Source organism: Hippopotamus amphibius, chromosome 6 (genome assembly GCF_030028045.1).
Source record: "Hippopotamus amphibius kiboko isolate mHipAmp2 chromosome 6, mHipAmp2.hap2, whole genome shotgun sequence".
Lineage (NCBI taxonomy): Eukaryota > Metazoa > Chordata > Mammalia > Artiodactyla > Hippopotamidae > Hippopotamus > Hippopotamus amphibius.
In genome coordinates this window covers 119,619,989-119,863,781 of record NC_080191.1, presented here as the reverse complement: position 1 = coordinate 119,863,781, position 243,793 = coordinate 119,619,989, and the positions used below count along the sequence as shown (strand labels likewise).

The 243,793-nt window shown below is 45.9% G+C and overlaps 2 protein-coding genes and 1 non-coding gene across 3 annotated transcripts; 2 read left to right on the top strand and 1 right to left on the bottom strand.

Moving 5' to 3' along the window:
- The first annotated feature begins 224 nt into the window (after nt 1–224).
- Nucleotides 225–129,280, top strand: NMNAT3 (nicotinamide nucleotide adenylyltransferase 3). Its single transcript, XM_057737788.1, has 6 exons — nt 225–362; nt 17,417–18,059; nt 66,799–66,948; nt 115,469–115,652; nt 120,327–120,409; nt 127,043–129,280. The coding sequence occupies exons 1-6, from the start codon at nt 225–227 to the stop codon at nt 127,393–127,395; spliced, it is 1,551 nt and encodes a 516-aa protein (XP_057593771.1). The 3' UTR covers nt 127,396–129,280.
- A 20,891-nt stretch (nt 129,281–150,171) lies between these two features.
- RBP1 (retinol binding protein 1) lies at nt 150,172–229,617 on the top strand. Its single transcript, XM_057739731.1, is given in 6 exon segments — nt 150,172–150,294; nt 150,297–150,417; nt 150,951–151,129; nt 172,939–173,040; nt 227,749–227,850; nt 229,376–229,617. Coding segments are annotated over 6 exon segments (678 nt in total). The 3' UTR covers nt 229,427–229,617.
- LOC130856227 (small nucleolar RNA SNORA33) lies at nt 224,399–224,528 on the bottom strand. The gene has a single exon (XR_009054518.1). It is a non-coding gene; the product is annotated as a small nucleolar RNA SNORA33 (small nucleolar RNA).
- Nucleotides 229,618–243,793: the final 14,176 nt, after the last annotated feature.

Below are 243,793 nucleotides of genomic sequence, written 5' to 3'. Positions count from 1 at the left end.
GTGTTTTCAAGTTTACCTTAAATACCACTGAACTGTTTCATTTTTCACAACTGGAAGCCAGCCTTCCCTTCGTGTTAGAAACTGTGCACACACGGCACGCCTTGCTAGCCACAGATACCATTATGTGTTTAATAATTGACTATTCAATGGAGCATTGATGCATTTTTGTCTGGAACTAACTCACCTTTGTCTGTGCCTTGGCACGAATGTTCGGGGAATCGCAGATGGGATCGCAGAAGTGCTTCGAGTGCCGCTGCCCGACACACAGCCACAGCTCGGGGCTCGTTCCTGCCAGGCCCTGCGTTCACCAATGTTCCAGCACGCTAACGCCACCCGAAAGTGTGATTTATGAAAGCCGCCAAGTGCGGGACTACACCTCTTCCCTTCTAATGAGGACTAACAAATCACAGTCTGCAGGCCGCTTAAACCAGGGAAGAAATGGTCGGCTGCAAAATTAACAGAAATGAACGCCCTTACAGCCCATTATGGCCATGGAGCTACCCAGTTGGACACCGGGCTGAGACGTGTTTGTTGGGGAAGCGAAGTATCAGCAAATGCATACGTCTGGACTTCTCTGTAGTGGAAGGTCCCCGCCCTCCCCTAAAGAATTTCCAGCTTGCTTTTATCAGATGCGATTTATGAATTTGGGCAGCATCGCGAACAGCACAAACAAAGGTGTGTAACTTTGTGATGAACTGGGCACGCCAGCCTGCAGGGCTCTTCCCTGGGAAGGACCAGCTCTGTGTCTGGGTTGGGACGTTGATCGGGGTTAGCATGGCATGAATGCAACAGATTTGAAAGGAGGAAGCGAAGAACTTATTCCAAAACCGTTCTTATCCATTGCAATTATCTTGGCTATTTTTGTGCCAGAAGCAGAGCACTGGCTGGAGTGGAAGTGCCCTCCAGCAGGAGAAGGCCCGCTTGCTTCTGCCCAGTCATGAAATAGTATTCTAGTATGGGGGAAACATTTCTTTTTAGTCTTTTGTAAAAGCTGGGTATATGATGTGATAACTAGCATATTGTTTCATAAAATTATCCATTTATTTAAAAAACCCAGCCACAGCACTTGACGTCAAGACTGCTTTCTTGCTGTAGCTTGTATTTATCAATGGAATTTCCATTGCTTGGGGATGTGAGATCTACTCTTTTGTTTTAGTGGTTGTCCTAAAGTAATGGATGATTAAATTCACTTATTCCATTAAGGGACTCGACTGTTAATCTCAGGGCAGGAAAAATATTGCGTGACTTCCTCTGCCATCCTGGTTGCTTTGACTTGTTCCATTTTGTTGACTTTAGTGCAGACCTGCACATCAGCATGGCCCAGAGTTCTGAGGACCACCTGTGCTTCCTGGGGCAGCCAAAGCCTGTGATTTAAGCTGCAGTTATAATCAGGTCTGAACCTGGGCCAAGATCAGAAAAGTCTGGCCTGCTGATCAATTCTTTTTTCTCATTAATCAGCAGAGTTGTTAAAATACCCTCAAAACCATTGCCCAGACCTCAAAGCCTCTTGAATGAACAAGACCCAGCTACGATTTTCCCTTTATTATCCTTTTTCAGAATAGTCTAGCTAGAGAATGAGCCCCTAATATATTTAGCTACAGTGACAACTTAAACTTGTAGAGCCCTTACTCAAATGCGGGCTCTGTTGTGTTTGTACCTTTTAACTTATTTAATGACAATAATCACATAAGGTAATTATCTCAAAATTACAAATATGGAAACTGAGGCACAGAGAGGTTAACAATTTGCTCAAGGTCACACAGCCCATAGTGGAACCAGGCTGGGAACACAGGCCATCATTCGGTGCCATAGTCTACGCACTAAATCACTGTGTTTGTTGCCTCACATGGGATAGAAATGAAACATGTGATTGTATCACTAATGACTAAAGGCTTGTGATCTTTCTTGCCATGAATTCCTTCATTTAGACTCCAGAATGTGCACAGCATTGTGATCAACCTTAAAGGAATAATAAACTATAAATATAGAGTCCTTCCCTCCTGCAATCAAAATAGAACAGAAAGCTGAGTATTATGCGACGGTGCAGGGAGGAGGCATGGAGGAGCAGGATTGCCAGCTGTGTCTCTCGGTAGCTGTGAGAACTTGGTGGTTTAACTCACCTCTCAGAGCCCATTTGCCCATGTGTATAATGCAACTGGCAAGCAGCGCCTCATGGCACCCAGCCACCTGGCAGGAAGGGTGTGCTTACACAGGTGACTGTAGTGGTTGCGTGGGATGATGGAGGCCCAAGGTTTGAGGCAGGGACATGCTCTGATGTTGCTTCAGTCTGCAGTTCTGACTTCTAGATTACACAAAGTCCCAGCATAAGTGTGATCTGGAGACCATGCTGCAAAAAGTGAGAAAGAGGCCAGGGCAGTTTTCCTGAAAAGGAAGCAGAACTGGTTGGAAGCGTGAAAGTAAAGATGGTTTTCACACGTTAGGAGCCATAGCTGTATCATGTGACCTCTGGCGGCTCTTGGAAGCCCTTATCCCACCACGTCTGTTCCGGGCCTCAGTGGTATAATAAGACACTACCCAGAGTGTGGAAAGGGGCCCTTCTCAGAAGACAGAGCAAACTCCCACACGCTTGGCCAAGCCTATCATCTTCTCTGGGTGCAAATGGGAGTAGGGCATTGAAGGGCAAGGGGACACCTACTTCCCAGGATAACCTCCCTGGACCTCATGACCTAGGGCTTCCTACAGTACTGAATGGGGCAGGCATGACTCCAGGCGGAAGAGAAAAGGAGGAGAAGCAGACAGCTTGTGCATTCATTGAACCAACATGCACAGGGCTCTGTGCCAGGTTCTGCTGGGTGCCGTAGTGCACCCTGTGTGCCCCTTCAAAAAGCTTTCGCTCTAGTAAGAGGATACAAAGAAAACCCATATACACTCACTCAGCCTGTTAACATCCCTTCCACCTAAGGGCCTCAGCCACGTGGCACACACACCACTTTGGCTGCTGACTGTCACTGCCTCCGGGCTGCACAAACACAGAGGGGCTCCCCTGCAACCTCACACCCCAACAGAGGGGCTAGGACCTGGAACCCACTGGGGGACTCTGGGTTCTAGGCTTCCGGCTACTGTATGCATTTCAAGGGGCTTGGTAATAGGTGATCCTACCAGAGAGGAAAAGGTCACTGGCCAGACCCTGGCCTGCCTGGTTTCCTGCCCCACATTCTCTCCGATCCCCACTCCTGGGGAAAAGAATGAGGTACCATTTGCTGACTGTCCAAATGGGCCAGGCACTGACTTGGAGATTTACCCCTATGAGGTAGGTGTTAGAATTCCTGTTTACATAGATGAGAAACAGCCCGGAGCATGAGAAACTGGCCCATAGCTACACAGTTGCTAAATGGCAGAATTAGGATTTGAGACGGTCAGACATGCCACGGGCCTGTCCGATTCACTCTTCTCGCTGCAGCCTGGCTTGCAGGATGCTTCGCGCCCAGCCTGCCTCTCCAGCCTCACCCCCATTCTTGCTCTCCCTGAGTTACTTGCACCAGTGCCCAGGCTCTTCAAAGTTCCACCTCTGTCTCTCCAGCACTCCTCAAAGCTTAGCTTAGAAGCCATCTCTTCTAGAAGAAGACACCCTGGTTACCCCCAACCCCCTACCACCACCACCAAGGCTGAGGTCTCTCTGGGCTCCCATGGCACCTGCGCTTACCTCTATCATGACTGACCAATCAGTGTCATTGTCCTGGACTTCTGCATCCTTGAGGCCAAGGCCTGGTCAGGTTCATTCTCTAGCTCAGAGCCTAGACCATGACCTGGCTCAACTGGGACTCAAGAGTTATTTGTGGGAAGGAAGGCAGGGAGGGAGGGAGGAAGAGAGGGAGGAAGGGAGGGAGGGAGGAATCCTGGCCCCCACAGGTCTGTCATACCTCCCTTCCAGTCCTATCTGGTCTGACCTCCCACTGCCACCTGATCCAACAAAGACACTGATTCTCGATCCCCAGATCAGGGGACAGATTCCCAGGCTAGGGCAGTAAACTGACCCTGCAGTCAATTTTTAGTCTTCCCAAAGGGCACAATTTGTAGGCTGGTGACCTGCAGTGAATTTTTAATCACAGACCAGCCACTCCCCCTTCCCTCCCCGCTGCCCATGACAAGTCTCAGTGCTGCCTGTGCTGAGGGACCGGGGACTCTGTTTGCCTAGGATCTGCAGTGAAACTAATCAGGAAGGAGGATTGTCACTTAAGCCTCTGCACTGGCTGCTGAGCCTCCTGCAAACATTTTCACATGGTAACTGTCCCCTCAGTCCCGGGGATAGTTCAGAGCTGAGAGCACTGAGTTGTAGGGATAGTTTTCTCGTACTGGGTTACAAGGGCCATTATTACCAGGCAGGGCATGCAAGTTAATGAAATAAAATTTGTAATAAGGGCCAATGTGGATCTAGGCTTCCCAAGGTATAAAGCCTTTTGTGTGTGTGTGTGTGTGACCTCAGTGAATCTTTACAACAACACAGGAGGAGAGATCATTAAAGCTATTATTTTACTGGGTGCTTACGAGACGCCAGGCCCTGCACACTCCAGCTTTATAAACTATCTCATTTGTGTTCTCAGCATCTATGAGCCAGGTTCCATTAGGATTCTTATGTTACAGATGGAACCCAGGAATGTTAAGTTTCTTTCCTGAAGTCATATAGCTGGGGGATGGGAGGTCTGGAGCTTGACTTCAGGTCTGTCTGATAACAAAGGCCAAGCATGTGACCGCTTTCACAAGCAGCATGCCCATTTTGCAGATGAAAGATTAGTACACAGTAGAACCAGGACAGGATCTGCGCAACGCTGCAGAGAAATGAGCCCAGGCTCTGGAGTCAGATAGAATGGGGTGGACTCCTTGGCTCTGCCACTTACAAGATGTGTGGCCTTGGGCGAGTTGCTGAGTCTCTGTCTTCTCAAGTGTAAAACAGCACCTGTCTTGCAAGATTGTTTGCTGCAAAACTCCTCAAAGTGCTGCTTTGAGAAAATCAAAAGATTTTCTCTTTGGCCATCTTCTAGACTCCTGAAGCAGTAAGTCTTCTAAAGGCAATGAGTCATCACCAGCTCAGGCTCTCTCTCTCTCTGTTAAATGTTCATTTACTCAATGGCCACAGGCTAAAATCAATCGTTACTATTGTACGGCCCTGACTGTGATTCAGGCACCGTGCTAGGCCTTTCACATGCTTGCCACAGGCCTGCAAGACAGGGATTTTTAGGCATCTTACTGGTGAGGAACCTGAAGCACAGAGAGGTGAGGTGAGGGTCTCTAGGTCTGGTCCCACCATCCTTCGTGCCTCATCCTGCCTGTGATTTGTCACAGCTGTCAGTCACCTCCAGGAAACCGCCTTTCTTTGTTCAGGACACCTGCTCTTGGATGGAGAAATAAGACCAAGTCTCACCTGTACATAGGTTTGGCTGAATTTTAGACAGCACAGCTCTACTAGGTTAAGGAAATTATTTGGCCTTCTATTTTTTACTTTTCAAAATAAAATGCATTCATCACGTGGGGGAAGAGCTTTTTCCTCCTGTTTGCAAATAATTTTATTTAGTCTTCTTGGTACCAAAGGGAATTTACTTAGAAGTGAAAAAAAAGGGGGGGGGGGAGGGAAAAGAGAGGAAAAGAAAGGAAGAAATTACTATGAATAGAAGACCTAGGGGACATAATTACAGAAATACTGCAGGTTCTGCATTAGCTAGAAAATTGCAGCCATTTCATTGTGGGAGTAAAGCTATTTTCTTTTATTTTAAAATGGATCCTTCACCTTGCAAAGGGCTAATTATGGTGCTGCCTACATGTTGTGCTCATAGGCTCCAATTTCATCTTTTCATTAACCACAATGGCAAATAACAAAATCGTGCCTGCGCTCTGGAAGCATCTCTGTGATAGCTCCCGTAACATGCAGGAGGGACACGGCAATCACTCATCTCATGACTCAGGCCATGTTTTCCATAATTGAGCCCACCACGGACCTTGTCAGAGGCCCCTCCTCTAGCTCAGCCAAGAAGAATTCATAAAACAAAGCACGTGGGCGGCAGGAGCTGGGAAGAGGTCCAGGGAGGGTGAGCAGAAGGGAGGGTAACACAATAGCTGTTAAAAAGTAAATGCCCTAAAATGATGTTTATAGAGAGTTTTTAATGATGCGGGGGAATGTTTGAAATATAATGCTTAGGAGAAAAAGCAGGATATACAATATGTGGACAGTATGATTTCAACTATGTGAAATATCTATATCTCCATATATAGCTATCATTATGATAGTTAACTATATTTGATATTTAATACATCTCGATCACCAGACTTTTTAAATACCCAAATATAACTCAATCTTACAGAAAGGCAGGGATCCAAAGCCTCCTCCTTGAGATGTCAAGGATCTCCTGAGAAAGGGGGATTTCCTTTTCCTAGGGGTTGCCCCTCACCTCTTATTCTAAACCCTCCTCTGTCTCCGTTGTCAATACCCTCAAGAGATCTCAGCACCATTCCACTGGACCCTGCTCCTCTCCCTAAGCCACTTCATCCCTCTCAGGACGAGGAGGCATCATCTGCATTCCCCAAGGCACCAGCACCATCACACTGTTTTGTGAAACAGACTTTTAGTCTAAAGGTTTGAGGATGGGGCAGTGGTAGGAGGTGGGGGTGTGAGTGTACAGCAGACGGCGGGAACATGCTGAGAGCTAAAAAAGGCTTTAGTCTCTGAAGTTCCCTGGACACACTGGGCCCCGACCAAGCAAAATCAGCTTGGCTTCTTGTCTGACAAAGCAGGCTGGGGCTGGTGTGTATCAGTTTCACGCTCTGCCTGTGTGTGTGTGTGCGTGTGTGTGTTCCTGTTCCTCTCTGGTTTTCTGCGTGTCCCTCTCTGTGTCTCTCTGTGTCCGCTGTTCTCCATTCCATCCCTCTTTGTCTTCCTCTCTCTCTGGGCATCCCTCACTTTCTCCCTACATGTATCTCTGGCTCAGATAACCTTGTGGGCTTCCACTCTGTTCACATCCTTTCTTTCCAGAGTCCCCAAAACGCAACCCCCTGCCTCTCTGCTTTCAACAGGGGGCTAAGAAACTTCTGTCTGATTTGCATGCAGAGCATTCAGAAAACCTTTCTTTCAATGTTTCCCATCCATACCAGCCAGGGAGAACAAGGGAGGGGAGCTAAAAAGCCCATTAAGGTGTCTTCCCAAACAAATGTCTTCCTTGTCCTTCTGTCCAAATGCAGAAACAGCTGCAGCTTTAAAAAGAGCTTGCTTTCATCTTTTGAAGGAAATATGCCAAAATTTTAACACTGGCTGTCTTTGGGTGGCAAGAAATTCTTCAGTGTTATTTATTTCTTCCTATTTTTCTGAATTTTTCAACTTGTCCAAGGCAAGCCTGAACTACTTTATCATAATAAAATCTCCCATGTATTATGCACCTGCCAGATACCTGATTTAATCTTCACAACAGCCTTAATAGGTAGATGTTAATATCCCCATTTATAGGTTCAGAAGGGTTAGGCAATTTGCTCAAGGTCACACAAGCAGAGGTGGAGATCCAACTAGACGTTAGGCCCTCAGCCACTAAATCATGCTGCTTGGAGAGGCCCATCCTCTGCTTCATCTGCAGGTACAGAGGCTTTCCTACACCTGAAAGCTCACTAGATCATCTGAGCTGCCTCGCTTCACTCCTCCCTGTAAATGCAAGCAGTTCTGGATGTTATGATTCACGGTACTAGTCTTCCCCCAGGGGAGGATTCTACTTTCCTGCATCAGGCCTGTGACCTGTGGGAGGACTATACAGCCTGATCCTGTTGAACTCGGAAGTAGCATATGACTTGCTCCAGTTAATAAAACATGGATGGAAAGGCCATGTCACTTCTGCACCAAAGCAGTAAGAGCCAGCTTATGGTTCTCCGTGTCTTTCTCCCCTCTGCCACAAGGCAATGTCCCCATGAAGGTCCAAGTGTAAACATGGAGCATGGCTGTAATTGACCCATGATGGGCGTGTACCCTGAGCAAGAAATAGTTCTTTGTTTTTGTAAGCCATTGAGATGTGGGGGTTGTTTGTTACCGCAGCATAGCTTAGCCTAAGCTGACTAACTCCATATATGCAAAACTTCAGATGCATAGGGGGTCACTAATGTGTTTCATACTTCCTTCTCTTGGAAAGGAAAAATAGGGGAAGTCTTGCCCAAAGCATCAGTGTGAAGTTCCATTTGTCCCTTTCAAAAATGATCTTGGGAAAATGATCTCCTCCCCTAGGGTGTATTTCTGCAGCACATTCTCCTGATGGGGCCAGGCTGTCAGAATCAGTCCCAGTTACAGGCTCTGGAACTGCCCAAGGAGACACAGGCCTGTTAGTGCACGGTTTTAAGTCTTAGAGGGTCATATGGAAGGGAGCACGCTGCCCACTCTCCTCCCCTCAAGCGGCAATAAGTCCACACTGACGGAGGCCACAACTGAAGGCTCGAGGCTCAGGTGCCACCTGTGCAAACAGAGAGCAATAAAGAAGGATGGAAGGAAGACTCGGGTGGTGCAATCAGTTACCATCTTTGGTCTGAGATATGAGAGCACCACAGCCTTCACAGACAATCTGCTCTCCGTGCCTCTATCAAAGCTGCCTTCGAGGGAAGAATGGAGACTTAATCTAAAAGCTGAAGGTTCAGAGGAAAAAGAATTGCTGTCATCACTGAGGAATAGGCAGGAGAGAAAGAAGACCCTACTTCTGCCCCTGGACAAAACAGTGAAGTGATTTTTCAAAGAATCCCTGGGGGGATGGACGTGATCATCTCGCCCCTAAGTAACTCTGTTGGTAGTTCTATTGCTGAAGTATCTTTATTCAATTTGCTCTTTTCTCTGGCTGTTTCATCATTCCTGCATGTTTTTATCTGGACCATCCTTCTTTCCTTCACTCATGTCATAATTAACTCACTCTTTCATTTGTTCATTCATTCATTCAGCCAGTGGGACTTCTGAGCACAGCGCTGCTCCAGACGTTAGCAGCCTGAGCAGCACACAGAGGAGGTGTGGACGAGAGGGACAGGGCAGGGTCCAGCAGCGGAGGGAAAGATGTGGAGCCAAGATTCACAGCTGAGCTTTTGCTCCTCAGTTACAAGAACTCAGTGGTGAGGATTTCAGTCTGAGCTATTATTTCAGAGTCTGAGATAGAAACAAAACCTCTCTCACTACAGACACAGCCCTAAACCCTGCCTCATTTTGCCAAAAACTTTGGTATGGAGCCGTGAACTGTGTGGGGACCTAGACCAGTCCTTGAGCTCCCGTAGACAGAGACTGGCTGATGGAAGTTGTGGCAGACACAGAGATCCACTGCTCAGATCCACCTTCAGATAAGACTGGCTTCCCTAGCGGGAGGGGAGTGGCTTCCTGACAGCTTCCAGCTGGTACCCCCAATTTTCAAGCCAAGGTTGAGCTATTCTCAGGACAAACCCCAGCCAGTGACTAAGCGAAGTGGGGGTACAGGGATCTGTACCCAACACAGGACACCTCCAGTGGGCAATCGGAGCTCCAGAGCTCCACCAGCTGGCAAAGATCGTGGGGTCTGCATCCTGGTCAGCCAGCTGCCCCTGCTAATCGCGCTCCTGCCCCTTCTCTTTCACAGCTGTCATTCCCCTGTAAACCTTTTGCACCTTTAACTCCATCTCAGTGTCTGCTTCGTGGAAAACCACACAAGCACAGAAGAGGAAAGATGGCGTGAGGGAAAGCATGGGTTCCTCTCACACCAGGACCTCTGTAGTCTGAGACTGAGCAGTGTTTCTCGCCAGCTCCTTCTAAGAAGACAAATTAAAGTTGAGGATGACTATGCCATAAGGAGCCCTGTCATCTCTTTCTAAAGCTGTCCCATTTAGGAGACACTAGGTTAGTGGGGAGGGCCAGAACTTAGCCCTGTGGCCCTACAGACCAGCTGGGCAGACTGGCACTGGACAGACTACTCTGAATGTGAGCATCAGTGTTGACTGTGAAAGGGCCATGGAGCACTCCAGGCTCTGAGGGGCCACTGGAGGTCAGGGCCTTGCTGAGGCAGTAAAGTGGTTGGAGCAACATGCTTTGACTGCAAGGACATGGATCATGGAGGGCTGCATGGAGGAGGAGGGATATTTGATCTGAGCCTTAAAGAGCAAGCTTCCTGAGGACACAGGTACAAACCAGGGCCCATAGCCTGTTCTGCACACATGTGTTTAGAAATCAGAGAAAGAACAAGGTATCACTCAGGCCTCTTTCAATGCCAGCAACAGAAACTGACTCTGGTTAATGTAAAGGATTTGCAGGGAGGCCATGGGAGAGCTAAAGAGCCAGGCAGGAAGCAGAAAGAAACCTGGCAGCTCTGGGGCCCCACATAGCAGGAGCTCTTGGCAATTCGACCAGGGCACTACTGTGAAAATGGGAGAATGCCACCATTTTTAGTGTCTTAGTTTCTCTGCTCACTATTCAATTCCTAGGGAGAGGCAGAGTGTCCTCCCCTTAGCTATGATATGATCTGGTGCCTTAATCAGTAATCCTAGCAAGGCAGGATACACACTCCAAGAGGTAAGAAGAGATCCAGGAAAGTGTGAGCTCACAGAGCCAAGGGAGAAGTTTCTACAAAGGCAGTGGCGACCATTATCAGAGGCAGCATGCAGGGCCAGTCAGATGAGGACCAAGATTTACCCACAGGAATTCGCAATCAGCAGAAAGTTTTTAGTGTGGAGGCAGGGACAGAAGCTAGATGCTCTGGGTCGAGGACTCAGCGGGAGGAGAGTAGATGTGGACGGACCACTCCTTTGAGAAATTTGGATAGAAGAGAAAGCAAGAGATTGGTTGTTAGAGAGGCCATTGTGTAAAGGGTGGATTCATTTTAGGACGGGAGAGACTTGAGCCTCTTATAAGCTAAGACAAAGGAGCAGAGACGAGGCAGAGGTGAAAAGACAGAAAAGCATGGTAGCAGTCAGAGCCCGGGATGGGGGTGGCAGGAGGATGGCTCGAGGGCCTGGGCAGAAGGGCTGGTCTTTGAATTCCATCTTTGTCACTGTCGTCTGTTCCTCACTGCTCAGAATGTATTATACATTACAGGTTCTTGCTCTCTACTTGCTTAAAAGGATTATTTTAATCTCAATTTGGTCATTAGCTTTTTGAAGGCAGGAATTGTGTCTCTGTAAGAAGAACAGGAAGGGTGCTGCATAAAGAATGGAGAGGCCAGAGTTCTAGGACCAATTTGTATTATCCGATTGTGTGAAGTTATGTGTTTCTCATACCCAGCTATCGTGGCCTGGCCAAATCGGTTTTTAATTTTTTTACAAGATAAGAAGACTGCAGGTAGGCAATTCAGAACTGGTACAGCAGCCCCACAGCGCATTTCACATATCAGACACCTTCTATTCATCCACACAGCCAGTGGCTAAATAGCCTTAGCAAGTGACTTTGTCATGCTTGTCACCTCATAAGCTCAAGATGGCTGCTTGGCCTCCAGGCTCATATTCATACTCTAAGACAGAAGAAGGAAGGAGGAGAAGTGGGGGGAGCTCCTGCGTTTGGAAAGCAAAACCTTCCTGCTAATCCCACGCAAACTCCTGTTTGCTTCGCATGGCCATCTCTAGCTGCACAGGAGTCTCCTGCTTTAAACTAAATTGGTGTTTCATTGTACCCTGGCTTCCCTGAATCCCTGCCTTCCTCCTAACAGCATCTTTGGGGAGGGGGTCCTTTTGGGGATTGGCCTCTCTCCACCATGAGAGGCTTAGCTGAAGAGTAAAGTCAGGCACCTTCCTCTCAATGACCAAAGTCGAGGGGTTTGCCAACACCTGCCCCAGAACCCCAGGGAAGCATGTCTTACTCTTGGCCAACGAGAAGGTCTCTCCCAGGACCTTGGCTCCTGCATGAGTGAAATAAAGACAGAAGTGGCTAAAACGTAATCCTCTATCCCTGCAGTGGCATCCTCACTAGACCATTTCCGCTAAGAGATTATTCCAAGGGTTTTCACTTTCTAGGTTTTCAGAACTGCTTTATTCCTGCCCCTTTCTAGGCCTGGATTTTCCACCTTCCTGTAAATCCTGAAGGCCCAATCCTACCAATAAATTCCCTTCTACTCAGCAGAGACTGTTTCTGTTGCTTATAACAATGACAGCAACAAAACTTCTGACTGATACTCCAACCCCATCTTTGACCAGCTACATGTGATCTTGAAAAAAACCACCTAATCTCTTTGGGTCCTCTCTCCTTATCAAAAAACAATGGTTTATTACAAAAGTGCTTTCCAATGTGAACGATACATCACGACTTTGACCTCTTTCAAAAGGCCTGCTTTGTACCAAGTGGGCCCAGATGGGCAGCACAGCCTGGATTAGAGTTTTAGTAACAGGGGTAGCATATAAAAGCTCCATCAAGAAAGATAATTTACAACATTGAGTTGCTGCTACTGGAACATTCCTTAGACAATTAAGTCTGGTGGATGCTCACCAAAACCAGGCCACTGCTGGTGGCACCAGTGAGCAATGTTTTCATTAGCAGACAGGCACTATTTGGTGTCCTCTTGCCATGATGTCAAGGGCCCACTTACCAATTCTAAGGTCTCGACTGCTCTCGATTCCAAGACTGCTTCATTGCACCACTGTAAAACCTGTTTTTTAGGGAGTCTTTGTTTTCACCTTAAAGTCCTTTCTGCAGCAGACATGCATCTGCCTTACAAAACTTCAGAATATAGGGCAGAGGACTCTGTAAAATCGTAGTCCATACCTGCAAGGAAAAATTACTTTGTTAGAACAGCAAAGTGGCCCCAGTTTGGCCTTATGTTCTAGTAAAAGCTCATTGCTTAGCTGCATTTAATAATCCATGAAACATTTCTATTAACTTTAGTGTGTGAATTGTGTGGCTGCAAAATGAGTAAAAAAAAAAAAGTGGGAAACAGGAATAAAAAATATGCAGAAAATAAAAATAAGTGAGATCTTAAATATTCGATCAAGGCCTCTATTTCCAGGTAAGCCGTTATCATCTTGGGCCCTCAGATACCAGCAGAAGCTACAGAACACTATTCTCAATTATTAAAATGACTAGGGGAAATTTTTTTCTTCTTACTACTTTTAATGAGTAGTTACTACTTTTAAATGAGTACGTAGCCTTTCAAGCTAACCTTTGCTTAAATATTTAACACAGACATTGGGTCAAATGTAAAAGAGCCAAAGTTCTCAGTCTAATACCCACCTGTAATTATGAATCAGATTATATAATGCATCTCAACAACTTCATTTTATTTTATTTTTTCTCTCTCTGCTCCCAGAATTCTTCCCAACTTGAAAGGAATCCAATTTGGATGAGTTGAAATTCTGCATTCACAAATACTTTCGAACTGTATGCTTACTGATTTTGCTTTTATTTTTCATTGGTTCAGTGCATTCATTCATCAACAAATACTTCTTGACTACCTAGCAGGTGCCAGGCACTGTTCTAAGTGTGGGGATAGGGACTTCCCTGGCAGTCCAGTGGTTGGGACTCTACACTTCCACTGCAGGGGCCATGGGTTTGATCCCTGGTCAGGGAACTAAGATCCCACATGCTGCACGGCGTGGCTGGAAAAAAAGTGTGTGGATATATCAAGGAACAAAATATATAAAGACTCAGCCCTTTTGGGACCTTAAACTTAAGCGAGCTTACACTTAAGTAAGGGAGACAAATAATAAAGAAATATACGTTCTGATGACAGATAATAAGTGCTACGAACAGGATGGTATGGGAGTGTTTGTAGTTTATGTCTGAGGTAGGGTGGTCTGCTAGAAAGCTAAGGAATTGGGCACATTACCTCGGGAGTGGGTGGAGTGGACCATCTCAGTCAGCGAGAATAGCAATGCAGGGACTGGGGTGCAAACAGGCCCAGTGTGTTCCAGGGACAGCAGCACAGCCAAGGACACTGGGGGTGAGGAGGGGTCACTGTCAGGAGACCATGCCAGGGAGAGCTTGTCAGGGCAGGTCTTGCGAGGGCCTTGGAGGCCACTGGAGAGAACTTGGTGTTTTATGCTAATGGTGGTAGAAGCCGCTGAGGACTTCTGAGCAGGGGAGTGCTGTGGACGGACTCACATTTCAAAAGGATCACTTTAGCTCGATACCAAGCATGGCCAATGGAGCCAGGTTGACAAAACGATAGCTTCTAGTGGGGCCCTGCTTTCAGCGGCCGAAAGACTCGGCGTTGGCTTTATCTGTTCATTGTCTATAAGAAAACACCAACCTTTTGAAGTCCTTCAAGCAATTGAAAAGGTTGCCCTCTTAGATCATTTTAAAAGTCTACCAGTCTCCTTTTTTTACATTTTACGTTCACCAGCCAAAGCATGCCCTTTCTGAGAACTCAGAAGTTAAGGTTACAGGCTCACCCAAACACAGAGGCTGACCCAGCTTGCAGTCCCATCATGATCTGTCCAAAAGCAAGTTTTCCAGAATGTCCTCAGGTCACACCTGTAGGCCTGAGATGATATGCAGAAGGTGCTTCATCAGGACGCTATTAGGGGACAGGAGGAAACTGCAGAATATTTTTAGCTTGATCTCCTTTGGTAACCACATTTACAAGCCTAGAAATAATTTGTAAAATGTTCAAAATGAGCTAACCTGTTAGTTCCAGTTTTTTCTCTTGTGAGACCTCCCTCCTTCAGCCCTTTCTTCGGTGGGATACTTCTAAGCCACATTCTTCATATGTTCTTTGCTTTCTAGAGTTTTCCTGCAGGATCAAGCTCCAATTATTCGTAATAGTAGCTGGCTTAACCATGCATCTTTTTTTGGACTTGAATCCTTGTCTCAGGGTCTGCTTCTAAGGGATCCAAGCTGAGATTTCCTCTTGGTAAAATCCTCCTCCTTCCTGAGGTGGCATTACCTGGCCACTTCCTTGGCTCATAATAGCAAATAGGATTCAGGAGAAATAAAATTTACCCATAAGAGAGAGAGAAAAAAAATATTTTCCCTGTTTTACCTATGATCCAGTAGCCCTTTGTATCCTGAAGCAAAGGGCATGACTCCCATCTAGATAGTCCCCTATGTAGAGTATTAGGAGCTAGTTGCCTCTCTCGAGTGGATTTCTCAACCACAGCCTCTTGTCCCTCCTTGACTTGGGATAAGTGAAGCTATTATGGTTATTATGTGAGGTTCTTACCTCCCACCACTAGGAGGCACTACTTCACACCTGGGAAGCTAGGCTTCCTCCTAGACCAAGCCTTAATCTTCATTACCCCAGGAAAAGAAGCATGCCTTGTATGGAGACATCATTGCCCATCCCCCTCTTGCTCTCTGTGTCCAGCCTCTCCTTCCCTGGGTCAGGGCCCTGACTCAGAATGATTAAGTCCTTGATTTTAACCCAACCTATGGTACCAGCATGCTACACACAGATTTTAAGTCCCTAACCTTTCTCACAAGCATCCCTCTCTGCTGGGGCACAAACCATGTTAACAATAAGAGAACGTCCAAAGATCATTATCCTCGAATTTTTTTAAATCTCAGAGTGGGAATGGCCTTTATGATACAAAATCCAGAAGCAATAAAAAGAAGAGCTATCAATTTGACCAATATTTAAAATTTCTGAGTTGTTAAAAAAAAATAGGGTTTTAAAAAAGGGGGAAAAATCCTCATGCATATACATATGAAGCCACTTAAGCCTCCCCCAAAAGTTGTTAACCTCCAATTTCAGAGAAGGATCCTGAGGCTTGGAGAGGTAAAGTGACTTTGCCCGAGGTCACCTTGTAGAGGCACATTTCACACCCTAAGGGAGTCACTTCTGATTCTTGGGAGCTGAACAAGGAAGGAGGAGAGTGAGCAGGAGAGACGGGAGGCAGAGCAGAGGAAGCGGAAGGGTTGAAGTCTCAGGAGAGAAGCGGTGTCAGGGAGCGCATGGACACTGCTTCTTCAGTCTGAGTAAGGAGGGGTGGACCAGCCCCTTCACCTGTGCACTTACTGGGTGCTACCCATGTGCCCCCTGTGCTGATTCAGGGGGGACAAGTACAGGTCCTCCTAAAAGTGGGGACAGTATGCCTGTCCAGTCAACCTCATGGGAGCACTGTGAGGATCTGGTGACCAGGAAGGGGCCCAGAGCCAGCTTTACAATACACTGTGTACGAAGAACCTGTCATGGATACTAGGAAAAGCTGGGAGTGAGGTTTGCAGTGGTCATAAAACCTTGACATCTCCCTTGATGTCTCTTTTTCGCACACTTCAGTTCACCCCATTAGGAAATCCTATTGGCAGAAACATGCATCTTGACCTTTAGCACCCCTGTAAGGACTGGGAGTTATGGGGGGTTCTGGGTGGGCAGAGGAGGCCAGGACACACTGGGGAAGCAAATTCAGGAAATAAATTGCCTACGAAGATCTCAGAGGATATGGACCTGAATCTCCAAGACCCCACCATTTTGCTGTGATTGCTTTCCTCATTGTAAATAAATTTTCACTCACAAGCCTTGATTCTGTAGGGCTTTCTAAAACAGCCCTCCTTCTGCCCTCCCCCCACCCCCATTGTATAAGCTTCAGGCCCCAGAAAATCTTCAACCACTCCTGGTTTGAGGTCTCAGAGCTCACCAGGGCAGGACTTGAGAATAGAGGTGTAAATTTGTCAGGAGAGGGGCGGCAGGGGCACAGGAAGAGAGTAAATCCTCATCTAACATGGCAGAAAGTCAATAGATAAATCAAGAAACCGCTATGTAAGCTTATTTTTCAGCGACAAGGGGGTAACCGCTAGAAGAACTCAACTGAGGAACTGATATAAAGGACCATGTGGGGGGCTCAAGGGAGAAGGCCCTGTTGCTTTCATTATAACAACATGTAGGTAATTTTATTTTGCAAAAAGTACTCATGCACTACTTTGATATATTTTTAAATTTGATCTTTAAGAAAAGAAAGTACAGAGTGAAGTGAGAGAAAAACAAATATCGTATATGAACATATATATGCGGAATATAGAAAAACGGTACAAATCAACCAGTTTGCAAGGCAGAAATAGAGACACAGATGCACAGAAAAAACATGGACACCAAGTGGCGAAAGCTGGGGGCGGGGTGAAGGGGGTGTGTGTGTGTGTGTGTGTGTGTGTGTGTGTGTGTGTGTGTGTGTGTGTATGTGATGAACTGGGAGATTGGGATTGCTATATATACATTATTAATAAGAAAAAATATCAAATTGTACACTTTAAATATATGTTGTTTAATGGATGTCAATTGTATCTCAACAAAAGTTCTTAAAAAATAACATAAAATAAAATAAAATAAATAACCAACAGGGACCTACTGTAAAAAAATAAAATAAAATAATACAGAAAAAAAGAAATAAAACGGAATGCAAAACATAGAAAAATAAAATGCAAACGTGCGCACGAAAAGGCCCGTGAGTTGGACCGTGGGGTGAGTGGGCGGGGCCTGCAGCAAAGGGGCGGTGCATGGGACCAGGTCTCTTTAGGGCCCGCCCCCAGTGAGGAAGTCTGGCGCCGGCCGTTTCACTCTGACTCCGCCCACCTCGGGAGCCCGAGTGGCGCAAGGTCAAGTTCGCCTTAGACCCTCCCCCCAGTGCGGGGGCGGGGCGGGCAGGTCCCGCGGTGCCCCACCGTAAAGGCGCCGTGCGTGCGGAGGCCTGGCGCGGGCCTCGCCGGGCCTGGGGTGCGGGGCCGCACGCTGGCCGAGAGCCACAGTTCGGCTCCGCCGGGCCCCCGGTCCCCGGCAGTCCCCCGAGGTTCGCCGAGTACCCTGCGGAGCCCCGCGACGCGCAGGTAAGCGCAGCCGGGGCCGGGCCTGTTCAGCCCCCTTTGGCCCTGGCGGGCGCCCGCCAACACCTGGCCCTCGCCGGGGGCGACCGGTGCCGGCGGGGAGCGGAGCCCGGTGGCCAGTCCGGGTGGGAGGACCTCCAGAACACCGCCTCTCTACCGCCGGCTCCGCCCATTCTCTCCACCGCGTTACCAACCTCCCCCCAGCACCCCTATGGCTCAGCCCCCGGAGCCCACCTTTGGCGTTCGTGCACTCAACAAATACAAATAAGGACCTGCCAAATCCTGCATACCATTGAGTGCCCGCCACTGGGCTCAGGCCTGAGGGTACAGTGCGGGCCAACGAACTTGGTTCCCCCGCCTCCGCGGAGCTCGCAGTCTGATAGAAGAGACCCACAGCAAATAGGTAATCTCCACACGTGAATGTAAACGTTAACACTGGGAAAGATCTGTGAAGCGAGGAAGTGCAGGGTGCAGGGAGAGCATTTAGCCGGTGGTCCCATCTCGGAAGGATGCTGGAGCTCACACTTCACTATGATGGCAGGGTTCCAAGGTGGAGAACCGCGGAGCAAACACACTTGTTGGGAGAGTGTGGCTTTTTTGGAGAAAAGGAAGGTCAGTGGGGCTGGCCCGCTAAGAGCTGGGAGAAAAGCAAGTTCCTTCATTTCCTTCTCTGTAAAATGGGACTGTTCCTCCCCGTTGGCGATTGAGACGTTGCATTTAAGTGACAGTGCTGTTCCAAGCGTGCAGTAAGTGAAGTAGAGGTGAGGATCTTTGTGGATGGAGTAGAGTGGTGATCTGGGCTGAAGACAGTGTGCTGCCTGTGAGCAAACTCACTTCCCCTCTCCTGGGGTCCTGTTTCCCTGTCTGAGTAGAATCTCTCAAACAGCTTGTTCTCTAAAATGATGACTGCTTTAGTCATTCATTCTTAAAATATTTAACTGGTGCCCACTTTACACTGGCCTTGTCCTCCTGGAGCTCGTGTGGGGTGGGCCAGGTGAAGTACACTGGTAGTCCCAGCCTGGTGAGCGTCCCTGGCAGCCCAAAGGAGAGAGCCTGACCCACTGGCCTTGCCAGGGAAAGCCCTCTGCTTCCAGCCAGGGCCAGGTATACATTTCCCAGACAGCCTCACCTGTTAGTGCCAGCAGCATGAGGCCCCTGAGAACCTAAGGCTCACACTCCTCTACTGAGTATCAGTTACTTCCTTATTTTCATTGATGGCATCACCCCACCCCCCACCCCTCACCCCCAAAACTGGCCAGAAAGAGGCAGCAACCCTGCTGGTCCCTCGCTGAAGATCCCCAGGGATTTAGGAGAGGTTTGGAAGCTTTAGAAAACACCTGGCTGGCGACTGCTTGATATATTTTCTTGGCTTAGATGATGCCAGTTCCTTCTTTGGCTCGGTTTATACTGTTGGTGGAGACTGGGGATTTGCTCCATGAAAACAGGCCGCGAGGCCCAGAGAGTGGAGAACACAGTTGAGAGAGAAATCTGGCACTGTTTATGAGTAGAGGTAAAAAAAAAAACAAAACAGAGGACAGGTGTTAACAGAAGGGTGCTGGAGAAAGGGGGGGGAGAGGGCAGGCTTTGTGCAGCCACTCTGTTTCCCCTCACAGACCGTGGCATTGCCATGTGTGGAGAGCAAAAGGGAAGCACTGGGTTAGGCCGTCACAGACCTGGGTTCAGATTCTTATCTGTTACTTCCCAGCCCTGTGCCTGACCCAGGGCAGGTCACCTGTTGTCTGATTGTGCAAGCTTAAGACAGTGCTTGGCATCTAGCTGGTGCTGAAGAAATGAAACCTCCCTCCCTCTTCCCCTGAATGAACTAAGATAGGAGTAATAATAGTGCTACCTCAGAGGGTTATTATGGGGATTTAATGAGTTAATGTACCTAAAATACACAAAGCAGTGCCTGACATGTAGAAGTTACTGCCGCTGCTGCTATTGTCATTAATTCTTATTCTGGGCAAAAATTTGTGAAACAAGGCAGGCAGAAGATGGGGGGGGGGGAGGTGAGAGGTTGGTTCTGAGGAACTGTGCAGGGTGATTAGCAGGGGAGTTGGGTTATCTGTTGCAGTGGTTTTACCAGAAAGCATCAGCCCTGGCAGGAGAAAGGGATGTTCTGGGTGATAAAGGGCCTCTTGGGCAGCTGGGCTGTCAGAAAGCCTGAAGACTCAAGCCAAAGAAAACAGCAAAAGCATGGGGGGAAAACTCGGGTTGGAAAAGATCTAAAGTTGTCTTGTTCGGGTTGTCTCTAACCCACAGCTGGGTGTTGGTCACTGGTGCGGGGCTGCCTCTGCTCTGTGTTGAGCCCTGCCCTTGTATGGCTTTGGTAATTGCCTGAGCCTGGTCCAGAGGCTGTGGAGTCCAATTCTGTATGCCCTGTACCCAGCAGAGTACTGGGCCCATAATGAATGAATAAATGAATGAGCGAGCCAGTGAAAGAATGAAGGAACCTGAACCCACAGGGCGAATTTCCCAGTGCATAAGTGTGCTGTTCAAAGAGAGGAGTGTGACGGGGGAGAGTGTAGCGGGAGGGAACTAATGTTTTTAGGCCCTTGCTAAGGACCAAGCAGTTTCATGTGTGTGGCAGCTTAGTAATGAACACTGTAGCTTTGGAGTCAGATGAAATTGTCTGTGTGACCTCACATGCATCACAGAAGCTCTTTAAAGTGCAGTTTTCCACCTGTAACATGGGAATCGTTGTCTCTAATCCATAGGGCTGTTAGGAGCAGTCGGTAATGCTCACATGAAAGTGTATGGTGTGCACAGCGTGAGGTTTGGGAAGTACTCAGTCAATAATAGCTGCTGTTATTATTATTATATTGATTAATCCTCCCAGTGAGCTCCACTGTGATGAGGAAACAGAAGGCCATAGACACAAATGGGTGGTGTTGATTCTGAGCTCAGTCCCGTCTGGAAACAGAGGCTCTCTGCAGACACTAACCAGACAGCTTTATGTGCATTTCATTCGTTACTTAAAGCACTTGACTAGGCGAAATCTTAAAAGGAAAAAAAGCTGCAAAATTATAATTTATGTGCCTTTCAAGTTCAGGTATTTTATCATCTAGATAAATCTTTCATGCATCTATGTTAAACCACTTTGGGCTGTCGAAGCTTTTAAATAAAGTGGCTCATCCTGACCAGTGTCTGTCTTTGCTCATTTATCATAGTTCCCTGGTAAAGACAGATCCCATTTTGCAGGGCAGGCCTCAGGACAGCAGCTTCTGCCCCACTCTTTTAGCCGTTCGGTTCTAGATAGTGTGTTTAACAAACCATGGTAGACTCGTGATTCCCTCATCATTGTCTCTCTCAGCTACTCAGAGACCCACAGCGCCAATCTAGGAACTAGGGATAGAAACGCATTCTGTGGCTAGTGTGAATCTCAGGAAGTCAGCTCTGGGGAAATCTCAGGTTCTCAGTGATGGGTTTGGGGGTGAAAATGCCTTGGATGAAGGTGGCAGCATCTTCCAGAAATCAGGGCAGTTTGCCTTTTCCACCTAGGGGTGCCATCTCTGGGTCTGGCCTCCAGCCCAGTAAAGCTGTGATCTGTATCCCTGTGCCTCCCTGCTGTGCCTGCCTCTGGCCAGAGCTGCCCCAAAAGCTGGAACCCCTGGGGTACCTGCTGGGGGGCACAGCCTACTGCAGGGAAGCCTTTCCGAAACGACCCTGCACTCCCATCATCCCAGAGGCACCTCTGCCGGGCATCCCTTCTCCAGCTGCCCTGGAATTACCTCCTCTGTGGTCTATGAGCACTTCCACAGCTATTGGACTGAGCATCCCTGGTACCCAGCACCATATCTTGCTCGTTGTCCTCCCTCCTTCTCCCCCTTTCTTCCTTCTTTACATTCTGCAGGCAGCGTTCTGGGGGTGAGAATGCTGAGACAAAGTGACACAGTCTCCACCCTCTTGCACCCCAAAGACACCATGAGACAAATTATGGATAAAGACAGAATTAAGCACATGACCACACACACAACATCAAATTATAAACTGGATTGACTGCCATGAAGGAGAAGCCCGGCATGCCACGAGAATGTTTAAAGGTGGGATAAATACAGAAATGTAGTCAGTATAAATAGAGATGGAGGGGGCCCGTAAATGTTGGTTGGAGGCTGGTACTCAATTATTGATATACCTTTGAAGACCGTTGGATGGTATTTTTCTATAAATTCTGGTAAACAATATTTTATGCGGCCAAGGTAATCTTATAAGAATGTGTGCTTTGGCTTCAAAATAGAAAAATAACGCTAGTGCTCCAGTTTCTTTAACCTTGCAGAGTTACAGAGCCCCTCCTTGGATGCTGTCCCATTGGGCGCACTAGTCCTCAGCACACGGGTGTCCAGCTCACCTGGGGCAGATCGGGCATGATGGGCATTGAGGCCCTCTCCCTTCAGAGAGGCAGGGACCACCAAGAGCCTATCTTTTTCTCCTTCTCTGACGTCTCTGAGCACATCAGGCTGAAGTTCCAGCATAGATGTTATGGCATTGCACCTGGAGACCTGCCATCTGAGGGGACAAAAGGGCAAAGCTGACTCCTCGCGTCCAGGTGGAGGCTGGGGGCCCCCGGTCTGCATGCAGCTGAGGGAGGGTGGATGCGCTAGCAGCGACCTCCCCCTGCCGAGCCCTGCCATCCCAGCGTGGTCCCTCGTGAGGAACCAGCATCCTCCAGAGGGACACCACGCCCGCCTTCAAGCCCAGTCAGTTCCTCTGAGAACAGAGAAAATCGTACTAAAAGTCCAGGTTTGAATAAGACATGATCCAAACAGCCCCAAGAAACATTCCGTCTCCATGACTGAATGTTATTAGAGAGTTATTTTATGTGTTTGGCCAGTGCTGATGACAGAATACATCGTCAATCCCCACCTGTCTCAGAGGTAGACCTTTTTACAGGACATGAGCTGCCGTCCTCCCCAAAGCAAAGGAAGGAAAGTCACGTTGCTGTGCAGAAATTGAGCAGGCCTCCACTCCAGTCTTGGTGGGGTTGGGGTTGACTGCTGTATTCTCAGGATAAAGCTCTAATAGGATTGTAATCGTGTGGCTCTGAGCCATGGAGAGAGGAAGTGGCTCTGGAAATCTGCCTTCCATGAGGCGGACACACAGTGATGGTATTTATACCTCTTGGAAGTGCTTGTTAAGTGGTAGGTATTTATGAAAAGGGTTCTAAGGAGTAAATGTGCCCATCGGTCAGCCTGGAACTTTTTAGAGCTCCTAAGATGGTTTTAAATTACAGCCAGTCTTCCTTCCTGCCTTCCCCCTTCCGTCAGCACCCGCCTCCCTTGCTTCCTGTTATAAAAATGAATTGTCAAGGCAGGACACAGCCCAGGTAGGAGTGTGGGAACCGACTTGCAGAGTTAACAGGTTCAAGGCAGACGTGTGAGGGGTTAGCGCCTTGATTCTGGTCCTTCCCACCTAGTCACCGCGTTGGGAAGAGAGGAGTGTGGAGCAAGGCTGACCAACAAGATCAGCCTAATTGCCCGTAAGCACAGCCACCAGCTGCTCCGCTGTCAGCCGGTCTGCCCTCTGAAAAGTGTTGGCAACTGGGGGTGGGTGGGGGGAGAATTTTGAAAACAAGTGATGCAAACTAAGCTGAATTTGGGCTCAGTAAGTGGCATGTGGGAGGATGAATGTCCGTCAGGGAATCCCACCCGGCCAGGTAAAGAGCAGGCTTTAAAAGGCTTGAAGTTTCTCTTTGAGCAGGTGATCATTAGAACAGAATGCCTGGTACATGAATTAGTGTGTAAGAGTCTAACTTGAAATTATTATTGACCTTCAAATGTTCATTTTAAAGGTCAGAAGTTGCTGTTTATTGCACGAACCCTATACATAGTATCAGAGACTGCTTTGCTTTTTAATTCTCCCATCTGGCCTTCTATGTAACTTTTATGATGCTATTGGTCAACCTTGTCTTAATATTTTGTGTGTGTGAGAAAGAGGATGCCAATGTCTGTTACCCAGTTTATATTTTATGACTAATCCAAGGATTATAGATGATTAAAGTGGGGGGGGGGGGGCTGCCTGTTTCAGATGTCACTGAATTGCTACCTTTTGGCTTCTGGAATTCTGTCTTAAGAAAATAATTGAAAAATTGGAAAATGCCACTGTGTGAAGATGCGTCATTATTTATAATGGTGAAAACTTAGAAGTGACTTGAATATCCAGTATAGGAGGGTAGGCAACCTACAGAACACTAGGTTGGTGGAATATTTAAAAATAGGAAGGTTAGTAATAAGAGAAGTCATTACCTGCTCAGCGAACAGAATACTCTTACATGAAAGATGTATTCAGGAAAACGGTCTATAAGGGATGCCTCAAGGGGACAAGAATTCCATTTGAACAGTGGAACAGTGGATAACTCTTTTTCATATTTTAAACTTTCTATATTGTTTTATTACTCCTATAATAACTTTTTTTTAAAATCCTAAAACAAGCCAAGTTAAATAATGGTCTTTATGCTGTTTGCAGTTTTAAGGTCACTGCATTTGTGGCCTTATCCTGATTAAATCTTTTTTTTTTTTTTTAAGGTTTATTTATTTATTTTTGGCTGCATTGGGTCTTTGTTGCTGTGCGTGGGCTTTCTCTAGTTGTGGCAAGCAGGGGCTACTCTTCGTTGTGGTGCACAGGCTCCTCATTGCAGTGGCTTCTCTTGTTGCAGAACACGGGCTCTAGGTGCTCGGGCTTCAGTAGTTGCAGCACACAGGCTCAGTAGTTGTGGCACATGGGCTTAGCTGCTCCACGGCATGTGGGATTCTCCCGGACCAGGGCTTGAACCCATGTCCCCTGCATTGGCAGGAGGACTCCCAACCACTGCAACACCAGGGAAGTCCCCTGGTTAAATCTTTCACTCAACAATTTCTAAGGCCAGGCTAGGCTCCCTGCCTCCGTGTCTCTGGTTGAGGGACATACTGTGGGTCCACTGACTGAGTGGCCAGGAGATGTGCTCCCTCTGTAGGGAGTCTGTGTAGACTCAGGTTCTTAGGGTTTTTTAAGTTGAAGGAGGCTACAGCCCATCTCTCTCCCTGCAGCCTCATAACCCTCTGCCAGTCTCTCTCATCCCTGTTCCCCACCTAGTCCCCAGTGGTGGGTGGGGATGGGGGGTTTGGGTTTGCATCCTTTGGGGGCTTTGTTGGTTTGGTAAAGTTTCAGCAAACTCAGCCCCCAACACACACACACACACACACACACACACACACACACACTCACTCACTCCCTAGGTCAGCAGTTACCTGGGGCAGTCCTACATCATTCTGGCTTCTTGTCCTGCTCAGGCCTTGGTACTCCCGTGTCTCAGGGTCTGGATTTTACGTTCTTGATGCCAGCTCTCCCAGTGTCTTCCCTGTCCCCCTGCATCCTCTGCTGCCCAGTGCTGGCATGGGCCTAGTGCTTGGCCAGTGGTACGTCCTAAAGCAGCAGTTCTCGAACTCAACTGGTTATACATTGGGAAATCATGATACATGTCCTTATTTGAGACAAGGATTTTAGTCTGCATGGTTTATTTGAGAGGAGATCCCAAATAAAGAAGGGAAATATGGAAGTAGGGAAGTGAACCAGAGAGGCTCACCATAGAGCAGGTCACCAGCGTGGACCACTGGGGTTTAAACCTGCTGGGAGTCTCCGGCAGCCAGTGTAGAGCACCCATCCCAGAAGTAGCCTCTCCTGGGAATTGACAGCTGGATGTATATACACCATTATGGTCCATCATTGGTTGAGCATTGCTCCTTAGGGGAAGTGAATTCTCTGGGACTTCTGGCAGCTTCCAGTCACCAGGTAAAGCACCAGGGCAAAGGGATGCAGATGCTGACACACAACAGATGCTGGCTTGCTCTAAAACGACTAGTCCTGAGAGCTCAGGGCACAACATGGACAGTGTCTGCTGTGCTGTTCTTCCCTAAACACCATGAACATGGTCAGTGCACTAAACTGAAAATAACCAAATCCATAATTCTGTGCTGAATCAGACCTGTTTATACTCAATTGAAGACTATCTTAAGAGTAGCCAACCCTCAAAATTTATGAAAAATCATGGGAAGAAAACTTTAAATAAGAAGAATATTACCGGGGCTTCCCTGGTAGCATAGTGGTTAAGAATCCGCCTGCCAGTGCAGAGGACATGGGTTTGATCCCTGGTCTGGGAAGATCCCACGTGCCATGGAGCAACTAAGCCTGTGTGCCACAACTACTGAGCCTGCACTCTAGAGCCTGCAAGCCACGACTATTGAGCCCTCGAGCCACAACTACTGAGCCTGTGTGCCACAACTACTGAAACCAGTGCACCTAGAGCCCATGCTCCTCAACAAGAGAAGCCACCACAATGAGAAGCCCATGCACTGCAACAAAGAGTAGCCCCTACTCACCACAACTAGAGAAAAGCCCATGCACAGCAAGGAAGACCAAACACAGCCAAAAAAATAAATAAAATAATAATAAAAAGGAAGAATATTACCATATTTCCCCTATGCGTTGGGCTAGACTACCCATATTTGATTTAAGTGGCAGAACACTAGTATTCTGCAGCCATGCACTTTGAGACCCAACACTTAAAAAGAGGGCCTGAGTCTATAATAAGATTTATCTTTATCTTGGCAATGTTTCCCCCTCTGTTGTAGCTCAATTTGTTTTCTGTTATTTCTCAAGTATAATACATTAAGATGACCCAAAAAAAAAAATTCATTGGAAGGAAACGTTGAACCTCATTTGTATCAACCCATAATTATATCTCCAGTGCTGTGTTTTAATATTAATATTGGATTCACCATACTGACACTGATACCAGAGGATGGGAGAGAATGTCTGTAGTTATGGCTTTAGGCACTGTGATAAATGTTTTGTAGTCATTGCCTTTAGATAGAAACACTCCATCTCCAATTAAAGATTTAGTAAGCTCTTCATCAAAATATCTGTTAACCGTTGAGGCGTACAATATGGTTGTGCTGACATTTCAACTTAATTCACTCTGTAGTTTGAGTCCCAATCCATTTTACATGCCTGTTTTTTTCTACGCCTGGAAGAGGAATAATGGCAGAAATTTGGGGGCATATTGCCGAGTCTAGAAACATTTCCATGTATTTATTATTATTGTCTATTGGCATATTTGTCGCTACAAATGAAGGCCTAACTCCAAGAGAAGATTTTAAATTGTTCACGTAGCAAGCTCAATAGGATTTAGTGGCTAAAGCTCAAATGCTTTGAGTTATGGGCATTTTAGTATTTGCATAGAAAGGATTCAAGATCCCAGCATTTTGGAGAAATGGGGCCATTTCCCTTTAAGGTATGGTTCAATATGCATTCCATAAAGACCAAGATGGCGAATGTTTGGTGCTCCTGCCCTGTTCCTGGGTCCTGGGCACACAGCAGACATCACTCCCTGGTACCGGAGCCTGCATCCTCCTCTATAAAGTGCTCCCTGCAGCCACTCCAGCTCATCAGTACTGGCTCACTAGATGAAGTCTGTGGACTCCCCCATGCTATTGCACAGCTTTTTACTCGGCCTTGCCATTGCAGTGTGCGGTCAACAAAGGAACGTTTCACAATCTCTCTACAAAAAAAAAAAAAAGGAACTCAAGAGGCAGTTGGTTTCCTCACCATGTGCTTTTTCAGTCACCTCTTTGTTGTGCAGACGGTAGCTCTTCAATTGGCTAATGTTTGTCTCCCTTGTTTCCTTCCATTATATGCATTTTAATTTTTCCCTTTCTGCCATTTTGCCTCTAATGTTGCTCAGAAAATAAAGCAGGGAGCCCCCAAATCATTTGCTATTTGCTCTCATCAAGTTTGGTTGCAGTGGTTTGTATCAAGGGGAATTCACTGAGATTTTCCTTTTTTTCCCACCACTTCAGGAAGACCGCTCTCCTATAGAGAGGTCACCAGTGACCTCTGCGTTGCCAGATCTTCAGAGCTTTCTCTGTATCTTCAGTGAAACATTTGACACCAGTGACCGTACCCACCTCCTGAGCTCTTCATTCTTGCATTTTCCTCCTTCCTGCCTGATGATGGTTCTTTGACTTCTCCCCGCTCGCTTTCCTCCACTGGCATTTTCAGTGGGGCATCCTCAGGGCTCTTCTCCTCTTGTCCGTGCACTCTACCTGGATGATTTCATCCCTGCCCCTGGTTTTTAATGACCACCTTTACCTAGACGCCTCCTGCATCCTCAGCTCCATCACATCCTCTCTCTGGAGCTCAGAGCTTGGTACCCAGCAGCCTGCTGGAAGGTGCCTCTTGTGGTCCCATGGGCATTCACAGTCATACGTTTCATTTGTTTAGACTATTCCTACTTTCACAGGGCCAGCTAAATACTTGCCCCCAGGGTGGTTTCTGCTACCTCCTTGAGGTTATAAGGAAACTGTTCTAAGCATGTCAGAAAGCTTCTAACAAGTGTAAGACAAAATCAAGTGTAAGACAAAGGCACAAACCAAGAACTGCTCCTCAAAACTGAAGGACTTGAGGGAAAACCATCATTTGGTTCTTGTCTCTACAGTTCCGGGGATTGACTGGGCCCAGCGGCCGGGACCTGGGCCAGGCTGCTGGCCTTGATTCCTCCCTGCAGGACAGCTGGGTTCTAAGAACGGGCATCCCAAGAAGACCAGGTGGAAGCTCCGTCACCTCTCATGACACACCCTCAGAAGTCTCAGAGCATCATTTCTGCCATATTTGCCGACCTGACCAGCTGCAGGGCGACAGGACATAGACCTGCTTCTCAGCAGGAGACACATCAGTGTCACACTGTGACTGTGTTGGAAATGCACCTAGCCACAGTCCCCAAATGTGTCTGACTATCCCTTTGAGAACTACCCTAAATGCCACAGAAGCTTTACGTTATATTTAAAAAATATTTTTGAATAAGTAACATATTTACAATTGAAAAGTTAAGAAAAAATAAATATAAATGTATACAATGAAAATGGTCTTTCTCATCCCATATTCCATACCCCTACCTCCCCATAGACAACCACTGTTATGTTTCTTTATGTTCTTTGAGAGTTTATAGATATTTTTTACATTTCACGCTTATACAAAACACTGTATTCTATACTCACCGTTTTGCACTTTGCTTTTTTTCTTTTCTTGACAACGTGTCTGGGAGAGATTTCCTTATCAGTACATAAAGCATTCTCTCCTTCCCTTTCTTCTTTCCTCCCTCCCTCCCCCCCCCCCCCATAGATGCACAGTATTCCACTGAGAGGCTTTACCCCAGTTTATGTAACCAGTTCTCTGTGGGTGCGCCCTGAGCTGTTTGCAGGCTGTCTGCTATGACAGGTGCTACTGCAGTGCATAACATACATATGCCATCCTTCACATGAGACGATAAACTAGGAAATTTTCCTCGAGAGCTCCAGCCGGTTATATGCATCCTCTTCCCATGGTGCCTTGCAGCTCCTTCCATCATGCACTTACCTGCCTCCTCTCACTGGACACTGGGCTCCCACAGGTCATGGGCTGTAGCTGTTGGAGCTCGTTTCCCCACTGCCTGGCATGGGGAGCTCTGTGTCCACGTTGTGCAGAGGAGGCCTGCGCTAAGGAGTGGGGAGGAAGGAAGAGCAGGGAAAGGTGGCTGAGTACAGGTTTTTGGATGGCCTGTGGTCTACCTCCTTTAATTCCATTTGGAACCTTATCTCTTAGTGGCAGGGCAGCTGCCACTTGAGGCCTAAGTGGGTCCTCCCTCAGTCACTGAAACTGGAACCTGGTCCTACACTATCCTGCCTGGCTTCGTGGCTGTACCCCAGGAGGCTCAGACCCATAGCTCAGTTTTTGTACAGTCTCCCTGTTCAGCTCAGGACCACTCTCTGACATCTTGTCCTTTCCTGATTGAGGGAGTATCCTTAAACCACATATTTTCACTCTTTCTCTGTTAGGAATGTATCCCCTAAGGACTACAGATTGTTTTTGTTAAATTAAGGAGGCCAGTCTCTAACCCCACAAGAAAAACTGACATTTGTGCTAGTTGTTTTAAAGAAGACTTTCTGGGAATGGTCAAGATTCTTTCTGTTATAAGGCATAGAAACTTCACTCAAACTAAGTCAAGCAAAACTAGGAATATGGCTATTAGAGTAAAAAAGTTGCAGGGTATCAGGCACAGCTGGATCCAGGTACTCAGATGATGGCACCAGGAATTGCACCTTCTCTGTCTTTTAACAGTTCCTACCACTGTGTTGGCTTCACTCTCTAAGGTAGGGAGAATGACAGATCCAGGCTTATGTGGAGTTTACAGCTCCTGATTTCAGAAGAAGATACTCTTTTTCTAGCGTCCATATTGAAAAGGGGCTCTGCTATGTCCTATAGTTAAAGTTTTCTGGCCATCTTGATTGACAGACCTTCTAGATTCATAAAGAGTGGTAGCAGAACAGTTTTTGAAAAAAAGGGACACAGGACCAGCACATGGAGTGGCCCACTGCAGATGGTGATTCAAAATTCAAATTTCAGGCTGTGAGAAGTACCTGAACTGTGGTAGTAGGCCTAGGAGTGAGTTAGAAAAAATTCATTGTGCTAATCTCTCTATTTTTGTATATTTGAAATTTTCTGTAATAAAAAATGCTTTTTTAAAAAATGCATTATAGGACTTCCTAGGTGGTGCAGTGGTTAAGAATCCATCTGCCAATGCAGGGGACACGGGTTCAGTCCCTGCTCCAGGAAGATCCCACATGCCGCAGAGCAACTAAGTCTGTGCACCACAGCTATAGAGCCTTTGCTCTAGAGCCCGTGAGCCACAACTGTTGAGCCCTCATGCCACAACTACTGAAGCCCACATGCCTAGAGCCCACACTCCACAACAAGAGAAGCCACCACAATGAGGAGCCCGCGCACCACAACGAAGAGTAGCCCCCCCCCCACTGCAACTAGAGAAAGCCCGTGTGCAGCAATGAAGACCCAATGCAGCCAGTAAAGTAATTAATTAATTAAATATTTTTGAAAAGTGCATTATAAAAAAGAAAGGAAGAGGAGCTTTTTTCCGCCTGGATATCCCCGTATGTTGATTATCTGGTTTTCTCAACAAAAAGCCTGCACATCCTTGTATGTTTACTATCTGATTTTCTCACTCTCTTGTTTTCTTTTCATTGTGTAAAGAAACCTTAATCCTTACTGTCCTCTAAGCTGGGGATAGGGAGGAAAACACATAATTGCTGACTTAAGGTTTGTGTGGTGTGCTGGGAGGGGCACGGGAGTAAGCCAGTCAGGTGCCCTTAAGTCCCTATCTCCATGGTTCGCAGGACAAAGGCTTAGAAAATTCCAGCCAGGCCAAAGAAGGAAGTCCATGCCATCTCCCTCTCATGATCAGTACTAGAGCCTCAGTTAATGTGGACAAGACTAGATGAGAGTTTCATGGGGTCCTGGACTTTCTCACATATGTTGTTAGGGGAAGGCCGAGATCCTTAGATGGTCACAGACTGGCTGCTAGAAGAGTGCTTAGAAAGCCTTTTCATTTTGTAGGTGAGGAAACTGAGGCCAGAGGGGTTAAGGGACTTACCCAAGGTCACACGGTGAAGTAGCAGGAGCAGAGCTAGATTAGGGTCCCCATAACCTGACATCTGATTCTAGTGCCACTTAATCGCCGTGTGACCTTGAGTAAGCCCCATTACCTCTCTGAGTTTCAGTCTCTCTCACCTGCTGTGGTGGACAGAATAATGGTCCACGTCCCAATCTGGAACTGTGACTCGTTTTGGTTCTGTGGCATGAGGGAATTAATGTTGCAGAAGAAATTAAGGTTGCTAATCAGCTGTCTCTAAAATTATCTTGAATCATCCAGGTGGGCTCGATGTAACCCAGGAGTCCTTATAAATGAAAGAGGAAGGCAGGAGAGGCAGTCAGGGTGACGCAGTGTGAGAAAGACCGGGCCGGCCACCGCTGGCTGGGAAGGTGGAAGGGACAGGAGCCGAGGAGTATGGCGGCCTCCGGAAGCTGGAAAAGGCGAGAAATGGACTCTCCGTTAGAGCCTCCAGGGAGGAATGCAGTCCCTTTGGACTTCTGACTTCCAGAACTGTGAGATAATAAGATGTACATTCAGTCGCTAAGTAAAAGGGGAGCGTGATCCTGTCTTTCTCAAAAGGTTGGAGGGTGGAGTCAGGGAGATAATGTCCAAAAGGTACACAGCAAACCCCTGGATCATAGTAGATGCTTAATAAACAGTGGTGTTGATGGTGGGCACTGGTGGTGGTGGGCAGTGGTGGTGGGCGGCGGTGGTGGTGGGCACTGGTGGTGGTGGGCACTGGTGGTAGTGGTGGGCACTGGTAGTGGTGGGCGGCGGTGGTGGTGGGCGGCTGTGGTGGGCACTGGTGGTGGTGGGTGGCGGTTGTCATTAATGCAGAGTAAACAGAGAGGAGCTGCTGGCAGGTGGTTTTGAAGAACCAGGGTCGGTGTCTTGAGGTGCAGTTCAGGGCTAGCAGGAGGCCAGTAGGAGACACCAGATGGCCCAGGTGGGTGGCCAGAGGCCCCGTGCGGGGGAACCCTTCTGCTCTGATGGTCCACACGGTCTTCCTCCTCCGACTCTTCAGCACTTGCATCTGGTGACACCATCCTACCTGGAGGACATAGGAGCTGGGAAGGGCTGGCCATAGGACCTCTTCCATCAGGCGAGCCCTGCCTTAGAGATCTGTGGGGTGCAGGCCTCTCTCTGCCTGGCCCTTGTTCAGCCTCATGCCTTTGGCTGCCCGTGTGGCCTTTAAGGTGATCCCTGCCACCCCCAGTGACAGCAGCAGAACTTCAAGGGGCTCGTTGCGGCTCAGGCAGCGTGCTAGGCGCTCCACGACAGAGCCTGTGTCACTGTCTCCTTCAATCTTCGTGACCGCCCTCTGAGGCAGGCCTCACGTCCCGCATTCTAGGGGAGCAAACGGAGGCTCCGATAGCTCAGGCCAGCCTGTCGGTGGCAAAGCTGGGCCTACAGCCGGTTCATCTGACCAGATCCCGCCTCCTGGCCAAGACTGGTCACTGAGTGGGAGACAGCTGCCTGGAGGGCCCTGGGAGTCTTTTCTGATGCCGGATCATAGAGAGAGTCCCTGCGGTGTTTGACCGTCTTTCCCAAGACGTCCTGATTTATCCTTCGTTGTGGCATTGCTATGTTATGCCTTTGCTGTGTTATGCTAAGAGAAAAGGACCGTGGTGTTTTGTCCAACATCTTCTCATGATCCATACGCTTAAGACAAATTCCATTTGCCGCTGCTAATTCCCTAGCACATTTTCTTTGGCAAATTCTGTAATCTTTTGGGTTGTACATGAAAGTTCATTTTTCAAGCTTAGCGTTGGAAGAGATAATCAGATTCCCCGATCGCCCGTTAGCCTCCTCTTTCTTTGCATTTTTCCTTATCAAAATAGCCAGCCGGTGAGGAAGAGCAGCCCTTCAGAGTGTTTATTCTTACCTTATCTTCTCAATATTTCCAAGGACTTTGCCAAATCTATAGAACTGTGTTGAGCATCTTTTAATACAGATGTCACTGCCAACCAAGAGGCCAGACTCGGCTAAGTACTGGTTTCACTCTCTAAATACCGTGTTATTCTTCCACTAACACTCCATTTCTTCCCTATAAGCCTTTGGACATAGGAACACATAATAGGTGACCTCTGAGCGGTAATTTCATAAATTCTGGGTGAAGTGAATTGTATCAGATCGATATATCCGTAGACTCATCACATTTTCTGAGCTGTGAGGGACTCTGAGATGAATCTGGTACAGCTCTGTTAGTGGGGGAAACATTCATTTTAACTGCATAGTCAATTCCCAATTAACAAGGGTAATGGAGTGGAAGGAGGTCAGTGTTAATCAAGAATCATAGTGAAAATAAAATTATAGTCAACAGTGGATTTTCTGGGGGCTGATTAACTGGTCTGTGAATTAATTGAGGTTCAGACACAGTGGACCCCAGGTTGTCATCGCCTTGGTAATTGGTCAGCAGCTGCTCACCACCTGGCCTCCACCCACTGTCTCTGTCCCAGGGAGAAGAAAGGGCTTCCTGGGGGCTGCTTCAGGCAGAGCTGGCTGACCTTGGCCAGATTGGTACCATGGTGGTGCAGACTTCAGTACTGGGAGCTAGATGAAGGCTGCTGTAAGGGCTTGTCGCCCCTGCCCCTTGAGAAGTGGTTCTCAAACCTGAGCTGCATCAGGCCCACCTGGAGGGCTCGTGGAGCCCCAGATTTCTGGGCTCCAGTGCCAATTTCTGATTCTGTAGGTCTGGAGTGGGGCCTGAGAATTTGCATACCTAATAAGTGCCCAGGTGGTGTGATACCTACCAGCCCAGGAACCACACTTGGAGAACCGTGGCTTTCCAAACCATTCTTGTCATCCCAGCTACACATGAGAATCACTTGGGGAGCTTTTTAAACCTACTGATGCCCGGATGCACCTTGGTCAATTATATGAGAGGCTCTGGAGATGGGACCCAGGCATGGGTGATTTCGAAGCTCCAGGTGACCTGAAATGTGCACCCAGGGTTGATGACCACTGCTCTAGGGAATGCTTCCCAACACCTCAGTCATCTGCATACAAGTCTCATGAACTTTTTCCCCTATTTTTACTCCCTGTATATTTGCTTAATATTTCTTTAAAGTTTTTTTATGTAAATAAACTTACTTTAAAAGCAAACTGTCTATCCCCTTCATGTAGGAAACTGGTTTCACAGGCCAGCTATAGGACATACCTGTAACAACAGACATTCTAAAGTTCTGGCCTAGAATCATCTTGCATCCCATCACGCTTTGGGAGCCTCTACTCTAGAACTGGCTTTTCACATTTTCACAAAGGTGATGGAATATACTATTCCTGCCCTACATCCCCTCCCATGGGTCAGTCAGGCCTCCACAAACTCTGAGCATACCTGGTCTTCTCCCCACAAGAGAGACAGGTTGGAATGCTAGTGAATGTGACTTTATTACACAACAACCTTGATTAGGTGATAATCTTTACTTTTAAAAAAGGAATTCCCCAGTGGGAACATTGTCTCGATAAACTGTGGTACGGCCAGAGAATGGAATACTGCTTGGTGATGAAAAGGACCAGCTGCTGATGGACACAGCCCCTGGGTAACTCACAGACAGTATGCTGCAGGAAAGCCAGACACGGAGACTGGACACTGTAATTTAGAACAATGGTTGCCTGGGGGGAGGCGGACTGGGAGCTTGAGTGGGAAGGGGCACAAGAGGACTTTCTGGGGCGAGAGGATGTTCTGTCCCTTGACAGGGGTTGGGGTTCCATGGGTGCATGCATTTGTCAAACTTGTTAAACGGCACCCTCAAGATCTGTGCATTTCATTCTGTGTTCAAACAATGGGGAAAAGAATGCTAAACCAATACCGAACTCCAGTCAGTGATATGCTTGCTGAAGTGTTCAGGGAGAAGGGTACTGCTGTCTGCAGCTTACTGTAAAAGACAGCCAGAAAATAAGCTGGATTGATGAACGGATGGAGGGATAGATATATTACCAAAAAAACATAATAAAATATGAATGGTAGAGTCTAGGTGGGGGATATCTAGGTGTTCATTTTTAAGTTCTTTCAATTTGGCAGGATGTTTGAAAATCTTTCCTATTAAAGATGAGGAAAATTTGACACATACTTTCAGAATAACAAACAAGTGCTTCCCCCCCGCATGCCTGGGCTCTCCGGCAGCTGCCACTCCAGCGGCTCCCTCGGAGGACAGGGTGGAGGGTCAGGGGGTGAACCAGGTGTGGAAAGGCAGGGCCCTTCAGAGAGGGTGTTGCGCTGGGAGAGAGGTCTGCGGCTCCCTGTGCTGGGCCCCCTGCTAGAGGAGAAAGTCAAGGGCACTCCCTCCCTTCACCTAGGCTGTGTCCTGGGTGTTCCCTGGGAGGGGCTGTGCAGAGGCTATGTCAGATGTGACCTGCAAAGACCACCTGGACCCTGGCACAGAAAGGCAGGTACGAGTAGGTGAGGAAGAGAGGGGCTTCCCAGGCCTCTGCAACCAGCAGAACACCAGCACATGCCACCGCAGTGTCTCCTTGGCTGTGCTGAGCCCAGGGATGTGGCTGGGGGAGAGTGGGGGTGCTGAGGCATGAGCTTTCCGTCATGGGGATCAGGCAGGTGCAGCGGGCAAGGGCAGCCTTGCCAGGCCTGGTAGCGGGCTGTCTGGGGTGCCCCACAGCACTGACCGGGGACCGGAAGCACCTCTCTGGACTGCAGGGTCCCCCCACCCTCCACACCCCCCCACTGCACACCCCTGTGATACAGCACAGCATAGCCGAGACACACCCCCACAGCACAACCCCACAAGACATCTGCCAGCGTGGAACAAAATGCACAACCTAAAAAGCGCTGTGCGCTGTTTGTTCAGTGTCTTACCAAGGACTGTAGCCCAGGGGACAGTCTCTCAGGAGCTCTGAGGATCTGTTCCAAAGAGATAAGGGAGGACGTCAGCATACATGTGATTTTGGCAAAAGGTAGGTGTAATCAAACACACAGCTCAGTGGAAGGTTGCTGCCAGTCACAAGGATCAGACGTCTTAGTTAATGGTTTTAGTGCTTTTCTAAGTATGGAAAGATGCAAGAATTGGGGTTGTATGGTCAGGCCACTCCAGATGGCTGTCCTCGTGCTCTCCGGACATCCCCTGCTTCACCAGTGCCTGCTTTACCTACACCATACGCACAGGACTGACTTTTCTACATACTTGTCTCCATCCCAGCTAGTGACTGTTCTTATCAAAAGGGATGTTGAGGGGTGTGTCCCTCTGCTGGTTTCCATGGTAACCAAAGAGCCAACTCGAAGTAATTCCTCCTATAATTGGCAACCTCTCCCTGCCCTCAGGAGCAAAGACTGCCTCCACCTCCTGCCCACAGGTGGGGTGTCCCTCCAGGACTCTGCTCCAGACATGTAAGCGCCCCCATCCGTTAAACCATCGATGTCTCTGCCACTGACTCTGGGCACTTTCTTCAGTCTTCAAGCTGAGCAAGCCCAGAGCTTGTAGGCCTGCAGGGTGTGGCCCAATAGGGGTTCATAAAAACTTCTCCTGAAAATATCTAACTCTCTGAAGGCCTGTTCTGCCAGTGTTTCCCAGAGCACAGAGTGCCTCATTCCTGATCTCCAGCTTGAACTCCTTTCAGGGTGTATTAAAGGTCAGAGACTGCAGTGGCTAAGGACTTCATTCTTGCAGAACCAGGTGGTGAGCAACATTCTTTAGTCAGCACATCCCACCTGCAACCCCACAACATCCTCTATGTCACCCCCCCACAGCGACACCCCCACAGCACCGCCCCCATGAGACATCCCCTGCCACACACACAGCACAGCTTAGCCCCTGTCACCTGCCCTTGACCTGCCCACATCCACTGCACACCGCCCCATGAGATACCCCATAGACCCCGTCCTCCATCAAACCCCCACACCGCCCCATGAGATACCCCATAGACCCCGTCCTCCATCAAACCCCCACGCCGCCCCATGAGATACCCCATAGACCCCGTCCTCCATCAAACCCCCACACCGCCCCATGAGATACCCCATAGACCCCGTCCTCCATCAAACCCCCACGCCACCCCATGAGATACCCCATAGACCCCGTCCTCCATCAAACCCCCACGCCGCCCCATGAGATACCCCATAGACCCTGTCCTCCATCAAACCCCTCCATGATACCCCTTGCAACATACGCCCAACACAGCCACAGCACACTCCCCACTGCACACCCACACACCACACACACCACACACCCTGCTGAGTTTTTAGTAGAGGCCCGCTTGCCTTCGCTGTTGAGGGTAGAGTATGCATGTTAACCTGCTCTTACCTTCCCTTACTCATGCAAGGATCTTGAGATACACAGAAAGGAGAACAATTTACTCTAGAGAGAAGGATTTGATTGATGTCTAAAGGATGGTTAATACGCTAATTGTACCTATTGTTTCCTGCAAAAATAAATGAGCCCACCTTGAATACCAAAGAGCCTGGGGCCTGGATGGAGTGGCAGTCTGGGCCCCTCTTAGTTTCTGTGCCTTCGAGGCAGTGGGGAGTGACCTGGCCTTTGTGATCAGACAGGAGCTTGTCCTTACTCGGTGTTTCCTGGTACTGCATCTTTGGATGAGTCCCGAGCTTCAGGGGACCATCAGAAACAAGATGATAATATGTACTTCTCTGCATAGTGTTTGCAAAGATTAAAGATAACACAAAAGACAGTGTAGTAACAGCCTTGGTATAGGTGCTGCCAAAATGTTGGACCTAAAATGTGCCTAGTACACAGTACACTAAATAATGTTTAGCTCTTGTCATTGTTCCTACTGATTATTGATTTAATATGATTATGATTTACTACTGTCACCCTCATGGATTGAAAATGTGAAGAGGGCAGCGTTTAGAACTGCATCACAGCTATGATGATACTAGCTTTTGCTTTGACCACCAATGGCGTTTTGAACATTTAAGTGGCTGCTTGTCGTTGTTTCTCTATCTGACCCTGGCTCAAGAGCAAGGACTGGGTCCTGTGTACCCTGGTCCCCAGGACTGAGCATAGTTCCACAAGGAAGATGTTAGGAATTTGGGTGGTTGGCGTGGTTTCTTGATGAGCAAGTTATCCCAATAATGAAACTGTGTAGCTCATCAGAGCTGGGCTTTTGAAACAAAGCCGCCAACAGCACCTTTTAAAGCCACAAAGCCACGGTCATGTTCTCATTTACATGCTACTCTGTCAATTATCATTACATGCCAATTAAATGGGACATTAAGCTGCCAGTAGGCACGCAACTGTGCACGCTAGCATCCTCTCCACTTCACTTAGTGACCTGAATTCCTTGCCTCCCATCCACTCCCAAGGCTCTTCCTCACCCACATCCTAGCCCCCGCTGGGACAGGAAGACTACCAGACATGACTCTGGCTAGGTCTCCTTTGGGAGAGGGGTTCACAGCACCAATGAGTGTGGCTGGATTCCTGTGGAATTCCAATCAGAATATGACCAAACGTTTCAATTGCTTGGATGCATCTGAGTTAGCGACAATCCCATCTTTAAAAATCCCTCCTAGATGCAGAAAAGGCAGGAATAAATGCCCAAGAGCGTGAGGGACCCACCTGCTACCTAAAGCAGCCAGTTTTCAGGGAGCTGTTCTGAGAGCTCTCTAGCAGTCCTGCCACCAGCCCAGCTTTTCCTGGTTTCACGGTGAGCAAAGGCACCTGTCCAGAGAGCCTGGTCTGACACAGCCCACGAGCTTGCATTTCATTTTTCAAACCTTGCTTTCATATTGCCATTGGCAAAAGATGCAGCAGTGCTTAATTCTTCCCTCCCTTTGTGGCTCGGGCACTTTAGTAATTTAAAAGCGCTTCTTTTCCTTCTTCATCTAGAGAAGTAAAAATAATTATAATAGAAAATGGGTAATCTGCAGCTACAATGCCAGGTTGATAAGCAAAAACTTGTAAATGGAAACATGAGCATATGTTTCTCACTTCTTGAAATTAGAATGCAATGGAGAGTAGCTGTGGCCTCAAAGAGAGGGCATTATGGAAGGGAGAGCAGGCTGAGCTGTTCATTGGAGACCTGCCTGCTAATGAGGCTTGTAAGTTGCTGTTGCCTCAGGAGCGGTGAATAAAGGAAGGTGTCCCTGGGGGCTGCTTTGCCGTTTAGGAGACCCTCAGGTAATCACTTGTGGATTGATCATCCCCTGTGTAACCATGCAGGGGCTCACCAGCCACCACCATCAGGATCAAGTTTGACCTTGCCAACATGAACACAAGGTCCTTGGCAACCAGGCCCTAGAGAACCCTGTCATTTCCTCCACCCTAATCCCCCACCAGCAACCTTAGCTACTCTGTTGACCCTCTTGCATCCCTGAACCTGACATACCCCATGGCCTCCCACTTCCCCAGGTTTGCAAACACTGTTTTCCCAACTCATTCCCCTTGCCTAACTCCTATTCATCCTTCAAAACCCCAAACACCTGTTACTTCCTCTTGGAATCCTTTCATACCCCTTTTGCACAGTCTCAGCCTGGCTGGGCTGGGAACCGTCTTCTGTGCACTCAGGCTCCCTCTGTTTGCATTTATGCCGGTTCCAGTATGCCTTGTGAACATCAGGTAGCCCATCTGCCCCCCACCAGCACAGCCAGGAGAGCCCTGTAGGCAGGAGCGTGGCTTACCCTTCTGTCTTCCTGGTGCCTGGCATACTGCCTGGCACATAGTAGATGGTAATTGATGTTTGCTGAATGAAGGGATTATTAGTGGCAGTGAAGGAGTTTGAAACAATTTTAAAATTTGTCTTTAAAACACAGTTATCACACTGATCAAATGAATCCATAATGCATTCTACAGCCGGCTGGGAGGTTTGGATCTTCTCGTTCATTTTTGTGATGAACTGACAGGTGGATCATGAGGTAGGTCTGCCCAGTTTTCAAGTCAAAAGCAAAATCAGCCTGAGAGACATCATGGTCTTGCTTCTGTCTTCAGTTCTATGTGCCTCTGTATCGTAATCAGGACAGCAATGTGCTTACTGCTTTGCATCTTATTTTTGTGATATTATTGGAAGTATGGAAGGGCACACAAATGCTTTCAGCTTGAAAAGGAAGTCAGTCTTATTAATGAAGCATTCGTGAACCCAGAAGCAAGTTTATCTCTATTTATGCCCTTCCTCTGTAACCCGGAGTCCAGCTGTCTCTCTGCCTGCCTCTGAGTAGACACGTCCGCCAATGGTTGACTTTCTCATCACTGCCCTTATTCTGAGCTGATTCCAGGCTCATGGGCACTAGGGCTGCAACATTTGCATTTAAGTCAGCCCCCTGGTTTGAAGTTGATTTTATTTCTATCTGCAGGTTAACTTGCTGGAGGCTTGCGTTCCAGCTAGTCAGTTACCTCTCATGCCCCAAGTCACGGGGAGGAAGGGAGGAAGGTGCGATTCCTGCCCAAAGGGTCTCACCTGTAAGACACTCCCGTAGAGTGGGGTTGTTCCAGAGCATCCTCGGCCCAGGGCTGTGCCATCTCGGGCTCTATATGTGCTGTGTGCTCTGCCAGCTCCTGGGACCCAGGGACCAGAGAGGAGAGGAGTCTGATCTGGGAGGTGGGAGGCACCTCATGCCCCAACCACATCCCTCAGCTTCTCTCCATCCTCCTGACCTGTGAACCATGCAGCTGCTCTAGCCAGGATCTCAGGTCCCTCATATCTGCATCCAGCTCTGAGATGCGGTCACGCCCTGGATCTGAGTTAGAACGTGTTGTCCACTATGTGACTGGCAGTGAGTGAGTCCAAGTAGGGAGGGGAGGGGGGTGTCTCGGCCACCTGGATTTGCTAGAGGAGGTTCTGGAGCTGGGGTAGGGCTGGTCTGTGGGGAAGCTCATTTCTCTGTTCAGCCAGTGTTTCCTAAGCCCAGATTATGTTCCGGTCCCAAGTCAGACACAGAGATCCTCAAGGCAGCGAGCTGAGCCAGGCTCTCCTGGTCTGGCGCGCATAACCTGGTGGGGGAAGCAGGCTACCCGCACACACTGTCTCCCACCCCCAGGCCTGGCCGAGCCCCCCACCCCCCTTCTCCTGCCCAAACGCGGCACGCACCAGTCAGTTGCGTTTGTTTCCAAATGTGTTGGTGCCCATTGTACCTGTAATAAGTCGCATCATGTTATTAACTGTTACACAAGCTGACGGATTATGAGTATAAAGGGAAAGAGTAGGGTTTTTTTGAGGAATGAGCTGAATGCTTTGAAAAGACAAAAAAGTGAGAGGGGCGCCCCTCCCCCACCCCTCCAGGTGCTGGTGAAAGAACTGGCCTGTGAAAGATTGGTGGTGGTGGAGGCCGGACCATCAGAAAAATCGAGACAGATCCTTGCCCTCAGGTTCTTCTGATGCGTCTTTAGGTACCCTCTCCACGTAAAAGAAGCTGGCGTGGGGAACTGTCACTGACGGATGGGGTTTGTGAAAGCTCCAAGCCCTGCTCCAAAAACAAAGTCTTGGCCCTGCCTCAGACCGCTCCCTTATATAGGTTTAATTTAAGCTAAAGTTCACCTAGACTTTTTTGGAATGATTCTTGCCTTGACCGTTTGTTTTGCTTTACCAGTCAGAAACGAGGGTAAGAGGGCTTCTGGGGTGGGGCTGAGAGCTGACTGCTAGGAGCTGAGACTTACGCAGCCACGGCACGTGACGGATCACCCCTCTGCTTTGTCAACAAGCTTCGGCTCCATCCTGAGGACGGAGGGGAGGGCCGGGCTCAGTGTATATCCAGGAGAGGCTGCGCAGAGGAGTGGGGAGCGGGGAAGCCGTGGGGTGGCCCCATGGATGCAAGGAAGGCTGAGGCCAGGCATTACGGGGGATGGAGAAGAAAGGAGGCCAGAGAGGGATCTAGGACATGGAGTGTACAGGATTCGGTGATGGGTGAATTGAGAGGAGGGTGGTGGTGGGAGGAAAAGAGGGGCCCAGAATCCCTCCCACACACGACTTCCTGGATGATGGTGCTGTTGGTTTATAGCAAATTGGAGAAGGTGGTATAGATAAAGTGAGGGGAGGGGGCAGTCCAGGTGGAGAGAAGAGCTCCAAGGAAAGGGAGGAAGCAAGAGGCTCCTGGCCAGGTGCCTGCATCATTTATTCCATGAGCATTTATTAAACACCATCTGTGTACCAGGTTGAAGGCCAGGAATGCTAGGACAAGCATGTTGGTCTCAGACACAGAGGAGGAAGGGCCAGCCTGGGAGAAGTGCTTGGTTGCTAGGTGGGCAGTGAGGCCTGGGGTTTCCACCCCACAGTGCCATCCCCAGGGCTAATGATGTGGGGTGAGGAGCCACTCTTGTGGGGAAACAGTGAGTCATGACCAGTTGAGTTCCAGGAGGTGGTAAACGGAGGCAGGGTGGGGGGTGGGGGTACGATAAGTGCTAGGCCTTGGACAGAGGCCAGAAACTCACCTTAGGAAGTGGAGCAGGGGGAAAGGTCAGCATTTTATAGTTTTCTATTATACTTTTTTATTAAACCAGTTTTTTTTTGTTTAAAAAAAAAACCCTTTTTTATGAGGTTTTTAACAATATCCCTTACCTTTTGCATCATTCCATGACACACTGAGAGGTGTGAGGTTTTTTGCATCAGAATTTTTTTTAAAAAACCATCTCTGAGTCTGATTTTATTTGCAGAATGACCTCTTAGGAAGCTTTTAACCCAAGCATAAGTGTTTTTATAAACTGGAGTAGACACAGGAAATGACAGAATAACACCAATAAGATGGACATTTATGAAGCAGGGATTCCTTAAACTGGAACGTCTGGCCTTTTTTATCGCCCTGTAACCATCTGTTCCTTTAACATTTTAACTCTATTATTTCAATAAAATAGGGGTAGGATGCTTGTCATGAAACCCATTTTGTACTTGGAATCTGAATGTTTTTAATCTTCTCTTGAGTGGTTGTACGTCTCCTTGGTTAAGGGCCTCAAGTTTAGGTTTTTCTCCTCTTGCCTTTGCTTCTGGACTTCTAGAGTTACAACCAACGCTTATTCATTCTCAGAGAAGCAGAGCTGCACTTGGTTCTGCAGTGATTCCCGGCTTCTCTCGGGTGAGAGAAGGGATGGAGGTTTACTGGTTCTGCATCCCCTCTCCTAGGGAAAGAGGCTGCAGGGCATCTGTTCGCTCTTGCTTCCAAAATTAGAGTGAGTTGAATTTAGTTTTGAGAATTTTGCAGTTCATCTTAAACATTGTGCTGTTGGGGACCTGGGAATCCAGGCTGTGAAGTCCCCCCAAGCGTGTGCTCACAGGTCCATGCTATTGTTTTCTGATTCACACCCAGGCCTTGGGAGACAGCTGGAAAGCCTGCGGTGTGGGGTCAGATCCCAGCTCACTCCTCCTGCGTCTGTAAACTTGAACAAAGTAGTTGACTTCCCCGAGCCCCAGTTTCCTCATCTGCAAAGGGGGAATAATAGCATATAATTGAAATAATATGTGTAAGCAGTTAGCAGCAGTGCCACATAATTAGTAATGATATGATCCAGCTCAAACGCCAATGCTGTGGCTTTCCTCAGCTCATCCCCTCTGAGCCACGTGGCCTCGTTTCTTGCATTTTGTGGGTACCCACACTTAATTGGATTATGGCTGTTGACTCATGGGGCTCTTCCACCAGCCGTGGGCCACCTTCGGGCTGAGATGCGGCTGAATCTCCTCTGGGAGCCCACGCCTGGCCCGGGCCCTGGCTCGCTCAGGGCAGACCCCAGAGTGCAAGTCTTCCCCAGGTACCTGTCCTCCCACTGTCACCTCCAGCCTGGGCTCTAGGTGAGGACCTAGACCTTTCCCTCTCAGGTCTGAAGCTGGGTGGAAGATGAGGGCCGGACACAGGTCAAGCAGTGGGCCCCAGATATTCCATTAGCGGATGGGCAATTCCTGAACACCTGAGGGAGGGGTGGGGGGCATTCAGAGACATACTTGCTTTGGAATGACAGAGGAGAGATGGCTGGAGCAGAGCCCCGAGTCATGGCTGCAGAAGCTCTGACAGGTCATTAAAGGGATGGTTGGGGTGGGCGGGGCGTGAAGCTAAAGAAGGTCGTTTCACACCCTCGCCCAGGACCCTGGGGCCAAGACTCTGGCATTTGCTCTGTCCTCAGACCTGCCAGCTCCCCTCACAGGTCATCTGCACTGTGCCACTGGCCTGGACCACCTTAACTCCAGCAGCTGCCTTTGAGACGTACCCCTGGATGCTCAGGAGCCCGCAATCTCATCATCTGATGAAAAAGCAGTTCCAAGCCGTTGGCGGTGGGTCAGCAGTATCGCCTTAGATAAAGTGCCACACATTATGAGCTTCCGCTCTCTTAATATCACGGGTGTTAGGCAGACTTCCTCCTCTCAATCACCTCTGGCTTTTGATGCGTTTGGCATGAATATATGTAGAATCATTGATGGAGTTTTTAATCAAATTTCTTCCCCTTCAGATTACTTAGAAATGTACTTTCTCCAGCTAAGGCCTGCTACAAAATCTGCTGTGCAAAAAACGGGACTTCTTAGAAAACTTAGAGATAAAAATCATACCATGGGAACCGCTGTATAGTTTCTAACTCGGGAGTTTTCATGTTACAAATGTTTTATGCTCTGCAGGTCTCTATTATCCTTTCTGTCAAAGTTCTTCATGTAATCGGGCCTGAGTGAGTCTCCTACATTCTTACAGTTTATTACAGAAATCATAGTTAAGGTGTCATGACAACTCTGCACTTCGTATTTTCCAGAATGTTTTCCTTTTACGGTAGAAATGTCCACATTGGATTCAATTAGGAGGTAATCTAAAATAATCTCTTCTGAGGTATCGGGTGAGGAAGACTTTCTATTTTTTGTGTAAAAGACTATGCGTTGGTTTTCTCTGCTTATTTCTTGGAACCTATTGTTGAGAGAAAATCAGATATTCCTTTTTGTAAGTGAAGTTATGAAATCTTCCCTGAAGGGTTTTAGAAATAAGATAGCTCCTTCTCCCCTGGAATGACGTCCGTGACTTCTGCCTCCAGGAAAGGAAAGAGAGTAGAGAATCCCTCCGGGTCCTTTCCAACCTCATATCTCTGAATGTATTACCTGCACAGAAGCAGTCTTCTGCATCCCTCGCTTTTGTTCCAGACTGCCCGTCTCATTAGGCCTGGTGATGAGGATTGTGTGTCATGATGCAGTCCTTGGATAGAACTTAAAAATCTCCATAACCAAAGAGCTCGGCTCAGAAGGCAGTGCCGCCGTGTGATAGAAGTCTTAGCCCAAGCTCTGATTCTCGCTCTGTTACTACCTTCCTGTGTGGCCTCGGATCAGCATCTTCACCTCTCTGGTCCTCAGTTTCCTCAACTATAAAACAGGGGGTTTGGACCAGATGTTCAGATTCTGTGAATGGAAACACAAAACCAGGAGGGTTCAATATTTGGATTAAGCATAAGTCTTGTAGATACAGCTGTCCCTCTGCTTAAAGACAAATCCAGCTCCCAGTCTTTGTTTTTGTGACTATTTCTTTAAAATACAGGAGATGGAAGTCTTTTTTGAAATTTGTAATAAGGAATCATGAAATGTCATGGCTTTTTTGTGATTTGCAGCAAATCCTGGAGAAATATACTTGGAAAAATAAACACTTCATATTATATAAGGGAGAGAGAGGACTGGTTCCTTTCCTTGCACAAAAAGCAGTAATTTCCCTGAGCGCTATCACTGCCGAAGTATTTGCAGAGACCTGTTAGCTTCAAAGCCCTGGGCTCATGTGGCACATGTTTGAGATGGAAGTGATCCACACCCCTGCTTTTACCCAAAAGGGAACTGCACTTCATGGTTTCTTATCATCCAGAAGTCTCTGCTTTGCTTTGACTTCCCAAGACACACTCCCATCACATCTTCAGTGCCCCTGAACTGAATGGTGGGAGGGTATTGCATCTTTCCCCCACTGTATGAACGCCTTTTTGGTGCACATTTGACCAGCCTGATTGTACGTTAATCCAGAAGAGCACTTCCAGTGGGCAAGTAACTGGGGGACTCTCTCAGTCCGAGAGCCCTGGCTTCCTATGTGGAGCGTGGTTGAGGGGCACTTGGGGGTGTACTCCAAGGAGAGAGGCTGGGGGGTCCTTTTCCAAGGCATAGGCTCCTGTCCTGCTGGGCAGCTCACCAACAGAAGGAGGGCTGTGTTCAGACAGTTCCTCTCACCGGCGAGAAAAACACCCTTCCAGGGGGCAAAACAACCTTTCGAAACATCCTCATGTAGGATTTCTCTAGAAGCGCTGCAAAGACAGATTCCCCTTGGCTTTGATGCGAAATGGATGAGCCAGGAATAGTGGCTTTGCCCCACTCCTCTGGAAGAGACAATAGACACACTTGCCTGGGACTTTGATCTACTGACCATGCCACTTTTTCTTTTACAAATAAAAACATGGCAGCACCGCTAGGGAGCTTGGTGTAAAAGCCAACATTTTTGCCTCCAGCCCTGCTACATTAGCTGTCTTCCAGGCAACCTCAAGAAGCCACAGCCAATCTCTAAAGACCACCGGCTGCCCAGTCCTCCCTCAGGCCACAGTGTGCCTGGCACCTACTAGACAACGTTCTCACAGCGTGTCTTCATTGCATGTTCATCTTTTCTTGCTTAAAACTGCAAAAAGAGTACACAATAAAGGAAAGAGTGCATTCTTGTAAAGTAAGAAGTTCAAATCTGTCCCCTCCTCGTGCCATCCCCCCAACAGCCCTCGCCTTTCCTGAGAGGTGATGACTTCCATCTGATGAGCACCCATCCGGCGGATCTGTACACATGCGTAGATGTGCATGTCATGTATTATTCCTGTGCATCACAGCATAGACGGCTTCATTCAACCAAAATGAGATAATACTAGAATACTGCCTGTAACAGGTTTTTTTTTCCCCTCAACATTTACTCATTAATAACATCCCATGTCAGTATATGCATAGAAATATGTCACTTTTTCTGGTATAATATGGGGTTTAACCATTCCCCTGTTGGTAGACATTTGGGTCTCTAATATTTCACTCTTCCAAATAAACCTTCAGAGAATAGCCTTGTAACGTGTTCACAGGCATCTGGCCATGTTTATTAATAACTACAATGAATTTATTTGAAGATATGCTCCCCCAACACACACACACACACACACACACACACACACACACACACACACACAATGAGCCCTCTCTGAGCTATGAGGTTAATTTATGGGAAGTTTCTTAAATCCTTGGTACCCCCTTCACACTTACATATTCAGATATTTGCTTTTTTTTAATTTTTTTAACATTCTTGGTATTTTTATTTATTTATTTTCCAATAGAGTTTTTTTTTTTATGTTTTTATTTATTTATTGGCTGCATTGGGTCTTCGTTGCTGCACACAGGCTTTCTCTAGTTGCAGCGAGCAGGGGCTACTCTTCTGCAGGCTCCTCTGTGCAGTGGCTTCTCTCTTGTTGCAGAGCACGGGCTCTAGGCACATGGGCTTCAGTAGTTGTGGCACATGGGTTCAATAGTTGTGGCTCAGGCTGTAGAATGCAGGCTCAATTGTTGTGGCTCACGGGCTTAGTTGCTCCGTGGCATGTGGGATCTTCCTGGAGCAGGGATCGAACCCGTGTCCCCTGCTTGGCAGGTGGATTTTTAACCACTGCGCCACCTAGGAAGTCCCCAGGTATTTGCTTTAAGAACTAGACATGTTTTCTTCATGTCTAGTTCTGCTTCAGGAGGGGAATTGCCCAGAGCTGTTCCCAAGGACCCAGGAGTATGGTTGCCTGCTTTTCTTACCCTATGGTTCATGGACCTGGCTGCCCTACATTCAGCCCTCTCATTTTCCACTTGCTTGGAGGCAGGAAGTTAAATTCTGCCAAATACCATCAAAGGAACCATAAAGTGTTTGGGATGGGTTTGTACAAACTGAAACCCTCCCCTACAGCACCTCTAGGGGCGTATTAGTTTCCTAGGGCTGCTGTAACAAAAGATCACAAACTTGGTGGTTGAAAACAACAGAAATTTATTCTCTCAGAGTTCTGGAGGCCACAAGTCTGAAATTAGCATCTCTGAGCCAAAATCAAGGTGTCAGCAGACCCACATGCCCTTTGGATGTTCTGGGAGTATGTGTGAGGGGGAAGGGGCCTGTTTCTTGCCTCTTCCAGCTTCTGGTAGCTGCTGGCATTCCTTGGCTTGTGGCTGCATCACTCCTTGTCTTCAAGACCAGCATCTCCACATTTCTCTCTGTTCCATCTTCCCATGGCCTTTCTTCTCTGTGTGTGTCAAATCTCCTTTTCTCTCCTCCTTACAAGGATACTTGTGACTGCATTGAGGGCCTTCTGAGTAATCCAGGATAACCCCCTCATCTCAAGATCTTTAACTTAATCAAATATGCAAAGACCCTTTTCCAAATAAGGTCACATTGACAGGTTCCAGGGATTAGGACCTGATACATTTGGGGACATCATTCAGCCACTACTATGGAATTTTCCAACCACTTTTCCAGCATACTTTAACTTATTGCTGGGGCACACTTGATATTTCCTTTGAAAATACATGGAAGAATGTATTTTCATTGATAAGGCAGACAGAAAGATGTTATTTCACCCTGTGCATTGAAAAATGGGCTAGAAAGTCAAGGTCTGACAAAATCTCTGGCTGACAAGCTCTTTAAACTGGAGACTGTGTGGCATTAACCACATGTACAGCTGCTATGAGTTAAATTCCAAACACCTCTGTCTTCCCTTTTTAATTTGGAAATATTTAGCCATATAATAGTTTGCATGCACTCGCTAGAAGAAGTTGAGAAGCTGTCTGTTCTACCTTCCCTCCTGCAGATCCAACCACATCCCTACCATGAAATTCAACTTTTAAACCTTCCCAGAAGATGTACATACACATGTTTTACTGTTGTGAAAACAATGGGGGGCGTTAGAAAATATTAAGGGCACAAGGCCAGGAGCAGCGCGTACCTCTCAGGTGCTTGGTGCTATTAAAATACAAGGATGAGGTTCGTGAGCACACATTTAACCGACAGACTGTCGGCTCCTTCACACTCGCCAGTGCGAAAGGCCTGCTACAGTTTTGGACGTGGCCCTGCCCTTGCCTTGTGAATGCTAATGTCTCGTACTTCCATTTCCCAATTTCACAGCAGACCTGCACGCTCATAAATTAAACTGCATCGCTCAGCATTATCGTGTGTGTTGGACTAGGATTTAGTCCAAAATGGCCCCAACTACTGCCTATTTCAGCAGAACTCCCTTTGGCCACTGCCTGTTCATATATTATAAAGGTATTAGGACAGCGATTTGGGAGCGCCGACCAGGCAGGTAGAGAACGCACTTCCCTGCCCAGAGGTCCGCCAGCAGACAGGAGTGACCCCGGGGGATGACATGGGGAGCTGCTGGCTGCCGCCTTTCAGACAGAGGGTGGAGCCTAGGCGGACCTGCCCCCCCAGCAACACAAGAGGTGGTGTGTCTGCCAATCCTTCCTTCCTCTCATAAAGAATCTTGAATGTGAATGGCTAGAGTTTAAAAAATAACAAATCAATTGAAAGAAGTGAAGAAAGAAAGCCCAGAATAAGGCTGGTTTATGTCACTTTCTAAGCCAGTAAGGGGAATTAAAAAACATACTAAAATGCCCACCACTGAACCAGGTTGTGAAGGGTAAAGAAAGTATAGCGACACTTTGTTTCCCAATATAATAAACACTGATACTTTTGTAATCAAAATAATGCAACTAATTCAGAAGGGCTTTTGAATAAAAAGTTACAGCTTCATCCCTACCCCCTTGTCTGCCTCCCAAAGGTAGCCTCTTGAGTCTTTTTAAATTATTTTGGCGGGGGTGGGGGGGGTGGGGGGGTGGGGGGTGGGGGGGTGAGGGGGTGGGGTTAAATGCACAACTCTAAGTTGTATCCTGATAAGATAACCACTGAGTCCCATTCAGAAGGACTGATTTAACTCATTTATGCTCTTCACCCTACCCTTCCTCCTTCCTCTCATTTTTGATGGTTCTGTTATTTTTTATTATCTTATTGGTTACCTTTTTACTTTAAAGAATATACTTTTATTTCTTGAGACACACATGATGAACTGCTTTCTCAATATCTATCTCCCCTTCTTTCTTACAAACAAACTCAGGTTTATTGAGAGCAGGAATGTGCCATATGAAAGAACTACACGTCTCAGTTTTCCTTGTGGTAGGGACAGTCATGTCATTGTGTTCTGGCCAGTGAGATATAAGCAGTTGCTGGTTGGGGCTTCAGCAAAGCTCTTTATAAGGGGACTGACTCAGCAGGTTGGCCTCATTTGCCCTTCTTCCCACTTTCTTCTTCTTACTTGGAACACAGGTATGATGGCTAGAGCTGCAGCAGCCATCTCGTGACCATGAGAGAAGATGAGGCATAGTCTCAGAATGACAGAGAAATCTAGAGGGACCCTGGGATACTGGTGATATCAGAGCTACTGCAGTGTCCCTGAACCACCTACCTTCCAGCTTCATTTTATGGGAGAGAAGTTTATGCCCTGTCTTGTTTGAAGTGCTACTTTACCCATATCTGTTATTCATAATCAAATCTCTGTCTCTTATTCCTAAACTGTAATCAGTATCTAGACTCTCTATGAGGTAAGAGAAGAATACTGGAGCTTCTCCTCTTGGTCCCATTATTCTTTCCCTAACCACTTCCCTTCTGGTAGTTGTATTTTTACATTGCCAAGGGTGTTGACATTATCTTTCTATTATGTATTCACAATTTAGTCTTCTGTGCCTTTCACTAGATTGACTCTAAAAGTAGAACACCATTAAATAACATTTAAGTCATTTGACTACATGAATGTTCTCTCCAGGGTCAAGTAGCCCTGGACCACTCAAAGGAAAATATCAGAGTCAAAGAAATTTTCTTTTCTCATATTCCATCAGGGCTTAAAATTGTGTCACATTGTAATTTACATTATATTATTATATAGCTTTTTGTTTTCCTCGGACTTTTTTTCTGGTTACAGTTGAGAGAGAAAGCTTTCATTGTGACCTCAGTTTACCCAGCCTCTCAGTGTGCACCTTTTTCTCAGAGGCCCACCTTTTCCTTTCCTCCCCGGGCCACGCTCTGCAGCCTGCACAACTCATCCTAGCTTCACCAGCCTCCAAGGTTGGGTCCCTTGCTTTCTACTTTGTTAGTTTTTCTTCCTGGTTTTATTGGAACACACGCTCAATGAACTTCTTAAGAAAGAGTGCCTCAGAGGTAAACTTTGAGTCCATTCATGTCTAAAAATGTTTTTACTCTGTCTTTATACTTAAATGATATTCTAGCCGGATTGAGAATTCCAGATTCAAAGTCAGCTTCTCTCAGAAGTGTGCAGCCATTGCTCATTATCTTGGCATCTCATGTTGCAAAGCAGAGGTCAGATGCCAGTCTTATTTTCATTCCTTTGTCTATGAACTTTCTTATTCCCTAGACATCCTTAGCATCGTTTCTTTATCCTTAGTGTTCTGATATTTCAGATCAAGTGTATTAGCAATTAGGTTGATTTTGGTTGCAAGTCACAGGACACCAACTCAAAGCTGCTAAATGTTAAAAAAATTTACTGGCTCACATAATTGAGATGCGTAGTTAAGACTGACTTTAGGAGCAGTTCAGTAAGGGCTCTGGCTCTATTCCTCTGTGATTCTCTTGATTTAGGCACCTGGTAGGTCTCAAAATAATCCTGATAGAACAGAAAACAGGGAAGCAAGGCAGAGGTTAATGAGCAGCCAGTTGGACCCTGGATTCAGAGAAGGCTTGCCAAAGGAGACCTTTTATTTTTAAATTTTAATTGTGGTAAAATACACATAACATAAAGTTTATCATCTTAACCATTTTTAAGTATACAGTTCACTAGGGTTAAGTACAGTCACTATTGCACAACCATATCCCAAACGGTCACATCTTGCAAAACTGAAACTACCCAACTCCCGGTTCCCTCCTCCATCCAGCCCCTGGCAACCACCATTCTATTCCCTGTCTCTATGAGTTTGACTGCTCTAGGTACTTCATGTCAATGGAATTTGTCTTTTTCTGATGCTTATTTCAGTTAGCAGTGTCCTCACTTTCATGCATGTTGAAGCATTTTTATAATTTCCTTTTTTGAAAGCCAAATAACAGTCCATTGTATGTAAATACCACATTTTGCTTATCTGTTTATTTGTCAATGGACACTTGGGTTGCTTCCACATTTTAACTATTGTGGATAATGCTGCTCTGAACATGGGTATCAAATATCTCTTTGAGACTTTGCCTTAAATACTTTTGGGAATATACCCAGAAGTGGAATTGATGAATCATATGGAAATTATATTTTTAATTTTTTGAGGAACCTCGGTACTGTTTTCCACAGTAGCTGCACCATTGTACATTCCTACCAATAGTGCACCAGTTTCTCCATATCCTCATCAACATTTGTTGCTTTCTGTATTTTTTATAGTAGCCATGCAGATGGGTATGAGGTGGAATCTTATTGGAGTTTTGATTTGCATTTCCCTGATGGTTAGAGATGTTGAGCATCTTTTCGTGTGCTTGTTGGCCATTTGTATATCTTCTTTGGAGAAATGTATATTCAAGTCCTTTTTTAATTGGGTTATTTGTTTCTGTTGTTGTTGAGTTAAGGAGACCTTTTATGTTGCCCTAGTATATGCTGAGTGCTAGGGGAGCAAAGTTAAATAGGTACAAAATGGGTAGAAAGGGCATTGTAGGCAGAGGGACCAGCAGCAGCAAAGGCACAGATGATGGTGTGGATGTGTTCAGGCTTCCTCAAGTCACCAGGCTGTGTTGGGCCAAAGGCACAGACAGGCAGGCAGCCAGCACTGAAGCAGGAAAGGCACAGCTGTCCCCGCCTATGCAGAGCTGGAGCGAGGAGCATGTCCTCCTGGGGAGCCATCGAAGATGTGAGGACAGTCCCACCAGATACAGTGCTGCCCTCAGAGAGGTCCCTGTGGGGACGTGAGGACAGTGAATACAGTCGAGAGGGGTCTGTTAAGAGGCTCAGGAGGCAGCTTCCCCTGTGATTAGGTTCTGAGGGCCCAGTGTCAACCAAAAATCATGTTTGTTCAAAGTAGTCCCTGGAAAATTCCCAGTACAGTGGCTACAGTGAGGTCCAACATACCGCCCCTCCCTGGGGCCCACACAGCGGGATTCCCTCAAGCACAGGTGCAGTGTCGCTCTCTAGCTTGCAGCCAGGATGGAGTGGCAGCCTTGAATTTAGGGACCACGTCACGCAGAAAGTCCCTGTCTTTTCACACTGGAGTCACACTTGGCCTGTGGAAGTGCGCACACTGTGAGGCGGCGGCCAGAACCAAGACCTCCTGAGGTATATCTGTTTGGATGCTTTGAGCCACAAGTAACCAAATACCTGACCAACAGTAGCTGTAGCAGTAAAGGTATTTTAGCAGGTCAGTAATAAAGTCTAGAGAGAGGTATTAAAAGGTTAAATCAGTGACTCGATGAGACCGTGTCTCTGGGTGGTCCCTCATCTCTGCAGCTGTCTAGGCCTTCCCTTCTTGGTGTTAGGAGGGCCGTGGCAATCCCAGTGGCACATCCTACACCACAGTGTCAGGGTAGGGAGGGGCAGAGAAAGGGCCGCCCATTGCTGCTCTTTCAGCAGGTTTGAGTGTCTTTCCCAGAGGCCTCCAGGCTCCTCCTCTTACATATCATTGGCCAGGACTGAGTCACATGCCCACACCCAACCAATCACGACAAAGGGGCCAGACTGCCATGGCTGATGTGGTGCCATGGTTGCTGTCTGGGTCTGTGCCCCTTGTCCCTGAACAAAACCAGGCTTGTTAGCAAGGAGAACTGCCGATCACTGTGGTGCAGTAGGAACCAGCAGAATCTCTGCCACGTCACGCTCCCTCTGGAACATCTGCTTATGGAAGACAGTGAGTTTCAATCATTTCATTCTGGCTACATTTTCTCTTACACTTAAGTTATTATTTTGTTGATCTAGCAAGGCCACATGCAAGAGAATTCACATGAGCCAGAGGCTGATGGGATGCAGCTTCCCTGTCTTCATTTTGGAGTGATAACTCCAGATGTCTGTCTGGCTTTGCCCCAGCTTCTGGGCATAAGATGCTCTGTAATTCTTACAGCCTGACTGGATTCTAGCTCTACCCATTGACCTTGAGGCCCCGGGCTTTGCCCGTTCTGCTGGGGCCAGGGTCCTCCTTGCCTGGGCCTCTGGGCAGCCTCTGCTCCAACTCACAGGAACCCCATGCTCGTGGCATGTACACTCATAGATTACCATGTGTCACAATGTCCTGCAAAGCACCAACAGCCAAAGGGTACCAGATATATACATTTGGTTCTTCAGAAATCATAGGAGCAAATTAACGTCTTTGCTGGTTTTTTAATTCATGCGTAGGAAAGAAAGTCACCAATTCCTGACTTTGTGGGAGGATGCCTGGTTCAGGGCACCTGGAGTGTTGTGTATGACCTGCTGGTAGGTATATTGGGCCTCTTTGATTCTCCCAGCCCAGGCCCAAGTCGGCTGGAACACTGGCTTCATTAAATCCCTGATTCTGTGTGTGAATGGCTAATGCTCTGAGACAGTGGCCTCATTTGGCCTGCTGTGGCAGGAACGGGTTGAGTCTGTCATGGACAGTGGTGTCTTTACACAGAGTTGGCACACATGAATCCTGTTTCCTAACATTGTAATGGAAGGCTTCCTCCTCCTCTTAAAACCACGTAGGAGGTGTAGTCCTAGTGTGTCTCTTTTGTTCATCTTCACAGCACCCCCGTGGATGGGTGTTGGGTTATCCTCATTTTATAGAGAATTGGAGGACTTGTTCAAGCTCATAGAGCTTGAAACAAAAAGCCAAGCATTTTCCATTCCAGAGGTCCCCAAGTGCAAGCACAGGCAACCTCAGTTCAAGGCCAGAAGAAGTGCCCCGTGGGCGTCACTGTTTGAGCGCACCTGGCCTTGCATGCGTGAGCAGTGTGGGCCTGTGCTTGAGCTTCAGTGAGGATGTGGGCAGGGCCTGTGCTGCCTGTCCTGCTAATGGATTTGAAGCAGTAACTGAGGGAAGAAACAAAATAAGGTTTGTCTGTTAAAGACTCATAGAGACTGCAGTCATTCCTATGAACAGCCCACCATTTGGGCCTCATCTCTGGCCAACACAAAAGTGATTGTGCATGACATTAAATATATGTTGGATGAACTCGGTTGAAAATTTTAATTAGCCACAGCCCCAAACCTGGCTCAGGTCTGCTCTGACTTCATGGATCACTGCACAGATTTGCAGTTACCTGCTCATGACCATCGCGTTCTGCTTATCACTCAGTAACGAAGGGAAGATGGGTTGCTTGGCTTATAATTTCTGGAGGAAATTATATTACATGAGATGGAAAAGGATTGCTCTGGACTTGGTTACATTGTGCCCAGTGGAAGTCTCAAGTGAACACCTATCTTTCAAGCAGGAAGACCTGCCTGCATCTCCCCTGCTGTGGTTCCCTGGGCCTCCTTCTGATGCCTGCAGGAGCTTGACCACAGCGGCAACTTTTCTTTAGTGAATGAATGAACAAGCAAACAAAGTTGGCTTCTTTGTTAGAATTTTTACATTTAATTGTAAGGCTGGTCCTAAAATTCAGTCCAGGGGGACTTGGGATAGCAGTTTGATGAAGCAGACATAGGGAGAAGTTGGAAGGTAAGTGACGCGGCTGATGAAGCACATCAGGACCGGATTATAAGGGCCTATGGACGCCACGCTGAAGAGTTTCAGCATGATCCAGAGTGTGATTGGGTGGCGGGGGATCACACATGTGAAAAGATCCCTTGGGCAACTGAGCCGAAGATGGATCAGAGGTGAGACTAGAGACAGGAGACAGGCTCAGAGTGCACTCAGGTCCAATTGAGAAATAGTGAGCCCCAACCCAAGGCAGCGACTGTGAACCTGAGAGAGGGCTGGATCATAAAGATATTACAGAGCTGGACCTGACAGGCTGTCAAGGCCAGGGAGGGGGAAGAGCCCAGGTGGCTGCCAGTTTTGTGGCTTGGGCACGAGAAGGGCCCCGGTGCCTTGGCCTGCCATCATCGTGAACAGTTCTGCATTTTGCTGCCCTAGAGCTGTGGAGGGTGTGGGACTGCTCTCCCGACACTAACGGTGGCCCCTTGCCCCCTACTGGACTGGAGCGGAGCCCTGGGCACGCACCCTGGACAAGGCACGGGCGGAGGCAAGGAGGGGACGGGGGAGTCAAATGATGCCTTTGAGGGGGAATCAGGAGTCAGGGTCCTGGGTGGGGTCCAGCCAAGGCAGCAGACGCAGTTCACGGGGTGAGAGCAAAATTCGAGTCCGGAAGGGAGCTGACACCCTAGATTGTGAGACGGAAGTTTGCGTGGGGTAAAAGAAAGCAGACTGGAGACCAGGAAGATTTGGGTGTTGAAAATGAGAGGGGGACAGTGGGAGAGTGGACAAATCTGAGGTTCTGCTGTTCTGGTTTGGGGGATGTTTCCTCCTCAGTTGCTTTTCTACCTGCTTCAGCCTAGATCAAACCCTGAAGTGGCTGGTGCTCCCTGGCTTTCATTTTGATCTACTTTTCACTTTTACCTGGTCCCCCAAAGAATAAAGTGAATATTCCTTATCCGCCTTCCACTCTGCATTCAAACCCCCCCCCCAGGATCCCTGCCATCAGGGCTCTACAGTCGGCTAGGCAAGAAAAGTGTGGGGGCGCAATGATTTAGACAGTGTCACCTTGCAGAGGTCAGAGGAGGGAACACTGACTTCCAGGTGGGTCACCGGGGGAGCTCCGTGGGAGGGGTGGCCTGGAAGAGATTCTGGCTCTAGGACGTGGAGACCCCAGATTAATAAACGGAGACCCCAGAAGCAGAAAGACTCAGAAGACAGGTCAGAGCATGGCAGGTGGTCCCAGTTTGGTGAGGAGATGGAGCACACACAGGGAACAGAGGGGGCGGTCAGGAGACAGGAGAGCTGGAATGAGGCCAAGGTCTCCAAAGTTCTGAAGTCAGATGAAGGACGTGACATGGCACATAAATGCCAGTGGAGAACAAAATGCTGAAGACTTTCTCACTGGCTTGGGCTAAAGGCCCAGATTTTATACAGTGCTTGGTGCGTAGTAAACACTCAATAGTTTATCACATTGGTCTGAGTGATTGAACCCAAACTTTAGAACTAGTTAATCTGCTCAGCATATTGAGAAAAGATTGGATTGGGGCCAGACTGGTGGTGGCGAGGGGATTGCAGAGTTTCCTTCATCTTACCAAGTGTGGAAGCCCTCACTGGGGGCGGGAATGGGACTGTCCAGTCCACATCAACTGCCCCTCTCTGGGAATAGCGTCGTACACTGTGTGAGCCCCTGTGACCGTGTCTGTACCGCGGGACTCCATGCAGGCCGGTGCTATGACACTGCGCCGTCCTCTGTCCACTCTGAGACCTCGTGTTCGGCTCTTCCCTTATTCTGTGTGGTGGCCTGGTGGTCTTCTTATCAGTCCATGCTCCTTTGCTGCTTCGCCTTTGGCGGGGAGGGGAAGGAAGATAACCAGAGCTCATTTCTCTTGTTTGCATTTTCCCTAATGGATACAAGAAAGTGATGAAATCCTACAGTAGGGCTGGTCTCAGTCGTGATGGAAGGTGACCTTTTGCAGAGAATATTGGCCACACTTGGAAGCTAATTGGATTGGGTAATGTGAGGAAGGATGGAGCGGTGTCATAGCTAACCAGCAGGTTTTGATCCTGGGTGACTGGAAACACAGCTAAGGGGTACGGGCAGCCAGCAACAAGTGTGGGAGGTGGTGAATTCCTGCTTTGAACATGAGAAAGAGTTAGAACTTCCAGAGACCCTCTTGTGGGTCAGGCACTGTTCTAAGTGCCCTACATGATCAGCCTGAGGAGGTATGTATAATTGTCTCCATTTTTTGTGTGGGTCCCTGAGGCTTAGCATGGCTGATTACAGGCACAGGGCTATTCACCACATATTTCTGGCTCTCCACCTTCAGAACAGAGTCAGGTTGTATTTTCCAACTCACTGAAGGTGGGTGGAGGTTGGAAGTGACACATGCCCATCTGAAGCCAAGTGAACGTCCAGAGCCTTCTTTTTCTTGGCTACAGTGAATGACTGTATTCCAGGTAGAGACTCCCCCATCGGCTTGAGTCCTGGATTGAGAGACAAAGATAATGCAGAGCGGAGCCGCAGCTGGCATGGTCTGGGCATCTATAGAACATGAAATAAACCTTCCTTGTTTTAAGCTACTGAGATGTGGGGGTTGTTTGTTAATGCACCCCACCTGGCCTCTCCAGACTGATACACTCAAGGTCAAGCAGTTAGGAAGTGCTAGTTGGCTTTGAATCCACGTCTGTCTGGCTTGTTATCAAGCCAGTGCCAGGTAGCCACCCTTGGACCTTAGGGGCCCATAAGTAGGGTCAGGACTTGAGCAGTAGATTTGGGTGTCATCTCCACAAGTGGGGTAGGGCGTGGAGAGGAAGGGACAGGGAGTTAGTCTGTGGACTTTGGCATGAGGCTTCTCTCTCTCCCTCGTGTTCTTTCTCTCCCATGGGGTTTGTGGTTGGCTCCACGTGCCTGCTAAGTAGGACAGCACTGCTGCCTGCCAGGTCTGGTGGTTCAGAGACGTTGGCTTGAGCTTGTCGACAGCTGCACACTCATAACATTGCTAAAAACTTCATAAACTCTGAAGCCTGGAAATAGCCCAAGTGATTGGAGGTTTCGCTCACTTGTAAATGTTTGAGTATTGTGTCCACAAATTGCAAATTGAGTAACTCAATTTTGAGGCACAGCTGTTATTTGGAAAAGACTCATCTAGGAACGCAAACTCCTTGCAAAATGATTGTGCTTCATTTTTGTCAAGCATCAGAAAACTATTAAACTGCCAAGCCATATGGCAAATGCCCACTCAAAGCAGAGTGCGACCGCGTACCATAATGAATCTGTTTTAGGGGGAAAGAGATAGGACAGAGTCTGGCTTCTGTGATCTACAGAAAAGCAGATTCACTGATGCATAGTTCAGCCTTCCAGAGTCCTGAGTAAGGATTTTTCCTCCCATGAAAAATTCATATAAAAAATTAAGTGATAGTAGAATTTTTTTTTAGGTGTATTCTCCCTTTCAAACAATATCCATTTGAGCTTCTGCATATAAAATAGGTTTAACTGAGACAATAGAAACTTCTAAACGTTTACATACCTTTCATTCTTATATATTCAAATTCAATAAACATTCATTGGGTATCAGTGTATCAGTTAGAATTAGGTTTAGCTGCATATAACAGAAAATGGAAAATAATAGTGGCTTAGAAGATTATTTCTTTCCCCAATAAAAAAACAACAACAGCAACAACAAAAACTGGTGGTCTTCAGGGTCCTGGCTTTCTCTTGGCTTCTTCTCTGCCAAACCTGGAGTTGACCCTCATCCTCAGCATCCAGTCTAGCTGCCATACTCCAGCCATCACATCCTAGACAGCAGGAGGGGAGAAGAGGAGAAGAGGAGAAAGGCGTATCTTTCCCTTTTAAAAAGAGTTTCTGTAACAACAGTAAAGCCCAATACTTCTATTCATAGACCACTGGCCAGGCCTCAGTCACATGGCCTCACCCTGCTGCAAAGGAGACTGGGGAATGTAGTGGCATGCCCAGCCAAAGACCCAAAGACCGGGAGAGTGAATGCTCGGAGCTCACCAGCAGACTCTGCCGCACCTGATGTCTTCAATATCTGTTCTTCCTGCAAGATTGGGAGGAAGGGGCCAGATTTCATTTATCCTTGTACCTCTAAGGCACCAGCACAACACCTGGCATGTTATCTGCTACTTTGTACTCCTCACAGCAGACCCCAGGCACCTCTTCTCACCATCTACCTCCTCTTATATCTTCTTTGTTTAAAGTTGGCAAGTTGACTGTGATTTGGGGCATGTTTCTTTTTTTTTTTTTCAGAAGATGTTATTTCTACCTGAGTGACATTAAACTATTCATTACTCCGTTTCTCAATATCGACTCTTACCTCAATTCCAGGGATAAGGGATGCTTCGATTTGATTCCTGTGGTTGGAGCTAGACAGAAACCACAGCAGTGGTATGTGGGAGTGGCCTTTTTTGGGAGCACTCTGCTGTGGCGACGACTCAAGCTGGTCTGAGCGAGCTGCCTCCCAGCTGGGGGGTGCTGACACGTTCCTAAAGCCTGCCAGGTTTTGATCAATGGGTGACTACAAAATGGTAGGCTCTTTTTCACATGAGGTAAATAGGTGTATGGAAGCAGGTGTGGGGATGATGAACTCTGTTTTAAGTATAAGGAAAGGAAAGAGAAAGGAGCTAATATTTCTGGAGAACCCCCTAAGGGCCAGGGACTGTGCTAAGTGGGTCAACTCCGATAACCTTCCAGACAGCCCTAGGAGGTATGTGTAATTATCTCCTTTTTCCATGTGACTGAGACTCGGAGAAGTTGATTAGACTCTTCATCAGTACGCAAGCACCAACCCTTCCCTTCCAGGAGTGTTGAAAGAATCAGCACTGATGTGTATGAGGTTTTCCACCCAGCGCCCAGCCTGTCACTCAATAATCCCAGTGGCTGTTACTCAGTTCCTGCCTCCTCTGACAGTCAAAATCAGTCCCAGCTCCTGAGTGTGGGGTTGCAAGAGACCGCATTCCATTCCTTGGGCTCCTCCAAATCTTTTGAAAGTTCTCAAAACTGAAGCAGGCTGCCTGCTTTCCTGCGAGTCTCATAATTAGGACGAGTGCTTAATTGGCATGTTTGTTTCCTCCAAGGGGTGGCTGGCGGAGGATCCTCACACAACAGAGGAGGCTGGCTCTGCTTTTGTTCTCAGCAGCACTGTGTGCCCCTAGCAACAGCGAGTGAACCCTGCAAAGCTGAAAAGAAAAAGTGCCCGGAGTTTGCATGAAGGTTGATTGCCCCAGAGAAGTTGACACACTCACACAGATAGAAATGATCTCCCCTGGTCCTGAAAAATGTGCTCGTCAACCCCACAAATCCAAAACGCCTCTCTTGTTTTCTTTAAGACGAGGAGTCCGGTCAAGAGGTCTGTGTAATGAAAGATGTTTGTAGAATCCATTTCCATTCTGCCCGAAGCCATCTGCTTTATGTCTATAATAAACAGGGATGTTTTTCGGCCACTTTCCCCGGCCAGGACCCGTTAGAGGCACTCACAGCAGGGGAAGGTAAATTGACTGCCTCCCAAGCGGTGAGCATTAGTACATTACACCTGCAGTGACGGCACTTAACCTTCCTGGCTCGCCTTTCCTTTCTATGTTTCTGAGACAGCCTGTGACACATGGGCTGAGGGGCACACACTTAGTTAGAATTTAGTGTGTGTGGGGTGCTGGCCAGCATCACATTACCTGGTGATTGAGGTGAAATGTAGGCAGCAAGAAAGGCCATCCTCTGGGAAGCTGGGGACCGCCTAACCTTCACCAGGTGGAAGAGTCCAAGGGGTATACTTCCTGGGGCTTGCTTCCTGACACACCATCCTGGGAGCACTTGAGAGCTCTTAAAATCTTTCAGAGGTTCCTCATTGCCCATAGGATGAAATCTAGACACTCCGGACCTCTTGGGGGCCTGCATGATCCTTGTACCCTCTGCATCCTCATCTTGGGTCACCTGCACATCAGCTCACACCACACACGGGCCACATCAACGTGCTGCTAGTTCATCGCCCACCATAAGTGGTGGTTTCTCAGCCTTTGCAGTGCTGGTCCCTGTGCCCAACACACTTCTCCATATCCTCCTCACTGGCTCAATCCCTGTGCCTTTCCTGCCCCAGCCTGAAGGTCACTTTAGAGAGCCTGCTCCAAACAGGTGAGTGTATGAGTTCCCTGTGGCTGCTGTAACAAATCGCCACAAATTGTTAGCCTAAAACAACACAATTTTATTTTCTTATAATTCTGGAGGTCAGAAGTCTGAAATCAAGGAGAGCAGGGCTACACTCCCTCTGGAGGCTCTAGGGGAGAATCTGTTTCCTTGCTAATTCCTCTTGCACTGCTGGGTCATGGCCCTCCCTCCATCTTTAAAGCCAGCAGCAGAGCATCTTCTTGCCTTTTGATCACTGCTTCGGTCCTTACATCTTTCTCTATGTGACCCTCTTGCCTCCCGCTTATTAGGACCCTAACCATGTTAAAATTGGGCCCACTGGGGTAATCCAGGATACCCTCCCCATTTCTGATCCTTAATTTCATCGCATCTTCAAAATCCCTTTGCCTGGCAAAGCCAAACGATGACTTCCAGTTCTCCAGGGCGGAGGAATGACCTTGGTGTCAGCGTGCAGGAGGCCGGTATATCCCTGTTGATGGAATCCTGACATCAAAAATGGCACAACAGGGCAGGAATATCTTGTTTGATTTCAGTCTGAGTTGGGTGGAGTGAGGTCTTGGGGAGGGGCCTTAGGTGCCTCTGGGAAGCTGGAAAGGTCATCTTATATCCCAGGAAGGCCCAGACCATTGACTGCTTGGGACAGAAACAAAGAGAGGAGGTTGCCATCTGAGAAGGAGGATGCTTGGTCAGGGAGAGTCCCTCATTCTCTCGTTCGTGCCACACACACTCCTGAGCACCTGTGTGCCAGCCACCCTGCAGGAGTTGAGGGGCCAAGGTGAATAAGAAGCCTCCCTGGAGGAGTTCACCTTCTACTTGGGGAAGAGATACGTGGAAACAAAGAAATGACAGGTCTGTGGTCGATGAAAGAAGAAAGTGGTAAAGTGTGTAACAGGCACAGTGAGCACAGTGGGGAAGGGAGGCATTGGGTAAAGACTCCAAGGAGAAAACCTTGAAGACAGGAGCGAGAAAGGTGTTTCAGGTGGTCGGAAGAGCATTTGCACAAGCAGGAGAGAGGAGCAGCGTGTTGTATCTGAGGAGCGGGATGAAATGCTGTCAGGATGACTGTAAAGTGGGAGGTGGTAAACTGGAGAGGGGCCTGGGTGCAGAGGTGGAATCTGTTTTCCTTGCCTCCAGTTTAATGAGAAATTCCAAGAAGATGGTATGCCACCCTCTCAACTCGTTAAATCCTGTGGACCTCCGTTAAATGCTTATTGGTGAGAAGCCCTTCCCAGTAGCAAGAGTCCCCCATGCTTGCTTCATCTCACGAGATACTATGACACGATAGGGCAGACGAGTCACTTTTATGGCTCGCATCTGGCCTTGTGTCTGATGAGACGCGGTCAAGTCAGAGCGCGGTTTATTTTCTGCTGAACCCCCGGAGGGAGTCTACTTCAGCCCTGTCATTGTATTTCTCTGGGTTTGGGCTTGGGAGGGTTTTAGTTGAAGCAGGTTGGGGTATACAGACGATGCGGGTACGCTGACCTCGTTCCTGAGCCTGGGAATACACACCCACTGTGACCTCCCGCCTGAGGTGCGGCTGAGACAGAGTAAGTCGCCGTCAGAGCAGCGTGGCTCGGTGCGCCCACACAAGGAAAGAAAAGACAGACACTTCCTACGTATCATTTCTTCTCCTTCCCAACATCCACTGCATCGCGTTGATGCCACCACTCAAACTAATGTTCTAATTTACAGTTTCTGGGAACTTTGGGGAAAATGGATCGCAACACCAGGTTACCTGAGATGCTACAGTTACATGTTTTAAGGGCTCTAAAAAAATATTTTGTCAAATGAAATAGAATTTTGAAAGTCTTCCTAACAGTTGTAAAAAACCAGGCAGCCTCTTCAGATACACTCATCACAAGGCTGCTCTTGTGAGTAGCTCAGCACACTCCGCAAATACTATCTCATTACAGATCTGCCCTCCCCGGGAAGAAGCCAGGGCCAGCAGCTCTCTCACGCAGGCTGCTCTCTTCTCACGCAGCAGGGGGTGCCCCTGCTGCCTCAAAGAAAGCAGAAAGAATCCACAGCCCACCTAGGTTGAGAGTTTTTTTATCTTCACACCGCAGGAGCTCAGGATACTCCCAGAACAACTTCTCTATGTGCCTGAGCAGGTGCTTAAGCCTTCCTAGTACCAGGACGCAGGTCCACTCCCAGCTGGCTGGTGCCCTTTTCAGTCTCCACCCAGCCATCCTCTGGGCCAGGCTCTGTGCTTGAAGCTGAGATCAGAGATGAAGAAAACGCCACTCTTGCTCTTAAGGGGCTTACTATCTGGTGGGTAAGATAGACACAGAGCAGGTTTTTCCAGTGACTTCCTAAGGGTAAGCAGAGATCAGCTAACCTAGGTGTAAGAAAAGCCATTGTGGCAGACACTGTGAATTAACTAACACTGTTTCCAACTCCCTTTCCCCTGCTGCTTCCCACTAGAGAGGCTACAAATCTAAATACTTCCTTTTCTAGCCTCTCTTATCTAGAGTGGCCATTTAACCTATGGCCATGAGGCAGAAGCAAAATCTACAGGAAAGTTCTTTAAAAGCTTTTGTGTCCTTGTTTAAGAGGGACAGCCAGTCTGTATAGCTCCTTACTCCTTTTTCTTTTCTTGATTATAGTCGCGATGGATGTAGCTACAGCAGCAATCTTGTGACCATGAGGGGAAAGCTGAGCAAATTGCAGGTCATTGTTGAGGCAGTGATCCAATGCCAGCAGCTGCCTACTTCTAGATATGGGGGGAGGGGGACCTTTATTTGTTTAAGCCATCGAGGTTGGGCTTCTGGAACTTGTAGCCAAATGCTTCCCTAACTGATACAGGTACCTAGCAGGCAGTCAGGAAATAGTGATTGAAGTCATGTAAGTAATGTGATCACCTGAGTTGAGTCTTAACAGCTTGGGAGTATTCCAGCTGGAGGAAACTAAAACAGCTTGTAGAAGAACTTGAAGCAGGAAGCCACGAGGAGCTTCCTGACAAGGAGTTTATCACTGCTAGAGTATAAACTGTGAAGCAGACAGTAGTTGGATACAAACCTGGAGAAGCAGCAACTGGGGCCAGGTTAAAACAGTTTCCTTCGCTACAAAGAGGGTCCCAGGTTCCAGTAACCAAGAACTCTTCATGTTACCCCTGGAACTGCAAAATTACTGCCAAGGCCACCATAGCAAGAGGAGTAAGAAAGAAGTAAATGCATCCCTCCTGTTGGTCACTGTGTTAATTATCTGTTGCTGCATAATAAATTACCCCAAAATTTAACAGCTTAAAATGTCACACATTTATAATCTCACAGTCTGAGTCAGGAATCTAAATGTGGCTCAGCTGGGTTGGGTCTTCCGGCTCAGTCTCTTCCAAGTCTGCAGTCAAGGTGTTCACAGGGCTGTGGTCTTACCTGAAGACTCAGCTGGAAAGATCCACTCCCATGTTAACTCACATGGTTGTTGCCAGGACTCAGTTCCTCATAGGCTTTCGGCACCAGAGGTCTTTCAGTTCCTCCCCCGTGGGTCTCTCCATGAGGCGGCTCACAACATAGCAGTTGACTCCTTCAGCGTGAGCAGAGAAAGCAAAAGAGGTGAACAAAGAGCCTTTGTCACCATCTCTGAGAAGTGGAATCCCACCACTCGGCTGTATTCTAGTCATCAGAAGCAAGTGACTAGATCCAGCGCATGCTCCGGGGGAGGGTCTACAGGTGAAGACCAGGAGGTGAGGACCACTGGGAGCCTTTTTGGAAGCTGCCAGCTGCAAACACACTGCCCCCATCTTTCTCCGTCGCCTCCGCCCTTACTGGGGTCAACAGCGGCAGCCTTTCCATCATTGCCTCCTCTTCACCACAGCCACAGTGGTTATTTAGTAAGCGCTTCTTGTGCACCAGACCCTTGCCATACAAAGTGCATTTATCCTCACAACAACCCTATAAGTGTTCGTAATATTGTCCGCATCTTGCACATGAGGAAACCGAGGCTCAGAGAGGGACTCTAATTTGCCCTGGGTCACACAGCCAGGAAGAGGTAGAACTAGGAGTCAAACAAAAGCCTAACTCCAGTGAAGCTCTTCATGACTATTCCAGGAGTCAGTGCCTCAGAGGCAGGAGAGCCCTGTCTGCCAGCCTGCCCTGGAGCCCAGGCTGTTTTCTGCTTTACTTTAACCTCACCCTGGTGCTGAAAGCTACAGAGTAAGGAGACAAGAAAGTGGGCCTGACCCTCTCAAAATGCTGGGGCCCCAGGTAAAGGACAATGAGTGGAATCAGAAAAGATCTGTAGATTAGATAATAGTCCTGTAGCAATGTTCATTTTCTGATTTTAATCGTTGCTCTGCAATTATATAAGAAAATGTCTTTGCTGTTAGAAAACACAAACTGAAGTATTTAGAGGTAAGGAAGTGTTATGTCTACAACTTACTCTCAAACACTTCAGAAAGAAATTATTTATAGGTATATACAGATATACCTATAAATACAGATATATATACAGATATGTGTGTGTATATGGAGAGATAATGAATGATGTAGCAAGTGTGGTAAAATGTTAACATTTGGAGACTCTGTGTAAAGGGTATATAGGAATTCTTTGTACAAATTTTGCAACTTTTTTTGTAAGTCTGAAATTATTTTAAAATAAGTTTCTAGAAAGTACTACTCTGCTCTGGGGCCTTGTGACTTCTATTTGGACTATCAGAGATGACATTTGGACATCTTACGTATGCCTTTTGACCCTAAGGTGATCCATCAGAGCACAGGGAGGGTATAGAGGTTATGGGCAAAACATGGTCTTTGGGTCAGGGTGCCTGGGTTCCAGTCCTGGCCTTGAAGCTTCTAAGGCCCTGAGCTGTGTAAGTAACTACCCAAGATTGAATTGAAAGGATTTGGTGAGATAAGGGCTGTACCTTGGCATGGTGCTTGGCACAGTTCCTGGCCCATGGTGAGCCTCCTGTAAATGTTGTAATTATTTTTCTTGCCCCCTCAGTCATCTTACAAGTGAGAAGTAAGGGCCTGTGTGTGGTTTAGAGACGCTGATCTTGACACTTGTCTTGGTCCCAACTCCCTGACATGAGTTTCTGTCCCAATGAAGGCAGGGTGGCTGCTGCAGCGGGTGTGGATGTGTCCGACAGGATGAAGAGCCGAATCCCCGTGGTGCTCCTGGCCTGTGGCTCCTTCAACCCCATCACCAACATGCACCTGCGCTTGTTTGAGGTGGCCAGAGACCACCTTCACCTGACAGGTCAGTCACAGGGCCCAGGTCCAATGGAAGAACTGGTGGGTTGGGCCTCTTGGGGCTTTGCTGGCTGCTGTCATCATCCCCATTATTAAAACTGCTCAGTTTATTCATTCACAGCCTAACTGGTGACATACAGTTCCTCCATCATATTCAGAGGGCCAACACCTCTTAGCTGTGTGACATGTGTACAAGTCATATCCCTGGCCATAGAGTTGAAATGCTTCTCAGGATCCACTACCCCCCTGTCCACCTGACCATGAATGCTAAAAAGACACTGGGCACGTTGTAGAACCTATGTCTCAATCAGGGCATCCTTTCTGGGGCTCCAGGAAGCATTTACCCACACTGCCAGATGACCAGGTATCATGTGCCTTTGAGAACTCCTGCTACTCTTCAGTGGGTAAGCAAGCATTCTATAATGGGGATTTTGACATTTTCTCCTTTGAAAGAACAGATCTTAGACAATTACAAATTAGCAGTCTTGTATATAGGGCATTTCTAATACAGATGACATGGCTTTGCCAGAAATATTTAATCAGCTGGAAAAATTTAATCTGGGAATGTTTCATCTCCTTGACTTTCCATTTCATTATTAAGACAGTAAAATGGCATTTAGAATCTGCATGATTATTTCTAAAGAATGTAAGTCATTTATTTGTTGGTGTCAGATACATATGAAAGTTTTATTCATTATGCATTTATGTATATCTTATATATTCATATATGTATCTTGTATTTTTACATTGCTCAAAAATGTTTACCATTAAGGACATTGTCTTTATACCAAAATCAATTTCTATTTACTTTTAATACAGAAAAAAATATTTGAGTAACATGTAAATCATTTCTTCAAAGAAATTACACACAAATGTTAATTTATTTTAAAGAAAGGTCTTTGTTTACAAAAATTTTTAATTATTCAAAAAGCGAAGTAGGTATTTATTCTTAGTAAATAAATAGCTCTTACATAGGAATAAAACATTCAAACAATTCACTTAAAACTGATCAGTGAACATTAGTAAGCAATATACCAAAGAAGAAATATAAATGGACAATAAATTTGAGGAAAGCTGCTCAACATCACTAATAATCAATGAAAATGCAAATAAAAACATAAACATCACAAGGTTATAAATACCCTGAGGGCAGCTGCTGTGGCTGCTTGAACACTACAGAATTGCCACCATCTGTCACTAGGCTTATAGTTGGTGCTCAATAAACATCCACTGTGGCAGTAAATAGTTTTAGCCTATGAAATTGGCAAAGATTAAAGGTCATCAAAGTTCAGTGCTGGCAGGATAGGGAGGGAAACCAACACCTTCATGTACTGGTGATGGTAAAACATTTTTGGAGGGCAACTTGGCTTTCTGTGGAAAAAAGAGTTGAAGTCTATACTCACATCCATAATGAGGAGAAAAATCAGTCAATGAAAACTGAACCAGAACTGATGCAGGTGTTAGAATGAGCAGACAAGGACATTAAAAGTTACTACAGTTATGTGATATATGTTCAAAAATTAAGTAGAGACATGGAAAATATAAAAAGGACTCAAATATCTAGAGAGGAAAACTACAGTATTTGAGATGAAAAATAAACTGGAGAGGATTAACAACAGATTAGACACTGCAAAAGAAAAGTTTAGTGAACTTGAAGATATAGCAATCTATCCAAACTGAAACCATCCAAAATGAAACGTGAAAGGAGGAGAAGAATTTTTAAAAAGAAAGAAAAAATATGTGAGATATGAGACAATGTAAATCATCTTAATATACTTGTAATTGAACTCCTAGAAGGAAAAAACAGAGGAAGAACAGGAAAAAATATTTGAAGAAGGAATCACTGAAATGTTTTCAAATTTGATGAAAACAGATTTCATCAAGTAGTTCAACAAACCCCAAGCACAAGAAACGTGAAGAAAACAACACCAAGGTATATGATAATCAAATTTCTTAAAACCAATAATAAAGAGAACATCTTAAAGGCATCTACAGGGGAACAAATAAGGAAGATAGCAGATTTATTGCTTCTGAATTCCACAAAAGGGAATTCAGTGAAACAGATCTTTAAAGTAATAAAAGAAAAAACTGTCAACTTAAGATTCTACATCTGGCAAAAGTATCTTTCAAAAACAAAGTAAAGACATTTTCAGCTCTACAAAAGCTGAATGATTTCACTACCACAAGAAATGCCAAAATCCTTTAGGCAGAAGGAAATTGATACCAAATGGAAAAATGTATCTACACAAAGGAATACAGAACATTGATAACCACATGGGCAATTATATAAGTTTTTTTATTATTTGAACTTCTTTAAAAGATAATTGACCATTTAAACAAAAATGACAATATATTGTGGAGTTTACAGCATATGTAAAAGGAAAATATAAGACAGCAGTATTAAAAAGATTGGGAAGAGAGAAACAGAAAAACACTATTGTAAGGTTTTTATACTCTACATGAAGTGGTATAATATCACTTAAAGATAGACTGTGATATATATAATAAACCCTAATGCAACCACTAAAATAAAAAATCAAGCAGTTATAACTCGTAAACATTCAAAGGAGAGAAAATAGAATCAGAATATACTCAGTTAGCCTAAGAAGGAAGAAAAAGGGGAAAGGGGGACCAAAGAATAGATGGGACAAATAGAAAGCAAATAACAAAATGATAGACTTAAACCTAATCATATCAATAATCACACCAAATATATGTAGTTTAACAATTTCTTCTAAAAGGCAGGCATTGTCAGATTGGATAAAATAAGCAGGACCCAACTACAATTATTTGATGCCTACAAGAAACACACCAAATATAAAGACACAATTAAGTTCAAAGCAAATGAATGGAAAACTATCCCATGCTAACACTAATTAAAAGAAAGCTGAAATAGCTCTAGTATCAGAGAAAGCAGATTTCAGAGGTAAGAGTATTAACAGGGATAAAGGAAGTCATTTCATAATTATAAGGAGGTCAATTCTTTGAGAGGAAATAATAATCCTAAACCTTTTTAAAATTTAATAATAGAATATCAAAATACCTATGAGAAAAAAATTATAGAACTGCAAGGAGAAATAGACCAATCCATAGTTACATTCTATTTTAATTCTCTTCTCACTAATTGATAGAATAAATACACAGAACATTATTAAGGATATAGAAGACCTGAACAACACTATCAACCAGTTCAACCCAGTTGATGTTTATAGAACACGTAGTAAATATCAACAGAATACACTTTCCTTTCAAGGACACAGAGAACATTTACCAAAATAGACCGTATTCTGGGCCATAAAAGAAGCCTCAATAAATGTATAAGGCTTGAAATCCTACAGAGTGTGTTCTCTGACCACAGTGGAATTACATGAAAAATCAATAATAGAAATATCTCTGGAAGATCCCCAAATATCAAAATGGAATAACACACTTCTAAAAATCCTATGTGTCACAAAGGAAATCAAAATGGAAATTAGAAAATATTTTAAACTGAATGAAAATTTGAGGATCTCACTAAAGCAGTACTTAGGGGGAATTGTATAGCACTAACTAAACACCATATTAGAAAAAAAAAAAAGGTTTCAAATCAATGACTTCAGCTCCTATCTTAAGAAGTTAGGAATAGAGGGAACTTCCTAGGTGGTGCAGTAGTTGAGAATCCACCTGCCAATGCAGGGGACACATGTTCGATCCCTGCTCCAGGAAGATCCCACATGCCATGGAGCAACTAAACCCGTGAGCCATAACTATTGAGCCCATGTGCCGCAACTACTGAAGTCTGTACACCTAGAGCCCATGCTCCGCAACAAGAGAAGCCACTGCAATGAGGAGCCCGTGCACCACAATGAAGAGTAGACCCCTCTTGCCTCAACTAGAGAAAGCACATGTGCAGCAACAAAGACCCAGTGTAGCCAATAAATAAATAAATAAACAAAAAACTTAAAAAAAAAATAAAAAAGAAGTTAGGAATAGAGGAACAAATGAAACACAAAATAAACATGAAAAGGGAATCAATGAAGATCAGAGCAGATATCAATTAAAAATAGGAAACAGAATCACTTTAGAGAAAATCTGTTGAACTGTTAGTTGTTTCTTTGAGATAATCAATAAAAGTTATAAACCTCTAGCCATACTAACAGGAAAATAAAGAGGAAACACATAAATTACTATTATCAGGAATGAGAGAGGTGGCATAACTATAGATTTTGGTGTTAAAATATAAGGGAATATTATAAACAACTTTATGCCTACAAATTTGATAATTTTTAAAATTGGAATAGGCAGATCCCTCAGAAGATATGCTACCAAAGCTCATTAAAAAATAGTTGTTGCTTTTTTTCTTTGTAATGAGAAGAAACAGGTAACCTAAATAGCTCTATACCAACTAACAAGATTTAATTTGTGGTTTAAAAAAACATCCCACAGAGGATTCTGGGAAGATGGCAGAATAGGAAACACCAGGAATCTATCTCCTTACCTAAACACCAGCAGACTCTGTCTGCTGTAACTATTTTGGAATACTGAAGTCTGTTAAAGACTGACTACTTCCAGGGGAAGACATGGACAGATAAATTGCAGTAAATTTTAGTCAACTTCAGCTCTTCTCACAGTAACAGCTAGCCCTCCCCCACCACACTGCACACAGCTTGTGGGAGCCAGGGTGGGAAACCCGGGCTCTGTCCTCCGCATATCGGGGATCTGTGCTCTGATCTCTGGTTGCTGCCTCTGATCACTGATGTGCAGACAAAGGTGGGCAGCCACCGTTGCACTTCCTCTCGTTGTTGCAAGATGCCCACCTCTGGCTGAAATAACTCCCAGGGAACTTAAAGGATCAGCACCCTTTCCCTCTCCCCTCCTTTTTCTCCTTTTCCCCTTTTGGGAGCCAGATGTTAAAGACTAGGACATTCAAAATTAACTGCATATATGGGAAAAATTAGAAAGTGACCACACATGATTAGGGAAAATCTGAAAAAAAGACCTGAGAAGACTCACTTTACAGCTCAAGCTGATCCTCAGCACAGAGACAGCCTACAACAGTCAGAAAACAATAAATAATAACAATAACCAAAACAAAATCAAACCCTGGGGAAAGAGAAGAATCTGATTTCCAGAGTTACCACATCATTTAGAGTCAAATGTCGTCTTCAACAACAACAACAACAACAAAAATCACAAGGCATACAAAGAAACAGGAATGTATGGCCCATTCAAAGGAAAAAAATAAATAACAAAAAATGTCCTTGAAAAAGATCTGATGGCAGATCTGCTAGACAAAGACCTTAAAACAGCTGTCTTAAAGATGCTCAAAGAACTAAAGGAAGATTTGGAGAAAGTCAAGAAACCATGTATGAAAAAAATGGAAATATCAATAAAGACATAGAAAACCTAAAAGGAAACCAAAAAGGAATTCTGGAGCTGAAAGGTACAAAAATTGAAATGAAAAGTTCACTAGAGAGATTCAAAGGCAGATTTGAGCAGGCAGAAAAAAGAATTAGCAAACTTGAAGATAGGACAATGGAAATTATCAAGTCTGAGGAACAGAAAGAAAAAAGATTAAAGACAAGTGAACAGAGCCTAAGCGACCTATGGGACACCATCAGGTGGACATCGTGAGAGTCCAAGAAGGAAAAGAAAAAGGGGCAGAGAGAATATTTGAAGAGATAATGGCTAAAAACTTCCCAAATTTGATGAAAGATGTAAATTCAAACATCCAAGAAGCTCAGCCAGCTTCAGGTAAGATGAACTCAGAGATCCACACTGAGACACACAATCAAACTTTCAAAAACCAAAGACAAAGAGAGACTCTTGAAAGTAGCAAGAGAAGCAAATCATTACCTACAAGGGATCCTCAATATGATTTTCAGCAGATTTCTCATCAGAATCTTCAGAGGCCAGAAGACAGTGGACTGATATATTCAAAGTGCTGGAAAAAACTGTCAACTAAGAATCTCATATCTGGGGAATTCCCTGGCGATCCAGCGATTAGGACTCCTGTGCTTTTACTGCCAAGGGTGCAGAGTCAGTCCCTGGTTGGGGAACTAAGATGCCACAAGCTGCATGACGTGGCCAAAAGAAAAGAACCCCATATCTGGCAAAACTATCTTTCAAAAGTGAGAGAAAAATTAAGACATTCCCAGATGAACAAAAGCTGAGGGAATTTGTTACCACTAGACCTGCTCTGCAAGGAATGCTCAGGGAGTCCTGCAGGTGAAATGAAGGGACCCAAGACAGTAACTCAGATTTGTATGGAGAAATTAAGATCTCAATAAAGGTAAATACATGGGAAATTGTAAAAGCTAGTAACACGGTGTGTAACTGTACTTTTTGTTTTCTGCACAATTTAAAAGATTAATACATTTAAAGTAAAAAAACAGTCTGAAAGCTGGTATTATTGTAACTTTGGTTTGTAACTTCAAGTCTGGCTTTCTACATAATTTAAGGGACTAATTCACTTAAAAGAATTACTAGTTTGGGGCACACAATCTAAGAAGATGTAATTTTGTGACATCAGCAACCGAAAGGGGTGGGAACGGAGCTTTAAAGGAGCAGAGATTTTGTATGTCATTCAAGTTAAGCAGGTATAAATTCAAATTAGAGTGTTACAGCTTTTGGGTGTTAAATGTAATCCATGGTAACCAGAAATAAAATAGCTATAGAATATACACAAGAGAAAATGAGAAAGGAATTTAAACATTTCACTACTAAAAAATCAACTAAAAGACAGTATTGCAGGAAATGAGGGACAAAAATTTATACGGTGTAGAGAAAACAAATAGCACTATGACAGAAGTAAGTCCCTCCTTATCAATAATTACCCTAACTGTAAATGTATTAAACCCTCCAATCAGAAGATGAGGAACAAGATAGGATGCCCATTCTTATCACTTCTATTCAACATTGTCCTGGAGGTTCTAGCCAAAACAGTAGGCAAGAAAAAGAAATACAAGGCATCCAGATTGGAAAAGGAAAATATATATATATTTGTAGATGACATAGTCATCTATGGAGAAAATAGAAATCTACCCAAAAGCTCCTAGAACTAGTAGGTGAGTTTAGTAATGTTGCTAGATATAAGATCAATATATAAAAATCAATTGCATTTCTGTATACAAGCATCAAATTAAAATTTTAAAATAATACCATTTGCAGTAGCACAAAAAAAGAAACAGGGATAAATCTGGCAAAAGTGTGCAAGATCTATATGCTAAAAACTACAAAACGTTGTTGAGATAAATTAAAGACAACCTAATTAAAATGGAGAGATATGCCATATGTTGTGGGTTGGAAAACTCAGCAGTGTTTAGATTTCAATTCTCTCCAAGTTTACCTATAGATTCAACTCAATGCCAATAAGCTTTTTGATAAAAATTGATGAGCTAATTCTAAAATTCATATGGAAATGCAAATGACCCAGGATAGCCAAAGTAATTTTGAAAAAGAAGAACAAAGTTGGAAGATTAACACGATCTGATTTTTTTTTTTTTTGGCTGCATTGGATCTTCACTGCTGCACACGGGATTTCTGTAGTTGTGGAGAGCAGGAGCTACTCTTCATTGTAGTGTGAGGGCTTCTTGTTGTGGCACGTGGGCTCAGTAGTTGTGGCACACGGGCTTAGTTGCTCCAAGTCATGTGGGATCTTCCCAGACCAGGGCTCGAACCCGTGTCCCCTGGATTGGCAGGCGGATTCTTAACCACTGAGCCAGGAGGGAAGCCTGAGACTATCTGATTTCAAGACTAATTATAAAGTTACAGTAATTGTTACAATGTGGTATTGGTATGAAAATTGTTAAATAGATCAATGGAACAGAATAGAGAGCACCAAATTTGACCCCCCACTTACATAGACAACTGATTTTTGCCAAAGATGCAAAGGGCAATGTGGAAGAGAAAGGATAGTCTTTTAAATTAAACTTCATCAAAATTAAAAGCTGCTCCTCTTCAAAAGAAGCTAAGAGAGGAGAAACTAAGCCTGTGCGCCACAACTACTGAAGCCTGCACGCCTAGAGTCCACGCTCCGCAACAAGAGAAGCCACTGCAATGAGAAGCCCAGGCACCACAAGGAAGAGTAGCCCCTGATTGCCACAACTAGAGAAAGCCCACACAGAGCAACAGACCCAACACAGCCATCAATCAATCAATCAATCAATCAATCTAAAAAAGAAAAAGACACTAAGAGAATAAAAGACAAACCATAGGCTAGGAGAAAGGATTTGCAAAGTACATGTCTGTTAAAAAGGACTTTTATCCGGAATATATAAGGACATCTCAGTACAGTAATTTTTTAAAAAAAAACAACCCAGTAAAAATTGGGGAACATACTTGAGCAGACGCGTCACCAAAGAAGTTATATAGATGGCAAATAAGCACATGGAAAGATGCTCAATTGCATATGGGAAATGCAGAATGAGACCACAATGAGATATCAATGCAATCTTATTAGAATGGCTAAAATTAAAAAGACTAATCATACCAACTATGGGCAAAGATGTGGAGCAACTGGAATTTTCATGCACTGCTAGAAGGAATGTGACTACATCAATGGCTGTGGAAAACAGCTTGGCAATCTCTTACAAGTCAAAAGTAAAATGTCCTTATCTCAGAAAAAAAGTATATATCCACAGTCTAGTAATTCCACTTCACAAAATTATTCGAAGGCGAGTATGTGAGGGAAAAAAAGAGTATTTCTATTTGAGGGTAAGTAGGCATGTATTCCCTATATGTCTTAAAACAGTGTATGGAATCGTATTCTTTTCAGGGTGTATAGCATCTACTTGGCTTGATATAAATATCTGCTTGACTCTTAGCCACTAAGTGGCTTTTCCCACCAACCTTGACTCATCAGAAATGCCACTGGCTTCGTAGGTGTTGCCTTTGCTGTGAGGTTTATCAGGGCAGGGCCTGTACTCTGCTTTGTGCAATGTGCTGTTTCCCAGGCGGGGACATCTGTACACTGTACTGGGAACTTTGGATGCTTTATATACTTGCGGGCTCTCCTTTAGCACATAGTCAGGCTTTAGCATGGTCCAGCAAGGTGTCATAGAATATTCCTCATCCTTAAAGCTCATGGTAACCACAGAATGCATGAACAATTAATCATATGGATACAGAATTTTTTTATACTACATATGATTTCTATCCCTTAAAGTATTATAGGTAGAGGGGCCTCGCGTATGACCTGGAGCATCTTCTTGCCTTTATTCTCAGTCATTCTTCCTTAGAAAGTACCTGGTCATTTCTGAAAGTCCAGAATGGGTTCTGCTGCCTGTGTCTTTGCGTGTTATACAGCGGGTTGACACCTTTCCACGGTCCACTGTCTACTGTGTTTTCGTCACGCCAGGCACTGTTGCTAGAAATAGAATCGATAAAATTGCATCTCCTGCCCAAGAGGGATGCACCGTGTAGGTTATGAGAGACACACGGTAGCAAGTGATTTTGGCTCTAGGTGCAAAGGAGAGACATCACCCACCTGGCGGTTGGGGAAAGCTTTTTTGGAAGAGGTGACACCCAAGGCTTGAAGAACATGAAAGACTTAGCCAAAGCACAGTTGAGAGGGCATTATGGGCAGAGAAAGTAGCACAGGTAAAACATGAAGGTGGAAGAGAATCAAGTTCCAGCGCATGGGAGAGATGAGGCTGGTGGGTAGGGAGGACCAGGTCATGGAGAGGGGTGTATGCTGTGAATTTCCCTCCTGTGCACAGCTGGGCTTCACCTCCCCCTACCCACAGCCCCAGTGGCTGGCTGCAGCCTCCCACAGCCGTCACCGACCCCTCATCTCTCCGGGGACAAATATTTAAACAGGGCCTTTTCTCTCAATCAGAATCAGCTAACAGTTAATGCTGGATGAAAATCTGGCCTCACAGCTGACTTTCTTTTTTCATGAAGAAAATGAAATCTCCCTTCTGTTGGTGTATTTTCACTAAAACAACTCACAATTTTAATTTGATATTGCATGCATATAAATTAAACTAAACAAGCTGAAGCAACTTGTGTAGCACCTTTAAGTAGAAATTAATAGTGTCTTCCTAGTTACCTGTAGTACCTCTAATTACTTTTTTGTTTTGAGCTCTTTCCCCTTTGCCAGGCGGCCCTTCTTCAAACTACAACTGTCCTTCCTTCCTTTTTCTCCTCAAGCAACAGCAAAACCTTAAAAACTGACAGAGGCACTATAATATATCAAAGCTTTTTACTATCTTTAGTCCTGTGATAACACACCTCTTTATAGTGAAAAAATTATAAATTGGATGAAAACTTAGGTCTGAAGATTTTCATTGTTAATACCCTGACAAAGTCATACACGCTCAAAGGATGAAATTTTGAGCCTGCTATTTTTTTTATACTCCTTTACTTGAAAGAATGTTAGGGAATATGATAAGGGCTGGTAGGAATGTGTGGTATCTGTGGATTTTCTGTATTTTATAGTGTTGTCCTCTAATCATAGGCGCTTTCTTGCCTTGTGCTGTGTGTTGTGCAGGGAACTTCTCAGAGAAGATTCTCAAAACCTTGATGGATGAATTTGTGTAGTGGGTGTGGGTGGTTTTAAAAAGTTCATTTGGGAGTTTTATTCTTGGTTTGCTGATTTTTGACAGAAATGATTCAGCCCAACATATGACTAGTCAATAGCATCAGACATACCTAAAGCTTTCATTGAATAGATTAAGAATCTGAGCCAGCATTTCTTTTAAGATGTTGGATGTATTCCCAGTTGTAAGTAGTTGTTTTCCCAACATGCAGTCGCAAACTTACTAATGGAGGTTGAATTAAATTTAAATCCTGTTTTCTGTTACTTAGACAGTTTGTTATTTCTAGTCAGCATGATTTGGCCATTGGCCTATATTTCAACAACAGTCCACTTGTATTTCTTTTTTAAAATCAGGTTTTCTGTCAGCTTCATTCATGCTTATTCATTTAATGACTGTTTAGCACCTGTTCACTTTACATATTTAACAAGCACATACCATCCTTACTATTTGTCAGGTAGTGTTCTGAGTGCATTACATTTAAACAAAGGCCATTGAATCTTCATAACAACCCTGTGAGGTGGGTGCTGTCACTGTCCCTGTTTTACAGATGGGGAAGCAGAGGCTCAGAGACGTTGAGTGACTTGCCTGACATCACACACAGGATAGAGCCAGTCTGCCCCACAGTCCATGCTTGTAGCAACCATGTCACGCTGCCTCCACTCACTCAACAAACTTCTCGTTGAGCACCTGTCTGTGCTGGGAACTGTGCTAGAAGCAGAGACAGCAAAAGTGGGCCCTGCACCCCTGGGGGAGTGCCTTGGTCAGTTTAGGCTGCTATAAGCAAAAATGTCATAGACTGCGTGGCTTGTAAACAAGAGAAATTTACTTCTCACAGTCTGGAGGCTAGAAGTCTGAGATCAGGGTGCCAGCATGGTCAGGTTCTGTCGAGAGCCCTCTTCAGAGTTGCAGACTCTAACTTCTCATCTTGTCCTCACGTGGAGGAGAGCAGAGAGAGGATGCAGGCTCTCTTGTGACTCTTGTAACGGTCACAAGGGACTTCCCTGGTGGTGCAGTGGTTAAGAATCTGCCTGCCAATGTAGGAAACACAGGTTCGATCCCTGGTCCCGGAAGATCCCACATGTTGCAGAGCAGCTAAGCCCATGTGCCACAGCTACTGAAGCCTGTGCACCCAGAGCCCGTGCTCCGCAACGAGAGAAACCACTGCAACGAGAAGCCCGAGCACCACGACTAAGAGTACCCCCACACTCTGCAACTAGAGAAAGCCCACGCGCAGCAACAAAGACCCAAAGCAGCCAAGTAAATAAATAAATAGATAATTTTTTAAGACGTACTAGTGAACATGGATATCAAAATTCCAAAGGAAATATTAAAAAATAATAATAAGATCACGAATCCCGTTCATGAGGGCCCCACCCTCATGACCCTGACTAATCCCAGTTACCTCCCAAAAGCCCCATCCCCTGAAGGTATCACCTCAGAAAGTACGGTCTCCACATAAGAATCTGGGGGAGACAAGTATTCAGTCCGTAACAGGGAAGCAGACGTTCATCGGATCCCGCGGAGGTACAATGACTCGGGTGACACATGCCTCTGAGGGGTGTTCCCGATGCTATCAGGGTGAGCAGTGCAGCAACTTGACAGAGGCACGGAGTCCAGGGAGGGGGTTTCTGAAAATGAAAGGACTGAGCTGGAGAAGAATAGTGAGGCACATTTTAGGTCGAAAGTGAGGTTGGCCCAGGTCAGGGGATGCAGGGAAAGAGCATTCTTGGACCAGGAAAGTGTGTGTACAAAGGCTCCGTGGGGGAAGAGGACGTGGCCACCAAGGGATGAACAGGTTATGATGACTGGGAAGCAGGAACAGAGGGGAGTGTTGCAGGGGGTGAGGAAGGGGCTGGGGGGCAGACTGTGAGGGCCTTGCCAGACATTTATTTATTTATTTATTTATTGACTGTGTTGGGTGTTCGATGCTGCACACGGGCTTTCTCTAGTTGCAGAGAGAGGGAGCTACTCTTCATTGTGGTAGCTTCTCTTGTTTGTGGAGCACAGGCTTTAGGCATGTGGGCTTCAGTAGTTGCGGCACATGGGCTCAATAGTTGTGGCTCACGGGCTCTAAAGCTCAGGCTCAATAGTTGTGGCGCATGGGCTTAGTTGCTCCACGGCATGTGGGATCCTCCCGGACCAGGGATCAAACCCGTTTCCCCTGCATTGGCAGACGGATTCTTAACCACTGCGCCACCAGGGAAGTCCCAGCCGGCCATTTTTAAAGAATCTGTTTTTCATCCTAAGAGCTGTGGGAAGATCTGCGTTTCCCTCCCTCCTCTTCCTATCTGTCCCACCCCCCAATACTAGCACTAAAGAGGGGGAGGAGAGAAGCCAGTTAAGAGGCAATTGAAGCAGCACTTTTGATGAGAGGGTGACATGGCAATGAAAAGAAGTTGGCAGGTGGGGAAGGTTATTAGAGGGTGAAGCTGACCTGATAGTGGATTGGGTCTGAGGGGGTGAGCACATGCCACCCACAGAGAAAAAGAGAGTAGAGAGGTGGAGTAGACTTGGGGAGGGGCAAGTTCAGCTTCAGACCTGTTGACTCTGAGAGACCCGTGCAAGGGAACATCACGTGGGCTATAATGATTACAGGAGACTGTGGAAGTGCAGGCCTGGAGCACGGCAGGTATTCAAGGTCAGGAGGTAGTATTGTCCCTGCCTTTATAGACGGAGAAACCGAGGCTTGGAGAGGTTGTCACTTACACAGCTAGTACGTGGGGGAGCTGGGGCCTGAACCCAGGTCAGTGTTCTTCTCATTGCCCTGTGTTGCGGAGATACACCAGCAGGCTCTCGTGAGGTCTCCTGAACGTACAAGTCCCAAAGACAGATTTGGTGAAAGCAGAATCTGGATAAACTAGTGGAAAGTAGGAAAGTGGTCGGGGCTTGATTTTGGAGTCTGAAATGCCAGGTAAGGAATGTGGACTTTAGGTGAAGGGAACTCACTGAAAGCCTTTAACCAAGTGTCTCATCAGATGCCTGTGAAGTAAGGTCTCTGCCATGGATGGGGCCTGGGCACAGAGATCCTCAGATAGATGGCCTCCAGAAAAGCACCTGCTAGAATACTCTCAGCAGCCTGCGCCTGGATGGCCAGACCCCATCTGGTGCCAGGGCTGGCCAACACAGAGTTCAAGCCCTCTTCCCCCGAGCGACCAAGACTCAGCCTTCGGGGCAGGTGCACAGCCCTGGACGACTCATCCTGCCTGCCGCTTGGCCCAATGTGCATGTCCCACCCTGTTGCCAAGGTGACCTTGTGAGACCTTGGCAAATGCCCGAATGAGGTTCTGCGTTCATGGCTGTTACTTACCTGCCCATCTGGAAACTCTACTGAATAGGGAAATGACTTATTCTCAGCAAGCTCTTGCTAACTCTGCACAGTCATCACTTGTTCTAAATGCTCAGAAACTGTTAGTTTCAGACTCTATTTCCCGATTTTGCTCTGGTTGGAATTCAGCATCCCAAACTATAGTCTTCAGAATTTATTCTTATGCTTTTTCTATAATTGACTCAATAGATGCCGCCAGGAAGAAGAGCATTGGTTTTCTAGGTGCATGGAGCAGAAGCAGGCACAGATCTGCTCTGACCCAAACCTCTGAGCCTCTGTCCCGGCCTAGGCAGAATCTGGGAGGCCGTGCCTCTGCCTGCAGCCTGCCAGCACACAGGCCCCACACAACCCACGACCTACCCAGCCACACTCGGCTCTGACCTTGTGTTGCTCCTGAGATTCTCATCTCTTTCCTGCTTTCCCTTGGATGCCACAACCCACAGGAGAAAGAATCACAGAATGGTGAACCATAGAAAGGACACGCTCGCTTCCCTATGACCGTGGGGTCACAGAAAGAACACTGGCTTTGAAGGCAGCCTTAGCATCAAATCCACCTTCTAGTACATGACCTTGAACAATTTACTTCACCCCTCCAGCATGTGTTTCCTCAACTGCAACATGGGAAAAATATCTCCTAACCTTAAAGGTTATTTATTATAAGACCTAAAGGGGACGATGTACATAAAGGGTCTAAGCCACGTGACAAATCCAGTACATGTTTGACCTCTCCACTTGCATCCTGAGCAGGCCCCACCCAGTGCAGGCTCAGAGCAGCTCCTGGTCCTGTGGCCACCACCAGACAGGTTAACGTAATATTCTCACGTCTACACATGGAAATGAGGAGACCGCAAAACAGTTTCTCCTGTTTTCTTCAGGCTCCCTTGATACTTTATGATACTGCCTAACAGCCCTATCCCACATGTTTGTGGCATCCTAGATTACATTGTAGCGTAAAGATAACAACCCGGTTGAAAGCCTTGTCCTTTTTTCCCTTTGGACAACCTTGAGGAGGGGAAAGGTATTTTATGGCTCCCGGGATTTCCTCTCAGCGACTTGCATTTTAAGTCGGGGCATATTTATTGTGCTATCATGTACACCAGCAGTTTTCCGTATTAAATAAAAATGTCTGGTCAGTGTCCAGTGTGATGCACATCACTTCTGCTACCTCTGTGACTTTAATTTTGATCCTCTATTACGCAATGCATATAGAGAGAATTAAAGGCTCCATGATATGGTGGTGCAGGACAATCTGAGAAAAGGGGGGAAATTAAGCTATAATAATTCTATTTAAGGCAGTGACAGCCCCGGTTCTGGGTCTTCTGGGCTTTCGGAGATATCATCAGAGCATGAGTAAATATTAGTTATATAAGCTCAGTGCGTTACTTTAATCTTGGGCTCACACGGACATTTATTAATCAAATAGAGTGATTTTAATATATGTTCCCGGGTAATCCTCCAGCCTGGTCTGAAAAACTGTTCATTTTCACATTTCTAATTTCAGAGGTTTTTCTGGAGAAGATAGATTTAAGAATGTTGAATTACTCCAGCCATTGTTTGGAACCAAGATAATTTGTTCCTTATCTTGTGAGGCCTTAAGGGTTTGAGGCTGCACAGGTGTTACATTCCACATTCTTTCAAAAGGAGGTGCTTTTCCAATTTAATAACAAATCAGCATTTCCCTCATGCCTCTATGTCTAGAAGGAAACAGGGGGCGGTTTCCGGGCATAATGCTCTCACACCAGACTTGGTTGTGCCAGATTAGGGGGTGAACAGAACCTCACCTGCGAGTGTGCTTCGTGTCGAGGCCCTCAGATGTTTCCCGAGCCACCCGCATTCTGGTTTCCATCTGCCTCACTGCAGCTCATATGCACCTGCTGTGAAAACCAGGAGCCGTTACTTGCGTCTCCATAAACTGTAAGATGCCTCCCACCTTTTCCCCTCATTTCCCACCCTTTTCTCCTTTCCCCCAATCAGATAGAAAACTAAAACAAATCAGTGCTTTTTGTTTAATTTTTTGCTGTTTTATTCTTCAAAAAGAGTTGACTTGTGATTGTCAGGGGTTAGGATGAGGGCTTGGGGGCAATGGGAGGGAAGTGGGTGTGGTTATAAAAGGGCCACATGAGGGTTCTTGGTGGTGAGGGAACTATTATGTAGTTTGCTGTTTGTGGTGGATGCATGAAACCTACAGATGAGATGAAATTTCATAGAACTAAACACACACACACACACACCCACACACACACTCTCAAATGAGCAAGTGAGGAACTGGTGAAATCTTAGTAAGATCGGTGGATTCTATCATTCTCAATGTCCTAGGTGTGATATCAAGTATCATACTGGAAGATGTTACCATTGGGGGAAACTGGGTGAAGGGCACATGGGATTGTTCTGTGTTATTTCTTACAACTGCTTTTAAATCTGCATATATCTCAAAAAGCCTAATTTAAAAAATAAGAAAGATTGAAACAACATATTGTATGAATGTAAGGATGAAAGGGTGAAGTGGAAAAGTGACCGTGTCCTTCCATGGACCTCTTCCATGCCAGGGGTTTTCAGATAGAATCATGTCATCCTCAAAATAGTCCTGTGAGTATTAATATTAAAATAAGTTTACAGGTATAAGTAAATCTAAGGCCTGGAGAGGTAACACGTTTTGCATGAGACCTCCCCAGCAAGTAAAAGACAAAGCCCCAGTCTCTTAGAATGCAAAGCTGGTGCTCTTGTCATCTCTCCATGGGAGTCCCCATCGCCTGAGCAAACCATGCCGCCCCTACCTGCTACTGCTTCTGCCACACCAGCCAGTCAGGTCAAACTTTCAACTCCCTGAGGATACAGCTCCAGAGTTAATATGCCTGGACCTGGAACCTTCTCTGTCTTCCAGATGGGAAGCAAAGATCATTCAGAATCAGGCACCAGCATTTGGCTGCTTTTCTAAGAAGATCATAAAGAGAGCTCATGCAAGAGCATTCAGCAAATCCTGGCCAACATCAGATAAAACAGCAAAGTAACACTACCAACAGCACAAAGGGCATTAATTAAAATGAATTGAAAAGATATGTCTGTATAAATACTTCTAAAGATGAGGTTGTCGAGAAGGAGTTTGACCTTGGGGAGATTGATGAGTTACTGATAATTATAGGGAAAATAAATCTTAGGAGGACAAAATCATTCAAGAATGGATTTTATGAGCTAATGAGATTGGTTCCTTCTAGTAGGTGAGTGGGAACAGAGTGGAAAGAATGCAGGATGGGAGGGGGTAGAAACTAGGATGAGGGAGGAGAGAGTCTTCTCTGAGCATAGCTCGTTTTCAGTCTGACTCTTACAACCACAAATCTCATACCCCCAAAAACTAAATATATAATTAAGGTCAACCAGGATATGAGGGGAACCCAAGCTGTAATACCGACAGTAGCAAATGAACCTCTCTCTGTTATAAATGAATATGTAACCACACCGAAGGCAGTGGGAAAGAAGAGAACCAACCTCAGTAACTTGGAAACCTCAGTCATTGTGACTGGCTACTGCAAGACTAAAGACAAAAAAAAAAAAAAAAGTGCGCATACATACTGTTTTCTAGTTAGAAAATGTATTTTCCACAGGAGTATAGGTAAGCAATTTTGAAACCACTCTGTAAATACTAGGATCAAGCAAATGAGTAAATTTGTGTGGGTGATAGAGCAAGGTGTCTCCGTGTGAAAGGAGTTGCAAATAAGGAAAGGAGGGGAAGGCTAGAACAAACTCTGCGGTGTCGGGTTAGAATCGGAGGTTTCAGTATGAACTCATGGTTTTTAATATATATGCAGATGGATAGTTATAGAAATAAATACGGCAAGGAGTGTGTATACCCGTGGGAGTATATACATGTATATAATTTCTAGTTCTGTCTTCTAAGAGGTGCCTAGAAACCACAAAACTCCAGAAGCAGTGAGCACAACTAGCCCTCTTGGTTTCTGAATGTCATTCTCTAATAAAAGAAACCCGAGCTTCTTAGAAAAATGATTAATTCCAGAGCAGGGGCAGAGGAAGTACAAGACAAGACTGAATATCTTGTGGTTCCAGAAAGCAAGAGAATACTTAGTGAATGGTGGGAGCGTGTCAAAATGACATAGGAGCCAATTTATCCATTGGGCAAATCTGGGATAATCTCAGGAATGAAGTAAATAATGATAATGGATTCCACCTTACAGAATAAAATAAATATTCATGAGTCCATATTGATATAAATAAGTGATTGAATGAGTAAGTGCAGGAAAGGCAACATTTCTTCCTTCCAGTAGAATTCTAATTAATACCGTAGAAAGAATGTTGGAAATAGAAGATCACCATTTGGCCAACATCATAGTAATGATTGTTGCAAACCAGAATCCTCAATGGATACTGAAATTAGTGGGTGAAAGTATGATATTTGCATAGTCTCAAAGCATTTTCCCACAAGATCCTTGTTAATTACAAATACACAAGAGAAAATAGTATCTTCACAATAGGAAAATATGGCAGCCACTACCCCAACCAAGTATTAAAGGTAATATCACCAGAATCAAAACAGATAACATCAGGTTCCCCCTAATATGATGCACCAAGAAGGGCACAACGTCATCCCTGAGATATTCTTGCCTAAGATACATAAGCTCAGTCTAATCATGAGAAAACATCAGACAAACCAAACTGAGGGATGTTCTACAAAGTACCTGGCCACTCCTTTTCTAAAGGTCATGGAAGACCGAGGAGCTATCCGTGATTAGAGGAGACCAAGGAGACAGGACAGTCACATGCAATGTGGGATCCTGGATGGGACCCTACATTAGAAAAAAAGCCACTGTGGGACAGTATAGGGGGAGTATGAACGAGGTCTGTAGGTCAGTGAACAGTGTTCATGTTCTTTTCCTGGTTTAGATCACTATACCATGCTTACATAAGATGTTAACATTAGCAGAAGTTGAGTGAAGAATATACGGGAAGTCTTTGTACTACCTTTGTTTAAGTCTAAAACTATTTTGAGATAAAAAGCTAAAAGATGTAAAATTACAAAGGAAGCCAATAATTATATTGAAATCGTTATCCAGATAACTAAGCAAACTTGTTATATAGTGAAAACAATTTTATTACTTGAAACCAAAATAATAGTAATATTACATTTGAATGGCTCCTTACAGATTACAAAATGTTTTTACATACATTCTGTCATTTAATCCCCCCAAACAAGCCCGTGAGGTAGCATTGTTTTCCTCCCACTTTAGAAATGAAGAATCTTAATCAAAGAGTTACTTGGTATGGTTAACACAAGCACAAAGCATGTCAAGAAGCAAAATTTCAGAGCCAGACGAGTAGACTTGGTTTGAAATCCCAGTGCTGCCATTTCCATTCTGTTGCAACCTTAGCCAGCCTCTGGGGATTTTGAGATTACTGTGAAAATCTACAGAGCATCCCTGACAATGGTCCTGGCCACACTTTAGACACTCTACAAACAGCTTAACGCTATTTGAAGGAGTCCATCTCTTTTTTTAAAAAATCTATATGTCTCTGTGTGCGTAGAATATATACATAAGTTTGCACGGATTGTGTATTTTTAAGAGTTAACAATAGGTACATTTGCAAAGTGACCACTTCACACACCAAGATGTCTAGGGACTGAACTAGAGTGAGGAGGAAGGATGGCGATCCCCTGGCAGGCACCCCCTGCACTGCCCTCAGAATCATCCCCCATGTGTCTCTAGTGCTGCTGCCAATGCTTGGAAATGCTTGGAAAACTTTGCAGCTGTTCGAACCCAGGATATCTTTTCCTGAGCCTGCTGAGGACTGCAACATACACAGGCTATGGAATAAGGAGCAGGAGGCTGGCATTGTCTTGCCCAGTGCCCTGCACACCGCTGCCCTCATCACGTACTCATTATATGAATTTACGAGAACTTTGCCAGGAGAGTGGTTCTCTCGCCACCTTCATATTTTGCACCAAATTGCTTTGCACTTAGTGGTCTTCCGTGTCTCTTCTACCTCTTAGAATTTAGTGGATTTACATCTCCTCTGGGGCTAGGCTCAAAAATTAGCACATGAGACAAATCACATTTAATCAACAATACCCTTGAACATCCCTTAAATCACTCCATGCAGGATGACGTGTGTACATCTGATGCTGATACGCAGCATATGTGGGGAGACAGTGTGCAATGTGTGTTAACAGTGTAGCATTTTGGTTAAGATCCTCCCTGGAACCAGACTACCTAGGTTCACATCCCAGTGCTACAATGAATTCATTTTGTGACCTTGAGCCAGTTACTTAACCTCTCTTTTCTTCATAAAGGAGTGTGAGGATTAAAGAGATGGTGCATATAAAGCCTTTAGCACAGTTCCCGACACTTTGTTAGCGCTCAGTACTGGCCACCCATCACAGATCTTCCTCCACTTACGATGGGGTTATGTCCCAATCAACCCATCGTAAGTTGCAAACACTGAAAGTCAAAAAATGCATTTACTAGGGCTTCCCTGGTGGTGCAGTGGTTAAGAATCTGCCTGCCAATGCAGGGCACACGGGTTTGAGCCCTGGTCCAGGAAGATGCCACATGCTGTGGAGCAACTAAGCCTGTGTGCCACAACTACTGAGCCTACACTCTGGAGCCCTCGCACCACAACTACTGAGCCCAAGTGCCACAACTACTGAAGCCTGTGTGCCTAGAGCCCACGCTCTGCAACCAGAGAATCCAGCAATGAAAAGCCCACACACTGCAACGAAGAGTAGCCCCTGCTCTCTGAAACTAGAGAAAGCCCACAAACAGCAATAAAGACCCAACGCAACCAATTAGTTAATTAATTAATTAATTTTAAGAATGCATTTACTATACCTAACCTATCGAACACCCTAGCTTAGCCTCGCCTACCTTAAATGTGCTCAGAACACTTACATTAGCCTACAGCTGGGCAAAATTCTTTAACACAAAGCCTATTTTATTATAAAGGTTTCCTGTCATGTAATTCATTGAATACTGTTCTGAAAGTGAAAAACAGGATGGCTGTATGAATACAGAATGGTTGTGAGTATAGCATGATTGCGGGACTGACTGGGAGCTGACTGCTAGCCAGCACCACATGAGAGGATGTACCACGTGTCAGGAGCCGGAGAGATCCAAACTAAAACTTCAAAGTATGGTTTCTACTGAGTGCATGTCACTTTCGCACCGTCACGAAGTCAAAGACTGTCTGTATTGTTACTATTATTATTACAATTATTATTGTACATTTACATATGTACAATAAATACAGTGGTACATACATAAAATACAACTGTAAAATAATTTACATAATTTACATAAACTAGAGCATATAGCTAAGTCCTTTTCTGCTGTGACCGCCCAGGACTAGCTCCTTAAGCAGTAACAAGCTGCATTTTGAGCTGGATGTGAAGCCCCTCATGGTTCCACACGGCTAGCACCAGGGTCTGCTCCCCAGCAACTAGCTGAAGTCCAGCTTCCACATTTGCGAAAGCAGGTTGGGGCTGAATCTTCTCATCAGATAAGCTGGCATGGCAGCCCTGTGTGGCATGTTTTTACTCCTGTCACAGAGGTAACTGAGGGACTCATGCCTTGGATCAGAGAGTGTATTTAGACTCTAGATCCCAGGATTCTAGCGGGACACCATATCTGGTCCCACTCAATGGTTATTGGGGTGCCATAGTAACTAGGGATAAATACATGCAATTTTATCTTGCCTTCCAACCTTTGAGTGAAACCTGGAATAATAACACTGTTTTTTATCTCCAGACTGGACATAGGAAAGATGGTGGCCACAGGGGAGCGGTGGTGGTGGTTGCTCTGACAGCAGTTCTAGTGGCTGCGGTGGTGGTAGTGTGGGTCACAGTGTAATAATGGCAGTGGTGTTGGTTGCTCAGTGTGGTGGTAGTGGTGGCGGTGGGTAGGTCGTGATGATGGTCATGGCAGTGGTCTTGTTGGTCATTGTATGATGGCGGTGGCACTTTCAATGTGATGGGAGTGGTAGGCACTGTGGTGTTGGTCAGAAATGCTGAGCATGATTTGAGGATGGTGGCAGTGAGTGTTGGTGATGATCAAGTAGGCTGTGATTCCCGTAATTTAGATCAGTGCTTGAACTTGGATGTCGAGAGTGGGAGGTTGTGTTTGAGGGAGCTCCCCATGTGATCTAATGTACACCCTCAGCTGTGAAACACTTTCCTAGGCCTGGGTCTTAAGGGCAGCGCATCTAAGTGAAAGCAGCCGGATCTCCTGATGGAGTTTGCCAGTGGGTTAAACTGAGCATTTGACAACTTGTGGTCCTCTGAATGCTCATCCAGCAGAATGGTCCATGCAACTAAATGAGCTTGGCGATCCCTGAGGTTCCCGTCTCCTTCTTGGAGAGTTGCTGTGCACATTCCCATGTTAGGGGCTCTCGGGGGATCTGCGACCTGCAGTAAAAACCTGTTTCACTTTGCTCTTAGCCCAGTGTTTCCCAAGCCTGCTGGATCACTGAACCCTTTTTCTTTGGGGAAGCTGGCAGGTGCCTCTATTCATTACACAGAACAGCTACAGGAGCACTAATCTAAACAACACTTGAAGTGAAAAGAAAAAATTTTTAAGAAAAATGTTCCCACAAAGGGACTAATTTTTTAGTGCTTGGTGAGAATTGGTTAGCTTTAGCTTAGTTTTGCAACTCTAAGTTATGTCCTATATTGCAAGTGAACAAGATCATCCACAATTTACATAAATCAGAACTGACCGGTGCACATATTAGACACGTAAATTAAGGGTGTTATTAGTAACCAACCTCAAAAATGAAATTGCGTTCAACTCTATAAAACATTCACAGTCTATGAAATTCATATCCTTTTTTTTAAAACTAAACATTTTTTAAATTGAGGTACTATCGACTTTATCCTTTTATCCCACACTCATAAAATTGGTCATTTTTTTGGTCAAAATAGCAAAGTGGTCCTTGTTTACCTTAGAGCTTGGTTACCTTAGAGCTAGGTTAATCAAAGAACCTTGGATAACTGAAAGGAAGTGGTCCCTCTACAGTCACTGCTGACCCATGGTTCTCCACTGACCCATAAGAATCACCTGGGATGTTTGGAAAAAATGGAAGTTCGTCAGCCTCACTGCCAGAGAGTACATCTAGGTGCAGCGTGGAATATGCATTTTTTTTTTTTTTTTGGCAGAAGACCTAAACAAGCATTTATTATTTTTTTTGAGGGGGGGTACACCAAGTTCAATCATCTCTTTTTATACACATATCCCCATATTCCCTCCCTCCTTCGACTCTCCCCCACCCTCCCCGTCCCAGTCCTCTAAGGCATCTAAGGCATTTTTGATAATGACATCAATGCAGACCTGACTTTGAGAAGTACAAGAAAAGTACTGATGTTAAAACGTTGTCATCCCTCTCATTCCTCCCAAGGTCGATCTTGGGGAAAATTCCAGTTTCAGGCTCCTTGCCCCTGTAGCAGTTTCAGGAGCAGCCCCAGTGGTGGAGTTGGGCTAGTGGGCTGCTCGGGTCTCTTCCCCAGTGCAAGGTCTGTTTACCTTGAGGACAAAGTCCACAACCTCACCAGATGTGCTTAAAGAATAGGAAGATGGTTTCCTGATTCCTGCAGTGATCTCTTCCCACTCACTGAGCAATCATTAGTCTTCACACAAATAATGCAAAAAGGCAGCTAAGCAATTTAAATTTTATCCATAAAATTAAGCCCTGGGTTTCACCACAGTGTTTAACTCCATGACCTATTTTATTGAATCCCTTAGCAGATCCTGGACAGTTTCCTTGAGTGTCAATTACCATGAAGGTAAATTGAAAATGTATCAAGAAATGGGCAAGGATATTAGTGCAGAATCAAGGAGTCATCAGGCTTCAGTTGTTCTGAAGATTTTTTTTTGGTCTCTTTTCAATACAGTTAAAGTGGAAAGAATTGATTTGATTAACAAGAGTTTACCTTTCATAGGTCACCGTGTGCCTTCAGCAATGATATGTGATTCAGTTTAGATGTCCCCTCCTCCAGAAAATCTGCTCTACCTGTTCAGAGCCTCTTCAGGGCTCCCTGTGTATCTCTGCCCCACGTGGACCACCTCGTGGTGACTGTTCGTCTCCCCAGGACTGAACCCCCACGAGGGCAGGGCTACCCCCATATTTACTTCAGAATTCACAGTGCTGGTACATTACCTGGCTTACAGCGCCTGCCAGCCCGGCCCCTCTTGCCTCAAGAAGAGAAATGGTGTTTATAGTGAAAACAAGAGAGAAGTTGGGGGAAATTCAGATTCAGCTGATATTTCTAATTTGTTCCCCGTCCATGTGTTTTTCCTGAACTGGTCTCTGTCTCCTTCATGAGCTCATTTGATTCAGGTGGGGAGAATGGGGAACTGAGAGGTTAAGTAATTTGTCCCAGGTCACACAGCTCAGCAGCTGCAGAGCTGAGTCTCACGCTCAGGTGTGTCTCTGCCTGCTCGTCCTCAAGCTCCTTGCACTACGAAGCCTGTCTGGAGAGGACGGTTGAAGGGACTGATTACCCAGGACAAGTTATTTGTTAATGGGAAACGAGGCTGCTTTACATAGACTCCACTCACAGAGGCTGCCCCGGGGCCGTGTGCGGACAGCTTTCCCATGACCCCTTCAGCAGACTACACACCGAGCCAGAACTGCCCGATTACAGCCTGCCCCCCACTGCCTTTCTTCCTGCATGAAGTTCCTGCACCATCTAAGCCTTCAATGAGATGGTAACAAGTTTCTGAGGAGCCAGGAGACCCTAGCATTCCGTTGAGTTCTTTTTAAAATCCATCTCCTCTGAAAGGACAGTCATTCTACTCAGCAGGCAGAGATGCAGCCACCAGGAGTTTAATAATGAAAAACAGAGACACGCAAAAGAGAAAGTTTCTGATACCCTGAAAGCACATAGGACCCCACAGAGCCAGCCACCCCATTGGAGGCTTTGTCAGTGCCCAGACAGACAGAAGGCACTGCCAGCGGCCCAGCGCCAAGTGCCTGAGAGTGGGGGAGATGATTGCAGAGAATGGGATGGGAGAGAGAGGCAACCAAGAAGTCCTTTCTATCCAGGACCGGAAGGAAGTTTAAACCCTATGAAATATTGCCACTTTGTTGTTTACTCTGCCAAGTTTTTAAGAAATTGCACACACAAAGCAGGACATTTGGCAATGAGAAGCCTCACGCTGACCAGCTCAGGCATTGAAAGACTTGAAACCAGAGGGGGCTTTGTCGTGTACAGGAAGAGTTTGCTGGTTGAAAGAAAGACTCTTTGCACAGAAAGAAGTGAGGGAAGTGGAGGGCAGACAGAAGAGAAGCATATGCCAAGGGCGCTGAAGAGGGAGGAAGGATGGTTACTCTTCCAGTAACAGCCACCACTGTCCCAGCCAGCCCACTGTGCTTCCAGAGGGCTGCCGCTCTACTTGGCATACTGGGAATGCTGGATCTGGTCTTCTCCTTGCTGCAGGCTTCTGCCATCCAGGCCTGCGATGGATGTCGAAATTGATGGGTGCTTCTGGCCAGCAGTGCCCAGAGCAGAGCAACAAGTAGGCAGTCTCAAGTTCATTTGGACCACGAGGGCTAAGAGCAATCCAGCTGAAGAAACAAACAAGTGCATGAAGAAAAGAGCAAAACTTGTTAAATAAGCTTGAGAGCTGAGAAAGAAAATGCAGATGCAAAAAGGGCCTCAAATCCTCAGTAGCCTCAGCCAGATCACATTTGCTAGGCTTAGTGTAAACCGAGTACAGATTTGGCCGCTCACCGCTCCACAGCCAGTAAATCAAGGGGCACGCTTCACTAGAGAAGAAACATACTTTATTCAGAAAAGCTGGCGGTCTCTGGAGATGGTGGACTTATGTCCAGAGACCAACTCCAAAGATTCCGCTCGGCCATGACAATTTTTAAAGGGAAAAAGGGGAAACAACCTCAGTTAATCATCAGGCAGGAGGTCAGATTCTTCGTCATCTTTCCATTGCGCGCAGACCAGCTGACTTCCCCGGATCTTCCTTGTGATGCTGTCTTGCTCGCATGGTCTGCCTGCAATTGGATGTTCTCTTGCCCACATGGTCTGCCTGCGCCCAAGAGGTCCACCTGCAAATTTACTAAGGGGAAGCTAGGGGTAGAGGGTCAGTCATTCTTTAACTACCTAATTCTTCATTCCTAATCCTTTTTTTTTTTTTTTTTTTGGCACGCTGAGTAGCAGGAGGGATCTTAGTTCCCCGACCAGGGATCGAACCTGTGCCTCCTGCAGTAGAAGCACAGAGTCCTAACCACTAGACCGCCAGGGAAGTCCCCATTCTTACTCCTTCCAATCCAGGAAAGGAATCAACAGGTTAGGTAAGGTGTTGTGTATGTTTAGTACAGCAGAAATCAGGAGCTGAGTTAAATGTTGCCTAATGACCTCATCTTTATGATGAAGGTTTAAAGGAAACGGGGATGATCAAACACAAAAGAGGCAAAGGAGCTGCTTACATTAGCTCGGAGGCCCAGGTCCTCGCAACTGCTTTTTTCAAGCAGGCAGAGCCATTTAGTTGAGAACGTGGCCTTTCCCCTCCCCCTCCCCAACCTGCTCATCATCACTCTGGCTTCTTTTCCTTGTTTACCTGACTCCTAACAGCACTTACAAGAGTTGCTCCTGACACTTGTTAAAGGATTTCTGCCTTTCAAGGCCTCGTTTCCAAGGGTGCTTTTCAGCAACAGTGAAAGAAAGAAAATGGAAAAAAATGTCCATGAAGTGGCTAAGGCTTGGACTGTGCCTGTGCCCCGGGGCACACTGAGCTCCTCCTGGCAGAAGCCCCAGAACTGGAGGGTACCAGCTGCCTCCTAGCTTGCCCCAACACTTCTCTCAACTGTTTTGACACGTGTAGTTTTGTCTTAAATATGCGTGGTAATTCTTAATAAAATCCTGATAAATGTGCCAAGGCGTGCTCTGTGGAAATAATGACGTCTTTACCGTTTGGAATGCTGTTAAGTCTTTGCTTCATGGTTCATGAGGCTACTAAGCATTTTAAGCAGCAGTAACATTTTATTGAAGCCCAGTCTTCTTGGGGGAGATGATCTCATTTGTCCAGGTCAGCTCTAGAGGGGGCGGAAACTCTGTCATACGCCTGAGGGACCTGGTTTGGGGATGTACACAGACACGGGTGAGGCTACCTAGTGGTACCCTTCTGAGGCCTGGCTGCCTTAGTTCTCCCCAAACCTCACTGTTGGTCATCAGTACGGTGCAACAGAAAAAGTACAGGCAGGCCTGCGTTCAAATCACAATCCTGCCATTTCCTGGTAGTATAATCATGGGAAAAATCACATAACTTTCCGAATCTCTATTCCTGTTCTAGTTGTTATTATTATTATTATTATCATATAACAAACCACTACGAATTTATGCTGTAAATGGACCATTTTGTTATGCTCAGAGCATAGTGGAGATGGCTTGTCTCCACTCCATAATGTTGGAGGACTGAGCTGAGAAGACTCAAAGACTGGGAGTGAGTGGACAGCAGGGAGCGGGAATCCTCTGGAGGCCTCACTTACGCGTCTGGCAGTTGATGCTGGGTACCAGCAGAGGCGTCAGCTGGGACATTGACATTGACCCTAACCACACCCGCGGCTGTGCTAGGGGAACTCTGCATAGGCTAGGGTTTTCATAGGGGTTTTCACAGCCTGGTAGCTGGGTTCTAAGACCAAGCATCTCCAGGTCACAAGGTGGAAGCACATGGCATTTTTATGATCCAGCCTCAGAAGTCACACAGTCTCACTTCTGCCCCAAGCGAAAGTGCCCACCCAGGTGCAAGGGGACCTCTGGATGGAGGAATGGCCAGATCTAGAAGAGCATGTGGGCTGGAAAATAATGATGTAACCTTCTTTGTAAGATACAGTCTGCCACAGTTCCCTCCTCTGCCGACCAGCCAGGCCAGGGAGTAGAGCGAGTCACAGTGGGTGAGGACCAGCCACACACCACAAACTGTTCGTACGTTATCAAATTCTTACTAGTGTAAAGCATTTAAATAATTCTAGGGGCTAGGAGAACAGAAGCGGTAGTGGCTACCTCGTATATTTTCTCACAGGATGGCACAAGCACAGGAGGGCCACCAAGCAAGCAGGTTTCTGTTCATGTCGCATGTGCTAATATCCCACTGGCTGAAGGAAGTCTCATGGCCAAGTCCAAAGTCAAGAGGTGGGGAAGTATGTTCTGCCTTGGTGAGGCTGTGGCAGAGATGTGGGTGTGCGATATTATAGTGGCAGAGTGAGGAATTAGGACCGATAATCCAGTCTACCATCACCATTTTCTAGAACAAAGAAAATTGGATAAGGATATTGTGGCATTACATCTAGAGTTTAATAGTTATAATCTTGGATGCAAAACACCCATATAAAGTAGTAGGTTATCAAATTGCTACTAAAAGAATAATTCAACATGACCAGGTAGCACATATCCTAGTATTCAAGGGCAGTATGACATAAAGATATCTATTAATGTATAGCGTTACTAAGATAATGTATTTTTATGAAACTTAAATCAGCATCTCAATACACACTTAAAAGCCATTCAATAAAAATCTATCACCTACTGAGGGATTTTTTTTAAAGCTCTTAGTAAATTAGAGCTGGGATACTTATCTAGCATGGTACATAATGGCATAACACTTCAGAAGCATTCCCACAGAAGCAAGGAAATAGAAAGGAGTGCTTACTCACCGCTCTTATTTTCTGATGGCATCAATCAAATATAGTTATAGAAAGGAGATTCAGTTTTCATTATTGCAGGTAGTGTTACTCTATCCCTAGAAAATCCAGGAGAGGCATTTGAAAAACTGTTAGAACTAATAAGTTCAGTAACATAGCCCAGTCTCAAAATAAACCAACGTACAGAGTTTTCTCTATAATGGTTGTAATACAATGTGATGAAAAAAATATATATATATTAAAATAAGAGGGTAAAGAGACCCATTCACAAGAGAAACAGCTACAGAACACAACAGAAACATCTGCCCCCAAGGCTCACCTGAAGCAGAAACGTGAAGGGTCCTGAGGGCAGTGGCTCTGTCCTGTGCTGAGAGACTTGACCAAATGAAATACAACCAGCTCTTCACGGGGACAGGCATTCATTGATTGGCTTTTCAGTGGAAATGCCAATGGGTATTTTTCTTTATTTAGTGTGAGAAAAGTAGCCCACATTTCTCCTGGAAGACTAACCATGCGCTCAGAAAGCTCTCTCAGACATTAAAATGTAATTTTTTAAAAAGAGATTAAATGAGTGTGACAGGACAACGGAACATAAAGTCTATGTGAGAGAAAATGTATGGTAAGGGAAAAACAAAAAATTCACTGATGGGAGGTACTGATTATTTAATTAAAGGAAACAGGACAGTCACCTAAGTATTTAAAGAAAAAAATCAATATTTTCCTACCTTATGTAGTTCAGTCAGTAAAATACTACAGATAAACCTTAGAAGTAGAGAATTCCCTGTCAATGGCATTTCGTTTGACCTGCAGCTCCTTCCTTGAAATATTTCTAAGATGCAAAGAATGATTACAAAAAGCCTAAATGTTGCCTTTATCCTTTAGCTGTGAACAAAATAATTAAACAAGGACCTACCCAGACTCTGACAGGGCCGCCTTGCCTTCCTACTGGACAGATAGACCTCTCTGGAGGCAGCTGACCGGTCAGAGAGAGATCACGGGTCATAGGAGAAGGAACTGCATTTCCAAAGAAGGCCCCAGCCTGCAGGTTCAGGCCACGTGGCCTTCCACTTAAGGAGATAAAATTTTTAAATCTCTGGTTCTCGTGAGATTCCGGAGGACAATGTGATAAAGCAAGAGAGCAGCTCACCTGAGGACAGGGGAGGGCTTTTGGAAGGAAAAACGTCATCGCCACGTTAGTGCTCAGTGGAGACAGGCAGCAGGGACTAAACAGAGAATTGCAACTAAATAGAGAATTAGGTCACTGGTGCAAGGAATTCTTCCGGAATGCAAGAAAAAGATAAGGATATGAAAATTGTGAGATGAGACAGAGAATCGATGCAAGAGACTAGAGCAGAGGAGCAGCGACAATCAAGAAACGACAGAAGAAAGGACAGACGGACCCCAAGTTACAACGGTGTGACGTACAGTTTTTCGACTTTATGATGGTGCAAAAGTGATACATATTTAGTAGAAACTGTGCTTTGAATTTTGAATTCTGATCTTTTCCCGGGCTGGTGCTGTGCAGCACGATCCTCTCGCCATGCTGGGTGCCAGCAGCTGCAGTTCCCAGTCAGCCACGCAGTCACAAGGGTAAACAGCTGATACACTTACAACCACTCTCTACCCACCCAACCATTCCGCAGTACAGTGTCCAATAAATGCCAGGAGGTAAGTCAACCCTTTATTAAAAAATTGGCTTTGTGTTAGAGGATCTTGCCCAGCTGTAGGCTAGTGTGAGTGTTCTGAGCATGTTTAAGGTAGGTGAAACCAAGCTAAGATGTTTGGTAGGTTAGGTGTATTAAATGCATTTTTGACTAAATGATACTTTCAACTTATGAGTTTATCTGGACTAACCCTATTGTAAATCAAGGAGGAGCTGTATCCCTGAGATGCAGACTTGAGGTGTTATTGCACGTGGACGTGAGAGTTTTAGTTGGACGAATATCTGGACCTAATTCCTAGCAGCCAGACAGAAGGTGGGGAAGGTCCATGCTTTGGAGGAAAATCCTCTCTATATGTTTGCCAACAGACCCAACAGGCAAACATTTAACATACTTGTTTAAAATGGTTCATACACATCAATAGACAAATGAGCAACAAATATGAGCAGGAGGTTCACAAAAGGAGAAATATAAATATCTAATAAATAATAAAAATCACACAAGTCATTTTAAATGTGAGTTTTAAACCACAAGAAATTCCTACAAATTGGCAGATGTTTTTTCTTTTCTAAATTTATTTATTTATTTTTAAGCTCTTTATTGGAATATAATTGCTTTACACTCTTGTACCAGTTTTTGAGGTACATCAAAGTGAATCAGCTGTATTTATACATATAGCCCCATATCCCCTCCCTCCCACCCTCCCTGTCCTGGCCCTCTAAAGCATCACCCATCATCGAGTTGATCTCCCTTTGCTATGCAGCAACTTCCCACTAGCTATCTAGTTTACATTTGGTGGTGTATCTATGTCTATGCTACTCTCTCACTTCGTCCCAGCTTCCCCTTCACCTCACCCTACCCCCAACCCCGTGTCCTCAAGTCTGTTTGGCAGGTGTTTTTAAATTGAGTGGTCCCAGTACTGACTAGTACTGACCAGTCTGGGGAGAGATGAACTCTCTCATACTGTGCTGCTGTCTCCCTCCCCTTGTTCAAAATTTCTGCAAAGAAGTTTAGCAAGATGTGGCGAAAGCACCCAAATTGTTAAAGCTGGTAGTTTTCTTTCCTAATAACTTGTCTTAAAAATGTATCCAACATGCATTTTCAGGACATCATGGGCAAAAAAAGAAAAAAAAAATGTATCCAAAAGTTGCAATCAGGATCTACAAAGATGGTCACCATATATTGATGCTAGGATAAACTTTTTTAAATCTCTATTAGGATGCAGCCATTACAAATGGTATTTTCAGAGTGCTAATGGAAAAGGAAATGCTTATAATATAATCTAAATAAAGAAGATACAAAACTGAATTTACTTTCGTATCATATATTTACATTATATGAAATAGAAGAAAAAGACAAAGGAATCTAGCCAAACTTAACCAAAATATAAACATATTAACTTCTCTGTTACTTTTTGATTCTTTACACTTGCGGTGTACTGAGGTATTTTTACTGTAAATACTTAAAAAATATTCACTCACTTGACAATATTCACCAATTGCCTGTCACATGCCAGGGGCTGTGCCAGGTGCTGGGGAAATGCAGTGGGGATGAGGCAGACCAGTTCTTGTCTTCAAGGAACTTACACTCTGGTGGATGATAGCGGCAGCAAAATAAGTTAAGAGAAGAACTGGCAGATACATTTGAGGAAATCATATGCTAAAAAGAAGACTGATAAACTTAGAAGAAGATTGATCTGGGAGGTCCAGCATCTAACTAATAGAAATCCCTGAAAGAGAGAAGAGAGGGAGGAAAATACCAAAGAAGTAATACAAATATCTTCCCAGACTAGAAGGACCTAAGATATTTGTGAGTGAATATTTAACTTCTAAGAGCTTTGTCCTGTTTTTCGATTACTCTGTTATAAAACATCCCATTCTTGTTTCGTGGATGGGATAACGTCTCTTGTCTTCTGAAAATATTACTTGGAGATTTTCAAAGCTTCCTTTGCTTTCTGCCTTACCTTTGCGTCCCCCTAGTTCCTTTTCTCCTGATGGCTGCTCTGGTCTCTTTCATGGTCAGCACCTTTCTAAAACTGATGTCTTCCTGGGCTGTCCACTGCCATCTGCAGATCAGGCCCTAAGGGTCAACCGGAAGCTCTGGGTATGTGGGTGAAGCTGGTGGGCCTGATGGCATATGTCCAGCCCCTAGGTCCAAGACCCCTGAATGCGAGTGTCTGTAGGTGTCCAGAGAGATGGCTCCAATCTGGTATTCTGGGAGCCAGACTTAACCCTCCTGTCTTAAGGATAGTAGTCCCTCCTCCCCTCAGCTATGCCTGGGAGTCAAGGATCTCTCTGGTCCAACCTCAGCAGAAAGCAGCAATCTGGCCTTCTGCCAGGATGGGAGAACAAGGTCAGTGGTTGGATCCAAGGGCTCCTAGACAAACCCTCAACTAGACCTCCTGTGTTTGGGCCTTCTGGCACCCCCACTGGGAGGTTGCTGGCTCCTTTAGGCTTTTGCTATACATGGCAGCTTGATCCTTACTGGCTCCCCTGCCTGCAGACTCTGCCGGCTCTGGTACCTTTGTTCATCAGCTCTCCAACTTCCAAAATTGTATTGACCTTTCCCGTCTATTGCGGTCTCCTTTCCCGCTCTCTTTGCCCTTGTGATTTCATACTTCCTTTATTCCTTTACTGCCATTTTGTTAGCGTTTCCAGAGGTAAACAAACAAGGAACTCTATCTGCCATGTTAAACACATAGCCACATATTACTATGATAACCGCAAGGGAAGGATGGGATAGCTTCATACTGAGTGATGTGCTGGCCATGTTTCCAGAGTGAAAAGACAGGTTCGCATGCTTAAAGGAGCTCTCAGCCTCATGGGAAGGACAGAAGCAAGCAGATCACTGTCACACAAGTGCTGTAATGGAGGCGCGTCTGGGCCGCATGGGGTCACCAGAGAAGTACCTCCATCTAACAAGAGTGGGGGCGCTCACATGAGACAACGCTGGGATTGTAGGATTGTGGGGAGAGAAAAACACTTAAACTCACGACCATTTAGAGGGCAAGAAGGAGTTTTAGCTCAAATTGTTATTTTTATTGACTCTCCTCTCCTGGGAGCTATAACAAAGCATTGATTTCTCAGTGTACAACCTCGCCTGTCCAAATGAGCTAAACCATCATAGGTGACACCTGAGTATCCAAGATGCTCAGCAGAGCTGCCTGGAGTAGCCCCTGCCTCCCAGCCCCTGTAAAACAGAGATTAAGCTGAAGGTTAAATGTATGTAAATTACCCAAGAGAGTCAGCGCCCAACAACCCAAGAGAAGTGAGTCCTCCTGGCCCCCACTTCTTTTAAAGGGAAATGAGAAAGAACTAACATCTTCCCTATGTAACATTAGACTCAGATGTGCAGAAGTATAACTTTTTCGCTTTCTGTAACACTCAACTTGCTCTTAAGCCACCATCTCCATGAATGCTGGGAAAAAAAACCTTGCCACTTTAAGGTAACTGTCTTCTGATTTTAAACTTATTCTCTCTCTTTTTAAAAATTAATTAATTAATTATTTATTTTTTTTTTGGCTGTGTTGGGTCTTTGTTGCTGCACACGGGCTTTCTCTAGTTGCAGCGCGCAGGCTTCTCGTTGTGGTGGCTTCTCTTGTTGTGGAGCTCAGGCTCTAGGCACATGGGCTTCAGTAGTTGTAGCACACAGGCTCAGTAGTTATGGCACATGGGCTTAGTTGTTCTGCAGTATGTGGGATCTTCCTGGACCAGGTCTCGAACGCATGTCCCCTGAATTGGCAGGCGGATTCTTTTCTTTTTTTTTCTTCCTTTAAAAACTTTTATTGAGATACATTTGACATACAATAAACTGCATATATTTAAAGTGTACAATTTGACTTTTTTTTTCTTATTAGTAATGTATATATGGCAATCCCAATCTCCCACTTCATTCCCCCCCAAACCCCCCTCTCCCCACTTGGTGTCCATATGTTTGTTCTCTACATCTGTGTCTCTATTTCTGCCTTGCAAACTGGTTGGTTTGTACCATTTTTCTATATTCCTCATATATGTGTTAATATATTTGTTTTTCTCTTTCTGACTCATTTCACTCTGTATGACAGTCTCTAGGTCCATCCATGTCTGTACAAATGTCCCAATTTCGTTTCTTTTTACAGCTGAGTAATGTTCCATTGTATATATGTACCACATCTTTTTTATCCATTCATCTGTTGATGGACATTTAGGTTGCTTCCATGTCCTGGCTATTGTAAATAGTGCTGCAATGAACTTTGGAGTGCATGTGTCTTTTTGAATTATGGTGTTCTCTGGGTATATGCCCAGTAGTGGGATTTCTGGGTCGTATGGTAGTTCTATTTTTAGTTTTTCCAGGAACCTCCATATTGTTCTCCATAGTGGCTGTATCAGTTTACATTCCCACCAACAGTGCAAGAGCGTTCCTTTTTCTCCACACCCTCTCCAGCATTTACTGTTTGTAGATTTTCTGATGATGGCAGGCAGATTCTTAACCACTGCACCACTAGGGAAGTCCTAAGCTTGTTCTCTTATAGATCATTTTGCGATCGAGTTTCTCTTTTCTGCCTCCTTTCGCAAGAGTAAGTTAAGCATCCAAGGTAGCTTATTGTCCTAGTATCTGAAAAGAGGCATCAGGCCCTCAATGCCCTCCAGCTGAGGGGTCTGCCCTTGGTCTTGGGCATCAGTCTCTATCCTCGCTGCCTCCACTGTTGAGGCCTCCTCAGCTTCTCTTGGCTCAGGCACTGCTGCTATCTGGGCCCATGCTGGGCTCTCCCTGGTACTGCGGACACCATGGCCTCTGGCTTTGGGCTGCACACCCTGTACCCCCGCCCAGGAGCCCTGCTGACTGTTATTTCTCAACCTCCCTCACTACTCCTCTCGAGGAACCGTGAGAATTTTTACTGGCTTCTACCATGCCCTGCTGGAGCTGAGCGGGACTTGGAAGGCAGGGGAGGGGGTGTTTTCTGAAGCGCTCTCTGCCTGTACTCACCACACTGCCATTCCTACTGTGTTGATGCCGTTCCGGGTTGGCCCAGGGCGATGGGAGATGGCCTCCTCATAGAATTCCAGGTGGGAAGCAAAATACAAGTCTGTCAGTTTCCAAACCCAACTGAAGCTCTTCACTATGCCCTCCCCCACCCAACACACACCAGGTTCTGTCTCTGGAGGGTGGGAGGGTGTAGGGAGCAGGCCTCAATTCAGGTCTCAATGCTCCATCACACAGACCTTTCCTACCAGGTTCTTCTCTGCCCTGTTGCTCGCTCCTACACTCAGCCCACCTTCAGCCCACAAAGGGCCTTCCCTTTCCATGTTCATATTCTCTCCCTCTTACCACCCTGTGGATTTTAGTAAAACTGTGTGCGCTGACTCCCTGGGCTCTGGTTCTTGACTTTTTTAAGGGTAATTTTTGGAACTTAAATAAACCTTTCTCTCTCCACAAAGCCTGGCTCTTACAAATGAAAGTTCTGACCTTCAAGAAGCATTCCTCCGAACTGAGTTTCAGGGGCCAGTTCTGGAAGTCAAAAGCTGAATGTCCTCTCAGCCTCAGCTGGTTCTGCCATCCCGCTGAGCAGTGGGGGCCTCAGCCTCTATGAAGGAGGCCCCAGGGTAGCCAGGTTTCCCAAAGATGGAAAAATGCATCAGAGAACGTCCAGCTTCCAAGGGGTAGGCTGCACTCTTTGGATCAACTCTCCCACTAAATCAACAAGAAATGGCGAATACAACGTTTTTCAAACTTCGCTTTTAAAGCTGAAAAGATGGAGGGGACGTCTAAGACCAGCTAAGAGATAAACACCTGTAACCAGGGAGGTAAGTAGGCCACTGAGACACCAGTGCCACTGATGCCTGGTGGGCAGGTGACAGTACTGTTCACTTAAACGTTGTCTTAGTGGCTATACAAGCCAAGAGGGAAAGGATTCAAAGCTGGAGCCCTCCCAAGCTGGGAGCCTTATAGGTGACTTCTCCCACATTAAGCTGGACCCCCAGGAGCTGCACCCTCAGGCCCAGGATGAACTAGATCTTAACCCATCTTCCTCCTCCAATCTTAGAGGACTTCAGAGAAGCCTTTGTGCCCTGGTACTAAGGCAAGCAGAAGAAGGAAAAAGAAAGGATAAAATATTGCTAGGAAGAAATGGCCACACATCAACCTTCTGCCTGGATTAGTCAAAGAAGCTCAAGTTGAGAACCTGATTTAAGGTTGCTCAAGACTTTTAATAACTCCAGCCAGGTACCTGGCAAAAGCAAACAATCCCTCTCTGGAGAAAGGCATATCTATCTCAGGCTTGGAGGAGCCCCCCAAATAACTGCTTGACCAGCATGCAGTCAAAAATAGCTAAGTGCAAAAGAAACAAAACAATATGAATGCAACTAGCAGAATCAATAGACAGCAAAAATAACCTGTAGAAACTTTGAAGTTGGCATTGTCAGATACATATTTTTTATAATTTTTTTTTCTGCTTTTTGGAGTATAGTTGATTTACAATATTGTGTTGGTTTCCAATAGACAGCAAAGTGATTCGGTTTTATATATATATTGTTTTTTTTAATTTTTTCCATTGTAGTTTATTACAAGGTATTGAATATAGTTCTTTGTGCTACACAGTAAATCCTTGTTGCTTATCTATTTTATATGGTAATGTGTATCTGTTAATTCCATACTCCCAATTCATCCCTCCCCCTCCTTTGATAACCATAAGTTAGTTTTCTATGTCTATGAGTCTGTTTCTGTTTTGTAAATAAGTTCATTTGTACTATTTTTAGATTCAACATATAAGCAATATCATATGACATTTGTCTTTCTCTGTCTGACTTACTTCATTCAGTATGACAGTCTCTAGGTCCATCCATGTTGCTGCAAGTGGCAATATTTCATTCTTTTCATGGCTAACATTCCATTGTGTATGTGTATATACCACATCTTTATCCATTCATCTGTCGATGGATGTTTAGGTTGCTTCCATGTCTTGGCTATTGTAAATAGTGCCACTATGAACATTGGGGTACATAGATACAGATTTTTTAAGGTATGCTTATATTTAAAGAAAAAGGAAACTATAAAAAGTGATTTATCTGTATAAAAACAGATGATTGAACTTGGTGTACCCCCCAAAAATAATAAATAAATAAATAAATAAATAGTAAAAAAAAGTGATTTATTAGGTTTGATGAAGAATAAATCAGGACTCCTAGAAATGACAACTAAAATAAGTAAAATTAAAAGTTCAGTGAAGGCCAGCTAAGAAGACATAACAGTCCTAAATGTGTGCATACCAAAAACCAGAGTCTTAAAATACATGAAGCAAAAACTAGTAAGAGCTGAAAAGCAAAATAGGCAAATTCACAGCCATAGGTAGGACTTCAACACTCTACCTGCAGTGATTGACAGAACTGCTAGACAGAAAATCAGCAATGATATAGAAGAACTGAACAACACCATCAACCAACAGGATCTAACTGATGTGTATTTAACTCTCCACCAACAACAGCAGAATACACTTTTTTTTTTAAACACCCACGGAACATTTACTAAGATAGGCCATATTCTGAGCCGTAAAACAAACTTCACCATGTCTTAAAGAAACAAAGTCATACAGATTTCTCTGACCATAATGGAATCAAACTGAAATCAGTAAAAGAAAAACAACAGGGAAATATTAAAACACATGGAAATTAACATGCTGCTAAATAATCCATCGGTGAAAGAGAAAGTCTCAAAAGAATAAAATACCTAGGAATAAATCTAACCAAGGAGGTAAAAGACTTGTACTCAGAAAACTATAAGACACTAATGAAAGAAATCAAAGAAGACACAAACAGATGGAGGGACATACCATGTTCTTGGATTGGAAGAATCAACATTGTGAAAATGACTATATTACCGAAGGCAATCTACAGATTCAGTGCAATCCCAATCAAAGTATCAATGACATTATTCACAGAACTAGAACAAGAAATTTTATGATTTGTATGGAAACACAAAAGACCGACCCCAAATAGCCAAAGCAATCTTGAGAAGGAAAGACGGAGTTGGTGGAATCAGGCTTCCCAACTTCAGGCTATACTACAAGGCTACAGTGATCAAGACAGTATGGTACTGGCACAAAAACAGAAATATAGATCAATGGAACAGGATAGAAAGCCCAGAGATAAACTACGGTCAACTAATCTATGACAGAGGAGGCAAGGACATACAATGGAGAAAAGGCAGCCTCTTCAATAAGTGGTGCTGGGAAAACTGGACAGCTACATGTAAAAGAATGAAATTAGAACAATTCCTAACACCATACACAAAAATAAACTCAAAATGGATAAAAGACCTAAATGTAAGGCCAGACACTATAAAACTCCTAGAGGAAAACATAGGAAGAACACTCTCCGACGTAAATAACAGCAAGATCTTTTTTGATCCACCCCTAGAATAATGGAAATAAAAACAAAAATAAATAAGTGGGACCTAATGAAACTTCAAAGCTTCTGCACAGCAAAGGAAGCTATAAGCAAGATGAAAAGACAACCCTCAGAATGGGAAAAAATATTTGCAAATGAATCAACAGACAAAGGATTAATCTCCAAAATATATAAACAGTTTATCCAGCTCCATATCAAAAAAGCAAACAACCCAATCAAAAAATGGGCAGAAGAACTAAATAGGCATTTCTCCAAAGACAACATAGGGATGGCCAAGAGGCACGTGAAAAGCTGCTCAACATCACTAATTATTAGAGAAATGCAAATCAAAACAACGAGGTATCACTTTACACCGGTTAGAATGGGCATCATCAGAAAAGCTACAAACAGTAAATGCTGGAGAGGGAATAGAGAAAAAGGAACGCTCTTGCACTGCTGGTGGGAATGTAAACTGATACAGCCACTATGGAGAACAATATGGAGGTTCCTGGAAAAACTAAAAATAGAACTACCATATGACCCAGAAATCCCACTACTGGGCATATACCCAGAGAACACCATAATTCAAAAAGACACATGCACGCCAGTGTTCATTGCAGCACTATTTACAGTAGCCAGGACGTGGAAGCAACCTAAATGTCCATCAACAGATGAATGGATAAAGAAGATGTGGTACATACATACAATGGAATATTACTCAGCTCTAAAAAGCAATAAAACTGGGACATTTTTAGAGACATGGATGGACCTAGAGACTGTCATACAGAGTGAAGTGAGTCAGAAAGAGAAAAACAAATATTGTATATTAATACATATATGTGGACTATAGAAAAATGGTACAAATCAACCAGTTTGCAAGGCAGAAATAGAGACACAGATGTAGAGAACAAACATATGGACACCAAGTGGGGAAAGCAGGGAGGGTTGGGGGGGAGGAATGAATTGGGAGATTGGAATACCAAATTGTACACTCTAAATATATGCAATTTATTGTGAAAAATAAAAAAATAAAAAAATAAAAAGTTAAAAAAAGAATTTTTTAAATATATGAAACTAAATAAAAGTAAAAATACAACATATTAAAATGTGGTAAATAACATGGCAGCTAAAGCAATACTAAGAAGGAAGTTTATAACACTAAATGCTTATTTTAGGAAAAAAACTGGAAAGATCTTAAATCAAGAAATAAAAGGCATACAATAGGAAAAGAAGAAATAAAAATTTACCTGTTTGCATATGACATGGTTGTCTATGTAGACAATGCCAAGAAATCTATTTTTTTAAATCTCACAGAATAAGTGAGATAAAGATCAAAACAAAAATCAACAACATTTATGTGTAGTAATAACAAACATGTGAAACCAATATTAAAGATATAGTACCATTTACAGTTGATCTAAAGAAAATGAAATACTTAGATATAAATCAACAAAATATTTATATAATTTGTGTCCTAAAAATTATAAAATACTGATGAAAGAAATCAAAAGAGAAATAGACAAATGGAAATATTGACATGTTTGTAGATTGGAAGACAAAAAAAAATTCAGTGAATGATTTGGAATCAGACTAGAGAGAGAAAAATACAAACAGTGAACTGGAATATAGATCAAATGAAATTATCAAGAATGGAGCAGACAGGGAAAGAGATTTGTTTTTAATTCTAGAAAAGAGGGTAGGAGACATGGGGGCTACATATATACAATCAGAGAGCTAGAAGACGAGGGCACAGCACACGGCAGAGGTATTTTCTGAAGAGATAATGACTAAGAATTTTCCAGGTCTAATAAAAGACACCAATCCCCAGATTTAAGAGACCCAGTGATCCCAAAGCAGGATAAACAGAAATCCCTGAGTTGATAAAGAAAATAGTGAAAGCAACCAGAGAAATACAGCTTATCTTCACAGGAATGGCAATTAGAGTATAGATGGCTTCTCAACAGTATCAATTGAAAGTCAAAAGATGGTAGAAACATAACTTCAAAATATTGAAGAAAAATTATTGCCAACCAATTTGTTCATACACAGTAAAAAATATATTTGGGGAATGAGGGTAATATCTTGAAAATGTCTTTCAAGCATGGAGTCACTAACTTAAGGAAATTCTACAGGCTATATGAAGGAAAGTGATTCCCAGAGAGCAGGTCTGATATGCAAGAGAAATGGAGTGCAAAGGAAATGGCAATTTCTTGGGTAAATTTAAATGAACATTGGTTGTATAAAACAGAATGATAAGGTCTAATAGGGTCAGGGGAAACAATAGGCTTAAAATATGTACAAGACTAGCATGGACAGAGCTCTCTCTCTAGTCCCCATGTTGTTGAGAAAGAGGGGAAAGATTTTCATTTACTATGGCTGTGAGACTATATATAATTCCCATCTGAGAGAAAAAAATGAAATAAAGCCCAAACACAGGCAGGACAAGAGAAAAAAAGAACGTAAACTTGTGTGACAAGAAAGAAAATACTCTATAAGATGGTAGCTTTAAACTTAAATCTGTTAGCATTCACGTTAAATGTAAGTGAACTTAACATTCCAATTAAGAGTCAATAACTGTCAGACTTGACCAAAAATATTTTTTTTAATCCAGCTATAGGATTTTTACAAAAAAATTGCCTAAAACAAAAGTGTAGAAAGATTGAAAGTAAATGGATAAAAAATATGTGACATGCACATACTAATCAAAATAAAACTATTGAGGCTATATTACTATCACACATGTAGATTTTAAATAAAAACTATTACTAGAGAGAAAGAGGCTTGATTCACACATATGTAAGAATCATAAATATATAGGCACTTAAATAACATATCCTTAAAATATATGAAGCAAAAGTTGAAAGATCTAAAAAGAAAAATAGAAAAATTCACAATCATAGTGGGACTTTTTTTTTTTAACATTTTATTTATTTATTTTTGGCTGCATTGGGTCTTCGTTGCTAATCATGGGCTTTCTCTAGTTGAAGTGAGCAGGGGCTATTCTTTGTTGAAGTGCATGGGCTTCTCATTGTGGTGGCTTCTCTGGTTGCAGAGCATTAGCTCTAGGCGCATGGGCTTCAGTAGTTGTGGCACGCAGGCTCAGTAGTTGTGACTCATGGGCTCTAGAGCTCAGGCTCAGTAGTTGTGGCACACAGGCTTAGTTGCTCCACAGCATGTGGGATCTTCCTGGCCCAGGGATCAAACCCGTGTCCCCAGCATTGGCAAGTGGATTCTTAACCACTGCGCCACCAGGGAAGTCCCCATAGTGGGAGATTTTAACGTTCCTCTCTCAGTAACTAGTACCACAGGCAGACAAAAGAAATCAGTAAGAACATAGATTTAAACAAAACAATAAACAATATTGAGTAAATGGACAGAACATTGCACCCAACAGTCATAGAATATGCATTTTTTTAAGTACACATGGAACATTTACCAAAACTGATCATATCCTAGGACATAAAGCAAGTATCAACACATTTCAAGAGATTGAAATCAATAGAGTATGTTCTCTGACTACAGTGCAACTAAGCTAGAAATTAGTAACAAAAAGATTACAAAAAATCTCAATATTTTTGGTAATTCGGAAAAATACTTCTAAATAATTCATGGATCAAAAAAGGCATAATAATAAAAATTAGAAAGTATTTTGAACTGAATGATCATGAAAACACTACAAATCAAAAAGTAAATGCGAGTAAAGGCATGCTTAGAAGATACAAATAAAGTCATGCTTAGAGGGAATTTTTATAGCCAGAACTGTGTGTATTTGAAAATAAGACAAATGGCAAATTAGTTAGCTGAGCATCCATCACCAGGAGTTAGAAAAAGAACAGCAAAATAGCATCAAGAAAGTAGGAGGATAGAATTAATAAAAATGAACAGAAATTGATGAAATGGAAAACAAACATTCAGTAGAGAAGATCAATAAAGCCAAAAGTTGGTTCTTTGAAAAGACTAATGAGATTACAAACCTCTAGCAAGACTGAGCAAGGAAAAAGAATGGAAACACAACCAACCTTAAGAATGAAAAGAACATCACTACAGATGGTGTCGACACTAAAACAGATAAGAGAATATTGGAAACAACCTTATGCCGATACATTTCAAAATTTAGATATAATGGACAGAATCCTAGAAAAATGCAAGTTGCTAAAAATTATAATGAAGAAATAAAAATCTGAATCATTTTATAACCATTAAAGAAATTAAACCAGTAGTCAAAAAATTTCACACAAATTAGACTCCAGCCTCATAAGGCTTCACGGATGGGTTCTACCAAACACTTAAGGAAAAAAATGCTATTTCAATCCTACACAAGCTTTTTCAGAACATAGAAAAAGAGGAAACTCCCAACACTTTTTATAATAAGGCTAGAGTGACATTGTACCAAAACCTGATTAGGACATTAAGAGAAAAGAAAATTATAGACTTCTCTTGCTTCCTAAAAAAAGTTAGCAGAGTGAATCCATCAACATATTAAAAAGATAACATATCTTGACAAAACCGAGTTTACCTCAGGAATGCAGTATTAAAGATTAGAAAGGTAATCAGTGCAAAGCACTATATTAACTGACTAAAGGAGAAGAATCACAGTCATTTCAAGAGTTGCAGAGAATTCATTTATGACAGAAGCTCTTAAACTATGAATAGCTGGGAATGTCTTTTTTACTTTATTAAGATAACATTGATTTATAACATTATTAAGTTTCATGTGGTTTACAACATTATATTTCTACTTCTGTATACCTTACAAAGTGCTCACCATCAAAGATTTAGTTTCCATCTGTCACCATAATGTTGATCTCCTTTACCCATTTCACCCTCCTTCCACCCTCTGGTAACCACTACTCTGTTCTTTGTATCTATGGATTTGTGTTTGTTTGAGTTTGGTTTGGTTTGGTTTGTTCATTTATTTGGTTTTTTTTATTTTATTAGTTTTTTATATTCTACATGTGAGTGAAATCATACGGTATTTCTTTCTTCGTCTGACTTATTTCATTTAACATAATACCCTCAAAGTCCATCCATGTTGTAACAAATGGCAAGATTTCATCTTTTTTTATGGCTGAGTAGTATTCTATTGTGTGTGTGTGTGTGTGTGTGTGTGTGTGTGTGTGTATACACCACAATTTCATCCATTCATATGTTGATGGGCACTTAGGTTGCTTCCATGTCTTGGCTACTGTAAATAATGCTGCAATGAGTATAGGGGTGTGTGTATACTTTCAGATGAGTATTTTTGTATTCTTTGAATAAATATCCAGAAGTGGGATAGCTGGATCATATGGTAGTTCTATCCTTAATTTTTTTGAGGAATCTCCATACTGGCTTCTGCAGTGGCTCCTCCAATTTACATTCCCACCAACAATGCAAGAAGGTTTCCTTTTCTCCACATCCTCAACAATACATATTTCTTGTCTTTTTGATAATAGCCATTCTGACAGGTGTGATGTGGTATCTCGTGGTTTTGATTTGCATTTCCATGGTGTTTAGTGATGTTGAGCATCTTTTCATGTGCCTGTTGGTCATCTGTATGTCTTCTTTGGAAAAATGTCCATTCAGCTCCTCTGCCCATTTTCAAATTTTTTTTATTGTTAAGTTGTATGTATTCTTTATATGTTTGGGATATTAAATATATATATTTATTATTAACATATATATATATGTTAAAATAGATATATATTTGTCAGGATAGACCAGGCTACGCTGCAATAACAAATCCCCCAAGCTGAGGAGTGTAACACATTAAAGTTTATCTCTCATCAGATAAATCCTCTGTAGGTTCAGAAGATCCACAGGTCAGTTCCCTTCCAAGCTGTGTCTCAGGTATCCTGGTAGGCCTTATAGGCTTTGCTATCTCAATTGCAGCTTTCAGATTCACTATGAAGAGCTAGAGGGTAATACAAGAGTTTTTATGGCCAAGTCTACACGGGGCATACATCACTTCCACCCATGTCCCATTGACTATAACTCATTCAATTCACAAAAACCCAACCTAATTTCAAGAGGATCAGAAATATTAGCTTCCTGCGTGCCCAGAAAGGGGAAAAATAAAAATGAGTCTTAATGAACGCATGGCATGGTCTCTGCCACAACTGAAAAAGGATATCTAGAGAAAACTTGCAGAAAACATCATATGTAATAATGAACCTTGAAAGTTTTTCCTCTAATGGTGGGAATAACACAAGGATGCCTGCTAACACCAGCTCTATTCAGCATTATTCTAGAGGTCTTAAACAATGAAACAAGAAAAATAAAGTGTAAAAGGATTGTAAATGAGACAGCAAAATTGTCAGTATTTTCAGATGGTATTATTTTGGACTCTATTTAAAAGACTCTGCAGATAAACTATTAGAATTAATGAGAGAGTTTAGCAAGTTTATTAGATACATATTCAAGATACCCAAATCTGCAAAGAAGATATACAGATGGCTAACAAACACATGCAAAGATGCTCAACATCACTAGTCATTAAAGAAATGCAAGTCAAAGCCACCATGAGGTATCACCTCACACCGGTCAGAATGCCATCATCAAAAAATCTAGAAAGAATAAATGCTGGAGAGGGTACGGAGAAAAGGGAACACTCCTGCACTGTTGGTGGGAATGTAAATTGGTACAGCCACTATGGAAAACAGTATTTAAAAAACTAAAAACAGAATTACCATATGACCCAGCAATCCCACTACTGGGCATATACCCTGAGAAAACCATAATCCAAAAATACATGTGTACCACAGTGTTCATTGCAGCACTATTTACAATAGCCAGGACATGGAAGCAACCTAAATGCCCATCAACAGATGAATGGATAAAGAAGATGTGGCACATACATATAATGCAATATTACTCAGTCATAAAAAGGAAGGCAATTGAGTTATTTGTAGTGAGGTGGATGGATCTAGAGTCTAGTTATACAGAGTGAAGTAAGCCAGGAAGAGAAAAACAAATACCATATGCTAACACATATATATGGAATCTAAAAAATGGTACTGATGAACCCAGTGACAGGGCAACAATAAAGATGCAGATGTAGAGAACGGACTTGAGGACACGGCGAGCAGGGGCAGGGGGCGAAGGGGAAGCTGGGACAAAGTGAGAGAGAAGCATTGACATATATACACTACCAAATGTAAAATAGATAGCTAGTGGGAAGCTGCTGCATAAAATGGGGAGATCAACTCGATGATGGGTGATGATTTAGAGGACTGGGATAGGGAGGGTGGGAAGGAGTCTCGGGAGGGAGGGGATATGGGAATATATCTATAAATACAGCTGATTCACTTTGTTGTACAGCAGAAACTGGCACAACAGTGTAAAGCAATTATACTCCAATAAAGATCAAAAAAAAATACCTGTATCAATTATATTTCTACATATCAACAACAGGAAAAAAAGTATTTTTAAAATGCCATTTATAGTGGCATCAAAAAGATCAAGAATCTAGAATAAACCTTACAAAACGTGTGTTAAGTGCTCTACAAGAAAAATTGTAAAATTTTATTTAGAAACGTTTAAGACCTAAACAAATGGAAAGGTATACCATGCTCGTGGATTGGAAGACTCAATATCGTAAAAATATCAGTTCTCCCTAAATTGAATTATAGATTTAATTCAATGCCTATCAAATTTCAGCAGGTTTTGGGGGGGGTGGGGCTGGAGGGCTGTTTCATATTTGTGGAACTTGACAAGTGCTTTCTAAAATTTATGTGGAAAATGCAAAAAGTCAAGAATTGCCAAGACACTCTTGAAGAACAAGGTGGGAGGATTTACTTAACCAGACATCAAGATATGTACTAAAGCTCTATTAAACAAGGCAGTGTGATGTTGTACAAGGATGGCAAATACAGCCACATAACAGAACAGAGAGCGGAGAAACAGGCCCGTGCACAGATGGACACTAGGAGTTCCACACAGGCAACAATGTACAGCAGCGGGGCAGAGGAGGTCCTTTCGGTAAATGATGCTGGAATAAGTGACTATCCAAGTGGAAAATAATTTAATAGGATGCACATCATGCACAAAGACGCAAATGTGAAAAACAAAACTATAAAGCTTTTATGAGATAATATAGGAAAATATCCTCATAACACAAAATGCACTAGCCATAAAGGAAAAAAACTAACAACCCAGCTATGTAAAAACTAAGAACATTTGTTTTCAAAGGATTCCATAAAAAGACTAAGACAAGCCATCAAGTGAGAGAAGGTATTTATGACACATATAACCAACCAACAAAGGGGCTAATATTTGAAATAGATGAAGAGCTTTACAAATCAACAATGAAAAGGCAGACAACCCAAAATATGGGCAAAAGATTTGAACAGGCACTTCACAAAAAAATTAAGCTTGAATGTATAATAATATATATGAATAAATGCTCAGGCTCATTGGTAAGCAGAAAAGGGAACATAAAAACCACAATGAGATATAACTACACATCTATTGGATGGGAAAATCCTGACAATAACCCTGTACGGTTATTTGCTCGATGGTGTGGAGCAAATGAAACTCTCATGCATGCTGGTTGGAGAGTAAATATCTATAACCACTTTAGAAAATTGTTTGGCATTATCTAGTAAAGCTGCAAATACAGCTACCCAATGGCTTAGTACATATCCTAAGAAATATATACGTGTGCGCACAGGGAGACTTGTGCAAATATTTTCATAACAGCATTGTTGGTAATTGTCTAAAGCCAGAATCAAACTAAATCCATCAACAGTAAGATAGATCAATTATTTGGTATATAATCATGCAATAGAATATTATGCAGCAGTAAAACTGGTTTGACTACATGAATTTTATTAAAGTGAAAAAGGCTTAACGAAAGAACACATTCAGTATGACTCCATTTTTAAAAGTTTCAAAAGCAGGCAAAATCAATCTATATTTTTTAAGGATGCATAAATACATGGTAAAGCTATAAAAGAAAGCAAGAGAATTAATATTATAAAAATAAGAATAGTGATTAGCTTCCGTCAGAGTGTGGAACTTCCATCAGGTAGGGAACTTCTATATCTTAACCTAGGTGATAATTAGAACAGGATATACTTTACAACTCTTTGTCAGACTGTATTTTTTTGTCATGCCCTTTTATGTGCATATTATATCTTATAATACAATTTTTTAGAATATATCATATACAGAGTCAAAATATTATCTCCCCTCATAAACATTATCTAATATCATCCTTACCACAAGGTCCTGCCAAACGGATATTATCGCATTTTACAGATAGGAAAACTAAAGTTCAAATGGCTAAGTGTTTTATTTTTTCAAATAACTTGGTAATTTGCCTAAAGCATCCTAGTGAATGATGGAACTAGAGCTTCCACCGAAAGTCTTTGTGAGTCACATTCATATTCTTTCCATGATGGTTCTCTGTAGCTTCTACAGTTCACTGCAGCTCTAAACCTATACTGCCCCATTCTCGCTCAGCCATGCAGCATCACTCATAAGACAGCCCACATCTTTTCCAAAGCAGGCCTTCCCATTCCCTTGGCAGCACAGTCCTCCAAAGCCAATGGTGGGCCTGTGCAGTGAGTCTGCGTCCCATCACCCACTCACCTGTCCAGGCTAAATCCCATCCCTTTATCATTGATCCACAAAATCCTCTATTTGGACTAAAGAACTGTGCGTAACTATTGTCCCGTACATAGTTAGAGGACAGTGGTCCCCTGTAAGTCCCACACAGGGGGAGTCATCATGTTCCTCCAGCGTATTCTGACCCTACCCGTCCACATTACTGTCTGGGAGCCTCAGCTCAGCTCCACGCTCACAGCCCCTTCTCAGCTACTCCAGGGTGTAGAAGCTTCTGGAGGAGAGGCACGTGGTTCCTGAGGTAGCACCTTTACCCGGCCCAAGGGAGCTGGCCTGCCCAGCAGAGAATGGCAGGGTCTGATCCCACTCAGGACAAGGCCCCGAGAGTTTTAGCGCATGCCTGAATTCTAGCTGCTGGTGGCGAGCTCCTGTACCAGCCACGCCACTGCTCTCCCCTGCCTAGGCAGGTACCAGGTGATCGGGGGTATCATCTCCCCTGTCAATGACAACTACGGGAAGAAAGAACTCGTGGCTGCCCGGCACCGGGTGGCCATGGCCCGGCTGGCCCTGCAGACGTCCGACTGGATCCGGGTGGACACCTGGGAGAGTGAGCAGGCGCAGTGGACGGAGACGGTCAAAGTGCTGAGGTAACGATGGGCACACGCTCATGGGATGAGCAGGGGCCACTGTCACTTCTGCAGAGCCAGTGGGGTGACAGGGGGGATGGAGTGTTGAGTGGGGCTTCAGCCAGGCCCTCTCACCCAAATTCTGCAAGTGTTTTTCCTTAGAGGGAGAGAGACCAACAGATCCATATTCTCAGAGAGGTCCTGAGTGAAAAAATCACAAACCACTGCCCTTCAGGGTACGCTTTGTGGAAAAGCCCCATCTTGTTTCAGAGGGTTGTAGCATCTAGGCTCCAGGGCCACTACTCAGTAGCTGTGTGACATTAGGCACATGACAACTTCTCTGGGACACATTTCTCACTTGCAAAATGGGGACAATATAACCTAATGAGGATTACGAAAATGTAAACCCCTTTTCTGACACAGAACCGCACAATCATACTCAGTAAGTGAGACCTTGTATTATTGTCATCGTGGACTAGATTGAAAACCGCATCTATGTAATTGGCCATCTTTTCTAAGTGTGCAAATCCTGGGTTCTATAAATCTAGACTTCTTTAAAAACAACTATGAATCTAGAAACAGTTACAAAGGATTTTTTTTTTCTTTTAGAATTGCCATTAGCACTCAGCATAAGTAATGTAGCTGTTGAAAAGCCCCGGCAAGCCCTGTGTATGAGGGCAGTGAGTCTCTGACGTGTCTGGGAAGCTTTCCTGGGAGTTTGCTAGAGAAGCAGGAAGTCTCCCTGTCCTGGCTATCAGAGGGGATGGTGAGGTGGACCTGCCTGTCACTAATGACAGCCAGCTCTGCTGGAAGGGATTGCAAACTGTGGGCTGTGTCTTTATCTCTGTGGAAGCACTAGCATGGTCAGAGAACAGGAGACACAGGGGACCAGGCTGAATAATTGGCAGGCCTGTCCATGACTTGGCTTGGTTTTTATTTTCTACTTATCTTCAGAGTCACTTGGGAGAAAAACATTTATCTTTTCAAGCAAAGGTAAACATTTAGTTTCCAAGTCCTGGTTCTTATTACTTACACTTTACTGGGGAAAGAACCAGCTAGAAGCATTCAGCAGTTGCACTGCTACATTAAAATCCATTGCCAAATTAGAGGAGAGCAAATATGAAATAATTGTTAGATACATGCTTCTCTCTTTTTTTTAACATAAGGAATAAATGTACACCTAGATCATCCTTTTAGAATAAACAGTGTAGTCAGCTCTCATTTATCTAGGCTAACAGAGGGGAGCAGAAACAGATCAGATAATCCAACAAATCATTTAGCTTTAATATGTAGTCAGAAACAAAGAAACGCTCTCCTTCTCCACCCTGTGAGGGGCAGTGTGGCCTCGGGCTCAGATCTTGGAGCCAAATTTACTAGTGAAGTGACTTGGTGTCCGTGAGTTAGCCTCTCTGAGCCTCAATTCCTCACCTAATGAGATGGGGATGACACCACCTACTTCACTGGGATACTGTGTGAATTAAATGAGATAATGTCGGGAAATACCTGGTTTATAGTAGGTGCTTAATAATGTTAGCTACCTTCCCTGCATCCCTAACTGGCCCATAATTTATCCTTATAACAGATAAGCCGTTCACAGATAAATAGGATTTGACCACAGTACCGTGTAATTAATATCCTGCTGCAAAACGAAGACCTAGGATTTTACAGGACACATTCTTTTTCTTTTTCTTTTCTTTTCTTTTTTTTTTTTTTTACTGTATCCTTTAGACAAGTGCTTCTCAGCCCTGGCAGCACATTGACTCACATAGAGACCTTTCAAAAGTATGGAGGCCTGATTCTTACCCCGGAGACTGGGATGTCATTGGTCTGGGACAGGGCCTTAGGATTTTTAAGAGCCCCCTGGTGATTCTAATGTGTGGCCAGGGCTGAGGCCCACAGCCCCAGCCACCGGCTGTGTGACTTGTGCTTATGACTAGTGCTGGGACTGATCCACACCAGTGGTCTCAGTCCTGGCTGTAGGAATCACCTGGGAAGTTTTTCTAAATGCTCAACCTCCCCTACCCAAGATTATGATTTTTCTGGGGCAGGGTCTAGGCATGGGTATTTTTCTAAGGTTCCCAAATGGTTTATTTTGTGCAGCCAAGGTTGAGAATCTACTGATAAAAATAGTCAACACTTTTATCAGAAAGCTGATTTTTTTTTTCAACATTTGGGGTGGGCTTCATTAGAAAATTTGATTACTAATGTTTTCCTAAAATTACCAAAAGCATTTTTTTTAAGATTGAACATCTGGTTAAAACTGTAAAGTTAGGTGATTCTAGAAGCATGGTAGAAATCCACCCCACCCTTTGCTCCACTTAGTATCCGCTTGGTGGACTCAACAGTGAATCTACATCATGGTGACAGTGACATATGTCACTATGAAGGCAATTCACTGTAGGGCTTATTGAGTATTTTTTTCCTCCTTATCAAGTTGCTTATTTTTACTCTAATTTTTTTTTTAATCTGGGCCAGCTTTCACGCTTTTAGGGCACTTGATAACTTTTTCTACTTGCCCTTTCCCCATGTTGGGGGAGGGCCTTGGTCACGATGCCATTTGATGTGGTCCAGCAGCAGCAGCAGCTCATGTGCCCCTTGGCAAACATGGTCTTATGTTGTCCTCATTTTACAGGTGAGTAAAGTGAGGCTCAGAGAGGCTAAGTAACCACAGTCACACAGCAAATAAGCAAGTGCTAGAGCCCACCCAAGGCAGAGTGGAGGTCTGTGAGGAAGATGCATTTGGCACTGAAAGTAATCATTTGCACACCAGAGTTCAGAGCTCCAGCTAACACTCAAAGTAGGGTCAACTTGAACCAGGAGCTGCAAGGTAAGTAAAATAAAGTGATAATACCAGCTTTTATTGATCACCTACTATGTGTACCAGGTGTATATTATCTAGTCAGCTCAGAAACTCTGAGAAGTAGGTGAGTTTGGCCCCATTTCACAGATGAGGAAACAGAGGTTGTGAAAGGGTCAGCAACATACTCAAAGTCCTACAGTGAGAAAGTAGAGGTGAGACCAAAACCTACTTGTCTGATGCAAGATTCTAGACTAACCCAGGAGTGAATCCTCAGAGGTGATGTTTTCTAAAACCAAAGCAATAAGACAATAATGGGAACAGACAAGTCCAGTGAGGCCTGGAGAAGACCCCAGTGAGACCATTAGGAAGGACTTTGGACCTGAATTAAATGTATTTATTTACCCGCCTTCCATCCTTCCTAAATTCAGCTGACTTTAGGTAAGCAGTTTCCTAGGTGCCAAGAATATAAGGATGAATTAAATGAGCTCCCTGTTCACAGTCTGGTGGGAAAGACGGACTGAGCTTTTCTATGGATGGGCTGTGCTAAGCTCTTTATTTCATCCTCACAACAGCTCTCTGGGCTGGGTACTGTCATTGCCTCCCATTCTACAGATGAGGAAAGTGGAGGCAGATTGCTTAAGGCACCCACCAAGATTCCACAGCTCCGAGTTGGAACCAGCACACCAGCCCAGGCAGTCTCATTCTAGAACTTAACCTTCCTCCTAATAATAATCAGCATCAGCCCCTCCCCCAGCTGGGGAGAAGCCCTTGCTCCTTCACAGTCTTGTGATACTCAGGGTAGACAGGGCCGGCATTAACTTCTCTGACCAATTAACAGAGGCCAGTGAGGCCCTGACAGTGTTCGTGACTTACACAGGATCATACAAGCAGGAGAGCCTACACTTGAACCCAGCCACTCTGGCTACAGACACATGCTTCTCCCACCAGGCACCTCTTCCCAAACACAGCTCTAGTCAATGCATAATACAGTAGGTGGAAGGTGAAAGATCAGATTGATATGACACTGTGATTATCTGTGCTTGATTTAAAAGAAGAAGGCACGGGTATCTCTTGATTTGCAGAAGATAGATTGCTTAAAGAGTCAGGCCTGCCAAATGCGTGTGAGTCTAATCATATCTGAACCTCTAACACATAATGAGATTTGCTCTGCGCGGCACACTGCTACACTGCTCGGTGAACTTTGCATGTGTAACTCCTTACGTCTTCATAACCATCCATGGGAGGCAGGCACTCTCATCATCCCTTGTTTTGCAGGTGCCGAGACCGGAAACCACCCACCCGGGGTCCCACCGCTGGCCGGTGGGGGAGCCGGGATTCAACCCAGGCAGTCTGGCTCCAAGCCAGGCTCTGAGCATCACACTATCAAATTCTGAAGCACGAGCTCGTGATCCGAGCAAGCTTCTATTTTGAGACGCAGCTGTGGGCCACGCACTGTGCCCGTGCTTACTGTGTCTTAGCTCATTTACCTTCACAAAAGGCTAGGAAGTAGGTGTGTTATCCCAGCTTTATAACTGAAAATTTGTATTTTGAACTTGGGTCTGATTCTAATAGCCCAGACCCTTCATCCCCCCTATTCAACGTTTTATAAAAAGTGAGCTATTGAAAGAAAATACTAAAAGAGTAGAAATCTGCTTTTTTTCCTCCTTTCAGCCAGGGCTCACAGAAAGCAGTGAGCTGTCTGGCTGGGGCGGTCTTTGAGGACCCAGATGCATCACCCGGCAAAGGGCCTGATACATAGTAGGCCCTCAGCAAATATTTATGGAATGAGCTAGCTAAAAAGCAGGTTGAGACTTAAAATCGGAGGCCCCCCCCGGGTGGTTTGGGGGACTGCAGGCCACATGGACCCACCCTGAGCCCGTTTGCTTACAACACAGGCATCATCACAGCCAACTGCTCAGATCTCTGCCCTGGACGGAAGGCCCGGACCACAGCAAGGCCGGCTCCCCAGCCCCCGCAGGTGGGTGCTGACCCTCTCCTCCGTGGGAGGGTGAGATGTCAGGGCTTCAGGTGAGAACCGTTGGGAGTCACAGCCTCCTGGGCTCAGATAAGAGTTGTTGAGGCCTGCTTGGGGTGACACTTCCCAAGCTGAAAGGTCTAATTAAACAATCTGCCACCAGCCTTTGTAAATTGTTATGCTAATTTGGGATTTTCAGCCCCAAAGGCGTTTACCTACCCTTGTGACTTGTGCCTGTGACCTGGATTATAGTCAGGGCCACACAGGGATAAACTCCTGGGTGCTGCTGGGCTGCTTTTGAAAGCCTTAGCTTTTGGGAATACAAAATGTGTCATTATATCCCTAAACTAATATTCCATAGCAGTGTTACTCAATGTTTTACTCGGAAGAGGAAACCTATTTTTAAGGGATTTAAAGTCGATTTGGATTATCCTTTTAATTGGTAGCCCTGGGCTTCTACCCGGTTGTCAGCTCCTGGTGTTTGATGGAATGGTGTCAGCTGTGATTTCAGAGCACCTCCCATGGCAGCCCTGGTGCCGGGGGTCAAATGCATGTGGTGAAACGGTACCTCAGGCACATAAACAGGAGCTCTGTTACCAAGTCCAAGCTTGCTCTGCTCTCTGCATGACAGGCCAATGAATCGGAGACGAGGTGTTGAGGGAAGGAATACGACTTTATTTGGAAAGCTGGCAGACCAAGAAGATGGCAGACTAGTGTCTCCAAAAAACCATCTTCCTGGGATCTGGATGCCAGTCTGTTTTATAGAATCAGAGAGGGAGAGGCAGTGAGGAAGTAAAGTGAAAGGGCCATCAGTCTTGCAAAACATCTCCCGGAATGCCCCGCCTCGGTGAGGGGATATGCTAATTTCTTCTTTTCTGCAGCCATTCGCACAGGTGGGCAGGGCAGATTGTCCGCCTGTGAGCTGAACAGAGGCGCTTCAGTTTAACATTCAGGCAGAGGGGCAGGGTTCCCTGAGGCAGGCCATCATGTATGATTATAATAACAAAAGCAGCAAAAGCAAAGGTTAAATTAAAAGAAATAGATCTAACATGGAGTCCAGTTTAGCTCCTCTCTGTTACAGCACCAGTGATGTGGGGGAAGGCTGTGCCCCGAGCAGGGAATCACTGGTCCCACTGGGCCAACATTCCAGCAGGCTCTTCTGAGGGGTTTCCTCCAGTGGCTCTCCCAACTGTAGTTGGTGGGACTCTATTTCCCTATTAGAAGGGCTCCCAAGAATGTTACTGTGAAACAAACTTAAAATGGTGTCTCTACCGCAGGACCTTTCAGAGCCTTTACCGTGTTCCTGTGCATTGTGACTACGAGAAAGGGAAGTAGCTCAAAGCCATTCTTATCACTTGTTAATCATGGGACTCTTTTTAATGCGTATTAGTATTTCCCAGAGCACAGACTGCGAAATGCTCCTCTAAAAGGATTTGAAGGGTGGGTGGGGAGAGATAAATTAGAGGTTTGGGATTAACATACACACTGTACTATATATAAAATAGGTAAACAACAAGGACTTACTGTATAGCACAGGGAATTATACTCAGTATCTTGTAATAACCTATATTGGAAAAGAATCTGAAAAAAGAATATATGTTTATAATTAATTAATCAATTAATTTAAAGGACTTGAAAATGCCCTAAAGGTTTCCTGCAGCAGTTCCCAAATGCTGGTCAAAGGATCACTCACAGCAGAATCACCTGTGGGCTTGTTAAAAACACTAATTCCCAGGCCACGCCCCAGACCTCCCGAGAGGGGATGGGGCCTGAGACTCTGGATGTTTAATAGGTGTGCTGGGGAACTGCTTTACCACCATTCTGGGGAACTGGGCACTAGAGTAGGAATCCAAGAAAGAAGGAGCTGCAGGATCTGTATGATCAGCTTCTGCAGTGTTTATTACACTTCTCTGGTCTCCCTTTCTGCCTCCCCTCCATTTCCTGTGTGGGCTCCTCCCACCAGTCCCCCAGTCCTGAGCACAGCGCCCAGTGTGCATTCTCAGCCCTCTGCCTTCTTTCTGAATCACCTCTGGCTCAGCAGTCACTCCTAACAGGGTTCCGGAGACGCTGACTAAGAACAGAGACGGCCTGCCCAGACCCTGCCCTGAGCTGGAGACAGGCTGTGAATGGCAGTGAGTCCAGACGTGGATGAGGGGGGCTGTCTTGAGGAGGCGACACCTGCACCATGACTCGTAGGATCAGTAGGTTATCTGGGGGTTGGGGACATTGTGGGGCAGAGGGGCGGCTGAGTGAGGCACATAGTCAGGAAGTGCTGGGCACTCCATGCAGTCAGGGATGCTGGAGCTTGTGGCAAGAGGAAGGGAGTATTGATAGCTGACAGTGAGGTGGGAGGGATGCCATGCTTCACCTCTCTGCAGGTGCTTCCAGAATCCCTGTCTCTTTGCCTGGCCTGCCCCTCCTCCCCCTTCCCTTCTTGGCTCCCCTGTTGAAAACCTCTCTGTCCTGTGGGGACCAGATTGGAACCCACGTTCCTGTGAAACCAGCCCCTCCCCCCCCAAAGCTCACCCCACGTTCTTTTTGGATTTACCTTTCCAGGGGCTACTAGCCTGCTCTGTTTGGCCCTGTGATGTTGGGGGTTTGCTCCTTTTCCCCTTACTCTCTGTTCAAACCCTAAATCCTACTCATCTTGTTCTCTTCCAAAGTAACTGTTAAAAAGGGAAGTTTGCGGTGAATGAAAAGTGGGCTTTTCAATTTACCAAAATATATCAGGGGCTTTAAATATGTGTGTGTACCCTTTGCTTGATAAATTCCCCCCTAGGAATCTGGCTGATGAGATAATTAGAAATGGGATGAAGACATGCAGAAAAGATGTTTATCATGGCAGTTTTTATAGTGGAAGAAAATAAAAGCAACCTCAGTGTTTAAATGTCAGGAAATGAATAAGTAAATTATACTGCATGTATAGGATGAAAAATCTACACAAAAGGTTTTCATGATATGGGGAAACACTTAGGAGGTAAGTGGGGAAAAAATCAGGATACAATACTGTATAATCTCAAGTGTGTAAAAATATGTAAATATACTTTCACATCTATTTGCATGTTTACATAGAAAAGACAAGAAATACACCAAAATATTGACAGTTTTCTACATAAAGAATTATTTTTGCTGTTATTTTCTACTTTAAATACTTATGTACTTTTCATACATTCCATAATTGACACAGATTTCATGTTTGTCATCAGAAAAAAAAAAAAAACCTAGAGCAATTTTAAAAACGAAGGTGGGGTTTTTCTCACCACGAGTTTGGTTTTTGATGAGCTGGCTTGTATGTTACTAGTGACATGTTTCTAAAGGACCGTTTTGTGTGCTGTGTATTTTGTCATGTGCTGTTCTCCTCTGGAGCTGAGCTCAGCATTTTCTGGCTGTCGGAGCCCTGCTTTGCCCACCGCTCCTGTGACCTGCAGTCTTCCTTGGCCTCACCCAGAGGTGTGTGGGTGGCCTTGTCTTGGGCTGCTTGGATGTCACACTTTGGGGTGGATGATGCCTCAGTCCTTTAACAGCCCTCCTCTGTCGCTTGTGAAGGTGGTCCTTGCCCTGTCTGATGGGGCTGAGCACCGCTCAGCAAGCTTCAGAGGATTCTCCTTTCATGCAACCAGAGCAGATGCTTCATCCATTTCACACTGACTGTTCCAAGGTGGCCTTGTATGGTTAATTTGGGTGCCACCCTTCAGATGCCAATACCTGGCTCCATCTTGGGTATCCTGTCTAGACCCAGAACTCCTACACTCCAGAAACCACCCTCAGTGCCTGCACTAAGCAGGAAATTTCCATTGAATTCTCTCAATAACTCCCAGAGGAAGCTTTATTATCCCTACTACAGCTGAGGAAACAGGCCCATCAGCTATAACTATCCCAGGGTCCTCGCAGATCTGAAATTGGAACCCAGGGCTGACTGGCCTCAGAGTTGATGCTCTTCAATGTCAAAGAATTAGGGCAACTGGCCATTCAAAGGGAAAGGTCCAGGTGGCACTTCTCCTACTTTCTGTGTTAATCTCTGCTTCATCTGCTTTTCAAAGCCTGTGGCTATTCAGAGAGAGAGCACACTGCCCCAGAACGCCCACAGACATCTATTTATGTCACTGTATCACTGGACAAATCAAATTGGCAGCCTTTATTCAAAACCTCAGACATACACACTTTGGACTGTCACTCGGTCTACAGATTTTGTAGCTGCGATGTGAATGGATTCAAAAGGGAGATGTGAATGCCTCTGGGGGCCTAATGACAGGACTGCCCAGAGCTGGGGTCTGAGACGTGTGTGATTGGAAGGAGGGACCCATCACACCAGCCCCACAGACATGCCTTTGACTTGGGGGATGGGGGCAGGTGAGGGTACTTGTCGCTTCTGGGCAAGGGCTCGGAGTGAATCGTATTCTGTACTGTCATTGTTAATGAATTTAAACAGTATCTAATAACGAAGTGGGTATGTGGGAATCACCCCCACAAAAGTCCACTAGGAGAAGAATCCCTGACCTGTGGAAACAGGAGGGTGTGCCCCAGGCCCCAGGAGACCCTGGAATTCAATGCACACCATTTAACCTCCCCCATAGGAAGACCACACAACAACAACCCGATTGCTTGAAAGGTCAAACACTGGTCTTTTGCAATATTACCATGGTCAAATAAATAAGAACTTAGAGTACAGTCTTATAGGTGCAGAATAGTTTGGATCCACATACATGTTGTAAACAATGGGACCAGCCCAAATGAGGGAAAAGTCTAAGTTATTGAATAATTTTTAAATGTAGTTTTATTGATTTTAAAAGACCAGACACTTAGGAGATACTCCATAAGTGCTGAATGGATGTGCCGATGAATGGATTGGTGGATAAGTAGGTAGATGGATGGATGGATGGATGGACGGACAGACAGTAGTTAACACATGTCAGACTTACTCTGTTCCAAGCCCTGTTCTAAGTGTTTTACATTTATAAGCTCATTCAGTTCTAAAATAATCCTATGAGCTAAGTACTCTTACTATCCTCATTTTAAACTTGAGGTCACACAGCTTTTGAATGGCAGAGCCAAGACTTGAATCTGAAGAGCCTAGCTCTAGAGCCCTAGTTCTTAACCACAGAGAATTTATGAATACATGCCTTAATAAACGTTTGATTGTCATTTTATTATACCAATATTATGCTGCTGAAGTGTTTGAAGTGTGTTTCTGTAACTACATCTGCTGCCTTAAAATGAGTAAACAAGTCCAGTGCCACCATTTCATGGATGGGGAAACTGAGGCCCAGAGAAGGCTCTCAGCTTCAGCCTCACAGCAGCCTGTGCCTGACTGAGGCCAGAACTCCGACCTCTCCATGACACCTCTAGTTTCTCACTTTCCAGTGCCCTGCTGGTCGAGTGCTCCTTTGTAAACTTATCTCTCTGGTCCACTTCCAGATTCCTTAGGACGTTTCACAATAGAGGAGCCTAAACTGATGATTTACATCAGGTTTTCCCCAGCAGCTGGCATCCCTGAAGCCCCTCCCAGCTGAGGTTTCAGGGTGACTGAGAGATGCCCGCACCCTAGGAGCCCAGCCTTTGCTGCTCACTGAAGCTAGAACTGGCTTCCAAAAGGACTAGAGGCCTGCTGGTTGCTTCTAGCATAGACTTGGTTTTTCCTTTTCCAGTTAGCCCATTCAAAGGGGACACGAATGGGAATGATGCCAGGAAAATCCAGGCAGGGCGACGCATGTACAATTCCTGCCAGCAGGCGGCGGCCGAGCCTAACGGTTTCAAATGCCCCAGTTGGAGGCTGGCTGTGGGCATTTGAATCCTGACTCCTCTGCCTAAATGAGTCACTCACCTTTCTGTGCCTCAGTTTCCCCTTCTGCAAAATGGGCACAACAATAACACTCTATCTTCTGAGGTTGTTCTGAGGCTCAAATGAGATTAAACACATAAAGCACTTAGCAGTAGTGCCCATAGTAAACAACCAATAAATGTTAAGTATCCTTTAATCATCACAATTATCGTTCTCTGTTAGAACAAAGGCCAAAGGATTATCCACATTGACCAGTTGCTCTAGAGCTTTGTTTTATTGATAACAGATGAAAAGGTCACCAGCAGGGGTCTTAGAGACCTTTTAGTTACCCGAAGATCCTTTGTGATTAACCTTTAAGATGAGAATGTACTTATAAAAGTACCAGGTGTTGAAATAGTACCAGTACCAGGGCTGAAATAGATTTCAAGAAAGGCAGTGACTTGCCGGAGGCCCATCGCTTGTTAGTCCTAGGGCTTTACGAACGTCACCTTCTATCAGAAGATGGGGTTCTAGGTACAGCACAGCCACCTTTGGACTCTGCCAGGGGTCCAGCAACCACAGACAGCCTTGTGGTTATAACACTGAAAAAAAAAAAATCCATTTTGTATTACTTGACACTTTGCCCGTGTTAAACAAAAGATTTATTGATTAAAGTATTACTTAAAACTCTATGTCCCTAAAGTAGCTTCAGATTCATTTACATGCTTTTTCTTTTTAAGTCATGAACGGGGAGACATTGAATTCCCCCATACATTCCAAGAAAAGCAGTTTGTGAAAATTTCAAACAGAATGTGATGTTATCTTTTCTGGCTGTGACCCTTCTCTAACTTTCTTGGAATCCACCCTTGTTTTTCCAGGTGTCCCTGAGCTGAAGCTCCTCTGCGGGGCAGATGTCCTAAAGACCTTCCAGACCCCCAACCTGTGGAAAGACACGCACATCCAGGAAATAGTGGAGAAGTTCGGCTTGGTGTGCGTGGGCCGGGCAGGGCATGACCCAAAGGGGTACATCTTGGGCTCGCCCATCCTGCAAAGGTACCAGAACAACATCCACCTAGCTAGGGAGCCCGTGCAGAACGAGATCAGCGCCACGTACGTCAGGTGGGCCCTGGGCCAAGGGCAGAGTGTGAAGTACCTGCTCCCCGATGCCGTCATCTCCTACATCAAGGAGCACAACCTCTACACCAGGGACACTGACCCGGAAAAGGAATGAAATTTAACGGAGCTGCGGAGGGCCAGTCCCTCCTCCTCCACTGGCTCGTCCTGAGGACGGGGCGCTTACAGTCTTTGTTTTCCAAAATTTTTCCCTTATTCATTTGGTTTGTTTCAACAGTGATTTTGCTTCTGAGGCATCTTCTGTCCCAGGAAGAGATACCTTCCTCGGGGAGGAGCAAATGCCTGCATCACAGGGTGGACATTTATCATAGAAGTTAAAGTGGTGTGGCCGGTCGCCAAGATTAGACAGAAGTTCTCAGAACCTCTGGATGAAGAGACGTTCTTATTTTGTAAATGCTAGCTGTGGCTGCACACTGAAGGCAGTTCTGTGCATGGCAGGGGCCCCCGAGGGTCAGGTCAGAATTGCCCACAAAGCGTTCTTTAACTAGGACCAGGTGCAGCTTGCTGGTCTTGATTGGAGAGACTTGACAGGATGCTAATTACCAAACAGTGGGCTTTGTCAATGCCTTGTTTCAACAAAATAATGCTCATAGAGGAGTCCAAAATTTGGAAGCAGCACTTTGTTGATTGACACTGAATCTTCCTTTACGAACCATTGTCTGCCTGTCTACTGGCCACTGATAAAATTTAAACTAAAATCTAAGTAGTGATCCTCAATATTTTGATACAATACATATATATATACACATATTTTTAAACACAGCTATTCTATAAATGCCAGAGCGCCTGACTTCCAGGTTTCTAAAAAAGAACTGAGGTAAAACAGATGCTTTGACTCTTTTAGAGGATCTTTTTGAATGTTTTATGACTGCCTGCCTGTTTGAATATTGGCGAAGGAATAAATAATAAATCAACATCAAAAAGTACTAATGAAAAGTTTCTCTTTTTTCTTTCTTTGTTATATTATTAATGCCTGATGTACCAGCTGTTGCTTTTCTTTTTTAGCTACTCCATGAAATGTGCTGCTGTTGCAATCGAACTGGCGTGAATTTAAAAGTTTCCATTCCCAGGTACCAGCCATGGAGGACCCAATTGCTGTTCAACACCAAGCAAATGGTTCTCTAAGCTTTGGGCCGACGGCTCTGTTCAGGTGAGCCCCAAAAGGTGCCCACAGGAGCTGGTGTGTGTGTTCAGGATTTTCCCTTCCACTCCCGATGAGGAAGAGGTTTTGACTAGCCAGACTCTGAGTTTACTCTTTCCACTTGCTGACCAAGTGACTGAACGCAGTTAGAATTTCCTTCTCTAGGATTTTACCCTGGTTCATCCTTGCTACAAATTTAATCGTGGAGAAACACAAAGGGTCAGTGGGAAGAATCTAGTATCTCCCCAAATATATCCCAGTGTCTGCAGGTGTGTCAGGATGGACATGAGTGAAGTAGGAAATCAGAGTTTCCTGCAGGGAGAGTAGTGGGGCCCTCCCGTGGGAGGCTCGAGATGTCCACCCCTGCAACCTCTAAAGCTGCTGGCCATCCCCCACCCTGATGAGCTCTGCCCTCAAGAGCTCCCTAAGGACCCTGATAATTCATGGGAATAGGACTCAAACAGCCCTGCCCAAAAGCTGGCACAGCAAGCTGGGAGATGTTGACTAGCTCCCTTCCCCACTGTGAGCCTCAGTTTCCCAATCTCTAAAATTGGGAGGTTTGATTATACATCCTCTAAATTATCTTCCAGCTGCTTTTCTAAGACCCTCAGTGCCTCTGACTTCAGGCTCTCCACGCTTCTTTGGGTCCAGTACACTTCTAGCCCCACTGGAAGCTCCCCAAGGGCAGGAGTCTTTGTTTTCTTTGCTGCTGTATCCTAAGTGCCAAGAAATTTGCTACTCCAAGTGTGGTCCCAGGCCCAGCGTTTTCACCCCCTGGGAGCTGGTTAGAAATGCAGACTCTCAGGGTCCTCCCCAGACCTACTGACTCAGTATCTGTATTTGAATAAGATTCCCTGTTATAATAAATATTCATTTTGTTTTGAATAAACTGAATGTATGGCTGAAATTGCATCACATTCACTGTGGCGAATAGCTTTCTACCGTAGTCCCCACTGTTCTGTGTGGCATATAGAAGGCAAAGGAGGAAAAGAAAAAAGAAAAACAGCAAACAGCTGTAGTGTCCAGAAAAAGTGATGGAGAGGGAGGCTGTGGCTGTGAGGTGGGGCTTCTCACCTTGGGCACTCCTGACATTCTGGGCCAGAGAATTCTTTGCTGGGAGGGGCTGTCCTGTGCCTTGTAGGATGCTTAGCAATATCCCTGGCTTCTGTTCATTGACTGGTAATAATATCCTCCCACTGTAACCAAGAAATGCCCCCAGGCATTGCCATATGTCCCCTGGGCACAAAATCATCACCAGACCCACTAGTTTAAGAATATGACTGGGTTGAGGGTGGCGTATGTATATGAGGAGGGGTCTCTGTACCACAAGAGGGAACATTAGAAAGCAGCTGCGTAGAATAGTATCTTATAAAGGATTAGTTTGGGGGCAGGGGGATCCCTACCCCTCACGAAGTCGTGTTTATGCTGGGGGACATAGCGCGGTAGATAGTAGGAATGAGAAGCTACATCCTTGACTCAGAGGCACCCCAGCGTCAGTCTCCCTCTACGCCCAGTGCCCAGAGTGGTTTTCTCTTCCATGTTGCACAGGCTGAGGCTCCCAACATACCCTGTACCCTCAGTCCTGACGTTCAGGGCCTGGCAAGTGGAGACTCCCAATGAGTGGGAGCTGGTAGTACTATGCTTATAATTATGATCCAAAATTCAGGATTCATTTACTCAAATCCTATTCCTTGAGGACCTCTCCTGTGCCAGGCACTAGACTACACACCAGGAGAATGAGGGGCAAAATGGACATGGTCTCTCCCCTCAAGGGGCTTACAGTCCAGTGTGGAGAGGGCTAGGAGTCAACTAGTCACGCCACGAAACATGGTTTCAAACCGTGTTGAGGGCTCCGATGGGCAAATACACCACGTGCTCTGCCAGCCAGAGGCAGCAGGTTCCCTGTGAAGTAAGGAAGCTTAAGCTCTAGCCCCTCACTCGCCAGGCCCTTTCCAACACTCTGGAGGGAGCTTAATTATTTAGGTATCTAATTTCACATTCATAATTTTTATTCTTTTTCTGGAAAGAGGTCTTTAAGATTGTACAAAGTTCAGGCCCCATAAGACATCAGGGATTCACCCTGATGACAGAGAATAGACAGCAGGGAAGAGAGGATGGATTTGAGACCTGAAAGATGAATCCACGAGACCTTGGGATGGGTGGGAGGCAACTGGCTTTCAGGCTGAACAGCACGTACAAAGGCCCTGTGGCAGGAGAGGGCAAAATAAACAACATGCTGAGCTAGATGGATCATCACCTCTTTGAGAAGGGGCTGATTATTACCGTGTGCACCTGACAGCAGGCACCTGGGCACACCACCATCTAGCTCCCTGTCCAGCCTTTCCATGGGCTCAGGACACAAGGCCCAACTAGGCTGGAGGAGATGCCTTCATCTGTCTGATTCACGGCTGTATCTTGTGGCTCGCATGGGCAAGACATTCATTCCTTAGCCTTTACATACATTGTCCCCTAAAATAAAACAGCACAGAAAACCTAACATATATATATATATATTTATTTATGTGTATATATTTCATATGTACATATATAAATTTCTATACTCTGGCTTTGTCTCATTGATTCAGGTAGCCTCCCTTTTCTTAGTAACAGAAGAGAAAATACGTATCACTGCTGTGCTCCTGATTTACTGCATTGACACTGACCTGCCTACCTGATTTCACATGCTTCTCCATTCCCGCAGGCCTTCTTTGCATCTAGTTTGCCAGGGTGTTTGTTTATTTTGCAAGAACAGATAAAACAGTGGTTTGGGCTCCTGGGTAAATAGAATTTCCAGCCTTAAATAAAGGTTCTCCTGTGATAGCATATGCTGCCCAAATAAGGGGAGCTCTGCATCCCAGCCTGAGGAAAGGATTTTTCATTTACAATACTGTCCGTGTCACTTGGGACAGAATGATGTGAAATCCCATTTTAAACAGCGCTCTGGATTTGCAAGGCACGCATGGTAATTGAGTTAATCCATGAATATGAATTTCTTCTCCCTGTCCTCACACTTTCTATGCTAACAGTGTTTCTGCCTTCGCTTTTTGCCAGGGTCTCCATGCATAGACCGTGTTCCATTTCCGTCATGAAATTATTTTCTTGGACCAAAGCTCAGTGTGTTAGATACGTGTGTATGTGTGACTCTTAGTCTATCATAATGCATCTAGGCACACACCTCAGAATATTTTAGAATTATTAAAATAAATCCAGAAGCCTTGTTCGTGGCACTACAAGGGACGCTAAAGTTCATCTGGTCCCACCTTTCCCAAATTATCAGAATACTAAAATCCCATAAAGGCATGGGAGTATCGCTATTAGAAACAATAGTATTGTGTTTTGTGGACAAGTTTGGAGAGCCCTTCCTTTCTTTCTCCTGCTGGAAATCCACAATGAGTTTTGCCAGTCTTACTTTCTATATATCCCTCACATGCAGCCTATTTTCTCCCTCCATCCTGTCCCCTCCCAATCCAGACCCCCATCATCTCTTACCTGGACCACCGTGATGGCCTCCCAAATCCACTCCCAGCCCCTGTGATCCCTTCTCCACATCAGAGCCAGAGCAGGTGTGTGTGTGTGTGTGTGTGTGTGTGTGTGTGTGCGCGCACGCACGCAAATCTGGGCATATTCCTCCCCTGCCCCAATTTAAAACAATCCAAAGGTTTGACTGGACATGTGCAGGCCTGATGCTACTCTACAGCAGGCTGGCCCTTGGCCGGCATCTGAGAAACTGGCTTTTGGAATATTGCCTATGTGTCTAACTGATAAGCTTGTTTTGTCTGCCTGGGGCACTGAATCTGGGTATACCAGCTTGCCTAGACTGTGTGTACAAGCAGTGTGATTTGTAGTGAACACCTGCCTTCCTTCTAGGAGCTTGGAATGTCAGTAATCACAGCAGGTCATACAGGCAGAATGCCTACATCACCAGCCCATGATAAAAAAAAAAAAAAAACCTGGATTCTGAGTCTCAGGCAGGCTCCCTAAGGCAGAAATAATGCATTGTTGCTGAATTTCACTGCTGGAGGAAGAAGCATGATCTGTGCGTGTTCTCTCCAGGAAGGAGAACTTTGGAAGCCTTTACCTGGGCCCCTCCAGACTCCACCCGATGTGTCCTTCCCCCTGGCCAGCCATGCTGTGTGTGTCCTCTCAGTGTAATGATTCATTGCCAAGATGGATCACTGCCTCTGAGTCCTGCAAGCCCTTCAAGAAAGTCACCAAACATGGAATCCTGGAAACAAGACCCTTCACCAAAGACGACGCAGGAATGACAAGCGCAGAGGAGATGCACAGCCCTGTTAGTCTTTAGAGATGCATAGTTGGCTACCACGTCCCACCCGCTGGAATGGTTAGAATCAGTGCAGCAATCCCACTCCTAGGTATCCACCCAAGAGAGACAAAAGCATTTACCTACTCAGACTTGTCTGTGAACATTGATACCAGCATTATTCACTATAGCCAAAAACTGGGGAAATTCAGATGTCCATCAACTGGTAAATGGATAAACAAGTGTGTTACATTGGTGCAGTGGAAGAGCATTCACCAATTAAAAGGAGGAACTAGTGACAGATACCTGCAACCACGTGGATGAATCTCAAAGACATGCCAAAGGGAAGGAGCCAGGCATATAGGACGACATATTATATGATACCATTAATATAAAATTCCTAGAACAGGCAAAACTCTAGAGGCAGAAAGCAGACCAGTGGGTGCCTGAGGGTAGGAGTGGGGACTGAATGCAAGTGGGCACAAAGGAACTTTCGGGGGTGTTAGGAATGTTCTAAAACTAGACTGTGGTGGTGGATGCCCAGCTATATAAATTTACTATAGCTCATCAAGCTACACACATAAAACAGATTCTGTGGTATTTAAATTATACCTCAATAAAAGTGTCTTAAAAAAATCCTCCTGCGCTTCCTTTACATGCTTTTGGAGGGAAGACCCGGCCCCTCCTGGGGTTGGCCCGCTGCTTCCCCTGGTGCTCCCCCGCCCCGCCCCAGGCCTGCAGCCCTTTCACTGTCTGCTCCAGCCCAGGGCTTTTTTTTTCACTTTCTCACACCCCCCTTCCCTGGCCCATCAATGCTTCTGCATATAGGGTTCCCTCTGCTGGCAAGCTGTCTCCTCCCCTTCTTTGGGCTAATTCCCATTTCCTCTTCAGTTCTCAGCCTCAAGGTGCTTCTCCCAGAAAGCCCTCTCTGAGTCCCGATTAATTGAGACTTGCCGGCTGTAATCCCAGCGTCCTGCCCTCCTCTTTCTGAGAGAATTTCATCACTCTTGAAATGACTGATTCGATGGCAACACCAAGTTCCCTGAAAGCAAGAATTTGTCTCGATCAGGGCTCTTTCTCCCCAGCACAACTCTGGCTTATAGTACGGGATCCATAAATATTTCATAAAATAATGTCTAAGCACCTTAATAGCTCTGAGAAGCCCGTGATAAACACACCTGTTTGACTTTGTATAAATCAGTGTTTTTGAAGATTGTTCGCGCTCAGAATCCTTTTTATACACACGCGCTTAATAGTGTGAGGAACACAGAACTCAGAAGAGCAGTTTACAATGTTCTTATGTAAAGTTTTTTCCTAGTTTTTTGCTGCAATAGATTCCCTTATACATAAGCCCTTACAAGCTAGTGCATTTGTGGGGATAGATTCCAGGAGTGGTACTGCTGGGTCAAATGGTGTGTGTACTTTTTATTCTAATCAATGTTACCAGATTGGTTTTTTTTAAGTAAATTGAATTTTTTTAAAAACAGAATCTCATAGAGCAGCTGAAAATTTCATTTCCTTATTCCTTTACAAGGAGTCACCTTCATTATCTTTCATACAAGCCACTGCAATATCCGTCTCTTTATTCCAACAGATAATCTGTGCAGAAGGTTCAGGGACTCACTCGCCTTAGAAAGACAGAGCAGCTTGCAGGCAAACCTTGTTCCCAGTGTTTGCTGGGTACCTCAGCCAAGGATTCTTTCTCCTTTTTGGTACACAGGAACTCCTCACACTCATCCGAACAACACAGATGGGAGCGCAGGTGTCATAAGGATGTCAGGAATGGGAGGGCCCGAGGACAGAACACGTGTACAGGGTTCAGGAGATACTGGGGAGAAAGAAGAAATTGACGTTCCCTTCCCCGATCCCTTCCCCTCTCTCCCTCCTCCTCCCCCTCCTCCTCCTCGTCCTCCCTCCCGCTCCCCCTCCCCCCTGCCCCATCTCCAGACTGGCTTCTGTGCTCCTCAACCGCTGCTCATCATCCAGCAGCAGAAACACCTGTGTCCACGTGCCCCCCCCCCCCCCCACCTTAACCCCTGTTTCAGTGTCAGAATTCTAGATTCCCCGAGAGACTCACTGGTTCTGGATGGACTTGTCTACTGGTCCATGTGGCAGTGACATCTCTGCAAGGGCGGAGGGTGGGCAGGCAGGAAAGAAGTTATGGACACATCCCACCCTCGGGTAAGCACCCACAGGATCTCAAAGAACCCAGCTATCTGTGTACACGCCTCTTACTCCTGTTCCATTGCAAGTGGTGCTATAGGAAGGGATGCTGGTAGGAAACAGGTGCTCCTGGAGGGAGAAAGGGAGGGAGGGCAGGATGACAGCCAGGTGTCAATCTCTGCTTCTCCACTCCTCCCTCCACTGCAAGCAGATGGACCTGAGCCCAGCGTGGGTTGGGCAGAAGCTAGAGGGAGTCCCCCGGGGCCCACAGGCGTGTGCTTGAGTAGCCGTGGGTCTGGGAGAGCCTAGATTCCCAGCGGAGGGCAGAGTAGATGGGCTGCAGCTGGACTACTGAGCTAGTCCCCTCAGCTGGATCCTGCAGAGGAGGTGGGGTCTTCCTACCCGAGGCTGCATCAAGCTCAGGACACGGAGTGTCGAGCCAGGCGCGGGTCCCAGTGCTCTGCAGCAGCCCAGAGCCCTGTCTGGACCCTCGCAACCTCACTGGGAGTCCTATCCTGGCCAAAACTCAGCTGGCTTCTTGGCAGAAGGACAGCACGTTTACACGGATGTTTGTGAAGTGAGTGTGGACTTCCCTGGCATCTCAAGATGTTATATCACCCAGAGACCTGTCTTTCCCAGCCTCTGCCCTGACCTCCCTCTCTCTCCTCTGGAGAGAGCCTCTCCTCGGTGACCCTACAGCCCCTGCTTGTCCCCCTGTCCCAGCCCCAGCCACGCTGGGTGCCCCTGCTTCCGTGGCTGACTCCCTGACCTGACTGCACCCAGAGTGTTCCAGAGTCCAAGCGTGTGCTGCTCGCTGCACGGCAGGCCAATAAATTGAGAAATGAGTCTTTGGGACAAAAAAATAACTTTATTTGGAAAGCCAGCAGACAGAGAAGGTGGTGGGCTAGTGTCCCAAAGAACCGTCTTCCCTGAGTTAGCATTCAGGATTCTGTTATACTAAAAGAGGAGGGGGCAAAGTCCTAGTCTGGGGGTGTATTAATTTCTTCTTTCCTGCAGCCAAGTGGGCCTGGTCATGATGTTTCCTGTGAGATAAACAAAGGTATTTTAGCTTAATGCTCATTCCATGGGAGGCAGGATTCCCAAAGATGGGCCATTATGTATAATTTAAGCTTACAGGCAACATCACTTTAGTGATCAACCTGTAGCAAAAGCAATAGAATACAAAGGTTAGAGTAAAAGACACAGATCCAGTATGGGGTCAGATTTGTTCTTCCCTATGACAAGAGGATGGGGCTCAGTGTCTCACAGGGCCCAGACCAAGCGCCCCATGGGTGGACATCCAGATGGTCTGGTGAAGGCCTGCCACCCACTCCCCCTTCATAACAGCAGCCTGAGTTCCTTATAAGGACTCCTCTTCCTCACTGGATTCAGTCTGGCGGGGCACACCCAGATGCTCACCCCCTGGAATTTAAATCTAGAACACAGAGACCATGAAAAATGGCTGGAGTCAGTCTGTCCTGTGGCCATGTCCTAACCAGTTCCCAATAAGGTTCCCATTTGTTTTTCCTATCTCCCTCCCCAAAGTTCATTGTGCCCTTGGTAATCCTTCCAGTAAATTTCCTTACTTCTTATATTCTCCAGAATTTGTTTCTGTTGCTTGTAACTACAGGGGAGAGCAGGGGAGAGGAGGAGAAGAATAGGAAGGAAGGAAGGAAGGAAGGAAGGAAGGAAGGAAGGAAGGAAGGAAGGAAGGAAGGAAGGACGAAAACTAACTCAAACACACAGTGAGTGAGTGAGTGAGTGAGACCAGACCTCAGTCCAGCTGGAAAGGCTTCCTCAGCAGGGCAGCCAGGGACAGGGTGATGGAGGCTGTGATGAGCAATAGTGTCTTCCTGGCCAAGCCCACACATTCACATCTGTGTTAACACTGGGCCAGGCGTGGCGATGATTTCAGACAATTCTCTTAGCTCTCACAAATGCCATCGGGCTCATGGTGTCCTCCCATCGTGGTACTCACTAACAGACACCTACCGAGCTCCTGCTGTCGAGGCAGGAAAGCCAAGCCTCCACCCTTGGGTTGCTCCCAGGCTCTTGGGAGAGCCCTGCATCCAGTGTACACCCAGCATCCCCGAGTGCTGAGTCAGGGTGCAGTCAGGAAGGGGCCAGGACGAACGAGGAGTAAAGATGCCAGGAGTCAGGTCTTCAAAATGCCGGGGGCGTATGCATCACCTGGAGAGCCTGGTAACAGCGCCCTTTTCTGGGCTCACCCAGACTGTGATTCAGTGAGCTGGACTGGACCCAGGGATCCAAGTTTTAACAAAACCCCAGGAGCCTGAGGCAAGAGGGCTCTCTCTGGAAGACGCGATCTAAGGGTGAGGAGAAGGAAGAAGAAATGCAGATGGGTGTGTCCTGTTCAGCAAACCGCTTGGCCGATCCTCTGTAGAGCTTTCAGGAGATGGAGTGCATCTGTCCTTCACCCCCTCCCAAGGCAATTCCTCCTAAACTATCGTTACATTGTACCACTATCACTCTGGTGTCAAAAACATTCAGCATCCTCCCATCACCACACGGGAAAAGGCTGACTTCTTAGCCAGCATTTGAGCCTCCAAGTCCTGTCACTGCCCCTCACTCCTGCCTGTTCTCTGAATGGTGGTCCGTGAAGCCTCTCCTCTGGACAGCCCGAGGTCCTCTTTGTCTGTAACCAACCATGGGTTTCCGCTTCCCAACATCTGTGTGAGTCATTTCTCTAACCTGGGATGCCCTTCCTGCTTCTCTAAGCCTCTCTGAACACCACTCATTCCTTGGGACCCTCTCAGGCTCCACCTTCCAGAAAGCCCTCCCTCCCTACTTTGGTCCCCGGGGACCTCCCCTCCTCCAAGTTCATGTCTGGGATCACTTTGTATCAGATGGCGGAGGCTGACAAGGGGCTTCCTGTCCCTCTGAATCAGAGGAAGGTGAGAGGGTCAATGAGGAGAACTCCGTTCAAACTGCCTGACCTGGAAAGACTGGGATGGACTGGGGTGGTTGGGGTGGGCAGACTGGCAGACCAACTCTGAGTTGGACTGTGAGGGTCTCCAGCCCACTGCATGGGTTCTCAGTGACACACTGGGCATCTCAGCCAAACCCCAAGCCCAGAGGTGACCAACTGTACTCCTGTTTCATTACCCCTCCCCCGCTGCCCCCACGCTGAACCTCCTGCCTTGCCCCAGTCTTTTCTCTCCTGCAGGCTGCACTGTGCCCACCTGCCCTCGGATCCAATGTGGTTGCCCATTCATCCAGAGGCTCAAACAGAATGTCTCCTTAGTCCCTCAGGTGGATCCCTGACCAACAGAAAGAACACACTGGAAGATGTGAACAAAGATGGAAACCTACCCCACCCCTCCAAAGAGGCCTCACAAAGAAATCATTCCACAGGGTAGCAATAACAGAAAGGACACCGGCTTTGGGATCACACAGACCTGGGTTAGAATCATGATTTTTTTTACCTAAAACTATGAAGCCTGAGCCTTCATCTCTCCAACTTCATTGTTTATAACTAACTGTAAAAGAGTGATAGGAAAATACCTACCCCATCGTGTGGCCCAAGAATTAAATTAGATAATGTTTGTCACATGTTGGTCACACGAGCCTCAAACAGTGGCTGGGATTACCGTCACCATCATCTTCGTCAGGCTTTGTGGGACGGAAGTTTTTGATATATTCCTGTGATGTTCTCACAGTCTCTGGTCATGCTACAACGTCTTGTCTGGGGCCACTCCACACCCATTCACTGGTCTGCCAAGAAAAATAAAGGCAAGTGCCATGGCCAGGGCCCCCCCCCCCCCCCCCCCCCCCCCCCCCCCCCGAGCCTAAGTGCAGAGAGAATTCCTCTCAGTGGAGAGAGGCAGGGTTTTGAATATGTTACTCCCTTGAGTCCTTGTATCAATGAGCCTTTGCTGTGAAACAAATCACTCTAAATCTCAGTGGCTTAACACAAGAACCATTTATGATTTGTCAGGAGTCTAGCAGTCAGCTGGGTGCTTCTAGGCCAAGATCAATTGATCTTGGCTGGCCTCACTTACACATTTGGTTCCAAAAGACTTCTGAAGGCCTCACTCAGAACTAGTGGGACATCACTCCTGCCAAAAAGTCTATTGGGCAGAACAAGTCATGACACCAGCCCAGATTCAAGCCATGGGAGAACAGCCCCCCTCCCTCCAGAAGAGCGACAAAGTATCATGTTTTATAGCCACTTCCGAGGTCTACCACAGGCCTCAAGCTTTTCTCTGCATCCCTTTTAGTTCCTAGTTAAGCCTTAAAGTGAAAAACTCTGTTTTAAAATAAAGATGGATGGATGGTTGGAAGGATGAACAGAAGGATGGTGGGGTGGATGGGTGCTGCTGTATGTGAATGAGTGAGTGGGTAGATGCGTGAATGTGTAGCTGTTGGATGCATTCTGTAGTGGTGTGCTTAGAGGGTGGACAAATGGAGGTTGTTTGGATGGATGGTGGGTTTGTGGATGATAGGCAGAAGGCTTTCACATCCTGCTCTCAGCCCTAAGAGCCCAGGGGCGTGGTCACACAGGAACCATACTTGCCATTGTGCAGTCCTTGCAATCTCCTAGCGGGCAAATAAGTCACCTCCCTGCCCATTGCACCTCACCGGCTGCTCTGTTGCTCCTGGGCTGGCCAGCCAGGACAGAGCTCACACCCAGGGCCTGTCACCATGACTGCATGTCTCTCCTTTCCCTCATGGTGACACTCCTGTACTTAAACTTCTCAGTAGCCCCCCATTTCCTACAGGATAGGGGCCAAGTACCTTGCTGCAGCATCAAAGGGTCCCCACGGCCTGGCCCCTCTTGTCTCTCCAACATTTTCTTCTGCAGTGCCAGACCATGCCATCCCTCCCCCCTCCCCCCAGTCCCCCTGAGCCATGCTGTAGGCACATGTGACTCCCCTACTTTCCCGGAAGACGCCAGGCTTTCCTACACCTCCCTGATTTTGCATGTTCTGTTCTCTCTTGGGAATACCCTCTCCACCCTCAGTCAGGCAAATGCCTACTCGTCCTCCAAAACTTCACCCTGTACTCAACCACCATCTTGTCCTTGAAGCATCTTCTACAAGCCTCCATCTGTCACATTTCTCTCTCCCACTAAACTTAACTTCCTTGGGGTCATGTCTCACTCATGGCAGCATCCTCAGCATCCAGCCCAGTTCCAGGAGCCTAGAAGATGCCCAGTAAGTGTTTGCCTAAAGGATCCGTCACCTGCAGCTTTGACACGTTCCCCCACACCACCTTCTCCCGTCCTCACCCTCCCCCCCGCCATTCTCTCAGTGAGTGTCCATTTGTGTGTCCAGCTCATGACCAGGTGCTAGGAGACACAGTCACTGGCCACAAAGAGTTGACAGTAGCATTGAGGGAGTGGAAACAGGCATGTGCACACATGATTTCCCAGAAATTAAAGTTCTGTCCTCCAGAGGCCACGTGAGCAACAGCACCATCACTGGGAGAACTCAGGGCCCTCAGGATTCAGAGAGGAGATCACAGTGAAATTGGAACATGAGGGCTTTGATGGATGAGGAAGAGAAGAAGGCTTTTGGGGCCAGGGATCTGCAGGAGTGAGGCTTGGCCGTGAGGATGCAGAAGACAAAACCACGAGCACAAGACGGGGACCCAAGGGGAAACGAGTACAAGGCTGGGAAAAGATGTTGAGGTCAGATGGTGAAGGGCCTCAAATGACAAGGATGAGAAGGAAACTAGAGTTTATTGAGGATGTATGGGCCAGGGTCCTCAAAACTACCCTATGAGGTGATGGCTCAGAGACATTAAGCAACTTACCCAAGAACACACAGCTAGGAAATGGTAGGCCTGGGATTCAAAACCAGTCCGACTTGAAAACCCAGCTCCTTGAAACTAAAAACAGAACTACCATATGATTCAGCAATCCCACTCCTGGGCATATATCCTAAGAAAACCATGGTTTGAAAGGATACATGCACCCCAATGTTCATTGCAGCACTATTCACAATAGCCAAGACATGGAAACAACCTAAATGTCCATCACCAGATGAATGGATAAAGAAGATGTGGTATACAATGGAATATCACTCAGCCATAAAAAAGAATGAAATAAGGACTTCCCTCATGGCACAGTGGTTAAGAATCCTCCTGTCAATGCAGGGGGTGCGGGTTCGAGCCCTGGTCTGGGAAGATTCCACGTGCCATGGAGCAACAAAGCCCGTGCGCCACAACTACTGAGCCTGCACTCTAGAGCTCTCGAGCCACAACTACTGACCCCATGTGCTGCAACTACTGAAACCCACGTGCCCAGAGCCTGTGTTCTGCAACAAGAAAAACCACCGCACTGAGAAGCCCATGCACCGCAACGAAGTGTAGCCCCCACTCTCCACAACTAAAGTCCACACACAGCAACAGCCAAAAATAAATAAATAAATAAATAAATAATAAATCTTAAAAAAAAATTAAAGGGTCTACTAAAAAAAACAAGAATGAAATAATGCCATTTGCAGCAACACAGATGGACCTGGAGATGATCATACTAAGTGAAGTAAGTCAGACAGAGAAAGACAAATATCATATGATATCACTTATATGCAGACTCTAAAAGAATGAGATACAAATGAACTTATTTACAAAGCTGAATCAGACTCACAAACATAGAAAACAAATTTATGCTCACCAAAGGGGAAAGGTGGGGGGCGGGATAAGTCAAGAGACTGGGATGAACATATACACACTACTATATGTAAGATAGATGATCAGCAAGGACCTACTGCATAATACAGGGAACTCTGCTCAATATTCTCTAATAACCTAAATGGGAAAAGAATTTGACAAAGAATAGATATATATACGAATAGATAACTAAATCACTTTCCTGTACACCTGAAACTAACACAACACTGTCAGTCAACTATACTCCAATATAAAATAAAATTTTTTAAAAAATAAAATAACACGCAGCTCTTCATTCCACTGGACTCTATCAATCCAGAGGCAGAAGGCAGGGTGGAGCAGTAAGGGTCACCGATGAGAAGGATCTTTACAAAGATTACGACAATGCTATCTGGACTGTGTCCTCTGTCCCTGAATCAAGGAGCTCCGGGCCTATTCCTTCCCTTGTTGAAAGCACAGACCCTCCACGAGCCACCGAAACAGTGTGTTTACCTCCACTGATTCTGAGAAGACAGGACAGAGACAGAGGCCTTGAGACTAGCCCTGGACTGAACAGGTGACCTTGGCCCGTCCTACCCCAGCGAGCCTCCCCTCCAAGGCCTCCCCCGCATCCCGGTCAGCACAGCCGGATCTGTGTTCGTTTCAGGGAGGTCCTCAGAGGACAGGTCACGTGCTGCCTGGAAATCAATGTGTGTTTGACCAGCTGCTTCCCTTTCATCTCTTCATTGTATAATTCTGCCCCCAGAATGGAAAAACATTGGTCTGGCAAGATTTGTTCTTTTTAAATCTGACCAGAGCCTCACTAAGGTCCGTTAATCTTTAACTCTTTATAGATTTCTACCACTTAGAATATATGCCCTGTGCTTGCATTTCACGCGGGGATTCAAGTTCTGCTTCCATATTGATGACGACTAGGGAGACTTATCTTCTCTCTGGGGTTTTCTTCTGTGGGCTTATTTATCAGATCCAGCATGCCAAGATCCCCATAGATCTTTGCCTTATTCAGGAGACAATTGGTGGTTAGGACCTTGGGCTTTGGGTCACACAGAGCCAGACACAAATCCAGTCCCCAGCCCTGCCACTCCACCCATGCGGCCTTGAGCAAGTCACACGCCTCTCTAAGGCTCACCGTCTTCTGACAATGAAGACGCAAGGGAGTCATATCTCACCCGGGGCTGTGTTATCAGCACAAGGCCCACATACACTCATAACAATTACTTTTGAAAAGTCCTTGACTCTGCAGAGACGCCTGTCTCCTCACCCCCGTCCTTCACCTTTTTCCAATCTCCCCTTTTCTTCCAAGAATAACTGTCTCCCCTTTGTTCACTGAGTCAACTTTTGGGGGCCATCTCTAATCCTCCCTTCTACCCAGCACTTCTGATTAGCTCCATGAGAAGGTCTGGGGTAAAGTACACAAAACCACAGACCTCCATAAAAGGCAGGGAGCTGGACAAACTTGTGAATATGTAGAATGCATTTTTTTTTCAGATTTGTTACTGGCCAAAAATATTTTAATGGTAGTGTGTGCATATATATGTGTGTGTATATATATGTGTGTGTGTATATATATTTATAACTGAATGACTTTGCTGTACAGCAGAAATGGACACATTGTAAATCAACTATATTTCAATTTTTTTTTTAAAAAGAGTATCATCAAAGTGAAAACACAAAATTTATAAATCTTTTGTTAAATCTCAAATCCTCAAGGCCAAGTACACCAAGTACTTGAGAAAGACTGCTGAAGAGAAGTGATTAAAAAACAAAAACTTGGCCACCCCTACCCAGCCACTGGCCCAATGGGCCTACTGAAACCACAGCAAACATCATACGGGTCAAGAATCTGCCTACACCTATTTTCTACCTAATAGTTGGCAAAGGCTGCTCTTAGTTGCCTAGCTTCTCAGATAAGCTGCCCCACCTCCCACTTTAGTCCTTTTGTGGACACGTCCCAGGGGAAGTACACTGACTGGCCACTAGTAGGTAGATAAACTATGTGGACCCTTTTCCCACCTTTTAGTGACCCTGGTGTAACACAACTACTAATGACATCTCACTTAAAAATTCCTTTAGTAACTGCTTCCAACCAAAAACCACTCTTGCATCACTGCCATGACATGGCAAGACACAGAACCGTGACATCTCCAGTGTTCCCATCCACTGTATCTCCCATTGGATGAAATGGTCACTTAAAGACTGAAATCAGACTGGAACTCAAAGACTGACTTCTTCTGATTTCCTACCAGCTATGCCACTATACAAGATCTCTCAGCTGAACCAGTGCCCTGGGGGACCTTCTTGTCAGACATCTGTAACTCCACCCAAATCCGCCCAGTCCTGTCTTCTGGGTTGGTGAGCCTCTATTCCATAAAGTCTCCAACCCAATATAGTCCTGTCAGGTCAGGAGACACCCAGCACAATTGCCCCCCTGGCACAGCCTTGGAAGTCATGTGTGTAGGGGCTCCCACCAGCTGTCAATGAAAACATGTTGCCTGCCATACCAGTAAGTAAACAAAGGATGCTGCAGCCATCAAGCCATCACATTACAGCTGCCTCTAGGGTGAGCCCTGAGGGAACTCAGAATGGAAACCTGATGCCTGCCATCTAGCAGTCAGCCACTGCTGCTACCCCTGACAGTATGCCCCGAGGAGACTCAGGATGAGAAAGCACAGGATACTGGTCCCAGATAGCTGAGGTGTATATCAAAGGAATGATTTCAGTGAGCCAAGACTCTTGTATCTTTCTATACATAGAAAAGCGCTAAATTCACTAACTTGAGTTGTCTGGTTTTCTTTAATTAACAGGAATCTTTTGATGTTTCAACTATCTGGTCTTTGTTGCAAAAACTCCTATATATCCTGCCTCCTCCCTTACCTCTTCAGAGCAGTCCCTTGGAGCTATCTGAGAGGCTGTGTCCTGGGCCTAAGTCTGCAGTTTTGTCCACCTATTAAAACATAATTCTCTGGCTTCCCTGGTGGCACAGTGGTTAAGAATCCACAGCAGTTAAGAAGCCTGAGCACCACAAGGAAGAGTAGCCCCCGCTCGTCTGCAACTAGAGAAAGCCCACACGCAGCAACGAAGACCCAAAGCAACCAATAAATAAAAATTAATTAATTAATTAAAAAAACATAATTCTCAACTTGTGCATTTTTTTCAGTCGACAAAGCTATGGGTAATCCCCCCACCTGACAGCTACGCACAAAACTACCACGACAAACAACATCTCATTGAGCATCCTGGATCTGCCCACTTGACCACGTCCTTCCTGTGGGCAAGGCTCTTGCTAGTCCTCATCTTCTGTATCACCCTTTCCAAGGTGCTCTATTCATCTGGCAGCAACCCAGGAGAGCTACCATACCACCACCGCCACTGGGATGGAAGGAAGGCATGTAAAAAGTGACCCCCCTCCCTAAAACTGGGCCCTGGTATGACTTGGCAGGGGGCCTCCCAAGACGGTAGATGTATATGGCTGCCCTTGCGGCACTTATCTTCCCAGGCTATGGGAGGCTCTGCTTTCCTTGGAGCCCTGAGCCTGGCGCGCCATTTCTGATGGCATGTTGTAGTCACATGACGTAACAGGCAGGAATGGGGACTGCAGGGGGAGTTTATAAACACAATTTAACAGGGCTTCCCTGGTGGCACAGTGGTTAAAAATCCGCCTGCCAGTGCAGGGGACGCAGGTTTGAGCCCTGGTCCGGGAAGATCCCACATGCCGTGGAGCAACTATGCCCGTGTGCCACAACTACCGAGCCCTCCTGTGACAATTACTGAAGCCTGCGCGCCTAGAGCCCATGCTCTGCAACAAGAGAAGCCATGGCAATAAGAAGCCTGAGCGCTGCAATGAAGAGTAGCCCCCGCTCTCTGCAACTACAGAAAGCCCGTGCACAGCAATGAAGACTCGATGCAGCTAATAAATTAAATAAATAAATAAATAAGTAAACAAACACAATTTAATAAAACAAACCCAAAAGTCACATTTGCATTCAGCAGTTCCATCCCATTCTGGTGGCCGTTCACATGTACAGAGGGGATCGACTGGGGCTTTTACACTCCTGGCTACATAGGAAAATGACTGCTCACTTCTTGGTATCAAAACCCTCCCCAAATGCAAATGCAAACTACCCTGAAATACTCTTATTCGCCAAGCAAAAATCCAAGAGTTCAACAACATAATCTGTTAGTGAGGAAACACACTGTCATGCACTGCTGCTGGGAAGGCAAAATGGAACAATCCTACGGAGGGAAATTTGGTAACATTTAGCAAAAGTACATCAAAGTCTTTGACCTTTGACACAGCAATCCCACCCTTAGGAATCCATCTCCAAAATACATTTGCAAAAATATAAAACGACTTAACCGCTTATTGCTGCACTATTTATTATAGCAAAAGACTGGAAATAACCCATGTGTCCATCAGTAGGGGATGGGGTCTGTACACACATCCACACGATGGAGCACTCTGCTGCTGTAAAAGGGGAGGAGGAAGCCCTACCTGTATTGCTGTGAGTGATCTCTAGGATGTTTGGTTCCTTTTTTTTTTTGGTTACTTTTTTTAAAACTATATAGCATGCTACCATTTACCTAAGAAAGGGAAAGTATGACTATATATTTATATTTTTAATAAAAGGATAAAGCACATAATAAAAGAGCTATATCAGCCAATGGCAATGTATGAAACTTGTTTGGATCCTGATTCAAACACACTGAAACCAAAAATTATAAGTAAGCACTTTCTGGATATTTGATGATATTAAGGAGTTAATATTATTGGTTTTTAGTTGTAATAATGGTGTTGTGTTATGTTTTTTTAATTAGGTTTGTTTTGTTTTGTTTTGTTTTGTTTTTTGGCTGCACCACGCAGCTTACGAGATTTTCGTTCCCTTACCAGGAATTGAACCCTGAGTCTTTGGCAATGAGTGAGGAGTCCTAACCACAGGGAATTCCCTAAATGAGTCTTTATCTTTTAGATATACTTCTTGAAATGTTTCCAGATGAAAGGATATGATGTTTGGTATTTGACTCAAAATAATTTTCGAAAATGGCCTTGGGCAGGGATAGAGATGAAACCAGATCAGTCATGGGTTAATAATTATTGAAGCTGGTGATGAATCCATGCGAGGTCAGTATACAATTATCTCTCTGTTTACGGAGGTTTAAATGTTTCCATAATAAAATAGTCAAGAAAGCAAAAGAAACGGTGAGAAGAAAGGAAGGGAGGGAGGGAGGGAGGAAGGAAAAGAAAGGAAGAAAGAAAAACACTTCCCATGCAGTGTTATCACAATCTGTAGAAATGATTGTCATGTGTCAATGAAAGGTAACTGACCCACTCTGCAGAACCACTTTCTAGACAGAAATAAATCCCCAGGCCACCTCCCCAAAGTGGGTTTAAGATTCTGGGGCTTGTAGACCTGGTGTTTCATTTGCATCTTTGCATATTCATGAAGGCTTCAAAGCCGAGCGTTCTGGATAGACCTTGGTGCCGCTCAGCCCCTGTGACCTCTCAACAAGCCCTCTCACTCCTGAACACGGTGGACACAGGGAGGCAGCTTTGTTGGGCCACCCTCATCCTTTCAGACATTAACCTCACACATGGCACAGCAACAGCTCAGGGATTGGAGTGAGGTTGTTCTCCACGACGATGTTAATTCCAGACACATATTTAAACACAGGAAAAGAGAAGATTTTACAAGTCTCTAAAATAAAATGAGCTCTTGAGGAGAAAAATGTGGATGCGGAAGGTTTTCTTTATCAGCAGGAGTGTGAGGTCACCTGTCCCCTGCTAGGACACTCGAGTCTCTGGCAGCAGGAAACCCAGCAAAGAGAGCAGGCAGCGGAAGGCAGCTCCTGCCCAGACCCTTGTGAGGAGCATCTCTGGGGAGAGATGGAGCCTCAATGTCTGTCCCAGGGCTCTCTGCTCCAACCCCATTGCCCTCGGGGAGCTCTGCTGCCCCACCAGCTGGGGACACAGGGCAAGCTGCTTGACCGCTCCAGTGATACAGGGACAGGGCTGCCCGCCTCACACAGAGATTATAAGGATCATGGGAAATCGAGAAATCGTTTCATGGAGATGGTTCTCTGAGCTCTGATTTATCCCCATGGGCAGACCCATCAGCTAAAGAATGCAAGGGCACATTTCCTCCCCAGCTCCTCTGAGCAATGCTCTCCCCGTGAGCCCGCCTTGGAGGCCCTTGGCTCTCTCCTGTCCCCCCTCCCCGCCCACCCAGGACTGCTCACACATACAGCCTCAGGGTGGTTCCCCCACTGGCCTGGTTCCCCTCCTTCGTCGCCCTACTGGCTTTTGGGGATCGGTCATAGGTCTCTGAATCTCCGCAGCTCTTCTCTAAGGTTAGGAAATGACACGTCAGTTTAGGATGTCCTAGAGTATTTACATCTCTCTTTCTCAATTATTAACAAATCTGCCCCTTCCTTGGCACCCCCTTGTTCACCTCTCTCCCTCCTCCCCTGGCCTGCCCATCCCCCACTTGCTCACCTCTCTGATCCCAGCAGTCCTTAATACCCAGCTGGAACCTCACCCCCTCCAGGGAGCCCTCACGGACTGCCAGCCCCACACAGATCCCCTCTCCCTTCTTCACACACTGTTCTCAGATGCTCTCCTTGCTTTACACACCCCAAGTGATATCACCCCAGACAGAAAGGAGCACCCCAAAATACTCATTAATGGATTAATTCAAGCATGATGGAGTGGGCTGAGGGAGGATAAGGGTGATGATATGCAATACTCCTGCAACACTTCCACAGAGCACTTTCACTCAACTCACTGGCCTGATCTCAAGGCCCCAGAAGCAGGGCAGCACGGACCAGCACCTCTTCTCTCCCTTGCCTTTTTAAAAATTTATTTATTTATTTATTTATTTATTATTTATCTATTTTTGGCGGCATTGGGTCTTCATTGCTGCGCACGTACTCTTTCTAGTTGTGACAAGCGGGGGCTACTCTTCATTGTGGTGTGGGCTTCTCACTGTGGTGGCTTCTCTTGCTGCGGAGCACGGAATCTAGGCATGCTGGCTTCAGTAGTTGTGGCTCACGGGCTCTACAGCACAGGCTCAGTAGTTCTGGTAAGCCAGGCTGACAAGGAAGCCCAGGGCCATGGCTGGCCCCGATTAGATGCTCTAGACAAGCCAGACCAGGCCAGGACCCACCATCCACCTGACCCAGCCACAGGGCTCTCTTCTTGCACTTTTAGACTGGGCAGGGTGGGGATAGGCTGCCCACTGTCCCACTGAGATGAACCCCAGGCTGGCCAGGGAGGGATGCAGAGCCAAAGCCTATGTGAACAGCTGATGGTCTGAGCATCCCAGAGCCTGGTGAGAAGAGATGGGAAACAGGCCTGATGAGGGGTACACCCTGACCACAGCAGTGGCCCTCAACCAGGGGTGATTTTGCTCCCCCACCCTCTGGCCTGGGGCATTTAGCAATGTCTCGAGACATCTTTGTGGGAGGTGCCAACTGGGACTTGGTCTGTAGAAGCCAGGGATGCTGCTAAACATCCTACAATACACAGGCCAGCTCCCCTCCCCCCAGCAAAGAATTAAGTGGTCCAAACTGGAGATAGTGCCAATGTTACGAAACCTTGGTGTAGATCAGGGCAGGTAAGACAGGCTCAAATCCAAGCCACACCCTGGGATGAAGCTGCCCCTACCCTGAGGAAGAGGCATCTTTTCCTAACTCAGCCAGATGCAGTGTGAGGGCTCACATGAGCCTGGGGAGGGGGGGGGGGTTGGAGCCATGGTGGAGCTAGAGTGGGAAGAACATGTACCTGCTGTCACCTAGGCTGTGAGTTGTGCAAAAAGCAATTTAAAAGAGATATTTAGTCTTTAACAGAGGGTCAAAAAGTCAGCCCACATGATTATGTCATCTTCTTGCTGGCAAAGACAGAGGTTTTAAAGCACAATGGCATTTCTCACCGGGTGAGAAATGAGATATTCTCAAAGATCTTCACTGTGGTACTATTTCTCACAGTAAAGGATCGGAAAATAATATGTACATAAATGTCCATCAGTGGGGGACAAGCTGGATAAATAATGGAATATCCTGCAAAAGAATGAGGTCTCCAGAATACAGTCAGTGAAAAAAGCTGAGTGCAGAACACTGTGGAGTACGGTTCTGCCACTAGGCGAAAGGGAAGGAGAAAGTTAACAGCGTATTGTCAATTGCTTACATTTGCATAAAGCAGTGGATCTCAAACTTCACTCCGCATCAGGGGGCCTTTTTAGTCATACTGACTTCAAGCAACCTCAACCTTGCCTTTTTGGAGAGGAGGGATGTGGGGAGTGCCCCACTTTTCTTTCCTGGAATTAAACTGTTTCCCCGGCTCTCCGGATCCTGGACCCCCACAGGCCGGGCCACCCGCGCGGCGTTTAAGACAAAAGCCTGTAAGTGGGCTCTTTCCCTAATTACTCCAGCAAACCCAGGAGACTGTTTCCCAGCCCTCAAGTGGCCGCTGAAGGTGAGACGTTCAAGGCGTTTGAATGAATCCCAAAGTAACCGAAGAGCTGGGATCAATAAGACACCCCTCCCCCCCACCCCCATTTCCTTTTCTTTCGCAGGTAAGGGAACCGAAGATCTGAACTAGGCAGACGCTGGCGGGGGACAACCTGGCCCTCCGACATCCCCGCCCCCGCCCCTCTGAGCGGGGAGGAGCGACGGCTACGATGGATCCTCCCGCCCGCTTTGTGAGCTCTTGCAATCCAGCTGTCGCCGCCCGCACAAGCCCCCTGCCCCCGGAGGGCGCACATTTCCGGGCCGCCCACCAGCTAGATCACACTGCCAGCCCAGATCTGCTTCCGCCAGCTCGGTCCCCGCCAGGCCCCAGTCGCCCCCCGAAATGCCGGTCGACTTTACCGGGTACTGGAAGATGCTGGCCAACGAGAATTTCGAGGAGTACCTGCGCGCGCTGGGTAAGCGCTGCCCTCCACGTTCTGCCCCGGGCGCCCGGCCGGGCCGCAGAGGGTGGGATCCCAGTGGGTGGGTGCCCTCCTGAGCTGGCCGCCCACCCGGCTGCCTCCGCCGGTCCAGCCGCCGCCCGGAGCACCCCAGCCAGGGAAGGGGCGTCTCCAGGGGGCCAGCACGCTGCGAATTGGAGGACGGGGGTTATTAGGGTTCATGGTGGTCAATATCTGATGGTTGGCTCTCGAAGTGGATAGTTTCATTAGGAAAGCTGGTCTTGGCTGGCTAGTTTTGGTTTTCAGAGTTAGCATAAGGGTAGAAAACTTTGTTGTAAAAAAAAAAAAAGAAAGGAAAGGAAGGAAAGAAGACACAGACCAGCTACACACTGAGGCCGTGCTAATCGAGCAGGGAACCGGGATGGTTTTCTTGGGGTGGCGGAGGCGGTGGCCGGAAGAGCGGGCTCCTAGGGCCCGGCTACCTTGGCAGCAGTTCTTTCAATTTTCCAGTCAACTTTCTGCTCCTCTCTGCCCGGCACTCCCTGCAGATGTCAATGTGGCCTTGCGCAAAATCGCCAACTTGCTGAAGCCAGACAAAGAGATCGTGCAGAACGGCAACCACATGATCATCCGCACTCTGAGCACTTTTAGGAACTACATCATGGACTTCCAGGTTGGGGAGGAGTTCGAGGAGGATCTGACGGGCATAGACGACCGCAAGTGCATGGTGAGGCTTTGCGGACCCGTGGGCCTCTGCTACCCAGGAGTCCTGCCCGAAGGCAGGGCTAGTTCGCCTGAGAAGGGAGCAAGGGCTTTTGTGTTCTTAGGGGCCGGAGATCTTCACACTCCCAGCCCCCAAAGTAGGGAGCACCTGACTCATCGTGTATCCCCTCCCTAAGGAAAGCCGTGGTTTGTTGTGTCTCTACTGTGTCCCAGCATTGGTGCTTTATACCCTTGACTTCATCTAATCCGCACGACAGTGTTTGAGGGAGGTCTCAGTAAGCCCATTCTACAGGTGAGAAAACAGTCTCAAAGAGATGAAGCTACGTGCCCAGAGCAGCACAGCTAGGGAGGGGCTGGGCAGGAATTCCAGGCAAATCTGTTGACTCTCTTCTCCTCTAGCTGAACTGTAGACTGGGGGAGGAAGGAGAGAAGGGAGGAAAGCAAGACAAAACACAGGCAACCTTCTGAAGTGTAAACTTCCTACATGACCTAGCATGAAGCCACTCTAGGAAGCAGGGGGCACGTGATCGCTGCCTTCTGACCTGCCCCTCCTCATCCCCAAACTGGGGTTTGGCTCCTGGCCATCCCCTTCCCTACCCTATCCTCCAGTGCTGTCTGAGCTTCCTTTGAACCCTGCAGCCAACACCTACTTTGTAGCTCAATGCCACTGCAGCCCAGGCCAGTGGAAGCAACAGTGGGGGAGGGGAGCGAGCCTCCCGCCCCTAAGGGTGGGAAGCTGATGACCCAGAGACTCCAATTAGCGCTGCCACAGTGGCCTCTGGAAGGTCAGCCCCTGGCCTCCATCAACATTCTCGGGGTCACTGGGAGGTCAGGGTGCTCCCGGCCTCCCTTTCACAGTCTTGGGTGCAGAGCTAGCTCACGCCCACCCCCGGGGAGCTGCTTTGTTTATTGATGAGATTCTCTCCTTCCCCACCCCCTCCCATCCTTTACTGAGGGTCTGCTCCGTGCCCTGCACGGTGCCAGCTATTTTACACCACGGTCCAGTGAGGGAGGGATCCGTAACCCCGTATTTTACGGTGATTGAGGCTCCCAGAGGAGATTCCAGAGACCGGACTTTGAGGCCCACACTCCTACTCTGGGCCAGGCTCCTCTGCAGGTAGCCTTTGCGGAAACTGGGTGGCTGGGGTTTGCTAGGACTGTGGTTGAAGGAGTGCCGGTGTCTGGGGATAAGGAGCCCCAGGCCAGGATGAGTCACCACCCCACCGCTTGCTGATTCATCTGAAGGGGATCAGGAGTCAGTGTCTGAGTCTGCGCTTGGAATGGTGGCGGAAGAGAGGGTGGCCGGCAAGGAGGGTCCTTGGAGAGGTTACTGGTGGGAGAAAACACTATTGTTGTAGGGGAATGTTAGGTCATGCCTTTAAAAGGCCCAAGTCCACTTAATCCTCAGAGAGGCTCACAGCGGGAAAGGAGACCTTCAGACAGGGTCTGCCTTGGTGAGGTGGGGGCCCTGCCTGTCGCACCACTGCCGAAGGTCTGGTCCCTGGCTCGCTGCCCGGAACTGCACTTAAGAACAGTCCTTGTCCCCAGCCCACTCTTGAGGTACTTACAGGGCACAGCAAACATCTCTGTTTATTTTGGGTCACTGCCATCTCTGGAATGTGCTGGCTTGTACTCACTTGGCTAATTATCTTCACTCTTTCATTCCCACCCTCATCCACTAATGCGTGAAGCGTTTAGTGATCATCTAGTGATACTAGTTAATACAGGCAGACCTTGGAGATATTGTAGGTTTGGCCCCAGGCCCCCGCAATAAAACAAACATCCTAATAAAGCAGGTCACGTGAAGTTTTCTGTTTCCCAGTGCACATCAAACGTATGGTTACACTATACTGTGGTCTACTAAGTGTGCAGTAGTATTATGTGTAAATAACGGTGTATATACCTTAATTAGAAACTACTTTAGGGACTTCCCTGGTGGCCCAGTAGTTTAGACTCTGCACTTCTAATGCGGGGGCACAGGTTTGAGCCCCAGACAGGGAACTAAGATCCCGCATGTGGCGCGGGCAGGAAAAGAAAAAAAGAAAAACTACTTTATAACTGGAAAATGCTCACCATCATCTGAGCCTTTGGCAAGTTGTGATCTTTTTGCAACAGTAATGTCAAAAATCACTGATCACAGGTCACCATAACAAATCATGGGAAAGTTTGAAATACTGTGAGAATTACCAAAATGTGACACAGAGACCCAAAGTGAGCAGATGCTGTTGGGAAAATGGCAACAATAGACTTGCTTAGTGCAAAGTTGCCGCAAACCTTTAATTTGTAAAAAAACACAGTATCTTCGAAGTACAATAAAATGAGGTGTGCCTGTAGTCATCAAGCGCCGAAGTACTATTCCCGTTCTATTTTAACTCAGCGAATTTCACAATGCTAGTTTTAACCCCATTTTACAGATAAGAAAACCAGGGCAGGATTTCCTGTTGTGTGACCTTGGGGGATTAAGTGGCAGAGGGAGGATCTGAATGCGGTCTGACCCAGTGGAACATGTAACAATCTCTGATGTCCAGAAACTGACAGTCTTTGTGGTGCAGACAGACACACACAGTCAGAACACAATGTGATCAGTGGTGACAAAGGGAAGCGCCAGAGGAGGGGATCCCAGAAGGAGTTCTGGAGGTGGCGACGTCTCCACTTACTTGTAACAGAAAAGGGGTGGGAGGGAGGTGTTTAGACACAAAGGAAGGGGCACATGGCCACCCTCCTTTTTTGGCCATTAGGCATTAGGACAGTGGTAGGTGAACAGATCAAGGAGCCCAGCAGCTGGGCAAACTCGATGACATTGGACAAGGACTCGTGGTCACCTATGCTGTCCCAGCACTCAGGGTGGCCCCCTCCGAAGTAGACGGCACGCACCTACCGTGCTGTCGCCTGTTGGGAGGATGGAGGGCCCTCTGCTCCAGCCTTCCCTTGGCCCCTGCACTGCAGAGAAGCCCTTCTCCCTGGCTGCCCAGCTGGAGGGGGACCACAGCGCGGCTGGGGGAGGGCGTAGGATAATAGAGTGATAGCTGTCCAGCCTGGTGCTTGTGAATGGAGGGGAGCTTCCTGCAAGGGGCCATGTGGTTGAGGCCTGTAGGGCCCCCGGGGGTCCTGGGCAAGCTTGTTGCCAAAGAGGACACACCACTGCCCCTTCTGCTCCCTGCGCTCTGCACCCACCAGCCAGGAGCAGTGGCCGGAGGAAGCCAGGTCTCAGCATCAGGTTGGCCTCATTCTGACGTGTACTTCCCAGCACATTGTAAGGATCTGACTTCTCACATGTTCTGTTCATTCCTTTCCTGGTCCTATAAGCATTTCGTGGTGCTTACTCTATCTTTACAGACCTTGTGTTACTGAGATGAATCGCACAAGAGTCCTGCCCTCGTGGAGTTCAGTGTAGTGGGGCAGCAGCCCAAAGCAGCCAGTCATACCGTGATGGTGTGCTGATGTAGAAGGACAGGCAGAGAAGGACCACCCCTCCCTGGGTCTGGGAAGTCAGAGGCTGTTCCCACAGGAAATGGAGTCTGAGCCGTGGCCTGAAGGATAGGCAGGAAGTAGCCAGGCAAACAGGGGTCGAGAGGAAGGCCAAGGCCAAGAAAACAGCTCTGGTAGGTGCTATTTCAGACCTGTCCCACACCAGCCCTGGGCTCAGCCTGGGGACACAGAGGCAGCATGGCCTCCTGGAGTACCCAGGCCAGGGGAGGAGACAGGCCCAGGCCAGGGGAGGAGACAGGCCCAGGCCAGGGGAGGAGACAGGCCCAGGCCAGGCGAGGAGACAGGCCCAGGCCAGGGGAGGAGACAGGCCCAGGCCAGGCGAGGAGACAGGCCCAGGCCAGGGGAGGAGACAGGCCCAGGCCAGGGGAGGAGACAGGCCCAGGCCAGGGGAGGAGACAGGCCCAGGCCAGGGGAGGAGACAGACGCATCTTCAGGCCATTACAGCGCAGCACAGTGATGGCAGCACAGCAGACTAGGGGCACAGGGCTGGGCGGATGGGAGGCAGGCTTCCTTCCTGGATGGAAGGTGGTTAGGGAGGGCTCCTGGGAGGAGGGGACAGCTGAGGGGGTCCTTGAAGGACAAGTATGAATTAGGGCAGATGTGGAGAGCATTCCAGGCTTGGAGGTCAGCAAAGGCCTAGCCGGGCGGGGGGGGCGGATTTCATCGGGAAGAGAGGTGCAGTCTGCAGAGACTTCATGTGGCCAGAGGGCAGGGTGTGGCTGGGGAAGAGAACAGTGCAGAGGACCCTGCAGGGAGCCTGGATGTGGCCCCGACAGGCCCCAGGGAGCCTTCTGTGAGAGGTGTGGTCAGGCTGCCATCCTCCCCAGAGGGCCCAGAGGCTCAGATTGCTCTGCGCCTGCCTCTTTCCATGTGAACCTTCTCTGCCTTCTGGAACAGCAGCCAGAGGAAGAAATCCGGCCTGCAGATATGTTTTGTTTGGCTTGCACAATGTTTGACAGATTTCAGAGCCAGCTGCCAGTGATCACCAAAGACTGTCAGATGTCACAGAAAAATCCATATTTCTGGCTGTTCATACCCCAACAAAACCAGGACTGCTGAAAACGCTGGGTATCCTTTGATTCCTGTGCCTGGGACGCTGTCATAGTTGCTCCCTTTAGATGGGACCTTCTCCACTTTACCGCAGCCCTCATCCCACCCTGTTACCTAAAGTTGAGGGTCTAACAGCCAGACATCATTGTTTGCCCTGTGCATTCCTCAGAGCAGAGGCTGCTGAAGCCAAGACTGGCGGCAGCAGTAGTAGCGTGAGGACTTGCTAGAAACACAGATCCTCCAGCCAGACCCCTGGCCTCCTGGATCAGAAACTCTGGGAGTGGGGGCGGCCATCTAGGTTTCAATAAGCCCACCAGGTGGTTCTGGTGCAACTAAACCTTGAGAACCACCGCTGTGGAGAAAAGAAGCCTCTCTGTACCTCTGTCTCTGTAAAAAGCAGAAAACACTCAATATTTCTTAAACAGTCACGTGTAGAGGGCCACATGCCACTGGCTGGCTTCGTCCATCGCTGGACCCGTATGGACGTGGCAGTCCGTGCCCCGAACCAGCTGAAATGGCTCTGCGGTCTCTCCCCAGGCTGATGGGTGAAGGGACTCAGATCTATGTAGCCTGGGATCACTCAGCTCCCATTTCCAGTCTTTTCTGTTCTGATCTTTACATGACCACAGGCAGCCAGGCCTATGGTTCTGGTGGAAACACGTCGAGACTGGGCTCAGCTTTTCTCCTCTGCCTCTTGCACGCCTGTATCCATTAAAATGAAATCTCAGGCCCAGTTTGAAACCAGTATTATTTATTGAATCTAGCAGATGGAGGCTTTGGGGACCTTCCAAAAGGGAGGTGTTCCTTCACTTCAAATACCATTCCCCACGCCCCGGGCCAGGGAGCCCCTCGGCAGGAGGCATGATGGGGCTCCTGGTTCCCAGCTCCCCCAGCACAAGCAGCTTTTGTGGGAGAAGATGAGCCTCCGCAGGAGTCCCAGCCGGGAGCCTGGATATGCGTGGTGGCAGCAGAAGGACCATTTGTCATCCCACCGTGGGCACCAGGTCAGCTTTTCCCTGGAGGAGGCAGCTTTGTTCACTCAGGAGGCGGCACCTCCTCCCTGGCTGAGGCCTCGCCTTCATCTCCAGCCTTGAACTCAGGATGACCCCTTCCACAGAGTCTGCCTTCCGTTTCCAGCTCTCTGCTGCTTTCTTTGTTTTTATTGTAAAAGCATAAAAAGAATTCAAATGGCACAGGAGAAAGTGGACTGAAAAGGAAAGGCCCCTTCCCCTACTTGGCCTCATTCCCACTCCCCAGAGGTTATCACTGTTACTGTTTCTGGCGGATCTGACTGGAAACCTTCCTCGGACGTAGAAGCCATCTGGCTGTGTAGCTATTGAGCAGGTAACTCATGGGCGTCTCAATCTAAAGCCAGAAAAGACAGAAAGAGGAGGGGAGGGAGAGAGATGGAGGGAGGGAGGGAGGGAAGGGAAAAAAGGAGGAAAGAGAGAGAAAGGAAGGAAGGAAGGAAGGAAGGAAGGAAGGAAGGAAGGAAGGAAGGAAGGAAGAAGGAAAGAAACCTATTTCTTAGCACACTGTTTTCTCACTCAGTGATATTTCTTAGGCATCCTTCCGTATCAGCACTTAGATGTTTCCTTCCCTTGCCTCCCCTTGCATCCATCCATCCATTCATCTAAGTAATACATGAAATCTACCAAACTGCTGTTAATGCTTTGGTTTAAACCCTTGCCAGGTTTCTGATCCTATTCTTCATTCATTAAAGAGATTTGGGGTGGGGGTGAGGGGTCTTATTTTAAAAAACACAATGCCAACGACAGAATTAACTCCCTGGGCTACAGAGATGAGAATGCCATTGGACTTGGGAGCCTTCTGAGAGCCTCCCCTGCCCAGATCAGGCCCCCAGCATTCGGCTGTCTCCTTTCCAGGAAGGAAACACGGAGCCCTTTCATGTCCCAGCTGAAGTTCTTCAACCTTTGAAATTGGTGTCAGCAGCGCGCTTTTGAGGATGACAAAAAGAATTAAAGCAGCCCAAATAAAATTCACAAAGTAGCTTTCAAGGATCACACTTGTGTGAGGTTTTGTTTTTAGTTGCGCAGAACAAAGGAAAATAACATGTGCTAAATCCTTGCTGAGTGCCCTGCCTGCCCCAGATATTTTAGCACTTTCTCTCATTTGGTCCCTCCAGCAAATGCTGTTAGGTAAGCGTCATTACGCCCAATTTACAGATGGGAATCTGAGGCTCCAAGATGAGGAAGCTTTTTAGCCCAAGGTTGCCCAGCCAGCTCGTGGCAGAGGAAGGATTCTAACTAGCCTATTTATACAGCTCTGTATTACAAGGTCTCCCACGGAGCTCTGCTGAGGGCCAGCACCTCAACTCCTTACTGTGAGCCTCATTGCAACCTGGAGGCAAGCACAGACAGTATCGACAAGGCTTGAGAGTGTGGAGAAGGAGTGCTGGTATTAGAGTCAGACATCTGGTTTTGAATCCTCCTCTATTACTTAGTTGACAAAGTGACCTTAAATAGCTGGACACGCTGCCTCTGTTTTCACATCTGCAAAATGGGCATCATGATTGCTGCTCCGCCTGGCTAACAGCAGCTTCTGAGGACCATGGCAATAGCACAGGAGACAGGGCCTTGTGAGGCCACAGTGCTGTGTACAACAAAGGGGTAAAGCCCTTCTGATACCCTAGACTGCAGGCAAAATATGCTTATGATGGCCAGGTGTTTCCTGGAAGATCACAGCTGTTTATTTTTCTGACCAACATTGCTCCCCAACCCACCCAAAGAAGCACCTCCTTTTTTGGTGAGAATGACCCCTACTTACCTGTGGGTTCTGGTGAAGCTGCAGATCCCAGCACGTGGTGTCTCCTGGAATGAGCATCTTAAACCAGGGCCACAACAGTGACCTGTTCCATGATTGTGCATGTGACCCGCACGGGGCCAGTCGTACGTTTCCTGCCACCCTCCGTGGCTGCATGGAGAAATCCAACAGAAGGAAAGAATAAGATGAGGCTGGTAGATAAGCAGAAATGAGAGAGAGAGAGAGAGAAACTGCAGCATCGGAGGGTTGCCGGAACTCCTAACACGTAACGCCATTCCAAGGCTTTTCACGTGTACTTGAATCAGCCATTACAAGCCTTCTTTTTCCCCTGAAGCTATTTGAACTGTTTTCCTGTTGCTTGCATCTAAAAACATCCTACGACACACAGAGTTCACAGATCATAGGTTAAGAACCACATAAGGAGTCCGAGCAGTCGTTTTCAAACTTGAACTTGCCCCACATCCACAGTTTCTGGTTCAGAAAATCTGGAATAGGGACCAGGAACTTTTCTAACAAGTTCCTGACGGATGCCAAAGCTGTGGATTCAAAGACCATGCCTGTGATAACTACTAAGAAAGAGAAATGAGGAAGTGGGCTGGCCACGCCCAGGTTCCAGTGATGTTCTCGTCATGACTCAGTGTGATAAGCCCATGCTGGGGTTAAGGGTGCCTGGTTATGGGGGATGAATGAGAGTGAGGAGATACAGTCCAGTCCCTGTGGATGGAGTCTGCCTGGGGACACCAAACTTGCAGCAGCCCACGATGGTTTGCAGCTGAGGGTCCGAGTAAGTGATACCAGTGGTGTGTGCAGCTGGACAAGTGTGGGATATAACAGAGCAATTGGGAGGCTTGGCTTTGAGATGAACCTGGAATTGAACCCTGGGTCCACTCTCCAGCTGTGTTTCCTTGGGGAAGATAACTCTATCCCTCTGGACCTCAGTATCCTCATTTGTAAAAAGGAGCCCGAGGTAGTACCACTGATGGGTGTCGACTTAAAAAAATGCACAACATGAGAGCTGCGAGTTTTATTTGGGGCAAAATGAGGACCGCAGCCCGGGAGACAGCAACCCAGAGAGCTCTGAGAAACTGTTCCGAAGAGGCAGGGGGGAAGGTCAGTAGATCCGTGATTCTGGTGAAAGGGGAAAGGCTGCAATCCAGCACATACTGTTTACAGAAGGTTTCTGCTAGTCTCGTGCTGGCGAATCATGAGGAGCAGTCACCACCATGAAGGATTTTGGTGTTTCTCTAGTATGAGGCGATACAAGAATTGGGCTCATAACGTTGGCTCCTGAAAATATCTGACTATCTAAAGACCTGTTCTGCCAGTTTTTCCCAGAGCACAGAGTGCCTCCTTTCAGCTCTCCCCGCTGAACACCTTTCAGGGGGGCCTTGGCAGTCAGCCGCTGCAGCAGCACAGGACTTAATCGTCGTAGAGGGAGATGGCAATGCCAATGGCGAGTGCCAGTTGTCGTTGACATGGGATTGTTGTGAAAATGAAATGCGGTGATGAATTACTTCACATTTCTATTGCTGTGTAACAAACCACTCCCAAGCTTAGTGCTCCAAAACTCCAAAACAATAACAGTTGTTCATTTGCCTCACGAATTTGCAGTTGGGGCAGGGCTCAAAGGGGGTGGCTTGTCCCTGCAGCCTGCCATGTCCGTGAGATGTTGGAGGGTCCACTTTCCAGATGGCTCCCTCACACTCACTCTCTACTGGCTGCCTGAGCTCCCTCACAACATAGGAGCTGGGCTCCAAGAACGAGAGCGCCAAGAGAACAAGGCAGAAGTGTATGACATTTTATAATCTACTCAGCCTCTGAAAGCATATAGCAGGAATTTTGCCACACCGTTGGTTGAAGCAATCACAAAGGCCCCGGCATCTTCCCAAGGAAGGGGACATGGACGCCACATTCTCAGTCAGTGGGGTTTTGGCAAGGTTCTAGAAGAGCATGTCGGGGGGAAGATGCTTTAGAAAAGTTCGATGTGCTGTATGCAGGCTAAGCTCTTACCACAGTGCCTGGCGGATGGTGAGCACGCAGTGGGAGTTGGGATATTTTTCTCTGGCTGACGCTTGGAGGTCTTTCGGGGCTGGGCTCTTGTTTCTGACTAATCTGGAGCAGCAGCAGAGCCTACAAGGACTCTGTGGGGGTGGGAGAGGGTGTGTGGTGCTTGGAGCTGGGTCTAAACAGGCAGAGCGGGAACTCCACCTCCCTGGGCTGCCTGCCACCCAAGGCAGGCCCTGCGTGAGAGGCTGGTGTGGGGCTTGATAGGGAAAAGGACGGCCTCAGAGTGTTGGGAGTGGCTCACGACTTCACCTTCAGCCCTGCACCCACCTCCAAAAGTCCCCAATAGACGAGTCTAAACACCGTGTCTAAACACAGCTGAAACTACTTCATGCATATGTGCTCAGCCCGGGAGCCTCCTTTTTGGGGGGTTCCCATCCCAGTCTCTAAGGATTTCTAGGCCCTCACAGTGAACCTAGACCCCTGGACCCAGGAAACCCCCTCCACCCTCCCTTCCAGACATCCAGAGGCCGTAAACATGGCTGCCGTTAGGGTCCCCTTTCTCCATGGAAGTCTCCTCCAAAACCAGCGCCTGCAGCCCGGGTCCTACTACTCGCATTTCACATGGGCTCAGGGATTTATTCCTATTTGACTTGGAGTTGACTGGAGACTCCTCTGAGAGCAGGGGCTGTGCTTGATTTTTTTTGTAGCCGTCTCTGTTGTACAAATTGAGTTGTGCTAGAGCGTGTGTGTGTGTGTGTGTGTGTGTGTGTGTGTGTGTGTGTGTGCACGTGTGCACGCACACCTCTTGTCCTCAGAGAGGACCCCCAGGCCACCTCATGCCACCTGAAATTCCACCATTAGAGTACATTTATTTTGGTTAAATAGCCAAAGAGTTCTCTACCTGTTTCCTTTAGTATGCAAATACCTTAGCTTCCCCCCTCCCTCCCTCCCTCCCACCCTTCCTTCTTTCTCTCCTGCTGTGAGCATCCAAGGACACCTTAGGAACAGTCTGGGGAAGAACTATATAAACAAGATGTGCGTGAAGTCAGGGCTGGAGGAGAACCCAGTCTGCAAAACCCATCTTGGCCAGCCTTACAGCAGAACTGGCCCTGCACTCAGAAAACGAGGAGGAAAACATCCCATCTGACAATGTACAGCGAGCCAGAAAAAATCTTCTTACTCTTTAACTCAGAGATCCCATTTAGGGGATTATATTCCAGGAAAATCATTCAAAAGATAAAAAGCTGTTGCCGTTTGTAAATAGAAAGGTATTTGTTGGAACGTGCAGCAATAACCCTCAACAACCCACAAAGCAGAGCCACCCTTGGAGGGCTGTGATGTGGCAGGCCCCGCCCTAGTACTTGATGGGTGTTGCTTATTTGGTCCTCCAACAATCCCAGCACAGAGGGGCTACTCTCCCATTTTACAGACTGGTACCTGAGGTCCTGCCAGGGTTACACTCCTGGTTAACCAGAGCCAGGGATTCAACTTCAGATCTCTGACCCCCGACTTCATGTGGTTTACAGAACAGGCTGCCTCCTGCTGGTGCTGCAAAGTGCCCGGGAGCCACAGGTGTTAGAGTGACTGTGGGTTTTTAATTCCATGGACCACAGTGTAACCATGAAAGTGATCGCTGTGAAGATAAATGGAAAGTGTTTATGGGCAATCAGTCCACCAGTTCCATAGATTCTGCTTCCTAATCTCTCTCTCCCCTTTCCCCGTCTCCTGAACGTCTCTTACTTGTAAAAATAACGGTCAACGTCTCTTATACTTACTATGTGCCAGGTCAGTGCTTTCCATGGAGTGTTTCATTTAATTACTCCAGTATCTTCACACTGATCTCTCTTGCACCATCCTTCACGTTCTAAAAAGGGAAAGATCACACTACTCCCCAGCTCAAAACCCGCAGAGTCTCCCCAGGGCTGACAGGCAGAGGCCAGGCAGCATTCAGGACCTCAGGACATGGAGGCACCTGCCCCTCCAGCCCCATCCCCTCCCTCACACCTTACACTTGGGCCCGTCTCACCATCTGCAGGTGTCTTCACTTGCCATCCTCTTTTGCATCTCTCTACACACTTCCCTGGGATAAGTCCCCTGCCTCCTCTTCCTGGGAGCATACATACCCATTGGTCAGGACCAGCCCGAGCATAACCACTCTTTGGACCTCATCCTGACTCTGCATCCTCCCCCCAGCCCCCACCCCCATCCTCTCCTTTGCCTGGCTGTCTCTCTCCACAGGTGCTCTTCCTGGGGCACCTGTGACGCTTGTCAGTGCATTTGAGATGCTAGGCAGTGGGGCCCACACCTTTGTGTCTCCAGTGCCTAGCACAGTGGGCTCCAGTGTGTTTGTCCCATGAATGTTCAATAAAAATAGCAGAGCCTCAGACAATGTAAGTGGTGGTCATTTACCGTATTGCTGCAAGATCTACTTGCCGTTAAAGAGTAGCTAATGTCTGTTGGTATTTCCCATGTGCTAGGAATTCTAAGCACTTTCTATGCATTAATTCTTTGAATCCTCACAATTCTATGATGAAGATGCCAAAATTCTTCCTAGATTGTATGTGAAGGAAATAAAAGGGGAATAGACAACACTTGTCTGAGATCAGGTAGCTGGTGGAGCCAGGATTTGGATCCTGGCCAACTAACTCCAGGTCGTTACTAGAGAAAGATGGAATCGTTGGTGTGGTAAGGAGTCAGGGCTCTGGATCAACTTTTCTGTGAGGCTTTTGAAATCTCAAATGCATGTCCCCCGATGAGGTCGTAGTGTCCCGGGATGGGATCAGCAGGGGTGGGGAGTGAGGTCTGGTTTGCATCTCATTCTCCCTGGCAGTAGAGGCTGCCTTGCTGGCCGAGACCTGCAGGTTCCGGGCCAAGGGCATCTGTTCCTGGCCCTCCTCTTGTCCACAGCCCGTCTCCCTCTGAGGCAGGACCTGGCAGTCCCGCTGCGTCATAAACGGTTCAGTTCATGAACCAGACCCTCATCTTTGGAATGCCATCTCTGCCCCCTTACAAGCTGGGTGGCATTAAGCATGTTACTTCACTTCCCTGTGCCTTTACTCTCCGTGACATGGGAATAATTATCAAGTAAGGGACCTACTTCACAGTCTACTTCACAATGAGGATTAGATGCAAGAAAGCCTGCAGTCAACTGTTCCATCGATGTGAGCTGTTATTAGTAATTCTCTCACCTTGTAAACTGTGTGCTCCAGAAGATGAATTCTGGGGGTGGTAACCTGTGAAGGGACACCTGGCCATCCAGAGAAGAGCTTACGTGTGCAGAGGCTGGTCTGAAAGGTCGTATCTGCTTCTCCACACCCAGCGTGGGTTCTGGGTGGGGGGCGGAGCAAGGAATGGGGAGTCGGTGCAACGCCAAGAGCAGAGGGGACACTGGTGCTTACTGAGAGTCCAGCGCCGAAACGGGTCCTGGCAACCCCTTGTTTCATTTCATCCTGATGGCTTTGTTCTATGGTAGGATTCAGCCCCATTTTGCAGCCCCGAACATGAGGTTCAGAGATGGAGTAGATTGCTGGGGTCACCCAGCTAGAAAGAGGTGGGGATAGATTGGAGCTCAGGCCTATCAGGTCCCTCCTGAACACCCAGCTCCGTCAGGTGAGCCACTGGCTGCTGGCTGCTGGCCAGACCAGCCCCGTAGCCTGCCAAATTCAATGGCAATGGCATCCAGGGCAGCAAGATGTGCGTGTGAAGCAGTGGGCAAGCCATGGGTTCAGAGAAGGGGGTTGAAACCGTGACTCATGCTGTTCTTGGCTGTGTGGTCCTGGGTACGATGCCTGAGCACTCCAGGCCGGAGAAACTCAGGCCGATGTCACTCCAGTGGTTACCCTGTTTATGTAAGACTAATCTACGGAAGAAAAAACATACGGCAGGGATATTTTGTTGTTTAAATAAAGGTGAAATTATAAGAGTACCTCTAGAATGTTTTCTGCCATTCATTCATTCCATTGATTCCACAGATGGTCATGTGCATTTCTCTGCCATAGACTCTAAGGTGGGGGCTGGTATCCTGCAGTGAATAAAAGGGCCCGAGATCCTGAGGGAACTCTTGGTCAAGAGATCCTGACCTGCTCACGCTTCCTTGGTTACTGAGCTACCATCTTTTATCTTCTGGGAACTGTTTGTTTCTGTTAGCCTTGAAAGATGAAAAATAGAGGCCAGAGGCTCTCGTGGAAGAGATGAGGCCTCTGGTGGGTTCTGCGCTTCTGAACCCCTCTGATTACCCTCCGGCAGGATGGCCTCTCCCTTATTCCACCTCCACTACAGGTGGACCCGAGAATAGGCTGATTCCCTGCACTTGCTGGAGTGGCAGAGCCAGCTCTGCCTGCCAGATAAATAAATATTTGGATTTTCCATTGCACCAGGTTTGGCTGGTTGGAGCCACAAAGATGTGAAGTGAGGAAGAAGGGATACTGGTAAATTCTAGGGTTGGAGGTGTAGGGTCAGGCTCCCTGGGGAGTATCATGCCGTAAGAGTCCAGCCGGACAAAGCCCATTTAGAAGCCTCACTCATGCAGCCCCTGACCTCCCTTCCCTCTGCCTGGGATTCCCTCATTCCTCTCTTTCAGTTTCTACTTCTTAACCTAACTCTCATGATGTTTTTTGGTGTGGATTCCAACATTCCCTCCTCCAGGAAGCCTTCCCTGATGGACCTATGTCTCTACTTCAGAGGCTGCTGAGGTGCCTTCCCACTTCCATAATCACCATCACCTGCCTCTACCCAGCAGTTGTCATTTTGCTGGAATTCTCTGTCTACTTATCTTCTTCGAGAGTCTGTGAGCTCTTAAGAGCAGTATCCTCACCTTCCCTGCCTCTGTTTCTAGCACTCGAGGCTGGTGTGCAGGTGTAGAACCCGCTTTTGCTGAATGATGTTTCCTTACGCTCAACCATGCTGCAAAGTCTTACTGCTCATTCAAGGGTCAGCTTAAATCAGGGAACTGCAGAGCCCAGTAGCCAAGAGCATGGGCTGTACAGTCAAACCTCATCTCCCCACTTCATGGAGCCTCAGTCTCCACATCTGTAAATTGGGGATAAGCGTCACTGCTCCAGGAGGTTTAAGGAATCAACTTGATAAGACCCACATTTTAATACCCAGCACATAGTGAGTATTCAATAGATGATTTTGGAGTGATGATGGTGATAGCGAACATGGTGCTGTTACTTCCATCAGTAAGTACCCAGGATGCTACACACAGGTGGCGTTGATGCCAGTTTACATGCTGCCTTCCCTCCAGCCTGAGCTGCTCCATGACAGAGCTTAGGTCCAGCCCAGCCTTAGGGCCACCCTTGGTGCTGGGCCTCTGCGATGACTGAGCCCTGTCCTCATTCCCCTCTCCGCATCCAGAACCTTGGCCTCATGCGGCCTTGAGCTCTCTGGTGATTTGTTGTTTTAACAATCCTGGGTACTTTCTGGAATGTTTAAGGAATTTTAAAAATGACATGTCATTTTAAAATTAGGCTTAACCTTTTACCATTTTGTTTGTCCTAAGAATCGTGTTATCATTTGTTGTTCACTTCTTCATGGTATTGGAATCACATTCGTCCATGCCCACAAAGGCCTGCTGTGGCTTTACTGGTCTGTAGCTGTTGCTTCTAACGGCTTTTACGTGCCTAATTACTCGTTTGTGTTTTAAGGGCCTTATTAATCTAGTTTTAATCTGCTTTTACAATGAATCGGTTTTTCCCCTGAATGTGCTGATTTTAGGTCATTGCCATTCCTCTGGGAATGGATCAGAAGATCACCCAGCCTGACCTCCAGGACAGGGCAGCTCATGGACTCAGCCAGAAAGAACTGGGTTCAAATAATGGCTCAACCCCTAACCCCAAGGTGGCTTGGGTTGGTTACTTAACAAGCCTAATTTTAATCAGCTCTAAAGCTTGAGATGGAAAGCTCCCAGCACCATACCTGATACTTGGCAGGTTCTCAGTTACCTTCCCTGCCCTTCCTACCCACCCACTTATTTAACAGGTACCAGAGGCTGAGAACCTTCTCGTTATTCCAGAAACCCTCAAAGGGAGGGTGGAACATACTTTAACATCAAACTCCAGGAGGAACGGCCAATTTGTATCTTGTAGCGATTCACATCATGTTTAGAAAGTGTCTGATCAACTGTCTGGTTTTTCAATTTTCCCCTTAAATTTAAAGAGCACAGGCTTTGGAGTCAGACCTGGCTCTGGCTTTTGCAGGCAGGACCACATGGGCAAGAACTCCCCGCTTAGGACCTGGCTCTGGAACCACAGAGACAATAAGGTCCAGTCCCAGCCCTCCGGGAGGTGGCTCTCTAAGCAGGGGGCCCCCCAGAGCTGGGTGGGCAAGTGTGGAGGGACCACTGACCCGTCTTCCCCCTGCTCATGGGAGTGGATATTTGGGGCAAGTGGGAACTTTAAGGAATATCACAAATTCTTGGCAGCCAAGTTGAATCCCACTATTTGCGGTTCTTGCCAGGTCATTGCCAGGAGATGGGTCCATGTAGTGGGAATAGTCTGTCACTCCCAGTGTAAGTCACTCATAAAGGGTGAGGGACATCGAGACTTCCTTGAAACCAGCTTGCTCAAGCTGCCTACGGGAGCTGTGTTTTCTGTGTCACCCCAGTGCCAGCTTGGGTTTCTAAGTGGTCAGGGGAGCTGGATAATGGCTTTTGAAGTGACAGTCCCCTGTCAGAGTAATACAAAGCTGTTTTCACTCATCTTTTGGTACATGTATTTCTGGGAAAGCTGCTGACAAGGCCAAAGTGTTGGAGGTTATTAGTTTTTAATAGAAAAGTTAGACTGACTTGCTTTACAACCAGCTGCCCTGGGCTCCAGCTCGCTTGCAGATGTCAGATGGTCTATGCAGTGGGAATTACTGTCGGGAGGGGAGTTGAAGGTGGCCATGCTTTCCCCTTGTCTTTGGGTTTATCTAGGCTTCATTTCTAAGGTGGCGCCCCAGAGCTCATGGGGGCAGGGTACAGCGCTGCCTATCCCCGGGGTTTGTACCCCGCCCACCTCAGCCCCCGCTGGCATCTGCCTTCCTGTGCCACTTGAAAAGCACCAGGAACATCCTCTGGCCTGAAATTCCCCCACTAGACCCTGATTAAATGGAGTAAGCAATGGTGAGTGTCCACGCTGGGAAATGGAATTGAATGACCTCTTAAAGACCCTTTCAGATCTGCATTCACAGGGCAAGCTGAGCCTTGTCCCAGACTTTGCCTGGTGCGGCAAAGGTGGCTGCTCATTGCAGAGGCAGGTCACAGAAGGAGCCGTTGGGTCCCAGGGAAGATTGTTATTAGAAGCTGTTTTGTGTCACAAGAAAACAAGTGACCATTATTTGTTCCCCTCCCAACATTCTTTCTTTCCTTTATTCCTCTCATTTGTTTGTAGGGGAGCGTTCTTCTCCTTGACTCCCCATCCCCCTTCTCTGTTCTTAGGACAAATCTGATCATCTGGGAAATGGCTGGCTCATTCCCACAGGATACAAAGCTTAAAAAGAAAAATCCATGCCCACCAAATGTGAACATGGGACAGCAAAGTGGGAGAACTAAATCGCATTTTCAGAGCCGTCACAGCTGTCGGTGGGGAGTCTCCAAATAGATCTTCTGCTTAAACAAAGACTAATTAAATTTTAGGGGAAGCAGACCTCGCAGGGCTCCTGGGCACCTGGCTCAGCAGGCAGCCCCTGTAGCGTCTCCTCTTGGGTCCAAGTCTCCTGGAAAGGAAGGAGCTTCTGAAACATTTAGCCATGGTGAATAGCTTGTCCGTCACTTCTTCACAAATCTCCACCTTAAAAAAGAAAGGCTTTAGGTGTTGTTCAGCTTCAGCAAGCAAATCCCACCCTTATCGAAGCCGGGAGGTCATGATTACCATGACCTAGGGCCTTATATGCCAGCCTTCTGCATCTGATGTGTATTCGCTCTCATCTTCAGCATAAACTAGTAAAGTGGGTCTGGCAGTTATCCAAAGCCACGTAATAAACCAAACGTAACACGTTCAAACAGCCACCATTTACTCTCATGATCCTGTGGGTTGGTTGGGTGTTCATGGCTCTGTGTGACTTCATTCAGCTAAGGGCTCGGTTGGGGCGCCTCAGTTCTCCCACAGGGACCACTCCTTCTCATCCTCCGGGGCTTCTCATGTGCTTTTCACTCCAGTAGAATAGCCTGCACTTCCTTAAAGCACAGCAGCTCAGTCCCAAGAGGGGAGGGTCCCAAAAGGCTGAGCCCCCAGCATACAAGTGACGTTCGAAGGTGCTGCTTGCCTCACACTTGCTGCTGTCGCATTGGCCAAAGCCAGTCACACAGCCAAGGCCAGAATCAACGTGGGAGTGGCTTCACAAGGCTGTGAACCTCATGTGGTCCATTGGGGACCCCGTTGGAACAGTCTGCCACAGTAGGTACCATGAATCCCTCTTTTGTAGGTGAGGACACTGAGGCTCTGAGAGGTTCATCCCGTTGCCCAAGGTCATTGCACACAGCTAGGGAGAGAGGGCCCAGGTCTATGTAGACTGATGTGTTCTATGCTGACAATACTAGGTCAACCGGATTCAGGGTGGGAGAGGAGCACGTACCGGGAGCTGAGCTTCCTGGCCTCTTTAACCCAGAAGACAGCCTGGCAGGCTCCCTGGCCCACTGGTGAGTGTTCTACCCAGCAGATCAGAGCCATGAAGCTGTGTGAGGGCGCAGGCAGCATTGGGAGGCGTTGAAAACATGCCCCAGGCCACAGTCCCAGTTATAGTCTGGCTCTATGACCCCGTCTATGCCCCAGCCTCGTATGTCCCCACTTTAAACAACTAGCTGTGTTTCCTCTGAAGATGAGGGGCCCTCCTGGGCACCACAGCCCCTGGCCCCCTAAGGGTAGCACCTACCACACTGAGCCGTAACTGCCTGGCAGGTCTCTGTCTGCCCTTCTCTGCGGTGATCTCTTAGGGCAGGGGCCTTCAGGACCCCTCTCTGGCTCCCAGCGCCCACACCTGGAAATATTGGGCTGAAACTGAAGGGTGCCTCTCCTGGGAGCCGCTCAGAGTCTTAGCATAATGCCCACGTTTTCTCCGCAGCCCCCAAAACTTACCAGACATTTGCTGGGTGCCCTGCCTGGGCTGGGAAACAAGGGGGCACTGAGTCATGCAAAGCCCATGTTCCGGCCCCAATTCTTTTCCTCGTTAGCTGGGTGACGCTGAGAAAGTCACTTAACCTTTCTGAGCTCAGCCTCCCCTGCATGTCCAATACAGACGAGAATAGTCTTTTTTTCTGCCCAACTCAGCCAGCGTCAAGAGTCAACAGGAACTCGGGGCTGAGAAAGTGCCTCCTCTGGAAACTGACATGTATTTGTGTGTTAAGGATGCTTCTCTTTAAGGGTCTGATTTGTAGGGCTCTAAGAAAGTGTTCGTTGCACTCAAAGAGCTTTCCACTTCCTAAATCCCTTGATCTGTCATGAAGCCTGAAATTGTGCCATCCATCATTCTTTTGGTAAGGTATTTTTATTATCTGTATCCAAATGGTCCCTGTTAAAAGATGGCAAATGATCTGGAAAGGGTAATGTGTTAGCACAGGAGCAAAGCCTGCTTTACCATTAATGAACATCTCTTTCATGCTCGTTCTGTGACATTGATATTGGAAGGTGAGCAGGTGTGTGCCTTCTGGAGATCAAGGTGGTGATACTTATCAGAATCCTTAAAAATATGCGCACTCTTCCATGCAATGATTTTTCCTCTAGAAATTTATTCTAAAGAAACATTGTGTTCAAACCTGTATGCAAAGAAGTCTTATTTACAGTAGCATAGAATTATAAATAACCTAAATGTCCAAGAATAGGTAATGAGCTCAATAATGGTGTGTATGTGCAATGAAATACTATCACGAGTAGCTTCACGGGCCTGTGACCAGTGCAGTCCCACAGGCTCCTGTGTCCAGAAGGGCCCCTCCCGTGGTTTAATGCTCTACTGTCACAGTCTTAAAATGCTTAATCATTTTTAAAAAAGGAGTCTTCATTTTCATTTTGTGCTGGGTGGGGCCTATAAACTATGTAGCCATTTCCTAAATACTATATAACAATTAAAATAACGTTTATGCAGAATATTTGTTGAAATGGAAAATTGCTCCTATTAAATGAAGAAACTAGGGTACAAAAAAATAATGCAATCCTAATTTTTAAAAACTATGTATGTTTTTTAGAAACACAGTTTTCATATACATATGAAAAAAGACTGGACAGAAATACATCAAAATTTAATTATCTCTGAAGAAGCAAGATTTTAGGTATTCTTTTTACTACTGTGTTCTTTTTTGAGCATTTCTTGAACTCATACAGAGGGTATGAATATGCCCATTGACTCTTATATTTCTGGTAGAGACAGCGTGTGTCTGTTGTTAACGGAGCACCAGTGATTCTCTCTTGGCCTCTGATTGAGTCTGGAGCCCTCGGTGTGCGGGGTACACTTCTGGATAAACACATAAAGAGGCGCTCAGTTGATGAGGAGGCCAGGTGTTCTTACGGACTCCTTGAAGTTGAGGACCATCTGATTTCAGCCCCCACTTCCCTTCACAGGCCAGGTGTGGACGAGGCGCCCAGTGAATGGGCATCTTGTGTGTGGCTTGAGGTCGTTAGTGGCCTTTACCCACAACCCACCTCATCAGCCATTTACTTCATTCTGTTCTGACTTGGAGATGGGACCTTCTTTCTGGCTTGGGGCTGGACACGTGCCCCAAGTGATCTCTGGACCAGAGAGAGGAGCCGCCCCCACCCCAGGTCCTCCTGTGCCCTCCCTGCCTCTGGGCTCCAGGAGCAGAGGGCAGACTGATTCCTGTGCGGAGCTGGGGGCTCTGGACACTGCCTCCACCTGTCCCCCTTTTGCCAGCCTCTCATTGGAGGCTTCATCCCAACCGTAGAGAGTGGTAGAGATCAGCAAGCTCAGGCGGGAGACGGGGGGTTGGGGAGGAAGGGGGAGGTGGTCCTCCTGTAAGGAGTGGCACACTTATTCTACACCCATTTCCCAGATTCCTCATTCTCTCCTAAATCCTTCTCAGGCTGTGATGACTGTCCACTCACCTGAGCGTGGCAGGAACACAAGAATCATAGAGCCTTACCTCTATAAAGCCAAGGCCTCTGAGCTCATGGCCTCTGACTCTTCCTATGGGAACACTGGGGCCCAGAGGAGGGATGGGCTTGCTCAGAGCCACACAGTGAAGTGACAGATGGGGTTCTAACCTCCACAGGGGGAGGCAGGGCTCATGTGGACCGGAGGTGGGTAGCTGCAGGTGTGGGAGATGCCCACTGCACACAGGTCCCAGTCTAGACCATGAGCTCCTGGACCTTCTCCCCTCTAAATTTCAGCACTTTGAGCCCTGTATTTCTGGGTGGGTCCATGTGCACGGGCTGGGCCTCCTCCTTCTGTCTGTCTGCCCTTCAGAATACCCAGTACCTGGCTGGGGCACACAGGGCTCAGGGAAGACATAAGGGTTCAAAGGTGGGGCGGGGGTAGAGTGGCGGCCAGACCAGAAGGGAGCTTCCTCCTCTTTCCCTCCCAAGGTCCCCTGGAACCCGGAACCCGCCTGAGGAGCTTCCTGAGCGTGCCTTGTACTGTCCAGTCTCTGTGCCTCTGTCTAGGGGTGGTCCTGCGAAAAGCCCTCTCCTCCAGCACCTGCTTTTCTCTGCTTCCACTCTGCTTTTCTGTCCTTCAGGTCCCAGCCCTGGTGCCTCCTCCTCCCAGAGCCCCCCCTTCCCTGACTCTCATGTGGGCTCCTGCAGCCACTGGTCTGTAACTCTGATGACAATGGGCACCTAGGGAAGCATGGTCCACTGGGGAGGGGGACTCAGAGCCCCACACATCCCTGTTCTGACCTGGCTCTGCCATTGACACCTGGGTGAACTTGGCAAGTCCCTTAGCCTGACCTGTAGAACAGAGATGCTAACCCATGCTCCACGTGAGGATTCAGAGGCAGCATGGAGACCTGGAAGAGCTGCCATTCATACCCGTGGTTGGTGATTTATATCTGAGGTCATTCTCCAGGCAGTGAAAAGCTCTTGGAGGGAAAGGGTAGGGCTTTTTGGTGTTCCAAGACATTGCACAGGTTGAAACAATGAATGAATGAAAGAAAGAAATGAACAGGTGAATGAATGGACGTCTGGGGATGAGCAGTGTATTCTAAGAAACCTGCCTCTCACCACCAAGATGCAGGCCAGCAGCCCTCATGCCCTGCACACCCAGTGTGCGCTCAACCCTCAGAAGCCCCTCCTCCCTTCCCAGTCCCATGCTTAGCCTTTGCACCCACAGGCCTACCCTAGTGACTTTTTCTCTCCTCATTACCCATTTAAATTTATGAACATTTTTGTAAATTTCAAAACCGATTTGCACGTGATGGACAAGGAGTATGAGGCTGAAAATTGTCTATAATGAAACTGACTTGAGCACACCTTAGAGTCTCAGGGTTGGAGCTGCCCCTCCCCTGACACCCAGGGGCTGCAAGCTGCAGACTGACAACTGAGTTTTTTGGCTCCACAGACCACGGTGAGCTGGGACGGAGACAAGCTTGAGTGCGTGCAGAAGGGCGAGAAGGAGGGACGTGGCTGGACTCAGTGGATTGAGGGTGACGAGCTGCACCTGGTAGGTTCCAGGGCTGGGGAGTTGGGGGTAGATAAGCCAAGCTGGGCCCCAGAGGCCCTGGTCATGTTGGGGTCTGGATGGATTTGGGAAGATTGTGCCATGGCTGGACCTTGGTTCTGCTCTGAAGCATCTCTTCCAAGGCCCTGGAGAAGATGCTTGAAGATGCTTAAAAACTGAGCAATGTGTTTTCAAGGTCTCGGCTGACACAATTGTCCAAGCAGAGCAAGGAGCTGAGGAGGTGCACCTGCAATGCATGAGATGTGGAGTGAAGCCCTTTAGCATTCCATGTCTCTTTCCATTGTCTCAGCAGCCCTATGGGCCAGGTACCGTTATGGTTCTTATTTTGAATATAAGGACGCAGAGGCTCGCATCCAAGTAACACAGCTGGAAGACGGCAGAACTAAAATTTGCTCTCAAATGAGGTCTATTTTCACCATACCAAATTGTGGCAAGCCAGAACCAGGGTGAGTTCTCTAGGCTTCTCAAGACGTGATCTTGTTACCCAAAAACTGGGTTCACCTCTTGGTGGGTGCGGAACCAAAAGATACAACCAAGCTGAAAATCAGGAGAAGGAAGGATTTATTATTTGCAGCATGTGAGAACACCAGGGATCTTTCCCCAGAGTCTCCCTGAATAGCAAAATTGGGGAAGTTTTAAGCTAAGGGCACATGTGTATTCATGAAGGGGCTTAGGCAGAGGAGAATTCAGTATAGAACTGGGGCAAAGGGTTGACAGTGTCCAACCTTTAGTTGATTGAAGTCATGAGGGGCAGAAAATGTCAACATCATGCACCTGAGTGGGGGCCTTAGTTCCCACGTATCAGATACACACGTATCAGATTGTTACGTGTATCCCTTGAGGGGGAACTAGGACTCTTTTATCACTCAACTATTGTTTCTTCACGCTTTTCCTTGGTTCCTGCATTCCTTCACTTCTCTTAACATAGTTAGGTACTGAGACCTGTTCAAGGGCAAGCATTACGGCCAGGCTTAGATTACGAAATGGCTCAGGCCAAAAAAAGGCTTCCCTTATGTTTGGGGACCCCTTACCCTATCTGCTTACAATCTCAACAATCTGGGTCAGGGGTGGGGGAGAAGTCTCTCTCAGCTCAGGTGTGGGCCCCAGTCACCCTGTCCTCCAGCCTGGGACCTCTGGTCAAAACCGCATCTACTCCATCCATTGTCTGGGAAAAGCACATCCAAATCCAGAGTAAGGGCCTTAGCCTCCGGGGGCTAAAATAACACCTGCCCTCTGAGAGGAGACCTCCCATCACTCCTTCTGCCCCTCCTTGGAGCTCCCCAGCTGCCTTCCTTCTGAGAAAAGAGCCTCATCCAGCTGACCTGGGTTCTACTCTGACTCACCAGGTACTTTTGGGGAGGTGCCTTCCTTCCCTCAAACTCATCTACCAAACTCCATCCCACCACACAGGGCTCCTGCCAAGGCCAGGGTCTGCAGGATCTTCGGGATGTGTGGGCGCTGAGAAGAGGTGCAAGGGCATCATATTCAGAGGCAGCTTAGGCTCTTGTAGAGCCTGGGCTGCAGTGCCTGACCTTGAGCCAGTCTCCTTCCTGGGCCTCTGTTTCCTCAGCTGCAGTGCAATGAGGGTAGTTATGTGATCTCCATTGGCCCTGTCAGCTCAATAGTTCTGTGGCTTTTTGCCAGAGGTTGCAGAGTGGGGGCCTTTTATTTGGCCATCCACGGGCTTCAAACGTCTTTAGCCAATAATTTAAAAAATTAGGAGATGTCACATAAATATTCAGATTTCTAGACTCCTACCAAAGAAAAAAAGAAAAAAGCTTGGCAGGTGTGGCAACCTGTGCTGTCATTCTTGTTGGCAACTCTCAGCAGGGGATGCCCTGAAGGCAGAGCATGGGCTTTCTTAGCTGCATTTAGCACTAGCTGGGAGCTTTTAATAATAGCAATTCCAGGACTTCACCCTCTGCAGTACTGATACTAGTCTAGCCTAGAACCCAGGCATTTTTCAAACTCCCCAGTAACGCTCTAAGGTGCAGCTGAAGCTTGGAACCACCATGCTAGTTTGCAACTCTGGTCTGCAGTGACCTATGGAGCCCTTTGGGGGTTGAGCCTTGTGTCTGGCCCTGATTTCTTGCAGGCCTTCATGCAGACTCTGACCTGGGCTCAGGCCTGATGTTCTGAAAGCCTTTCGGCTTGGCTCCTTAAAGGTAGTAGGGGGAGGGAGGCATCAGAGGGTCCTGTCGATCAGCTCTGAGGCACATCTGTCTCCAGCCAGCTCTGTCTACAGGGTGTAGCCGAGCCTGACGTCCACTCATCCACTTCAGCCGACTCTGCAAGGAATTGCCTAGTTCAGACCAACTCTTGGGGAAAAACAGCAATCAGGCGCTGAGCCCCAAGTGTGACCTTGCTTTGGCCAATAACAAGAATCTGCTTTTGTTTCAGGAGATGAGAGTGCAGGGTGTGGTCTGCAAGCAAGTATTCAAAAAGGTGAACTGAAGCCTGAGCCTACCTTAGTCTCAAGGAATGAGTGGCATGGACGGGGTGGGGGGCACCAGGGTCCCCCTCTCTGCACAGCGTGGGGCAGAGATGATCAGCCACCCCCGCATCTGTTAGCAGAGTCTGTCTCTTGGCATCATCTCTTTCCCTTTTCTTCAAATGAAGCCATCCCAATAAAAGTGGTCTCTGCTCGAGATGTCTGTTTTGGAGACGCTTCAAAACCCCACTGTGTTCACGTTTTCTCTGAAGGCTCCTGAAGCTGGCTGCTCTTGGTGCCAGCCCTGAGCAGAAGGGAGAGATTCAGCCACATACCTGCAGATTTAGTCCTGATGTTACACCTGTGCGGTCTCTCTCCAGGGCACAGGCTTGTGTCTGGGGTGTGTGGCCTGACATTCAGTCATCTGTGTATTAAGTACCTACCATGTCACATGTCCAGTCAAGGCCAAGGTGTAGTGAGTGCTGGAAGCAGGCCAAGATGCCCTCTATCTCGGAGTTTAGAGCCTTGTTAAGGAGGTCAGACCAACAATGACTTCACTGACACATGTACAGGAGATGCTCCAAACATTGCTCGTAAATGAAATGGAACTGGATAGAATTTTAAGCGCAAAGCTAGAATGAGATGAACCTTAATGAGAGACAATTACCAATTGGATTTGATTTCAGAGATGTTATGAATATACACCTCATCACCCCAAAACCATCCCCACCCCATCTATGGGCTGATGTGAAGCCTTCCTCTTCACTGTTACAGATGAGGCATAACTTGCCAATTCCCCTGGAAGAAGAAAATAGCCTCATGTTCTCACTAAAGTGTAAATGACTGCTAGCTGTGCCTTTGCATAAAGAAACAGGGAAACTGAGTGAGGAGGTGGAAGACCATGGGTGGGAAGAACCACTAGGAAAGGAAAGACGCACGTTGAGGACCCTCAACACCAAGCCTGCCCAGGCTGGGCCCTGCCCCTTGGGAGGAGCACTGGGTTAGCAGTCAGATGAGCTGAGTTGAAATCCCAACACCACCATTCGCAGGGCCACCACACCTCTCTGGACCTCACTTCTCTAGTCAGAAACCTGCAATAATAATCCCCCTCCCTTCCTGCACAGGTAGGTCATGAGGCTTGACATGTATATAAAACTTGTAGACTGCCCAGTGCCAGACCAGTGGGTCTCAGACTTGGCTAAACCTTAGAACCACCTAGGAAGCTTTTAAAATTTGCTGTTCCCAGGCCGCTCCCCAGGACCAATTACATCAGAACCTCTGGAGGTGGGATCCAGGCATCAGTTTTTTTTTCAAGCTCCCCAGGTGATTCTAGTATACCACTGGAGTTGAGGATCCCTGCCCTAGACCAGTGCTTCTAACCTGGGAGTGATCCAGCCCCCACCCAGGAGCATTTGGCAGTGTCTGCAGACATCCCTGATTTCACAGCTTGGGTTGGGAGGTGGCGCTCCTGGCATCTGGTAGCAGCCAGGGGTACTGCTAAATAGCCTTCAATGCCCAGGACAGTTTCCACAACAAAGAATTATCCAGCCTCATATGTCAACAGTGGGAAGGTTGAGAAACCCACCCTAGACAAATGTAAGAAATAAGTTTTTTGATTACCGAGGTCATTTCCCTAGCCTAGACCAAGGAGATGAAAGCCCAGAATGGCCCAAGATCCTGGAGACCCCTTCATGTCTGTGGCCTTGATCTTTGTCCCCGAGGGCGGAGAACTCAAAGGCAAAGGTTTTTGTAAAGACTGTCCATTCATTCAACACACAAATCATTAATGAAGGCCTATTATGCATCAGGCACTGAGCGAGCACCACACCTGTTGGTTCCCATCCCATCCCAGGTACTGAGACCCCATCAGACTTCCACTCCCAATACGTAAATGCCTCACCCAACGGGGTGAGGTTCTGATGGGGGTCTCAATGGTGCAGCCCTGCTGGTGTGAGTGTACATGTGGTGTAGGGGTCCTGACCCCATCCTTGGGAACCTCTGGTACCCAGGGGAGACTCAGCCCCACTCTGAGTAACTTGAATACCAGGACCTGGTCAGCGGAAGCCACAGGAGGTTTTTCAGCAGGAGAGTGGCGTGATCCACCTTTCAGCAGAACTAATCTGCTAGCCATTCTCTCCATAGTCAGAAGAGAAAAGGCGAGGAGTGCCAGTTGGAGTTTAGCACAGGGCAGTCACGTTTCATTGAAATTCACTTCATATGAGATTAATCTTCCCAAAGAAGTACATGTCAAGTGGGAGGGATGTTTCTTATTGTACATAAATCTATAACCACAGAAGCAGGCTTTGGGCTTTTAAGCACCGCTTTCCGTTTTCTCAGCTTCATCTCCAATGGCTTGCGAAGGGCTTGCTCCTAAGTCGGCAGCCGTATGTATCATGGTGCTTGCTCAGCCCTTTTTGAGGCATTTTAGCACCTCTCACCTCCCGTGCAAAGCTATTGATGTTGGCTCCATTTGGGGAGCACGACCGCAGGCTCCACCACTTAACGGACACTTGGATGCCATTGTTACCGGATATAAAAAAGATTTTCAATTCTAACAACAGTGACTGATCACATAACCGGGCAGTAGGAATGAATTCACTCACTGAATTTCCAAAGCTTGGCAACAATACTGTGATGCCCGCAGGACGACAAAGGATGGAGGTTGCCTATTTACCGGCTCACCTGGTGCCACGAGACTGTGGAAATCGTGTCACTTCATCTTGCAAATCCCTAGGCTGGCCAACTTGGAAAGGTTTTGGAGTTTTTTTCCACATTTTTCAAATGGGAGGATTACAATATTTCAAAATACACCTGAGGTGAGACCTTACTAATATATTCACATCATATAATTTCAAATATTCAAAAACTAAGGGGACTTCCCTAGTGGTCTGGTGGTTAAGACTCCATGCTTACACTGCAGAGGGCACAGGTTCGATTCCTAGTAAGCGAAACTAAGATCCTGCTTGCCACATGGCACAGACAAAATATCAAAAAATTAAAAATTAAAAAAAAAAACAAAAACAAAAAGTAGGACTGCCATGTTCAGCAGCTCAGGTGGGAGGTGCTGAGGCCGGGCCTTGGGCGATAGCAGGCCCTCGCTGGGAAGGCAGGGGGTGAAGTGGCCGAGTGGCTAAGTTCTGGCCACGTGACCCCGGTTCGAGTCCATCTCTGCTACTTTCTAGCTCTGTGAGGTTAAGGCAAGTCATGCAACCTCTCTGTGCCTCAGTTTGCTCACCTGTGAATCGGGGCTAATAATTCCTCATGGACTTTTCGTGAGGATTAAATTAATCCATGTAAGCAACTTGGAACAGGTGTGTCTTTTATCTGCAAAGAGATTTGAACAGTGCCTGGTGTATAACAAGCCAACTTATGTATGGGTTAAAAAAAAATCAGAGATCTGAGAGGTACTTCAGGGTGGAAGCAACGTGACTTCACTGCAGGCATGACAACACGGTGTGGGTGACGGAAGAGCAAGGGGAGCCAAGCCCAGGAACAGTTGGGAAGTGGTTAACGGAAATCAAGGGGGGTGGGTTTCTAGGGCAGGAAGCCCCAGACTGCCTCAGCGGTGGGGGGTGGAGGGTTGCAGGGGCTCTCTGACCTCCTGGGGGTGCAGACTCCGGTGCAGGTTCTCTGCCACCCCTCCCCCCAACGTGCAGGATACTGATAGGGACCCCGGAGTTTCCGTTGCAGACACGGCGACCCTCCATCACAGGGCTGGCAGGAGGATGGACTTCTGACCTGAAACCCCCAAGGCCCCTAAAATGTCATTCTCTGGGCAGCTTCCCAAATCTTCCCACAATAAAATCCTGACATGTGAACCCCAAGGACCTCTCTGGAAGCCCCAATTTATATCCTCTGTCTCCGTTAATTAGGACACCACTACCATTCCTTTCAGGTGCAAATTAAACAGCTCAATGCTGCACTGCAATTAAACTCTGCTTAATTCTTTGAAATGTCCCTTATCTACGCTACCCCACCCCACCTGCAGGTCTGAGTCCCTAGGGCCTTCACCAGCTCAGCCCCAGCCCCACATCCCACCCTGATCTGGGAACCTGCAGACCTGCAGAGGTGGCAGGGACCTGCTAGTCACTACATCGTGGGAATGGCTTCCCTCTCAGGGAGAGTTGGGACAAGGAAAGGGATGGCTGTCCCTTTGGAAAAAAGGACTTGATTTGCTCTGGGAAGGATACTTACCAATCCTGACATCCCCCATTTCCCCTCCAATAACTAAAACCCTACCCATCCTTCAGAGTCCAGTCTGGGGTCCTTTTTTCCCCCCTCCACAGCCCACAACCCCTGCTTCTCTGAGTTCTGATCCTCTCAAGGGTGATCCTGGCCATTTCCCCTTTTTGAGATGCTCCCAGTAAAGAAATACAGATCAGTATGACAAAATTGTTATTTATTTTAAATGGTTGCATGTAAGCAGTAGTTTAGCAGACAAAAATACAATATAATTATGTCGTGCTAATTCCAAGATCATTCCAGAAGTTGTAAAATTAATGCATTCATAGTGTCCCTGAGGCAGTCTGGTCCAATCATAATTCACAAGTTTAAAGGTGGAGAATGAACTTCATTACTGTCTCCCTGTGACCTTCACGTGTAACTGCCTTTGGTGATAAAGTGGAAGAGCCCTTCATGAATGTGATGTCTGGGCCGATGGGTCCCTTTGCCTAACACCGCGGGCTCCCATGTGACCCTGTGTGAACTCCCAACACTTAACGCTCAGTCCTGTCACAGTTTTAGACACCCCTAGTGGACATTTGTCACGTCTGTGGCTGCCTGCCATCATGTGAACAATTCTCCCTTGTTTAAGGAGCTTTCTTTGTTAGGAATTCCATCTCTTCAAGGTATGAATGGAAGGGAGAGCTCCAGGTGTAAGACCGAAGTGCCTTCAATTATATGCTCCCAACTGAAGAGATTTGGTAAGAGAACTACGTGAGGCAGGTACTGCACGTAGGATTCTCTGGGAATCCACAGGGTTTGACTTTGGGGGGGCACCAGTGGCAGAGCCTCTGGTTCCTGGTGTCCAGTGTCATGGGTGCTATCTACACTGGTAGTGGGTGCAAAAGAGAGGCCACCAGACCCATGTGCTTCTTACATATACCACCTCCAAAGTGGTCTCTCCAAAAATTCAACTTTGAATCTGGTCAAGTCTCCAATCAAACTACATGTATACAGGCAATGCAGGGGCAGAAGGACATGTTAAAGGTCATTTCAGGGATGCAACCAGCAAAACTCAGACTGTGAGAAACTAGAGGACAAACAACCTGGTTTCTTCAACAAATGAATTGCAAGGGACAGAAAAGAGATACAGAGAGGGAACCTGTAGACTAAAAGAGACTCAGGAGACATATCAACTAATCATACTATTTAGCCTTTATCTGAATTCTAATTCACACAAATGAACAGCAGAGACAAAAACTAAAACCAAAAAGGATAGGAGATAATTAGTGAAATTTGTACACTGACAATATTTGATGATATTACCAGAAATACTGTTAAATGGCATTACAGTCATATATTTCAAGAGTTCTTTTCTTTTAGAGATAACACACTGAAACATTTATGGATAAAAGGCATACTGTCTGGGATTTGTTTCAAGATAATTAGGAGGGGAGGGGCAGAAGGAATAGGGAAGTAACACTGGCCATGACCTGATAAATGTCAGAGCTGTGTGATGGGTATATGGAGTTCATTCAACTATCTTGTCTGTTTGTGTAGATGTTTGAAATAGTCCACGATAAAAATGTTTTTAAAAACTAGTTAAAATAAATGAAATTTTAAATAAATAAATGATCCTGCATTAAATCAAACTCCATCTAGCTTAAATATGAACACCCTTGAAGAACTGATGGGCTGGGTTAGCCAGGCACTTTCCACTTTAGATCAAAGCATGGAAAGCAATTGCTTCTCTTCTGGGGGAGATGGAGAGTGGAACTGATCGAATGTGGAGACTGCAAATCTGTAGCACACTCTGGCCATCTGTTCTCCCTCAGCTCATAGATGCTCTGGTTTCCAGGGCTGCATTGGGAACTGCAGTGCCCAGTGCATCTCTGCTCCATCCCAGCGAGCTAACTCTACCACCTTCCTGCAGCCAGCTTTCCCTTCCATAATCCAACCACGTGGACCTCTGCAGCCAAGGCGACATAGGAAAGTGTGTGGAGGTGATGGATCTCTCAGAGCCAGATTCTGGTTTAGGTGCTCTGAGAGAGCTGGAGTGGGGTCAGCGAGGTGGTCCTCCAGCAATAGTCCAGGAGAGTGGCAGTGAGAGGCCATAGCAAGGCGGTGGGGGGGAGGGGAGGGACAGCTGCCAGCAACAAAGCTAACGGAGAATCCATGGACTTATCAGGGGATCAAATGTGGAGAGAGAGGAAAAGAGAAGAATTGAGAAAAAAAATTCCCCAAAAAGTGCCAGGCGGTTTGTTTACTTTATCGCCTTCAACCTTCACCATCAGTATAGTAGACCACTGACAGTTTGCTTGTTCCAAGTCTGGCTCCCTTTCTTCTGGTCATAACACTTGGTCCATGTGATTCAGACAGGACTTAACTCTTTTGCCTCCAGCCAGTTCCAGGATTGGGCACACAACACAGCCTGCCCAGTCAGACCCAGGGTCACTGACCCTGGCACAAGTACTTAATCTTGGGGTTTTAGTTTAAACCACTGGGAAAGAGAAGCTTTCTATCATTTGGGGATACTAAAAGGGTAGAATGTCAGCTTGGGGCTGCTGAGAGCCATCGCGTGGAGAGAGCCTTACTGGACTGAAGCCTTCAAGGAGGATAGCAGAGGCAAGAGATGAAGAGATGCTTCATCATTTGAGCATCAGGATCCGGGCCTGCCTGATGTCAGCCCTCACCCTGGGCTGTTGACGTATGAGCCGATTAGCTCTTTGTTTTTTCTTAACTAGTATGAGTCAGAGTTCTGTTACTTGTGACTAAAATATTCCTAATATAACAATCTTGTGCGATAAATATTACCATCCCCAACCTCCTGATGAAAACAAGCAGAATCTCTGACAAGTTAAGGAAATTGCTTAAAATTGTTCACTTTCCTGTGTCAAACAGGGTGTTTTCTTCCCCCAACCCCTTTCTCTCTGTCCTCACCTTTTATTGAGAGGTTGTTTGGCATACAGAATAGCAAGAGATTTTTGTGAGCAAATCCAGCTCCCCACCACCACCACACACATAGATACCCCACCCTGGCAGAGCCCTGGACTCTGGGGGTCTGGGAGAGAAGGTGGGGGGAGCAGAATAGTAATTAGACCAAGCAGCTGAAGACAGAGGAGAAGACGGATGGAGACGTAGTACAGAAGTGAATTGTGGTGGTTTAAAATATTTTGGCCAATTCTTTGATATGCCTTCTTTCGAATGGTAGAGCCTAACTGCCCCTGACCCCCACACCCCTTGAATGTGGACTGGTGGCAGAAGTGATGATATGTGAAGGATACAACTTCCTCCTTGCTCTCTCTAGGATCATTCAGTCTGAGGGAAGCTAGCCACCACGTCATGAAGACACTTGAGCAGCCCTTGTCCACAGGGAGAGCAGTGGAAGCCTCTCACCAATAACTTGTGAGACACCTTCAAAAGCAGATCCTCCAATCCAGCTAAGCTGTTCTCAACTCCTGCCTTCCACAGAAATTGTGAGATAATAAATGTTTATGTTGTTTTAAGCCTCTAAGTTTTGGGAGTAATTTGTTACACAGAAATTAATAACTAATACAGGGGAGTTCCCTCGTGGTGCAGTGGTTAAGAATCCACCTGCCAATGCAGGGGACATGGGTCTGATCCCTGGTCCGGGAAGATGCCACATGCCACAGAGTAACTAAGTCCGAGAGCCACAACTTTTGAGCTCTCATGCTGCAACTACTGAAGCCTGCGTGCCTAGAGCTGGTGCTTCACAACAAGAGAAGCCACCGTAATGAGAAGCCCATGCACTGCAACGAAGAGTAACCCCCACTCACCACAACTAGAGAAAGCCCGTGTGCAGCAATGAAGACCAAACGCAGCCAAAAATAAATAAAAATTTTTTAAAAAAGCAGCTAATACAGGAACTCTCTGATACACAATCAGGGTAGACTCTATGTGGACTGACAGTATCTCAGTGGAAACCATAAAGGACAGCTATGCCTTGTCCTCTGAACCCCATGAGTACGACGTATCTGCCAATAGCAAGACTTCCTTTCTTCCCTGTAGGGCCTTCCAGACAGAACCCAGAGGCTTGGTACCCGGGTCTTTGTGATGCCAAAGACTGTGCCTTCCCTTGGGCCACATTTCAGAGTCGATATGTGCCAAGACCAGCTCGGCGACTCGAGGCGAGTGACGGGTGCCACAAGCTTGAAGAAGACACAGACACAGACTGAAGAGAAAAGTGGGACCGGGGGGCTCAAGACCTCTCGGATCAAAAGCCCTGCTGACTCATCCCAGGTTGCTTTTATTGAGTTCGTGGGCTAACATTCTCAGGTTACACCCATAAACAATCAAGGGCCTCACATGACTGAGGCAATTATCTTTGTTTACTTCCTGGGTCCGAGTTGAGCAGGTGTGGATTTGAGCTGGGCCTGGAGAGCAAAACACCCCTGGGGGCAGGAGACCTCGCTCAGATATTGGGGGTCTGTGCCCCACCCCTGTTGGCCCCTCTGCGACTGTGCCTGTCTTAGGTTGTTCCTCCCTTGAGGAATCTTACCCGTCTCTGGCTAACCAGTCATCCTCCAGGGCCAAACACGGTGATATAAGGAAGGCTCTATGCCCCACCCCTGTTGGCCCCTCTGCGGCTGTGCCTGTCTTAGGTTGTTCCTCCTCTGAGGAATCTTACCCGTCTTTGGCTAACCAGCCGTCCTTCAGGGCCAAACAGGGTGATATTAGTCTCCACGCCCCGCACCCTCAGTTCCTCCACTGCTCAAGCAGGACATTCTGAATCCCATCGCTCGGCCCACATACTTTAACATTTTCAAGGTTTCAGAAAGGTTCCCAAATGTCTTCCCACAGATATGTCGAGGATCTAGAAGAGCAGGAAGAAAAAGCTAAGAAACCTCAGGTCTTTCTTTCGAATCCGACAGAAGTCAGGAATAGAGGACAGAGTAAGATGGTGCTTCTCTTATTAATTATTTAAAACCCAGTGGAGATGTGATTAGGGTAGAGATCAAAATGAAATCATACTGGATTAGGGGGCCCTAAACTCTAACTAGTCTATCTCTGCAGGAGACAGAAAGGGACACACACAGAGGGGGGTGATTTGAATCTGGAGGCACAAATTGGAGTGCTGTGTCTACACACCACAAAGCATGCCACGATTGCCAGCAACAACTAGAAGCGAGGAGAGAGGCACTCAGCTGGTTCTTACTCAGACCCTCCAGAAGGAACCAACTCTGCCAGTAACTGGATTTTGGACTTCTGGCTTCCCAAAGTGAGAGACCAAATGTCTATCGTGTTGAGCCAAACAAAAACAAACAAAAAAACCAAAACAGAACCCTTACCGATGATGTTAAATAAGTAGTGGGGCAATAGCAGGTACCAGTTTCAAAATGGCCTCAGTGGATTGGGATGTCCCCATTCCTCTGTAAATGCACACTGATCACCTGATCAGTGCCAGGGCCATGTCTGGACCATTCACACAGGAAATGTTACATCAGGGCCTGGGGCCAAATGGACACCTCAGTCAGCCCGTGCTATAGGCGCTCGCTGGCATATAAAGAACAGGATGGGGTACAGGATCTAGAGACACTCCCTGCAGGGGGTGGACTGAGCAAGCTGTAGATATTTGGAAAGGTGAGAAAGTGGAAATTTCTAGCAGGTACACAGATGCAGTCCCAGGTGATGCACTTCGGGCTGGTCCATTGTGTGGGTGGAAAACCAGAGAGATAAGGGGCACATTAACTCCTGTCCTACAGCACCTGCCTCCTCATTCTGATGTATGTTCAAGGCCTCTTTCAGAAGTCCCTCCTGTGAAGCTTCCAGACACAACCTTTCTGTTTGAGCCAGGTTTGTCCCCTGAAATGATGTGACGGTTCCTGCCCCACATTAGTTTTCTTCCCGTTCCGCCTGAAAAATGCCTAGTTCTTCCCTTTCCAGAAAATTCTTACAAATTTGCTCAAAAACTCCCTCCTCTTGTGGAGAAAAGGGAACCCTCCTACACTGTTGGTGGGAATGTAAATTGGTACAGCCACTATGGAGAACAGTGTGGAGATTCCTGGAAAAACTAAAAATAGAGCTACCATATGACCCAGCAATCCCACTCCTGGGCATATATACAGAGAAAATGATAATTCAAAAAGATACATGCACCCCTGTGTTCACAGTAGCACTATTTACTGTAGGCTAGATAGGGAAGCAACCTAAATGTCCATCAACAGATGAGTGGATAAAGAAGAGTTGGTATATATACACAATGGAATGCTACTCAACCACAGAAGGAATGAAATAATGCCAATTGTAGCAACATGGATAGACCTAGAGATTATCATATTGTACTAAGAGAAGGAAGTCAGACAAAGACAAATATCATATATCACTTACATGTGGGCTCTAAAAAAATGATACAAATATACTTATTTACAAAACAGAAACAGGCTCACAGACATACAGTACAAACTTATGGTTAACCAAAAGGGAAAGGTGGTGGGAAGGGATAAATTAGGAGTTTGAAATTAGCAGATACACATTACTGTATATAAAATAGATAAACTACAAGGACCTACTGTATAGCTGAGGGAACTATATTCAATATCTTATAGTAAACTATAATGGAAAATAATGTGAATCACTTTGCTATACACCTGAAACTAACACAACATTGTAAATCAACTATACTTCAATTAAAAAAAGAAGTCCCTCCTTCCTCCAAGAAAACTTCTTTTACTGACTCTCCTAAGAATTCTGCTCAGTTTTGATCAGTTTTGTGCCGCTGTGACCTTGGCAGAGAAGAGCTGCCCATCTAGGAGCTCTCTCTTGTTAATCCCCACATGGCCTCCACCAGGCTTTCTCCAGCCAGGTGGGACTTGGTCTCCTGCTGTTCTGTTCTCCTCTCCATCCTCACTTCACCCTATGCTCTCTGAGCAACTAAGAATAGACTGAACTTCACACACTGGTTATCAGCCCAACCTTGACAACACTTTTCATTTATGGCCTTTCTAAGAAGACCTCCAGACCATGTTAAGAAATCTTCCTGCCACTCAGCAGTAGGTGGAGACCTTTGGCCCACAGAAAAGCCTACCTGAGAGGGTGCTGCTCTTCAGATGAAGTGGGCATTGCATCACCTTATCTGGAGTATCAAGATAATGCCTGGGGATGTCTTAAGAAAGCCTCTGCTATTTTGTACTTTGGGACGCTTACCATTTTATAGCCCCTAACTGATAACCCTCAAGGTTGCTGTAATCACTACAGACTTTTCCCCCAAGCCCTACTTATTCTTCAAGAGTCAGCTAAAGGCCCTGCCTAAGCAAGACACATTTCCCATCGGCCCTGGATGACCTCTCTCCTGACTGACGTTGTGTCATTATTAAATGCCATTCTTTTTGTGGCCCATTAACTCTCTTAAGAAAATTTTGGATCAAAGAGTAAAACAAAACTGACATTGAAAAGTAGTTAGAGGACTTCCTAGGTGGTGCAGTGGTAAAGAATCCACCTGCCAATGCAGGGGACACGGGTTCGAGCCCTGCGCTGGAAAGATCCCACATGCCACAGAGCAACTAAGCCCTTGTGCCACAACTATTGAGCCTGTGCTCTACAGCCCGTGAGCCACAACTACTGAACCCATGTGCTGCAACTATTCAAGCCCACATGCCTAGAGCACATGCTCCACAACAAGAGAAGCCACTACAATGAGGAGCCTGCGCACCACAATAAAGAGTAGCCCCTGCTCGCAGCAACTAGAGAAAGCCCATGTGCAGCAACGAAGACCAACGCAGCCAATAAATAAATAAAATAAATAAATTTATTTAAAAAAAAGGAAAATAGTTAGAAATTAATAATAAAAAGACTACATGGGAGAAAACATTTGTGAATCACATACATGGCAAAGGACACATATATGAAATATGTAAAGAATGCTCTAAATTTAACAGTAAGAAAACAAAGAATCCAGTTAAAAAATGGGTGAAAGTCTTGATTAGACACTTCTTCAATGAAAGTGTAAGGATGCTTTACACTCTTCTACATATATCCACATATCCCCTCCCTCCCGCGACTCTCTCCCACCCTCCCTGTCCCGGCCCTCTAAGGCGTCACCCATCATCGAGTTGATCTCCCTTTGTTATACAGCAAGTTCCCACTAGCTATCTATTTTACAGTTGGTAGTGTATCTATGTCTATGCTACTCTCTCACTTCATCCCAGCTTCCCCTTCGCCCCCCACCCCCCCAGCCTCATGTCCTCAATTCTGTTCTCTGCATCTGCGTCTCCACTTTTTGCCCTGTGACTGGGTTCATCAGTACCATTTCTTCAGATTCCATATATATGAGTTAGCATATGGTATTTGTTTTTCTCTTTCTGGCTTACTTCACTCTGTATGACAGTCTCTAGGTCTATCCACCTCATTACATATTTCAATTTCATTCCTTTTTATGGCTGAGTAATATTCCATTGTATATATATATGCCACATCTTCTTTATCCATTCATTTGTTGATGGGCATTTAGGTTGCTTCCACGTCCTGGCTATTGTAAATAGTGCTGCAATGAATATTGTGGTACAGGTTTCTTTTTGGATTATGGTTTTCTCTGGGTATATGCCCAGCAAATACATTCCTATAAAGAGCTTACAAAAAAAAAAGTAAGGATGGCAAATAAAAACATTTAAAAGATGTTCATTAATCATTAATCATTGGAAAAATGCAAATTAAGTGACAATACATACCTTGACATACTTGTTAGAATGACTAAATTTATTTATTTATTTATTTATTTATTTATTTATATTTTTAAATTGGAGCATAGTTGGTGCGCAGTGTGTTACTTTCAGGTGTATAGCACAATGACAGTTTATATATATATATGTATATGTGTATATATATATATATTCTTTTCCAGATTCTTTTCCCTTAAAGGTTATTACAAAATATTGAGTATGGTACCCTGTGCTACACAGTAGGTCCTTGTTTCTTATCTATTTTATATATAGTAGTGTATATATGTTAATCCCAAACTCCTAATTTATCCCTCTCCCCCCTTTCCTCTTTGGTAACAACAAAGAGGAACAAACAATAAATTTGTTTTCTATGTCTGTGAGTCTGTTTCTGTTTTGTAAACAAGCTCATTTGTATCTTTTTCTTTGATTCCACATGTAAGAGATATATGATATTTGTCTTTGACTTACTTAGTATGATAATTTCTAGGTCCATCCATGTTGCTGCAAATGGCATTATTTCATTCTTTTTTTAATCACTGAGTAATATTCCATTGTATATATACATCTTTATCCATTCATTTGTCAACTGACATTTAGGTTGCTTCCATGTCTTGGTTATTATACATAGTGCTGCAATGAACATTAAGGTGCATGTATCTTTTCAAATTATAGTTTTCTCTGGATATATGCCCAGGAGTGGGATTGCTGGATCACATGATAACTCTATTTTTAGTTTTTTAAGGAACCTCCATACTGTTTTCCATAGTGGCTGTGATCTTGGAGAGACAGCAGTGAACAGTCCTGAAGAGAAATTTTAGTTCCCTGCCCAGGAATTGAACCTGGGTAGCCTAGATGAAAACCAGGAATCCTAATCACTAAACTACTGGGGGCTAGAGGCTAGAAGAAAAGCAGCCCTGGCTCTATTCCCCGTTTGAAAGCAAGAATGGTTCAAGGAGGCAACAACTGTAAAAAAAAAGCAGTTGTTTATTTTTTAAAAAGTTTATTATTAGAGACACAGCACAATGTATGGGAGAGCACACAGAGAAACAATTTGTTTATTAAGACAGAAGCAAGGCAGAAATACACACCCAGAGAGAAAGGGTATGGGAATCCTTTCTAATGCGGAGGAGCACAGTAAATCAGAAACTAGACAGAGACACACACCCAGAGAGGAGTGCCGGCGTCCCGAAGGACGAGAGCAGTAAGGAGGTGATTTAAATCCCTTATATAGGACTGTCCTTCCAGGGTCTTTGTTTACCTTTGGCCAATTATCTTGTTTCTTTTTTCACGCCTGACTGGCCCTAGAACCCTCCGCAAGACATGTGCACAACTTTTTGCTAGGATGGATCCCACCACAGAGGACTATAGGTGCATGTCCACACTTATTGTGGGGCGGTGCCCCTTCCCTTTTTGACCCCCAAGGAGGCTTCCTATGCATGTGTAGACAGGGCAGTCTTCCTTGACCTCAGGAGTGATCATCTTATGTCTTTACTTCAGCAGAGCTCAGCTTCTGCCACTAGCTTTGTCCTTTGAGTGTCTGGGTAAGGACAAAGCTTCAGTTTTACTCCGCTTGGCAAACACCAGCTGTCCAGCCCAAGGGCCCATCTATCTCCTACCTCAGCTGCACCAATTTACATTCCCACGAACAGTGTAGGATGGTTCTGTTTTCTCTACACCCTCTCCAGTATTTATTATTTGTAGACTTTTTGATGACGGCCATTCTGACTGATATGAGGTGATACCTTGTTGTAGTTTTGATTTGTATTTCTCTAATAATTAGCAGTATTGAGCATTTTTTCCTGTGCCTGTTGGCCATCTATATGTCTTCTTTGGAGAAATGTCTGTTTAGATATTCTGCCCAATTAATTGAGTTATCTTTTTGATATTGAGTTGTATGAACTGTTCGCATATTTTGGAAATTAACCCCTTGTCAGTTGTATCATTTGCAAATATTTTCTCCCATAGAATTTAAATTTAAATTTAAAATTCAATAATACCAAGTGTCAGCAAGGATGCAGAGATACTAGCTCACTCAAACATTTTTGATGGGAATATAAAATGTTAGAGCCACCTTGGAAATGAGTCTGACAGTTTCTTAAAGAAATTAAATGTGCACTTATCATACAACTCAGAAATCACACTCCTGTATATTTCCCTCAGAGAAAGGAAATCTTATATTCACATAAAAACCTGTGTGTAGATGTTCATAGCCGCTTTATTTGTAATAGCCAAAGTCTAAAAAGAAAAATCCAAGTGTCCATGTTATTTCATATATTTGTTAGAATTTTGAGTTTTCTTTTTGGTACCAGTACTAGTGCTGGTATGTGTCCTTTGACGATTTTTTAAAAATTAAGATTGCTATATTTTTTTCATTGATTTGCGGGAATTCCTTGAATAGTCTGGATATTATTTGCTTGTTGGTTTTAGATATTGCAATTGTCTTCTTCCATCCTGTTGTAGATTAAACCTGTCAATGGTATCTACTGAATAGAAATCTTCAATTTATATGTAATAAATGTAATCATTGTTTTGCCTTATGGTTTGTGCTTCTGAAATTGTACAAAGTCTTTCCTTGCCCTTAGGTCCAAAAACAGTCCCCTACATTTTCTTCCAAAAATGTTATAGTTTTCCCATTCACATTGAGGTCTTTAATTCGCTTAGAATGCATGTTTGCATGGAGTATCAGGGAGATATATGGTTTTATTTTTCTCCATATAATTAATCGGTTTGCTCACTCTCTATCCCTTTCCTATTGATTTGTGGGGTCACTTCTATTGTATATTAACTTCCCATACACAGAGGGGTCTGTCTCTGAGCTCTCTATTCTGTTCCTACGGTCTATCTGTCCGTACTTGTGTTAATACCATACTGTATTTATTACTTTGACGTTGTAGTATATCTTAATATTGTTCAGACAAATAACCACCGTTCAATCTTCTTAAACTAAGCTATTTATGGAACTTTATTCCTCCATATAAATTTCAGAGCAATTTTATCATGTTCCCCCACCAAAAATTTCCACCTAGAATTTTGTTTGGGAATACATTGAATTTATAGATGAATTTGTAGGGAATAGAAACCTTCAGAATGTTAAATTATCTAATCTAAGAGTATAGCATTTCTCCTCTTTTATTCAATTATCTTATGTGTCCTTTAATAGAGGTTTTAAGATTTCTCCAGAGAGATTGTGCATGTTTTCATTTTTGTTAATTCCTATGCTCTTTGTAGATTTCTTGCCCCTGTGAAAAATTTCTCCTTTTTTTTTTAATATATTTTCTAGTAAGTTATGGCTGGCATAAGGCAATGCTATTGATTTTTGTAGTTTGCTCTTATATCTGGCAATCTTTCTGAAGTCTCTTATCAGTTCTAACAGATTGTGTGTTGATTCAGATTTTTCCTAGATAAATCACCTTAAATAATGACAGTTTTATGTCTTCCAATCCCTACGCTGCTTATATAAAGCAGTCAAAAGCAGAGAGAAAAAGAAGAAAAGCTTCCAAATTCATTTTACAAACTAGGGCAGTATTTATACCCAAAGCAGACAAGATAGTCTAAATGAAGAAAACTACATATTAACCTAATTCATAAATATCTATATAAATATTCTAAGTAAAAATAATTAAAAAGCACATTAAAAGAACAATTCACCAGGAAAAATGGTGTTAATTCCTAGAATGTAAGGAAGGTTCAGTGTGATTCGTCATATTAATATTGTATGTCAAAGGTGAAAATTATATGATCATCTCCTTAGATACTGAACATCCATTTCTAACCAAATTAAAAATAAAAGCTTAGTAAGATGGACATGGATGACAGACTTGTTAACGAGATTATTAGACTAAAAACTAATTAGTCCTATCAGCAAAACATTTAAAGCATTTCTACTGAAGTCAATAATAAGCTACAGATACCACTAATATTTTTCTGAAAGGATTAGACATTGCTGTCAGACAATCAAAAGGGGTAAAGGTGTAAAGACTGGAAATGAGGCATGACTATCATTATTTTAGATGATATTATATTCATGATAATACAAGAATTCAAGCAAATCAACTAAAAAACTATTACAGATAATAAGAGAATTCAAAAAGTTACTTGGACACAAAATATGCTCAAGTCAGTAGCTTTTCTATATACAAACAAGAAGCAATTAGAAAATATAATGGTAGAAAATATTCCATTTATAGTGGTAACAACTGGCAAAATGCTTAGAAATAACTAACAAAAAGTATGAAAGATATACTCAAAAAAAAACTTTAAACTCAGTCTTCATATAAAATAAAATTTGGATTAACGGAAAGCCCTACCCTGTTCTTGTATAGGAAAACTCAATATTATAAAAATGTCCTTTCTTTCTAAATTAATATCTAAATTGGATATGAATTGAATATAAAAATTGAATATGAAAATTTTCTCATTTTCATAATAAAGTATTTATTGTTTTATTTATCTTACATTAGGAAATGATTTGAAGTGGTGCTAGATAATCAATCACACATTTGGGAAAACAAGCTGAATCAAAGTTTATAAGCTAAAAATGAAAGTGTAAAAGTTCTAAAAGTAAACAAGAGGTTTTTGTTTGTATTTTTAAAATTACTCTTAGGGTAGGGAAGGCTATTCTAAAACACAAACTTCAGAACCAATGAAGTAAAAGTTTGATATCTTTAAGTACTTATAAATTAAAATGTCTGCACAGAACTATCCGTTTAAAAATGTGGATTGAATATATGAATTTATCACTGCTCTTTCCCAAAATTTCACTGAATGACAAAGTGTTGAAGAAAAGGTTTTCTAAAGAAGGTGAAATCGTAATCCTCATACAAACATATACACTTGGCAAAGATTTTATTTAACTAATTAACTAATGAGGGAACCAGTAGGATGTTACAACTCTTACAAAGGAGACTTTGGCTTACAGATTTATATTCCCCACCTAACAGAATCTGTTCACATTGTCCTGTTCAGAGGTCGTTTGCATAGCTATAGACTGGAAACATTTGCATTATTATTAGTTCTACAAGTTAACTTCTATCCCTACAGAGTTGGAAAATAGCCTAGTCAAAGACAACGAAGGATAACTTGCATGGGTAGGCTAGACAGGACACTTACTAATGTTTTTATCCATTTCAAAGTCTTTTACAATTTTCCTGATAGTCTCCCCTACTGGTAATCATAATAATCTCAAGAAAGATTTCCTTAATGACAAATAACACTCTTCTCATAAGGTTTGGCCTGATTATTTACATAGGTGCAGGAGGAGTGTTCATACAGGTCTCTTTAAATTTGGTATCTGGAGCAAAACAAGTTTGAGCAATTACAAAATTAACTTCCACCTGAAAGTCTTCATAAGGCATCTCAGATTGGACTTTTAAAAATGTCTATTATTTGCCATCCCAAGGCTCAGAAATAAGCCCAAGAAACTCTCTCTATCAGATTCTACTTGCAAAATTCAATGAATTCTTCTTTTCTCAAGATTCCCAAAATCACTTAGTCTTCTTGGCCCACCAGGAAGCGACCTTCCTTACTGCCTGTGAGACTGGACCCTGTAAACCAGGCACTGAGGCCAGTTTTCCTGGGAGGTCACAAAAGGCAATGTCTCTTTAAGTACTACCAGACTTTTTTACAAAGCATGACTTGTCATGCCTGATTAAAAGAGTTCTCAAATATGATATCACAGGAAGGTCTTAGATGTTTAATCAATTTGTTTAATTATGTTCTGGTAAAAAGAAAGATTCTTATTAAACTTATGCAAACAATTATATTGTCATGAAAAGGAACTCAGAGTTTCTGAATTCCAGGTAGTTGGTACATAGATATCACTTTTAAGTGTTTCACTTTGGTTTAAAAAGGCAGAGTCCACCAAATTGCTATGGGTTACAGGGAGCAGGAGAAGAAACAGAAAGGGCTTTCTTATAGACCTGGGAAATAGTACATTAAAACAACATTAGCAATATTCTAAACAAATAACCACAATAAAATTTTGTTCATCAATTTATTCAATTCTACATAGTTAATTCTTGTTCCACTGGATCTTGTCATGAAGCCATCTGTTTCTCAACTAAAAAGAATTCTGGAAATCCTAAATCATTCCAGTGATTGGCCTGAAAGTTGCCTAAATGATTCCAGCTCAGATGCCTCTATCTAAGACTTGATTCTTTGAAAGGTCAATATTTTGAAGTACCTCTTTCCACAAGGCTCTGAGATTTTCCTTCTTTGTTGAAGACACAAGCTCCGGCCTGTTGTTTATAGGAAAGACTTCAGCAAGTGTTAGCATAAAACACAAACTATTTATAAATGACTAAGCTATGACTATTTTATTACTGAAAACTTTCAAGTGTGGAAGGACTAATGAGAGTTTATAATAAATATAATGCAAGAACAATACAACTGACAAGGATATTTCGGTGTTTGGTTGGTGGCATGCAAAACAAAGATAACCCGTTCTCAAGGAAAAAAACTTAAACAAATGTCTCTTAGCTCAATTATGAAGTCTACTTTCTAAGAAGCCGGTGAATGCTGCATCTGACTTATAAAACTGGATTTTAGAGAGGAACAAATCTTGAGATACAACTTATGATAATCCTTTGATATAATATGTGTATAATACACCTGCCTAGACTGTTGAGTAAGGAGACTCAGTAAATCTTAAGTAGGGCCTAGACATTTGTGTTGCTATAAAACTTCATGATTAGGTCTGATATGCATTGAGAACCTCTGGCCTAAAAATTACTTGGGGGCTTCCCTGATGGCACAGTGGTTAAGAATCTGCCAGCCGATGAAGGGGACACGGGTTTGATCCCTGGTCCGGGAAGATCCCACATGCCACAGAGCAACAAAGCCCATGAGCCACAACTACTGAACCCACACACCGCAACTACTGAAGCCTGCACGCCTAGAGCCCATGCTCTGCAACAAGAGAAGCCACTGCAGTAAGAAGTCTGCACACTGTAATCAAGAGTAGCCCCCACTCTCCACAACTACAGAAAGCCCACACACAGCAATGAAGACCCAACATAGCCAATTAAAAAAAATTACTTGGTTCAAACTCTTTTAAAAAAGAAAAAAGACTGGCAATCAACATTTTAAATAATAATTGAAATATATTGTTGCTCAATATCATCAGGTAAAACACTACCAAGACAGGTAAATAGGGGGAAATTCAACAGAACAATTTTATATGACTTTCAATCAGTGTTTTCCCTGAAGTTAAAACATACACAGAAAGTGAGGCATTGAAAAATCTCCAGGGGCTTCCCATAAAGCACAAAATTTCCGAAATATTTTTATTAATAACATCTTACCTATACAAATTCAACCTAGGGAAAGGTGAGCATCTCTTCTGATTTGACAACTCTTCCCATGTAACTCACGAAACCTGATTAGTCCTGGCATCCAGTTTTAGAAGGTAAAAGAACAAATTTTTGTTATTTTCTAGGAATCCTATGGGAAATCGCAAAGACCATTTTAGGCGTATAAGATGTCTGGCAAGTTTTATTTTCTTCTATTTTTCAGACCTGATTTTTTGTTGTTGTTGTTTTGGGATCTTCCTGGAGCAGGGATCGAACCCGTATGCCCTGCATTGGCAGGCGGATTCTCAACCACTGCGCCACCTAGGAAGCCCTCAGACCTGATTTTTGGAGGGCAAAAATCAAAAGAGTTGTCAGAGGAGATTTGGACACTTGATTAAAACAGGATCATGAGTACCTCTGAAACAATACTTGGTTGCTTATGGAATCAAAGGGACCATAAAACATTTAAAAATAAATACAGGGGGTAAGAAGATTCTAAAGAACCTTAACACTTTCATAAGTGAGGAAACTTTTTCCTCCTCCTCCTCTTCTTTTTCTATAATTAAGAGCGTAAAGTCAACATACAGTATATAAAATTATTCAGATAAATCATAGAATCTTTGCTTTCTAGGCAGATTACACAGATAGTAAATAAGGTAACCATCCGCCCTGGTTTCCCCAAGACTGTCCTGGTTTTTGTTTGTTTGTTTGTTTGTTTGTTTGTTTTTGTTGTTTTGGTTTGGTTTGGTTGTTTGGGCTGTGTTGGGTCTTCGTTGCTATGCATGGGCTTTCTCTAGTTACGGCGAGTGGGAGCTACTCTTCGCTGCGGTGCGTGGATTTCTCATTGTGGTGGCTTCTCTTGTTGCGGAGCACCACCTTTAGGCAGTCAGGCTTCAGTAGTTGTGGCACACAGGCTCAGTAGTTGTGGCTCACTGGCTTAGTTGCTCTGTGGCATGTGGGATCTTCCTGGACCAGGGATTGAACCCATGTCCCCTGCATTGGCAGGCAAATTCTAAACCACTGTGCCATCAGGGAAGTCCCAAGGACCAAGGATCAAACTCGTGTCCCCTGCATTGGCAGGCGGATTCTTAACCATTGTGCCACCAGGGAAGTCCCAAGACAGTCCTGGTTTTAGCGCTGAAAGTTCCACATCCCCGGAAACCCCTCAGTCCCAGGTCAATCAGAAGGAATTTTGGGTCCCCCTAGAAAGAATAACCATTCACACTGCAGGTGAAGATATGAATCAGAAAACCAAAGAAGCAAGTCCATCAAGACTGAGAACTTTGCAAAAATTATAGCACATTTTGTAGCTTGTGAGATTTAGTACTATAAACCAGGACAAGTAAAATTCATTTGTTCCATTCAGGACAAATCCAGTTTTATTCTTATGCTCTTTTATACTCTAGTGACACTTTTATTCTAACACAGACCTCAAGGGGTCCACAAGTTCAAATCTAAGTTCATAATAGTATTTAGTTGCTATTTCTGTCAGCATGCTATGCATTCATCATTGCTCTCTTCAAATGGATAAATGAGTAGTTTAAGTATTTCTCAGTTTTGATGTTTAATATAATAAGCATAAATAGTTGTGACCACATAAATAGAGGCTCTTTGTGTCTCTCAAAGGTGCAAAGTGGTCTGAAGAATAAAAATCCCGAGAACCAGTGCTTATGGAAAAGCAAAAGCATATTCTCAGTTGTATTTCTCTGTCATCACTGCAGTTGCAACCAATCATATTAATTATAACTTCTCACTAAAGTAATTAACTTGTATTTCACAGAGAAAATAATTGAGAACGTTCTGTCACACTAAAGCATGTTAGCAGATTAGCGAAGTTTATAATACAATTCTTTACAGTCACATGCCTTCCTGTGTGGCAAAAATGAGCACATTCATTAACATGACTCATAGCTATCGCTGCTCTTATAGCATGCACAAATAAGCAAAATTATGCTTAGAAATCAATGTGTCAGTGTTCTAGGCTACTTAGAAAGTACCTACATATCCATTGATCACATAATTAATTTAATTTAATATCGGCTTAAAATTTTAAGTTATCGAGAGATCTTGGAAATGATCTTCAAGCTGACATACTACAAAACACAATTCCTGTTGAAATTAAGTTCATCAGAATCATGATTCGATTGAGTCAGACATAAATTTACATTTTTCATCATCTTAAACGTTATGGAGGAATCATGTGAGCTAAGTCCATCAGCAAATCTGTAAAAGTTTGGGGGTAAATAGCCCCAATTAGAAAAACTGTTTGCTTGTGTTACAGTTGATTCTTGAACAACAGGAGGGTCAGGAGCAGCACCCCTCCACGCAACTGAAAATCCCCATGTAACTTTACAGTCAGCCCTTCCTGTCCACCGTTCAGCATCTGTGGAGCCAACCAACTGTGGATCGTGTAATGAAAAAATTAGTGACGATATCTGTGTATGAGTGGACCCATGCAGTTCAAACTCGTGTTGTTCAAGGATCAGCTGTATACTTACCAGTGATAAATCAGAGAAGACAAAGTTGTTTTTGTCAAAACTGCATCAGTAAACTGGTTTTGTTTGTCAAACATGTACTTTAATCACGTGAACTGGGATTTTTAAAAGGTTTCTGTGTGAGCTACACAAAGAACAACTTTTAGCACATTTTTATAGCACATTTAAAGTATTAGAAGTTTAATTATCTTATTTTTCAGGATTTTATATTGGCACTTATTTATTCCATAAAACAATCAGAACAAAGCTCCTTTAATTTAATAGACTTTGTAATCTAATTCACTTATATCCACCAGAAATAAGAAAATATATACATACACACTGAGAGCTAAAGGCCTTTCCAAATTACAGATAGTTAGAGGGCTTACAGCTTCAATTTTACGATTTTAGTGACACAGGTCAAGTGACACAGATGCAGAAATTTAAAAAAAAATTTACCATTTCCTATATCAAAGAGACCCGCTCTCTTTCCTAGTGGGCATGAACTTTTAAACTAATTTGTATTCAAACCCATAAATAAACATAAATAAATAAATAGCCAGATTCTGTTATCTCTTACCAAGTGGAGAATAGATATCCATCATTCATCTACAGAAACCACCAAATGGTCAGACCATTAAGCCAAATTCCAAGTCATAGCTGTCACCAATAAAGTATAACTTATGGACTCTAAGTGAACCAAAACCAAAACACAAAATTACTTGAGAGGAAAAAACACCCCAGAGAATGTAGTGTTGGCAAAGCTAAAGTTCTATTGACACTTGGGATTCAGCTGTAGGAGTCAAGGAAAAAATGTGCTTTGGCTTAAGCTGTTCATGAAGGATTGTTTTCCAGGCCCACAGTCTACCTGATTCTGTCAAGGTGAATCTATTGTGCATCTCAGCAGGAACTCCAAAATCATTAAAAGATAATTATTTTTAAAAGTGAAATTTTAACTCTCATACAAATATAAAATGAACAAAGATTTTAAATTAACTCAATTAATGAGGCAACCAGTAAGATGTTGCAACTGGTTCAAAATGAGGATTTGACTTACAGAGATTTATATTATTCTGGATATATATGTGTATATATATATATATATACACACACACATATGTAAGTATATGTGTTCCTATGAAGTAGGAATTTAGTGATAGGGGTATGACAGAAGACTTCTACATTAAAAAAAATGTTTTATTGAAGTATAGTTGATGTACAATATTATATACATTTCAGATGTACAATAACTCACAATTTTTAAAGGTTATACTCCATTTATAGTTATTATAAAATATTGGCTATTTTCCCTGTGCTGTACAATACGTCTTTTTTTTTTTTTTGGGGGGGGGGGTGTACACCAAGTTCAATCATCTGTTTTTATACACATATCCCCGTATTCCCTCCCTTCCTTGACTCCCCCCGCCTGAGTCCCCCCACCCTCCCCACCCCAGTCCTCTAAGGCATCGTCCATCCTTGAGTTGGACTCCCTTTGTTATACAACAACTTCCCACTGACTATCTATTTTACAGTTGGTAGTATATATATGTCTGTGCTACTCTCTCGCTTCGTCTCAGTTTCCCCTTCACTACAATACATCTTTGTAGTTTATTTATTTTATACGTAGTAGTTTGTATCTCTTAATTCCCTACCCCTATCTTGCCCCCCCCATTGGTAACTGCTAATTTGTTCTCTATATTTGTGAGTCTGTTTCTTTTTTGTTACCCATTCATCTGTTGACAGACACTTGGGTTGCTTCCATATCTTAGCTATTGCAAATAATGCTGCTAAGAACATTGGGAGGCACATATCTTTCCAAATTAGTGTTTTTAGTTTTTTCGGATATGTATCCAAGAGTGGAATGGTTGGGTCATATGAAAGACTTCTCCACTCATTACAAGCCTTGTAGTACCTACCATCTGCATGCACTGTTCTGAGAAAAGTAGAAAAATATGAAAAAAAATGTGTGATAAAGAAAGGTAAAAGGCAAACAAGCAACAAAGGGAAATAATTGTAACAGTTGCAGAGTTAGATTGATTTCCTTAATATACAAAAAGCTCTTTAAATAATAAAAAAAGACTGCAACCCAATTTTAAATGAAAAAAGGACATGAAAATGCAGCTCACAGAAAAAGAAAAAATGTTCACAAATATTTGAAAATTTGTTCAACTGTACTTATAATAAAGAATCCAACTTAAAACAATAAAATACATGTTTACAAACCTATCTTAATGACAAACAAGTTTTAAATTATTTGCTCCTACATGTTGTTTGCCAAGACTGTGATGAAATAAGACCTCTTATACACTGGGACAACCTACTTCAAAACTACTTTGACATTTTCCGTAATGTGCACAAAAACATATGTACATGATAGGACAGAACAGCACAGTTTGTAATTGCAAGTAATAGTAACAACAAAAATGACCTTCAACTCAGGACAGGCTAAATAAATTATGGTACTTGTAATAAATAGGATACTATACAACAGTCAGAAAGAGTGAGAAAACTCGCTCTGTATCGATATGGAAAGTTTTCCAAGATAAGTACAAAGAAAAATGTAGATCTAATTTGTCATATTTTCATCTTTTGATAAACAGGCAAGAGGGAGAAAATATTTCATATTTGGCTTTCTGCGCATAAAGAAATTCTGAAAAGACACACAAGCAATTAATACAAATGATTTCGTATTTGGCAGTAGGAGCAGTGGGACCCAAACATAGGTGAACCAGCATTTTCATTGTATGTTTTTTCATACTATTTGAATGTCTAACCATGTGACTATGTTACCTATTCAAAATGGAATAAAAAAATGAATAGATAAATAAATAAGAATGAAGTAGGTCACGTGTGCTGACTTGAAGAGATTTTCAAGATATATTAAATGAAAATGTCAGACACTCCTTAGGTCTGGTGGAAGGAAAGGTCAGTGGAAAGAAGTTTCCATCAGGTGTGACTTCCAAGGGCATTCTAGGGATTCTTGGAGAGGCAGGAATAACCCCCTTGGGAAAAGGTGGTCTACCAGCTCTCTACCTCCTCCTGACTATTGGTAAGGGATGTGGGGAGGGTGGAGGACAAGAGAATTGCAAATGGGCCCCTCCTGGGCCAGAGCAATTTGATTCCAAAATGAGGGTTTATGACCTCCTACTCTCCTAGGAGGTCTGCCTTCTGGGAGCAAAAGTGGAGAAGCAGCACAATTTACATAAAACTAAAGCAAGGCCCAGTGCTGCCTGGTGGCTAGAGAAAGCCCGGGGTCCCCTTCCTCCTGGATCTCCAGGCGAAGACAAATCTGGGGGAATATCTAGTTTCCATATTAGATATTGGCACATTCAGTTGGACCAGACATGCAAGTCAAAAGGGCATTGCTCAATGGGAAAGGGAGTGGACCTTGCAGAGAAGCTCAGTGAGCACCTAGCTGATGTCATTTGTCTTCTAAGGAAAGGCCTTCTCACCTCAAGAGTAGGAGAGAGGGCAGAGCTGAGCAGCCCTGGGCTGGAGGGAGCCAGCCAGGAACCCAGCTGCCCACAGTCAGATGCTCCGGAGGACTTCAAGTAAACACCCAGGGGTCTTTCCTGCGTTTGCTCGTCGCTAACTGATTTATCTCAGAGCCAAGCTTCTTGAGCAGTCCACATCTTCACTTTTTAGTGTGGTCTCCAGAAAGCTTCTTGAAATATAGAAAGATTTGTTGATGACTGATGAGTTTCCCCAGTCTTGAGTCACCTAAGGGATTCCGCAAAGGGTCAGGTAAGCAAATTCAGAAGTGGAGACACCCAGGCACTTGAGAAGATGAAACATCCATGTATGATTTGTTAGTATGAGTGGAGAGTTAAGAGGCCCTATTACAGAACTTTTGAAATTGGGGCTCTGCTGCCAATTCTAAGATGCGTGGTCCTCCTTTAATAGAAGGTATAGGAGAAAATCCTGGCTAAGTTGTTGAGTGACAATTGCTTTCTTTCATCCACCATCTCTCACTTTATCCCCTTAGTACCCTCCCCTGCCCCACCCCCACCCCCCATCCACTGCACACAGATCTGAGATGGAAGAGCCTGCCGAAGCTGTGTTCTGTTGAGGACCTATGTCAAGCACTTGCTAGAAGTGCTAGAGCTACAACCACTACCATTGCTACTACCTTGCAATAAACATGTGTTATGTGCCAGGGACTCTGCCAAGAGCTTTATGTTTGTGACCTCCTTTAATTCTTACCATGACCCCTAGACTCAAAAAATGAATCTGAAACTCAAACAAGATAAGTGTCCAAGGATCCCACTGCTAAGAAGTAGTGACACTGGATTCAAAACTGGGTATGCCCAGCTCCAAAAACTCTTTTTAAAATTTACTTTTTCCATTGGTTTCCTTTTTTATTTCCATTACTAACATGGTTCTCAAATTGTGGTCCTGGACCAGCAACATTAGCACCACCATGGAACACTGGTCAGAATGCCCATTATCAAAAAATCTAGAAACAATAAATGCTGGAGTGGGTGTGGAGGAAAGAGAACCCTCTTGCACTGTTGGTGGGAATGTAAATTGATACAGCCACTATGGAGAACAGTATGGAGGTCCCTTAAAAAACTAAAAATAGAACTACCATGTGACCCAGCAATCCCACTACTGGGCATATACCCAGAGAAAACCATAATTCAGAAAGACACATGTACCACAATGTTCATTGCAGCATTATTTACAATAGTCAGGACATGGAAGCAACCTAAATGTCCATCGACAGATGAATGGATAAAGAAGATGTGGTACATATATATAATGGAATATTACTCAGCCATAAAAAGGAATAAAATTGAGTTTTTATAGTGAGGGGGATGGACCTAGAGTCTGTCACACAGAGTGAAGTAAATCAGAAAGAGAAAAATAAATACCGTATGCTAATGCATATATATGGAATCTAGAAAAATGGTACTGATGAACCTAGTGGCAGGGCAGGAATAGAGAAGCAGACATAGAGAATGAACTTGAGGACATGGGGGAAGGGGAAGCTGGGACATAGTGAGAGAATAGCATTGACATATATACACTACCAAGTGTAAAATAGCTAGTGGGAAGCTGCTACAGAGTGCAGGAAGATCAGCTTGATGCTTTGTGAAGACCTAAAGGAGTAGAATAGGGAGGGTGCAAGAGAGGCTCAAGAGGAACGGGATAGGAGATATATGTATAAATATAGCTGATTCACTTTGTTGCACAGCAGAAACTAACACAATACTGTAAAGCAATTGTACTCCAATAAAGATGAAAAAATTTAAAAAAAAAAGAAAGAAAGAAATGTAAATTTCTGGGTCCCAACCCAGACCCTTTAATCAAATTCTAAGGGTAGAATCCAACAATCTGTGTTTTTATGAATCTGATGCTTGCTAGAGTTTGAGAACCACTGCCCTAGAGGGTCCTCTTTTTAAGATATTTAAACCTATATTTCTTATAAACATCTAGTCAATGAACAATTATAGCCTCCTTAGCACATGTTTATTTCCTGTCAATCAGCTAACTTCTCATGTGGGCATAATATGGGATTTTAGTTTGGGTTGAAACTAAATGTTTTATACATAAACACTCATGAATGAATACATAAATAAAAAATAAGTTTATTCATTTTTATTAAGTAAAATTTACATACAATAAGAAGGAACAAGTATCAGTTGTTGAGTTTGAGTTTGGGCAATTTTCTTACAACCACCATCTCAACTATAAAACATTTCCATCCTACCTCCCCAAGAAATTTTCCTTGTGCCCATTCCAATCTTCACCTTCTCTTCCAATACCCATCAAGCCACTGACCTATTTTATTATTAGATTTTATTAGTATTATTAGTATTTTATTAGTAGATTAGATTTGATATTTTCTAAACTTGCATAAAAATGGAACCATGCAGTATGTGATCTTTTGTGTCAAGTTTCTTTCCCTCAGCATAATGTCTGAGATTCATCCATGTTATTATCCGTATCAGGAGATTGTTCCTTTTACTGTTGAGCAGTATTCCATTGTGAGAATACACCACAATTTGTTTATGTATTAGCTTGTTGATGGATGTTTGGGTTATTTCCAGCATGGGGCTATTATGTGTGAAACTATTTTAGTTTTTAAAACCCTCATATTTTAATGAAATTACCTGGGTTTATAATTCTTATTCAAAAGTAGTTCCCCTTATCACTCTAAGATATTGTTTCATTGTTGTCTTCCATCAGAGTTGTTGAGAAGTCTGATATAAATTTGACTATTGTATTGTTTCTCTGTAGGTAATCTATATGGTTGCTTTTGTTTTCTCTGTAAGATTTTAGAATTTTATTTTTATTTTGATGTTCTAAATTTCCACCAGTGTGTTCTGTGTTACATACATCCTCAGGAATTTCCTTAGCTCTGTCTTCTAATTTACTAATTCTCTCCTCAGCTGTGTTTAATCAGCTGTTTAACTCCTCTATTACCTTTTTAATTTTAATGACTATATTTCAAAATTTCTACTACCCTCTGGTTATTTTTAATCTATCTTTTTTTTTAAATCATTTTATCCTTTTTATGTTTTTAAGTGCTTTTAAATTTCTTTAATTTTAACATACTTATTTTTACAGTTTTTATCTAACTATTTTTATTATCTGAAGCTCTTGGAAGTCTAATTGGCCTGTAGGTCTCTGCTAATGCTCATTTTTTGGTGATTATTTTCATGTGTGTTTTGCAGTTTTGGATTATGAGTTCACATTTGGCATGGCTTTGTCACAGAGAATTCTGGTTGGTCTGGTTTGAAGGTGTGACCCTCCAAACAGCTTTTACATACTTTCTAGCAGCCTGTAAGTATTGCAATCTCAAGACTCCATTTATTTTAATATATTGGCTATCAGGAAGCATAAATTCAAACCCCAAACCAGAGTCAGAGAAGGGAAGAAATTTTTTTTAACTCACATAGAACCCAGGTCAAATAAACTTTCTTGTCTCCAGGTAGATTTTGGTTATTTCACACTCTCACTGAGGAACTAGTCCATCAAGTATTTTGGCTTTATGCAAGCATCTCAGTTTCAACTTCCTGCCTTACACAGGGTATATGTCTCCCACCCCCATCCCCATGCCCATTAAAACCCAAGTCCCTGGCTTTTTGCATTTGGCATCTTATCCTGAACTTCCTCTCCTACCAGGCTAGTTTTTTGTTACATTTTTGCAAGGGAGGCCTATAGGGGACTCAGATGGGGATAGGAATCTGAACCTGGAGGAGAATACCTACTTCTCCAACCCAAGAGGCCAAGTGCTTAGCCTATAGCAGATTCTGGCTGGACCTTAAATTGTAAAGCCCAAGGTTACCTATCTGTCCACTTCTGCTGCCTTCACTCATTTTCCATTTGTAGTGAAGTTGTCCTTTACTCCCCTCTTCCCTTCATCCTTCATTAGCCTTTTGACAACAGCTGGGCCATTTTTTACTAAGTGTCTTTCTGACTGCAGTATTTTTACTGAAAAATAAATGTGCTGTTTTATACTTCCCAAACCACACACAGCAGAACCATTTGCTTAGATCTCAAATATATACATTAGAGCTTCAAAGTATCATAATTAAAACTGGGGACTCAGTTTATTCCTCTCAGTCCACACCTCCATTCTTTAGAGTGTAGGAGCCCCTGCTCAGGCCCCAAATCTCCGAATCATGTGTCAGACCAGTAAGCCAACCCATTTACTGACCCACTGGGATACCAGTTTGAAGAACAGTCCTGAAGCAAGAGTCCTTGTCCAAATGCTAGCTGTGTGCCTCACCTTGGTCAAGGTGAGCTTCAGCTTTTTTCCTGGGATATAAAGCAGAGTCTCACTGCCCTGCTGCCTTCCATCTGGCCTTGCTCTGGGTCCTGCTTGCTTTCAGTAGATTTATGCTCTGAGAATATGCTTTTCTTGACCCCACTGCTTAGATGCTCTCAGGGCACCTTGCTGGGTAGCAAGTGAGAATCAGGTTCTCAAGTCAAACCCCAACCCAGGCTGCCCTTTCCAAGCTGAACTTAGCACACTGTCTTAACAAAGCTCTTTTCCTTAGAAAGAGCTTTGGAGTCAGGCAAGGCTGGATTTGAATCCCAGCTCAGCCACTGACCAGTAGTTATTAGGCATGTGATTTAACCTTCTTGAGCCTTTCTCATCTGTAAAATGGAGATGGTTAAATATAGCTCAGAAGTCTTGTAAGAAAACAAGGTGAAGGTGTCTGCTGCCCAGCACAAAGTAGAGTAGAGGCCCACAGGTGTGAGTGCCCATATTCTCGACTTCACCAGCCAGGCCAGAAGTGCTGGCTACACAGCTGAGGGTCTCCAGGTTTGAAGCCTGGAAGCTGGTGGCCTGTTGTGCATGTGGGTGGGCCCTGGGTGTTTGCTGGATGGAGTGTTCTGTTTTGGGCCAGGGCCTCTGTGGGAGCCCAGAAAGCCAGGAATGAAGTGTTCCAGGCCCTGTGTATGGTGAGGCCACCCATGCCTGGCCACGCCGTGAGCATGAGTTAGCTGCTCATGGCCCTGCTGAACTTTGCAAAGGAAAGGAAAGTTCCTGGGGGTTATGCTTGTGACCTTCGAGCTGGTTATCTTCAAAGCCATAAACCTGGTCCACTGGATTATAAAAGTAGCTCAATCTAACATGTTCTCCCAGTAGTCTGCTCCTTGCCATCCAGTATACACCCACGGTAACCAGAGGCCAGCACCATGACGAGGGACCAGAATGGAACCTGGGAGATGGAGAGTAATGACAACTTTGAAGGCTACATGAAGGCCCTGAGTAAGGGGGATGCTGGAGGTGGAGGAAGGGGAGGAGGTGGCAAAGGGGGAGGGAGGCAACCTTGGAAGGACTGTGGTCTGGCCCTCCTGAGAGTGCCACTGTGGAGTTCCCCATATCTGTGTGCAAGCCTCTCTCCTCGCTCCTTAGCAGCTGTGTAACATCAGGCAAGTCATACTCATTCCCTGAGGCTCAGATTCCTCGTTGGCAAGTTGGGAACAATAATACATGAGGTTATGTCTAGAATGTCCTTGACACACAGAAAAGATTCACTGAATGGGGTGTGCACGCACACGCGCACACACATATACATGATGAAAGCCAGACTTGAGAGGAAAACGCAGTAGCTCCCCTGCCTCATGATCTCTGTCTCTTCGATAAACAGTTGGATCTGATATTATGCACAAATGACCCCTGCATGGCTCTTTTGTTAGTCTTGTAGTGGAGAAGTAGAAAAGGAGTGGCTGACAAATCTCTCAGCCTAGAGAAAATCAGGCTAGGAAAGGCTTTAGTCATACCGATCAAACAACTCACTGCTTACCTGGCTTCTGAACTAGGCTCCAAGCCAGGGGCTCCATCATCGTGTGTCCTGAGTTGACTCTCCTGTGGGATCTCCTGTGGAGCTGGCAGAAAACACACAAAACCAGAGGAACTGGGCCCACACAGGGCAGCTCACTTTTGGGGGCAGCTATCATAGGCCAGGCCCCCAGACCAGGAGCACTGGCTGCCTGTCCTTATTCCTGCAATGACCTCCTGATCACCTTTTCTAGCTTTCGATTGCTCCACACAGGGAGTTCCCAGCTGGAACTTCCCTAGGCAAAGCTTGAGAGAAATGGCTGTGGATGGGGTCCGAAGCCCAATAATTTGGATGTGATGATGGGAAGTCTCATCAAGAATGGAAATCGTGGGTTTTTCTGCTCAATTCGCTTCTAGCTTGATGACTTCTACCGTGTCAATGAACAAGGAGAGCTCCTGTGACATGTGTTGCAATTTACAGAGACTGAAACTTTCTTCATGTACTTTAGACATGTTTCCAACACCAAATAGCTTCTTTATTCCTCCTGGCTGCAGAATTTTACTAATATACATGGGAGAGGAGGGAGGAGGCAAAAATCCTTCTACCAGAGCCCTCAGCCTGATGCCCCTGCTTTTAGTACCCTGAGTGAGGATAGAAATGGAATCCACTTCCATACGTAAGTAAATGCACTAGAGCTGAGCTCAGAGCTAGAATTCTGAACAAGATCATACAGTGAAGGGAACCAAACCAGAGGGCCAGCTGAGGCTTTCTCTCTGACCTTGACCAATTTTATAACCTTTCCAAACCAGTCTCCTGGTTCGGAAAGGTTAAAATCTCTACCTCTCCTCAAATAGACATAATAACCCCAGCCTTGCCTGTTTCTGCAGATAACGTTGGATGTGGTTGTTGTTTTGAATGATTGAAAGTACTTTAACAAGAGCCATTTGGTGGTTTCAAGCTTTCAGCAGTAAGCTGAACAAGCCCAACGCAGGGAATATAATCAGAAAGCAGTTTTGTGTCTTTTGCTGCTTATTCTTAAATAATGTAAAGTCCTACGGTGACCTTTGGTACAAAATCGAATCTCAGTTTAGTTTTCCGGTAGAGAGTGGGCCCCTGGAGCCCCTCTTTCTAGGCTTAAGGTGAGAGACAAGTACTCCTATTAACATCCTCTCTCCCACTTGGGAGATGCTGGGTTACAGGGCACTCTGTCAGCTCTGTCCAAAAAAAAATTCGCTTCCTAAAAAACAGCCTCCCTCTGGACTCTTTCACACTAACTTATGCCCTCCTTGTGGGGGAGGGGCAGGTGGGTCGTGAATGTGATGGTCGGACATCTCTGTCTAGGAGGTTTCGGAGACAGTGGCCTTTCCAGTTCTCCTTGGTATTGGACACCTCTCATCTCTTAGAGCTGCAGTCACAACTTCCAAGTCAACATCTTACTACGTTGATTTCACTCTAATGAGCAAACTGGTTGACCTCTTCGTACCAGTCTCTGCAGTGGAGAAGGGTGGGCTCCCACTTTTCTGATGGAGATTAACGCCATAGGGGGTGGTACTAGCTAAACTCAGAATGTGGAGGGGCTTCGTGCCTCGGTTTACCCAGCTGCTGGTGGCCTACAGGGTCCCAAGAACTTGCCTCAGCTTGAATCCGTGATGCTCTGTATGGAAACGCTTCAACCTGAGTCACCTTCCCACTGTGGAGACAGGACACCTGACCCCTCTCACCTGCCCATGGGGACACGAGCGGGGGAGGCCGTCACTGGCAGTGACAGGAGACGGGTCTCAGGGGCTCAGCCGGAAGCAGCTGGGTGGGGCTGCCCCACCGCGATTCAGTCTGCTAAAAGCAACCCAGCACGGACTCCCCTGGCAGTCCAGCGGTTAAGACTCCACGCTCCCAATGCAGGGGACATGGGTCGATCCTTAGTTGTGGAACTAGGGCCCCATATGCTGCGTGGTGTGGCTGAAAAAAAAGAAAAAGCAACCCAGCAGATCTGTACAATTCCTCCACATCCACCCCACAAGACAGGGGTTGCTTTCCCAACACTGACAAGTCAGTGAAACTTGCCTTTCTTGCCCTTTGGAGCATGAGGCCTTGGCATTTGGGAAGGATATATGTGGAGATCCTCCCAAATCCCCAGATAGGGAAATATCACTATGTATAACTCCATTCCCTGCCAAAGAGCCATTGCTTTCTTAGACGTTAATTCTTAGCACCAGGGAGTTGGCTTTCTCTGTGGGCCTGGTGGCTGGTTCCATAGGAAGGAGATACTCCTGTTGAGAGGTGGATCTGGGGACAAACTGACTTTGTTCCCAGTCGGCCACTCACTCCACACCCAGCCTCCCCCCATGACCTGGCTGCCAGCCTCAGCAGTGACACATCAGGCAACCTTTGGGTTTGCCCCAAATTATCAAGTTCAGAGAGTGAGTGCCAAGGGTCAATGGTACCTCGTCTCCTGCCTTCTTAGACTGTCAAGGAAGAGGCCCTAGACTCTTCCTTGCCAGTGAGGAGAGCAGCTGGTGAACTCTACCCTGAGGGATCTGTTATGTCCTGAGGTCCTCCTTCATTTATTTTTTTAACCCCCACCCCCCCACCCCCAGGATGCCCGATTAGGAGATGAGTCCTGCATGCATGGGGGCCCCTGGGCTGACAGAGCAGCAGGATAAGTGCAGGGGCTCCTGAACAGAACAATGTCACCCTCCCTCCCCAGGGACACCCAGCCATGTCTGGAGGGTGGGCTAGTGGCAGGAGGCCAGGGATGCTGCTAAACACACTACAACGCACAGGACAGCCCCCACCACAAAAAGCGATGCCGCCCAGAACGTCAGCCGTGCAAGGATGAGAAACCTATGTATGTGGTAATGCTGGCCTCCAGGAGAGGTTCAGTACACAGATCATCCCTCTCCCTGCCCACAAGGAGGGGATGGTCCTCTCCTCTAGCTTGGTCCAATTTAAGGCCCTTTTGTTGCCCATTGTTGGTGAGTGACCTGGTGCCCTGGCCCTAGGAGTCAGGAATTGAGGGCCTCATTAGCTCCTCAAATTCCGTGGACTCAGAGAGCGGCTAACCCCCACCCTCCCCTCTGTTGTTAGAGGAGGATGTGGAAAGCCAGGAGGAGTGGCTGCTGGAGTTGGTGCTAGCAGGCTTGGTCTTGGTCTCACTGGTCAGGTACAATGTGATATTTGGAGTAGAAAGACACAAATTAGGCCAAGTAGTAGTGAGGTGGTGGCTGCTCTGTGTTGCCAAAATCTTGGCTCCCTGTGCAACAATGCCAAATCAAAATATGGAGACAGAGTTATGGAGGATAAAGAAAGAGTGGCTTTATTTCTTTGCCAGGCAAAGGGGGAACACAGTAGGCTAGCACCTCAAGAACTGTGGCCTCCTGAGGTCCTCCCCATCCCAGGCGTCAGGGAGTGGAGGAGCAGTCTTCAGTTTAAAAGGCAGCCTGAGGAGGGCAGATCTAAAGTAAGGTCCCTGTGCTACGATAAAACACTAGGGGAGAGTCCATCCACTCTTCCCCGGAGGGAGGCCAGCACTGAAGGTACATGGGGAATCACTCAACTTCTCTACCAAAGCTTTAGATGTCACCCATGGAAGCGAAGGATGCTGCCATCTGAGGCAGGCCCAGGCTCAGTCTCTGTTCTCAAGGAGCTCAAACTGGTGGAGACAAACTATAGCCATGTACAAACTGCATGCCTGTACTCTATTACCGCGTGACAACTCACCCCCAAAATGCAGTGGCTTAATTTTACTATACAGTGATTTAATTATTGTCTCTCATAGTTATGGAAGCTGACCAGGTTCACCTACTGGGTTCTTGCTAGGAGGCTCTCGTTCTGTTGCAGTAGGACAGTGGCTGGGGCCAGAGCCATCTCAAAGGCTCCTTCCTTCCTGTATCTGGCAGTTAGTGCCAGCCAGCCACTGAGACCTTGTCTGGGGCTGTGGATATCTACTTGTGGCATCCCACATGGCCTGGGTTTCCTCACAGCACTCTGGCTGCGTCTAAAGAGAGAGGAGACAGCAGCTGAATGACCTTTCATGACCCAGAAGTCACATAGCATCACTTCCATTGTATTCTATTGGTTGAAGCAGTCATGAGCCCACCCACATTCCACAGAAAGATACATAGACTCTGCCTCTCAAAATGTCAAAATCACATCATAAGAACAGCCTGTAGGACTGGAGAACTCAAGGTATGGGAGGGGGCGGGGGGTGAAGGGGAAACTGAGACGAAGTGAGAGAGTAGCACAGACATATATATACTACCAACTGTAAAATAGTCAGTGGGAAGTTGTTGTATAACAAAGGGAGTCCAACTCGAGGATGGAAGATGCCTTAGAGGACTGGGGCAGGGAGGGTGGGGGGGACTCGCCGGGGGGGGGGTCGGGGAGGGGAGGGAATACGGGGATATGTGTATAAAAACAGATGATTGAACCTGGTGTACCCCCCAAAAAAAAATAAAAAATAAATAAAAAAAAAAAGAACAGCCTGTAGGATGAGAGGTAGTGCCGCAGCCATTTAAGAGCGTATAGTCTGCCACAGATGGGACAGTGGGTGATTCTGTCCTTTGGGCCTGAAAGGACAAGAGTGGCAATAGAACAGTGGTAACCGGAAGTGTGTGCACTCTACGGATGGTATCTAGACCTTTGGTGGGGATATCTCTGCAGTCTATACAGATGTTATTATGATGCTGTACAGCTGAAACTTACATAATTTTTTAAAATAGTGTGTGGGTTGCGGGTGTATGGAGGGAGCTGCAACAGACAGGTCACTGAAGGCTTCCTGAGTACTTCTGGGTGGGATTTTGAAGGAAGGAGAGGAGTGCTCCACGCCGAGATAGAGTCAGGTCTAGACCTGTGCACATGTGCCAAGGTTGGGCCAATAAGGATGTGTGTGGGCAGGGGGAACCGGAGTTGTATTGCCAGGGGTGAAGTGCAAAGGCAGAGGGTAAGAAGAGTTAGAAAGGTGCCAGGGCCAAATCTGAGCAGTGTACCACCACATGTGGACATCACCCAAGGATGTCATGCAAGGAGAGGGTCCTGAGAACTGTGTACAGATGAGAGAGAGGCCATGAGCGTCCTGACAGCCAGGGTGTGAGCAGATCGGCAGAGACGGTCTGAGAACTGAAGAAGGAAGTGATGGCAGTGGCCCTGGGAAGATGCAGAAACAGTGCCAAGGAGGGTGTCCAGGGGGGTGTCCATAGCGGGAAACTGACTAGATTTGGTGACCGTGTGGAGAAGAAGCAGGGGGTGAGCCTGAGAAATAAAACCCCCACCATGTAACTTTAATCAGGAAGATAGGGATGTGTAATGGAAGGCATCTGTTCTAAAAGTACTCAGTTAAGGTTACACTTAGACATCTTTTAGGACATCTTTGTTCAATAAATTGTAACCATTAGGAAAAATCCAATTCTTCTCTTAATTCACTAAAGAAGGTGAGGGTTATCTTCTATGAAGAGCATCTTTTCAATGAAGTCAACATGCACTATTTAAAACAGCAGTGGCCACTGCAAAAAGTCCTAGTGGGTCTCTGGAAAATTCTGCCAGGAAAGCGGTAGCCTTAGAGGCTGAAGTCAAGCAGCTCCTACCTGAGTGGTCTTTGCCAGGAAATATTTCCTGATTACCCACAGGATTCAAAAGCCTGTCCTGACTGTAAGGAGCCGAAGTGTAATACCAGAGGTGAGCATGTGCCCAAATGATTCTCATGCCATGATAAGCATTGTGCTATCATGAGCTTTCTATACAGTATTTCATTTAATTAATTCAGTTTCAACAAATGCATTGAGCACCTAGGACAGGCCAGGAAGTGCTCTAGGCATTGGCGAAGCAGTGGTAAATGAGGCAACAAGTTCCCTGCCCTTGTGGAGTGTGCACCCTAGTGGGAGAGAGAGAGGGTAATAGTTTAAGATGATTTGGGTAGTAGTACCTTAAAGAAGATAAAAAGGAATTATTGGGTGGAGAGTGATGGGTGGTCAGGAAAGGCTGTCTGAGGAGGTGACACTGGAGCTGAGGCTTGAATGCTGAGAAGTCTTGTTCCAGGCACAGGACATGGCAAGTGCAAAGCCTCTGGATGTGTTCAAGAAACATGCAAAGGCTGGTGTGCCGGGCGTGTGGTGAACCCAGGGGTAGGTCAGGCCTTATGATGGGCCCATTTCATTTATATTCTTTAAGGTTTGCTATGGCTACAGGGTGAAAAATGAATCACAGGAGAGCAAAACTGGAAACAGGGAGGCCCATTAAGGAGGCTTCTGTGTTGTTCAGGCAAGAGATGATAGTGGCTTGGGTTGGAGAAGAGAGGACACATTCAGTTTTGGAGATAAAGCTGACAGGGATATTTTGGAGATAAAGCTGACAGGGCTTGCAGATGAAAATGAAACAAGAGGAAATGGAAGAAATGAAGATGGCCCCAAGCTTAGGCTTGAATAGCTGGGAAGACAGTGACCCCATCGGCTAACGTGGGGAAGATGTGGCAGGAGTGAGTTTGGACAGGGGTGCTGTGCAGGAGGGGATGCATTAAGAATTCTGATTTGAATATTTTGATTTCAGATGCCCATTATGCATCCAAGTGGAATATTAAAATTGGCATCTTGACATAAGATCTAGAGCTCAGGGTAGAGTCAGGGATAAAGCCAAAGGAATGCTTGCCGTTTTAAGGAATGAGGCATCTGAAGGCCAGAGAAGTGGAGGAACTTTCCTGGGGTCACCTGTGGCTGGAAAATGGTGTTGCTCCAACAGGGGCCCAGTCTGTCTGCTTCTAACCCCCAAACACTTGCCGCAACATTGTTCCAGGTGCGGGTACTTGGTGTAGGGTTAGAGGAGGGGGAGCTTCAGGCTGAGCCAGGTTCATCAGAATGAGGACCTCCAAAGTAGACAAGCAGGACCCTCAGAAACATTGCAAGAGAGTCGCTCAGAGTCCCTGCATAAAAGTGAATAAATGAATACACGAATGAATGAATGTCTGATGACCCAACGAGGAGTTAATGTCACAACGTTCGGATTCCTGCTGGTGCTCACAAGTCAATGAAGTTAGACACTTGCAAAGTCTTTACTTGTGTGGCATCTGGTTGGACTTTCAAACAGGGACAGTGCGTGGGTGGGAAAAGCCCAGGTGAAGAGAAGTCTGGTCCCTTCCTATGGGTCTCCCCTGGCGTGTGCTGGTAGCTCCTCCTCCCTGACCGGCATCCCGACAGTGCGGATTAGACTCTGGGTGGGGAAGTGAAAAGTGCGAGGGCAGCAGGGAGGCACCCCAGATCCCCACCTGCCTCTGCTGGCCAGGGAAGGATTTGACTATATTTGGAGGTGTCCAGGAGGGCAAGAGAGGAGCAGGCAGGAGGGGAAGGCACAGTTCCTCTCTCGAGGGATTATCTGGAGGAGGAAATGGGGTGGAAAGACGGAGAAGAGTGCTCTTCCACTCTGCTTCTCACAATGGCCTGAGTGCTGATGCTTTGTGAGTGAAGGAGTCCAGGTTCGAAGCCCACGGAAGCTGTACTTGGAATGGGCCTCAGATTTCATATGATGAATACGTGTGCATCTCTGCTATTTAATTTACAAAGCACGCCTGCCCTTTTAGCCTACAACTTTAGCTTTTTCCACAAGCACATTACAAAGCATTTTAATGTTGAGTAGCACACTCATATTTCAACTTTATGGCTTGTATTGTTCAAAATGCAGTTATGAAAAGTATGCTTTAATAAAGTCACTTCAGTGTTTTTTTTTTTTCTTCTGCAGCAGCTATAAGCCATATATATTATTCAGAAATAGCTTGCCTTTGGACCTTTTCCTCTGAGATAGAAATTCATTTCACCTGGCTATAAATCAGGCTCGGAGATACCTTTAATCCAGAAAAGCAGATCAAACGTATTTGATAACCCTGACATTCAAATACCATATCAGGAAAATATTTTTCCCTGCAAAGTACAAAGAAGTGTTTTTGTAATCTGTGTGTGTATGCCTGTGTATTCTATAGCTGCAGTTAAACCTCTCCTTTTGATTAGAAATATCACGAATCCACCAACAGAATGTTTGGCTCCCTCCCCTGGGGTGGAGCAGAGGTGACATGATTAACTAGCCTGTGCACATGGCAAAGGGTAGCCAAGAGGCCAAGCCATTTTTCAACCCGGAGAAGAAGCGATGTTTGATTCGATTTGCATAGAGCTCCTGGTAAGAGTCTCTGGCTCTGGTTGGAAAGATTGACTGGAGGTGGTGTTTCCAGGACAAACCTGTTCTCTTGGCAATAGACATTTTTAGCTGCAATCTACCACTCTGAGCAACCGGGGACAGGCAACAATTTCTATTTGGGGAGCCTTCATTGTGAATGATAAACAGGAAGTATTTGTAGGCAAACTCTCAGGAGCGCTGTCCCAGCTGGGTAACTCTGAACCCGCCACTTCAATTCTCTGGGCTTTGATTTCCAGAACTGTGGAGTGAAAACAGACTTGCTCTCTGAAGGCCGCTTCAATTTAGAGTTCTAAATTTCTCTGTAACTCCCAATTCTTCCTTAGCACTACTGACCCTTGAACAACAGGGGCAGGGCTGCGGGGTGGGCAGCGAGAGCGTGTTACGGGCCCTGACCACCCATGCAGTCAAAACTCTGCTTGTAACCTAGTATGTATGTACACCCTCCGTATCCATGCTTCTGCATCCACGGATTTAAACAACCGCAGATGGTGTAGTTCTGTAATCACTATAGAAAACCATCCACGTGTACGTGGACCCGTACACTTCAAACCCATGTCCTTCAAGGGTCAACTGCCTGGCGCCCTCCCCTCTGTTTCGTCTGGTTAACACATGGCCTGTGGTTTTCCTTCCTCATCTCCTAACTGTGGCTCCAGCATGGTGTAGCACAGCCTGGACCTCACTCAGCACAGAGGGCTAGGGCAGGAACTAAAGTTGTTACTACCCTTTGGCCAAACAATGGAGTGGGGAAACCAGTCCATGCAAACAAAGGTTTGGTCAGGCTGGATGAAATGCCTGTGACAGACCAGGGCCATGTGAGGGAGGGAGAGGGTAAATCAGACCTCCCTGACTGTTCCTTCAGAGTCTGGGACCTTGGGCTGCGTGGAGTGGCAGATGGCTGTGGGGATGCATAAATATGACCTGAATATTTCACTCTGGACTGAATGCCCATCTGGTCACCGTTTGACCAGAACAGAAGAGGCCAAGGAGTGGAGGCCACTGTGCAATGAACACCCAACAGCTCCTTGGCACTAAGGCATTTAACCATCACTTAAACTGAATCCGTAAATAACCCTATGATATAAGATTTCTTTTCCCCATTTTACTGAAAGAAACTGAGGCTCAGAAAGGGAGAGTGACTTCTTTGAGCTTACATAGCTAGGAGATTGGGGACAGGATTTGTGCCTGGATCTGACCCTCACTCTTTTATACCAGGAGTTCTAAACGTTGGCATCGGCAGAATTGCTTGGAAGGCTTTTAAAAACAGAAGGGCCCAACCCCCTGTAGGTTTTGGGTGGACCCCAGAATTTACATTTCTAATATGTTCCCACATGCTGTGATGCTGCCGGCCCAGGGGCCTCACTTTGAGAACCACTGTCCTAGACCACGGTGCCCACATTAACCCATCCATAAGTATCTCTCGAGCTCCTACTGTGTGCCCAGCCCTGGGCCTGGTTCTATGGGAACATGGAGCAAGGAGACAACATCATCCTTGTCCTCAGAGAGCTAAACCTTTGGAGAAAAGAACAATGAACCCCATAAAAAAGTCAGAGGAAAATGCCAGGTAGTGCCTCCTGGGGGGTAAAACCCTGGGCCTGGAAAGCAGGAGAGGAAGGAGGCAAGAAAGGGCGGTAGATACTAGAGCAGACAAGGCTGGGGCTGGGAGGAGAGGGGCAGGGATTCAGGGAGGAGATGTACAGGGAGTCTGGAAAAATGCAAAGGATTCCGAGAAAACCAGCCTGTGAGATCCGGGGGTTGATTATGATGATGCCAGCAGCCACCACTTATGGGGCCATTACCACAAGCCGCCAGCTACTAGGCAGAGCTCTTCACAAACGCCATCAAATTTAATCCTCAAAATAGCCTGATGCAGCAGTTAGTAAGAGCTCCACTTACAGCCACTGTTCTCTGCTGCTTCCAGATCTGGACCCTAGTGTCCAGTGATGGGGCTGAAGTTAGACACGTGGACATCACCTAGCTCGTTAGGCTGTGTTTCTGGGGCCGAAAGAGAGAAACACAAATCGGAGTGTGACACGTTAGCCTCTGCCTAGCACAAGCACGTGTTTATACCAACTAGAATGTGGAGGACATTCTTTTGCAGGTTTTAGCAATTTTAAGGAAGTATTCATTTTTAAGTCAGAAATACTTGACCACTTGGTCCTGTCTGGTCTTCTCCTTTCCAAACGGGGCAGTAGTTGCCTTAAAGGGAGAAAAATGAAACGAGGAATATTTCCATAATTGCAGGGCCCAGGTGACAGACACACATGCCTCAGAAGAGGTTTTATCAGCCCTTTCTGTATTATGTTCTGTGGAACACTGGCCAGCGGGACATCCCACCATGGAGGGTTCTATGGCCACATAACATTGGGAAAGGCTGCATCTCGTATCCTGCTATTGGAGTTACAAAGCATCTTTTCTAGATTAAAGTCTCTGTGAAGTTCTTCAGTATAGAAAGCAGCCAGCCTGTCTTGGTTTTAATTCCTCATTTCTCAAAGTTAGTTGATGACAAGCTCTGCTTGTTAAACATTCTTTGACCACTAGTCTTTTACAGGCTGAGCCCATGGCAAACACAGTGGGGCCCCCTGGCCTCTATGAACGCTGGCGGAGAGGGCTGGGAGGATTCACAGCAGCAGAGAGAGCATTTATCTTCCCCCCACATCCTGGAGACTGCAGGCTATGTGGCCTGGACATGCCCAGGTACAATTTCATAAGTCACAAAGCTGAAGCTATCCGAAAGTGTCCAGGGTTGGAGTGTGGTTGCTCCAGCTCTGATTTCTTGTAGAGCCCTAAGCCTAGAAAACAATCACTGTCTGGCTGGGGCCGTGTACACAAGCTCTGGGGAACAGAAGCTGCTCTCAGGGAGGGCTCATCCAGCTGGATCCAGAAGCCCCTGTGGCTCCAGGGGAAACGTAGAGTCAGAAGTTACTGGTCTCTTGGGCAGCCACTGAAAGTGCACAGACTGGGGTGGTCTGACATGATGGGAGGGGACAGCCCAGAGCTTGTGGAGCACAGTGCTGGCCCTGGAGACAGGCCATCCTGGGTTCAATTACCACCTCTACTGCTTTCTTGCTATATAATCAAGGGCAAGTGGCACAGCTTCTCTGAGCCAGGTTCCTCACTGGTAAAATGGAGATAATATAGTGCTTATCTCATGGGTTTCTTGGGAGAATGAAGTGAGTGAAGTTTCATAAGGGAGGTTCCACCATGGGGCCCCATTCCTGGCTGGTTCCAAGGCATGTCTTAACTATCACTTAACTATCAAAGGTCCACACAGCGTGGCCCCCAGAGTCACCTTACCTAAACCTTAGCTCCTAAGTTCCCCCATAAAATTCTTTCTTTGACTTCTCTGTTTCTGCCTTGGTTACCTAAGCTGTTTTCACCTCCCAACCTGATCTTCTACACATCCACCCAATTACCAAACCTTTGTGATTGCTTTTCAACTGTGTAACCTAGACAAGTCACCTAACCTCTCTGGGCCTCCACATCATCACCTATGCCATGAGTGATTTCAGTAAGCGAAAGGACCTCAGTCCTTGTCTTCTTTCAGGAAAGAATTCAACAAAGAGACCACGATTGTAAAGCAGGCACAGAGTTTATTAGAAGCACAGTATATGTGCGAGAGCACACATAGAAGCAGTTTACAGTATTTAGAACATAAAGTGAAAGTTACACGCTCAAAGGAGAAGCGTGTGGGTGCCCTTGGGAATGAGGGGCATGCAATAGGGGCAGCTTAGGTTGCTAATATGGGGTTAACCTTCTGGGGCTTAGGTGAGGGTGACTCCCCTTTTCCCTCACCCAGGATGGTGTCATCTGCAGTTCCTTATTTGGACTTCCATCAGGCACCATTTTGAATCTTTCCCTTGAGCACCTAAGCAAAAGCCATGGGAGTGGGGGTGGGGCCAAAACCACAATGCTAATGATATTATAATGATATTACAATGCAGCCAGCGTTGCTGGAAGATGACTTGAGACCCTTCTCTGCACATGAGTCGGGCTGAGAAATCCTCTTGACCACAAGAATGAGGAGGCTGCAGTGGGCTGCTATGTCTTTCATCCAATCATCAGAAACCTGTGCATTTTTATTGCAATGCCCCAGGATTTTCCTGGTCAGAGTTTCTTGCTCAGATGCTACAAAGTTTCTGTTTTGGATGCCATTCCTCCATGCATCATGGCCTCATTAAGTGCAAAACAAGGAGGTGGCTTTGCCTGCTGCCTAATACCTACCATGAAGAGGCTGTCCTTGGGGCCGACCTTGATTTTTCCTACCTCATGAGGAGTAGGTGTTTAAACAATGGCCTTCAAATTTCTTAAATCATTGATGTCTTTTCTCCAAACAGACCCTTATGAGGAAATCCAAGGTCTAAAACCACCCAGAGATTCAGGGTCTGAGATAAGGCCCAGAAATCTGTAGCTTTTACAACTTCTCCAGTGATCCTGATGGGAGGCCATCGGTGAATTCTTAGACGTGGCGGGTTCTCAACCAATAGTAGTGAACAATAGTTGAGCGTGGCACTAGCATTCATGCACCAGCGCATATCAGATTGAACCTATTTCTCTTTTCAACTTAGGATACAGGTATGTAATCCTTTGACCTTCTGAGTTGCCTGGTATTACTTGAAATTATTCCCTTATGATAAAAGCTGACGATACAATTTAGGATCCAAAAGACCAGCCAAGGTCCTTCCTGGATTCTGTTGTGGTCCAAGTGTACAGCTTGGACCTCTTCCTGATCCTTTAGGAGGAGGAAAGTGATAGTGACCAAAGAGGGATTCAGAAAGAAATGGGTCAGAAAGGAAATAGGGAGAGAGGGTGAGGGAAGTGATGCTTGGCTGCCAGGCAAGGACAGCAGAAGGGGTGGGGATGCGACCACCAGAGATGTTCGTTCTCTGAATTGAGTGGAGCTCCATGAACTGTTGGTAACTGCTGGTCTCACTCGTGGGCACAATCATATTGATCCCCCAGCAGATAGCACACAATGTGAAATTTAATCACCTATGACCATAGAGATGAGGCTGGAATTCTCAGAGAAACCGCACTCAGTGAATCTGAACTGTTCTTACTCTTGAAGTCATTATTAATTTGGGTTATGAGCTAATCAATCTCAGTGTTTTTTGAAACCTTCCAGGTAAACCTCTTTAAAAAAAAATTAAAGATTTAGATTGGCACCCAAAGATATCTGAAGAATTCACAGGCATAAAAGAAGTCAAATACCAAATATGATTTGGCTAGAGACCAAAAGCTTAATAATCCTTTGTAGCAAGGATAGAAATTTAGCAGTTCTGGTATTATCCTCTGTTTCCACTCCTACTCCACAGGACAGTGATGTTTTGGCTTGGGTGACATTTTATGCACAATCAGAGGTTAGCAGGAGGTAGGCTCAGCACTTAGCTTCTTACTGTAAAATGTAAAGTTTAGGAAATGAAACACTCTAGTGTTTTACTTACAAATAGTCTCTAAGAAATGAATAATATTTTCTTTAAAATATCAAGGCAAAAAAAGATGTAAATGGAGTAAATGCAGCAAAAACTTGACAATTGTTGAATCCCCTCTATTTTGGTTTGTTTGAAATTTTTCATAATAAAAATATAGACAATTATTCATCTTTTCTTTAAAAACAACAAAAGAAATCTCTGAGCAAGTGTTTATTAAGTGTCTGAAATATGCCTAAGCTGTGCTGGGGGCCATGACTGAGGCAGAACAGCCCCCCAAATCTGCCATAAAAATGGAAGTCTGTATGTTTTCTTCCCTTTGGTGGGCATGAAAAAAGTCCCATCTTTACTCAGAATCTAGACTGGTTATTTTTAAACAGGCTTTTTCATTTTAAACCATGAAGTCTTCTGTTCAGCAAACTCTTAGGAGGAAACCAGTACGTCAAACAGAAGGGAGCTGCTGTGGGGGAGGGGAGAGTGTGTGTGTGTGTGTGTGTGTGTGTGTGTGTGTGCACGTGCGCACGCGCGCACACGCACATTGGGGACTTGCAGCTCAGGGGTGAGCCCTGCCTACTACCTCCCCCTCCCATCAGGGCTCCCAAGGAGGTGCCCAAGAGACCCTGGGTTTCCTGACAGTTGACTGAGATGCCCAAACTGGTCGTGTGCAAGACACTTCGCATTTCCCACTTAAGCGAAGAAATGTGGCCGGCCGGAGATCTGCGTCTCTGGTCCTCAGTGCTTGGCCTTATTAAAGAAATGAATGAGTCTGGCTAAGCACATCATAATCTCCACAACTCCCTTTGCCAACAGATATGGATTTTGCCACCCGCAAGGTCGCCATCCGTCTGCCCCAGACGAAGATCATTGAGCAAGACGGTAATAAGTTCAAGACACAAACCAACAACATATTACGAAACTATAACGTGAATTTCACGGTCGGGGTGGAGTTTGACGAGTACACAAAGGGCCTGGACAACCGGGATGTGAAGGTACCGCCGGGCTTGGCGTTTTCATTCACAAGTTCTTGGTGCAGGGGCTGGCTATCTGACTGCACAGGGAAAAAAATGACAGAAACAACCTGGGAGGCATCTGGAGAGGGGAACCAGAATGGACTTAATGCCACTGGCAATAAGCAAGTATTGAAAGGTTAGTGGGAAGGGGCAGGCTGGCTTCTGCATGAAGCTTATACGCCAAGGAGGGATTAAAGGATGCTGACCTCTCCAGGGTCCAGGGTAGGAGGCTGACTCATAGACTGACATGGGCCTGGCAGGCAAAATGAAGAGGGCCAGGTGGAATCAAGGAAGGACAGTGACGGTGCCAGCTGGATAGCATAGCTTCATCCTGGGGGCAACTCCTCAGCTGCAGCCAAGCATTGCCATGAAGGACTGAGGCCTCATGTTACTAGAATTCTTTTTCTTTTCAGGCTCTGTGAGCATTCATATGTTCTTCTATGAAATATCCATTTTAGATGATCCCAACTGATTTAATTTTCTTAGAAAAATGCTATGCAAATCACAACAAAAAATCAGTAGACTAAATGAAGCCAGGCTTTCTCCAATCCTAGGAACTGGGAGAAATATCTGGTAAGCTTGTGGCTTCAGTCTCAGCCTCACCTTAACCCACAAGACAAAATCGAGGAAATCCTCCATGCATCAGAAGACCAGACTTCTAGCCGCTTGAACTGTTTGGATATAGGGAGGCCCCTAATGTGAGCAGAGAACTCTGAGTGCAGAGTGGGGGGTTATCTCCAGGCCCAAGAACTGGAGTCTGCAGAAGAAACAGGCCCTCACCCAAAGGGCTCTTTGTGAATAAGGCAGAGATTGGTAGCAGCAGGGAGACATGGGGCAGTGATGGGAAAGGCAGGGCCAACGGCAGGTCCCCTCTCTTCCTGCATCACCTGGTGGTATCACAGCCCAGTGACTCATTGTTGCACTGTCCACACTCACGCTCAGTGTGAACAACTTTGTTTTCCAAATCCAGTTACACCTGGGCAGTCCCAACAAACAGAAATGGGGAGAACGCCAATCTCAGTCACATTTAAGGATCCCCATACCCAAATCTTAGCATCATATAAGAACCCCGGGGATTGCATGGTCCAGCTCAAGCCTGTGTGGTTCATACGGGAGTGGGCAGTTTGAGCTCTCATGGCACCCACTGCCCCTGGGCCAACGCAGCCACCAGAACCTCTGCCGTGGCTCTCAAGCTGAGAAGGGCCGGGTTGAGATTCCTGTGTCCAGGTATCCATGCTCTTAACCCCCGCAGAGGGCCAGCCTCTCAGAGCGCCGTAAGGAAGCAGGACCCTCCACCCTGCCCTTCCCCTTTCCCCATGAGCCCCACTTGCCCCAGAGCCCCACTCTGCCCTGATGCTTCCAGGAGCTCCTGCAAAGCTGAGGTCTCAACTCTTCCCCCAAAGCTCTGGTTCCTCTCCTCGGGTAGGGAGGAAAAGCTGTCATCATTCCTTGGGGATGATTCTAAAGCCAGAAGAGCAGGACATCTTTTATTTCTCAATCAAGTTGTCCTGTCACACTGATCATCTCAGTCTCAGCCATCGAGTCAGGGTTGAATGACATTTAGTGCTCTTTGCTAAAGAAAAGCGGGAAATGGAAAGTGCTTTGGAAATGCTTCCACCAGAGCAGTCTTGGCAGGAGACCCTAAGCTCCCTAACCCTGGAACAGCCCCTTGTGGAATCCCTCTCCAAGGGGTTGCTGGATCTACAAGGCTTTTCTGAACTGTGTGGCTGCAAGGCCAATTCCTCAGACATCAGAAATGATAGGAAAATTTGTCTCAGAATTTTTGCATCTCCTTGCTGTTCTAACCTAATCAGTTCCAAATGATTCATTTTCCCCTTGCTTCTCAGTTTTGGGTGTGGGCTATTGAAAAGCAGGCCTGTCCTCTCTGACTCATTCTTTTATCACCTTTGTTGATGGAGAACTCACTTTTACTGAAATAAATCATGTCCTTTTGGCCCTTTCTGGCCCTTAAAGGGTTCCATTTGTTAACACGTACCCTTCTGCCTCTCCCTTCCATGCTCCATCCTCTCTGAGTCCCATCCTCTCTCCAGGATCAGCTCTCAACGCTGCAGAGAGAGAGAATCCCCTTTCTCACCTTAATTTAAAGAGCTGTTACTTTCCTTCAAAAAAAACAAAACAAAAAAAACTTATTTGAGAGTGATTCAGATTTACAGAAAAGTTTCAAGAGTATAACCAAGAATATCTATATACTCTTCACCAAGAGGTTAACATTTTGCCTCATTTGCTTTGTCATTTGTTCATACTATCTCTAGTATATACACATTTTTTTTTCTGAGCAATCTGAAGGATTACCCCTAAATAATTCAGTGTGTGTTTCCTAAGAATTAGGATGTTCTCTTATGAAACCGTAGGGTAGTTATCAACCTCTATAACTTTAACACTGACACAGTACCTGTATCTAATCTACCACAAAGGGCTATTTTTGTTGTTGTTTTTCTTTTTCCTTGTAGCCATTTTCAGGGACCTTAATGGCTTCAATGTCTTTAAGGCTTGTAACATGGCTTTCTTATTGCTAGCTTTTTCTAAATTTCTGCAGAAACACATTCAGGTAAGCAGAGTCATAGGCTGGCTCTAAGGGACTGCTGTTTTTAATGATGTTAACTTTGGACATGGTGATGGGGGAAATTGCAGTGTGGGCCAACTTCCTTCTTTAATTCCCTGCAAGCACATCCTCTTCATCTTCACAGAAAGCTCTTCCTCTTCAGCCTGGCTCAGAATCAGTGGTTTTCCTTGCTTATATCCATCTCCTCAATTTCAAGATCTTTTAAGACATTTGAACCACCTTTTAAAGCCTCCTCTGATACACAGATAAAGGACACCAACTAAAAGCAAATATAATGGTGACATTTTAGTTCATGTAACCATTTTCTTCTCTCTTCCTGTTTCCTGTTTCAGGTAGGAGTGAGGCTGCAGTATCATAGGTATTACCATGATTCGTTAGTAACCAATTTACTCTGGGGTCAGAATAACTTTTAATTTTCCTGCCTAATAAGAGTTATTATAAGAAAATATTAGGACAGGCCCCCTGTGCATCACCATTTTTCTCCTTTGTTCCTTCTACAGATTTGTTAAGTCCCTACTACATGCAAGACCTCGGTCAGGAGCTATCGATAAATAATGAACCAGACCCCCTTTCCTGCCCTCAAAAACCTCACAGCCTCTTGAGGAAGTAGATAAGTAGATAGGCGATTACCATCTAGTGTCCATATTGATGGACAAGTGTGCACTCTGGTGATACCAGAGCTAAAGCAAGGAGGTGGGCTGACTGAGACTCTGTCAAGAACTATCATCAGTGGAAAACATGTACACATGCCCGTTTATTCCCCCGTGTGGATTTACCCTCAGGATTCTCTTTCAACAAAATCATTCAATCGCAGATTTATTCAACAGGGCTTCTCAGGGACCTCCTATGTGCTGGTGACTGTGCCAAGTCTGAGGTCGAAGAAATGGAGAGCTGTCATGGTCTCTTCAATCATGGAGCTTGTTGCCTTTCGGGGGAGACAGATATTCATTCAATCAGCATGCATTTTGTCCTTGATGTGTAAGACAATATGGGCCGGGGGATTAGAAGACACCGTTCTTGCCCGAATAGAAGATGTGAGCCTTTTTCTGTCTATTTGGGAGGGATCTCTGGAATATTCCAGACAACACCTCCCTTCCAGAAGAGCAAACAGAACAACTTATTAATTAAGCTTCTCTAAGACATTAAAAAAAAAAGTCAGGCTTAGGATGGCCCTGAAGGAGGAAGAGATGTATTTTCTGTAGAAAACATGTAGAATTTTATTGTTAAATTAACTTGGGGAGTATTAGTACATACACACACTTAAAAAAAAATTAAACACTACAAAGCAAAATTTCCTTGCTATCCTGGCCCCCAGCCGCTCAGCTTGCTCCCCAAGGACAATCACTATTACGGGTTCTTTTGCCTCCTTGCAGAGAACATGTACAAACATATGCATGCATCCCCACTCCAGTTTTCTTTTACACACATGGCCCTGATCCTTGCCTTTTTCACTTAAACTATACACTATGGAGACTGCTCTTCTCCATAAGTGTAGACCTGCCTCCTCCTTTCAAGGGCTACAGAGCAGGCAGGAACCATATTGTATTTAACCAGCTGCCCACTGATGGAATTTATGAGGCTTCCAGCCCTTTGCGACACTGGGATGGGCCGAGAGTAAAATAAGGAGGAATAAAATTGTACATAAGACATATAATATGGTCAAGGTCAAATATTATTTTAGAAATAGGTAGACCTAACAATCTGTAGAAAACGGATTTCTACCAAAAAACAGACCTGAAGGAGCAAAGAGAGTGAATTAAAAAAAAAAAAAGACACAGGTTCATTTATCACCAACTGGGTTTGCAAGACAAAGAGGAAAACAAATATCTGGTCCTTAGCATAATATGGCTTGTACACACTTGGAAGAAAACCAGCTCACATCAGGGTCTTCCCCAAGGAAGGGCAGCACCAACACACCACCATTTGGATGGGAATGATACCACCTCTGTGCCCACAGGCAAGCCTAACGTGGGCACAGAGGTAGGTGGCCTTGAAGGACCACTTAGGGATAGTACAGATTATCCCTTGGCAGGTACTAAGACAGGTAAAGTCGGGGGAACAGAAAGAGGAGACGTTGGTGCGGGGTGTGAAATTTGTAAATAGGTAAATTTAATAAGAGGGATTAAAGCCTCTTGTGGTTCAGCCTCTTATGGCTTCTCCAACCTGCTGGTCAACTCAGCCTGGTTTTCCAGCACAAGCTCTGCATCTCTCCTGCCTGCCCTGTGCTAATTGATCAGCACTGCTGCCTGGAGGAAACCCAGGACCAGGAGAAAGTCCACCTCCCGGTTCTGGACGACAGGACAGGCTTTAGAGCCACCCACGCAACCCTCTGCTAACTAGGTAGCTTCCCTGCCTTTATTATTGCTCTTGCCCTACAGTGAGCAGTCCTCACAATGTGTTTCCTGTAGGGAGAATTCTCAGAAGTAAAATTTCTAGGTCAAAAAGTATAGACCGCTTTATATTTTGAAAGGTAATCTACAACTGCCCTGCAAAAAGGTTCATACTGACTTCTGTGTGGGCCCCATGTGTGAGCCCAGGCTTCTCTGCACCTCTGCAACTCAGTGTGATTAGACTCTGATCTGTGACCACAGGATGAATTGCATCCGAAAAACAAACAGGCTTAATTTGCATTTCTCTTATTATCAGTGAGGTTGAAAGTTTTCTTATGTTTAAAAGCCATCTGCTAGGGTGTTCTGTCAGTTTTTTTTGTTTGTTTGTTTGTTTTTTCCTTATAAGCTGTTGGTTTGGAGTCCTATGTTGGATTCCCTATTAGGTTAATGATCTTTTTCCTTGTTGATTTACAGGAGCCCTTTGTATTTAAGGACATCAGGTCTTTGTCTGATATGTGTTACAATTATTTTTCCCAGTTTGTTATTCATCTGTTGACTTGGAGGCATTTTTCCCTTCCAGAAAGTTTACATCGTGACATAGTTAAACTCAGCATCTTTTACCCCACCGATTTGAAACGTGTCTTTACCATATGGTAAGATGGAAAAGGAGAAGTCTTTCGAAGAGAACAGAACCAGCCGAGATAAGTTGGTCTGGCTGGAATGAAAGGTGCATGTGGAAATGAAGCTGGGGGGATGCTGGCGGGGCTGCAGCTGAGGGCTCTGCCCTGGGGGCAAGCAGGAGCCCGGGAGTGGCTGCAGGAACTGCGGCTGCAGGTTTACATGCATTCAGTCCCCATTAAGACCATACATTTGATTTGCCTGGAAACCTCTCATTACAGAGTCTGGTCGTCTGGGAAGGTGATACCCTTGTGTGTGTGCAGAAGGGGGAAAAGGAGAACCGAGGCTGGAAGCAGTGGGTCAAGGGGGACAAGCTGTATCTGGTAAGTCCCCAGCTCCCCTCCACTCTGCTTATGCCAACTGCCAGTTCACCCAGCCAGGCGCTTCTACAAGAAAAATGGCCCTGCCCTCCTCCTCTAAGCTCTAGCCAAATGCGTGTGGTCATATAGTCAGAAAGCCATTCCCATCTAGCTCAGGGGACTCCAGGAGGAAATGTATATGGCTGTTTCTGTGAACAGCTGCAATTAAAAGGAAAGTTCAAAATGCTGAGTTAGGAAGCTGAGGTCCAAGGAGAAATGCAGGGAACCTGTTAAAGACCAACTGGGGAGAAATGTGAGGCATGGAATTAAGAGGCCCTGGAGGAGTGTGAGACCAGGCCTTGTCAGTGATGTGAGCCTAGGAGGGGAGGGGTGGCGGTGGGGGCAGGATGCACTGGGGACAATTGGGCCTGGGACCTGCCTGTAGACCACAGACCCTGGCCTCTCGTCCTAAGGTATGTCCACCTGATCCCAAAATATTTTAGGTTAATTTGGCACCAAAACAGAGCAGGTGGAAAAATTGCTGATTTCCTTGAATAAATTTTATCTGTCTAGATAACTTGATTTTTCACTCTTCAATCTTTAAGACAATCGATGTGTCCAACATTCAAGTAGTGAAGAATCTTCCACTCCTTCATGCTTTCAGTCACTCATTTGTTAAATGAATGACTCATTCAATGGATGGCTCTTCATTCATTCACCTGTGGAGTCAGGCAGGTACCGGGCTCCCGCGTCAGTATTCAGGTCACAGGGTGCCCTCCAGAGCCAGCCTTGCCTCATCTGAGATCTTTATTTCAGAGGCAATGTCAACTGGTGATAAATGGGAGGCAGTCACTGTGTTTTCCATCCACGGTTTTCCCTACCTGCTCTGGTTTGGATAATGGATTTTTTTAGTGTAGAACGAACCCCAACGGTCCCTGTGGCTAAGACGATGGAGTCATTGTCTACTGCAGTAATTTTTGTGGTTGTCCCCACACTCAGGTTTTTCCTCTCCTCTTCCAAAGGGTCACGAGGTGCGGATAAGTCCTGGGGGCTCCCTCTGTCTGGATGAAAGGCAGCATCTTGCCCGCCCAGGCAGGCCTGGGGGAGCCCTTTCTGCAGCCCATGAGCTCTTGCTGCCTGTGCTGCCACCAACCAACATTCTCACCCTCAGAGGGACAGCTCACCAGGCCCTTCAACTCCAAATACTCCCCACTAGATCCTTTCCTTCTCTGTGGCTTTGCTGCCTTTTATACATTAAGCGATGTTGCTTTAATCACGAGAGTAGAAGAAATCCCGCCCGAGAGGGTAATTTCTTTGCATCTTTCATTTTTATAGTTGTTCGAGCTCAATTCAAGTGTCAAAATCAAATTACTGCTACCTGCAGGGCACGCCAGCTGATTGGGTCTCTGTGATGCTCTTTGCCCAGAATGACTAAGTGTCCTCTTTATTCCCGCTCACTCGCCCCCAACTCACAGACACCCAGAGGGCTGGGGGTGGGCAGAAGGAAGGCCTGGCTCGTTAGTCACTCACCTGGTTTCTGATGGTGCAGGAGCTGAAATGCGGCGACCAGGTGTGCCACCAAGTGTTCAAGAAGAAGTGAAGGCTGTGAGGAGAGCCTACCCAGCACGCGCTCCATGCTCCCCGTGAAGAGTTCTCCGGGGGCTTTGGGGAGCAGCCTCAGGACCCTCCCACGCCTGACAGAGCCCATTAAGACATCTGGATGGGTTTTAAACAGAATGAGTGTGTAACAGTGACAGCCATAGTCGTCCTTCCTTGAAAGCTGGCATTAAACAAAAAAACAAAAATCACTCCCATACTTTGAAACTGTTTAATCTATCACCCTTTATCTCTAGAACTGTCAGTTTTATCCTCAAGCAGAAGAGGTGATTGCCTGCATGGTGGTTTTCTGTGCAGCTTTTGTTGTTTATTTTTTAGCTTACTGTAGCTTTGTTTGTTTGTTGTTAGTTTCCGTGTTGGCTGGGGGCGGGGGGGGGGGGGTGTTTTGCCTGGAAACATTCTCTGCCCAGCACAGCATCCCCTACTAATTCTTGGAGATTGCCTATTTGAGATTCATTTCTTTGGATAGCATATTTATTTCTCCAAGATTCTATTTTAAGAAGCATACGCCTTCCAGTTGGTACCTTCCCTTGAGAAGCCTGAGCAGATCTACCTCTAAAGTCCTCTGCAGGTCTGCAGAACCACCTGCTCTTGGTCCAGGCCAGCCCTTTGCCCTTCAGCCCTGGGCAGATGGGCACCCCTGCAGAGGGGTCACTAAGCTCTGCCAGGTAGCACGAGTTCAAGCCCTGCTGCTCCACTTCTTAACTGGGTGACCACAGGCAGATCATTTGGCCTCTCTGTCCTTGGTTTTCTCTTCTTTAAAATGGAGAAGACAAAAATAGCATCTCCTCCACGGGGATGGGTCACTGGGAGGATTAAGTGAGTTAATACATACAGAGTGCTTGGAACAGGACCTGGAACGTGGTGAGGGCTCAGTCCCTGCTAGCTCCGGTCAGTATGTGGAGTTACTCCCTCCACCGCCTCAGGGGTCCAGATGAGGGGATGCTCAGGAGCAAGAGCTCAACACCTCCGAGCTTCCTGGTGCTTCCAGAACATGAGGTTCGTTCCTCTGAGCACCAGTGTACTTTCCTGCTGGATACACAAATGGAACAGTGCAGCTGGGACAGCAGAGTACTTCATAGGGATGGATTTACGGTGGATCATTCATGGGGTCCTGGGAAGGCACTGCAGGTCAGGGCCATCTCCTCATCCCTCTGGAGCAGGGCTGGAACCCCACCATTAGACAAGCATCGCCTTTGTAAAGGAGGTTCATGCCGGGACGGGTAGCCGGTGGTATTAGCACACTCTGGTATGATCGGAATGATCTTTGATCCTAAAATCCTAAATGGGACTGGGGACGGAGAGAAAGGCTGTCAGCTGCCCACGTGACCCAGGGCCAGCCTCGGCTCAAGCCCTTGTGACAGGCGGCCATGACGTGGGCGCCCTGGGAAGCCGTGCTCCCCAGCAACGATGCCACGTCCAGGGAAGTGCCTGGTGGAGCCTCACACTGGCTTGGGACCTGGGGGAGGTGGTGGTCCTCCCGTGGGTGCTGGGGAGGGGGAGCCTCCTGAGGTTCCGGCCCACCTCCTGGGGCAGACCGGGGACCAAGTAGAGGGACTGGTGAAGTGGCCCCTTGTCCCCAGCTTCCCCAGAGCATCTCCAGGGGCCCCATGTTCCCAGTGACCCTTCTAGTCTTGCCCTTGCCCACCGCAGCCTCAAATGAGCCTCTCCTTTGTCCCTTAAGAAAACCCTATTGAACGAGATCACTGGGGACTAGCTATAAAGTATTCTGCACATGTAAGAGGTTATAGTTATTCATAATTTTTGATCCTAGCTTTTGCAAAGTATATTCTAGGGAATGTTAGCCACTCAAGATTCTGTGAAAAGGTTCATGGTCAAATGAACTTCGGAAATGCTGAGAACTATATCCCCTTCTTAGAAATGCACAGTGAGAGTTAGTGTCTTTAAAGCCCTGAAAAGTCCTGTAGCAAAGAAGCCTGGCCTTAAATACTAGGACCCCTTCTCCCTGCAGTGTTTCCTGTCCACAGGGTGTTTTGGAAACACTATGCATCTACATTCAATGAAAGAGAACAAACAATATCATTTAAAACTCCCATTTCCCAAGTGGGATTTTCTCAGTATGTATTTTTTTCCACAAAGGAAGAGTAACCGAATTACTTTACATGTGGTGTGAAAGAGTGGTTGTGGGGGATTCATTCTACAGTTCGTTCTTTTTCAACTAAGGTGCATCTGAACTCATCAGAAGTGGTCAAGTTGGAGGCACCCATTTTAAAGCAAGGGCATGTTTTGGGGGCCAGGGCCGATCTCCCAGTCCTGCACTACTGTTAACGAGGTAGGGCAAGTCCCTTGCCTCCTTTTTCTGTTCCTTCAGCCTATTTCAAAACTAAATCATGACAAGAATGCCTCACTCCGGTACTGACAAGGATGTTTGCGGACGTGACCACCTTGACTAACCAGGTACATAGACCACAGCCAAAGCAACAGCAACTGAGACACATCCCTGGGTTTTGCCCCCACCCCCAACCCTAAGCACAGGAAGATTTCTTTCAGTACAACTAGGCAAGTCAACACAGGGCAGGTGTACTTACAGCTGCTAGGTAGGCTTAGCCTGGGTCCTTAATCGGTGTTCAAAGAGAGGATACTGGGCCTTTTGTGAGGCATCTCATCAGTGCTGGAGCACTTTCCAGGACTAGGATAGAGGAGCCCATTTCACAGAGGAGGAAACTGAGGCTCTGAAAGGGTCCAACAATCACCTAAGACCCCACAGCTGGTGAGTCTCAGAAGCAGAATTTGAACCCAGGTAGGTCTATCTCCAGAATTGTAGACCCTCCACAGAGGAGGCAGCCCCTCACAGAAACAGGGTGGCCTTCCCCCTTCCTGGACGTCCAGACCCACCTCAGCAGGCTCCAGACCCTGGCATGTTCAGGAGACCACGAATGCCATTTCTTCCCAATCATTTGAAATGAGGTTTTATTTTTCTTAAATCAGCACTCACTTTGTCTCTTTCAAGACTAATCCTGCTGCCGACAGGACGTCATTGGAAGTGACTCGTTTGCATTCTCCCAGCTGAGGGGTTAGGTCCTGCCTCTGTGCAGAGCCTGACAGAACTGATGGACAGAGCAGGCTTCCTGGAACTGATTTTTCCTCTTGAACTGGCATTTTTCCCTCATGATTTGCGATTGATTAGAAGGGCAGAGGTTGGGGATATTTAGTGTTGGCTCACTGATTACACTAGTTATGTAGATAGATCCAATTAGAACCTGGGGCTTAAGAAAATGAAATAGAATTTTCAGAACTTCCAAGATTTAGTCATAGATTTTTCTGGGGCTGGCCCTCACTTTAGCTGTTCCTCATGCTTCTGGACTGCTAAGGTTATGGAAAATGAAGGAGCACCAAAGGGAAGCTCTGGAAAAAGTGGTCAAATGGCACCTTTTTTAGACTATTATAACAGAAAATGCACTCGGCTAACAAGAGATTAGTGAACACCTGCCGAGGTCAGAGGCTGGAGACACAGATGTGTCCTTCTGCTTCTGCCAGGGGAATAGCCATGCTAGACATTCCTCATGGAGGGGATTCAGTTCAGGGAATTGCTTGCACAGAAGATGGCAAAGCTTGGAAGCCTAGTAGGAGATGTGAAGCAGCTGGGAGCTTGGCAACAGCAGGAAGCTGAGCGACAGATGGCCCAGGAGGAACGCAGTTTATCAGAAGCTAGAAGCCAGCTGCCAGGAGGCGCTGGACCCTAGCAGGAGGGGCTAGCAGAGGAGACCAAAAAACACCCCCAAAACAGAAGAGACAGAGAAACACCCTGGCTTCTCCTTTCTTTCCACTTTCCAGTCTCCCATCCGTGCTCCTATGAGTAGAAACTAGCCCAAAGCCTGTTGCCAGGGAGCCTAAGAAACGTAGTTCCCTGCAGGGCAGAGCAGCACAGGGAAAGGAGGGGAAGGTGTCTGAGAGCAAATGGGAACGGAGGTGCACTCAGGGGAGTGGCCCCCGGGCCCTGCCCTCCGAGAGCTGCCAATCTGACTCAGGCCATCTTTGAAGGACAGGGAAGAGGGGAGGGGTTCATCATCACCTGAGCCCTCCTTGAGCCACGCAGTGTGCCAGGTATGCTTTCCATAGGTACCCTAGGTCCCTTAATCCTCAACACAGACCTGCATGGCAATACCATCCCCACTTTACACAAGAGGAAACTGAGACTTGGCAGAGTCAGGAGGGTGCCAGCCGGGACATGGCAGGGTAGGGGTTTGCATGCAGAGCCCAGGCTCCCGTTGGCATTCCCAGTGCCGGTGGCAGCCTTACTCCTCACATCCATCAGTCTTTGGGCACATGGGACCTTTTCCAAATGCAGACAAAGCTTCCTCCCCATCTTAAAGGACAATGAAGTTAATAAAAGAAAGCACTTATTGAATTGAAACAAAAGACTATTTTATTTGCCTTACTTTTAACTCCCATTAAGTACTTAAAAGCTCAATGGAAATGTTTTCTTTTATTAAAGTTCACTGTTTTAAGCTTTAAAAGCGATGGAAACCTCTCTAAAACTTCCCCAGAGCCAAGATCCTTGGCTAACAACAATCCCACAGGGTAGGCCACAGCTGTAGTAGGTGTGCTTACGTGTGCCTGGGCGAGCGTGAGATGTGAGTGACTCTGGACCCCCGCTTTGTGGCACCTTTCACACTTGTAATTATGTAGTGGCTTGTAATTCTTGTTCGTCGTTATTCCCATCCTCCTGGATCATACACTCCGCAAGGGCAGAGGCAGTTCTGGTGTGCGTCCTGCTCTTACAGCCTCCAGTGCCTGCTGCCGCCTCTGCCCTTTGCCTGTCTGCATTGCAGACACGGTCAGCCAGGAAGTATTTATCAGACACCTCGGTGCCAGGGCCTGTGACAGATGCAGACATTTTTCTTCATCAGCCTATTCACTCCAGGAGCATTATTGATCATCTACTCTGAAGCAGGCCCCGCGGCCAGGCACTGACGGGATAGAGGGAAGCAAAGTAGCTGCGTTCCCCCCTCCCAAATTTTGTTTCTAAGCCTCACAGCCTTTCAAGGCAGACATCATTATCCTCATTTTATGAATGAGGCTCAAACAGGGTGAGAAGGCTTCCAAAATCACACTCCTGATTTGGAAGAGACAAGGACAGGCATCTCATCTCTTCTCCCTGCCCAACACTGCCCTTCCTCCTTCCTGGGTGCGTTGGGAGGCAGAGGAAGAAACTGAAAATGAACCAGAGAAATCAGAAGATGCTGTTGCTTTATGTGTTTCCCATAACAAGAGAAGAAACTAAAAGACCCTTGTAATCCACTAGCCATGGATAAACAAGATGTTGTTTGTAAGGCCCTTAATCCAGCGCCTGGCTGGTAACAGTCATGCAACAGACAAATCTAAGACAATAGTCAGTAATTACTTTTTTTTAGAACAAAATGGAACCATTTTTTAAAAACCAAAAAGGAACAAGTTTGCCCTCCAGGGGACATTCAGCCTTGTCGGGAGACATTTTTGGTTGTCACACCTAGGGGTGGGGTGCTACTGACATCGAATGGGTAGAAACCAGGGAGGCTGCTGAACATCCTACAAAACACAGGACGGCCCCCACAACGCAGAATGTTGTGGCCTCAAATGCCAACAGTACAGAGGGCGAGAAGCTGGTCTCATGGAGACTTTTCTTGCATCATTATTTTTTATAACATTATTTTCAACAGACGCAGAGCGATCGATTACATGGCTGATGATCTAGAAGTAGTTGGAAGACTCTTTTTCTCTTGTAACCTAAGTATAGGATTCATCTGCTTTATCCCAGCTTCACCGGCGGGCTTCGGGGTGTTGCCACTGTTTGACTCACCCCACGCCCCCTCCATCCTGTTGCTTCTCTCAGGGACTAAAGAAGAGTTAGACAAGACCTACTTCGTTGCAGAAAGAGTCAGGACTCCCAAGACTTAGTTCCTATCTTTAAGTGCTCGCCCTCTCTGAGTTCCTTTTCTCCCTGGCACAGGCCTGGAGGCCCCTCTCAGCCCCATTATGATCTTTGGGGAATGTTAATGCACTTCCAATAACAGGAGATCTGAAAGCCAGCGCCACGTGATGTGAGCCCAGCCAGATTAGAACGACTTCAAATCCCTTTAGACTTAAGGAACAATGGCCTTGTCGGAATTGTAGGGATAATTAGAAAATATGGTGCCGCTTTCTCTAATCAGGGTAAGGTTCTGAGGCTACAGAGGCTTCAGCTGGGAAGCGGCTACATTTTCTCTGGTGAGGCTATAGAAGACCTTCCAGAGTTGGGACTCTAGTCCTTTTGCTCCGTCTTGGCCAGAGGTTGGGGTCCTTAGTATGTCAATTGCACTTCAATAGAACTCTTTTTTTTTTTTTTTTTTTTTTGAGTCAAGACTCCATAGTGGGAACCCGGTTATAACTCTGGCTGTAGGGATAAGTATTTCAATAAAATTCACTGGAGCCCGAACTGGAGCGAGGGGGAGCCTTGGTGGTCATCTGACACCTGTCCCCCTGCTAGAAGTCAGAGAAGGGACTCGCTAAGATGACAATTATGTGGAAGCCGGGACTCAAATTCAGATTTTCCTGACTTCCTCTCCAGATTGCGTCCCAATTACAATGGGACCTGAGGAGAATAACCTCCTTACTGAAGGCCATGCTGCCCCTCCCATGCTCTTCTTTCTAAATAGGGAGAAATCACAAGGCACAGCCTTGGGGTCACTAAAAGGGCCACCTGACATTCATGAAGCATCTTTCAGTTTGTATGGCGTTTTCATACTTCCTATTGTGTGTAATCTTCTTAAGAACCAGGAAGAAAAGGCAGGTAGTGTTAAAATCCTCTTGGCAGATGAGGAAACTGAGGCACAAAGGGATTAAGTGACTTTCCTCAGGTCACTAGGATGCTAACAGCAGAGTAGGCGTTCAGCCTCAGTTCTCCTAACCCACGTCCAGAGCATCCTCCACTCCTCTGTGGACCACATTTGTTCCAGCCCTGGGAAATCCAGAGGCAGGAGAAACCCCAGGGTGCCCAGAAATCCCAGGCTGGGGCCATCCAAGTTTGGGAGACTCCCTTTGAAAAAGGAGAGAAACAGCCTGAAAGAACAAGGCAAAGGCACTGGCTGACGTGGAGGGTGGGCATCTCCATGGCCAGAGGAGCCCAGGGCCTCTTGCTGGCACCTGGGTAGCGAAGGCCCCTGTCCAGGGCAGGGGGATGCGACGGATATTCCTTGACTCTGGTTCTCCCATAAAAATAACAAGAAGAAAGGGGAAAAGGCCACAGCCCCCATCTTCTTACACCCCTCCAGGAGCAAAGGTTAGGCCCTGCCAGCCTACAAGTGGCCTCTGCCCCTTGGCTAAAACAAGCTTGTTCCAAGTCCCATTTCCAATCCCTTATTTTGCACCCACATCAACAGGGAAACTTCCTGTGAGGCACCACATCTTCCGATGGATCAGTCGGTGTGTTTGCCTTAACGACATCAAAGTTCCAGCCGGCAGGACCCGTGCCCATCTGTTCGGGTGGGCTTCACTGCCGTGTAGCCTTGGGGGGAGCTACCCCAGCCTCTCTGCGTAGGAATGTCCTCCCTCTCTCCCTCCTCCCTGTCCCCTGACTGTCACACCCACACTGGGAGGACTTTGTCATTAACTGAGAGTGGGGAGTCGTGAGGCAAAGCTACATAGAGGTGAGAAGGGAAAACGTGAAAAAGCACTGCCTGTGGGTAGGAAGCAGGGGAAGAGCTGGGTGCCCGGGAGCAGCTGGTTAGCGGCTAAGGGCTGGGGGCTGCGGACCAGTCTAGCACCAAAGTTCTAGCACGTGCCTGGGGCAGGGTTGTCCTGAGTGCATTGTTATGTATTAGTCATACACAGAACAAAAACTCAGTGGCCGCTGGGCCTCCATAGGGTCCTAGACTACCAACGAGCTCTGAGTGGGCAGGGGAGGGAACGACCCACTGCTGCCTCTCCACCTGGGTGACCTTGAGTCTGTTTCTTAACGTCTCTGAGCCCTTTTCTGGCAAGTAGGTAGACTAATCCTTGCCCACCTCTCAAGGTTGCCACGGGTCTTCGTATGGTCAGGTCACTCGCGATGGCTGTTCTCTTGCTCTCTGGACACCCCCTGCCCGACCAGTGCCTGCTCCACCCACACCCCGCGCACAAGGCTGCTCTTCCTGCGTACTCACCCCAGGCTCCAGCTAGTGATTGCTCTCATCAAAGGGGCGGTGAAGGGTCTGCCCCTCTACCGGTTTCCCTCGTAACTGATGAGCCCACCTGACGTCAATTCCCCTATAACTGGCAATCTCCTCCCAACCCCAACCCAGAGCAAAGACTGCCACCACGTCCTGCCCACGGTCTGCTGCACACGATGGAGAGCCAGTCCAGGACCTTACTTCAGACGTGTAAGCTCGCCCATCCTTTAAACAATTGATGTCTCTGTTGCTCACTCCGGGCTCTGTCTTTGGTCTTGAAGCTGGGCAAGCACAGGCCTTGTAGGGCTCCTGGGTGCAGCCCCACAGTCTTCAAGAAGATAGAGGGGACATCTCTGGTGGCCCAGTGGCTAAGACTCTGTGTTCCCAATGCAGGGGGCCAAGGTTCAATCCCTGGTCAGGGAGCTAGATCCCACATGCATGCTGCAACGAAGAGTTCTCAGGCCACAACGAAGATCCGGCATGGTGCAGCTAAGACCTGGTGCAGCCAAATACAGGCATGCATACGTACATACGTACATACTGGAGGATGTCACAGTCTTAAAATCCTGGCGGTGCTTCCTGTGTGCCAGGGTGAGGCACATGTCAATTAGGACATGTTGGGGGTTGCTTGCCTACCCAGCCCACCATTCTGCCCTGCCCCCCTTTCAGTCCAGTCTCAAGTTTGTTCTGGGACCCACACAGCTCCAGAGGGAAACCGTGTCATTGGTTCTGGGGTGCCCTAAGCTGCTCAATCAAGCTGAAGGGTGGGGCAGGGGCTCTTGCACTCGTCCCCCACCCTCACAAGAAGACAGGGACTTGCCGTTTTCCCCGCAGCCACCTTAACACTGAAGAAAACCACCTGGGGAGGATGTCCACGGCAAGGATGACAGAGCCCAGACACAAGAATAGCCAGCATTCTTGACGACATCATTGAGCCACCTGTAGTCTCTCACCTGTGTAGCCAAAATTCGGCCTCTGTACCCCAACACCTAATTGAATCTAGGACACAGAGTTTGGGGTGAAGTAGAAAAGAATGGCTTTATTGCTTTGCCAGGCAAAGGACATTACAGCGGGCTAATGCCCTTGAGACTGTGTGTCCCAACCAGAAGGAGTTTTTTAGTCATGGTTCAAAGAGGAGGGAGTGATCAGCTCGTGGACATCCTTCTGATGGGCTGGTGGTGAGGTACTAGGGAGTCAGCATCCTCAACCTTCTGGTTCCACCCAGTCTGGGGTCTACATGCTTCTGGGCAGCATACCGTTAACGTCTCCCTCCTGATGGGGGTTTCAGCATCTGCAAAACAGCTCAAAGATTTTTTTATGTGTATCCCTTGAGGGGGAACCAGGACCTTGCCCCAAGGCTGCACTATTGTATCTTGACTGTTCCTCCCTTGTCTCTGCATCCCCTCCCTTCCCTAATTAGCGACTGTTTGAACCTGCCCTTTGGAACTCAGGGAAAGTCATGGAGGCTGAACAGAGCCAATTTCCTGCACACGAGAAAACAGGAGGACACAGAAAGGCTTTTATGCCCAGGACACCACAGGGTCCTGCTTGGTTTCACCTGGAGCGTGCCTTAGCCCTGGACCTCTAGAACTGTGAGAAAACAAATAGCCCTATTTTTCAGGCCTGTTTCTGTGACTTGCTACCCAAGCATCTTAACTGCCCTAGGTGAGGGCGTCTTTTCCATGCCAGCCACTGAGGCTGTCCCAGATGCTGCTGGAACCTGCCGTACTTCTCCTCACACACCAGAAAGCAAAGCAGCCACATGGTGGTGGGACAGAGCCAGGTCACCATCCCACCCCTCCCACCCCAGGATTAATGGTCACTCTCAGGTCCCGTTGTCATGCAGGCCCGCCCTCCTCCCAGCCTGCCTTGGGTCCTGGAATGCCTGCCTCAGATCTCTGTTTCCATTCTGTTCCTGAGTCTTCTCTAGACCTGGATTGAAGCCTGGACCCTGACCCACGCAGGCCCCCAGGCCCTTTCCCTAGTGGGCAGGCTCCTCGGTTGGACCCACACACCTTAGGCCCCTGGGTGGGGGCTTGACTCTGCTCAGATCCCCACCCAGGCCCCACAGGACTCAGAGGGGCCCTCCGTCTCACAAGAAGCCCCTGCCCCACTATCCTGGGGTCAGTGGCAGCCACCGAAAGGCTTCAAGTAGTACGAAAGATGTGTTTTATAGCTCCATGTTTAGAAAGGCCCTACTGGAGGCCATGTGGAGGGTGGATCATGAAAAGGGCACAGTGGGCCTGTGTCTGGACCTCCAGGCCTGGGGTCTGTGCAAGGCTGGGGGTTGATGGATTTTCTCTGGAATCCCAGCTTTGACACTGAGCCATCCTTTTGAAAGGAATAATAAATACACAGTAATAAAGGCTGCCATTTTTGAGTACTTTATCCCAGGCACAGTGCTAGGCCCCTCCCATCCACTTGCGTATTGAGTCCTCACGATAATGCAATAAGATTTTTTTTTTTTTTTTTGCCACACTGCATGGCATGTGGGATCTTAGTTCCTCCGACCAGGGATCAAATCCAAGGCCCCTGCATTGGGAGCACAGAGCCTTAACCACTGGACCTCCAGGGAAGTCCCTTAATAACCATTTTTGATCCTCATTTTATAGACCAGACCCTCTGCTGTCCAGAACACGTATGTGACCTGTCCAAGCACCCCAAGCTGCAAAGAAGCACATCCCACAGTAAACCCAGCTCCAAAAACCTCCTGGCTTCTTAAGCAAGTGCTGGTTCCCGTCCTATGACACGCATTACGAACAGCACGTCTCACAGTGCAGGAGAGCAGGGGGCTGGCCAATGGGGCTTTCTCAGGAGCACCGTGTGGGATAAGCTTGTAGCTGTTAATTGTTCACTGGGTGCAGAGCCTTCCCGGGCTCTGGGACCTAAGCTGCTTCCCAGGGCAGAAGAGGCCTGTCCAGGAGGAGGTCTCAGGGCCCTTCCAAATCCTGATTCCCCTTGGCCCTGAGCTCAGGGATGTGAAAATGATACATGTGGGAACAGCAGGCCCCATTGTATTCAGGTTGTTCTCTCTTTATGGGTGGGCAGTGGGTAGGCATGATGCCCGTTGTGGTGGGAAGGATGCCAAAAACCCCTGAATTTCTTGTGTGTCCTAGAGATGGGCCCTGGGTGGGCGAGCAGGTCAGTCCACAAGACCAGATACTTGCCAATGAAGAGGAGGAAGAACAGTTCTCAGGTTCGGTCCCCTTCTGGATTTCTGGTTGCCAGTGGGAAATGCTGATAAGAATCCACCAGGACCTCAATCAGTAATGTTGTTAAACCTCTAGAATCTGAGATTTTGTTTATATTCACTTGTCTTTCATTTTTGCCCATTCACCACCATGCTTTGAAAAGAGGCCTTTAGCTGATTGCACAACAATGTCCCTGATGAGCCAGTCTTTGGCCCTGCCCTGCCTCCCCCTGCAGTATTTCCTCCAATGCAGGTGGCCAGGCAGGCCACCCTCAAGCCTGAGAAATCACTGAAAAAGGAGTCTAGCTGAGCTCCCAGCTCCCAACCCCAGTCCTTTCCCTCCCTGGTTTCAACCTTGTTAATTAAGAAAGCAGACTGGGGCTCGGTGTGAGGGAGACTTTTGTGCCTGCCTCTTAAAAGCAAGGGCACCTCTGTAAGAACCAGTTGGCATGGCGACTGAGCCAAGAGGATGCTTTCAAAATGGGCAATTTAATTTAAACAATCACTGTGTTTTTAACTAAATGTCACATTCCCATAATTGCGAGGACAGCTAATTGGGCAATTAAAAGTTTGGAATCTTTTATTTTTGTTCTCTTAGTCCACTTAATGTGTGTGAATGCACACACACACACACACACACACACACACACACACACACACACACACACACACACACACAGAATCACTCAGAATATGGGCCAAGTTAACTAATCCCATGGTTACCAATGATGAAAATTCTGAAGCGCTTGGTCTCCACGCTTGACCATTTGGTGGTGGTGGTTTCATCAGCATTATCAATTCCTAATCCCAAACCAAGGCGCCACCTCATTCCCCTCCTCCCACACCAAGAATGTGGATGAGGGTCAAGATATTGCCAAGCCCCATGCGATACACACCCACCCAACAGAGGTGAAATTTACCTGGTGGAGGGACTCTGACTTGGGAAAGTTATCACCTGGACCTTCATGCATTTTTAAATTCTGAAGCCCCTGGCCTTAAGCACACATCTAGCTTCACTTGTACATCCATCTTTTCTAAACACTGACCTCTGTGAAAAATGCAGATGTTGTCCTCTGAGGGAGAAACTGCCTGGAATATGTGCAGGTGTGTTACTTGCTCCATTGAATCCTGGATTCCGTGGCTATAGGCTTGGCGCCTGAACTGGAACTCAGCCCTTTGAATTCACTGCTTTGATATACTAATTGCCATAAAATAGTCTTTGTTTTAAACGTTGTTTCCAAAATTCTGATCCTGTGAACAATTCCGTTTTGCTGGATTTCTGTGTTAGCTGACTTCAGAAAGAATGTTTTCACCGTACCCTGGGACAGTCTGTCCCTCCAAAAACAATGTGGAGGGCTGGTTCACTCATCTTAACTATTTTTTAAAATCCAAATTGCTGTTCTGAATAAGCTAGAAGGAACCAAATGTGCTCAACTTGTGTTTCCTCCCAGGGCAGCAGGCTGACTCTGCTGTTTAATTGAGCTGAAACCCAGAGATGAAGGGCTGAGAAACAGGAGTCCATAGCACTGCAGGGGAAATGGAAACCCTACTCATCGCAGATGACAAATGCCATTCTAACCTCTCAACGCTGAGTGTGAGCCTTTTGAGTGCAAAGCGTTCCCTTTTGTTCTGATTTCCTGACAACAGTTTAATCATGCTCTATTCATAGAAATTATAGTAGAATTCTCTTGTTTCCCATATATCAAATAAGATAATGCACAGGGAAATCAAGTTCTGGAAACAAATATTTGAGTTGTAAGTCTCTTGCCAGTAGTGAAATCCTAAATTGTGTTGAAGGCTAGATATGTGGATATAGACCAGGGGACAGGGAGGGCATTTATCCTCCACAAACATTTCCTCGTAAATTTGCCCTCAACCCAAGGTCCAATCATCAGTAGAATTAAATAAATCATCATTAAAATTTTAAATATCTAATTTTAATAGCACAATGGAAATACGTTAAAGTGGGAAACTGACATTTATTGAGTATCTTTCATGTATATTATTTTATCTGATTCCTACATGGTCCTATAATGTAGGTTCCACTAACTGCATTTTATGGACAGAGAAACTGAGGCTAGAGAGGAGAAATAATTGCCCAAGATTGCCTGCCCAATAAGTTGCTGGCTTCTTACTCTTTGGCCACCCCATTCTGCTTCCCAAGCAGTTCATGTGCCACAAGTCCAATGTCCCAACAGCTGCCTGTCCAGCTGGTCATTGGTAGCTTTAGGTCAAGCAGCTGTTGCTGAAATTTCTCAAGGGCTCAGGGCTATAGAACTGTCCTAAGGCCAGGTGATGTGTTTGGCAAACTCATTACAAAGCAAACGTGACCTGATCTCATTCTGTCTGGTCCATCTCAACCCAGATAGCTTCAGGGACCTTGCAAGTCCCCTGAGTTCAAGAAAGGCAGAAGGGGGTACAAGCCTTTTTTTTTCTTAATAAAATCAATACACATATGTTGTAAAAGAAAAAAAAAGTCAGCTCAATACAGAGAAGTGCAGAGAATGAGAAATGAGAGTGAAAAATGAGAAATCCCATCATCCAGAGTCAGTCATTGATAATATCTTAGAAAACACTCTCTTGGGCATTTTTCCAGATGTAAGCACATAATTGCAGGTATGCAGATCAGCACCAAAAGGGTCTTCCTTGGGAATTCCCTGGTGGACCAGTGGTTAGGACTCTGCACTCTCACTGCCACTGCAAGGGCCTAGGTTCAATCCCTGGTCAGGGAACTAAGATCCCACAAGCTATGTGACCTGGACGAAAATAAAAGGGGGGGGGGGCAGTGTCTTCTTTTACATGTTGCTCCATATCCTAATTATTTTCACTCAGAAATTTTAAAAATGCAAATACCAATCTGTAACAGGGAAGAGCTAAATTGGACTCCGTGTTCAATCTGTTTCTTTGACTTTAACCTTTGCCTTTCACTGCTTTTGTTATTATAATCATACATGTTGGCCTGCCTCAGGGAACCCTGCCCCTGTGCTTAAATGTTAAACTAAAATGCCTCTGTTCAGCTCACAGGCAGACAATC

Bases quoted from the DNA above. Each gene is read 5' to 3' on its own strand.
- NMNAT3 (XM_057737788.1), top strand. From the start codon at position 225: ATGGGATCGCAGAAGTGCTTCGAGTGCCGCTGCCCGACACACAGCCAC. The intron at 363-17,416 runs GTGCGGGACTAC...CCACCTCGGGAG, and splicing joins TGATTTATGAAAGCCGCCAA to CCCGAGTGGCGCAAGGTCAA. The intron at 115,653-120,326 runs GTAACGATGGGC...CTTACAACACAG, and splicing joins GAGACGGTCAAAGTGCTGAG to GCATCATCACAGCCAACTGC.